Source organism: Myodes glareolus, chromosome 15 (genome assembly GCF_982192425.1).
Source record: "Myodes glareolus chromosome 15, mMyoGla1.1, whole genome shotgun sequence".
NCBI classification, from domain to species: domain Eukaryota; kingdom Metazoa; phylum Chordata; class Mammalia; order Rodentia; family Cricetidae; genus Myodes; species Myodes glareolus.
The window spans coordinates 45898700-46187057 of NC_142040.1; the positions used below are offsets into that span (position 1 = coordinate 45898700).

General features: G+C 43.2%; 7 protein-coding genes, 2 long non-coding RNA genes and 1 pseudogene across 20 annotated transcripts; 6 read left to right on the plus strand and 4 right to left on the minus strand.

Annotated features, from left to right (window-relative positions):
• The first annotated feature begins 867 nt into the window (after positions 1–867).
• Paip1 (poly(A) binding protein interacting protein 1) lies at positions 868–26402 on the plus strand. Of its 3 annotated transcripts, none has more exons than XM_085676701.2 (11): positions 868–1002; positions 2362–2528; positions 9416–9601; positions 12221–12333; positions 16417–16528; positions 17570–17695; positions 18910–19016; positions 19672–19789; positions 20734–20788; positions 24002–24095; positions 25990–26402. In XM_085676701.2, exons 2-11 carry the CDS (start codon positions 2433–2435, stop codon positions 26081–26083), a joined length of 1101 nt encoding a protein of 366 aa, XP_085532827.1. In that variant the 5' UTR covers positions 868–1002; positions 2362–2432; the 3' UTR covers positions 26084–26402. The 3 variants fall into 3 exon arrangements, with proteins under 3 accessions (XP_085532827.1, XP_085532825.2, XP_085532826.1); XM_085676699.2 differs by lacking the exon at positions 868–1002 and adding an exon at positions 1334–1786; XM_085676700.2 differs by lacking the exon at positions 868–1002 and adding an exon at positions 1341–1546.
• A 5042-nt stretch (positions 26403–31444) lies between these two features.
• C15H5orf34 (chromosome 15 C5orf34 homolog) lies at positions 31445–52823 on the plus strand. Its single transcript, XM_048443070.3, has 14 exons — positions 31445–31758; positions 34522–34597; positions 34746–34975; positions 35091–35180; positions 38131–38777; positions 40621–40722; positions 41879–42002; positions 42673–42764; positions 43967–44036; positions 45485–45655; positions 46903–46997; positions 48722–48817; positions 51446–51486; positions 52417–52823. Exons 3-14 carry the CDS (start codon positions 34781–34783, stop codon positions 52605–52607), a joined length of 1914 nt encoding a protein of 637 aa, XP_048299027.3. The 5' UTR covers positions 31445–31758; positions 34522–34597; positions 34746–34780; the 3' UTR covers positions 52608–52823.
• Positions 52824–55064: 2241 nt separating this feature from the next.
• Positions 55065–63844, plus strand: Tmem267 (transmembrane protein 267). 2 transcript variants are annotated; one of them, XM_048443073.3, is made up of 3 exons: positions 55065–55304; positions 59933–60316; positions 62408–63844. In XM_048443073.3, exons 2-3 carry the CDS (start codon positions 60002–60004, stop codon positions 62741–62743), a joined length of 651 nt encoding a protein of 216 aa, XP_048299030.2. In that variant the 5' UTR covers positions 55065–55304; positions 59933–60001; the 3' UTR covers positions 62744–63844. The 2 variants fall into 2 exon arrangements, with proteins under 2 accessions (XP_048299030.2, XP_048299029.2); XM_048443072.3 differs by having other exon boundaries at positions 55264–55562.
• A 13206-nt stretch (positions 63845–77050) lies between these two features.
• On the plus strand, positions 77051–103742 carry Ccl28 (C-C motif chemokine ligand 28). Its single transcript, XM_048443076.3, has 3 exons — positions 77051–77210; positions 95497–95623; positions 100170–103742. The coding sequence occupies exons 1-3, from the start codon at positions 77147–77149 to the stop codon at positions 100339–100341; spliced, it is 363 nt and encodes a 120-aa protein (XP_048299033.1). The 5' UTR covers positions 77051–77146; the 3' UTR covers positions 100342–103742.
• On the minus strand, positions 86718–87807 carry LOC125406211 (uncharacterized). The gene is made up of 2 exons (XR_007233845.3): positions 87305–87807; positions 86718–86906 (listed from the first exon to the last, which is right to left on the minus strand). It is a non-coding gene; the product is annotated as an uncharacterized LOC125406211 (long non-coding RNA).
• Positions 103743–124741: 20999 nt separating the features above from the next.
• Positions 124742–126287, minus strand: LOC125406214 (uncharacterized). Its single transcript, XR_007233847.3, has 3 exons — positions 126176–126287; positions 125918–125991; positions 124742–125626 (listed from the first exon to the last, which is right to left on the minus strand). It is a non-coding gene; the product is annotated as an uncharacterized LOC125406214 (long non-coding RNA).
• Positions 126288–126455: 168 nt separating this feature from the next.
• On the plus strand, positions 126456–144775 carry Hmgcs1 (3-hydroxy-3-methylglutaryl-CoA synthase 1). 2 transcript variants are annotated; one of them, XM_048443078.3, is made up of 11 exons: positions 126456–126593; positions 131494–131552; positions 136997–137454; positions 137881–138006; positions 138777–138941; positions 139776–139941; positions 140605–140775; positions 141352–141458; positions 141975–142100; positions 142260–142423; positions 143076–144775. In XM_048443078.3, exons 3-11 carry the CDS (start codon positions 137007–137009, stop codon positions 143163–143165), a joined length of 1563 nt encoding a protein of 520 aa, XP_048299035.3. In that variant the 5' UTR covers positions 126456–126593; positions 131494–131552; positions 136997–137006; the 3' UTR covers positions 143166–144775. The 2 variants fall into 2 exon arrangements, with proteins under 2 accessions (XP_048299035.3, XP_087753025.1); XM_087896899.1 differs by lacking the exon at positions 126456–126593 and adding an exon at positions 127117–127149.
• Positions 144776–150909: 6134 nt separating this feature from the next.
• On the minus strand, positions 150910–199548 carry Nim1k (NIM1 serine/threonine protein kinase). Of its 2 annotated transcripts, none has more exons than XM_087896900.1 (4): positions 199255–199548; positions 169737–170665; positions 153405–153673; positions 150910–151776 (listed from the first exon to the last, which is right to left on the minus strand). In XM_087896900.1, exons 2-4 carry the CDS (start codon positions 170026–170028, stop codon positions 151027–151029), a joined length of 1311 nt encoding a protein of 436 aa, XP_087753026.1. In that variant the 5' UTR covers positions 170029–170665; positions 199255–199548; the 3' UTR covers positions 150910–151026. The 2 variants fall into 2 exon arrangements, with proteins under 2 accessions (XP_087753026.1, XP_087753027.1); XM_087896901.1 differs by lacking the exon at positions 199255–199548 and adding an exon at positions 172130–172625.
• An 8915-nt stretch (positions 199549–208463) lies between these two features.
• On the minus strand, positions 208464–243059 carry Zbtb35 (zinc finger and BTB domain containing 35). Of its 7 annotated transcripts, none has more exons than XM_048443085.3 (7): positions 242921–243059; positions 241881–242019; positions 240214–240315; positions 229967–230111; positions 219892–220574; positions 212884–213014; positions 208464–210314 (listed from the first exon to the last, which is right to left on the minus strand). In XM_048443085.3, the coding sequence occupies exons 2-7, from the start codon at positions 242002–242004 to the stop codon at positions 209631–209633; spliced, it is 1869 nt and encodes a 622-aa protein (XP_048299042.3). In that variant the 5' UTR covers positions 242005–242019; positions 242921–243059; the 3' UTR covers positions 208464–209630. The 7 variants fall into 7 exon arrangements, with proteins under 7 accessions (XP_048299042.3, XP_048299040.3, XP_048299039.3 ...); XM_048443083.3 differs by lacking the exon at positions 242921–243059 and adding an exon at positions 242525–242682; XM_048443082.3 differs by lacking the exon at positions 242921–243059 and adding an exon at positions 242485–242673.
• Positions 210312–212889, plus strand: LOC146891579 (large ribosomal subunit protein uL15 pseudogene; annotated as a pseudogene).
• Positions 243060–288358: the final 45299 nt, after the last annotated feature.

Below are 288358 nucleotides of genomic sequence, written 5' to 3' on the forward strand. Positions count from 1 at the left end.
TATTTGAAATGATCCTGTAGGAGAAAACTGGGAAAACATTAAGCCCTCCTTAAATCACAGAGCTAAACTCAGAATTCTGGAGATGGTTCAATCCAATAGTAAGGACATCTATTCTTTCCTCTTTTTCATATTTGCATTCGCCTTTCACTTGGCATTAGCACCATCAGCCGTGACAGAAACAACAATTTACACATAATTACTAGGATTGTGTTGTGCAGTGCAGCAGCCAGTAACTACATGTAGCTCTTGAGCATTCTAAATGTGACTGATCCCAAATGAGACGTGCTTTAAGGGCAAAATACACATTAGGTGTCAACTAATTATGAGAGAGAGAGAGAGAGAGAGAGAGAGAGAGAGAGAGAGAGAGAGAGAGAGAGAGAAGAGAAGAGGGAGGATATGCCATTCATATTTAACATTAATTACATGTTGTAATGATACCATCTGAATATATGGGGGTTAAGCCTATTAAAATTAATTTCACTTATCTTTCATTTAAGACGGTTTCTATAACATTTACAAATCACACAAGTGGCTTGCAATTTTTGCTTACTTATTATTATTATTATTATTATTATTATTGGACGACGCTGGCAGAAGATGCAAGAGGGGCGAAGGTGACGTGCAAAGGGAGGTAGTGCATTTTCTAAAAAGTTTCTGGAGGGGGGACGCGAGAAGGGAATCGGTGGAAGCTTGAAAGATGTGACCAAGCGTGACGATACTCGGTGGGAAGTGGGAGGCAGGCTGGGTTTGGCTTGTTTGCACTCCCCACCCCCGCAGCTAACGGTGCAGGCGGCAGGGCTGCAGCCCGGGCCCCCTTCGCCGCCAGGCCTCGGGGTTCGGCCGGAGCGCTATCTCGGAGCACACCTGCGCGCCCACCGAGGTGCGCGTCGGCGAACCCTGGCGCTGCGCCCTCGCCCCCTCCCCCCGGATTATTTTCCTGCCGCCAACCGTCAGTCGCGCACTTTTCCTCCAGAGAACTAGCGAGGAGGTCGGAGGCGCCGGGTAAGCGTCCCCCCAGCTTTGCCCTCAGCCCGATCCCGAGAGCCGAGACGCCGAATGCGGCCGTCCGCGGAGCCGCCGCCTGCTGGCCGGGAGCCCCGGCTCGTCCAAGCGGCCCGGGTGGAGCAGAGGCCGCCCGCCATCCCCGCCTTCCCGCCATCGGCGAACGCGAGCGGCCGTCGCCAGCCGGCGGGAGGGCAGCCGCGCCGGGGGCCTCCGGGCCGCGGGGGGCCGCTGTGACCCGCCTCGGCCCCACTGCGTCGCGGGAGGGCGGGCGGGAGGGCGGGGGAAGCGGGGGCTTAAGCGAGAGCGTCCGCCAGCCCAGCCGAAGGGAGTCGGGGAGGCGGGCGCTGGGCCGCGGCGCGTCTGCGGGGGCCCGAAGCGCGGAGAAGCGAGCAGGGCCCGCTGGTCCTCCTCCATGAGGCCTGAGTGAGGCGCGGCGGTGACAGGGCGGCCCGTGGCGCCTCCCGCGCGTCCTGTTCGGAGCGGCGGCGGCGGCCCCCGTGGGAGAGCAGGAGCATGTCGGACAGTTTCGATCGGGCTCCAGGTGCTGGTCGGGAGCGGAGCCGGGGCCTGGGCCGCGGAGGGGGCGGGCCTGAGGGCGGCGGGTTCCCGAACGGAGCGGGGCCTGCGGAGCGGTCGCGGCATCAGCCGCCGCCGCAGCCCAAAGCCCCGGGCTTCCTGCAGCCGCCGCCGCTGCGCCAGCCCAGGACCGCCCCGCCGCCAGGGGCCCAGAGCGAGGCCCCCGCCGGCTCCGCGCGGCCTCCCCGGTCTGGGGCGCTCCCAGGTACGGAGCAGCTCGAGGGGGCCCCGGTGCTCCTGGGCCAGCCTCCCCCCTACCCCGCCCCGCGGCCCTTGGCGCACGCCGAACCCCGGCGCGCCGATTCCGCCCCCCGGTTCCCCGAAAGCGTTCCCCGGAGGAGGGGGCCCCGCTCGGCACCGGGTTGGAACTGGGTTTGGAAGGAGGCTGCAATCCTTTGTGCGCTCCGGCTGGGGGAGGGGCCGGGGCCCGGGTCCGGGGAGAGGTCTGGCGTCCCGGGAGGAAGTGGAAATCACCTACCTGTCCCTGGTGAACCCGGGCCCCGGGCGAGCTGCCACTTCTTAGCCCAACTCCTTAAGAAAGAGGGTAGGGGTGGGAAACGCTCTCGAATGTTCGTTTCGGAGGCAGGTATGTGCACTGGCGAGCCAAAGCAGGGCTATTGTTCCCTTTTGCAAGCTCTTTGTAGGACTCTTAACCATCTTACATTTTGCATTTAACTGCCAGAATCCGGAAGTTCTCAGACGGTTTCTCAGTATGTAGTAAGTTATTATATACAAAGGAATGAATACATCTAGCACTGCTTTTTTCTTTTTCTTTCTCAGAACAAACGAGGCCCCAGAGAGCTCCACCTAGTTCACAGGATAAAATCCCACAGCAGAACTCGGAGTCAGCAATGGCTAAGCCCCAGGTGGTTGTGGCTCCTGTGCTAATGTCTAAGCTGTCTGCGAACGCCCCCGAATTTTACCCATCAGGTTATTCTAATTATACAGTGAGTACATTCTTTTCTCCTTCTGCTCCGTGTTAATACTATTAGAATAATGTGGTTAGTCTTTCGCTAGAGTATGCTGGCTGCTGTTTTTACTACATACAGAAATATCTTATTCAGCGAAGCTGTGGTTCTGAAATATAGTTTGTAGTTATATTCATGGTATTGAATGTAAGCTTGTGAGACTAGAAATTCTCGTCTGCTTGTTCCCCTGTTGTGTACCTAGTATTTAGAAAGTAAATGTAAAATAACAAGCCTGGTATAAAAAGCCTACTTTCAAGGATCTCTTCACTTTGTAAAACTAAAAGCTCCTTCTGAACCTTATGGACAACCTGTACAGTGAGTGGCCAGGAGAGCTTCCTTTAGTTTGATTTTAGCCAGATTGCAGAATATTCCTTGGTGTCTTTGGGGCTATTGTGAATGAGATCATTGTCTCTGTCCATGTCTTGATTGATATATGCCTTTATTTCTGCTTGGTATGTAAAAGTAGAATTTAGGGAGCCAACCTTAGTAGAAACAGCTGTCTTCTCTAACGAGATCATTCCACTGTGCATTCTTCAGTGTTTGATTCTACTTGCTGTCCTTCCCGGTCAGCACGCGGTGTTTTCTGTTTAGCCATCCTGATAGGTATACTGTAGCTATAGTTTTACTTTGTTTTTCATAGTTTTTGTAATCTGTATTTGGTTCTCTTTCCTGTTTGACACGTAGAGAATCTGCACTTTGTGGAACTAGAAACTTTATGCACCCTTTAGAAAAAATGCTTTGGGACTAGACAAGAGGAAGTATAAGTATGGCAGGAAAAGCAGTTGATTTGGTGAAGAGAGACATTTGTCATGAAAAGTAAAAATTAAGAGTTGCTCCCCAAAAATTGTATTTGGCTCAGAGAGGAAAGGAACCATGGAAGCTCTGTGAGTAGTTGAATAATTCAACTCTAAAGAATGTTTTACTTTGGCCGCTAGGGAGATAGCTTAAAGCTTAGTACTGGCTGCTCTTCTAGAGGACCCGAGTTCAATTCCCAGCACCCACGTGGTCGCTCCCATCTGTCTGTAACTCCAATTCCAGGGACTATGGTGCCTTCACATAGACATGTATGTCTACACATGCAGGTAAAAATCACTAATTACATAAAAATAAATCTCGAAAGGAAAAATTAAGATAAGAAAAAAAGGTTTACTCTTTAGCACCCAAAAACAGTTACTCATTTGTTTGTTTTCCTTCCTGTTGACATGGACTATTTTGTGAAAGGAGAAATAGTTGTTGTTTTTTTTTTTTTCTTTGAAAGTCCTGAATACAAGTCAAATGACCCTTTGAGCAAATGTGTCTGTGGATGTGTGCAGGTGAGTGCATTTGTCTGAACAGGCCAGAGAGGCCAGATCTCTTTGGAGCTGGATTCACAAGATGGTTGTTGAGTGGCCCGTGTGGATGCTAGGAAAGGAACAAGGTCTTCTATAGGGGTGGTACATGCTCTTTTTTTTTTTCCTTCTTTCTTTTTTGAATGATTTGTTTTTATTATGTGTCTGCATGTTTGGCCTGCATATGTGTCTGTGTGAAGTTGTTGGATCCTGAAACTGGAGTTACAGAAAACTGTGACCTGTCGTGCGGCTGTTAGGATTCAAACCTGGGGCCTCTGAAAGAGTAGGCAATATTAAAAATTTCCACTTCCTCCCATTTACCTTCCCCTCTCCCCTTCCAGTCCTAAGAGAAGTCAGGGTGCCCTGCCCTGTGGGAAGTCCAAGGTCCTCCTCCCTCCATCCAGGTCTAGCAAGGTGAGCATCCAAACAGACTAGGCTCTCCAAAAGCCAGTCCATGCAGTAGAATCAAAACCTGGTGTCGTTATCATTGGCTTCTCAGTCAGCCTTCATTGTCAGACACATTCAGAGAGTCTGGTCTGATCACATGCTCGTTCAGTCCCAGTCTAGCTGGCCTTGGTGAGCTCCCATTAGATCAGTCACACTATCTCAGTGGGTGGACAAACCCCTCGCAGTCCTGACTTCCTTGCTCATGTTCTCCCTCCTTCTGCTTTTCATCTGGACCTTGGGAACTCAGTCCAGTGCTCCAGTGTGGGTCTCTGTCTCTATCTCCATCCATCACCGGATGAAGGGGCAATACTCTTAAACACTGATCCATTCTTCTAACCCCATGGTACACATTCTTAACCACCGAGCCATCTTCTCTACGTCACCACCAGCACTTACTTTGAATCAGTCTTTTTTTTTTTTTTTGGTAGGAATTCTTTGGTATCTATTAGTACATCAACTTCTCTGTTCATTGTACCAAAACAAATGAACTAGAAGCTTCTTTGGCCCTTGATATTTGACCTTTTATTTCAAAGATTGCTTTAACTAGTTGCCAACATTTAATTAAGTAGGATATTGGGAAGTTTATATTGGCTGGTTTCTGTTCAAATCATAAGAAATAGCCATAATGGACTGAAATTGGTTGAAGCAAATTGGCAGCATAGTTAAGTTTCTTCCCTGTCTGACTTCCTTAGTGGTAATTCTGGATTTTGTGGATACTTGGGCTTGCTACCTTGCCCTAGTATTTTGTCACCCTTACTTACACTAAAGTTTATTCATAGTCCAAGTTAAATGCTTTTCAGTCCATTTAGTACAGAACAGGAGCATCCTCCTTTATCCCAACTCTTAGGATACAAGCCATGGTGCGGAGTTAGCTAGAGCCAGTCCCTCCACAAATAGGTTCTGTACGCACTGGTCATGTAGGACACAGTGGAGAAAACTCTCTTTACAGGGGCCTTTTCTAGTATCGACCTTTTGTTCCTGGAAATCTTTGAGTCTGCTCTTATATACATTATTGGGTCAATAAGATGGCCCAGCAAGGTAAAGGCACTTACTGCTAGGCAGATGACCTTAAGTTCAGCCCCTAGGGGGCCCACATGATGGAGAGAACCAGTTCCCAAAAGCTGTCCTCTGGCTCCCACACAGGTTCGCTAGTCCAGCTGCTAGGATTTCTGCTTTTCATGCTGGGTCTGAGCAGGTTTCTGTATCCATCTGTTCCTGGTTGCTTCTCAGACTAATATGGTTATTATATTTAATCATAGTTTACTTACTAATAAAAAAGTTCCATATAGGAGCTCCTAAAGCATTCATTAAGAGGCAAAAATATTTCTGTGCTACCACCCATCACCACCCTAAAAGCTTTTTTCCTAAAAGCATCTTGGCAAGTTACTGCTGCCTTTTTTTTTTTTTTTTAGCTGTTTTCAGTATGGAATGCAAATCTGCAGTGTGATTTCCCCCTGGATATGTTGATACAATTTTTATGATTGTAAAAGATCTCTGATTTTTAAATATGTAGTATTCTTAAAATTCTTTCCTCTTAGGCCCTGAACACAACATGAAAATCTGTTTAGTTTAAAAGTTCCAGTGTGGTAGATGTCAAAGATACCTTTTGTAGTCTTTGAAGATCTCTTGTGTAATTTTATTAGAACTACATATTTAATGTTACTAATCTTGTTAAGCGTTCCTTGTGTATAATCTCCTTTACTTCCAAGACTGCAGCCATCGTTCTCTTCTAGATTTTAACTGTGCACTTGACCCTGAGCATCTGTTTTCCTCACTTAGCTCTCCTTCCATTTCTGATTGACGTTTCTCTAGCATCCTTCTTCCCCTCGGGTTATAGTGCTTAGGGTTCTGTTTTTCCATTTTATTACCTTTTTTGTGAATCCTACCTGCTCCCAGAATCTGCTATCTGAATCACTTTTCTGTTACTTCTTCATGAGGATTCTCACATTTATCCTCAGGTATAAAACAATTCTCTTTCCTAGATCTTTTTTCTAACAAGGTTATGGCAGAAACTTAGTGTGTTGACTTCTCCATCCTTTTCATGTTTCAGTCCAGCAAGCCTAAGTCAGTTGTCTTCAAATTGAAGACAGATAAATTATTTGAAAAAAATGATACGAGATAAGTGATACAGACTTTGATCAAGCATGGTGTGCTGCCTGTCTCTGAGAGCACTGTTAAGATGGTGGGCCTAAGGGCTCTCCCCTGTTCTCTACAGAGCACGTCTGAAATTTTTTTAATGGCTTAATTTTTTTTTTTTTAATGAGCATTCTTGTTTTGCTTCTGTGTGTGTCTGTGTAAGGGTGTCAGACCCCTGAAACAGGCAGTTGCGAGCTGCCATGTGGGTGCTGGGAATTGAACCTGGGTCCTGCAGAAGAGCAGCCAGCTCTCTTAACTGCTGAGTGTCTCTCCAGCTCCCCAGAGCAGCTCTGCTTTTACTCACCAGACTTGAATCCTATTTTGAGGGGTCTCTTGACAGTGTATAAAGCTGACATTGGACATTCTGAACTGTGTTTTTGTCACAGTGAATGACAGTTGATAGAAAATTAGTGGCTTCAACTGATGCCTTCAGACTTCTCCTTGTCATTATATTAATGTTATGATTCTTTAAGTCTAGAAAATTATGTATACCAAAACCTTTTTAATTCTGAAATTCACACAGATAGGTGGTTAAAATGTTATGATTCTTTAAGTCTAGAAAATTATGTATACCAAAACCTTTTTAATTCTGAAATTCACACAGATAGGTGGTTAAATATATTTATAATGTGTATGTTTTTAATGCTAATTGCTTTCACAACTTTCTAATAAAATAGCAGTGCTTGTAATAATATATTTTCACTCCAGATGTGTTGTCAGTTGTTTAGCTTTGCAGAAATGTTACGTCTATACAAATAAGTTCCTTTCTTTAAAGGGGGGGGGCATTATATATGCTCTTTTTATTTAACATTATCTTGGGACTATTTCTGAAGGATAGAATATATATACATACTATATTAGAGATGCAATTATATTAGAGATGCATAAATCCTGTCTTGTTTTCTTAAGTAGCTATATTAAGGCTGATTATATGAATGTACAGTAGTAAATTTAACCAATTTCTTGCTTATAGGCTGTTAGGTTTCTTGGCAATGAACATACTTATGTCATATTTGTGTTCTGAGACTTAGTTATTTTGAGGGTAGTATAATATAAAAGTAGTTTTTCATCAGCTTTGTGACTGTACACAAATTATTCAAGTTCTATGCAGTCCTTTTTTATATAAACTCCTTTTCCCCACCACTGTATTTAGAATTAATCTCCTTAGTGTGCCCCATCATACACAATCTACCTCTCTCATTGACTCTTAACAGCCTCCATCCTTCCTAAGTTTTGTTTTTACTGTTGACTTTTTTCCTCAAAGGTATTAAGTCAAGTCCCTCCCTCTTTGAAACCAACATCTTGCATCTGCCTACTGCATAGGATATCTCCCACACTTTTTGAGGGTTTGGGAGGAATTTTGTTTGTTTTGCATTTTCCATCAAGTCAGATGTTAACTCCTACTTTAATTTTTTTTTTTTTTTAGATTCATTTGTTCTGTTTTATGTGTATGGATGTTTTGTCTATCAGTAATGTGTGTGGATTGTGTGCATGCCTGCTCCCGCACAGGTCAGAAGAAGGCATTGGATCCCCCAGAACAGGAGTTAACAGGTGGTTGTGAGCCACCATGTGAATGCTGGGAACTAAACCCACATCCTCTGCAAGAGCAACAGTACTCTTAACCACCAAGCATTTGTTCACCCACCCGCAGATATATGAACTCTCAAGACTCTATCTGGCCTTGCTTTCCATGGTTATCTCAGCATCTGAGTGTACTTTGCCTCGTGAGATACGAGGAGAGAACTTGGTCTGCTTTATTCGTGGCAGTTTCTGTGTCATGTCCTTTCAGCACCCATACTGTTCTGCACGCAGGCTCTCGGCATGGACTACTGGTCCATCTACCTCAGTGTCCAGGGCTGGAGCCGTGTGCCTTGAAAGGATGTCAGACAGTCTCCATCTCAGGGAAAAGTGCCCTTGTGTGGTATTTTTTTGTACTCACTGACTCTAGAACTTAAAACCCTTCATAAGCTGCTTCTCTATTTTGCTCATTATTTTCTCATATGACTTGTAATTTGAGTTTATTTGGAGAACGATAAATCTCATCAAGCAGTGTATGTATTTGAACATAACAGATAAACTTTAGCATGCTTTGGGTAGCATTCTATGTGATGAGAGCAAGAAGAATCTTAAGATTATTATTACTATCCAGACTGGTTAGAAACCTAATAAAGCAGTCAAAAAGTTTCCCACCATCTTTATTATGATGTAACTTTGTATTTAAGCAGTTCAGTATGCCTCCCTGTCCTTGGGTATTGGCAAACAGATGACAAAGCTTATTAGTTCTCTTTCTTTCAGTATAGATGCTGTCAAACATCTACAGAGATATACAGAGTAGTATAATATAGTTCCCAGGCTGGCAATTCTGGTTTCTATGTTTGGTCCATCCTTTCCCTATAGTGTTTTGTTTTTGTTTTTTAATTTATTTATTTTTTTTATGTTCGCTGGTGTGTTACCAGCATGTATATCTGTGTGAGGTGTTAAGCCCTGGAACTGGAATTACAGACAGGTGTGAGCTGCCATATGGGTCCTGGGAATTGAACCTGGGTCCTCTGGAACAGCAACTGGTGCTCTTAAATGCTGAACCATCTTTCCAGTCCCCTTTCCTTACAGTTTTAATGCAAAATTAGTAACTAGGTCTTATTTCATCTGTAACTAGATTCTTTTTATATTGTTTATTGTAGTGAAACTTTATTTCCATGCCATAATATAAGTCTGCTGTGATTGAAAAGACAATTCTTTGTCTCACTGGAGCTCCTTGTGTTAAACATGTTAGCAAAGAAGAGGAATAGCTAGCTGAGTGCGCTTCAGTTTTGGTCTTTAGAGCTATGTGAGATCCCAAAAAATCACTGCTAGAAACACCTCCACTTAAAGCACTGCATGCTTGCTTTGCTAGTTATATGAAATTAAATTGTTTTATTCCATTTTCGTTTGTTTTGTTTTAATTTTGAACTGTAGGAATCCTATGAGGATGGTTGTGAGGATTATCCCACTCTGTCAGAATATGTTCAGGATTTTCTGAATCATCTTACAGAGCAGCCTGGCAGTTTTGAAACAGAAATTGAACAGTTTGCAGAAACCCTGAATGGATGGGTCACAACAGACGATGCTTTGCAAGAACTTGTGGAACTCATCTACCAGCAGGTAGGTAGGCTCGTAGCAGGAGATGACCTGGTAGTTTCCGGGAGCCCATAGACGGTGACTGTTATTTGAAGAAGGCCAGGTCCCTGTTCATTTCATCCGTTCTTGTTAATGCTTTGTGGATAAGAGGAGCTTTTGAAGTATGTCCAGGGTAAAATTCCTGTAGTTAGAGATCCAAGGCCAGAGCCGGGCTACACTGTCAGTTGACCTGCACAACCCCAGCTCTGCAGAAGCAGCTTTTATGGCTTAGCCAGCGCTCTGTGCACAAGCAGCAGTACAGAAGAGGTCTAGGCTCAGACAAGGAAATCTACAAAAGAATCACACATACCCCTACTTTTTTGCACCTGAAACTAACAGACACAAAACAGTTGTGGAGTTTCTTTCTCTGTGTGTTTAATTCTGTAGGATTCTTGGAGAAGGTGAGAAAAGAAATGTGAGAGAAATTTCTTGCCTCACAAATGAGGTGGTGCTGAGGACCGAGTTCAGTGGCAGAGTGTTGGCCAGGCAAGTGCAGGGCCCTGAGTTTAGTCCCTAGCACTGAGATAGACAGACACAAATAAGCCAGCGTGCAAAATAGTCCAATATTAAGTTTCAACATTTCTTGTCTTCATTTGTTTGTTCATGTGCTTTTGAGACGGTCTCGCTCTGTATTTCAGGCTGACCTGGGTCTCACTATCCTAGACTGGCCTTGAACTAAAGGCAATTATGTCTCAGGCCTCCAAGGCTGTAGAATTTGACCATGCCCACTCTTAGGTTTTAAAGATTTGTATCTTAAGTCCTTAAAATACTTAACCAGTTTAAAAAAAAAAAAGACTCAACCAGTTGATATTTCTGTGTCATTTAACAACATTCAGCTTTGTTGTCACATATTGGGCAGTGGCATGTTAATACCATTATAAAGGGTACAGATAAAGGGTATTAGAATGCTGTCTTTTTTCCTCCAAAAAACTTCTGTTTTTAAAATGGTTTTCAGTACAGTTTGAAAAAGTTCCTTTTTTACCATACCCAAAGAGTTAATAACACATAGAAGAGCATACATTACAAAGATAAAACCCACAGGCATTACTCCAGCTTCCAAAAGATATGTCATCCTTAAATATCAAGATTAGTAAGGCTGCTTCAATTATCAAATGTATAAGTTAATTCTGTCACGTCAGACCAAAGAGAAGAAGCAGATAGTCTAGAAAGGAATGAGTTGTCTTGACTAGTGTTGCTGATGGATCTCCAAGTTTACACTTGAGATGGTAAGTTTTGAATTCCCAGTGGACTTTCAGCTGTTGACCCACATGAATTGCTATCATTGTCTACCTTGGGTGTGGGGCATTTTCATGGGAAGTTCAGTGAAAGAAGAATATACCCTGTCTCAAACAAGAAAAAAATGATACTGTAAAAAAACATTGTAGATGGAGAGAATGGGAGCTAAGAGTAGGGTCGCTTAAAGAAAGTGGTAGCTGAAATCTCATTTTCCAGTGAGGGGAAACAGGTAGGCAATTGTGTTTAAACTAGCTGACAAATCACAGTTACAGAGGCTAAAAACCCTTCAGCCAATAGCGGGGAAAGCAGAGTTTGGCTTTTTTTTGTTAAGTGTTTATAGTATATAAGGAGAAATCATGTTTGTTTGTTCGTTTTGTTTTGTTTTGTTTTTGAAATGGATCAAATGTAAGCAAAAAAAGAAAGAAAAAACCTAGAAATAGAAATAGAAATGTCTAATTATAAAGCATTTGCTATGTTTCTGATAATTCTGATAATACTTAAGATTCTACAATGGTTGCTCTAGCTCAGTGGTTGAAAGTATTACTCTTCTGTCCACACTATACACATCTGAGCAGAGAGCTTAACTCATTCTCTAGTGAAGTGATCCAGAAGGGGCTAGAATCTGTGATTTATTGATTATCTCTGTGACCTTGATCAGGCTTCTGAAGCCCTCTCACATGTTTTCCTGTCTATCACGAGATGGTAAACTGTGTCCTCCTGTTCTCTAAAATCTGCAGTTGAAGTCTAAATTTTTTAAGCACTGCTTCTGCTACGAATTCAAGATGTAGCATTTTCTCACTCAGTTTTATTTTTTTATTTTCTATTTTTAAGTAGTTGTTTTGATTTCTTTTTTATTCCGTGTGTTTTGGGATGTTCAAGCGAAGTACCTTTTTGTGTGTTAAATTAAAGCTAGGAAGGTTTTAGTAGTGGCCAAGGTCACAAAGCAGAATATTTGGGTGTCTTGTTGTGGACTGCTAGATCTCAAAGTGTGTGCTGTCTTTTCCTGAGAAACAACATTGATCAGTAGTTTTGTAGCTACCCTCATCATTCGTAATTGTTACCAAACAGTCGTGTACACGTCTGTATTTTCTGAAAAACTGGGTTAACATCAAGAGACATTTTCTAATTGTTCCTGGTAACCTCAGGTGAATGAGGGATAGGAGAAGTCCCCTTACAGTTTCCTTTGTACTGTGCTTCTTAGTATAAGGACAGGTGGGAGGATTCACTTTCTTAGGCCTAACAAAAACCTTTTAACATATACTATCTAGTTCATTTTAGTAGTCAAATGGTTTTCCTCCATAAGATATTGCTAAGTATTTGCATTGATAATAATGTATTTGTGTCATACAAAACTTTTCTTTTTAAAAGGCCACGTCTATCCCAAATTTCTCTTACATGGGAGCTCGCCTGTGTAATTACCTGTCCCATCATCTGACAATTAGCCCACAGAGTGGCAACTTCCGCCAATTGCTACTTCAAAGGTCAGTGTGAATATAAAATTACAGATAATAGAATTTGACCATTGATGTTTTCTGACACTTTACAATATAGGTTGCAGGGGAATATAGGCAGACCAGTCTGATATCCAAAATATTTAAACCTTATAGTCAAATGTCAGTTTTTCCTTTGCCTTTGGTTTGGGATTTAGAAATGCCTTTCCCAGAATCATCAAAATGATTAGTGATGTGTTTTTAAGTACTTTGGTAGTTTTAGTTTGAGAATTTAAATTTGATAAAAATGAGTAATTCATTTTTCTTGACTGATTTGAACTACCACCCGCATCACACTGCATTCTTAAACTTGAGCTTTAAATCTGATTCTTCATCATGTTCCATCTGTCACTTGTTCTTGTTATTATATAGTCTAATTACTATATAGTCTAATTACTATATAATAGCTATGTTAAAGAGCTCTAAAATTTTAATTATCTAGAAAGTTCTCCGTTCTTGTAGAATCTTCTTGCTGTACACCTTTTTACAGTTAGAGTTAGTGTATAGATTACATAAGCATTGTCATTATATTACATATTTAATAGTTGGCATTGATTTATGAACTATTAGGGAAAACTAGTTTTCTTAAAGTGAGTGTGGTAGCTCACCTAAGACAGGATTGCTTCAAGTTCAAGGCTAACCTGGGATACATACTAAATTCCACTCCAGCCCAGGCTACAGAGTGAGACTCTCCCTCAAAAAACCAAAACTTTTTTTTAAATCTAATCATTTGAGTGGTCTTTAGCAATAAGATTATTTTCATGTTTAATAAGTTTATTATCATTTGTCCATTAATTCTTTAAACATACTTGTAGTAGAGGGCCTGAGATGTAGTTTGGGACTAAGTGCAAACCTCTGAGTTCAGTTTCCACTGTACATACCTGCATGTGTGTGCACAGACACACACACAAAAAAATTAGTGGTTACAAGATATTTCTGAGTAAGAATTCTAGAGATAGAACCCAGCTAACATGGAAAAGGAAACCTCACAGGTTCTCAACCGTAGACAAAGAACTACAGGCAACTAAGGAATGCTGAGAGTGGGGAAGTCATCTCTGGTGTCCTAGCGTCACTGTTGCTGTGATGAAACCGTGGCCAAAGCTGCTTGGGGAGGAGAGGGTTGATTTGGTTTATGTTTCAATATCACTGTTCAGCATCAAAGGAAATCCTGACAGGAACTCAAACAGGGTGGGAACCTCTCCAGCTCCTTTAGCAGGAGCTGATGCAGAGGCCATGGAAGCATGCTACTTACTGGCTTGCTCCTATGGCTTGCTCAGCCTTCTTATAGAACCCAGGACCACTGACCTAGGGATGCTACCACCCACAATAGGCTGGACCTTCCCACATCATTAACTAGTTAAGAAAATGCTCTGTAGCTGGTTCTTATGGAGCCGTTTTCTCAATTGAGGTTCCCTCCTTTCAGATAATTCTAGCTTGCATCAGGTTGTCATAAAACTGTCCAGCACACCAAGGGAAGAGGCCATTGGTTATCCAATACTAAGTGGTCAGCCCAGAAATCATGTGCATACATTATATGGACTGAGCAGGGTGTACACGTACACATACACACACAACAGCAATTAAAAGTTAAGAGACTAGAGACCATGTATTTGGGTGGAGAGAAGGGATAAAAATGAATTATGTAATTATGTTTAAATTTGAAAAAAAAATTTAAAAAGTTAGGCCATAAAGGTGGTTCTCTAAATACACAAGTAAAAGATGAATGGTGCTAGCAGCTCAAGCGGACAGCCATTCAGAGAAAGGAAAAGGAGAGGAGAGTTGCTGACCTATACTAGATTAAATGCCAAGCACATCAGACTAAAGGGAGACAAACAGGGAAGTATTTAACAAGCGAACATATCTTGGGTTGTCAAAGCTGTTTTGAGCAAGATATTGTACCCATAGGCCATAAGCTTAGATGAGAAAATTTAGTTAGATATAAATTACATTTGGGAGTAGTCGACTTTATATGAAGTAAAAATTAGAAATTGTATACATAGCAATGAGCTCTTTTATGCATTCGTGAAAGAGATCTCTAGGAATGAGTAAGAAAATGTCTAGTGGGGCTGGAGGTTGAGTACCTGGCTGCTCTTCCAGAGGGCCTAGGTTCGGTTCCCAGCACCGCGGGGCCACTCACAGCCATCTCTAACTCCAGTTCTGGCTCCCTCTTCTGTAATCTTTGGGTAGTGCATGCACATGATACAAAGAACATGCAGGCAAAACATCCATACACATACAATAGTAAATTCTTAGAAAATATTTCAAATGGTTTGGGATAAAGACAGTTTGGAAAAATAAAAAATGGCAAATTTACATATATTTTAAGAACTATCCTTACTATAATTACATACAAACTGTAGTGTCTGGACAGAGAAAGTGGATTACAAGCAGAGTATGATGCCAGAAAGGCCACCTTAATTAAATTTCTGTATGAACTTCTATAGTACTGTAAGACTATCAGTAATATGACTGGGAAACAGAGCACAGTTCTACACTTCGAGATATATATGCATGTTTGTATGTATGCATGTACTTTGAAAAAGACAGAATGAAGTTGTAGTGGTATGGGGTGGTTATCCGGTCTTTATTTTCGCCTTTGTGAAATAAACACAAGTTCTTTCTATAATTAAAAATAGTTAGCTTTGGAGGACTTGGAGTCTTTCATCTGGATAATTATCCATATAGGATAAGAATTTACTTGGGCACATACTTTGTGTGTTTTATGTTATGTCTTTAGAAATGTATAAAAGAAAAAGTATTTTATCAAAACTTAACTAAAATTACAACAGAAGGTAGGAAAGGGTTTGGATAGCTGAGTTGCTATTGATTAGTTAGCCCTTTTATTATTTTAACTGGTGCCCTTTCCATATGTATCTTTGAGAATTCCTTTAAGAAGGTAAGGTGTTTGACTCAAAAAAAGGTGCTCATTAGGTAACGTGTGATAATTAGAGTTGGGCTCCATGGGAACAATAAACATAAGTCTGTGGTCCTTTTACACCACCCGGTAAATGTTTGGGCAAGAGAGGATTTCTTTGTGTAAAGAAACTATTATAAGCTGGCTGTGTGGAAACCATTCAATCTCCAAAAGCTCTTACTGCTGAGAGAGCTTTCCAGTCCCTTTCTTTGTCTTTTTCTTTTTTTTTCTTTTTAAGAGAACGGTCAACATCAGTTTTTTAAAACAAATTAGTTTCCAAGACATTTCAAAAAAAAATTAGAAGAAAATTAAAAACATCCATTTTAGTAACAGTGACTAACACCATAATTCCCCTCTAGATTCCATGGTAGACAATTAGGATTACTTTAGATGCCTTGGAACTGTGAGTATAAAACTCCAAGATTTCTGTTTATTACCTGTGTGAGTTAGAGAAAAATAAATAAGGAAAATCGGTTATTTGACACCTTTGGTCTCCATTAGAAATAGGTAGCTTAAATGCTTTGAACCTTGTGGTTTCAACTGGTGATGCTTTGTTTACTTTTATCCTAGGTATAATCTCTGATAATATATGCTGGGAAGTATAAGAATAAAGAATTTATTGGGTGTGTTGGTGCAAAATTGGTTCCCAGATCCTAGGAGGGCCATGAGTTGAAGGCTTGACTAAGTAGCATAATAAGTTTAAGCCAGACTGGACAATTCAGCAAAAACCCACCTAAAAAATCCAAGAAAAGGCTGGGTATATAGCTCACTGTTGCCTGGTCTTGTGCACACAAGGCCCCAGAGTCAGCCTCAAAAAAAAAAAATTTTTTTTTTCCTTCCCCACCTCTTCAGCATAATTGGATACACAAGTATAAAGAACACTTTAGAGATGGATAAAAGTAGCAAAAATACCGATTTAAGGCATGATATAATTTTTCCTGTTTTAGTTCTAGAATGTTCTGAACCTTGTGAAATGTATACTGTTAATATTACAATTTGATTCCTGGCAGTATCTTAAAACTGCATCTGAGGTCAGGACAGTGATTGTGCTTACCTTGGTTGCTATTGGTAACTAGACTGACAAATGACAAAAAACAAATCTTGGTTTACTGTTGAAAAGTCAAAGCAATATGAGATAGTAAAAGATACATCTTTATTAGATGCCGGACGGAGTATGAAGTTAAAGACCAAGCTGCAAAAGGAGATGAAGTGACTCGAAAACGATTTCATGCCTTTGTTCTGTTTCTGGGAGAACTATATCTTAACTTGGAGGTGAGAACATTTCTTACTAGTACTTCAAGGTTTGAACATGTAAAAATGCTTCCAGGAAGGAATTTTTGTACCCATTACATTTTTACAACATCAAAAATAAAATAGGAGAAAATTAGCGCAATGACCACTACCAGGTGATAACTGCCTGCAATCACAGCAGTTGGAAGGAATCTTGAGTTTTAGGGTATCCCGGGCTACATAGTGAGACCCTGTCAAAGTTAAAATGAAGGGAACCAGGGGTGAAAGCAAATCGTTTCATACCTAATTATATTTGAATGAAACATTGATAACTTTTGTTCTCATAAGCAGAACAAAATCATAAGTCATCACTAAGCTTTTAAAAGTCCTTATACATTTGGGAAACTAACCCTGTCAGCCAGGCCAGCATCTTGCTTGTAGCGTTCCTCCTGCCTTAGCCTCCCATGTGCTAGGATCCTAAGCCTGAGCCCCATAGCCAGGTTCAGTGCTGGGCTATTAGCCACAGAGGATGGCCTTTTTGTAAGTCTTAGTGCATTCCTTTTTCACTCATTTGCTTTGTTTTACTTTGAATTTGAGACAGGGTTTCTCTGTGTAACCTTGGCTATCCTGGAACTTTCTCTGTGGACCAGACTGGCCTCCACTTCACATAGATCCACCTGCCTCTGCTTCCCAAGTGCTGGGATTAAAGGTGTACGCCACCACCACCCAGCCACTCCATACACAAAATAAAATACAACTTGAAATCCCTGTTTTTTTATAACGGTAGCTTAAATTACAGCGTGTTTAGTGAAGCAGCAGTATTGAAGTAGACTTATATTTCTATGATGTTTTATGGGTGATGAATAAGAATTAAATTTTACCTATAATCTACAGTTTTATTAGAGGTCTTATTTATATAGAGAACAATTGTAATTAATTTGGTGAAGTTATCACAGTGTGTTCCTTTCTTTTTATATTTAACAGAAATACTTAATTTTGCAACTGCTTCATAGGCTATTCATATGTCTGTATCTCATTTGAGTATTGCTACTTTTAGTTGTCCTACTGTTTTTTCTCCTAAAGATCAAAGGAACAAATGGGCAGGTTACAAGAGCAGATATTCTTCAGGTTGGTCTCCGGGAACTCCTGAATGCTCTGTTTGCTAATCCTATGGATGACAACTTAATTTGTGCAGTAAAATTGCTAAAGGTTGGTTTTTCTTTAAAATTCCTTTTTAACATTATTTTGTGTGTGCTTGTGCATACCTGAAGTTAAAAGACACTTTGAGGGGTTTTCTTTCTATCATATGGATTCTGGAAATTAAACTCTGGTTATTGGAAATTTTTCATCCCAACCCATTTGTAAATTCCCCCTTTTTTTCCCGTTTGTGTGCCCTTACAAAAAAGTTCTTAGTCTATTTTAGCTTTTTATTTTTGACTCCCAAATGAAAATTTTTAATCATTCTGGAGAGATTTGGCTCTGTATTGAGTACCTTCTTAGTATTCTATTGTATTCAGACTTTTGCTAATATCTATTATTTTAATGAACACTTGGGCTCTTGTGCATTTGGCTGCTGTAGTACTGCTAGTAGTCTTCCATCATCTCTTTATAGATGACTTTTGAAGATTAAATTTTTGAACAGATTCATAGGATCAGTGAACATAGGTATTTTATATTGACAGATAATATCCAAGTTTGTTGAGCTACAGCTTTGTACTCTTCCTAGTAATGAATGAGTATACCTTTCTCCACATCTTCAGGGAAAGTAAGATCAGTTTGGGTTTGCTTTTGTCATGGTGAAATAAAAATCCTCACAATAATTTGAAGTTACCTGATTAGTAGTCAATTTAAGCATTCCTTCATGGTTGTTGGCCATGTTTGTTTCTGTGAATGGCCTGTTCATATCTTGTTCATATCTTTGATTTCTTTCTTTTTAAACATTGTGTGTGTGTGTGTGTGTGTGCGTGTGCGTGTGTGTGTGCGTGTGCCTGCCTGTGCCTATGGTTTAAGAAGGTGTCACAATGTAGATCTGGCCATCCTGAAACTAGCTCTGAACCAGGATGACCTCAAACTCACAGATCTGCTTGCCTCTGCCTCCCAGGTGCTGGAATTAAAGGCGTGCACCACAACATCTGACGTTGATTATTTTTTAATGAGACATGCCTTAAAATTTAATAGCTAATCTTAGTCATATAGGAACTATAACATAATTATGGAAGTGAAACCATATAGCTTTATTTTCTAATTAGTCAAAAGCAGAGATGGTAGAGACATCTCCGAATAGACACGGTTGGCAGAGAATAATTGGAAATATCTAACCATTAAATTCATCTTGTTTAAAAAAAAGTTTCAACTTTTGCTAATACCTTTTAAAAAAAAATCTCTCTATTGCATTCTTATTTTACTGACATCTGCGCTTTTAGTTGACAGGATCAGTTTTAGAAGATACTTGGAAGGAAAAGGGGAAAACTGACATGGAAGAAATAATTCAGAGAATTGAAAATGTTGTCCTAGATGCAAACTGCAGCAGGTAGGAAAAGAAAAAGCTAGTAGATATCAGACTTTTTCTTCTTTGGTGTTTTGTTTTGTTTTGTTTTGTTTTTTGGATTTTGAATCAGTACTTCATCAAAGTGGTTAAGATTATGGATCAATTTAGTATTTTGCCTATGACTTCTCACTACTAAGTTTTGTTCAGCTATACTTAAAAACTTAAAATTTTCTTTGTAGTAAGATATGATGAGTCTGTTGAGAAGAAAATGATGTAGACTTTAAACATGGACCCAGTGTTTGTGTAGTGAACTTTACCATAAGTAATATGTAATTCATGACCATAATATAGTCCAAGTTAAGTAGATCAGATTCCAAGTTTTTTGTTTTGTACCACAATGTACCTCTGGCTGGTTGTCTTTTAACTCACTAATGACCAGGCTGACCTCAAACCCATAGATATCTGCCTGCCTCTGCCTCCCAAGTGCTGGAATTAAAGGTGTGTACCAGTAAGCCCAGTTTCAAGCTTGTTTTTTAAAAGTAAAAATAAGACAGTGAATTATGTCATTGAAAATGTCTAGAAGTTTAAAGCATAGGGTGTCGGTTGAGTAAATGGAGTCTCACTAGAAATATTTTAGAGCATCACAAAACTTGGGTAGTGGATGCATATTAATTTGATTTCTAATTTTTGTCTGTAGAGATGTAAAACAGATGCTCTTGAAGCTTGTAGAACTTCGATCAAGTAACTGGGGCAGGGTCCATGCAACTTCAGCATACAGAGAAGCCACCCCTGAGAATGACCCGAACTATTTCATGGTACGCTGTGTGTGTGTTCTAAGTCTCACTTAGTGCTTTGTCTTAGTGACTTTTCTGTAGCTCTGATAAAATACCATGACCAAAGCAACTTACAAAAGAAAGCGTTTAATCAAGCCTGTGATTGCAGAGCATTAAGAGTTTACGGTGGTGGAGCAAAGGCACAGGTAGGAACAGCTGGGAGCTCACATCTCCATCCACAAACAGAAGTCAGCACACTGGGAAATGACATCACATCCTGCCTCCAGGACACACTTCCTCCAGCAAGGTCACATCTAATCCTTCCCAAACAGTTCTCCAACTGCAGACCAAGTATTCTAACTAACAGATGAGCCTAGAGGGGCTCTTCTTGTTCAAACCACCACATGGTGAATTCAGTATTGGAAATTGAGTTATATAAAACTATTCTCATAATCCAGTGCCAATTAAACATTTTTATTGCCACAGGAGCCAGTAAGGAGATCATGTAAATAGACAGAGATCCTCTAGTGGAAAGGAGACTAAATCAAGATCATCCATTGTCAAGGTGGATGTAGTAGTAATGTGAAAAAGACCAGGACAGTGATGCCCTGTAGCTTCTGACGTCACCAGATGTGTAGCAGCGACAAAGGAATGCTCAACCCTTAAAAACTCCTTAATTTGTAAACTCCTTAAAAATGGCAGTATAATAAGAAAACAAAGCTAAAAGCTAAGACAGCATTAAACTACAATTCAGCCAGGGATGGATCAACACTAGACAGCAGGACCTAGAACCACAGAAAGCAAGTAAAACCTAAAAGGTGGAAACCTAAAAGCCATGTGCATTCCCAGTAAATTGGAGGGACTGTTAGGATGTTGGAGGTTGCTTGTTTGTGTACAATATTAACTGCAGGTGATTGATCTCAGCCATACTACTTTAATGTATTTCAAACTGAGCACCTACTTTTTATCATTTTGATTTATCCTAGAATGAACCAACATTTTATACATCTGATGGTGTTCCTTTCACTGCTGCTGACCCAGGTATGTTGTCTCAGTCACTTTTCCCCCATTTTTTAAGTAGTAAATTACATAAAGACTCTTTGATAGTATTAAGTATGACTTTTTTCCTTCGGCGGGTGGGGGGTGTTTTGTTTTTCTCTCTGTAACAACTCTGGCTGTCCTAGAACTTCCTTTGTAGACCAGGCTGGCCTCAAACTCACAGAGATCCGCCTATGCTTCCAGAATGCTGGAATGAAAGGTGTACGCCACCACTGCCTGGAAGGGTTCATTTATTATAAGATTGTAGGGCTACAATTTGTCATATGTTGTATTTAAATTGATTACTTGGGACTATTCTGGGTGATTTGTTTTAGTGTCTTGTCACTTTACCAGTCAGAGATTTCCTCCCTCAGTTAAGGATAGCCATTTTTATTTTGTACTTCTTCTTAGTATTTGTTTTTATCTTAACTTCAGATGATCAGCGTAGACAGTAAAGACAGCTTATATTAAAGTTACTGCAGTTACTAAGAATTACAGACTGCATTAGTGTCCATGATTCAAAGCTAATTAAAATTCAAGTCTCTGTGTACCTTCCAGTAAAGGGTTATTTTTAGAAAAATGGCAGTAGTTGTGACAGGTGGAACTGTAGACTGAGAGAGAGAAAATCTTCCAGTTTAGTGCAAACTACAACCCGCTATAATTGGGTTTTTTTCCAGTCTTTTCCTCTGAATAACAACATTGACATGTGCCTCTGACACAAGAGTCTGTAGGATGAGGAAATAGAACTAAGTTATAAGGTGAGCATCTTCAGCTTCACTAAACCAGTGTTGCCAGACTGCTTTTCAGCAATGGTCGTTCCATTTAGTTTTCTGACCCACAGCTTAGACGACTTTTGTTTTTTATTCTTGGCAACACTTAATAGACATAATTTCTGTCAACCCAACTATATGAAATTCTATGTAGTTATTTTCATGACAATAATACTGAATTTCTTCCTGTGTGTTTGATTTTTTTTTTCTTTGAAAATTGCCCCTTGGTTGTCTTTTCTCAATATTCTGCTGGGGTTATTTGTCTTACTGATTTGTGATTCTTTACAAAGTCTAGAAAAAGATGATCTTGGTCATTTAAGGGTTTTTATCCCTTTGTGCTATATGACTACCTTTCCATTTTATTTTATTTATAATGTATTTTCATATACATACTTTGAGCTTTATCAATCTTGTTTGTGCTGATTTTTACTTAATTACATTTTATTTTCTTCTAAAAATCATACTTTGCTGTTTTCCTATTTATCTACCTAATTTTTACATAGAGGATATTTAGTTTTTAAATATTTTTCACTGTATTGTTTTAGCAGCAGATATTAATCTTCCTCTCTTGGTTATGATTAAGCTACCTATGGCATGCTGAATAATATTCATCTTGGGATTCTTTGTCCGTATACTTGTCTTCATATACCAGTAACCCATTCTTTACTAGTCTTATGTAAATCATGCTATTTCAGGTAAGGCAGATCTTAATCTTTAAAAAGAAAGAAAATTACTTCACTGTCAAGAAATTTTTATTGCAAGCTCATTTTTGTCTTTCTTAAACCTTTCTTTAGAAATTACTTCAAAATTACAGAGAAGTAAAATTGCACAAAGAATATCCATTTGGCCTTTTCCCGGGTGTTCTTTTGATAATGATTTACTCAGCTTATCTTTTTCTCTGTCTCCATACATTTTATTTTCTTACACCATTTGCATTATATGTTTCAGTATGAATGCGGTAGTGATTTTAACCTTCATTTTTCTTGATTAAAAAAGTCTTATCCCTTGGGCTGTAGGAACCTCTACCCAAAATAGGTTTAGATTTGCTTTTGCCTGGAGCCACAGTATATCACTAACTTGGGAACACCTGGATGGTTGGGTTTTGGTTCTTTTTGTTTTGCCTCATGGACTTTTTTTTTAATGTGGAGATTAGAAATTCGAGATCAAATATGTTGTTACAAACTCTGGGTAAACGGTTTCTTCCGAATGCCTGGCCTCATTCCATTCTCAAACGTATAATCAACCTTTGTTTGCCACTGAGGTGTTTTATTTGCTTTTCCAGGTCCATCCTTTTAAGATGTCAGCCTTAGATGTGTATAAAGGGTGAGAGATGGTATATAGAGCATGAGTTCTACCTTCCTGTCCTACACAGACCTAGGGCCTTGCTTTTGAATGTTTTGTGTGTTTTAAATGCCAAGCCCCTTGATGACTGAACCCCCTGTGAGCCTCCAAGCTGTACTGTATATGCATGATGTGGCGTTCCTGTTGGCCTGCGTTGATACAGCTAAAAGAATATCTTACATAAAGTACTTATAGCAGGAGATTTTTATGTTTAAATTTTCTCTAACCTATCAAAATTGGATTGTCACCAACGCCTGATATTTAGAGTTTTATAAAGACAGTCTTGGAAAAGCTTGGCCCTAACCCAGAAATAATCCCTCATAATGGGAATGAAGATTAGCCTGGTGTGGTGCAGACCTATAATCCTTCCTACTCTGGAGGTAGAGTCAGGAGGCTTACAACACAGGCCTGGGCAACTTAATAAGATCCTGGTTTGAGATAAAAATTAAGCCAGGTGTGGTGGTATACACCTTTGATCCCAGCGTTTGAAGGTAGAGGCAGGAGAATCTCTGTAAGTTCAGTGGTGGCCTGGTTGGCATAGGCAGTTTCCACAGCAGCCAGGGCCACATAAACAGACCCCTCCCCCTTCCCTCTCTTACACACACACACACACACACACACACACACACACACTCACAAACCAAAACCTATAAAAAGTATAAAGAGCCTGGTGTGGTGGCACACGCCTTTACCTGGTGAAGCCTGGAGTTTCTCTGAGCTCAAGGCCCACCTAGTCTACCTAAAGAGTTCCAGGACAGTCAGCTACAGAAACCCTCTCAAACAATCAAAAAGTTACGAGATTTTGGGGTTGTAGTTCACTTGTAGAGTATTTGCCATAGTATATGGGAGACCTGAGGTTCAGTCTTGAGTAACTCAACTGTGGAATGTATTTACATTTAAAATGATAGTGTGTATAAATATTTTAAGGTTTGTGAGCATGCAAGGAAACGAGCAAGCCGAATAGAATATAAATTTTATGAAAATATATTATGTAATTTCTACTGTTTAAACGTTGGTCTTCTTAAAGTCATTAAGGGATTATAGGGACAAAACTGTTCATTTCATAAGATTATTAACTCGTTTTCTTCCCTGTATTGTTTTGTAGATTACCAAGAGAAGTATCAGGAGTTACTTGAAAGAGAGGATTTTTTTCCAGATTATGAAGAAAATGGAACAGATTTATCAGGGGCTGGTGACCCGTAAGTTACTGATACTCTTTGTATATCCGTGTTCTTGTGTGTATGTGTGCGTGCATGTGGAGGCCAAAGGTTGGTGTCAGGTGTCTCCTGTAGTCACTGTCCACATGATTTTGAGTCGGGTCTCTTGCTTGAAACCTGGAGGTAACTGATTTCAGTTAGATTGACTGACCTATAGGAATACGCCTTTCCTGCCTCCCCAGATCTGAGGTTACAGTCACTAGTCACCACACCCAGCTTTTTGCATGCATACTGGGAGCTAAACTCAGGTCTGTGTGCTCCATAGCAACTGCTTTACACTGAACCATCCCCCTCAACCCCTTATTACTCATTCTTTGTGAAGCTTCTGTGACCAAGTTGTGAGATAACTAAACTAGAAGAACGATTACAAAAGAATGGCATTCAAGGGCCAGCAAGATGGCTCAGCTGGTAGAAATACTTCTTCACAAGTCTCATGACTTGCATTCGATTTCTGGACCCCTCCTTGGAATGATGGGTGTAGAAAGCCGACTTTAGAGTTGCCTGTCCCCTGCCTTCCAGTAGGCAGCTAAGTGCAGTACTACAGGAGTGCACCGCCATGCTGAAATGCTTGTGTATTTACAGATGCTGGAACCGGAGGGACAGGGCTTTCTGGATTACATAATCTCAAAAGTAGCTTCCTGTTACACAGTCTGATTTTAGATACATGGCAAAGTGATCTGTATAGTAATCCCAGTTCTCAATCCCTCCCCTCCTTCCATTCCCTCCACTCCACCTTCCCCGCAATCCCAGTCCCCATCCACTCCTCAGAGAGGAGTGGCACATTGCTTTGGGGGAAGGTCCAAGACCCTCCCTACTATATCTAGGCTGAGCAAGGTATCCATCCAAAGAGAATGGTTTCCCAAAAAGCCAGTACAAGCAGCAGGGATAAATCCTGGTGCCATTGCCAGTGGCCCCCCAGTCTGCCCCAGCCATACAACTGTCACCCACATTCAGAGGGTCTAGTTTGGTCCTATACTTGTCCCTTCCCTGTCTGGCTGGAGTTGGTGAGCTACCATTAGCTCAGGTAAACTACTGTTCAGTGGGTGAACCCATCAATGGTCTTTGCACCTTTGCTCATATTCTCATTTCTCCCACTCTTCAACTGGACTTTGGGAGCTCAGCCCAGTGCTTCGCTGCAGGTCTCTGCCTGTTTCCATCAGTTGCTGATGAATGTTCTATGGTAACATTTAAGATATTCATCACAGGGCTGGAGAGAGATGGTCATGGGTTAAGAGCACTGGCTATTCTTCCAAAGGACTCAGGTTCAGTTCCCAGCAGCCACATGGCACAACTGTCTGTAACTCCAACTCCAGAGGACCTGAGGACACCTTCACACAGACACACATGCAGGCAATACACCAATGTATATAAAAATAAATCTTAAAAGAAAAAAAAAATGAGCACCTGCTCCTCTTCTAGAGGACTAAGGACTGGAGTCTGATTCTCAGCATCCATATCTGGTGGCTCACAACCACCTTCAACTCCAGCTCGAGTGGAACCAACGCCCTCTTCTGACCTCTGTGGTACCAGTACACATGTTACATATATGGACACAGATACATACATACAAATAAATAAATAAATGATATTCATCAGAGAAATAAGTTTAATGTTAATTAGACATAACTACTGGAGGGTAAAACTTTTCAAATGGAATAAAAAAAATCATAGGCAGACATCATTTCTGAAATCATGTTCTAGTTACAGTATTAAGAAGGTGTAAACTTATACATGTCAAGCCTTCTATTAGCTTTTAAATGCACATATCTAAAAATAAAAGAGAATTCAGTCTAGGAAAGTATGCTTAACATCTCTCGACATTTCAACATTTTGAAGAATAGTGAAGTTACATGATCATTTTTGGCTTCTTTTGCAGATATTTGGACGATATTGATGATGAGATGGACCCAGAGATTGAAGAAGCTTATGAAAAGTTTTGTTTAGAATCAGAGCGTAAGCGAAAACAGTAAAGTTAAATCTGAGGCTGTCAGGGTTTTTGTTTTGTTTTGTTTTTTTGGTTTTTTTTTTTTTTTAAGTTTAGGTCTGGTGATTTAGCAGAACACAGGAAAGCAAGAAACTGTGTTAGACTTATACCAAATTAAGGATGTTGAGTTATGTTACTAATGTATGCAACTTTAATTTTGTTTTAACACTACCTGCCAAAATAAACTTTATTCCCTGTAACTTAAAATGTGTATATATATATAATAGTTTTATTATGTACAGTTAATTCTACTGTTTTGGCTGCAATAAAGTCGATTTTGAAATAAATGAAATGTTGAAAGAAAATTTTGCTAGCTGATTAGATGCTTATCATTCAACTTTTTCTTGAGGTAAAAAAGTCTTAGCCTGGAAATACATATTACTGCAAAAATGTAGCATTCTCTTTTAGGTATGATTATTACAGATCTTATTTTAGTTTAACATTTGTTTCTCTATAAATTTAGTTTCAAATACTAATCATAATCATGAAAATCTTTAGCACCAAAGTCTTGGGGAATATAAACAACTTATTTACATATGTAGATGCTATTTGATATCAAGGGCTTTTAAACTCATTAATTGAGGGGTGGGTGGGGTTTAGAACACCAGCTAAGGAGCCAAGACTTCATTGAGGATTTATTCCAATTCAAGAATCATTTCTCTGTTTGACCTGGCTAACTTCAAAGCCCTCCATCCTACAGCAGTCATTACTCTGCTTTCTTTATAAGGCGTCCTCATCTTTATTTCACAGCATGGATTGCATTGACTTTTTACCAGAGAACTTGAGTAGGTATTTGTCATTCAGGTTTTCATCTGCTTTATAATTGATAGACCGTGAATATCACTTTTCTAATACTTTTACTATACTGTACCACCTCGGCCCTATTTAAGTAATGTTTTTACCTAATGTCAAATCTTTTTCCAACTAACTAAAAATAAATAAGAAAGGGTCGCTTGTAAATATGCATGTAAATAGTTGTGTTAATATTAACACTCGTTGTTCTACATTTGGTACATCCGTCTGCTTATACAGTTAGTCTTCTCACTTTCTGCTTGTTTGTTCATCTGTATTAAAGTTAGAATTTGAAAATAAAACTTAGTTTTGTTCTAAGTTTTTGAAATGGTATTTTAAAGAATTTGTTGTTAAGCTTGCTTACATGAAATAAATTAAAGGTTTAGAAGTTAGAGAAATTGTAAGATGGAGATATTCAATACTCAATTGAATAATTGAATTCAATAACAATAAATGAACCTGGGAAATTAACAAATACATTAATTTCTAGAGTCCATGTTCTAAAGAGCAAGTACATTACATAGTTGGGTGTTTTGAAATTTGTCATATCAGCACAGACTGCAGTCTTGGAACATAATAGTTAGAGCACATTAGAACAGATACCCAGAGATAACTGGGCTGCATATATTTTAGACATCTAGTGGTCATTGTGTAAACATCCAGTATTTGACCAGCAGCCTACTGTCACCAGTACTGTACTCAGTGTAACTATTAACAGAGGCTACCTGCATTATAAATTCTACATAAAAAAACTACCCAGGGTCTGGTGCTAGTTCATCTGCTTAGCATGAGGCCTTAAGTTCTCTCCCTAGAATGAGAAGGAAGAACACCTTAGACGTGAGATCGGTGGGCTGGTGTAGACAGCTTGAGCAGCTGTGGGCTCTAATCATTGGAGCCATCTGTGGCTGTGAGGCCCTAGCTAGGTCTAGACCTGGGACGTTGACCAGAATGTTGACATTTTGCAGATGGCTGCTTCTTTTCTCTTTGAACTCTCACAGCATTTTGACTGGATTCTGAGACTGAACATGCCAAAACAGGAAGAAGCTGCATTAAGAAGCCATGTAGCCGTATTTATTTTCTTGGTTCTAAGTTTGTAACCATATCATGAGTTGGTCCTATGTTACATTGTCTTGTAGAGTGCATGTCTTCACCAGGAACAAGTACGGACTCCTCATAGAAATAGAAATACAGTGCTTTCCAGTGAGCATAGGCATTGGTGTCAGTAATGTCAGTCATGAGTTGTGACAGCAGAGCAAATATTGATCTTAACCAGTTATCAACTTTGGCACAGTTCTAGCACAAAGGCAAGAACATACTATATCTCAGTAGCCTGGATTTGTCACCATGATGGAGAATATATTCTCTGGGGAACCATAGGGTTTATCTACAAGAGGGTGCTAGAATTTAAAATCGGACTTAGTCTTTGGGTAATGCTGTAGGCATTCCACTGAATCTTAGCTGCAGCTAGGACACAAGTGTAGACTTTTTTGTTATTAAAAGGGGGGTCCTATTTAAATGAGAGGAGGGTGTTTGGTAGGATTATAGAAAACCTGTTATAGCCAAGAGTCAGCTCAAACAAAAAGGAAAAAAGCCCCTTTCCTATCAGGTTCTGAGGGTGGGCACACAAAGCCAGCTGCCAAGTTAACAGAACACATTTTTCCAGCGTCTTCGAGCAGCTGTAAAGTACACTGTGACACTCACCTTGTGGCTGGAACCATAGCTTTGTTTCCAGCGCTCTGCTAGTCTATTACTGGAGAGACCCAGTTCCTAAACTCCTGTTTCATGGCAGCACTCAAGTTCTGTTCCTTCTATTGCTGCAGAAACAGCCTCTCCCTACAAACTGGTCTCCCTTCCCTTAGGACCTCTGAAGAATCTTTCATCAGGAACTCGAAGTTTACTAAATGATGCCTTTATGGGGGATACCCTTCCAATTTTGCCAACAAACAGGCTTGAGCCTGGTGGTCTTTAACCTTTGGCAGATGCTGCTGCCCTGTGATGTTAGCCTAGTAAAAATGAACCCTGTAAGTTCAACACAGCATTTAGAAGTCATGCCGCTAGAAGCCGTGGTTCTGGCAGACCTGTGCCAATGTAAATCAGAATCACCACTGTCACTGCGACTGGCTGTACTGCTAGTGATTATTGTGTTCCCTGTCCGATTTTAATTGCTTCATTCTTCCTCTAATCTTTCATTACCTAATTAGTTGCTTTACAGATGTACACAAATATGTCCGTGTCCACTTTTATCTTCTCTTCCTCCACAGGAAGCACCCTTCCTAAGTGTTCCTGCCTCTTTCATGAATTCTGTTGTTATGGTTGGTGGGGTTTCTTATTTTGCCTTTTCTTTCTTTTAATCTGGCTTTTGTGTTCGTGAGCTGCTCCCCATGTCATTCTTACTAAATAAAAAATAAAATCTGACTACCTAATTTTTATTGTCCCAGAGTCCTATAGTCTGTCTTCTCAAGTGGCCCATATTTATCCCTTTCCTTGTCAGCTATCTATTCTTCAAATCCTTTCCTGCTATATGCAATGATTCTCACTGAAATCACCAATGACCCTGGTCCCTGCCTCACTAAACCTAATAGATCTTTGTTTCAGCTTTCTCTCTGGCAATACTAACAAAATTAAAAACATCTAGGAATCTAAGACACAATAATTTGCTTTCTCTGTGCTCTTCTGCAGTGCTTTTGTGGGCTCTTTACCTGTTTTAATTTTAAAAAAAAAAATTGTATGTATGGATTCTTTGCTTGCATGGACCAGTGTGTCCCTGGTACCCAGGGAGGCCAGAATAGTGTCTGATTCCCTGAAGTGGAGTTATAGAAGTTGCTGGGAATTGAACTCAAGTCCTCTAGAAGAGGAGCCAGTGCTCTCAACTGCTGAGCCATCTTTCCAGTCCCCTTAACTTTTTAATATCACATTCTTTGTTTCATTATTTTAAGTCTTCACCTAGCGTGTAAACGGACGTTGCTCTCCAGGCAAATCTAGTTACAGTTTTCACCAAGTGAACTCAAAAAATTTAAGTTTAACTCAAACTTTTCCTGAATTCTTTATCATTTCTGCCACCTTCCCGCTTGCCCAAACCAGAAATTTGGGCAATCTTAAGAGTCTTACTGTTAAGTTCCAGGTCTAGTAATTCCCCAGAATATAATTATCAGAATAATTGCTGGGGCTGCTGTCTCCTTAGTGCTGAGAACCTACAGTCTATCTCATTATTTGTTCACAAGCCTTCTGCTGAGCTCTTCATGTCCTTGCCCACAATTCCATTCTCCATCAGCAAGTCCAGAAATCTTTCAAAATTTCATGAAATTTCTTGTAGAAATTTCACTCAGGTCTCGAACATTGGAAAGACAACAACAGGCAGGGGTGGAAAACTGCAATGTATAACGTAATGTGGCAGATCATTAGAAAGAAAACTTACCTATTCAAGGATGCCTTTACATAAGATTGGAATCAATTTGCTTATCAGTATTTTTTTCAAATGATGGTTAAGATTTTTTTCCCAGTCCCTTGATGCCATCTTTGCTTAAAGCCCTTATACTAAACAAGTATACCAAATAAAACTTTAAAAAAAAATGTTGCCTAGATAACATTCTTAATAATTTAGGATCAGAAAATTCCCTCAAGTCTGGCTCCATTCTTAGTGATCTGGCTCCAATGCTTCCTGCCTCCTTCCTCACTAACCATGCTTCAGCCCCTGTAAAGGAAATCATCTTTCCCTTGGACTGCTCATACTTAGCAAGCACCTATTTAAAACTCTAAACTTTGAGGTGTGGCCATATGGGTTATGCTCCTGTAGAGAGATTTGCCCCCCACCCCCCTTGCTCTGAACTCATGGTCATATTGGAGGCCGTAAAGCAGCCCACGAAGGTCTGCTTTACTACCAAGAGCTGTCTGGATTGTTGTGGACACTGTCTACAATCTGGAGGCCAGACTTTCTGTTGGCGATAAATGAGAAAAAAGTAATTGTTGCGGGGTTGGGAGTTGGTGGGTGGAGATCACGGCCAGCTGGTCTACAGAGCGCGTTCGAGGATACTCTGGGCTGCACCAAGAAATCCTGTCTCAATAAACACAAACCCTTCAGGTTTCAGTGGAAATATTTTTCTAAGTCTGCTATATGTGCTTATAGAGCGCTGTGGGTTTTTTAATCTTAGGAACACCCATAATTAATCAAATCATTATTTTGTCTTCCCAGCCACTCTCCAATCCACATCCTGACTTCAGTGAATTGGGCTAATCCGTTTGTACACGTCTAAAGCCGATAAAATAGGAATTAGAAAACATTTTCTGGCACTTCTTAAAACAAGTAGTCTCGATATTTTCTACTACTTTTTTAAGAATTTAATCACTCCGCTAAAACCCATCCTTGAGTTAGTGGTTGCCTGGTATGGGAGAAGAGTGGTCCACAAACCTAATCCCAATCGATCTTCAATTTCCTCAGAGGAACTGAACTCCCAATAAGTGGATACCAGAGTCCGACCCGGAAATACCCGTCCTCTTCCGGTCCTGCCCTTTGTTGCGAGAGGCGGGACTTCCGATCTCACTTTTTCCGTAGGCGGCGCTTTCTTCTCGGTGCGGGAGGTTCAAACTGCTACCTCTCTGTTTTGTGTTTCATTTCCGTCGTCCGGCTCGCCGCTGCTGCCTCAGCCGCCGGGACTTGAACGGGAGTCTCAGTCGAAACACTTCTTGCGCAGATGAGATTATTTTCTTTCATCAAGAAGTATCACTCAATAGTTACTAGCTGACGGAAGTAACCCCGGAGAAGCAGTCGCGAACGATACGGTTTCTGCCATTTGAACAAAACAGAGGTCGGTCAGAGGCCTTGGCTGCTCTCCCCTCGATGTGGAAAACAACTTCCCAACCCAGAACTGCCGCGTGAGTGTCAGAGGTTTGGCGGCGGTCTTGATGAGAGCGTGTACCCGCCCCTTTCTCTTTCCCCGGGTAACTAGACTCTATTTTGAAAAGCGAGGTTTCAACATGCAGAACAGACAAGGTTTTCCAGTTCGTCATACCAGACAAAATGTGTTGAATGATGGGAATACAAACAAGAAGAAAACAGTGCAGAGGAGGCCAAAAATCCGTAATCTGTTGTAGCGCCAAGAACTTTTAAACACTACACTCTCTTGTGTGTATACTCGATTATTTAAATAATAACTTCAGTAAAGTTGCTATATGGGAGGTACAAAGATAGGGATTCCATTTCCCAGTCTGGTATCAGGAAAGAGACTCTTTCAACTATGTGTCAGCACCTGTTTTCTCTTAAAATACCAGACATGCGTGTATGCACATATATATCTCCACCTCTTGTCATGGTGTTTGTTTATTGACATTGAGTAAATATGTAAACAAGTAATGTAAAGGAGTTAGTGTGGTCCGACTTCTGGAACGTTAACTGTAACAGGAATAGAAAGAGAAAAACAGGAGAAAGGTCTTAGCTATAGGAATTGACAGATGAGCTTCCAACAAAAGGAGGTAAAGGGCCAAATTCAAGCAAGATTTTAAAAGAATCAATAGAAAACTAGTTACAGGAAGACAGCATCAAGAAGTCAGTGTCGTTAACTCATATGGCAAACTCAAGGGTAAGAATTTAAACATTCATTCTTTTATTATTAGTTGTTGAAAGTGTTTTTGCCTGACATCACTCTTCACCTAATACCATCCCAGTGATACATTTGTGAATAAGGCAAATGAGGTCCTTTCTGTTTGAGGGTCTATCCTGGTGGGCGAAAACAGACAAATAATTTCCATACTGATAAGGTCTGTGAGGACAAAAGGTAAACCGGGATAAGAATGTGTAAAGCAGTTTAGCTCAGGTGATAACGCGGGCCTCTGTGCGGAGGTGTTTGGGCTGAGGTGGCGATGCTGACAAGGACTCTCGTGCATTAGTTAAGCCAAGGAGAAGGCGAGCTGGACAGGAAGAACGGTGCGAAGATTTTTGAGATGGACAATGCCTTGTTTCAAGAACATTTTTATAAAGCCGATATTATTAAAGTGACCTGAACAAGGGAGTTAGGGAGGGGCGTTTGGAGACAATGGGGACTCGATTGTGTGGCCTCTGCAAGCTCTAGTGTAAGAATATAGATCTGATTCTGTGGACGGATGGATAGGGTTGATAGGGTTCAGCTAAAGAACGACTTTAGGGGATGTTACAGAAGTCTGTGTTCGGTGGGAGTGCCTTTGTTCTAGTCCAGTCAGATTCCATTTTATCTGTGGTACAAAGACATACAAGTCTGTGCTGTTAACTAACTGAAATCTCTGAAAGGAATGGGGTAGATTTAGAAATTCTCTAGAGAAAGAAAATAATGAAAACTATGTGAATCTTAGTAAGAGACAGCACATAGGTAAGCCATTTGTTTGCATACAAACATACTCCACATGTTAGCCTGTGTTGTGCATAGCTCATTGCATATCTTAAAAACGAAACCAAAAGATGAGGCTAAAAAGTAGCAACTGTTATTAAACTAAGGTGTTGAAGCTCTGATTAGGTAACAGATAAGAATGATGAAAGTAAAAACAGAAGTAGAAGCAGAGCGGAAACCCTTACTATTCCAAAATGGGGTTAGGGGTAGGAGAAAGGGAGGAGTTTGGAAGAGGGGACAATGTACGACTGTGTCACAGATTGACTGCATCTAGGAGAAGGACCGAAGACATTGGGTGTACAAAAACGTTGGTGGCCGTTATGAAACAAGGCCAGGGGAAAAGTAGAAGGGAAAGTTGGGTTGTAATAGAATGAAGATTAGCAAGAGACTATGGCAGTGAGGGGTTTCTGTACTTCAGAGGTTTATTGATAGGGAATGGCCTTAAGCTTGGGAAGTCTTATCTCTGCATAGTCGTTTGTTGTTTTTGACAGATGAGACTTGAGCCCTTTAGTAGAAGGAGAGGGTAATATAGAAGAAAGTGGGGTTCGTGTTAGAAAAAAATTAACATTTCCTAAGATTTGTTGAACCCTTACAAGGTGACTTGGATAGTGCTGGGTGCTGTCATCACTATTTTGTCTCTTAAACCTACCGCAGTCCTGTACCCCTCTCTTTCACAAATGAGCAGACATCCCTGGCATCTGCCTAGCACATAGTGGAGTATAAAAGAAGCCGCACCTCCCCTTTGCCCCACACAGGTATGGAGAACAGTGAAAACAGTCATTTTGGAGGTAAGAAATAGAATTTAAGAAGTGAGAAATTCAAGACACTCTACTAACTGCTTCCGTAACTCCAGACTGGGGAGCAATAAATTGTGGTATTTGCATTTCTTCAAAGGTCTTTTTTCCTTAGACTTGCTCGTTACTTTTGGCCTGTCTTTTGCATGTGCTAGAACTGATTTTCTGTATTACTTTCTTTTTATTTGTTGTTGTTGCTTGTATGTGTTATGATGTGTGAGTGCAGGCATGCACATGCTTGCCGCAACTTTGTTCTCGCTTTCCATTGTGGATTCCAGGGATACGACTCCGTTCCTCAGGCCTGCAAGGCAAGCACCTTCACGTGCTGAGCTGTCACGCCCGCCCAGATTGCTACAAGTGTAATTAATTGGTTTATCTGCAATGAGATCCTGAGCATACAATATACAAAACTCAACTTGAGAAACAGTAAAGCCAGAAAACTTAGCAGGACATTTGTAACTCTGTGAACTGTCTTCTCCTTCCAGGTTATGTTCTTAACAGTGGAGTGAAGCCGTAGGGGTTACTCAAAGCATTTAAGGAAGATCATTTTAGATAACCGAGGTAAGACCACTGCTCTTCCACCAAGAGTGTGCACAGTTGGTGTCCTTGTGTGTTGTCCCTGCGTTCTTAGGAAATGCATGTGTTTAGCTTGGCACAACTCTTGAGCACTCAGAGAACTGCGTGTGCTACCTTGGTCCCATTTCCTCAGGTCTGTGCCGAAGTGTGGCAGAGCCGGGCGTAGAAATGGCAGCGGAAGTACGAATGGTGCTCTATGAGGACGACTCAGTGCACGTGCAGTATGCGGACGGCTCCACACTGCAGCTCTCTCCTTGTGGCTCGGAGTTTCTGTTTGAAAAGGCGCCTGCTCTTTCTACACACCCTTTAGAACAGCCAGAGCGGATTCGTCAGCGGACACACTTTGTCATTAGCACCTACCGAGTAAGTCCTAGCACAAAGGGACTGCCGAAGCTGCTAGAATAGGAAAGGTAACTAGGATTCTGGACCTTGACCATTCTGAACTGATTTTCGGATAATTTTCTATTTCTTTCTCTAGGAGCAGCTACAGCGAGCCCTGGATTTTCGAAACTCTTCGGCTACACGCCCCTTTTTATCTGAAAGCCTCATACCTCCTGAGAGAAAGAAGGTGATGTTTTAAAACCACATTTTTATGACTAATATTTAGTACAGGTTAGTTGTAGAGAGTTGGCTTAGCACTTGGAAATGGGCACACGCTGTAGAATGCACAGTCCGATATGCTGCACCAGACCAAGGGCTATGGAAGTGGCACATTTCAACTCCTTGACATTTTCTTTATAGCATTTCTTTATGTGTGTGTGTGTGTGTGTGTGTATGTATATATGTATATATAATTTTATATTTGTATTTTGCTTGCATATATTTCCATATGAAAGTGTCAGATCTTGGTATTACAGACAGTTGTGAGCTGCCATGTAGGTGCTGGGAATTGAACCCAGGTCCTCTGGGAGAGCACTCTCTTTGCTTTTAACCTCTGAACCATCTCTCCAGCCCGGATTGTGGCATTTCATATCATGACTTTTTTTATTCTCATATGCCTCAATATTAAGAAATTTCATACATGAACTTTAGTTAATTGTGTGTGGTTGCTGATATGTAATAGGATATGAGCCTAGTTTACTTTTCCCATGCTTTGATAAAACACTGACCAAAAGCAACTTGGGGAGCAAAGGATTTATTTCAGTTAGTAAGTAAGTCCATCATTCGGGGAAGCCCAGGGAGGAGCTAAAGCAGAGACCATGAGGAACACTCTGACTGGCTTGCTGTCTCTGGCTCACTTAGCTCCCTGTTTGACAGTCCAGGCCCCCTTGCCCAGGGATGGTAGTGCCTGCAGTGGGACGAGCTTTCCTGCATGACTGAGTAACCGAGAAAAGGCCCCACAGACTGGTATACGGAGGTGTTCCCTCAGTTCTGTCTTTCCACATGACTCAAGTTTGTGTTAAAAATTAAGACCTAGCCAGTATAATTTGTAATTATGTATAAGTATACAAATTTTGCTCTTGTATATATCTTTTGATTTTGAGGGATAATGGCATATAGACTAGGAACTAAAGGCAATTTTTTTTTTTTTTTTGAGACAGGGTTTCTCTGTGTAGCTTTGGAGCCTTCCATGGAACTCACTCTGTAGACCAGGCTGGCATCAAATTCACAGAGTCCTGCCTCTGTCTCCTAAATGCTGGAGTAAAGGTGTGCACTACCACTGCCCAAAACATACTTAAAGGCTGAGGCAAGAGTGTTAGCATTCAGGCATCTGTGCTGGCTTGCCCTTGGAGCGCTGACAGGAAACCTCCTCAGCTGCAGCCACTAAGAAGGCCTCCTGTGCACATTCGCTGTGTTCCTTTTAAAAGGTGGTTCTGTGTCTGCCTGTCTTCCTCCCTCCCTCCCTCCTCTTCCAATAACCCTCCCTTATGGCATGACTCCCTTCCTGCCATTTTTTAAAATTAGAACAAAGAGGATCACTTGACCTCCTAAATTTGAGACTAACGTGGGCCCTGTGGTTAGATCCTATCTCCAACACACCAGAACTTCAGTGGTACCAGTGTGGCATGGGTATCTGCTAGGATTTCCTGAGTTACCAGCTCCGGTATAGGCTATGTTTCAGAGTTTTTCTGATTTAATTTGTGAAATTTTTCAAAGTGGGGAAGTTGGGACTTGAGCCTAGTCTCGATGACTCTTGGTAGTAGGGCGTTAGCCCAGGACTTCACAGGTGGCAGGCAGGCAGGCATTTCACACCAAGCCACACCCTCAGCCCAGCTGTGCCTGTTCATTGCTTCCCAAGGCTCTCTCGCCTCATGCTGTGCTGTGGCTGTGTTTGTCTTATATCTGTGCATTACTATGCCAAGATGCCTGCAATGGACAGCTCAAAGGTTGACTGTTTCAGGTCTAGCGCTGCTGGCTTGTATTGAAGCAGAGCATTGTGGTGGGGAATGTAGGCAGAAACAAAACCTAGCAGCCAGAAAGTAGAGGAATGAGAGACCCACTTTCTCCAGCCAGACCTAGCATAGCCCACTCATCTGTGAACTCATGAATGGATTAATCCTTGAGGAAGTTAGTGCCTTCCTCACCTCTCAGCAGTGCCACCAACTGGAGACCACACCGGAGCCTCTGTGAAGGACACGTCATATCCAAACCTTAGCAGGCAGGGGGCTGTAAAGAGCTGCAAGCTATAACTTATTCCAGGGGATCTTTCTCCAGTGTCTTTTGAATAACTGCGCCATTAAAATGGTGTCATTTGCTGCTGATGCTGCAGTGTGGTCACAGACTATGGGCTTTCAAGATTTGATAAAGATGGAAGTTGAAATGTTGACCATATACAATAATTGATCAAATTCTGTTATGTACAGTACTGTTGATTTCTTGTATGAAGAAGCTGATAGAGACTGTTAATTATTTGCGTCTGCTGTTTCCTAGGGTCAGTTTACATTTGAGTTTTTGAATTGTTTTAAATTATTTTGAAAGCCACCTAGAATTAATTTCAGCTAATGTTGTGCTGGACACCTTCTAGGACAGGGGCTTCATGTCACATTTGGTTCATCTGGTGATGCAGCACTTCCCAAATGCTGTCTGGGAATTCCAATACCAAAGTATTGAATTTATTTCTGTGTTATCTGTGTTGTTTTCCCAATGACTTCTACAGTACTTCCACACCATGTAAGCTCCAGTTGCTTCTGTATAGCACGCCACAGCCTTGGTTCCCTTTCATGTCTGTCCTTTTTCAGATTAGAGTTTTGGGATGAGTGGTCTATACATCCAGCTCTCCCTAAATCATTGAATATTTTTAGTCAAAGTAAGTTTAGCACTAATTAGATAGTATCTACATCTTTCTTTCTCCCCCCGCCCCCGTCCCGTCTTGTGTGTGTGTGTGTGTGTGTTTTTCCAAGAGAAATATTAGCATCCAGTATTATCTGTAAAGCCGTATATTAACTCCAGTTTTTATTTTCTAGGTAGTAAAAACACAAGTATATTAAATTCTTATAAAGTACTTTTAATATCAAAACTATGGGAAAAATGAACATTAACAGAAAATATGGGGTTTTTATTTTCTTCTCTCAATTCAGCATATCTTCATTGATTTCTTTGAAGTAAAATGGCCCAGTCTTGCTGGAGACGACAGCATCACATATTCAGAGAGCGGCGCTGTAAAGATAACGTCACTGGATGGACGTGCATACCTTTGCCTGCCCAGATCTCAGCATGAATTTACAGTCCATTTTTTGTGTAAAGTGAGCCAGAAGCCGGACTCATCTGTAGTACTCCCTGAGACAAATAATCAGGTCCCAAAAGATAAACTAGTTGAAAAGACCAGAAAATTCTGCACGTGTGGAAGTTTATCAGGACAAAGATTAAAGAATAAAGAAAATGAACTTCATCACCAAGTCTTGAAATCTAAAGAAGCTTCAGCAAGCATATGTTGTGTGAATGGAACTGAGGAGAAGGAGGAGCTGCTGTCCCCGAGTACAAGGCACAGATGTGTGTACGCGTGGATGAAGCAGTGTTGGTCTGTTGCCTCCTGTCCGGAGCAGTGGAAATATCCTCTGTCTTTAGCGTTTCGTTTTCATAACAAAGTTAGCGTAGCGTCTGAAACTGGTGCAGATTTCCCTTCAAATGGAAGCATAACTTGTGACGCTGCAGAAGAAAGTGGAAAAGAGGTTTCTGTCCTTCCCAGAGCCCTGCTCCTCAGCTGCCCTGCCCCACACATGCACAGGTACTGCAGGGATGGCTTGTTGCTGAGAAAGGTTGGGGAGAGCCCTTTTTTACCTGATCTTAGCTTTTAAATCAGCTGATACTGCTCTGGTTGGTTGGTTGGTTTTGGTTTTGGATTTTTTGAGACGAGGTCTCACTATGTAACCTGGGCTGGCCTTAAAACTCTCTGTATACCAGGCTGGCCTCTAACTCATAGAAACCCCTGTCCCTGCCTCTCAAAAGTACTGGGATTAAAGGCATGAGCCACCATACCCAGCCACATCTGTTATTATTCTTACTCTCATCTGATTGGCTAAAATCTTTTATTTTAAAGGATAATATTCATAGCAATATAGGGTGTCTAATGAAGGTCACTGTCCCTAAAAGAATTTTTAAAGTACAGAAGAACAGGGCTCTTTGGGAGAAAGCCTAGAAGGGAGTCTATGACCCTCAGGCTAGACCTGTGACCCCACAGGCTAGGCCATAGACCTGCCCATGACACCACAGGCTAGACCCTGGACCTGCCCATAAACCTGACTAAGTTTTGGTTACAGATTTTTTTCTTTGCTATCAGTCCCAAGGGCTCCCCATTTTTTAGTTAACTGGCAAATGTGTCCTTTTTCAAAAGGGTTCAATTTATGGAGACCCTTTCATGGCTAGGTCAAAAATTTAACTTTCATTCAAAGATGAATAATAGTTAAAAATTTGCAATGTGAACTTCTTATGAGTATTCTAGCAATTTTAAAAAAACTAACATTTATAAAGTACTTAAGTGAGACTGTTCTATTTTATGTATTTGGTATAGGAACCCTGTTACAAGAGTCACTATAATCCTTTCATAGAGGAACCTAAGATCCAGAAATGGTAAAGAACTCAAGCAAGTTACATCACTAGCACCTGTAGAATTGAAATTTGCTCCTAGGTCTTCTCTGAGTACACATTTTTACCTAAAATTTAGGAATAGCATTTGAGCTTGCCATAATTATCTAGTTAAAACTGGAAATTCCAGGATTCTAAATCTGTGACGGAAGAGGTTTTATGCTTCTAAATTAAGTATGTCTTTGACTGGATTTAGTTTGAAATCCATTTCCTTATCCTGGCATAGCAGGCTTTCATGATCTGATGGCTTCCTTCGCTGTGGTCCTCACGCCTGACATCGCTGTGTCCTTGCTGTCCCTGTGCCTGCTGAAGTGTCCTCACCATTGCTGGGTGCTCACGCGGACTCCCTTTCGCTCCTGCCCCAGCTCCTGCTCCTTGCTCCAGCAGAAGCTCTGTCCTCCTCACCACCGTCTCTTTCCCTTGTCCCAGCCCAAGCCTGACTTCCTTGGAGCGGTTTCTGGTTTCTCAGAGTCTGTTGATAAGCTAGGTCTTTATTCACGTCCATAGCACTCATTGACTCCCCCACCCCCACCCGACTTGGTGATTTCTGCTTCACTACACTGCCAGATGGAGCATCTCCACTGGTGACAGGAAACATATCTCCTTTGGGGGACATTAAATTCTCAGTGTGTACAGCATTACGCCCGGCCTACCATAGATATTTCAGTAAAGATTTGTTGTTTGAATTCAGGTTAATTTTAAAGATTAGTGAAAAATTTTAATTTACATTATACTGAGATCCATTAATGAGGTTACTGAGAATTAATGAAAAGATACATGACAAAATAAGACTTGTTTTAAAATTTCTCTAATGTACGTGTGTGTGTGTGTGTGTGTGTGTGTGTGTGTGTGTGTGTGTGTGTAAGCATGCATATACATTATATAGTTAGGCAAGGAATAAGCATTATGGTGGCACTGTTTGTTGACTTTCAATGGCAATTATTTTTGAGCAACCAGAATTAATGCTCCAGTTTTCTCTTTCACAGGTGGAACTTCTGTGACTCACTTTTGCAGAGACAGTCTGACCGAGAAGACTATTCCTATCCTGAGCTCGTGAAGGTGGTGTGGTGCAAGGGTGTGACGTACAGGTGAGGTCCTGGGGTGTGGTGTAGGGTGTGACGTACAGGTGGGCTCCTGCGGTGTGGTGTAGGGTGTGACGTACAGGTGAGCTCCTGCGGTGTGGTGCAAGGGTGTGACGTACAGGTAAGGTCCTGTGCTGTAGGGTGTTATATACAGGTGAGGTTCCTATGGTGTAGGGTGTTATATACAGGTGAGGCTTATATGGCATCTCCAATGCCATTGAAAGTCAGTCTTGCTGGTGAATGTATGTTTGTAGCAGGGACTTAGGGTATCCTTCTAGACAAGAATGTCTGGTTGTATTACCTGGTGAGGATGGAATCCGCCTAAGGATGATTCAGTCAAAGGAAATCATTCCTTTCGTGGCTGTTCTGCACCTACACTTCCCTACTGAATTTTCTCTCCCCCACCACAGAGTTACTGTCTAATGACTGAAATACAGTGTTAGCCAGATTCATCCATGAATAATAGTAGAAAATGATACTATTTTGGTTACAAGAAGGCTTTCCCTTTTCTGTATGAGGACCCACCCACTTCTGACTGCATAAGTTTTAAATTGTATTTATTTTTTCCTGGGGGTGGCAACACATGTGTGTGCTTTAGCATGCATGTAGAGGTCAGAGGACAACCTTCCCATGTCCGTTCCCCTCTTCCATCATGTGTCCCAGGGATTGAACTCAGGGCATCAGGCTTGACAGCAAGTACATTACCTCTTGCTACCCCCAACACCATATAAAGATCTGTTCCAATGAAAGTAATTTCCACGAAGTATGTACCGGATGCTTTGGTTATACCTGACTGCTACATATATAATACGCCTTACTTGGATAGTTAATCTTATCCATCAGGTACACCAATTATTTTTGTTGAAGAGTGATCTTATCTTCAGGACCTAAGTGTGGTATTCAGCTTCTGTGCATTGATATTGTTTGGTGACTTGTTATATGTCAGTCCCTATGTTGGTACTGGGTATGTAAAGACAAGATTCTCTGAATTCTAGAAACTCTGAGCTTAGTTGTTGAAATAAGCATATAAGGCACTTTTGTGTGTCCTATTTCTCTTTGGCTCAGCATTACCATGTCTCTGTTTTTGTTGTTGTCTTAATGATTGCTTTCTTGGATGCATTAGTCTTCATTTTTAAAAAATATGATTATTTCTCTATTTTAGGCTTACCCATAAAAATGTAAACTCAATAGAGATTTATCCTGGAGATGGGTCAGTTTTCAAATCAGAAGGGCCTTATTTTGGTAACTATTTTACATATTACTCAAGTCAAGAAGAATCAGAAAAGGTAAGCTAACAATGAAGTTCAAGTTTTGATAAAATGTTCTTTCCTAAGTCTATATATATATATATATATATATATATATATATATATATATATATATATAAAATTTAATGTTTTATGTAACATCTCACTCCTCACCATGGCAAATTAATTATAATCTTACTGTCAGCATTGACACCTGGTGAATTATTAATCACTTTGTTTTTACTATAGTTATACCCACTGTTACCCATTAACACCCTAAACAGTTTGTTTAAATCAGAAGCTAAATTTGTGTCATAGAATTTGTCCATAAAAACCTCTAAAGCCCAGAGCATTACTTTTGAGTCACTATATTACTTTCAATTAATATTTACAAAGTAGAAAGCATGTATTGGGGACTAGGTAGATGGTTCTGTGGGTAAAATGTTGGCCATACGAGCAAGAATGAGGACCTGAGTTGAGATCCCCACGGCACACATAAAAGGTGGACAATAGCATGTATACCTCCTACCCCCCACCAGAAAGGCACCATAAGAATACCATTAAAATATGTAGGTTTTATGGGCTTTAGAGTATTAAAATAATTGCTTGCTTTGTTGGTGTGTGTGTGTGTGTGTGTGTGTGTGTGTATCAAGGAAAAATAGTTAAGTACTAAGAACCAGATTTTTGTTTGTTTGTTTTATACTTTCAGAGAGAAGAAAAAACTTATTCCATAAATAACCTTCCTCCAGACAGACCAGGAAGTCTCTTCTCTGTACGTTCTCTGATTAAACAGGCAACCAGGTGAGTTGGTGATGTTCAGCTGAGAGAAAAGCGTGCATCTGAGTACCTCGATGTGTTTCTTTTGTTAAGGTTAGGATGCAGTGGGTACGATTTGTCTTTGCCACAAATCTGTCAGGTTTTCTGGTCTCATAATTTAAAAAGTAATCCGTGTCATTACAAGAGTATTAGTCTAGATAAACTTTCACACAGGAAGTGAGCGAGTCCTGAGAGGGACTCAAGTGCTGTTTCTCGGGACAAGTGTGGCAGCCCTTAATTGCTTTAATCAAGTTGGGGATTTGAGGAAACATTTGAAATTTTCCCAGTTTCTTATTTTCACAGTAATCAAGTTTTATGAGAGTGTCCTAAAGATAAAATGTGGATTGGTTCGTTATTTCACCTTTTTAGAAATTGTTTTGATTGCCAGGTGATGGTGGCACACACCTTTAATCCCAGCACTAAGGGAGGCACAGGCAGGCAGATCTCTGTGAGTTTGAGACCAGCCTGGTCTACAGAGCGAGTTCCAGGACAGACAGAGATAATCAGAGAAACCCTGTCCCAAAAAGCTAAAAAATAAAAAGTTGTTTTAATTAATCTATAGCACCCAGAAAAATGAAAATGCAATGTTGAATTAAATAATTGTTTTTAATGAAAGTATCTGTAAACAATTTCCAGGATAGATTAGCAGGCTCAGAAAGTATTTGACTTTCTATACATAGTTACCTGCTTTCTTTGCCATCTTTAGACTTTGCTAAACCTCTTAGATATGTGACTATCACCTCTTTAGAACATCTGGGCAGCAAGAAGGCTCAACTGAGGAAGGTGCTTGCTATGCGGGCCAAGTAGCCTGAGCTTGACCTCTTAAGCCACATAAAGGTGCAAAGATGTCCTCTGACCTTTACACACACGCCATGGCACACATGAGTGCACAGACACCACAAATAACTAATTAATTTAAACAGTTTTAAAGGAGCCCCTGAAATTATCCATGGAGTTCTTTTGTTGCTAGAAGGTCAAGGAGTAGCTTTAGCTAGCCAAGAGAGGGCAGAGGGAAAAGAACTTTCTAGGAAGTGTTACGTTTCTAGGAAGGCGAGTTGCCACAGTCACCTGAACTGTTACATGACATTCAGGATGTTGCTGAGACATTGCACCACTGTTCCAGGTGTTAGAAAACAGAAAAATGTCATCATTTACAAACACTTAGGGGCTGTTTTTTGTGTTCACAGAATTCTTCAACACTGTGCCAAGACGAGGCTTTCACTAAGCCACAACTATCATGTCTGCTGCTGGAAAATGGTATGGGAAAGCAAGACAGTTAGATGTTTGAATACATGCTTACACATTCAAACTGCTTTCAGCTAAGTCATGTGAGAAATTCTTTTTGACATTCAAAATTTTGTTTATTCAAGAGAATACCTACCTTGAACCAGCTGTGGTGGCATACACCTTCAGTCCTATCACTCAGGACTCAGAGGCAAGCAGATCTCTGAGTTCAAGGCCAGTCTGCTTTACAGAGTGAGTTCCAGAACAACCAGGGCTACGCAGAGAAACCCTATCTTAGTTAGGGTTCTGTTGCTGTGATGAAACACCATAACCAAAAGCAACTTGGGGAGGAAAGGGTTTGTTTCACTCACAGTTCCCTATAACAGTTCATTATCAAAAGCTGTGAGGGCATGAACTGATGCAGAGGCCATGGAAGGGTGCTGCCTACTGACTTGTTCATCATGGATTGCTCAGCCTGCGTTCTTATACTGTCCAGGACTACCTGCCCACAATGGGCTGGGCCCATCATCATTAATTAAGAGAATGCAGATCTTATAAAGGCGTTTTTCTCAACTGAGGCTCCTCCTGTCTGATCACTCACTCATGTCAAGTTGACATAAAACCAGTCAGCACAAGCCCTGTCTCAGAAAACTTCAAGAGAAATATCTGCCTCATAGACAGACTGGAAAATCAGCCTTTTTTTTTTTTTTAAAGCTGAAGACATTGCACATACTGGGCAGATACTTTCTGCCACCTAGGCATACCCCTTGCCCCTATGTTTTAGTGTATGTAATCCCCTACCCCTCACCCCATGCTGGGATTCAAACCTGGGCTTAGAGCATGCCGAGCACACACTCTCATCACAAAGCTCTACTAGCCCCTTTTTATTTTTCAACTTTTTGATGCAGAATATAGTCCTGACTGGCCCTAGCTAGCCCAGGCTAGCTTCAAACTGGACATCCTCCTGCCTCAGCCTGCCAAGTGCTGAGATTACAGATGTGTGTAAGCCACCATGTCCAGCTGATTGATCGTTTGCTTCTTTGTTTACTGGAGGAGAGATGGGAACTGATTGAATCTGAGTATGTCACAGCATTGTCATTACAGACCCTGATAGTATCGTATTTTAGTTTGATGAGTGTAAAAGTCAATTCATTAATCCTAGCTTAGAGGAAGTGATTCTCAGACATTGATTTCAGGATCCATACTCATTTGATTGTAAATTTATATGCTGTTATAATTCACAGTTTTTGCCTAAATTAAGTTCATAGCAGGATGGTAGCTTACAGAGAGGTATTAGAACTTAATCTTAATAGGTAAACAATTTTGTATGTGTAATTTTTTAAAAGTTAAAGTATAGATAAGAATTCTGTAGCACTCAACTTCTGAATAAGAATCTTGAGTTGCTTCAGGGTTCATTAACAATTACTTTAATCTTTTTCAAAGAAAACTCCTGCCTTGTGCTCTTATTTCCTTGGTTTTAGGTAGCTGAAGTAAATGCTGACAATCCCCTGCCTGTGCTTCTGAAGGAGTCTCTCGTACCCAATGTGGGAAGATTTCTTGCCTACTCTGATGACAAAGTTCACGCTGTCTTTTTAGATGGCGTCACTCTAACACTGAATTGGAATTTCAGCTCCTGTGCTGAAAACAGAGAAGTGAGTATACCTAGGACCAGCGGTTCTCAACCTTCCTAATGCTATGGCAGTTCCTCATGTCGTGGTGACCCCAATCATAAAATACTGCTGTTGCTACTGTTAGGAATTGTACTGTAAATATTTGATATGAGGGATATCTGATATGTGAACCCTGAGAGCTGCTGTCATTTGTAATGCTCGGTAAAATTTGCTGTAGCATTTGTAATTGTTCCATATGAGATACCATTCTGATCTTAGATACTTGTGTATATTATATACTATTATTATCAGGATAAACATTATCTCCTCATATATCATTTCTTTGTGATTCAAGATGCTATCTTCTAGGTTTTTTTCAATGCATAATACATTATCCTTAAAAGTCTGATATCTACAGTGTGAAATATATCCTGATTAGTTACTCATCTACAGAAAACAGTATTACTTTATCTCAAATTATCATGTTGTTGGTTTTTTATGCATATATATTTGTGCGTTTGTAAGTTTATGTACATCATATGTATGCAAGAGCTCTTGGGATCCAAAGATGGTATCTGAGTCCATAGAATTGGAGTTATGTGTTATGGAGTGCCCTTCTGTATTCTGTAAATAAGTCTTATTACCATTGGTTAAAAAGAAACTGATTTGGCCTATAGCCAGGTAAAATATAGCTAGGTGGGAAATCCAAGCAGAGAAATAGAGAGAAAGAAGATAGGGTAAGGGGAGATGCCAGCAGCTACTAGAGAAGAAAGATGTGAAGTAACAAGCTATGAGTCTTGTGGTAAAATATAAATTAATAGAAATGGGTTGATTTAAGTTTTAAGAGCTAGTTTATAATAAGCCTGAGCTATTAGGTCAAACAGTTTGTAATTAATATTAATCCTCAAAGTGGTTATTCAGGAAATGGAGGGCATGAGAGAAGCCTGCAGTTACAGACATGGGCAATTGAGAGCCACAATTTGGGTGCTAGAGACTTGTCCAGAAGCTTTATTGATCTCAATGAATTTTTTAGCAAAAAATCAGAAAAGTGTAACAAAGAGTCACTTTATGTATATAAAGTAACACATTGCAACAAGGACTGGCATTTATAATAACTGTGTGGGTGATGACGTATACTAACAACCCATTCAAATACAGTCTTTCAATTCTCAAAATAAATTTATAATGATTCATCCATTTATTTTTAAAAAAAAAAAAAAAGAGGTTGCTAACATTTTAGTTTTTAGTTTTAGAATAATAAAACTTACCTCTTCTTTTTGCTTCGTAAGGTAAGTCAAGGTCTGACCTTGGGTTGGTGCAGATTAACTTTTCCTGATGGGCAGGATCAGCTAATTCAAGCTGAGCATCCTGGAGCATATGAAAGGTATGGAAGAGCAATTTTATTTTCATGTCTCAATCGATGGAGCATATGTACAACTTAAATGTTATGTGTCATCTTAGTTTTTCCAGATTGCAGAGTTTTCAGTTACACTGAAATTTAACTCAATGAAATATATCAAGTCAGCTTTAAACTGACTCCAATGTGTTTGCCTCCAAGCAATTTTTAAAAATAATCTATTTTGAGCATGTGTGATTTTTCAATGGCAAGTATGGTTAGCTGTGTTAGCCAACTTTCTAATTCCTTAACGAGACTGAAAGAAAGGTAGTTTGTAAATGACTGTAAATGGCTAAGATTGTATGCATTTCTGTGAAGGGTAAAACATTAAAACTAGTTGATGGATATTCTTAAATGGGAGGATGCTTGAACTTAGTTTTTAGCAATACGACTTCTGCTCTCGTAGTTCACTGTTAGTTGTTGTGGCTTTACAAGTAGTAGTCTTGACTTTAGAGCGGTTTTAACTGTCGGGGCCCACAGAACTGCTTACTTAGCATCTTGAATCTGTTTTTCTGTTGTGTGGTCTTGTTTTGGTCTAAATACTCCAACATTCAATTGCTATTTTAAACAGTCTCTCTCAAAAAGTCCGTTGGCAAATGTTTTCATGATTTGTTCTATCCCATCACTTAAGATCATTCAATTTATTAAACTTGTTTTTGATACTCATTAATTTACATTTCATTATATGCATGTGTATATATGTTTATACATGTGTGTGCTCCGATGGGCATTTCCAGGTTTAAATCTTCGAAGGCAAATGCTTATATAGACTATATAAAGACATATGCCAAGCTTAAGGAATTTCACTTTACTTTGAAAAACTAAAAAGAGTTAGACATTTAAATTTGAGCTTTAAGTGAAGTACAGGTATTCCTTTCTTGTTTTAATTTAGATGTTTCCTTTATAATATGAATACAAATAAAATTATTTTATTCTTTATGAATATGTGAAAAAGTTACTTCTGTTACGATTTAGAAAATCTTATTGCCTCACTTAAAATTTTTCTTCATCTTTTTTTCTTCAAACTGTCTTATTGATTTTTTTTCAATATTATGTATTATAGAAAGTATAAAATTCAGACTGAGAGTGTAGCTAGTTAGTAGAGCATCTCCTCAGCATAGACAAGAACCTAAATTCCATTCGCAGCAAACAGTGGGGGAAAATCAACAAAAAACTTAAAACAAGGTGGCACGCCCTATAATTTCAACACTTGTCATTAGGATCAGAGGTTCAAGGTCATCCTCTGATGTGGGATTCCCCTCTGTGTGCTGTGAGTACCATTGCTTAATAAAGAAGTTGTTTGGGGCCTGTGATAGGGCAGCGTAGAGCTAGGTGGAGAAGACTGAACTGAATGCTGGGAGAAAGAAGGCAGAGTCAGGGAGAAGCTAGCTAGCCCTGCCAGAGACAGACGTGGGTAAGCCACAACCACGTGCTGATACACAGATTAATGAAGATGGGTTAGTTTAGAATATAAGAGCAAGCTAGAAGTACGGTTAAGCCATTGGCCAAACAATATTGCAAATAATATAGTTTCTTTGTAGTTATTTTGGGTCCAAGCAGCCGGGAACAAACAAGTGACCTCCTACAACAATCCTTAGCTACATAGTAAGTTAGAATCAAAATTTCGTCTTTTTTTTTAACTTCAGTTCATTTTTGTTGATGTACAAATGAATGAGTTTCCCTATCAAATATTTTTAATGTGTTTTTTCCAGCTACCTGACACCAGTAACATCATGGTGCCGAAGACTCACCCAGACTAGTATAAGACAGGCGCCCAAACAGCTGTCACCTGTTCTCAGAGAAAACTGGTATTTATATTTCTTGTAAACTTAATCTGTGAGTAAGAGCCAATTAGTACTTAAAAATTAGTATCAAGGTATGATGGTTTGGATAAAAATGTTCCCCATAGCCTCATATATGTGAGTACTTAGTCACTAGGGAGTGGCATTATTTGAAAGGATTATAAGGATTAGGAGGCATGGGGCCTTGTTGAGGAAGTGTGTCACTAGGGGATGGACATACTAGGCCCAGCCTTTCTCTCTGCCATGCTCCCTGCCATGATGACAATAGACTAATCCTCTGAAGCTGTAAGTAAGCCCCAGATTAAACTCTTTCTCAAGAGTTGCCTTGTCTCTTCACAGCAATACAGTGACTAACACAAGGGCTGGTAAGATGGCTCAGTAAGTCAATGTTTACTGCTTAGCCTGATGACCTAAGTTCAGTCCTCAGAGCCCATGTAAAACCAGAATTGTCCTCTGACTGCGCGCACACACACATACACACATAGAGTGAATAAATAAAGGTTAAAAACAATATTTTTTTAAGTAGTAAATGGAAAACCTTGAACCTTTTTTTGCCCAAGAAAACCTTTTGTTTTAAACATATTTAACAAAATCTTTTTCATACTATAAGCTTGAAAACAACTTTTTTCTTAAAAAAAAAATTTACTGTTTCAAATCTGATGTACAGAAAACTCTACATTGAAAATTTATGTCAAAATGAGTGGCTCTTTATATATGATATTAAATTTTTGTGGAGAATTCAGTATTAAAGGAAATATAATACTGAGTAGCATAAGCTTTTTTTAAAAATTGACTTTTAAATAATTTCTGTTTAGTTAATTCTTGTCCTAAATTAATAAGCGCATTAGAAAGTAAAGCAAGTAGTATTTTTAGATCCTCAGGAGAATGGGCCAGGGCTCCACAGGAGTGTCTCAGGACATCAGACTTTGGGAGTCGTCAGGAGCAGAGACAGAAAGGAACGTTCAGGAGAAAACTCAGCAACTGAGAGTAACTGGCTGCTCTTTCAAAGGACGCGGGTTCCATTTCCATCACCCTTGTGGCAGCTTCCAGCCCTCGTTAGCTCCAGTTCACGGGATCTGACATCCTCTTCTGGCCACCCCAGGCACCAGGCATGCATGTGGTACACAGATTGACATGCAAGGAAACACACATACACATTAAGTATAGAACAGGGTCTTTTGACCTGTGGAGACAGTGAGAAGACAGTTTGTCAGGAGCAGGTAGTATTTGCTAGGATATACTATGTTTTGATGAATTGAGATGGATCCTATAATAGATAAAGAAGGTCACATGGATGAACACAAGTTCATAAATGTAAAACCAGGTGGAAGGTCATTGATACTCTTAATGTCACTAAGTAAAAAATCTCAGTGTACTGGAAAAGAATACCAAGAACAATTTAGGAACGTATTTTTTCAGATTTATTTTCATTTGTGTGTGTGTGTGCATGCGCACACATGAGTGCAGGTCAGCCTGAGGAAGCCAGAGGCCTGGAATTTCCTGGAGCACTAACAGCAGCTCTCAGAACCAAACTCAGGTCTTCTGCAAGAGCTGGCTGTGTACTTAGCCGTCTCTGCAGCCCCAGGAACCATCTTTGATAACCCCGTTCTGCGACCAGATCCAGGGCATTGTGTGTATTAGGGAAGGACTCTACTGCTGAGCCTAATGTATGACCTTTCTAAAAGGAAGTTTAAGGTGACTTAGCAGAATGTAGCAGGATAATGTGTGCGCGCACACAGCCTGATTTAAAGTCTGTGCCTGAGTGAATACTTGTTAGAATAAATCAATGAAAACAGTAGGTGTGATTTTTTAGTGTGCTGACCTTCTCAGGATCCGACTTTGCAGATGCCTCATCCTTCAACTCCCACCTGTTTCAGAGCAGGAAAGTGGCTCAAAGCAGCTGGGAAGGAGGGAAGTTGCATATGATTATAAAACTGATCACTAACCACTGCTTAAGTTATAACTGGTTTTGTTTTTTATTAAATGTTTTGTTTACATCAAAACTTAACAAGGGTGATGTTGGCATTCTAAGAAATGAAGTCTGAAGCCAGGCAGTGGTGGTGCATGCCTTTAATCCCAGCACTTAGAGGCAGAGCCCAGCAGATCCTGATGAGTTTGAGGTCAGCCAGGTCTACATAATCAGTTCCAGGTCGTCCGAAGACAACACAGTGAGACCTTGTCTCAGAAAACCAAAGTGAAAGTTAAGTTGGTGATAGCAGTTGTGGGTGAAAGCAGTGAGGAACAGCTGTGACCCCCAAGACATCCCCCTCACCCCCATCCTCTGCCTTGTCAAAAACAAGAGTGTGGTTGAAGGAAGAAACGATCGCACATTAAATAGCTTTCTAAAGTATAGTTCGGTATTTTTTCTACCTTGCCATCATTAGTTTATTGGTTCAACTTCTTAGTAACTTGAGTAAATCACCATTTCTAGATAAATGTCCTTATTAACTTTCCAGAGGTGATCATTATAGTATTGTATAGTGTTCTGGCTTGGTGGGGAAAAACAAGGTAGAACATTCACATAGGGGGCTCTGCTAGAGTGTTATAGTCAGCCCTCATACATGCTGCCTCCTGGCTTTTTCTGTCACGTGTGGTAAGAGCTCATGTTCCAATGTCATTCTTTATCTTTCATAGGTCTGTTGCTTCTGAGCTTGAGAAAATACAGAAATTTAACTGTATCCTTTAAGAGAATACAGAAGTATTCCATTTCAGTCTGTTCTTAATGGCTGCACTTTATGACGGTTAGTTCATGCGTGCATGTGACTGAGTTTTGCTGAGTCAGACAATATCTAAAATATTTTCTTGTCATGAAATATTATGTTAACATTTATACTTTTATGTTTCAATTAAATAAGGAATGATGAACTAGGATTAAGATCTCTTTTGGAGACATTTCCTCTTATATAGTTATATAAATTATAACTGTTAAAAATCTATCAGTAACTTCTGTTATGAACCCTATCGTTCATCCAAATTTGTTTTCTCTTCATTTTTCTGCACAACTTAGAAGCAGTTCAGCTAGTCAGAGTCAGCTCTCCCCAATAGCTGCTCCTGCCGAGACAGCCTTGGCTAGGGATTTGGGGAATTTTGTAACTTTGGGAAGCTTCCTCAACCTTGTGAGATTCATATACTTCCTGGGCAGTGTGTATTTTATCCTCTTGGTTCTGTGAGCTCCCTCCTCCAGAAGGGACTTGTTCAGTTAGGAGAAAATAGTTATACAATCTTACTCAAATAATAAACTAGTTCTGCAAGAGAAGGCAAATTTCCTTTTACTCTACATTTTTGTTCATTAAAAATATGCAGCTTTCGTCCTGTTCTTGTTCCCTTTTTATTTGCTTAGCAAATTTAGGTTAAGAAATGTTATTGGAATTTTCTTTTCTTTCCTGCTAACCCTCCATCCAAACACAATCCCCACTCTCTGTACACTATGGCTGAGTTCCTCATCTCTAAGGGATGGACTCCATAAACTCTGAAGTCCAATGCGATCATGAATTCAATAGATAGTCCTTAAACTGAGAAATATTTTCATACCGAAGTCAGGTTTTCTTAAACTCAGATTGTATAATGAAAAATGTGGGGTAAAGCTCCTTAACTAAGAAACTCAGTGCTCCTGGAAAGCAGTGGTATCCTCCATTTTTCTGGCAAGAAAAATGAACAGTGTTCTGATGCCTGTATGTCAGGATCTTCAGAAACCCTGCTAGAAGCAACTAATAAAGAGAGTGTATCGGTAGCATTGAAAAGAACTTCTGAAATCCTTCAGGATATTGACTATCTCCTATCAAACTCTAGAAAGTGAAAAATGGAATTATTACAACAGTAAATCTTAAGGTTGCTTCATATTATTGGTATGAAATTGCTCGTAACCCAAGGAATTGCAAATGTTACTTCTGTAGAATGTGCAGAACTCATTTAACTTTGATTGTATTTTACCTAACTTGTAAATTGTAGTGTGTGTATGTATTTATATATATATGTGCATTTTTAAAATAAAGAACTATTTTGAACTTTTGAACTCTTTCATTTTTCACATCAGATGTATAAGAAAAGTTATGTTCTGTCATTTTTACTCTTGTAATGTTAATTTCCAATTTTCTTTTTGAATGTGCAGAACTGTCCATTCGATCATTTGCTATGCAATCTCTCCTGGAGAGCTAATGTAGCAGATCTTCTTTCTCTTTCTCTGACAAGCGGTTCTTGTCACCGCTCTAAAGAGTACCGTGCACAGACGATGGAGTAAGTGAGAGGAAAATTTTATTGTAAGGAGAGGACAGTTAAGATTTGATAGAAAACTCTCCACAGCCACAGGCTGCCTGCCATCCAAGAGCATGTGAGGCCTGAGGGCAAGCCTGCTGAGGAAGGGCAGGAGCAAGTCTGCAGGGTGGGCAATGGCTGACAAAAGGCAGATGCTGGAGGGTTGATTTAGGCTCTGAACAGGCTCTGATTGGCTGCGTATATATCAAAATGGAGTGAGAAAGTAAGGCTCAGTGAAGGGAGAACCTGCCGAACCTGAAAGAGTAGTTCGCAGTTTAGCTGGTGGTCACAACCATGGTAAGGAAGCGGAGATTCAGCTGTCTGGAGGGCAACAACCCATTAACTGTTGTTACATAAATATGTATGCATATATATCCCTAAATAAACACAGCCTACACAGTCTGTATAATGTTACTTGTGTGTGTGTTTTCTGAGCTGACTGTGGTTTGAGGTAACCAATGCTCTTCCCCAGGGAAGACTTATTTCTCTGACTCTCAGTACTCCTTGGTTGCCTGTAATTCTGTATGTAGTGTTGAGGCCTCCTAGCCTTCCCATGAATTTGAAAGAGAGCAAGGAGGTACGAATGAGAGGTCTTGGAGGGAGGGAAGGGAAGGGAGAAATGATGCATTATCTCAAAAAAAATAAGAGATAACTTTAAAAACCTATCCACTGACTTGGCTGAAAACCAGGAATCACTCCCACCTCTGTCAGAACTATAAAAGCAAACTGTATTTCAAAATCTAAACAATCCTGTTGCAACCTATTGATACAGTCTATGGGGTCTGGATCAGGTTTGTTTTCTTTGTTAAAAGACAGGGGACATCTGAAGGTCAACAGGGAGCAGCTGAGCCATCGCTGCCCCAGAATTGCAATTGAAGGAAAACATTCACTGGGGGTGAGGAAACACAGGCTGCTAACCCCGGAGAAGGGGGTTGTGGGGGGGCTGGAAGTCCAGCCTCTTGAGGGCTGGGGGTTTTAAAGCCTCTGAAGAGCCTCCCCTCCTTAGGTTTGGTCAGTTTGGAGACAGGATGGTAGATTGATCCTAACTGTTCTGGGCCTCATCTAGCCTTGAATTTGGGCCAGTCCATCAGCCAGGGACCTGCTGGTGGGAAACAAAAACGGCCAGGTTTTTGTTTTAAGTTAGGAGATTGAGGAAGAAGCTGGCCATCTGGTCAATTTGCCACCTTTCTTACCCAGGCATGGCCCCTTTCCCTATCTGTCTGCCTCCCAGGGAGTCTACCTCCTAATCTCAGAACTCTTAATATTAGAAGGCAGGAAACCGGAGACAAGAACAAAAGGGAAGGAGTGTAGTGGATCAGGAATGATAGTGTCCCTTTATAGCTGCTCTCTGGGTTTGTTCCCTTTTCTGGTCTCTAGCAAAAGTTTCTGTCTACAGTCCTCCCGACAACCTCACTAAAGTCAGCCCCTCCCAAATCAGATATACCATCCTGTTTGTTTCCGTAACAGCATTTATCCGTATCTGTCCAGTGTGTTTCCTTGTGGTCAGTACCCTCCAGTGAACAAGCTCCATAGTTAATCTGAAGCTATACTGTAACCTGGCACAACAAAAGTATCCAGTATGTGTTGTATGGATGAATTGCTGCCTTCAGCCAGTAGGCTTCCAGGAAGCCTAAACTGTATGGCACACAGACCAACCATACTGCCAGAAGGGCCATATCCCTAATTCTAAAGCAGTATAAATCAAAGTTCAGGTTGACGATTTTTCAGGGTGTGTGGGTTGACCAGGAGTTTGCTTGATATTGAAGATTCCAACTGTCATGAATATTGCTAGTCTCGCTTTCCATCCTGATACTTGTTTTGAGGAAGTTAGAGGTAAAGGATGTCTCTCCTGGCATCTTTGGGCTGTTTCACACCAGATGTTTCCTTGTGCTAAGACAGCACCTGCATCAGCAAGGCAATAAGAGTATATATAGTCACCATTTCAGAAGGGCGATTTGAGTTCAGTCTTTTGTTTCTAACGGGTTAGTGTCATGATTGTTCTTGACTGTCCTAAAACCAGCCTCAGCCGCCGCTACCAGTTCTAGCAAATCCCCAAGGGGGCGGTGGAGCACTGCGGTGCGTCAGGTCTGAGAGCTATGCATCGCTAGCCCCGCGGTATCCACTGAAGGAAGTTAGAAACTTCTGTGCCTTTGAGACCCAGACCCATTGCCCATTGCGCGTTCTGCACCGCGTGAGGTGACTTTTCCGTCCCGGCTGTCCGCCTCCACTTGGGTGCATCGAGGTGGGTGATTCGACGCCCGCTAAGCCAAGAAACCGACGGGACGTTTTCCACATCTCTCCCGGGTTTTGGAGACGTGTAGAACTCACGGCATCCACCAGATTAACCTGCGAGCGCCAGGAGCCGCTCCGAGAGGAGCCTGCATCCCGGCGTCCGCAGGGACCCAGAGGACTCGGCCGCTCCGGCCGGCGCCTGCGTCTCTATGGTGCGGCCGAGGGGCGGAGCGCCGTTGGCTCGCCCGCAGACTGCGAAGCGAGCTGGGTATGGCTGAGCCGCGACCGGACGGGCGGGGAGGGACGGGGAGAGGGCGCAGCATTCAAAGTGAGGCCGGAGCGGGACGGAGCCGAGGCAGTCCGGGGTCGGGGCTGCGGGCTGGGAGGGCGGGTTCCCCGTCTCCGCGAGCCGCACACCTACCTCCTCCTCCCCCTTTCATCCTCCGGATCGCTTGGGTGTTGCTTTCCTGGGCTCCGTGCTTTTCCCAGTCCGAGCAAGGAGCCCGTAGGCGTCCCGGCAGAAGAGCCCACTGCCACCCTTACTTCTGTAGAAGAGCTCTGAGCGCCCTGAGTTAGCTAAGCCTCCAAGTACTAAGACTTCCTGCCCCCGTCTGACGTTCTAAAACTTACTAGATCACACGGACCTCAGACAAGGATGACTTCAGAAATTTGCTGAGATCAGAAACATGTTGGAACGCATACTTGTGTGTTCTAGTTGTAGTCGTTACAAGAGCTAAGTATTTTACGTGCAGAGAGAGAGCAGAGGGCCTGAGATAGATAAGTCACGGTAAAGTGAACAAGATTTGTGTTCATTTGCTTTATTAATTACCAGCATTAGATTTGTCATCTGCTTTTGGTATTTTATACTTAAGAGTTTAAATGTGTTAACTTTTACAGCAACTATAGTTCAGTGACGAGAGCATTATTTGTAAAGCTCAATAAAAAGGCAGCTTGGGGCAGGGCATGTTTTTGTTTCTTTGTTTGTTGTGATAATTTTGTTTGGTTGTTTGGTTCTTGAGACGTGGTCTCACTATGTCCTCCGTGTTGGTCTTGGAATCCCTGAACTCAAGTGACTTTTTTGCTTCAGCCTCCTGAGTGCTGGGGCTACAGGCCTAGCAACCCCAGCTCTTGGTTTTGTGCTTTTCTGCCAAGGTTAGGGGGAGGGAGGAAATGAAAAAGAAACTGACATTTATGTTGGGCGTGTCTTATTTATTTGCACAGAAATTTATGATTGGTAGCAAAAAAAAAATCCTCATATTCTATACTTTAAAAGACCAGGGCGGTGGTGGCGCATGCCTTTAATCCCAGCACTCAGGAGGCAGGTGGATCTCTGTGAGTTCGAGGCCAGCCTGGACTACAAGAGCTAGTTCCAGGACAGGCTCTAAAGCTACAGAGAAACCCTGTCTCAAAAAAACGGGAAAAAAAAAAAAAACAAAAAACAGCTAATATGTGGGAAGGGAGATGACCATTTTTGCTTGCTGGGAAGTCCCCACAATTGGTGACATTTGCTGTGATGAGGGTGAAATGGGACAAACTTAGGCCATTGTTAAAAAAAAAAAAAATGAAGTCACATAAAAATTAGATGATTGGCTCTTATGGTAGAAAAGTCACCCCAATATTCACCACCTCTATGAATATTGAGCTTATCAGCTGAGAACCAGTGTGTGCCTAGGTGGAGCGTGCTGCCGACCTTTCTGAGATCCTGGGTCAAATCCCTTTTGATATACATACCAATTAACATTAATAAAACATTGTGTGGTATCTGAAATACAATTTGTAGTATAACAAAAGCATTTTTCCACTTTTTACATGGATACTAATGCTGGAACTTGGGTCTCCAGGCTTGTGCAACAAACACATTTTCTCACTGAGACGTGCTACCAGTCTGAAGTGTTCTCATATTAAGGATGGTATAACAGATGTTTATTTTCTTCATTTTTTCAAAGACAGAGTATCCCCTGGCTAGCCTCAAACTGTGTAGACCAGGTTGGCCTCTAACTCTTAGAGGTTCACCTGCTTTGACCTCCCAAGTGCTGGGATTAAAGGCGTGTGCCACCAACACACAGCTGAATTGTTTTTTTCTTTTTAATCCCAGTATATGTTTGTCTCTTTAAGACAGAGCTCTTAAAATTCAGGGCTGTTGCCAAGGTGCCATAACTTAGCTGTGTTTGGAATTTTATAGTTGTGGTTGTTTCCTTGGAGCTCTGTGTTACTCCATAGTAACACCCTTAAAGTGAATGAGACCCGTTTCTTTGGCAAATAACTTTATTATTGAGACAGGATCTTTCTCTGTAGCCATGGCTAGCCTGGACCTTTCTATGTAGAACAGGCTGGCCTTGAACCCACAAAGATCCACATGCCTCTACCTCCCAAGCGCTGGGATTACCAGCATGAGCTAACACACTCATCATTGCAAATAATGGGGGGGAGGGTTAAGAAAAGAAAAAAACTGGAAGGATTTTCTCTTTGAGGGAATTATTTTATGTTTCAATGCCCTTTTTTTTTGTTTGTTTGTTTGTTCTTTTCTTTCTCTCAGGGCCTTGGGAAAACTTGAAGTGTTCCTATTTACTAGACTTGTCTTTAGAAGCACCCATATTCTATGCATTGCTTCTACTGATTTGAATTAGGTGATGTTTTTTCTTCTCTATAATCTCGTTTTTCCCCACCAAAAAGCTGCTAATTTTAAAACCATTGCACTAACTTTATCTTACATCTTTGTTGCAATATAATTGATACATAAATTAAATCTAAATACTTAAAGTACACAATCCAGCATATTTTGACATATGTATGAAACTATCACAAGAAGCTGACTGTAAGAATTATCCGAGAGCTTTTCTTTGCTTTTCAGCCCTCCCTGCATTCCCCATCCAGTCAGCCACTGATCTGCTTTTTCTCAGTATCAATTAGGTTGCATTTTTCTGAAATTTTCCTAGATTCTCTTTTAAAATATGTCTAAGTGAAAATGTCAACCATACAGAAAAGTAGAAGACAGTGTGAGGAGCTGTAGTCTCTTTGTCCATACAAGAGGCTGGTTAAGAGCCCCGGCCGCTGCTCTTGCAGGGGACCCAGGTTCAACTCCCGGCACCCATATGGCAGCTCACTGGTCTGTGAGAGATCCCATACCCTTTTCTGAGCTCTGCAAGTACCGCATGCAGGTGGTGCGCATTCACAAGTACCACATGCAGGTGGTGCGCATTCACAAGTACCACATGCAGGTGGTGCGCATTCACAAGTACCACATGCAGGTGGTGCGCATTCACAACGCATGCAAATACCCACACAAGTAAAACAGAAAATGGAAAAACCAAATGTGACATGGCATTGAAATATTTGACAAACGGACGGATTATTTCAGTCCCCTGTGCCAGGTTAGAATGTTATGCTTGCCTTTTCACACAAGCTGAAATCCCAGGGTTTGTTGCTGTTATTCCAGGCCGTAGATAAAGGGGGTGTTTGCTGGGGAGATGTCAGAGCAGCTCGTAGAAGTAAAGGATGTGCTGCAGAAACTGGGGCACCTTTGAAAACCTTCCATGTGGAGCCAAGGACTTGATGTCTTCATTATTAGCTTTTTGTCTTTGTGTCTCTTTGAGATTTTTTTTTTTTTAAGATAAGGTCTCTTGAACTGGAGATTGGACTCAGCGATTGACTGCTCTTCCAGAAATCCGGGTTCAGTTCCCAACACCCATATGGCAGCTTACAGCTATCTGTAATTCCAGCTCCAGGGGACCCGACACCCATGACAAAACACATAAAATAAAAATAAATAAATTTTTTTAAAAAGAGACAAGGTCTCTCCGTGTAGACCAGGCTGGCCCGGAACTCACAGGGACCCATCTGTCCCTGCCTGCAGAATGCTGGGATGAAGGGCTTCTCTAGGATTTTCTTGTCCTCAGTTTTGTGTCTTGGAAGCTGTAGCCCCCAAGAGTACCATTCCACATCAGTTTTGCATAGGAAAAGGAAGCTGGTGGGCTTAGCTTGGACAACCCTTACCACTACCTTAGAGGTAGGGAACTCTAATTGTACAGCTCTGGAGTTGAGATACCATGAGGACAGGTAGTTCTACCAAAGGGAGGAGACACATGTTTTTTAAAAAAAAGATTTAGGTATTTATTTTATCTGTATATGTATGTGCCAAGTGTAAGCATATGCACTCTGTGCATGCTAGAAGCCAGAAGAGGGTATCAGGTCCCCTAGTGCAAGAACTGCAGGCAGTTGTGAGTAGCTCATTGTGGGTGTGCCAGGTCCTCTGAAAGAGCAGTGATGTTACACTGAGCCAGCTCTCCAGTCCTGAAAGCAGACCTTTTTTTTTCTTCAAAAGTATAGAAACAATTGGTGGGTTTACAGATACAATGAATGCCCACTGGCATTCCGTACACATTCCGACAGAAGTATTTAAATGCTTAGCAGGAATCAGTAACATACAATGGGCTTTCTGAAGTTCTCCTTGCTACCACATAAACTGTTTTTTTTCTTGCAAAACAGACTTACTGTGTTTGACCACACAGCCCATCGTATACCACTTAAGGGATGCTAATTTTCCCAATTTGGTTTTATAATTATGGCTGATGTTGCTTGCTTGACTATTGTGTGGCAGATTATAATCTTTCTGATGTTTGTCTTTGTTTTCTGCTTTAGGACACCAGGGATGAAGACAAGAATAGACTGTTGGTCCCCGATGGCTGTTGCTGTATACTGACACAGTTTATGATGGCCTCCAAAGTTGAAAAGACTCAGGCTTTACCACAGTGTTTCAGCGCCGAGTCTCTCATCTCCAGCCTCGGCCTGGGCATCTTTTGCCTAGTAGCTGATAGACTTCTCCGGTTTTCCGTAATTCACCAAAACGATTGGCTTCGCGCCCTCTCAGATAACATAGTACATGGTGTGATTGGCATGTGGTCATGGGCAGTCGTCACTGGAATCAAGAAGAAGGCTGACTTTGGAGAGGTTCTTTTAGCTGGGTTTTTAGCCTCTGTTATTGATATCGACCATTTTTTTCTCGCTAGATCCCTATCTTTAAAGGTAAGACATCAACGTAGTTTTCTTTAATGTCTTTAGTACCGCCACACTGGTCTTCTTGACTATCTTATGCTAGGGAAAATGTCTTACTTTAAAATAGGAAAGCTAACTCATTCGGCTTTTTTGAGTATCTACTATTTCGCTAAGGATGCCCACAGACATGTTCCTAATTGGATTTGCCGTCGCAAAGTTCCATATAGACATAAAGTAAGAACTCTTCACGTATTAACTGTACCGAGGAGCTCAGTGCTGCCTCACAGAGACTACATTAGCAAGCTCAAAGGAGCAACTTTCATTCCGAGTGTTCCTGGGTCAGTGTTCTTTTGTCCAGGACCACACTTACCTTTCTCCTCTTACTCTTTATGTCTTCTTGTTTGTGTTCATCTCCTATGTGTGACATTAATAGATGTCATATTTTTTAACTATCAAAAGATTTGCCTGCCTTTGTATATGCATATGATTTACAAACATCTCAGAAAAGAAGTGTAGATTCAAAGCAAGGATTTTACCTTGTGAGCCACTGGCCTGGGAGGTTACCTGGCCCACCCAGGAGGTATTCAGTAAATATTTGCTGAGGGGTGAGTGAAGCCTCACTTCCTCCTGCCTGTCACATACAAAGTGTGCAGCAGGGTCACCTGACTCTGAAGCTCAGTCGGGAAGGAGGGATGGCTGCTGATTCAAGATAAATTTTAGCTTTTTGTCCTGTATGTGCAGGCCACAAAGGAAAAGGATCTCTTCCCTCAGCTTTAGCATAGGGAATAATAAAATAATAACTTGAGATAATCTTTCAGTGTTAGTAGTAAATTCTGAAAGGATTTGTGGCTTTTATGAAACAGTTATAATAAAAATTATTCTCCCTTTTCCCTGCTTTAATGAAGGAATATTTTATTGTTCTTGCTGCTGCTGTGTGTGTGTGTATATATACTCTTAGATGTCTCAAGAAGTTGTTTAGAAACACAAATTATAGAACAGGAAGGGATGAAGCGAGGATGAGCCACAGGTTCAGGGGTGAGGCTGGACAGAAGGAAAAACTACTAATGCCTACAGCACTGTAGCTTACAGCTCATCTCTGCTTCAGAACCGCAGAAGAGGAACTGTATTCTCAACACAACAACTGATAACTGTTGAAGTCTTGGCTATTCCACTTACTCTATAACAACCAGCGCACATTATATGCTTGTAGGAAATGTCACGTTTTCCTTCTTAAACATGTGCAAATACTATTTGTCAATTAGAAGCTTTAAGATAGGGCTGGAGAGATGGCTCAGTGGTCAGGAGCACCCATTGCTCTTCCCAAGGACCTGCTTCAGTTCCCAGCCCCCGTATGGCAGCCTACAACTGCCTGTAACTCCAGCTCCAGGGAATTCAGTGACCTCTTCTGGCCTCAAGGTCAACTGCATGCTTATTATACACATACCTACACACAGATACACATATGAAAAATTTAACAACCTCAGGGAGAAAGCAACATTAAAATAGGGCTGGTAAGATGGCTCAGCAAGTGAATATATACGTAAATAAATAGGAGTGCTTTTAGTTTTAAATATCATTTGAACCCCAATTACACAAATCCCATACTTAGGATATAAATTATGTTTGTGGCTTTTTAAACAACCACTGGGAAACTTGTAAAATTAATACAATATTCCTTTTATTAAAAAGATTTGTTATGTATACAATGTTCTGTTTGCATGTTTGCCTGCACATGTGAAGAGAGCATCAGATCTCATTATAAATGGTTACAAGCTGCCATGTGGTTGCTGGGAACTGAACTCAGGACCTCTGGAAGATCAGCCAGTGCTCTTAACTTCTGAGCCATCTCTCCAGTCCCAATTCCACATTCTTAAGACCTCCATTTTATTGTTGATGCAAAGGATATAGTGGTCATGCTTTCATCATCTCATATTTTTTTTAAGTTAAAATTTTAGCTTTAGTGTAGAATAGCATAGAGTGAGAAGAGAAACACCGGCCTGGAAACCGCGTGTCATATTTTTCTGGCGTTTCCGGTTGACGCTGGGCATGTTAAAATAGTAAGGAGCAGCTGTGAGATTTTGCAAAGAAGGAAATGATGCTAGCTGCTACTTCTCGCCGCAGGCCGCTTTGACACTTCCGAGAAGACCTTTCCTCCACTGCTCCACCGTGATACCCGTGGCAGTTGTGAGCCTGAAGCTGGCCATGCACCTTTTCAGGTTCCGGGACTCGTGGTGCTTCCTCCCGTGGATGCTGTTCATTTCCTGGGCTTCGCACCATATCCGAGATGGAATTCGTCATGGCCTGTGGATATGCCCATTTGGAAAAACTTCTCCTTTGCCCTTCTGGCTTTATGTGACAACCACATTATCCTTACCACATCTGTGTTCATTCCTTATGTATTTAACAGGGACCAGACAAACGATATCTTCAAAACATGGGATGCGTGTTGATGTCTGAGATGACCATATGCCTTTAAGGAAAGGCAATAGCTCAGATGACGATAATGAAAGACAGCAAGTGTTCAACTGAAATTTTGCTTTTGTTTTTGAGACAGGGTTTCTCTGTACAGCCCCGGCTGTCTTAGAACTCCTTCTGTAGACCAGGCCAGCCTCAAATTCAGAGATCCACCTGCTCCTGCCTCCTGAGTGTTGGGATTAAAGGCATGGGCCATCACTGCCGGGCCTCAAGTGAAATTTTAAAACACAGTTAGGTACTTTATTTAGCTTTTACAATTCTCGGGCTCTCTTGCTCAGGAGACAGGCTCAGTGCTTGCCCTTCCCTCTTCTGTGACTATCTAGTGCAGCAGGGTTTGTCCTTATTTCGTGCTTTGTTATAAGGCTGCTGCTTTGTCTGATGTTACTGGTTTTGTCAAGTTGATACCTATTGAGCTATTTGGAAGTCTGTCTTCAAAACCAGTCCATTTCCTAATAAAAAAAAAACTCCAAATTTTGGATGGCTAACTTATAAAAAGCTCACATGATATTTGAATTCACATTTTCCTGGAACACCAAAACAGTGAAGTGGACAAAATAAATAAAGTCATGATAAGATGTCTATTGAGGACTAACAATCATTTCACATGTGTTGACCCTGACAGAAGTAATAATTTTAAATGTTTGTGGATAGTAAGTATTGGCAAAAATCTAACTAAATAAAATTAAATCTAAGTTACAATTTCAGAAATCAATTTAGGAAGTAATTATTATCACATTGCCTATAATTACATTCACTGAAATTTATGGGAGGGAGGTTAGTGTCTTTGCCCAGAAATCTCATGTTAGCATTTTCACTAATTTGAAAAACATAACTAAATATTTAGAAAATATTTATTAACAAAGAGCTTTGACAAAACAATATACCTGGATCACCACTGAACTTATATATAAAAACAGTACTGAGCAATGGTGTCATCTGAGATGCAGATTTGTGACGGCCACTAAAATTGCAATAGTTGTGTGATTGTGACAAACTAGTCTAAAATATTGTTAAAATGATTTTTTTTAATCTTCTCCTTACTGAGAACAAAAAGATTTTTCAAAATAAAATAGTTTTTGGAAATCTTGCTTTTTCCTTTGGTCTTCCGGGTTTGTTAAGATGATGAACTTTTACCAGAGAAGGAAGTACATCGCTGTAAATTTACATCCGTGGTTTGATATGCCCGTGGTCTTAATGTCCTGCCCCAGAGACTCCCCTCTTTCTTTGTGGCATATATGAGTCCTATTTTCTTCAGAGTTGTTTTACCTTGTGACTTATACTGCTAGCAGTCGTGTGCCCTAGTCTCTGAGGAAACGTGGATGACTTAGAACACGATGTCATATCCTAACCAGGCTCTGCCTTTATAGAGTTCCCTACATTGTAGAAGGGTTCGTGATCTTTGGAGAGTATGTTTCTTATTGTTAAATTCTTTGCAATCTGTTACTTCATACAGCCTAGTTATTACACCCTATTACCTTCCAAAAGCAACTGTCAATTTGGTTGATATGATAGTAAGTATTATATAAAGAATAAACTTAATTAAATTTATTTTTAAACATCTGGTTTAAATCCATGAAAATGAAATCTATATAACATATATATTTTTCTAAGTTGTAAAACCCTTTGTATTTTTCTCTCTCTTCATATTAAGCATAAGAACATAGTGAGCTCCAAGACAGCCAGAACTACATAAAGAGACCTTGTTTCAAAAAAAAAAAAAAAAAAACAAAAAACAGCAACAAAAAAAGAGACCTTGCTTAAAAATGTCACCTTGACACTTTGAGGGTCATCTCACTTTCTATTGTTAGAGAGAAAATTCACTTTCGCCATCATTCCTTCCTTAAATAATAAAGACTTGGGATGGTTTGCCACATTTCCTACCTCCGTTCTCAGAAATAATATTTCCTTCTTTAATAAGCGTTGTTTGTGGCTCTGACCTCTCGGACCCTAAAAGCCTGCAGCCACCCCTCCAAACTACCACTCTATTCTTGGTCCTACTGACAATGGACGTTTGTCAACTACCATTGTGTCGGAAGGCTGAGTTGCATCTTGTTGGCCTGCATCTCCCTTATCCTCTTCACGTCTTCTCTCCTCACTGGTCCCTCTTCCCAGGCTTTTCTTGAGCTCGTGAAGCTTCGGGGAAACGCCGCCACTGCAGCATCCGCTCATCCCCTCATCTTGCCAACTGGCAGCAGATCAGATCTCAGACAGGACGTGGTGAAAACTCTGACCCACAGCATGACTCGAAGAGAGAAGGCGGCACAGGACACAGATACGCCCAACTCTTGATGGTTGGTGTTCTCCAGGGCCGGGGATGTACGTCTGTGAGAGGGTATACCACACACACACACACACACACACACACACACACACACACACGGTCTCTCTATGGACCCCAACCCAGGCTGGACTGGAATAGCAACTACTCCTACCTCAGCCTCTGAGTGTTGGAATAATAAGCTTGCAAAGCCATGCCTGGCTTGGACGTACTTTTTATACTGGGACTTTCAGTTGATAGACTTTGTCTCCTAAAGCTACAAAGCGATGACTAGAGTCATTCAGTCCTGCGCCCTCCCTTCAAATCAGACAAGCCCAGTGATAGTTGATCATACTTCTACACAAGTGTAAAGAATAATCTGAGTGCTCTGTGCCTTTTATATCCTGTTATAAATGAAGTGGCACTTTATTCCATATTATTTATATATATATAAGATCTGAATATACAAAGTCTGATTTATACAGAGCTATAAGGTTCACTGGGACCTTGCAAAATTTTATGACAACTAGGCAAACACTGGGATGATAAAATGATACTCAAGCTTCTGGGTATGAAGTTCTGTAAAAGCCTTTAGGTAAGGCTGTGCGGGACTTTACTATGATGGCCTTTTAAGTGTGAATAATTATGGAAGTCGTGGTGCATAGTAAATTCTCCCTCAAAGGGAAACTCGTCAGCCTACCAATATTTAATATAATTGCGTCTATAATCAGGTGATAAAATGGAAATACTATAAGCAGTCTGCCCACAAATTAAAAATCAGCAACGTCTTCCAACTTGATGGTTGGTGCTAGGGTCTCTTGTTGGTGGCTGGGTTAAGGCTCTGGCTGTGGGGTTCAGCTGCAGAGGGCAAACACCTGAGAAATGTGCCAGGGTCTTCCCTGAAGGCACAGCAGGGGCTCACTGGAAATGTACAGAACTGAAAACCATTGTGTGTACTCCATTGACAAACAGCATCCTTTGTTTTGTATAACATGTGCCCTCTCTGGATGTCAGTGTACATGAATGTAGGGCAGAGAGAAGGTACCACCTATGGCTTTCCTGGATGTGACAGGTTTCACAGTGAAACACATGCTGAACTTGATTCTGATGGAGTCTGCAGACATGGCAAGAGGTGGATATGAATGTAGTTTTAAAATAAATTTAGAAATGCTGTGTGGTTGGGATACTTTTTACTTCTCAATTACACCGGGAAGGGCTTATCTCAAATATTGTATTACGTTACAGAAGTAATCATCTAAAGGAAAATCCCAAGACATTCAATATAGTTAGTTAAAAATGCAAAATTAAAAGGTAGTCTTTGAATCCTTCCTGGTAGTTTTCTAAAAGATTAGTGATCCCCACTATTGGCGGCAGCTGCAGAGACCTCCTCATCACTGCCAGAGGGAACGTGCTACTAGATTTAAAAGTACAAGCCTCTGGGTAGAGACCCAGAAGTTCCAGTTCTAGGGAGCTAGTTCTAAAGAGCTACACACAGAAGTACAGAGGAAAGGGGTGGCAGGTGATGACCTGAGAAGGCAAAAACCAAACCGGAACCTACATCACAGTCTTTGACACTGTGATCACTAACCTAAATTAGTATGCACACCTTAAAATAAATTGCCTGCACATTTGAATAGTGAGCCAAATCAATACAGCCTATGCAAAATGTCTGTCTTAAGTCTTTAAAAATTAAAACAATCAGTAAGACGGTATGCGATCATTTTTGTAAAGCTTGCCTGGTGTGTGTGTGTGCATGTGTGTGTGTGTGTGTGCATGCATGTGGAGAAAATAATTACTAAATCAAATAGTTAATGGTGATCATCTCTGGAGTTAGTAGGTCATGTGGGCCATGAGGAATGTCTACATATACGATGCTTAACAATAAACAAGTATGATTCGGTATTCTATATTCAGTAAAGGTGTTTTCATTTCCTACCGTAAGTGCAATTTTAGGCTATGGATGTTTGACCTGACCCCACCACCTGACTGCCCAAACTCAGACAGTGGAAAGACAGCTTTGGTCAGTCCTTGTTTACCACTGGGTTCAATGCCTCAGCTGTGCACATACTTCTGTCTCTATTATTTAGTATACTATTTCATCAGACATTAGCAATATCCCATGGTGCCCCAAGGTAGGACAATTTCATTAATCTGAGAAATTCCTTTATTATTATCATTTATTTTCATATACAAAAAGATAAAACTTGAAGACCAGGCAAGGTGGCATGTGCCTTTAATCCCAGCACTTGGTAGACAGAGGCAGATGGATCTCTGTGAGTTCAAGGCCAGGCTCGTTGACATAGTTCCAGGCCAAATTTCAAGATAAAACTTGAAATAGTTAGAGATTTTCATCCTATTCTGTTGTGGGTGTGGCTGCATCTTCACACAGAAGGAAAGACTACACATGTATTTATCTGAGGCCCCAGCACAGAGTTCAGGCAGCAGAACTCCAACTTAGCAGATCTAATTTCAAATGACACTTGTTTCTGAAACCACCACAGAAAAGAGAGGAGCCAAGACCCGCTGATAGTAAGTGAACTATGACAGCGCTCTTCAAAAAGATATTTATCTTAATAATCAACTTCCACAGTTAAACTGCACTTCAAATAATCCAAGGCCTTGTCATAATTATACACTGGCCTTCCTCTCTCTCTCTCTCTCTCTCTCTCTCTCTCTCTCTCTCTCTCTTTCCCTTCCTTTTTTGTTTTGTTTTGTTTTGTTTTTTTGGTTTTTGTTTTTCAAGACAGAGTTTTTTGGTTTGTTTTTTTTTTTCTGGCTGTCCTGGAACTTGTTTTGTAGACCAGGCTGGCTTCGAACTCGCAGAAATCAGCCTGTCTCTGCCTCCTGAATGCTAGGATTAAAGGTGTGCGCCACCACCACCCGGCTCCCCTGGTATTTCTTTACTCCTCAGGAATAATGATCAGTGATGGAAAGGCCTATAAACCTTTGCTGCTTCACTTTGCAGGACACTGTTTGAAGCCCCTCTTGGCCCAGCATCATTAGCATTGCTGGCAGCCCAGTCTATAGCCCCAGAGTTGCCTGAACAGGAGGAGAAGCTCCCATGGAGTCAAGCACCACCATGGCGAGTGGGGACAGGGGTGGGGGGTGGTGGGGGGGCAGGGGGGGAGTCCTCCTTGGATCTCTGCAGAAGCTTTCAGAGAAAGCCCTCCTGAGGTCACAGACCTCATGTTCATTTGACTTGATCTGAGTCCTTCTTGTGTTCCCATGTCAGAAATAGTGACATCATGCATAAGGAAGTTCACTTGATTGGCACTAAATGAAGCCTAAAGAGCAGGACAGTTGCTGTATAACAAACGTGTGTGTGTGTGTGTGTGTGTGTGTGTGTGTGTGTGTGTGTGTGATGTACCTTAATGACAGTTGGGAAGTACTTGTGAGGTACTATAAAAAGCCCCCTGTGTGTGCAGAGGTTCCATTTGTGCGGTGGTCTGTGGTTCACTCTGCCTGGATTTCACAGCTAATTGTCTGTCTGTCTGTCTGTCTGTTTGGTTTACAGTAGTCTAGGTGTTGAGCCTGATTCTGTGGAAACAAGGACTCTGGTGTTTCCCTGACTTCTAACCTGACAGGCATAGCGGCTCTTGTGCAATCCAGCTCCCACAAAAGATGCCGTGGGCTGCCGGCCAACTCTTCTGGAAAGAGCCCTGCCTGCCTAGGTTGTGACATTCAGACCTTATCACTGGGCAAGCTCTCTGCTTCCTTCTTAGCCTGCCAGTTCTAGTGAGCTCAAGGAGATTTAACCTTGGGACCTCAGGAAGGGAGAAATGCCCCCCTCCGCAGCAGGGGGGCGGAGAAAGTATGCCTACTTGGTCCTCGAGGGGATCCAGGCTGGGAGTGTGTATATGTGTTGCCTGTGTTACGTTCCTTTGGTTTCTGTAATAACCACACAGCTGAGTATGGTGACTGCCCGTAATTCCAGTACTTGAGAGACTGAGGCAGGAAGATTGCTACAAGAGTGAGACCAGCATGAGCTACATCGCCTTGTCTCTGACTAATTAGTGACTTGAATGGTGGCTTGTTTGGTGGTGGTGGTGGTTTTGGTTTAGGGTTTTTTGGGTTTTTTTTTTTTTTTTGAGACACGGTTTTTCTGTGTAGCATTAGCTGCCCTGGAACTAGCTCTTGTAGACCAGGCTGGCCTCAAACTCACAGAGATCTACCTGCCTCTGCCTCCTGAGTGCTGGGATTAAAGACATGTGCCACCACCACCCAGCCAATGGTGGCTCTTAAAAAGAAAAAGTATTATTTCATAGTTCTGTATACCAGAAATCCATCGCCTTTCTCCTCACTGGGCTAAAGTCTGCAGAAATAGTTTTCCTTTTGGAGGCCCTTGGAGAGGTGTGTGTGTCTGTGTGTGTGTGTGTGTGTGTGTGTGTTTAAGGATAAAACTATTTCTTTCTCTCTCTCTCTGCTTCTCTGCCTCTCTCTCTCTTTCTTCTACCACTCCGAGTCTCCCCAGAGGCGGGTCTCCCCTCTTCCCCCACTTTTCCCTTTCATGTTCCCCCAATAAAGATCCCTTCCACGTGAGCTCTGTGGCATGGCATCTTTCTCTCTTGCATCACTTTTTTAAAAAATTACAACAGGTCAATAAGACAAACAAGACAATTATTGTACAGTTTCAGATGCAGAAGAGCATCCACGCTGAAGACCTCAGACCCGGAGTAAACTATTTGTTTCTGTGCCTAGCTTCAAAACAGCATGGTTATGGAAAGCTGTGATTATCCAAAGGGAGTGTGAATCGCAGAGGGAGTCTAACGCTAACTATGCAGTGGAGAACCCAGCAAGGGCAAGGCTTTCAGATTCTTCTTGACTTCTGTGTGACTGCCGATGTGGGGCAGGACCCTTCTGACGGAGCTGAAAAGGAAGGTGGGGAACGGCAGGGATTTCAAGTATCACGGCTGGCTTTGGGGAAGGGTCTCATCTCTGCAGCCTGTCTCGAAAAAGAGCAACTCTGGAGCCCATGGCTTGTTTTACTGGAGAAGGAGGCAGACATCAGGTGACAGAAATAGGTGCTGAGGTGGCTTTGAGGCCTTCCTTTACTCTAGGGTCATGGAGTCCCAACAAAGGGATTTGGTATTTTTGAATAGCCAGTTTTGTATTTAATGTGTGTGAGTGTTGGCCTGCACCACGTATGTGCCTGGTGCCTGAGGAGGCAAGAAGGGGGAATAGAATCCCTTGCGCCTAGGGTTACAGATGGCTCAGCACTACCATGTGAATTCTGGAAACCAAGCAAATGCTCTTAACTGAGTCACCTCTCCACCCCCCAAATGGGTAAAATGTTTTATTTCCTTAATGGCTTCTGCATCTTGTTTTATGTGAAAAGAGTTTCCCTGTTCTACAACTTTAAAGAAAATCCACACTTCTTTAAACATATAATACATTAGAATTTAATACTTTGACCTTTTCCTTTTACACATGGGTAACCAACCACCTGTTTCAAAGTCAAGGAAGAAGCCAGTTTCCTCTGGTGTCAAAACTGACTTCTCTGCTGCGTGTCCCAGGCTGACCGTGTTAAGTTCACACGAGCACTGCATTCCAGGTAGTGTGCCCGTCTTTTACCGTCTTCAGTTATGGTCTACGAGATAGTTTAACAACTAATTTGGGGTAGGGTTGGGGAGAGCCTGAGGGAATGGGATAGTCGAGATGGAAGAAGGACAGATATGAGAGAAAGGAAAGAGATACCTTGATTGAGGGAGCCATTATTGGGTTAGCAAGAAACCTGGCCCTAGAAATATTCCCAGGAATCCACAAGGAAGACCATAGCTAAGACTCTAAGAAATAGTGGAGAGGGGGCCTGTACTGGCCTTTCCCTGTAGTCAAACTGATGATTATCTTAAATATCACCATAGAACATTCGTCCAACAACAGATGGAAACAGAGACAGAGACCCACATGGGAGCACTGGACTGAGCTTCCAAGGTTCAGTTGAAGAGCAGAAGGAGTGAGAATATGAGCAAGAAGGTCAAGACCATGAGGGGTTCACCCACTGAGACAGTTTGCCTGAGCTAATGGGAGCTCACCAACTCCAACTGGACTGGGAGTGAATGAGCATGGGATCAAACTAATCCCTCTGAATGTGGTTGACAGTTGGGGTAGAGTGAGGAGCCACTGACAATGACACTGGAATTTGTCTCTACTGCATATACTGGATTTTGGGGATCCTATTCTCTTTGGATGTATACCTTGCTCAACCTAGATGTAGTAGGGAGGGCCCTGGACTTGCCACAGGGCAGGGTGCCTTGTCCTCTCTTAGGATTGGAGGGGGGAGGGAGTGGGAGGAGGGGAGGGAGTGGGAATTTGGATTGGTATTTTTTAAAGCAATAATAATAATAATAACAACAACAATAACAACAACCAACTTGGTCGTTCCTGCTTTGTTTTTCTTTCTGCTAGCTGTCAGTACCACTGTGCCCTCTGCCTCCCGGCTTGTCGGAAGACTCCATGCAAGTCACCTGACTTCTGTGCCTCAGCATCGGAAGAAAAGAGAGCATGATGACACACGGATGAATTCAGAGTGTTCAGGGAAAGCAGCAGCACCATGAAGTATTCCTGCCAGTCAGGGAACTATAGTGTTAACCAGGAATTCAGCATGAGGGAAACTCCCTTCTTACTGTTTCGGGCTCAAACTTTGTCCTCTGATTAGTCCTCTGTGCTTCCCTGTTTGTTTTGGCATTTTATATGCCCATTCCTATCACACATTTCATTAAAGCATAAACCATGAGACGCCTTAGCTGGAAAGGGACTGATACTGTTCCTAGAGAATAAGGTGTCCCGAATTCTCACAAAGCACACCACCCTTGCCCCCTGGCCCGGAGTCAGCCTCTAGATCCTTAGTCCTCCTTTAATTCATATTTCTTTGGTCTTACTATAATAGAGAAAATAATCCCTGCAAAGAAACAAATTTTAAAGCATTCTTCCCAGTAAAACGGTAAACCTCAGAAGAGGTCAAAGGTACGGACTGAAAACCGTTCAGAGTCACTAGTGTGGTTTTCCCCGTGCACTGATGACCTGCTCATCCCAGTTATCCAGATTATTATCCATTCCACAAACAATGAGAACCCATTATTTGTTGCCCACTGAGCTAGCCACTTGGTATAGTGAGGAGCCTGTTCACACACCCTTCCCTTCCTGAGTTCGGGAGAAAGGCTGAGCAGAGATGTTTGCAGGCCATGAGAGAAGTGGGAATTTATATTAAAAGTGATTCAGAGGAGCATACATTTTTAGAATTCTGATGCCTTTTTAAAAAGTGTTTGCATGTGTGTGTACATGTTGTGTGTGTGTGTTCATGTGTCTGTTACAGACATGGAGTCAGAGGACTACCTCAGGTGTCAGCCCTGCTCTTCCATGTCGCTGGGACAGGTATATTGTTCATTCCTGTGCACACCAGGCTAGCTGGCCCTCGAGTCTCTGAGGGTCTTCCTGGCTCCTCCTCCATCTCACAGTGGAAGTGCTCTGAATACAGATGTGTACCGTCAAATTCTGCCTGGACATGGATTCTGAGATCCAAACTCTAGTCCTCACCCTTGTGTGGAAAGCATCTTAGCCCACTGAGACACCTCCCACGCCCTAGAGAAATCATTCCTAAGAATTTACTTAGGAAAACATCAGGATGAGTGGACACAGATTACAAGACTGACCACCAACGCATTGCTTTGGTCATAATAAGCACCACTGGTGAGAGTATAGCTAGGTAATGGAGTACTTGATGAGCAAGGACAAGGCTGCCAGCTGGATTCCCAGGAACAAGATTGTTTTAGTAATAATACACACCAGAAAAAGAACACAACCAAGTGGTCTGAATATTCAGCAGTTACAACAATCAAGAAAAGCACACAATGGAAAGTTTCTGTGTCCCAATAAACCTCTCCAAATCAGACCAAATCAAACCGAATTGGAAAAAGCCCAGGTTGAATGGATACTAATGCTCCCGGGTGTCCTTCCAGGCCCTCAGAGAGGAGATGGGAAAGGAAGAATGGAAAACCACGTGTTTGTTCTCTGGGGGGGGGCAGTTTAAAAATTCTATAGGAGTGTAGGTCTTCAGCATCTCTGAGGAGGGGTCACAGATTGGCAGGCTTTCTCTGAGGTGGAGTCTGGACTGAGGCAACTCCCAGGGGAGGAGACTTGGGATGAAACTTTCCACCCAAACATCCCAGACTCTTTGGATATAGGGATGCCAGGGGTTGAGATGAAGCCTTAACCCAAACATCCCAGACTCTTTGGGTGTAGGGTCCCGGGGCTGGGGTGATCTTTCAAGCAAACACTCAGGAGTACTCGCTTCAGTCAGTTGTGCACACCTGTAACTGCTCGGACCCAAATCCTCGCACAGAAACTGTTAATTAGTTATGCTTCGTGCCACGGAACATCAAACATTGCTTCTCCTCTTCAGCTGCACCCTCAAGCCTGGTACCCATCCTTCTCCATCTGACCCCAACCCTCCTCAGACTCTGGAGACCACCTGCCTACTGTGGATTTCCACACCCAGCTTCCATATACAAGAACTCCTAGCCTTTGCCTTTCTGTTCCTGACTTCCTTCCTAAACCATAATCCCCCCTCGTGGCCCATCCGGGTCACCTCACTTCTCTTTGAACTATCTGATTTTTCTTAACCATGAAATAAATCTGTAAAAGTTTACAGCTGGAGCTTCCTAGCCTAAGGGATGTTTCACAGTAGAAAGCACAAAGCCCCACATCATTTTACGTCCTCAGTGTTCTCAAATTCTTTCTTACTCTCTACCCTCCAGCTTCGTCCTGTGCCCTAATACCACTCCATTCCTATCTTCTCATCCACGGCTTCATTTAAATAAGAAAAATTCTTCTGAAGTCACTTGTGGTCTGAAGCCGAGCATCCTTCCTGGAACTGTGATTAAAACCCTGGTCCCCAGGGGGTTGCTGTTGGGAAGTGATGGAGTCTTTGAGTGGTACCCAAAGGTACACCTTCACAAAGGATTGTGGGATGCCAGCCTCTTCCCATCTGGCTTCCTGTTTGATACTGGAGGCCCCTTAGACTCACCTGGACACAGGCATCTCCATTGTGTTTTGACTTAACTGAGCTCCAAGCTGATGACACTCTGATCCTAGGACCTCCCAGGTTGTGAGTGAAATAAATAAACCTTTTATCTTTATAAGTCAGCCATGTTGGGTATCTACTGTTATAACGAGCCCCACTAATATATACTACCATTTTAGGGTCTTTCTGAGTTAACACTGGTCCATGTGCAGGGATGTCCAACTTTTTGGCATTTTGCAACTTGATGCTGTCATCTACAAATACATCGGGCCACATTCATAGCTATCCTGGACCACATGTGGCCTCCTGGACACAGGCTGGATTTATTCCATAAGAACTCCCCTCAACACATCACATAGTCCATCATCAGAGCTTACACCATATTTTCTCTTGGCAAAGCCTCATGATTCACTTTTTCCGTCACCTTAACCTAAACCAGTCCACCCCAGTATTTCTCTCACCTGGGTCTTGGTCCAGAAGGATGTGGCGCCGGACCCTGCAAGGACTATAGACTCCTGTTAGTGGACATCAGGTTTACTTTGTAACACAGCGATGAGGTGAACCCTGACCTAAGCTTGTGATTCTCATCATCGTCATTCCGCGAGTGGATTTTAATCTTCTCGGTTCTACAATGCTGTGAAATATGTCTCCTAGTGACCCTACCCAACCACCATTTCATTCTAGGGCCCCAAGGAAGTGATGTGAAGGAGAGAGAAGAAGTTTATAACTCAGGAAGCCTCCCTGTGCTGTGCAATCCTCAGAACTTGCCTTGGACCTGCTTCTGGTGGGGGACACAGTGGTCTTTTCTAGCAGAAGCTAAAGACACAATGACAGAAACAAATGAGAAGCACATGCTCCATACACGGGGAAGGGGGGTCTGTAACCCTCAGCTCATCAAAATCACTTTCTTAGCAGTGCTCAATAACATCTGTGTAATATAATGTTTGTCCAGTCTAGTTAAAAACCTCTTATATTACCCACTAGTCTCCTTCACTTCATCTGAACAGTCTTTTCTAACACAGGAAGGCCACCCATCGGGAGAGACTCAGGTGGATATTTTAGGTGCCAGGCAGGCAGGTGAATGCTAGTTAGCACGTGTTCGTTTGCAAATCCTCACGCAATAGGTTCTGAGCAGCTTCCCTGACTCCTAGCACAGACTTTGATCTAGGCAGACTGCTGCGGCCAGGGCAGGTGCATATGGCTCCCCAGAATTTTCACAGTCAGCACCACAGGTTCTCCACTAACACACATGACTAACATGCATGAGCAAGGAAGGCCCTTGCCGACCGCTAAAGGCCAGACTAGATGCTTTGTGGGCCTCTCATTCGGGTGGCTACCGTTTGCGTTAGCTTGCTGCTCCCCGAAGCCCTTGTTGTCTGTCTTATAGTAGACCTGTTCCTTGGAGGTGAAATCATAGGTTGGCAGCTGGGGCTAATATGGATTCAGAGCTCTGAACGCTCTCCAGCAGCAATGCTCACTACAGATGTGCTGTCTCTATGTATAAACGGAGCTACTCTGGGCAGGAACTACGTAATGGTATTAATCCATTTCACTGCTATGACAGAGTATCTAAGGCTGCATAATTTTAAGAAGTAGAAATTTATTCTGTCATAGTTACAGAGACTGAGAGTCTCAGATTAGGGTGTTGGTAAGCTAAGTGTCTGGTTCCACGTTAGGGTCCACTTCTATATCCTTCACACAGCCCGCTTCTGCGGGCCTGCTATTGGGGCATTTTTCCACTTAAGAGTGCTCATAAGTGGAAAACCTCACGGTCTAAGAACCTACTGTCCGTCTTCATCTCTCAACAGTGCTGTGTTTGGAGATTAAGTTTCAATACGAATTTAGGAGGAGGTCATAGGGGGACACCATTGAGGCAGTCTAGAAAATCAGAAAGAGGTCAGGTGTGGTGGTACACCTATAATCCCAGCACTCGGGAGGCAGAGAAGTGGGGATCACACATCCCAGAGCCCGGCCTGCAGAAGACTCTGTCTCAGAACAGAAAACTAACCGAAGGGATGAATGAAATATTTTTAACAATTTTAAGTATGCCATGATATCTAATGAGATTCCTTAATTATTTTGTCACTCTCTGGAATTTGGTCAGGTACTCCAGAGCTACCCAGCATGGTCCCTGCATGGCTCTTGAGGGAGCAAGGCATGATGTTGGAAAGCATCATTATTTACAGAGAAGTCAGCTATGGTGCCTGCGGTTGCTCAGAGGGAGAGGCAGTTTTAGGATCCAGCCATCTTTGGTGCCCCATGGATTCACAGGAAGCTGATCGGCAACAAGGTTGGCCTACAACAGGGGACTCCTCACTCTACCCTGGCCTTTTCACAGTCACTACTCTCGGCCTGCCTGGTCTCTCTCCCAAATAAACCCAAACCCAACTGCACACCAAGCCCTGGTAAATTTTCTCCTATCTTTCTATGCAGATCATTTTTTATGACTTATCACCCTATCCCCAGAAACTCCCTCTCTCAAACCCCTAAAAATAGAAAAGTAAATAACTTTTACTTTGTTTTGTTGTTTTTGTTTTTGTTTTTTTTGTTTGTTTTTTTTTGTTGTTGTTGTTGTTGTTGTTTTGAAACGGGGTTTCTCTGTAGCTTTGGAATCTGTCCTGGAACTCACTCTTGTAGATTAGGCTGGCCTCGAACTCACCGAGATCCGCTTATCGCTTATCTCTCTCTCCTGAGTGATCACCAGCGAGCCAAAAATAACAGTTTCTTTGAAGCAATAATTCCCAACGGAAGCGCCCATCAGATTCATCCACTAAGCTTCTATGAAATTCAAACGATGCTCTTACCCTAGAACTCCGGTGTGTAGATGGAAGCTGGCAGATATGTTCAATGGCATCCATGTGATTCTGTTAGGACCTCAGCTGCCACACCGTCACAGATGTTCTCTAGTCCCAGGCGACGACGTGAACAAACACCAGGCAGGGAATTAACCGCCCGCTGGAATCTGGCGGTAAAGAAACTGAGAACCTCCCGGGGCGGGGCTACCTGGCCTACTTCTGCTGTTTCTCGGCACCCAAGGACACCTTTGCATCCACTTCCTGACCGCACAGCCTCGCTCCAGTCACTGCCAGACTCAGTGGCTCAGGCAGGAATGCAGCAGGCAAGGCTTACCCTCGTGGCTGCAGCTGTGTGTGTGGCTCTTCGGACCTCAGAAGGTGAGTTGGGGGCACCAGTGGCCTGGGGTTCCAGGGCAAGAGTGGGGATGAATGCCTCCGAAGTTGGTGCTGTAGGAGTCTCTGTCTTCGGATGAGACTTTTCTGTTGCTCTTTGTTCATCTGGAGAACGGCACAGGTTCAAGATCAGGGATTTGGGGAGGAACTCGTTTCCCCGGGAATATGAATCAATCCACTCTCAGAGATGAAGCCTTCCGTGCCGGTGCGACTTTCTGGTGGCAGAACACTAGCTTTTCCCAGCTAGAAGCTGGGCAGAGCCATTGTTCTCCATCCAAATGCCTCAGACAGCTGGATTCTGTGTGTCTGATTGTTTTCATACATGTATCTGCATGCACATGTGTGTACATTTGTGTCTCTGTGTTTGTGTATGCCTTTTTTTTTCCCTAGAGGAAAAAAAAAAAACGGTGTTGGCAGGTAAGCTCCAGGTTTCCTGAGCAGCCTTGTGGGTACTTCAGTCTAGCCCTTAGAAAGGGGAGCATTACCGAGAAGACCGAGCCATGCCAAGTGTACTGAAGAGAACGTAACGTCTGTGTTGGTGATAACTATGTGGATCGCAACTGCATTTGGACTGTAAGGCACCCACTCCGGCAGCATCCACTGCCGCGTTTAAGAACATCTCCTCTACCGCTAATCTACAGCGGCTCACTCGGCAGCCCTGGCTGGCCTAGAACCCACAACACCCCGCAGACTAGCCTCAGAGGTACGGCAGCCCTTCTGCTTCAGCCTCCCAAATGCTCGGATTATGGGCAGGAACCACCACACCCTGATGCACTTAATTAACACCTGGAATATGTAAGCGAATGAACCACTACACTGATATTGGCCACAGGAAATTCAAGTAGAATGTCTCCCTAAAGATAGATTATAAGTAGAGCACTAATCCTCCACCCCCAAAGAATAAAAAGAAAAAAAGCCCTCGACGCCTAGAAAGTTACGGATGATGTGGCCCTTCCAGTTATCTTTCCTTAAGCTACATCCTAAACAGAGTTTGCAGAGCGGAGGTGGAGTATATACTTTGTCTAGTCTGCTTTTTAAGCACACACGCTAACATTTCAAAACAAATTTCACAATCACACCTTTGTATACACACACACACACACACACACACACACACACACACTGAATTTAGAGCTTCTCTTAGAAGTGAAAGTTGGAGGCTGGGTGTGTAGCTCAGAGAACCCTCCAAGCAAGCACATGGCCGTGGGTTCAAGGCCCTGCGCAGAAAAAAAAACAAAAAACAAAAAACAAAAACCTCAGACTTGGCAACGGTGGTTCTTTGAACTGGTTGCAGCTGGTGGCAGCTGTCCCTCTCCTGGGGTGATCTACGTCCTGCCAACAGTGTGCTTCCTGTCAGCCTTTGCTTAAGGACTTCAGTGGAGTCCGGCAAGGTACTTGGCGTAAGTGAACCAGAAGAGGAAATACCTGGCCCCCTCTTCCATTTCTATTAACAAGATAGAGAAGGAAGCTTTCATTTATTTCACAATATCTCTCCAGGGAAGCTCACCCTTGCGCCTGCAGGACTTGCAGGGACTCTCCATTTACTGGCTTAGGTGTGACACCCACCGTCTACAACTCTACCCAATAAGATTTTCATGCAGAGCTTTGTGATGAAGCTTCCAACTGCCGGATCTGTTTCCAGCTGCACATACACCGCGCCCCCAGCAGCCCTCTTTCCGGGGAAGGGAAGGGTAGAATGGCCAAGAATGAGGACGGCTCTGCCTTGCAGCACCAAACTTCACAGAGGCTGGGTCCTGGAAGAGAGGGGTAAGAGACAAACAGCTACGGTGAAGAGCACGTCTGGCGGTGATAACCGGAGAACTGAGGTTCCCAGCATATGGTCCAGCCTCCGGCCCTTACTGGAGTCTGTTTGAAACAGGGAAACCACCACTCTGTCTGACAAGCCCCGACTTCTGCCATTTAAAATAAGTGATGCTGTCTGTATGTGCGGTGGAGTGGAGAGATGGGTCAGTCGTTAAGAGCACTGGCTGCCCATGCAGAGAACTGGGTTCCATTCCCAGCACCTGCGAGGCAGCTCACACCTGTCTGTAACTCCAGGTTCATGGGATCTGGTGCCCTCTTCTGGCCTCTTTGGGCACTGCATGCACGCTGGGCACAAATACAACTCAGGCAAAACACATTTTTTTAAAAAAAAAAAACAACTCTAAAAATAGCCAGGCAGTGGTGGCCCCTGCCTTTCATCTCAGCTCTAAGCAGGTGGATCTCTGTGAGTTCTAAGCCAGCCTGGTCTACAGAGCTAGTTCCTGGACAGCCAGGGCTACACAAAGAAACCCTGTCTTGAAGAAAGATACTGAGTTAAAATTCATGGAAGTGGGGCCGAGAACAGTTGTGGAACTAAGAAGGCCCAATGCCAGGTCTTCTTTAGTAAGTTTCCATTTAAGGGAGGGTGCCCTATGGTAATGATTCTGGATCCAAGATGGTGGTAGAGAGCCAAACAGGGAAGGAGGTGAGGAAGACATGGCCAGGTAGAAAAGATGACAGGTGGCTGTGGCCATGGCAGCAGACTGGAGAGGGGTACAAGGAAGTGGCCTGTGCCAACCTGAGACCGGGAAACACATTTTGTTCTCTCAGGGACAATGCCATCCCATTATCTTAATGGCATCTTAAATCATTATCTCAACGTGCTGCTTCAATAAATGGCATTTCCAAAGCATTCCAAATCATTCAGGAAGCAGGGGATGTTATCCGTGACCAAAACCCTGGACTCCATCCAGAAGCAAGCACACCCTACGTCTGTTGATGTGGCTGCTGGCTTCAAAGACTCATTGCTGAGTCCATGAGCATTGTCTGCCATCCAGTGACCCTGAGCCAGATTGTTTAACCAACTCCAGAGTCCATGGTTGGCTTCACTTAACTGTGTGTGTGTATGTAGCACATTTTAATCTATGTTTGGCGGGGGCCTCCATGGAACCATGTGGAGGTCAGAGGAAAGTTTATAGGACTCAGTTTTCTCCTACCCAGTGATCCCTGGAGTTCACACTCAGAACAACCTCGGCAGCAAATGCCTTTATCCACTGAGCTATCTCTCTGGCCCCAGGTCATCTTAATTATACTTTAACTCAGGTTTCATTTGTATTCAAAAGATGCAGGTTGTAAGCTTTTGCTTCATCCGGGGATCCTAAGTTATCTGCGAGTGGCCTACTTTCTCACAACCATCACAATGGCTCCTAAGAAACGACCTTACCAAAGCATTTATAGGAGGGATTCCCAGTATGTGTTTGTGTTTGGAAAGTAGCTCTTCCAGGTAGGGATCTTTCACAGCAGAGGTTCATGACGTAATGGTAACCTGCTTCCTTCAGGTTCTCATCAGGTATACCCTGTAGTTAAAACATTGTGTAGTTCCTCAATCCTAGATCATCGATGAACTGTTATATTTTGGTTCCTAAGAGTGGTTGTATCTGTAATGTGGTTACAAGTATTTTTTTAATATCATTTTCTATGTTAAGGAAACGGTGTAATACAATGGTAGTCTTTTCCAACATGAGTCATGTGTGGGTTGCTTTGAAGGGAAGCACCCTCTTTATCCTCGGTGTTTAAATTGTCTTACTGTTCCTTCACGTGTAAACAAAATCAAGAATAACTGTGCAATTATAAACAACTTCTACAATTACAATGCCAAAATGTTCAAAATTAAAAAACACGACTACAAAGTCGAGGTGGATTCACTATGTTGACATTGATTTAATCGAGTTTGACTGAAAGTGAAATCGCTCTTGTGAGCAGAACTGCCCCCTTGGCGGGGGGGGGGGGGGGGGGGGGGGACGGCTTGAGTATGGGTCTGATGCATGCCCTGCCAGGTGGGCTGGCAAGTGTTTGCTCTTCCCCTATTTCCGTTTGAACCTCACTGATGGAAGGAACTTGGACTTCCCTCAGTGTGAATGCATTGAGAAGTCCAATTGATTATTTTCTGATGGTCCTGGGGCAATGAAGATACCCCATGACAAATTACCATGACAAATCCAATGTCCTCAAAGTCCTCTGCTAAAATGGCCTTCGGGAAGATCAGGGCACGCTGGCTAGAAGGTCACTGGACTAATACGTTGGCTCTCTGGAGAGTTCATGGTCATGGGGAAAGCCTCTGTTGGACTTTTCCAGAGGTCTAGGAAACCCAGTCTGAGAAATGCCAACATACGGGGATGGATGGGCTTTGGATTACAAGATTAAGAGCTCTAAACATGAACTAGGGAAATTGCTTTGTCTCTCATAACCCATTTCTTTTTCTATAGAACAATATTTCTCTTAGTTATCCTCATGGTTAAATGATATCACGTACATGGTGTTTGGCAAAGAGTAGACGCTCAGCAATTGCTGGCTCCCCTCCTTTCCTTCCCACAGGTTTTTCTATTTTTAGACTTTTTTTTTAAAATTGATTGGTGTTTTTATCTATAATGGAATGGGGCAGACCCACGCATATGTGCATGTGGAAGTCAGAGAACAACCCTGTGAGGTAGATTTTTTTTTCCTTCCACTTTTATGTGGGTTCTGGGATTTAACTCAGGTTGTCAGGTTTGTGTGACAAGCATTTCTCTCACTGAGCTAGCTTACTGGCCCGGTGATCTTTAAAATCAATTGAAAAAACGTGGGATTAGGATACAACTGAGTGGACAGCATTTAGCCCACAGGAGGCCCTGGGTTCTCTCTCTCTCTCTCTCTCTCTCTCTCTCTCTCTCTCTCTCTCTCTCTCTCTCTCACACACACACACACACACACACACACACACACACGAAAGCAAAGCAGAAGATCAAATAAGACAAAAAATGTTCAAAGCAAAATGAGACAAAAGTGACTACAGAAATAGCATTGAGTTCATTTTGTGTTGGCCAGCCACTCCTAGACTGGGGCCTACCCTGAAGTGTGGTTAATAAACCAGTGAGACTTCATTGGAAAAACTAATTTTTCCTTTGTCAGTGGGCATCGCTGCAGATGGCTTTTTGGTTAGGGGTGGAAGTCTATGTCCACTTGCTCCTCTTGGCCCTGGGACCCTCTCTGGCTTGAACCTGTGAAGGTCCAGTTTCTGTTGCCACAGTCTCTGTGAGTTGAAAAGTACATCAGGTCCTGTGGTCTGGAAGATACTGTTTCCTTGGAGCCACCATCGTCTCTGGCTCTTACAATCTTTCTGCCTCCTCTTCCACATAAATCCCTGAGCCTTGAGGAGTTTGATGAAGATGTACCATTTAGGACTGAGGGTTCTAAAGTCTCATTCTCTGTGTCTTTTCCTGTCAGGAGGCAGAAGTAGGCTGATTTCAAAGAGTTAGAGGCCAGCCTGGATGGACTCCACAGTGAGTCCCTGTTTCTAAAAAACTAAAATTGAAGACAAAGAGCCGGGGTGTAGTTCCCACGTATGATGTGCTTAGCATGGATAGGTGGGTACGCAATACCCAGCATTCCTCCTTTAAACGGAACTAAGGCAAACTGAAAAATGTATTTGACAAATACTGAACAAAAGGTTAGTGTAGCAACGTTAATATTAAAAAAAAAACTTAAACAAAAAGTTGTAATGGAGATAGGAATACAAGAATCTGAAATAATTTCATCAAAAGCTAAACACACAGGGCACAGACCAGGCGAGGCAAGTGAGCGGAATGCTGGAAGAGCAAGGTTAATACACTTAAGTGTGTATTATATTAGTCACAGTTTCTAAAAATTCCATTTTTAATGCACTTAAATATGACTGTGATTACAGTGTTTCCCTGGCAATCTGAAAACACTATACAACTTCTGATTGATTTCAGAAATGAAGATATCCTCAAACAGATCCACGATGGGGAAGGGAGTCTTTGGGCTGGCCTGGACCATCTAGGAAACAGAAGGGTGTGCATGCGCACTCCCTCTCGCCCGCCAGACCCGGGGATAGCAGAGGCCGGTGGCATGGGTTCCCTCTCTAGGACGCACAAGCTGGCGTCAGAAGAGACCGCAAGAGAGCAGGGTGTCCCCACAGTAACACACTGAACGACACCGTTTTTGTTGCTGGCGGCCGTGCTGCTGGTGACTCCGAGACGTGAGCAGCACGACTGACGCGAACCTGGCATGACAGCCGTAAAGCGGCGCCACGGCGTGCTTTCCGGCTTCCCGAGACTTAATTTTTCCAGGTTCATGAGACGTCCAATTTTGTTCTCTGTGTGTTTTAAATGAAACCACCGACGTCTAAACTTAACTCTATCCTATTCGTGATAAATAGTATTATTTTTTTACTTCTTTATTGGTGTTTTGTGGTTTCCACTTTAATTCATGAGTTTTAAATCTTTTAGTTTCTAAGCAAACTAAGTTTATAAATGTTTATTTTGCATAGGCAACGCTCTTTAAACACAGTATGCAATCATAAGCCTTTTAAAAATTATTATATTGAAGGAAAACCCCAAACAATGGGGGCTGCCTCTCGGTTCCAGAATTAGGCACAAATCACACCCAAACACCTGTTTTCACATACTCTTTATTAAGCAGGAAAGAAAAGTTAAAGTGGCCGCTTTCTGACTCAGACAGAAAACAGCAGCAAATGACCTTGCGAGTGTTTAATTTTTAAGAAGAGAAAAAAGGTGAGGTCTGTGTCAGAATGGACTAGGATGTCGTGGTATATTTTGATGGGGTGTGTTAATTAGGTGAACCAAAGGGGGCTTTTGATTGCTGGAGTTTGATACTTTGATAGTTGGACCTTGGTAATCAGCCTCAGGAGAAGGAAGTGGCCAAATAACGGAATAGACCTTCGTGGCTAGCTTTAGAAATGTAGGTTTTTAGCAAGGCAGAGGGAAGGGGGTAGAAGGGTAGGGTTTGTCAGAGCCATGAGCTCGAGTGAGCTAGTGTCCTTTCGTATTTATTATTGTTGTTGTTGTTGTTGTTGTTGTTGTAAGTACAAGCACAGCAAGATAACTATGAAACTTTGTAATAATACATTTCAAATTGTGGATAAGAAGAACAATTTCTTAGCAAACTTTCAAAAAGCTTTTTGTTTTGGAAACAGTACTGGAGAATAAACCTAGGCCTTACACACATAGCCAGGCAAGTGATCTACCCCTGAGCTACTTCAACCCCAGCCCTTCAGTGAATAATTTTAAAATATAAATATCCAATCACTATTAAAATAAATCAGTTAAACTTCTTTCCTTCAGACCCAAGCCCCCAGTGCCTGGAGATTTTACCAAAAACTGAAGGAACAAATAATCCTTATGTAAACTTTTTCTAAGAATTCAGAATTAAAAACCAGAGAAAGCTGCCCAGTGCATCATTAGCATGAATATAGCCTTACTACTCAAATCTCCCAAAGATAATATCGAGCAATAAAGGTGTAAACCAATTTCTGAACACAGATGTGATTTTTAGACAAGCAAAAACAAGGGGGTGAATAAATTAACAAATTATGACCAATAAATGAAAAATTTATCATGGTTGCACAAGGGAGAAAAATAGGTTAATTCAGACTAATTTGAAGATTGTGTATTCATCTTACCTGGTCCAGGCACTGTTCTAGGCAGTTAGCAGAGTAGCAGGCTAAAAAGGAAAAGTGTGTGTGTGTGTGTGTGTGTGTGTGTGTGTGTGTGTCTGTGTCTGTGTGTGTGTCTGTGTCTCTGTGTATGTATGTCTGTATGTCTCTGTGTGCTGCTGCACAGTTCAGTCTGGCCTTGAGCTTGATATCACCCTGCCTCTGGTTCCCTGTAGCTCAATATATTGCCTTCTTTTTTAAAAAAAAATATTTATTTATTATGTATACACTATTCTTTCTGCGTGTATGCCTGAGGCCAGAAGAGGGCACCAGACCTCATTACAGATGGTTGTGAGCCTCCATATGGTTGCTGGGAATTGAACTCAGGACCTTTGGAAGAGCAGGCAATGCTCTTAACCGCTGAGCCATCTCTCCAGCCTCCAATATATTGCCTTCTTATATATCAAAATAACTAATTTTTTTACAGGTGTATTTTCAAAGTCCATTCAGGTAGAGGGCATGACACATGCCTATAATCCTAGCACTCAGGAGATTGATGCAAGAGAATTGAATGTTGGAGATCAGCCTGGGCTACATAGTAAGGCAGGAGCATTCAGAATAGGATAAAACCTATTAGGTACCTATAAATAGATCCAAGATAAGATGTGCCTAAAATTTATATGAAGGATAAAAGACCAAGGACAACAAAGTAGTGAAGAATAAACTTCATGGATAGATTTACTGCATCTGGATCAAGATTTAGTATAAAAAATTGTGGTTGAGAATGTGGAATTGATACATGCCGTAAGGTTATCGTTGCTATGATGAAACACCGTGATCAAAAGCAACTTGGGGAGGAAAGGGTTTATTTCACTCGCAGTTCCATATAACAGCTCATCATCAAAAGAAATTAGGGCAGGAACTCAAGCAGGGCAGGGACCTGGAGGCAATTGCTGATGCAGAGGCCATGGAGGATGCTGCTTATTTGGATGGTTCCCCATGGCTTGTTGAGCCTGCTTTCTTATAGAGCCAGGACCACCTGCCCAGAGATAGGAACACCCACAATGGGCTGGGCCCTTCCCCATTGATCATTAATTAAGAAAATGCCCTACAGCTGCATCTTAGGGAGGTATTTTCTCAATTGAGGTTCCCTCCTTTCAGATAACTCTAGCTTGTGTCAAGTTGACCTAAGACTGACCAGCACAATGCAGATAGGTAAACAGCACAGAATCAAAGAGAAAATCCAGAAACAGACCTATGTGTACACAGACATTTGAATACTTAGGGGGTATGTGTCTTGCATCAGGAAGGCATGGCGGTTCTGTTGGGGAAGCAGAATTCTGCCAACAAAAGACCTGTCCTGTCAATTGAGAAAGGTGGGCACATTACATCATCGGATAGGCACGGACAGGTTACCAGGATGTAGGGGAGCATGAATCTGACTGTGAAGTTAGCACAGAGCTGTACACAGCAGAGCAAGAGAAAGACTAAATTCTCATCTCCTCCGAAGATGATTTGTACCTCCTGGTAATCCCTACACATTTTGTGGGAGCTAATTCTGAGAATATTTAATATTGCTAGGGGGAGTGGCAGTGCATTGCCCATAACTTCAACACCCAAGAGGCCAAGGAAGTAGGATCACAAAATTGAGGCCACCTTGGGCTACGGAGTAAGGCCCTGTCCCACTAAAAAAAAAAGAACAGCATATTAGTATACATGTTATTATATTATTCTAAATGTAAACGTACAAATTCACTCTCTACACATGTTATTATATTATTCTAAATGTAAACGTACAAATTCACTCGCTACGTCTCCTAAAAAATTCTCTTAGGAAAGGGGAAAATGGTCTCTTTGTTCTTTATAAATAGAGAAAAAAATTAGTTCACCCTGATAGTTCTAAGACAATAGGTAGCCATATTTTAAAAAAGATTTCTGACTCATAATATACATATAATAAAGGCTAGCTGTAAAGATAAAGACTATTTTTTTTTCTCACTATGATGGGATTTTGAAAATAAGCACAAGTAGCAAACAATAAAGAAAAACTGAGAAAGTTGTTTTGGGGAAAACATTTTTAATGATCAGCAAAAGATCAATGTTGAACCTAGTTCACTCTTCTATTAACTGTGACAAATCACTCGGAGGAAGAACAGTTCGGAGGAGGAACGAGCTTGCTTACACGGCTCAGGGCTCCAGCCTTCAGTCCATCGTCGGGCGGAATCAAAGCAGGGACCACGGAAGAGCTGAAGGAAAACCCAGAGAAGATCGATGCTCACTGGCTCGCTCACTGAATTGTACTCAGCTAGCTCTCTTACAGAACCCAAGGCAGCCTGCCTGTGGACAGCACAGCCCACAGTGGCCTGGGTCCTCCTAGGTCACTTAACAGTCAAGAAAATGCCCACAGGTATGCCAAGAGGCCAATGATGGAAGCCATCCTTCAGCTGAAGTTCAAGTTAACAATATAAACTAATCAGGACAGTCTCCAACAGTCCCGTTGAGATATCTGTAAATTGCCCTCAGTTATTTTCTTTTCGGTGCCAGGGACCGAATCCAGGATCGTCTTCCGAGTTACACTCCAGTCCTAGCAAAGGTAACATTTCAAGGTAACATTATGAAATATTGAAAAATGTTAAAAGCGTACCTCTCCTCTAGTCCATATGTAAATGTAAATAAACATAATCACTGCAGAGCTTTTGGCATGGTGAAATGCAGACGACGGCGCTCACATCCCGCAGCCCAGCAATTCCCCGCGTGCGTCTGTTCTGTGGTCCCCCAAGTGTATTCGGGGAACAGCAGTATCACTTTCACCCGGGAAGCTGTTGGGGCTGCGCATGCTCGGGTGTCACCCCAATTTACTCGTCAGAAATGTGAGGGGGGGGCGATGACAATTGCCTCTGTCTTAAAATAACTCCAAATGATTCTGATGCAGGCTACAATTTGAGAAATGATGACCAAGAGCAGTTCAGGCGCAGCTCCAGGGAGACGTACACAAGAGCAAGGCAGGTACAGCCCGCAGGGCTTTCGAAACGACTGGACGATCTGGATTCAAACCAGAGCACGACCGTTTCCGGGTCCTTTGACTTAGGGAACATTATGTACTTTCCTGCACATTAGTTACGCTTTTGCTTAAAGGGGGTGAATACAGACAGTTCCTTCTGCTTATAGTTGCCCTGAAGGTCAATTAAACCAAAGTCTCGTGCACAGTGACTAGTCAGTGCCCTCTTGCGCGCTCAGGAGGGCGCGCTCAGGAGGGCGCGCTCAGGAGGGGTTCATTGCAGTCTTGCTTGCTATAACGAAATAATGGAAGCCGACTACTCCAAAACACGACTGAGCGTGGACATAGAAATGGGCTGTAATTGATAAACTTGGATTGACGGCTATATGAGTGTGTGTGTTTAGCCCTCTTCATTTTTTTACATGTGATAGCATCAAGGTAGGGAAGCCGAAAAGAGGACCGAAGGGTCATCCATCCACGTCATGAGCTGCTCTGCCTTTGGGTTAGCCTGCTGCTGTTCTGTCCTAACATTCACCCCAGACTTCTCTGTGCACGCACGGAGTAGCCTGCCGTTCTTCCTCCGTGTAAGAAGCTTTGGTGACATTTGCTTCAGAAGTAGTCCATGTTTGATTTCTACCCATGCCAGACGCTCGGCTTGGTTGGTGAGTCGCTTAGCGGCCACTGATTTCTACCTCTTCCAGGACTGACCTCAGTGTCTGCTTCTCTTGTCAGCAGGAAGCAGCACTCATTCATCTCAACAATCACTTTTGAAGGGACATTCTGATGTGGATCTGTTATGCCATGTCCTTTCCAAAGCTACTTGGCACCCGTGGGACCGGTTGCGGGTGAAGCTGGAGCCGGCTGGGAGTTCACTGCCTCTGGCTAGTTTCCGCTTCAATAGGATTTCGTGCATAGGTGCGGACTAATTTACAAGCCCATCCGGCCAGACTTCTCTAGAATTTACATTTGTCATCTAGTTCCCTTCGGAGGAATGCTAACTCCATCAGACAGATCTGTCTTTGTGTAAAGAAAGGTTATGTCCCGTGATATTCCTGGCCTCTTGCACTAATGGCATTGGGGCAATCTTTAGGGGAAGATTTAATCTCCTGCATCTAGTATCAGCTTCCTCCACAAAGTAACAGTGTCATCTAAGAAAAAAAAAAAGAAAGAAAGAAAAGAAAAGAAAAGAAATGTAGTTGCAGAATAATTGACTTGTAATTCCACCTTTTATTGGCATTTCATTACATTTGCATACACATATATAGTGTACTTTCAACAATTCAACCCCTCTGTTACCATTTTTTACTTTCTCCTCCTCGCTCCCCCTTCCACATTCCTAGAGACCCCTTCTACCTTTTTAAAAAAATGTTATCACATTTCTCTCTTTGTACGGGGGGATGGAAGTGTGCACATGTGCCATGGGACGTGCATGTAGGGGTCAGAGAACAACCTTCAGGAGTTAGCTCTCTCCTCGCACCGTGTGGTTCCCAGAGACCAGGCTCAGCCCATCAGGCTGGTCAGTCCCTTTACTGAGCAATCGTGGCAAGCCCCTTTTCCGTTCCTATCATTTTCCTTCTATAATCCGTTGACGTGCACTGTATTAGTTACTGTTTGTTGCTGACCCAGAGCAACTTCTAGAAGAAAGAGTTCATTAACAGTCCCAGTGAGGGAGTCCGTAAAGGCAAGGAAACCGTGGCAGCCGGCAGTCGGAGCAGGAAGCTGAGAGATCACGTCTCCCATTGCCTACCGAAAACAGAGGCACCTCTCTCAAACCCCGCCCTCAGGGATACCTCCTCCGCTAGCAAAGCTCCACCTCCTAAAGGCTCTACAACCTCTCCAAAACAGCGCCACCCACTGAGTAAAGTATCCAAAATACCTGAGCCTGTAGCATCACTGGGAGCATCTTAGCTGATCAGTAACTTTGTTATTGTAAATAGTTCCATAATAAATACGGGTGTTTGAGTATTTCTGTCGTATACTGACTTCAGTCTCTTTGGGCATCACACAGTGGTTCCATTTTTAATTTTTGAGAAACCACCATGCTGATTTATTTATTTTTTTTACTGTTGCTGTGCTAATTTGCAGTCTCAACGATGTATCAGGTCCCTTTCTTTGTAGCTTTACCAGTATTCATTGCTTTTCATTTTGCTTTGGCTTAGTTGCAGTTTTTGTTTTTGATGACTATCTCTTTGACTGCCATAAAAAGTAATCTCATTGTACTTTTAATTTGTATTTCCCCAGTAGCTAAAGATGCTGAAAATTGTTTCCACATGTTTATGAATTAGTTTTGTTGTTTCATTTGAAAAGTGTCTAATATGAGTTCATTTGTCCATTTGTTGATAGGGTCATTTATTCTTTTGAAGGACCTGGTTTCTTTCAGTTCTGTATACATTCTGGATTCTGAATAGCTGGCAAAGACTTAACTCTGAAGCCTGTCTCTTTATTGTTTTCTTTGGCTGTGCAGAGGCTTAGGAGTTTGGTGTGATCCAATCTGTCAAGCCTTGCTGTTGTTCCTTGAGCTAGGAGCAATATTCAGAAACTCGTTGTCTATGCCTGGGTCTTGATGTTTTTCCTTCATATTTCCCACTAGCAGTTTCAAGTGTAATTCTCTTCTTCAACCTGCTTGGTACCTCTAAATCTCTCTTAGGTAAAATTCTGGAGTCGTGACTGAAATCAAAGTAGTGGAGTGTTTTATAAGAGACGTGCTGACAGGTCTTTGCTTAAGAGAGCCTCTAGGGGGCAGTGTCATCCAACAGAATCTGAACACTGCCCTTCATCCAATCTACCGGTCTTGTGATCATGTCAAGGCCTCGCTGGTCCTAACTACCAACACACGCTAAATGCTGAGCTGATTATGGCCTTTTAATTAGTTGATCTCACAGATCAAGTAGTCTCCAGCTGAACTAGTCCTACATTTGTACATGAGGAGTGCATCTCAGTTTTATGGAACACCTATAGGTCCTGGGTGTCTTTCCGATTTAAAGCTACGCCTAGAGTGGATATCAGCGCTTGGGTAACTCATAGTCCTCAACTCGCGGGTTTCCTTGCGACTTCTTATTCCCACCCTGCTTCTGGAAGGAACATATCATGATTTAGAGTTGGCTTGGAACACCACTGAGAGCAGTGTCCTGAAGCTAGCTACCCCTCACGGTTCCACTCCGAGAGTTTTATATGGCAATATAATCAGATTAGTTTTCCTACTTCTGAGGAAAAAAAAAAAACTAAAAGGAGAAATTAGATATTCCATGTGACCATTTCTGAAGTTTCCATCTATAGTTCTTGACTCTGTTGATCTATCTCTAGGCCTGTGATAAGGCAGACAGAACATGACTGCAGTGGGACCTTATGGAAGAGGTCACTTGGCTCATGGCAGACAGGAAGGAGAGAGGATGGGATGTCCTTAGTAACTCACTTCCTCCAGTTAAGTCCCATCTCCTAAAATTTCCATCACCTCCCAAGATAGTGCCATCATCTGGGGACCAACTGTTCAATATATGAATGTGTGAGAAATATTCCATAATCAAACCATAGCATACACACACACACACACACACACACACACACACAGTGAGGTAGATAAATGTGTTGTTGGATACATGGATAAACTCAATACTGTAAGTTGTTTGGGATATTAAGAGTGTGACTTGGAGAGTAAGCAGTTAAAAGAATAGACGATTTTAGGGAATCAACGCATTATTAAATATAACTACAACTAGTGTTTACACACCAAAGTTGATTTAAAATGTAATTCAGTGATTTTTAATATAATCACATTTATGAAACCTTCGTCACTCTAATTGTAGCATATTTTTTTTTATCACACCAAAAGAAAATCCCGTTCCTGCTACCGATTGCTCCCTTCCCTCTTCCCAGCCTCTGGCAACCACTGATGCACTTTTCATTTCTATAGTTTGCCCATTCTGGGCATTCCACATAAATGGAGCCCTACGATATGTGGACTTTGGTGGGTGGATTCATCCAGTATGATCCCATAGCATTTTGGACATATCTCACTGAGCACTTACTTTGTTTGGTTTTTGCTAGGGATGGAGACCAGTGTCTGCTACCCACTAAGGCAAGCCCTCTGCCAACGAGCTATACCCCTGCCCAGTGCTTATTTTCAGGGGTTATAGTTACTTGTTTTTCTTCCAGTCTCCTGTTGGACTATTAGGCATTGTAAGGTCAGATACTTTGTCTTGTTTATTTTGATATTTCAGATTGAGAGTCTATCACATGGGGGCCACTCAAAGAGTATTTTCCAGACAAATTATGTTTCTCTACTTCTAGCTCATCTGGTTGACTCTGTGCACACCCATATGCACGACAAAATGAAAGCCTTTTACTAGCTCTAGACTGCTGAGAAAAGGAAGATCCTTGTGACATGGTGGTTTACTCTGGGAAATGTTCATTTTCCTCCCTTGAAAAGTGGAGTCGATGGTCTGGAGAGATGGCTCAGAGGTTAAGAACGCTGACTGCTCTTCCAGAGGTCCTAAATTCAATTCACAGCAACCACATGGTAGCTCACAACCATCTGTAATGAGATCTGGTGCCCTCTTCTGGCCTGCAAGTATACATGCAAGCAGAACACTGTATATGTAATAAATAAATAAATCTTAAAAAAATAGTGGAGTCGAGCAGAAGAACAAATGCTTTTCTATCTCTTGCATAGTGTGTATTTCAAACACAGTTATTAGCCAGAATGCATTGTTTAGAAGTTATTGAGGACTTTTCATGAATAGCCTTACATAGACACATAATTAACATATATTTGGGGAGTCTACATATGTCCTATTTTTCTGAGGATACAAAAATACATTGGAATGAAGTTCGCTTATTCTTTCCCCCAAAGTTTGCATTTACATATATTAATTGTACAATAATGTGTTTCATCATGACATCTTCATATTTGCATATACTAATTATACAGTGATGTGTTTTATCATGACGTCCTCACATTTTGATCATATTCACCCCATCCCCTTGCACTTCTGCTGATCTTCATCCTCATCCAAATTAGAATCCCCTTCTATTTTCTTGTCTTTTTGCTGCTGCTGTTCTTGGTTATGACTCAATGAATTTCGCTAGGGTTGTTTATAGGACAACGGGTGGCTTATCCACCCACTGGTTACCCCCACTTACTAGTGGCTACCACATTGAAGAAAGTGTCTCTCCTTCCCCAAGCAACCATTAACTGCCTATGGTTCTCTGGGAAGGGTGGGGCCTTGTGAACCCCTCCCCTCAAATGACAGGATGTTAATGGGCTTTCTTGGACTTTTCTATAAGTTATAGCCATTCATACCAGAGCATATCCATGTCTAGCGCATCCTTTACTTCACTTAGACATGACACTGTTTATTTAGACACTGGTGGACGTTATGGGTAAGTTCCTAGAGGTCTTTCTTTTTTACCGTAGCTGCTCATTGAAGCAAACTTTCCTCTCGGAGCTGTTCCGTGATATCCCACAAGTTAAGGTGTGTTGTGGTTTTATTTTCTTTATCTCAAGATGCTTTCTCGTTTCCATTATGATCTCTTCCTTAGCTCAAAAGCTTTTCCAGTGTGTGTTGTTCAATTTCCTTATATTTATCAGTTTTCTTTTCTCGTTGCGGTCATACCTAAAAGGTAACTTGAAATGATTTCAATCTCCCTAAATTTAAGATTTATTCTGTTACCTAGCATGTAAACTATTTTGGAGACTACTCTGCAAAGAGCATATGCACTCTGCTGTGGTTGGATAGGACGTTGTGTATGCACACGTGTGTACATATGATCTAGTGCTGCGCAAGTCTGGGGTTTCCTTACAGACTTCATATGTGGGCGATCTGTCCACTCATGAAAGTGGGGTCCTGAAATCTTCTGACACTAGTGTCTTGCTATTTGTTTCTCTTTTCTGTCACTATTTGATTTATATGTTTAAGTACTCTGATAGTATGTGCATATATGATATGTATACATATATATTCCCACTAAATTAACCTTTTGTGAGTATGCATTATTTCTTAATTGAAAATTTTTTAACTTTAGATGAACTCAAAAGTTTTGTCATAGTGAATGAATATGCACCTTGCCCTTATTACTTGTATGATTCTTTGAAGGACAGAGTTCCAGAAATAGGGCCAGCAAGATGGCTCAGTTGCTTGCCACCAAGACTGGCAACCTGAGTTTGATCCCCAGAACCAACTCCAAGAAGCATATTTACCCAGGCCAGTGGGATTGTGTCTGAAGCATTTAGTTCCAAATAGCTATTACCACAGATCTTGAGTAGAGGGACACATGCTTTCACTTATTTTTGCATCTCCCATTGACTAAAATTATGTTAGAAACCATTTAACTGCTAAAAACAAAAGTATTTTATTTGATGATCGAATATGCAAGTGAGTAAGCCAATCAATGGTGACAAAGTTTTGAATGTAGAAAATGACTAGCCTAGAAAGTAGTCACACGTTTTGAATTTCGTAGTCAGTCGCTTTCCTTCCCCCACAGCTGCGGATAGACTGGCACTTCCCTGGGTTAGACATGGACACACAGCTCTCCCCTTAGCCCAAAGGCAGCTACTTCCACTGCTTAGGGGTCTGCATGTTCCATCCAGTTGCTGATTCCTTCAGAAGCTCGCTTCTCTTGTGACGCTGCCAGCTGCATCGCTGCTCATTGTGAATCTTGTGTCCACTATTCAGTTGGTGAAGCAGAAAGCGTGGGGAATACTGCGTGTGGCATGGAGGGATTTGCAGCTATTTTAACACGAGGACTGCATTTTCGTATTTGGGCTGTCTTTGATGCCCCATCTCTTGCTGCAACCCTGTAGGTGTGGTGGCACACACCTTTAATGCCAGCACTCAGGAGGCAGAGGCAAGTGGATCTCTGTGAGTTCAAGATCAGCCTGGTCTACACAGTGAAACCACATCTTAAAAAAAAAATTAAAATTAAAAATACTTTAACTCAGACTTTGAAACAGTTTAATCTACCAGTGGAAGGCGTATGTGGGCTTAGACAAGTTGTTTTACCCTACCAAGCCTCCATTTACTTAACATATCTCTTCAATGTCACCTACCGCTCCAGTCATTCCCCGCCACTTAATCCTCCTTCACAACAAGATGGATCTTCCTCAGTCTTTATTGAACAGTGATCCCCTCTCCACAAAAGCTAAGCCTCCTCAGACCATCATTTGAGGATCTAGTGATGTCAGTTCATCATCTCCTGAACTGTATCTGCCAACACTGGCCTTCCTACCTTACTCAGTTCAGAAAACACACCCCAACTCTGTCATGTGCTTTTGACTCCGAATCTTTTTTTACTTTTGTTTTTATGTTGTTCTAATTTTTAGACAGAATCTCACCATGTAGCCCAGGCTGACTCCAAACTAGGATAGTCTTCTTACCTCTTGTTCCTGAGTGCTAGGGTTACAGGTGTGTGCCACCATGCTTCTTGCTGATGGTGCTGGAGACTAAACCGGTGACCTCACACTCGGTAGACGAGCCGAGTCTTTTGAACAGCAAACTTCAAGCCTTCACCTGAGGCCCATGAAGCCTCTCTTTTTCAAAATGAGCTAACTGCACGGGGCCACCATTAACTCTACCCTATCCATCCTTCATTTGCAGCCTGTCATCGTCGCCGGCTGCAGCTTTTCATATCTCTCACCTGTTTTATCCCTTTGCCTAGATTTACAGTTTCTTCCTCATAATACAGCCTAAGTTCTAGAAGGTCGAGACACGTGCTGTCTTTGCACTCAGGAAGCCCCCAAGAATCACTTGCTTGAGTAGGTTTACAGTGTTTCTCTGGAACCTTTAGGATGAGGGCAAGTCGGTATTTTGCAGACTAATGTTGCGTCCTCCGCTTTCTTGTAGCCATACTGCCCATCGCTTCCAGCTGCTGCACTGAGGTTTCCCACCACATCTCCAGAAGGCTTCTGGAGAGAGTGAACGCCTGCAGCATCCAGAGAGCCGACGGGGACTGCGACTTGGCTGCTGTCATGTGAGTGTTGTTCAGTGAGGACGTGCCAAACTGAAGGCTGATGATTCCCTTGGCGAACAGGCGCTAATGCCTTACCTGACGCACAACCAGCACAGCACTCAAACAAGGGTAGGGAGAGTAACTCTCCTGTCTTTTGGGCGCCAGGCTACCTGGAGTAAACACACAATCCCTCTGTATGCCCTGAGTCTTATGCTCGCCCTTCAGCCTCCCAATAATGCTGTGTTGGGGTTAAATGTCCTCCGTCGCCAAAAATCATTAGTGGCTTTACTAAGCAAAACAAGGGAGATTCGAACGAAAAGAGCAAAATGGCAGTCAGCGATGGCAATGTCATTTGTCACTTCTTTAGATATGCTTTTTCTAAAAGAAAAGATTTATTTACTTATTGATTGTGTATATATTGTGTTCTGCCTGCATGTGTGCCTGCAGGCCAGAAGAGGGCACCAGATCTCATTACAGAGGGCTGTGAGCCACCACGTAGTTGCGGCAGTTGAACTCAAGACCTCTGAAAGGGCAGCCAGTGCTCTTAACCTCTGAGCCGTCTCTCCAGCTTGTCACCACTTTAAACTGTGACTTTCCCCAGACATTAGACAGTTGCTGACACTTTTACTCTCTGAATTCAACAGGAATTACAATCTACAAAGCAATATGGCAATGTCTGCACTTGTCACAGCACTGCGTGCAATCCACTTGCAAATGCCCTTCTCTGACCAAAATGCCTGACAGAAACAATGTGGTGGAGGAAAGATTTACTTGGCGGATGGTTTTAAAGTGTTCAAGTCCATGGTGGTCGTCAAGACATGGCGGGGTCCTTGGTGGGAGGCTGCGTGTGGCAGAGGCTCTGCATGTCGTGGATCAGAAAGCAGAGGGCGATCAGAACCAGGAACCAGGCCACGGCTTTCAAAGGCCAGTTCCTAGTGAATGGTCCCACAGCTTCCCCAAACAGGAAAACAGTCAGGAAGCAGGCGTTTGAAACTTTAGCCAGTGGAGAACATTTCAGATTCAAACCATAACATCCTCACTTTGAGGAGGAAAAATGAAATTGAAGAATTAACCTTTAGGTTTTAAAAATAGATTATTTTGTTTTGCCTTTCAAATTATTTTATTTTTTTTAATGGGAGTGCTCTATCTACATGTACACATGCCTGCCAGAAGAGGGCGTCAGAACCCATTATAAATGGATGTGAGCCACCATGTGGTTGCCGGGGAATTGAACTCAGGACCTCTGGAAGAGCAGTCAGTGCTTTTAACCACTCATCGTACCAGCCCACAAAGTACTAATTTTTAGTTAAAAGAAAATTATAACGCCAAACTCTGTTTTTAAACATTTGATTTATAAAAGTACAAATTTATAAATTGAACCCTGTGCTGATAAGCACATTGAAAAATACAGGGCAGTTATGATTTGGTTCCAAAATGAATACAAGTTTCTCATGGAGGATGCCAGCTACCAACTGCCCTACAACTGTGGTGCCAAGCACTGCTGTTGCTTCCTTAACTGAGGCCTTCACTGCCTCAGATTCCTCACGTGCCTGCTGCCATCTCACCCTGGCCTGTGGCTCCCTGGTCTCTCAGTGTCTCACTCCTACCCTCCTCTTCATGGTGGATGTGGGCATGTAGCGGCAAGAGCCCTGCCTCCAGCCCGCTCAGCCATCGACTCTTTCCTGCCCTGGGGACCCAGGATCTAGATATTGTACAAAAGTTTCTAAATCCTTTCTTTTCTATCTACTTTTTTATTTAAGAGGGTGGGGTCCCAAGTGGAAATTCCCCCCACAATAAAGTCTGTCAATGTTTGGAAAAAATTAGATTTTTGTTTCTTAAGGTGGTTACAGATTCTCTCTGTTGTGCTTTCTAATTCTCAACCTAAGAAGTCTTATTTTCAAATGATTTTACTACAGAAGCATACTTGGGTTTGTCCAAAATGTAGTCGTTTAACCATGACTGCATAAAAAGGCTTTGAGATTTGAGACCAGAAATGCAGAAAGCATCGCTTGTATTGCAGATGTCACACCCAAGCAGCATATACTATAAACTACAATTAGTTATTTAATTCATAGAAATTAAATTACCAATGATCTCACTAGACTCTTCTGCTCCATTTTCTGCCTGGAAATAAGTCCTTTGTTTCTGACCCTATAAATAAATGACCATTGTACTTTCTCTATGCTGGAGACAGCAGTTTGCTTGTTCCCACCCCTCTACCCAGACTTCATTAAGGAACTTCCGGAAACACAATGAAAAGCTGTTATCTCTAGCAGAGGCGCAGGTTTCTCATACTTCACGGAGATTATCTCTTAAATAAAAATATCTGTTTGTGGGCTGGAGAGATGGCTCAGAGGTTAAGAGCATTGCCTACTCTTCCAAAGGTCCTGAGTTCAATTCCCAGCAACCACATGGTGGCTCACGACCATCTGTAAAGAGGTCTGGTGCCCTCTTCTGGCCTGCAGGCATACACACAGACAGAATATTGTATACATAATAAATAAATAAATATTAAAAAAAAAGAAATATCTGTTTGTTATTGTTGTCCACCCCGCAATCCTACCCCATGGAGCTATTCAGGAAGTTAGAATTTCTTAGAAGTAGTTTTGTAGTGATGCTCCAAGGAAGAAGGGGGAGAAATAAACTTCAGGGAGCAATCCCAGGCAAAGTCTCCACAGGAGGACCACAACTCACACTCACTGTATTTTTTTTTCTTTTGAGGCAGGGTCTGTCTACATAGTCCTGGCATTCAGGAACTCTGTGAATCAGGCTGACCTTGAACTCTCAGAGTGCTGGGATTGAAGGCACAGGCCACCACACCGTGGTCCATTGGACTATATGTACCAATACCCTTCCTGGGAAGAATTAGGAGGCCTCCCTGGTTTCTGATCTAGAAATTCACAATGGGGTGAGCTGGTGGTACTGTTAGGGATTATGAAACTGGGGTGTCTGAGGGAGGGTAAAGGATACCACCTACTTCCTTTCTCAATGTTGCCTCATCCCTAGTGAAAGGGCAATTAGGAGCCAGCTGAGCTTCAGCATGTCCTACTCTTGAGGATTCCAAACACCGTCAGAGGATTGTATTCAACACTGAGCCCTCCCAGAGCCGGCCATGAAACAGGCTTCTACGCGGTGGTGGTTGCCTGTTCCTTTAGCTCCTACACGGTTCTGCCTCCTATGGCTTCTCCACGCGAGCTCCTTTGGGTGGGTAGGAAGGAGCTGCAGCTAGGTTTTTACTTTTTCTAGCCCAGCCATGCTAGAAGTTTTCTCCCACAAGAGCAAAGAAGCTAACTGGCCACTGACAATCAGCACTGATTTCTAAATCACCTCCATGTGAGGCACTTGGAGAATATAGAGTCTTCTATTAGGATGTCCGCTCCTTTCGGATTGATTTTCCTCCACAGTCTGACTTTCCTACGCTAAAGCCCACCCACGCATTTCCACAGTCGTCTCCTCTGTTAATCCACACATTATCTGATAATGGTTTCCCTTGAGAGAATAGCAACCTGTTCCCCGCCCCTCCCCCTGTCTCCCCGTGAATATCAAGCTTGGGGGTTTCAGTTTATCAGGACACAACTATGTTATACATGTAGATAGAGCAGGATTTGCCACATTTCACCAGATCTGTCTGGCACCTAGTGGAGAATTAAAAGTCACCTAATTTTCAGAAAGAGAAACTCTTCTAGTTACCCCAAATTGTGAGGGCCACCCCCTAAAAATGAAACCAAATTCTGAATTGTAATTAGAACTACATTATATAAAATCTTATCAGACACCAAAATATTTTAGTAGATTTTTCTACTGGCCAAATTTGACTTTAGGTCTGTAATTGAGTTACTGAATTCCTGTTGTAATAGGGGCTTTTCAAAATTTGATCTCGATTCTCCCTCCATCAAGAGGTAATGTTTCTTCGGAAGGAGAAGTGAAACAAGTGCTCAGAAAAAAGACATGGGAATAGAAGTCCCCAAAGAGGCCTGACCTCCACAGTGACTTGCAGGGAAGGAAGAGAGCCGTCAGCCGAGGGGGTCCAGACAAGGATGTGCCTGAGATGGGCGGGAAGGATGAACTGGTTTTGTTGGATGACGTTTGAAGTGGGAAGAGAATTGTTTTCTCTGAGTTTGTTACTATGGTTTCATCCTTTCTTCCTCTCATCCCCCCTCCTTTCTCCTTCTCCCCCTCCTCCTCTTCATCCAATCTCCCCTTTCCCTCCTCCTCAGTTTAACACTCGACTGACCCTGAGGACAACAGACATCCTCTTAGTGTTCCACTTGAAGTCCCTAAGAATGCAGTATCCAAGAGTGGGGGCTGCCTGCAAGTCACCAGTTCTTTCATATAGGTGTAATTCTTTGTTTGTTTGTTTGGTTTTGTTTTTGTTTGTTTTAGAGGCAGGGTTTCTCTGTGTAGTCCTGGCCATCCTGGAACTCCCTCTATAGACCAGGCTGGCCTCAAACTCAAGAGATCCACCTGCCTCTGCCTTCCGAATGCTGGGGTTAAAGGCGTGGGCCACCACACCGGGCTTTTACTTGTAATTTCCGTGAAGATATTTCTTTTCTCCTTTTCTTGGCAGCCTCCATGTTAAACGCAGAAGGATTTGCATCAGCCCGCACAACCATATGTTGAAGCGCTGGATGAGAGCCTCGCAGGTAAAGACCGGCAAAGGAAACCCCTGCCGTAAGAGCGACAGCAAGAGTCACACCCCGAGGAAGCACGGGTCACAGAGCCACAAAGCTCCGGGTTAGAACGGACACAAAACCCTACGGGGATAACGCCACAAGTGAACTGATTCATAGTTGGTCATAAATTTGCCCCCTGAGTCTTCCTTACGGACACCCCATGGTGTTTTGCTTTGCTAATGGATGGTTGCGGGTAAGGATGTAAGTTCAATGGTAAAGCACTTGTGCAGTTTGGAGGGTCAACCCTTGGCACCAAAAGCAAAGGTCAAACAAAAATGTGCACAGGTGACCAATGATATACATAACTGAAAAACTAACTGAAAATATAAAATTCACCTTTATACACAAAATTTAAAGGGATAATATTGATAGAATTCTTTTAACTTTAAAATTTAAGTTCCCTGGTCCTACCGAGGAGCTGAAGGATTGGTCCAAGGATTATGTACATACCTGCCACCTACATTAGTCACTGTGAATATTTTCTCTCTCTTCTGTGTGTTTGTGTGCACTGTATATACATGTAAGAGGTTTTTCACTAAACCATCTGAAAAGTTGCAAGCGTGACCTTTGTCTAGCCCATTTACTGTTACTGAAGCGTTTCTGATTAGGTAACCTCTAAAGAGCACAAGTTTATTAGGCTCAGATTTCTGAGGTGGGAAAGCCCGAGACCTTGACACTAACTGGTCAGCATCTGGGAGGACCTTTACAATGAACCTTAATGTGACATGTGGCAATACAGCCCAGTGTGCTAACTGGATCCTCTCCTTTTTTTATAAAGCCACTAACAACATCAGGGAGGCTATACCCAGGCAGCCTCATTTAACCTCAACTAAGGTTAAATTTAAAGGCCCATCTCCAAATGCCAACAACATAGAGATTTAAGGATCAAGTTCCAATACATAAATATCTGTAGAACACACTCAAACCATAGCAACACTTCAGCTCCAAGTTCTTTCTCGAATTATCCCTTGGTATCACCCAAGAATAAACACATTTTCCTAAATAATTACACTAGCCATTTTATACCTGGAAAGTTAGCAATTTTGTATAGTCTATACGCAAATTTCTTCCCAGATCCCCTTACATAATTTTTTCCCATCCAGCTTCACACATTGCCATTCATTTTTATGTTTTTAGTATTTTCAATATAAAAATGTCCCTCGGGCTTTTTCTTTCCTCCCTTCCTTCTGTTCTTCCATAGCTTGGACTCTTTAGAAGAGTAGAGCTCAGAATTTGCTGCACATTCCACATTCATGTGCTTGGTCGTCAAGATCATCTCAAACTCCCCCTACGGGTCTGCACCCTTTGTGGTTCTGCAGCATCATTTTCTAAGTGGCACTTAGAGGTTTGAATGGCTACCATCCTGTTGTAAACTCAAAAGCTGAAGAAGAAACTCTGCCTCCCTGCCTAGAACTTCTCTCTCCTGTTGTGGTTCTCAGAGCAGCAGCAGCATTATATATGCAGAAACTGGCTGACCCGGAACTAGTCAAGTAGAGCAGGCTGGTTTTGAATTTACAGTCATCCACCTGCGCCTGCTTCCAGACCAACAGGACTAAAGGCATGTCCAACCACATGGCTCTAGAAGCCAATTTAAAAACCAACAACTCCTAATCCACTTCCTCCGTGTGTTGTGAGCTGATTCACACTGAGATATTTAGACACATGGTAAAAGCCCATTTCCATGGCCACCACTAGAACAGGGTCAGTTTGCCAGGTGTCCTCGGTGTCTTGGACAGTCCCAGGCAGTAGCATTACTAGGATTACTTGGGGGTACAAATGGGACACGAAGAAGTACTAGACCTGATGTCAGTTAAAATATCACCAGGTCAACCTTTGTCTGACGCCCCTCATAGAAACCGATGCAGCCTGTAATTTCTTTAGGCTCACCAACAATCCTGCAGCTTTGTTTGGGTAAGAAAAGTGGAGGCTCAGAGAGGTCAAAGGACTTGCCCAGCATCTTATAGTAAGAGGCAGAGACAAGCTGCGTCCAGATGACTGGATTCTTACTAGTTTTCCCCGCAGCCCCAACAGTGGACTGAGACATATGGACATGGAGGTGGGAGAGGAAATCTATCCCTGCTGTTCCCAAAGGTCGAGGAGACACATCTGGTTGATAGCATTAAAACCTCTGCCACTGGCACTGTGGGAGATGATTATTGGCAAAAGCCACTTTCATAGACCACATGGGCCTCAACCTGATCCGGTGCCCTTTTACGTATTCCACAGTGGAAGAAACTACAAAATATTACTCTTTGGCTTGCAAAATATTTTTCACCAGGTCCGTCTTTTGAATCTATTGTCAGATTTTATCCGGAAGTATAGCATTCTTTGATAGTCCAACTCTGGCATGCCTTTGGCAGGCAATCCCGAGGAAAAACACCACTGTCATTCGGCACCATCAAAGTGCAGGTCTAAATGCCAAAGAAAGCAGCACTAAATTCACAATTGTATGAAAGGTACCGAGCCATGCGGCTAGCATAGATAAGAACAATGGGTTAATATAAGCTACAAGAGCTAATAAGAAGACTGAGCTAATGGGCCAATCGGTTTTATAACTCATGGAGATCTCTGTGTGATTTTCTTTGGGGCTTTGCTGGCTGTGGGGAACTGGGAAGGACATAAACCCCAACAAGACAGCCCTCAATGTTACAATTGTAATAAAACACAATAAAACAAAATCAGAATGAGGCGCAATAGGCATGTTGAAAAGTTAAAATGAAAACCAAAACATTGATCTTTGAGTCTTTCAACTAATCATTTGAATCATATAATTATTGTTATATTTATTGTTATAATTATTGTTGTAATTATTTTATTTCTACTTGTAACTATCATCCAAAATTTGATACAACTTGGGGTCACGACAAATGACAGTATGTGTGATATATTTTAAAAGCTGATGGTTGTGGTTTGGGTAAGTGTTCTCGAAAGCTTGTGTATGGAAGGAAGGCCTGTTCTTCCATCCTTAGTGCCCCTGGGAAGCAGTGGAGAATTCGGAACGTGGAGTCTAATGAGCAAACTCAGGTCCCTGGGGGTGTGTCCTGTCTTGGTTTCAGAGCACCAGAAACTAAGCAGCTTCTTTGGCCACGTATTTCCACCAGGACATTCTGTCTGCCCCAGGCCTAGAGGTCACGGAGACCCAACTGATTGTGAACTGAAACTTTTGAAACTGTGAGCTGAAGGAAGCCTGTCTGCTGTCTCAGTTGATTTGTCACGAGGATTTGTGACAGAAAGAGATGGGTTTTACTGTAATGTGAGCAGTTAAGATTTGGTATCTGAAAGACTAAGTCTCTTAGAGACTGCTGTGTGCTTAGTAAAACATTATCACTCTTATACTGTGTACAATATTGTAAGTACTGTTACTTTATCACAAGTTACAATAAGTCACCCAGTTTAACCTATAAGCCTTCCTTTTAAAAAATGTATTCTTCTTATACTTTATTAAAAATTATACATTTTATTATAAATTTTTCCATTGTGTTTTTTAAATGAAGGAGTTCAATTTTGCACGCTGTTCTTATTCCAAGACCTGATTAATGTTTTTAAGGCTTTTTTGAGGTTTTAGTGCTTTCGGAGGTTAGTATCATAATTTCAAATGAAATACTTAAAGTGTCGTTTGTTTGTGGATTTTAAGCATTATCTACTGCCTCCTATGCCCCTTCCTTTCTCCCTCACCCTAGTTGATGACAGTTTTATTGCCGTTATTTGTAACCTTTGACTGTCAATCCACCTCCCATCCATTAGAGCACTGACCCTTCCTCTTCTCTTCCTACTCTCCTTCCAAATCCTGCCAGCTACACTTGCACATTTATTTCTATGTATGAGACTGAATACTAAAATTTCATAGCATAATAATTGTCTTCGTGCTTCAAGACGGTTTCCCAATCCTGATGATTCTGAAAACTTGGCTGGATCATTCTTTACCCAGAAAGTTCTCTTATAGAAATCCCTTCTATTCTTGTTTTGGTGAGTCACTCACTTGAAGTCTCGGGGCTGCTCAAAAAGGCTGCAGAGACTTCCATTTGTACCTGAGAAGTTGTTCACTGTTCTACGAGTGTAGATAACTGGGTTCGAATCCACTGCAGGGAGGTTGTGTCCGTCCATTTGAGCAGCATCTCTGGTGCCTACGAACTAGGTGTCATCCAAATGTCTCCAGATGTTACCAGATGTGTCTTGGACAGAGGGAGAAAAATTAGCCTTTCTCCAATGATAAACTACTAGCTTTAAATCTAAAGTGGATTTTTAAGGAGAAAGGCAGCTGAACTGAAGAATGCTTAAGATGACCCCAAGATTTCTTACCCTGGTAGACACATACTGGCATATTGAGGATTATCCGGGTGTTGCAATGAAGGTATTTTGTGGCAGTAACTGTGGTCACAGATCAGTTGACATTAAGATGGGGAGATTATCTAGGCAGGAATGACTAAACCACTGGAGATCTTTAAATATCGGTCTTAAGGTCAGAGACAGGGAAAATAGAGAAATTCAAATCACAAGGCATTCAAAGATCTGGTGTTCATCAAGTTGCTTTGGAGCAGAGTAAGAACAAATTCCTAGACAGCTTTAGAGACCCAGAATTCCCAGAGGCTTTCTAACACTCTGTTAGAGCGCACACAGTAGTAATTACTGTGTACCTACTTTCTCCACCACCATCAGCTGGGCCTGGTTGGTGTTCCAGGTGAAGATGGCTACAGTCTGATTCTGAGGGTACAAAATAGTGGTGTTCTCTAGAACATACAATGAGTGAGTGGTCAGGATTGGTTGGAAACAGTCAATCCATCCAGTGGGCATACTGGTTAGAAGTCTCCTCCAATGGGAGATTCTGGTCAGGGGTCCTCTCCTGGTGTAATACGTCTTTAGTCAAGACATGTTTGTTACTGTGATTTGGATACTGCTGCCAAAAGGCAGAGAAAACTTGCTGGAAGTTTTGGACAACTTGGTTGGAAGGTTGGCCGGGGAAATGCTTCACCACGATGCCGGCCTTGGTGCAGCATTTGAAATTCAAAGCACTGGAAAAATGTGGCTCAGAGAGCTCACAGCTCACTCACCACCGTGTATCCAAGTCATTCCCACCACGAGAAAGTATCCAACCAGCCCAGTGTGTCTTTATGCCTTCTGTTCTTTCTATGTGTCAGTTTTGGGTCCAAACTTCCCTTTTCCTATAGTGACACCAGACACCAGTCATTCTGGATCAGGGCACACTGATCTCATCTTACATCTGCGAGGACCCTATTTCCAGATAAAGTCACACCAGGAGGAACTGGGGGTTAGAATTTCCCCACGAGAATTTGGGTGACTGCAAAGACACAGAGTCTCCTGTCATAGGGAGGTCGAGGGAAGTGAGAATGGGGGAAGAACTTAACTGAAACGTTCCTGATCAGGTGATTGGCACTACCCTTCCTGTACCACCAGCTAGTGAGAAACTACGAAATTCCCCTTTGGAGATAAGGGCAGCGCACTTCTAAGCTTGTAGCTACTGCACTTTCATTGTTGGGAGAGCAAATGGATGCTCAGGAAACTAGTCATCTTTAGGCACATTGAAGTCTTTTTTAAATCTCATGAACAGAAAAGTAACCACTTTTCCCAAATAACAGGAATTGCTCTTTTGTTTTGAATACCATCAAAGAACTAGAAACGTTAGAAATGCTCTATTTGTCCTCAGAATGACCCCCAAAGTCATTTTCCTTTAGATGCTACAAAAGAGAAAGACCAAGACCAGAGGGATTAAACAATTTACTCAGTTGTAAAACAATTTACTATGAAGTGGTAGAGCCTGGGATCCAGCCGAGGATTTTGTCAGCGCTAAAACCTGGCCCATTTCTCTGTGTACCACGTACACTGTCAAATGGTTTCCAGCTGGTTTGCAGACTTTCTGGTTAGAGACCTAAGAAAGAATCTCTGTAGAATATCCCCATTCCTGCCAGGATAGCTACAGTATTTAAAAGTGGGACTTTTAAGACAAAACTAGAATTGTGAAGCTGGAGAGAGAATTCAGGAGTTAAGAGCACTGGCTGCTTTTCCAGAGAATGAAGATTTCATTCCCAGCACCTCCGTGATGACTCACAGCCATCTGTAACTCCAGTTCCAGGGGAGCTGATACCCTCCTCCAGCCTCTGAGGTCACCAAGACCACACAGGGTGCACAGACACCCACACAGGCAAAATAACCGTGCATATAAAATAAAAATAATAAAAAGTGACTAGACAAAAGCTATTACAGAGGGAGTAGGGCAGTTACCACAGGCCTCGTCTCCTGACAACAACGACTCTGACCTGATTCTTCTCTCTCAAATGTTCATCCTTTAATGCATGGCACCTTCTGCCATATTGTAACAGGCAAGGATGCCCTGACCAGCTGTCTTGAACTTTTAAGTTTCTATAACAGCAAGAAGTAAATCACTCTTCTTCATAAACCATTGACGTGGGAGGTCCTTCTGTATGTGTTGCTTTTATTGGTTAACGAGTAAAGCTGCTTTGGCCTATGGCAGGGCAGAATATAGCCAGGATGGAGGAAATATAGAGAGAGAATAGACGGAGTTAAAGAGACACCATGGAGCTGTCAGACGATTACCGCTAAGGGATCTATTTCTGTGAGTTCGAGGCCAACCTGATCTACAAGAGCTAGTTCAAGGACAGGCTCCAAAGTGACAGAGAAACCTGTCTCAAAAAAAAACAAAACAAAACAAAACCCAAAACAAAACAAAAAAAGATTACCACTAAGCCACAGCCTCATGGTGATACACAGATAATAGAAATGGGTTAATTTAAGATGGAAGAATTAGTTAATAAGAAGCCTGAGCTAATAGGTCTAACGGTGTAGTAATTACTATAGTTTTTTGTTATGATTATCTGGGTCTGATTGGCCGGGAAATGAATGAGCAGTCTCCATTTACAAAATTGACTGCTTGTTTCCCAACCACCCAGACCCGAAAAATCTCGCAGAAACTATATTAATTGCATCTCTCTGACTCCCTCCTCTCTCTCTCTCTCTCTCTCTCTCTCTCTCTCTCTCTCTCTCTCTCTCTCTGTTCTGATTTCCCACCTGGCTTTACTCTGGTAAGCCATTGGCTGAAACTACTTTATTTATTACTCAATAAAAGCCACACATACACAGAAGGACATCTCACATCAAATCACCCAGTAAATTGTTTTGTCAACTTGACAGAGTCGAATTTTATTACCTATTATTTATTTGTGTGGGACACAGGTTTGCTTTTTGTTTGTGCCACAGCATGTGGAGGTCAGAGGATGACTGTGGAGGGTCAGTTCTCTCCTGACCCTTGTGGGATCCAGGGACTAAGCTCAGGTCAGTAGGTCTACATATACGCACCTCTAACCACAGAACAATCTCACTGGTGCAGCCTTGACATGGTCTAAAAAGTCCCTGGGAAAAGAGTCTCAGTGAGGGTTGTCTAGATTAGATTATCCAGTGGGCATGTCTGTTGGGGGTTATCTTTTTTGTTTGTTTGTTTTGTTTTGTTTTGTTTTTGACAGAGTCTTATTATGTTGCCTCGGGTAACCTGGAATTCTCTATGTAGATCCTCTTGCCTCTGATTCCCAAGGCCTGGTATTAAAGATGTGCACCACCATGCCAGTCTAAGGGGGATACCTTGATTAAGTTAACTGAGGTGGTAAGACATGCCAGTTGTGGGTGGTACCATTCCCTAGGCAGGGCATCCTGAACTATGTCAGAGAAGAGACCGTGAGCGGAGTACAAGTATGACTGCATTTACTCAGTCTCTGCTCTGAACTGTAGACAGGACTAGCTGCTTCAAGTCCCTGCTGCCTTAACTTACCCACAATAATGATATACAAGCTGAAATTGTGAGTCAAATATAAACTATCTCTTTTAGGTTACTTTTGTTGGGGTATTTTATCAGAACAAGAGGAAAAACAGTAAAACACCCAGTTACCCCGTCTCAGATATTATATTTAAGGCAACTAGAAAGAGACAGTAATGGACACAACACATACACATAGACAATACACACAAACATATCATACACACACATACACAAAACATATCATACACACATACACAATACACACAAACATAACCTACACAATACACATGAATATATACACACATATACAATAGACACAAATATAACCTACACAACACATACACACACATATCATACACACACCCAGACGTAAACAACACACACACACACAGAGAGACATATACAACACACACACACATAATTTTATGAAAAGTTGTTGTTAATTTCCCGCTCTCCAAGAACATTACTTTCCTGTTATTCTAGGTACAAAAAATTGCAATGTTTATTAGAAAATAAAGTCTATAAATAAGATTTTTCTGAAATTATTTTTTATTTTTTTTATTCTTCAGCTGAGACAGCAGAAGGAGTATTTATTGTATACAAGTTATATTTGACCACAAGTGAGAACCTATGACAATGAACAAGTGAGAACTAGTCCAGTATGCCACGGGGCCAGGTCAGAGTGCCAACAGGGACTGTTTGGGCTGTAAGCAAGGCCATCTGGCAGAGGTGTTCTCCGGGATCTGGTGGTAAAGTTCAGACCCACTAACTTATCACCAGCGGAAGCACACAGTCCAACAGCTTGTACCAGCATCCCGGCCTCCAGTAGCCAGCTTCCAGTTTACCTTATTTCTGCTTCTTTGGCCTCTCTCGCTACACGAGGTAATTTACATGGACCTCATCTGTCTTCTCTTCATTTCCATCTGCACATTTGCTTCTTCCCCCACTTCACTCTTGGGTTACAGGAGTTTCAAGGACGATGGAGCCAGCGCTTAGAACTGACACCACTATTTAGTCTCTGCTCTTACGAGAGACAATGACATAAAGTTATTCTCTCTGTGACCTGTCTCCCTCCTTTTCTTCCTCCCTTCCTCTCTCCTTCTCCCCTGTTATTTGGAAAAAATGTCTTGCCTTGGCCTGAACTCTGAAACTATTTAGGCAGGGAACACAAACATTGACATACTCTAGTTCTTGTGAATAAAGGAAAATTTATTACAAGGTATTGACTGGAAAAAATAAATATGACTGTATTTACACCCCACACAGTGAGAGCAAGACTGACTAATTACGTAAGATATTATTTCATGTATCTAGATCCCATGGGTCACAGGTAACGATTTTGAAGTTCTGGTTCTCTGTAAGGACATGCTGGAGCAGGTCTTTGGTTAGTTAAGTGAGCCACTTCATAATTACATAACAATCTTAATGTTAGAAACAGCTTCTCAATCCAAAACGGGCTTAGGTCAGTTTTCAGATATAAAAGGAAAAATTACATTTCTCCTAATCAAGTCTGAAAATGAAGATAATGCTTCTATATTTCTGGCTGAGAAATCAGAGGTAGTAAAGATATAGTTAGTATATATACAGCCTATGTTAACTGAAGCCAAATATTTACAATGATTTATGTAGAAATAAAATTTGGTGTGCTATCTCGACTCTCCAAGGCCTACAGGAAATCGCTGCTCTTAGGGGCACCTGCATCTTCAGGACTCTTCTCATAGCTGTTCATATTGGAGTGCAGAGTATGTAGTCCTCAATGTTTCCAAACTGACTCTGGGGCCGCAACATTTAACGGGCACTCAGTACTGGGAATTTATCTCTTGTCTCCTCTTGTATGAAGTACTGGCTGCTGTTATTTTTAATATATATGGGAAGTAGAAAGTAGAAAAAGACAAGATCTCCTGAGTAAATTGGGAGCATGGGGACCTTGGGGAAGGGTTGAAGGGGGGAGGGAGAGGGAAGGGAGCAGAGAAAAATGTAGAGCTCAATAAATATCAATAAAATAAAATAAAAATAAAAAAGAAAGGGAATTCCTGGACAGGGTGTCATTCTTTGCTTTAAAGAATGTGGGGAAGGAAACCTGGCCAGTAGTCATGAACACTTGCCGCTCTAATAGAGGACCTAAGTTCAGTTCCCAGCACCTACATGGTGGCTCACTATCCCCTGGAACTGGAGTTCCAGGGGATCTGATGTCCTCTTCTGGACTCTGTGGGCCCTAGGCATGCAGGCAGAACATTCATTTACATAAAATAAGTAAATATAAGCTGGGCGGTGGTGGCGCACACCTTTAATCCTAGCACTCAGAAGGCAGAGGGATGCAGATCTCTGTGAGTTTGAGGCAAGCCTGATCTACAGAGTGAGTACCAGGATAGCCAGAGAAGTCACAGAGAAATCCTGTCTCAAAAAACCAAAAAAAAAAAAAAAAAAATCTCAGCACTCAGGAGGCAGAGGCAAGCAGATCTCTGTGAGTTCGAGGCCAGCCTGGTCTACAACAGCTAGCTCCAGGACAGGCTCCAAAGCTACAGAGAAACCCTGTCTTGAAAAACCAAAAAAACAAAAAACAAAAACAAAAACCAAACAAAACAAAATTTAAAGAAAGGGTGTGATTTGGGTATTTAGGAATGGAGTAGGGGCAAGACAGAAGAACATAAGACAAACAGAAATGTACAAATGTTGATTGCATTTGAAGAAGAATGTATCATTTGTTTTGACAAGAAATTTCTTCAAAAGAATAGGCTATCATAATAACATGGTGGATTTTGTGATTGTGGCTTTGGCATTGAGTTCTGTCCAGCCTGAAGAACCCCTGCTTCCTGCTACTCACTAGCAGTGAAGTGCCTGCCTTGCTACTTCCCAGTGCAGGGGAGTAAGAGGGCAGAGACTACCCGGGAGTGGGGGCAGAGGGTAAGACGGGTGGGGTGAAGACGCTGAAGGAGGTGAGAGCAGACCAGAGAATTCACAACTGTCTCTGGGAATGCGGGGATGAAGCAGAACAAAGCAAGCATCGCCGGGAGAACCATGGACTATGTGCGGTGACAGGAATGGGACGTACCTCAGGTGAGGCCACAGTCAGAACCTGTAGCCAGTGCAAGAACCAGAGAAGCCAAAACATGCCCTGAACACTCCATAATAGAGTGAGCAGGGGGTGAGTTAAGAGCTTCAGGAGAGTCTACAAGGGGTGCATTGATCTCTCATACCAAGAACCAAAGTGGTATACATGGAAATCAAATATAAGTTTTCAATGTGAACCCTAGTGTTAAGATGCTTCTCGTTTTCAAAGGGACGGACTGGTTTCAGCAATTCTAACAACACCCAAACCCTAAGGGTGTAGTAGTCTGTTTCATGTGTCACCTAGACTACATTACAGCTCCTGATTATTCAGGCAAACACTAATGGAGATGTTGCTGAGGTTTTCTTTTTTTGGATTTTTTTTTTTGATGTAACCAAGTACAGTTGGGCAACACTAAAGAAGATTATAAGGTAACACATAAGCCAATTTCTTGAAGTAAATCTCTTAATATACATGTCTTGTTGGTTCTTTTTTTCTGGCAGAACACTGCACTACTTGAGACAATAATGCTTCAGGGATAACTGGGTGAGAAGGATTTCTTTAGCAAGAGGCACACTGATCTCCTCCCCTCAGGAGAGGCAGGGCTTCAAGGCCCAGTGATGCATTACACATGCATCCCATTGAAGAGAGCTCCGAAGTCAAAGCTGACCAGCGAGTCACCAACAACTGAGCGTAGATGCTGGCCAGACAGGACAGGACCCTGTTTGTGTCTGAAACCTTCACTTTAATGGAAGACCTAGATGGGAATTTTGGGCAGCAACTGCTTTTAGAGCTGTCTCCTTGTTCCTCTCTTTCAGGAAGCCACCACCCAGTCCACACTGCACCTCCCATCTGGATTGAGTCCCAACAAAAACTTTGCCTGGCCAGTCTCGTTTCTACCATCTTTGGACCTGGGTACCTGGCCCCAGGAACATAATGACATCTGTTCCTTTGTGGAAATCAAATACAATGCTACTACATGCATCTTCCAAAAATGCACCGGTCTGTAAGGATAGAAAGCCTAAAACAGGGAAGCAAGAATGAAAATGTTATAGCAGTAATAACCTAACAGATCATACTAACATCACTTGATGCATGACAAGCTATCTGAAAACTTCTTAGTATTTCTATGGGGAAAATCAGAGAATGGAAAAACTTGCCACCAGATTTTCAGGAGCCTTTGGGGAAAAATCAAACATTCACTACAATCTGATTTAGGATTTTGAAAATCAGTTGGCAGTGCCAGAAAATACAATAATAAGTTGATATACTCATCCAGTCCGTTCAAAGCAACCTCTACACACATTACCTAAAGCTCCCTCCCTTTTGTGAGCTGCCCTTGAAAGATATACTCAAAACTCAGGATAAGATAGAATAGTTTGGCTAAGGAAGAGGATAGTATTACATAAAGATGATTTCGTGATTTGAATATATCCGCATGGGCTCATGTGTTTGAACAACTGGGTGCTTTTTTAGAAGACTGTGGAGCCTGTGGAAAGAGGTGGGTCACTAAGAGAGGTTTGAGATTCATAGCTTAAATTCACTTCCTGTCTGCTCTCTGCTTTTTGATGGACCTCCTGCCACGCTTTCCCTGTCATGATAGGATGAAGCCTCTTGAACTGAAGCTGGATAATGTCCTTCTTTCCAAAGCTGACTCGTGTTAGGTATTTTGACTGTGGCAACAAGAAAAGTGAACCAATGGTAAAGAAAACATCTGCTTCTTGTGGTCGCTGAGCTGAGTTCTGAAAGCGTCAGCCGTCTGAAGTTCTGGGACTTGTAGAAGAACGGCAAGCGCAAAACCCCAAGACAGACGTAAAGCAGAACAAACACGAGAGAAACCGACACAGCCTAAAGAACTAGAGTTCGCCCGGCTCTGGGTTTAGTTAAACTCCGGAGTCAACCAGACTGCAAGAAGGATGATATATGCTTAAAAATCGCCAGGCTTCTATACCAAAAAGCAATAGCAAATCACGAAAATGGGAAATATGGAAAGCTGATATATAAAAACTGACCCAACCATATGTTAGATGTTTCCTCTGTTCCAGTCTGGTAGTGGAAGTGGGTTCAGTGGGACGCCTGCTCCACACTAGGACTCTAACGCAGCTACTCACTTATCACCGTTGCAGTAACAGCTACCATCTATGGCGCACCCATTGTAATAGGTATCTTGGGTGCGTTATAGCACTCACCAAACTCCAAACAGATACCATTCTCAATTTACCACTGAAGGACTGGAACCTCAAAAAAATCAAGTCATTTGCCCACATGAGTGACAGAGCTGAGATTTAAACACAGCTCCTCTGCTCTCCTTCCACTACTCTGTGACACCCTATAAAGAACAAAGCTGGGTTCAGGGAGGGGTGGGGTGCTAGATTCTGAAAGAGATGGATGAGTACCTGGTCCTGTGAAGTTTTGCTGAGTAGACCTTGTTTTTCTAAGAAAGTGATCGTGGGTGAGGATTTGGTACTCTGCCTGTGGGCTTAGCAGCCAGGTTTTTACTAAACAGGCTCAGAAGTAAATGCTCATCAGTCAAGTTTATGATCCTCACTGTGATGCAATCAGAACGCTGGTTTCAAATGCGCTTACCTAGGAAAGCACAGACTAACACACAGAACTAAGAGAATGGGTCCTCAAAAACATCTTTCAAATTTTCCTTCTTAATAGTTTCTGTATTTGTGTTTTATATGGGATGATGAAATGATGGCTATCACACAGAATATTTAGGGAATTTCCCAAATCTGTTATGGTTTTTTTTTTTAATCTCTGTCTCTGCCTCTGTGTGTGCACGTACACGCTTGTGTGCCTGTAGTGTGTAAAAATTGAGGCACACGGCACGCATGTGGAGGTCACATGACAACCTCACACCTTTGTCTCCCACCCTGGATGAGGTCTCCAGGCAGGGTCTCTTGTTACTCGCCAAGGCATAGCCCGGCTCTCAGGCCTACAGTTTCGGGGGCTCCTCCTGCTTTTGCCTCCCACCTCATGATAGAGAGTGCCAAGATCACAGCCCTGGCTACTGTTTCCTGCTCTTGCAGATTCTGAGGATCTGGACCCGGATCCTCACACCACTTGACTTCCTGAGCCTTCTCAGCTGTCTAGAATGGCTTTTGATGTTTCTTCCCACAAGCAGATCAGAGCAGCAAATAATCTCTCAGATCACTCCACCGGCTGGGCAAAAAAGCATGTGACACGCGATGTGGCTTCAGCGGGTGGGATGTACCCACCTGAGCTTCCGTTGTAATGAAGCAAGGCAAGCTGGGCGTACCTTCTTGCAGTGCCTGAAAGATTTAGATTATTCAGAACTGGTGATACAAACCACATGCCCGGTGTCCTGAAGCCACAGGTCCCTCTGCTGACTGGGGGCTGGAGTTAGGGTTAGAGTTAGAGACATCTTCCCTTTCTACCATGATCCCATTCTCTCCCATTCTTTCCAAATTGTTGGGGACATTCAGCATTATTTCAATAAATTCCCTTTCTGTTTAAACCAGCCAGAGTCAGAGTCAGCTACAGTGATAACTCCTTGTGGTTATATTCAGTACAAAAACAACCCGATAGTATTTCATTACACACATTGGGAGGCTGTAAACATGAAATTTTAAATGACATGGGTTAGAATCCTGCTGTGAGCCATGCATGGTGACACAATGTTTGTAATCTCAGCACTTCGGAGACTGTGGCAGGAGAACTGTGAGTTTGAGGCCGATTACTCATAGGATCCCATACATACAGACAGAGAGAATACATAGGATACCCTGACTTAGGGGCAGGGAGATGATTTAGCTGGTAAGAATGCTTGCGACACAAGCATGGGGACCTAAGTTAAAATTCCCATCACCTGTGTAACAAGCCAGAGGTCATGGCCACTCCCCCCCTGCATCCCTGGCACTGAGAGAGTGGGAGGGAGACAGGAGGATCACTGGAGCTTGCAGACCCTGTCTCAAGAGAATAAGGTAGAGAATAATAGCATGCTCACCTGTGCACACATCACATACATACACATACTTATTATTTATTTATATGAAACACAAACTTTAAAAGGACAGCCCATCTTTAAAACAAAACAAAATGGGCTCCAGGGGTAAAGATATTTGCCAATAAGTCTGACAATCTAAGTGTGGTCCCCAGGTTCCACATGGTAGGGAGAAGTTGCCTTCTTCTGACCTCCACAGATGTCCACATTCACACACACGGACACACGATCACATTTAATAAATAAAAACAACTTTAAATATTAAAATAAAAGTTATGCCTATGTTTTGTTTTATTTGGTCCTTGTGAAATTTACAGAGGTAACAAGAGAATGACATGAACTTTGCTGAAGGGAAGCCATAGAGAAGGCATTTGTTGTGTGATACTCAGCCATCCTACCCCATCCCTGTTAAGTACCCAGAGGCTTCTTTTCCATGGGGAGAAGGACTGACTCATCTAATTCAAGTGAAGGAAGAACAACTCAGGTAGGTAAGTGTGGCCCAGCCCATCCTCCTTACCCCCCTTGCTACAAGCTCCCGGCCACTTAGCAGGCTGCCAATTATCAGATCCCCCCACTCCCCCACTGCCCGGGCACACCTTCTGAATAAGGCCTGACCTGGTCTACCTCATCTGAGAGGTGAGTCTGTCATTCTGATGCTTGGCACCAGGAAGGGCACTATTGCTGTCTCCTTACACTGTGGTTTCCATCTTGACTCAGCAGCAATAAAGGCAATAATTTAGGCCCACTTCAAGTTGCTACAGAATTTGACGAGATGATCCCTTTAAGCCTTAGACTCTAATAGATTCATGAAAATTGTCTCATATGCATTTTCAGAGAAACAGTCTACAAGCTTTAATATTTTGTTTATTTAACATTATTTTCTTCTCTCTGCCTAGGTCCAATCAAAACAGAAAAACCCACGGTAAGTTAAACAGAAAAGTTCAATATAAAGAATGAACTAAATAAGAGAACAAAGTAATTGAGGGGCCAGGTCAAGAAGTAAAGAGGACTTTAAAGGACGTAGGAATCGCGCATAAGGAGCAGCCACTGCCCCTGAGTGAGGCAGGCAGCAGAAGGAAGTCCTCTGCCGCGGCCTAAGCTGGCTCAGACTGCAGGAGAGCGCTCAGTTCAGACACAGGGAAGCAGCAGTCACTGAGGCATCCTGTTCTCTGGCATCTGCTGGAGACACTGTGGCTAGGTTGCCGGGAAAGTGACTGGGGCTCCCTGGTTGCACAAAAAAATGAAACTGCTGGAGGTCGGGAGCCAGCCTTAGAAAAGGCAGTTTCTGGCCTCAGGGACCACCACCCGCCTGCCCACTGTCCTCAGGGACCATCACCCGCCTGCCCACTGTCCTCAGGGACCATCACCCGCCTGCCCACTGTCCTCAGGGACCACCACCCGCCTGCCCACTGTCCTCAGGGACCACCACCCGCCTGCCCACTGTCCTCAGGGACCACCACCCGCCTGCCCACTGTCCCCCTCAAGCACCAAGTCCTTGTGGAAGCCTTTTCTCCCTCAGTGTCTTTCTAACCTGTCACTACTGACCTGAAATTTAACACTGTGATGCCTCTAGAAGACAACGCTTTTGAAGTCTGCAGACTTCCTTTTTTAGAGCTAACAGTGCCCAGAGTAAATCTGGAATCACGATGCAACAGATCCAAACTACTGATGTTCTCTTGATAGCACTGTTGCTGGGAACATTACAAATTGTGAATGAAACTATTCATATTTCTTGTTATATTTCCTCTTCTGATTCCTTCCCAGCCCACTAGAAACTAACCCCCGTGGGAACAGGGATTTCTGTCTTATTTTTAAGTGCTGAGTGTATGTGGATGGCAGTTTTGAGGAAAGATGAACCCTCCTTAAGAAAAAAAATGTCACCACTGAGGCACACAGTCTGGAAATGGGAGAGAATACACTCGTGTGGTTACATCTTAAGTGTCCCCAAGGACCTTGTGTTACCGTTTGGTTCCCAGTGAGGTGCTGTGACTTTCGAGAGGTGAGTGCTGGTCAACAGGGAAATATCCTTGAAGGACATAGTGGTACCCAAGACCCCTCTTCTCTCTCTCCTTCCTTTCCCAGCCAAAAGATGCTCAGCTGCGCTCCAGCACACTCTCCTGCCATGATGTGCTGCATCCACAAAGGCCTAAAAGCACCAGGGCCCACCTATGTATGGGAACCTTGGGATTGTGGCCAAGCCTAACAGCCCGAGTTCAGTACCCGGAGCACACATGGTGCAAGGAGAGAGCGGACTCCCGGAGGCTGTTCTCTAACTTTCACATGCATGACACAGCATGTGGACCCACATGCAAGCAAATGAATGCTAAACAATATCAAACTAGTTCCCAGCCAAAAGAGTACTGACCGATATGCCAGTAAGTAGACTCTGCAAAATCAAGCTAAATAGCAACCAACTGGGCTTCCAGAGGGGTTGAAGTAAAACCCCACTGCTAGCAGAGACTGCTGTATTGCTCAACTTCCATGGAGTCTCTCGGCACAGACTCCCACACACAGGAAGCAGGCTGCTGGAGTGAGCCCACAAGAGGGTTACATCACTGGGGAATCCTCCACATTACACAGTGCTGGCCACCCCTCGGGCATTTGTACCTTCTGCTCTGTGAACAAATTCACAAGTGTTTTTAAGAAAAGCTGAAGCTCCTCCCGACCCTTGCGGTATATGCAGGAAAGGGTACAGGATGCACACTTGCCCAGTGTGACGTCTGCAAAAGTCAATGAGGAGCTCCTTCGCTCTCCTACAGAGACTTGGAAAGGGATAGCTGACGCTTCTTCTAGCCTTTGGGTGCGGTTGTTGGGGAAATGGCTCTCAGATATAATCAGGAGTAATGTGGAAACACAATTACAAAAGCCATCAGGTGGTGAGGCCAAACCACAGCCCCTTCTCCTTCACCCTCACATGGCACCTGTGGGAACCACTAGGATTCTCATTCACACTTGCATAGTGTAGTATTCTGCTAGGGAGATCGCGTGTCTTCTTCCCAGGCATTAAAAGACTATTCCAGGATACTTTCCTTTTCCAACAAGTTTTTCTCTCAGAAGGAACAAGTTTGTTTAGATGTGCTTTTCTGCTGCCTTAATATATATTAATAATACCTTCCTAAAACTGGCCTTTTAAAAAACATATCTTTTTATTAGTTGAGAATTTATACAGTGAGTTTTGATCATATGTGCCTTCTCTCCCCTAACTCTTCCCAGGTCCACACACTTCCTTTCTCACCCAACTTTGTGTACTTTCTCCCTCTCCTACGTAGACCAATTTGTGTTGTACAAGTATTTTTGAATATAAGGCCTTCCACAGTGGCTAATTTATCAGGGGCTATACACTTAGAGAAAGTCCTTCATTCTCAGTCGCTAACAATTGCCAATAGCTCCTCAGCTAGGGGTGAGATAGTGTGCCCGACTTCCCCCTACATGCTGGGATTTGCACAGATTTTTGTTCATTCTGTCACAGATGCTGAGAGTTCTTATGTGCACATATATGGCTTTCAGTGCCATGCTACTCCAGAGGCAATAGTGGTGCTGTCCTAGAGACACTGCAGCCCAGTAGTCAGAGTGGGGAAGAAAAATGTCAGCCTCCCCTTAACACCCCAAACTTTTATGTGACCTGGTAAAGATAGAGGGAAATATCACGGCCTCCTTCCATAGGGCAGGAGGAAACTGCCCTTTCCTGGGCATACAGCACTTCCTCCAGGGCTAGAGATGCTTGCCCTTCATTCCTCTTGTGTAGTTAAGTAAATGGTTGTTTGATTATAAAAAGAAATCCTTGACTAGCTCAGAAGTTCTGAAGGTGTTTTGGGAGAACACGGTGTACCAGAACTGGCTGCCAAAAGGGAAAGGTGTAGAGAGACTGTAAGAAGAGGTAGACAAAGCCAATTTATTTATGCTCTGAGGACAGCAGCGTGCAGGAGACGGATAACCCCAAGCAGAAGGAAGATTATGGGACGAGACACCATAACCAAGGCAACTTATTTAAATAAGGCACTTAATTGGAGACTTGTTTACAGTTTCAGAGGTCGAGTTCATACCCATCATGGTCCGGAGCAGGGAAGCGGGCAGTTAGGCATGGTGCTGGAGCAGGAGGTATCTGGTCCACAGGCAGCAGGCAGAGAGAGCGTTGGGAGGAAAGAGGGGGAGAGAGGGAGAGAGGCAGGACAAGAGAGGGATTTGGTCTGCCAAGGTCTTTAGAAACCTCAAAGCCAACTCCCATTTGTAATCCTTCCTAAGCAGACTACCCACTGGGGACCAAGCATTCAAATGGCAGCCTAGAGGAGCCCTTCTCATTCAAGTCACTGTAGTTTATATGCTAAGATAGACCAAGGCGGTCATGGCTACCTGTCATGTGCCTTGGGGTTTCTCAAAAACAATCAAAATATCCAATCTCAATTAAGGAAATAGTCTAGGGGGGTAGTAGCCAGTCAGCATTAATGATGGTTGAGTGTATGAGTAACTTTATCGTATAGGATTTGGAATGAGTGTCAAAGGTCACCTGGTGGGTAAAAAGGCTTTTATGAACAACATGGCTATTGTCATGCCAGCTGGGTCGCTACAGAAAATATCTTGCTCCACATTTATTCCTTTAAGGTCTTTAATGTCTCATGTCTCAGCTTTTGGTCTCAACAATCAGGCTTGTGTTCTGTGACTAATGCAGGATGAACTTGTTTGAAACCACACTGCATGAGTAAAGCAACTTGCTGCTTGCTACTGTCCCAGGAGGCTCCTTCCGCAGATCACAAGTGAGGGGAAACACTGTGGTTGGACACTTGCTTAGTCAGTGTGATGACTTCAGTAGGCAGAGCCCCACCAGAGAAAATGGGCTTTGAGATGTTATAGGCTGGCTTTGTGGTCTGTCCACTCTCTCCTTCCTGACTGCAGACATCAGTGTGATGAGCCACCTCACCCTCCCCACCATCAGGAACTTGTCACTTACTTAGATGTGGCCAAAACCAAACCCTTCCTCCTTTAAGTGGTTTCCCCACGTATTTTTGTCACAGCAATGAGAAGCTGACACTGGAAGTGAGACTAGTAAATGTTTTCTAACATAACATCTACAGCGAGGCGCCTCCGAGGGACTTGAAAGTGTGGTCAAGTAAAGACGAAGGTGGCACAGATTAGAGCAGAGCCCGGAAGAGTCACACTGAAGAAGCCGGAAGTTTTCCAGGCATTACAATTAGGCTTTAGCATGACTGATGATGATAAAAGATGTAGAGAATTAGGTTAGGTGTACAGATGGCTGGTCACGAAGTGGTTTTTTTTTTTTTTAAAGAAAGTCATAGCTATAAATGCTGACCGTGGCGAGTTAAGGTAGCACTAGTAAAGTTGGTAGCTTTATGGCCATGATATAGTTCTACTGGATAGGGAAGATAATTGTATTGGAAAATAAATGTATTTTGTTATCTCAACCCAGCAGCTTAAAGGAGCTCTACCTCCCTTTTCAATTTGATGGCCAACCATTCCTTTGATAATTACTTGGCTTTGTAGGTGAATGGAGCTAGAAAGTGAGTCATGTAGATTTTTTAGTTGTCTCTTTTTGCACTCTAAACAGTGAGCTGGCATTCTGACTTCATAAGCCATTATCTTGGTTAATATAGTATATCCCTCAACGATGGACATATCTTTGAATGATGTTAAATGAAGTCTTCCAAGCCCAATCTATCTTTCCACGCGGTAAGATTCACCAGGATAAGAAATGCTGTCCTCTGAGGCCTCTCACTAGAAATTACCCACTGTCCCTTGCTCAGCAAGGGATCTTATTCCTACCTAGACTATACTACCTTTAAACACAATTGTGATTTTTCTTTTAAAAAATGGTGGCAGGGAAATGGGTTTGCGTATCATTGTGGTTAATGGGAGAACCAATTTATGTGAGGCACTTGTTATACTCTCTGGGGAATAGCAGGCACTCGCAAACACTCATGCTGACAAAGTAGGTGGCTGTCAGGACTGCGGTGTGGGGAGGACACAATACAATAACTCATTCCTCTTCTTCTCAAGGACATAGGGGAAAACTGCATCCTGCCCTGTTGACATTTTGCACAACAAATCCAATGCAACACAGCACGCTCTCTGTTGTCCCCTGTAGCTTTCACTTTACTAGCTCGGTTTAAGTTTCAATTCCTACATCGTGCAGCTCATGGATCCTTTTCTCCGAAATGATCACCCTCTCCTCCCCTCTGTCCTGTCCTCTCCCTGTGTGCAAAAACTTACTCAGAATGCAGTTTACGCATGGGCCTTAGATTGCAGTCCTCCACACACACCAGGCCTGTGCCTTTCTCCGGCCCCCAGCCCATGCAGATCCCTCCTACCATCGCTCTGTCCCTAGAGCTTCGGAGAGCCTGGCAACTTCTCAGCCCTCAAGACTCCGTGAGCGTCACGATTTCAGAGAAACCCTTCCTAACCACCTCCCGGACACCCTCACTTTAATGTCATCTTTTGTTTTGTGGCTATATGCTGTTTTCTTCGCAGTACCACTGGAAGACAACTTGGCTCATTTCCTCTGTTTCTTATATAAAGTTCTGTCTTCGTCCACTAGTCAGGGTAAAGTCAGAAACCCTATCTTTCTTGTTTACCACCTGACACTCCTGAACTTGGCACACCACAGACCTCAGTAAAGATTTATGAATGCGATAAAGAATGAGTACCACCTGTTCTGGAAAGTCATAACGGCCCAGCTGAATTAAATAATCTTCCTTTGAACTTCTACTATCCTCTGGGCATGCTTCCTTGTGCAGCATGTGGGCTATCCGCTCATTGATAACTGCACAGTATTGAAAATGCCTTTCATGCACGCGTCCCATGGTAGCAAGGCAACCTATGGAAAGAGGAAGGACAAGTTAAGTTATAACGCCCTAGAGCGAGGTAGTGTTGGAAACAAAACTGAGCTGATGGTGGCCACACTCAGGCCATAGAGTTTTCAGCTCACTTCCCATGAAGAATCCTCCAAAGGCCTGGGGGAAGAGAGTACCTCTTAGGAACCTCAAGTCTACTTTGGAGCTTAGCAATAGGCCAGAACTATGGGGCTACTAAAAAGTACTAGAGCTCCCTCAGGGAGAGTGATGCGGAAGGACTGACTCCTGAATGTCTGTAGGAGCTGAAATTCTACTTGGTGAGGTGAGGTTGAAGGGTTCTGCATCAAAAGAGATGGAGAGAATGCAGGGAGCGGTGTGATGGGGCTGCTGGGTAGGATTCGGGGGAGGGGCAGCAAAGGATAGACCTGGTGAGTCTGCAGGCCATCCATTAGGATGAAGAGCCAATCCTCAAACCCAGTACACACACTGAGCCCCTCCGCTGATGAAACATCAACCCGAAAGCTCCAGAGAACCTAGAAGCCATTTTACCAAGGAGAGGGCTCAAGGTGAGAAAGCCTTAATGTGGAAATTAAACATTTAACTGACTACTATCTTAAATAAAGCTGTGCAAACCAGAGGAGACAGAAATAATTAGTGAGCCTGAGGCTTCTTCCCACTCTACCCTTGCTTACATTATCTGAGGCAGAAACAATAAAGCTCGGACTTCTGGCAGAACAGCGGTTACCTTTAGTCTTTGTGTTGTAGTACGAAAGCCAGTTCCCTGGCTCTGTTTCCTCTTTCCCAACTTCTAACCTAAACTACATACTCTTTGGGGATAGAGTCTATGTTTCCCATTTCCTTTCTTTCCTGTGGTTTAGAACACATGGGAGCCACAACCGGAAGCTGCAGCTATAAGTTTACAATTTCTGGTAACCACTTTAAAAATTAAAAAGAAACAAATAGAATTAATCAATAATATATTTATTTAACCGAAGGTGACCAAAATGTTATCATTACAATATAAAACCAATTTTAAATGATTGAGATATTTAATTGCCACCTCCTCACCCGTGTGTGTGGGGGGGTACGAAGTATACCAGGTTTTCAAGATCTGATTAGCATCTGGAATGGCTTTTACAGCACATCTCATGCAGCTAATGCTTGCCTGACTGACAGCATAGGTTTCACGTAGTTCCTGCCATAGAACAAGGAAAGAGTAAATGTTGGTTCAACAGATGAATTTATAATGCTGAACATTATCATTATATCTTCTGACTCCTTAGCAAGCTTCATTTTCCTTCCAAAGTAGGGCATTGCAACAGATTACCCTTCCTTTGATGAACTGCGGCATTTAAAGTGCTTGACCAACAACGTTTACCACCGAGTTTTAAAACCTTTTAATAGGACGTATCTTTTAACAGGTCTTAACCAGGATATTGACCTGGGTGTGCTTTGTCAAAACTTGTGGCTCGGAAAACTTGAAATCTTTCCCATAACAAATATATGTATACCTTGCCATCACTCATAGATAACAGCTGATTAATTTTTAGTCTAGTATATGCTACTGTAATATTTCATAAAATCCTTGAGACTTTTTTCTAATTCAGTGAAGATGCTACTACCTAATCCCCAACCTATTTTGTAGTCCACTGCTCAACTTTGTAATAATCACCATGACCACTTTGGTTTTTTGTTTGGTTGTTTTGGTTTTGGTTTGTTTTCAAGACAGAGTTTTTCTGTGTAACAGTTCTGGCTATTCTGGAACTTGCTTTGTAGACCAGGCTGGCCTCGAACTTACAGAAATCTGCCTGTCTCTGCCTCCTGAGTGCTGGGATGACAGGTGTGGGCCACTGCTCGGTTAATCACTTGTTACACTGAAAATTAATTAGATCAAAAAGGCAGTGTGTGCCTGGTAGGAATTTCGGCTTGTGTCGGATGTTCGTCCTCATGACTCTCCGGCCAGTCATTTCCGACTGTACACTCGGGGACTTGGAATCATTTGTAATCCCTTTCCAAAGACAAAGGTCCAATATACCAGGAAATGTAGCTCCCCAACCCCACCCAAAATGCTGTTTATCACAACCAAACAATGACTTTCTCTTTTGGTTTATCGTCTAGTAACTTTAAGTAGGATTATCCTGGATAAAATGGGTATCAATATCAAATGGAGTCACAGCAGCTACTGAATGGACCTTGCTCTCCAAGTAACTTATGCCACTGTTCCACAGTGGTTCCGTGGCTAACGTACTTTGGTACTTTACTGTTGAGAATGTGTTACCAGGTCATGTGAACTGGAGTTTCTTGAAAATTACAGATGAAGATCTTGTAGACTGGCTGATTACTTTGTGTTTATGGGGACTTGGAATGTTGAAGATCCAGGGCCAAAATGACCTTAAGCTAACTTTAGCTCTTTTTATAGTCACTCTTCACCCATCTCAGTATCTCTGACCTGATGAGTATCAGGGAAAATCTTCCACAGGAGGCCCAGGCAATGGTGGTGCATGCCTTTAATCCCAGAACTTGGGAGGAAGAATTAACTCAACTCTGAACCTCCCTTATTCACTCTCATCTAAGTTAAGCAGTATGGTTTCTCTATTTGAGTAGGAGAGCAGAAACTACTCGAACTTTGTTTTTTTAAAAAAAAATATTTTATGGCATATATTCATTGTACACAGTATTGGATCTCGTGTCAACAAGTTATTTCAAGACCAGCCTTGCCTACAAAGCAAGTTCTAGGACAGCTATGGCTACACTGAAAGACCCTGTCTCGAGAAAAATGAAACAAAACCAAAAAAAAAAAATCAGCATGTATTAACAAAGCAGATAACGTCTTCCCACCAACCCAAATGAAGAATGTCATCACATAGAACCTGGAACCTAGAGCAGACTTTTTCCTGCATTGTTGTAACTTAACACCTGCCGTTCCCACCAGGCATCTGGTAAATGCATTCACTGTCTCTGCTCTAAGGCCGGAACAGTTCATGTGGCTTCTTCTGTGATGGAACATGTCATTCAGGGAAACACAAACCCATGTTCCCAGGCATGGTTGCTCATATTCAGTCCAGAAACAAAACAAACAAACAACCCACCCCTTTTTTTTTGTTTTGATTTTCGAGACAGGGTTTCTCTGTAGCTTTGGAGCCTGAACTAGCTGTTTTAGACTAGGCTGGCCTCTAACTCACAGAGACCCACCTGCCTCTGCTTCCCGAGTGCTGGAATTAAAGGTGTCTGCCACCACCGTCCGGTTTTCGCTGTTGTTTTATTTGTTTGAATTTTTTTTTTGGGGGGACCAACTCACCTCTTATTCCCTTTGGAGCAAGCACTGTTTTGCTTGGAGTCAGCATCTGTAGTGTACAATAAACTTCACATAGTAGTAGCAGTATGAAACATGGAATTATTAATGGCCCTTACCAGTAGTTCCAGGTGAGTAATGGAATTGAGATAGGAAGAATTAACGCAACTCTGAAACTCCCTTATTCACTCTCACCTAAGCCAAGCAGTATGGTTCCTCTATTTGAGTAGGAGAGCAGAAACTACTCTTTGGTTTTTGTTTTTAAATGTTTTATGGCATATATTAATTGTACACAGTATTGGATCTCATGTCGACAAGTTATTTCAAGTATGTCATGTCATGTTGATTCGAAGGTATTAACTGGTCATCCTTCAGAGTCTCTCCGAGAGCATTCATCGTGTTTGAACTTCTCCTGTTTTCTGAGAGAGTGAGAAGGTCTTTATCCTACGATTCACTATGATGAGAATTATGGTACCCTTTTCGTCATTGAAAAAAAAAATGTTTTATTTGGTAGCTACCATAGCTCAGAAGATACGATGAGCACTGGGCCAGGTGCCTGCCTTCCCCAACTCCCCAAAAAAGTCACTGAACTGGATCAGCTTCCCTTCTCGGCAAGACCTGCATCATTCTCGCTGACGCTTAATCCCTAAAATATCATATTTTAGGTTGACTCAGGAAGAACTGTCTCAATAGCAATTTCTTTAAGAACAGAGGCAGTTTTAAATTGGGTATTTAGAATACTTACAAATTTAGAAATTCAGGGTGAAGTCAGTCGTGTGCTTTAACTTGTGATGCAGGCTCACTTTGCTGCTCTGGACACTGAAAAACATCAAGACTGAATTCAAATCAAGTACTTCAAATATTTTACAGGAGAAGCATTGCTGTGGTTGCTAGGCAACCTGACAGCCTCCCAAGCCGGGACCAGCTCGCCTCCCACACTTGACCATCTCGCCCCAGCAGTGGGACGCGGAGTCGCCATTGGTCCCTAGCTCCTCTCACTGACCTTCAATTGGTCAGAGAGCCTCTCACTCCGCTCCCGTTGGCTCTCGCCGTCTCTCGCCGTCCAGCCATTGGCAGGCACGTTCTCGGGCCACCCTACGTCACCGTCTCACCCCACTTCCCCGGTCCTCCGACTGTGTCCCCGCCCCTTCCCCCGCCCTTGCATCCGCGAGGGAAAACCCTAGCGAGTCACCGCCTCTCATTTCCTTCCCATTGGCCGAAAGCGGGCTGAGGGGCGGGCGCTGCTGAGCGACTCTACGCGCCGGGATTGGCTGCGGGAGCCGCTGTCCCGCCCCTTGCCGCCTCCCGGCGGTGCCGGAGTCGGGTGGGTCGGTGGCTATAAAGCTGCTGAGGGCGGGAGGCGCCGTGCACTGTCCTCCGTGGGTTGCTTCTTTCTTCAGCCGGGGTCCGGTCGTGTTTGGGTGAGTGTCCCGCGCTGGGCGGGACAGCCGGCGGCCGAAGAGCCGCGGGCGGCGTACAGGGGAGGAGGCGATGTCCTTGACTAGGCCGGAAGGCACAGCGCTCTTCTCCGGTCAGGGTGAAGGTGTCGACCCGTCCGGGAGTGGGTTTGTACGGGAGCTCGCGAGCCGGGGAGCCGGGGCAGACAAGGGGACCCGGTCTCCGCTGTGGGCAGGCGGGGCGCCGAGAGAAGGCAAAGAGCGTTGAGGGCCCGGTGTTCTGATGACATAGTCAGAAGTCGGAGTCGCCTCTGAGGTAGCTGTGACCACCGAAGTGGGGCATCAGCAGGGGTTGAGAAGGGAGCTGGGCTGTCAGCGTTCCTCCGGTTAATGGTGGACCCCAAAGGGATGGGGAATCCCAGACTCAGATGCAGACTAGTAGATTGGCAGGGGGTGTGTCCTACCTCCACGTACACATTGATGAGAGGAAGTGGGGAGCGTTTCTTTTCCCCAATTCGGGTGCAAGAAATAACACCTGCAATTTAGATCTAGCCAAGGACTGATGCTCTGGACATCTTTGGTATGTGGCTTGCTTAAAATAATGAGTGAGTCTCCTTTCCCTCCCTTTCGTCCTCCTCCTCCTCTTCCTCCCCCCTCCTGTTAATATCTCTACGATATTTAATAACAACAAGCCTTAAGTGTTGTGAGGATGTGATGACCCTGGGCCCACAGAACCTATCACACAGATAGACTTAGGGTTAAGTCAAGGAAATTTCAAAGCCAAGTGTATGGGAATCTTTGAAAAACGTGACCTTGTTTGATCCCTGGTAGAGAAAGAATTGCTTTGCAACATTCTGGAGGAGGGAGTTGGGGAGTAGGTGGCAGGAGGCACCTACTTGTCCTTCTTGCCAAGCTTGCCCCTGTGGCCTTGGCCTCTGGCCGTCTCTGACTGCCTTCGACTACCCACCTCTTCTGCCACCCCTCCCTCCTGCTGGTGTGATTTCTGGCCTACCCGGGAGTGAGATGGTTAGCCCGTTCTGCCTGCGGCTAACATTTGCTGTATTTTAGGGATGAATTGTGAGAAGCAAGGCATGCTAACAGCACACCTGACTACTCATAGTTACAGATTTTTCCTCCCAAGCTGTGGTTTAAAATTTTACTGTACAGATTCCATCAGATTGGAGACAGACTGAAAGTCTCCATAGGTATCCACAAGTGTTTCTTTGCAGGCTGAGACTTCTGAGCAGTTTGTGTTCTTTGATCAGACTTTTACGTTTCAGCCTTTTTTTGGGGGGGGGCATGGAGATGGAGAGCAAGGATAACCTGTCCCATGAAAAGGAGAGACTGCCTTTTCTTTGCGCCTAACATTTGTAGGTGTTTCCTAAATTAGCAAATATTTCCTGTAGCGCAATTCTGGTGTCTTCTGCAATTGCAGTTCTCAGAAGGCTTGGAAAAGCTGGGGAAGAGGGAGTATAAAGATTTCTGTTTGAAGTCAGTGAAGTCCATGTCATCTGGGCCTTGCATTTAATTTTTGTCTTTCATAAATACCTCTTCTGATTGTTTATACGTGTCTTCTGATGGGGTTGTTTTTGATGATTTTTAAACTGAGGTTTTAGCTGCATTGCTTTCAGAAGAAACGTAGAACCCAAGACATTAATGGAACATGGGTTTTTTTGAATCTTCTAGAATGATTTAATACCTAGCTGTAGCGTTCAGTATCCAGCAAAACTTTCAGTGTGGTTGAAGAACATGTTACAGTCTGTATCAGAGTATACACATTTTTCCATTTATGTACGCCGAAGAAGTCAAAGGTGATGATAGTTTCATTTAGAAAGGGAACATCACCTCACCACTTGATTTAGGGCTTAGAAAGCCATATAGTAGACAGCTGTGTCATTTTGAAATTAAAAAGGTTGAGAAACATGTTACCTAATTAATGGCTTCATGTCAGCACTAGAATCTTCATCTAGTCAGCCTAATACTTGGCACTTGTTGATGTTCCTTTAGTGTCTGTCAACTGAACAATAATGAGAAAGAAAGTAACCTTTCGAAGTTCGCTTTTTGCAGGGTTTGTGGATATGTGTTGGTTGTGCTAATGCATAGAAGAGTGGCAAATGTCCTTTTCTGACTTTGTTCAGATTAGGGTCTGGGAAGGATGTAAACCCATCCTTTGCTTTAAACAGTAGTGAATGAGAGCCAACGTCTGTAAACTCCCAAACAATGTTTGGCTCTATAACCTTAGCTTATCTCAGAAGTAATAACAAAAACTCCTTGGTGATGGGTACTCAGGTACTTGAATGTTTAAAAAAAAATGCTCTAGAATTGTTACAGCACCAAATTTAGCCAATCTTTAAGTACTCTTTACTCTAAAGTCTCTACAAATGGTCAGATCAATCAAATAAGCTGGGCATGGTTCATATCTTTAATTTCAATACTTGGTGAAGCAGAGTTAAGATAGCTTGGATCTCTGCAAGTTCGAGGCCAGCCTAGTCTACATACTGAGTTCTAGGACAACTAATCTACACAGAGACCCTGTCTCGAGAAATCAATCAACCAACAAATTGAAAAGAATCAAACTAGCCTGTCCAACTCCTCATAACTAATATTTCAGTGGCATAGGCTATACAGACTGGACTGTGAATGATGCTCTGGATAGGAACACAGGTCCTTAATTAGAAAACTCTGTAATTTACCTAGGAAAGTTTTCTAGAAAAGAGAGCTTAGAAGAGAGCCTTGAAGGATGAATAGAGGCTCCCAACCCCCATCCCATGTCATGTTTTCAACTAATGGAGCACTTGACACCAAGTCTTAATGACCCGAGTTCAGTCCCCAGGACATGGAGGTAGAAGGAAAGAAGCCATCATGGGGAGTTGTCCTTTGACTCACACACAATGGCGCATGAACACACGCATACATACAGTAGATAAGTAAATGGGACTAGACTCTCTGATTGGCAGACCAGGAGTTAGGGGAGAGTCAGGGCTGTGTGTGTTTTACTTGGGAGATCTGGATACAGTTGTACAATGAGGGTAAAGACTAACAAGTTTTGGTTATATCCTCCTAAAGAAAGATGAACATTCCAGTAGCCTGGTTTTCTCTCCAGTGACAATGCAAGAGATCAGCAAATAACTGCTTACAGTTAGTCAGGGACCAGTGTGTACTAGAGTAGTTTATCTGCGGACTTGTTTGAATCAGGGCTGGGGAATGAGCTAAAAGGAGAAATTCTGTTGAGTAAGTACAGCAAGTTCTGTTAGTCTTGGCCGAATTCAGACTGCCTGTCCCGTGCTTTGTAAGTCTCCATGCCTTTGTTGTGGTGTGTGTGGCCGCTTGCAGCTCTTTAACTGCCTCTTGATCCCTGTTGGTTCCTCTTATCTGCTCCGTAGAGATGTTAGTCTAACTTTAGATTTTGTCACTATGGGCTCTGTATCCTTTATCAGAAATGCTTGATTCTGGAAGTAAACTTCATGTTTTGAAACACTTGCACGCTTGTGTGTTTGTGTGTGTTTGTGTAAGGAAGGGAGAGATTGATTTTGTAGATAAGTCCAAAGGTAAAATTAATGTTTCACATACACCTTACACACCGAGTCTGGAGATACGGCATTTGTAGTTTTGCAAGCATATTGACTGACCTGTCGCACGAGTTCAGGTGCGTTTCTACACGCAGCATCATGTCAGCATTGGAAAGCTTGGATTGGTGCACCTAGACTTCAGGTTTTTCCAATCAAAGGTGCAGAACTGCGTCCTGCCAGCAACTGTAGACTAGAATCTAAAGCTTATGCCTCTCTGGTGGGGTCGTCTCCCAGATGCCGTTCCTCTCTTGTGGGAATCATACAGACTTTATGTCGTCTGTAATTAGCACTGCAGCCCTTCCGACTATTCCTTCTCTGCATTGATGTGCTCAGGCTCTCTATGGGTGTCTTTCAACACCCTCCTCCTGTTTTCCCTCCCCAGTTTAATCAAAGTAGGGAGAGGACTGAGGGTGTGGCCACTACTTGACTGGCAGAAGGGAGGCCCTAGTTGGATCCCAGCACTGTGAAAATAAACAAGTGGAAAAGGTGTATGGTGGTATTTCAGGGGAAATGCCTTTGCTGCAAATTAGTCATGGCTTCAAGAAGTTAGTAAGTTGTTGCACCTCAACATGGGGAAGGAATGGTATTTTCTACCCTACCGAGAATGGTCTTGACTTGGCCTCCTTAGTTGACAGATAACACAGCATAATTTGAAACAATAAGGAATAAAAGATAAGCTATTTCCTGAAAGTGTATATATAGTGCTGTAATCAAAGGCTTTCCCCCTTTGGAATGTAATATTCTCTTACAAATTCAAGGTTTGCTTATTCTGGGGCTGCAGTAGTTCAGTGTTGTAGAGCATTTGCCTCCCTTGGAGTGTTGGTGCCTGACCTTACCAAGCAGTTCCCACGTTTCGTCTTCTCGGTAGCCCTTCAGAGTGAACTGGTGGGGGTGGGTACCTTGATTTTACAGGTGATGAAATTGAAATTCAAAGAGGCACAAATTATTGCTGAAACTCCTTTAGTGCCAATAAGCTGGAAACTGTAGGACTCTTTATTCTAGAAGCTTACTAGCCCCGTAGAGTTTACTATGGTTTTTTTAATCCCAGTTCTTGGTAGCGCATGTTTATGAGACGACCGCTACTCTCCCAGCATCATAGTCTGCAGTCTGAGTGATGTTGAAATGTTGGTTCCTCAGCAGAGCCGTAAGGCTGCCGCCATAAGGGCTAAAAGTGCCGTCTTTTTCTAAGCATGTGTTGAACTGGGTGGAGGTTTTTTTGTTTTTTTGTTTTTTTGGGGTTTTTTTTTGCATGATATAATTAAATAAGGAAATCCTTGCTTTACCTGTCTTTGAATTGAAGTTGTTGATTTGTGTAGTGTTTTATGACTTTAAAAGTTCTGCTTTGAAACTTGTAGTGCCCGAAGGAGGAGCCAGTGAGCGACCTGGAGACTGCAGTTCCCTGTCCTCCACACAGGTAGGCGCCAGTCCTGACCTAAGGGAGGTGTTTTCCCTAGTGGGAGGGCTGTGGTTTCTGATCTTAGAGCTAATGACAGTTTTATGTGCCAAATCTTTTCCCTCCCCACTCCTTTCTTTCACTATGTCACCTGGCTGGAACTTGCCGATCTGCCTGCTTCTCCCTCCCAAGCAATGGGATTTAAGGCACGTACCACCATGCCTTAAAACATATATTCCTAAAACTATTCTTAGGATTATATGTTACCTGGAAAATTTAATTTTAATGTTATAAATTCTTCTGGAGACTTTCTAATTTTTTATTTAAAAGTTAGTGTCTGCTTGTTACATGAAAAATAGAGGTAATAAACTTAATCTGAAATAGTCACAGGTAGGCATGCCTGCCAACAGTGTATGCATTTATTTGTTTGTTTATTTATTTATTTGCTATTTGAAGGTTGAGGCAGGATCTTATTTGGTATCTGACTCAGTTCTGCCCTGGCCTTCCAAATGCTAAGATTTCAGTAGTTTGACATTGCAGTCTGCACCTGCAGTGCTCTGGGTGGGTCCTTAGGGTTCCCTGAGAACCGACAGCGGTTGCAGTGTTTAGACCAGTAATCTAGTTATTTGTAGCTATTGCAGTGCCGCACAGTCTCAGGAAAAAGATGCTGACCCTAAGCAATAAAGGGAGAGCTTGAGAATTTGCAGTAGCTAAAAACTGTCAGGCGTGGGAGGGCAGGGAGTGGCAGTAGAGAGCTCAGCCAGGAGACTCCCGATAGCCCGAGGCGCCAGAGCTCAGGTCCTCTGCTTTCCTCCTCCCCACTTCTTTCTTTGTTTTCTCTCCTTTACTATTCACTGTGGGGGGGGGCTCTTACCCCTAGAGAAAGGTCTAGAAAGTATCACAAGTTTACAAGATTTCTTGCCTGACTTTGTTAAGGCATGTGGCTAGCATCTTTTGTCCCCCAGAGGGGCGTGGTCCCTTTAGAGGGCAGAGGACTATTTTCTGAGGGTGGTGGCTGTTGGAAGACTGTCAGTTTCCTAATTTTTATGGTAGGCATGTACTTTTTTGCCTCCTATTAAAATTGAGATTGAAAGGATAAATCTTTGTTTTTTATTATAAATATAGAATCTCCATTTGCTGTCAGTTTTTTTAATTGCAAGTTTAACGCCGTGAAAGATAATTTATTATCAAACATTTAAGCTATATGAGAGAATGTTTTTAACTGTTAGGTTTTCAAAGTTCTGTTTAGAAAATCACTGTGTTTTAGGAATCACCATGAATTAACCAAAATATCTCATTCCTTGGCAGAGTAAGGAGTCAAAACACTATAATTCAATTGTTTCTGACCTTTAGCTAGGTTGTTTGGTTAGCCCCTCCCACCACTAATTTACATCTGGTCTATTACACAGCATTTGGGAGGAAACCCAACTGTAACCTTGACGCTGGAAGTTACATCAACTTTCTGTTCTTCGAAGTGCCACTTTCTGCTTTTCTCAATGTCACCAAGTGATCACTTTTTCTCTGCTGTGTCATACTCTTAGCTGGTGTGTGTGATCAGAAGCACGAGCTTGCCGCCTTGTGGGCTGTTTGAGCTAACCTATACTTTTGTGACAGGTGATTTGATATTTAGCAACAACATAATCTCAGATCTTCACTAAATTTACTAGTGGGAAAGTACATTGCACTGTTTAGAGGTTATGGATTTGTAAGTCAGTGGGCAGAGGCAAGGCAGGAAGTCCCGCTGACTTCATCATGTCGCAAGCAGTTTGGGTCACCTACATGCTGTCATAGTGTCTGGGCTGGCTTCCTTCTCTGTTTACATTTGAGGGTCTGGAGATTGAATTCAGGGCCCTGTGTGCTGATGTGTTTGTCTTAGTGCTAATTTTTGAGCCTTTTGCTGTATGTTATGCCAAGGACTTAATTTAGAGTCTGTGCCTAGTGAAGCACAGCTCCTTTCCGTCTTCCTTTCAACCTCAGTGTAGTCAAGTGGGTACCAACTTCAGACAGCCCTGGAATCGGCAGAGAGACTCTGTAGTAGCACCAAGTGAAGACAGCAGCTGCCAGTGCCTCTCAGCTTGTTCCTTCTGATTTAAAACGCAGAGAAGGGCTGAAGATTTAGGAGACAGGAAGGTAGGGACTTCTTCTGAAGGTAGGGACCTCTTTATCTTGTCCGGTGGTGGTGGCACACATCTTTAATCCCAGCACTCCCAGAGGCAGAGGCAGGTGATCTCTATAAATTCAAGGTCAGCCTGGTCTACAAAGTGAGTTCCAGGACAGCTGGGGCTATACAGAGAAATCCTGTCCCAAAACCTTTTTAAAAGAAGGACTGCTTTACTTTTCTTATTAGGCTACCGCTGGAATGGTCCCCTTGTAATGTAATGCATGCTTCTGTGTCTGTTGCTAATGACACTTTTTTTAATGTAATGAGCACTGAACCAGTGTCAGTAATTTAGGGCTTAAAGTATATAATTGTCAAATTATCACATTTAGTTGTTGTTTTCCTGTTGAGTAGTACATACACTTTGCTTGGTAAAATGGGTTTATGAAAGTCTAAGACATGAAGAGATTCAAAGGCATTGGACTTAATTGAGGTTACCCAGGTCTATTAGTCTGCTTGGATTCCATCACGAATTAGCCCCATATCAAATAGTACTATAATCCGGAGGGATTAAATAACAGAAATTTTGTTTTTAGAAAGATGTATTTATTATGTATACCGTGTTCTGCCAGCATGTGTGCCTGCAGTCAGAAGAGGGCATCAGATCTCATTATAGATGGTTGTGAGTCACCATGTGGTTGCTGGGAATGGAACTCAGGACCTCTGGAAGAGTAGCCAGTGCTCTTAACCTCTGAGCCATCTCTCCAGCCCCCCAGAATTTCTTTTTTTTGCAAAGTTTTGGAGTACAGCTCAAGATACCTGATCACTTTAAAGCTCTTTTGTGGCTTGGAGATGTCATGGCCCTTCATGGAAGGTACAGAATGCATGAATACAGACCTGAACCAGCATTCTGGTATCTTCTTGTGAGGGTGCTATCCGAGCTGGTAAAGGCTAGGCTCACAATCAGAAATGTTAGGGTACTGATTCCATTGTGAGGTCCCCATTCTCATGACCTCACCTTCCAAGGACCATCTCTCCAAATGCCATGTAAGTAAAAAAAAAAAAACCAAACAAACAAAAAACAACAACAACAACAACAAAAAAGATTGCCAGTGTTTTCATAGTTAGAGCTTAGCATTCTATTTATTTATTCATTCATTCATTCATTCATTCATTCATTCATTCATTTATTTGGAAGCAGAGTTTCACTATGTTGCCCAAGCTGTCCTTGAACTTCTGGGCGCAAGTGATCCTCCTGCTCAGCCTTCTAAGTGCTAGGCTCATACCGCCATCACTGTGTCTGCCTTTTCTGAATTCTTTTTATATTGAGTTGTAATTCCCATGGGACCCTGTCTGTGTTACAAAGAATATTTATAATACAGCGTCCATTGAAGAACTGTGAAAGAGTAAGAAGGCTTTGGTGCTGTCCTTTTGGCTTCTATCATAACCTCTGATATCCTCACATCATAATTTAGGGATTCAGTTTCCCCAGACTACATGGCTGCCAGGCATAAAGAGTGTGTTACAGCAAATTGTTTCTGGGAATTAAAAAAAAAAAAAGCCAGGCATAGTGCCACATGCCTTTGATCGCAGATCCCAGTACTACTTGGGAGGCAGAGGCAGGTGCAGATGTTTGTCTATATAGTGAGTTCCAGGCTAGCTACAGCTGTACTTGGTGAGACCTATGTCAACCCTACCTCCTAAAAGAAGAAAAGAGAGTCTTGTGTCTAGAAGATTTGGGTTATAGAGGAAGATTCTATCAAAAAAGTAAAATCTTTAACCTAGATGTTAGGTGCTCATTTATTATGTTCTTGTTTGGTTTGATTTTTCGAGATAGGTTTTCTCTGTGTAGCTCTGGCTGACCTGGAACTCACTTTGTAGACCAGCCTGGCCTCGAACTCACAGAAATCCTCCTGCCTCCTGAGTGCTAGGATTAAAGGCGTGTGCCACCATGCCCGGCTATTATGTTTTAATATATTCACAGCTTATTGACTTGTTCTCTGAAGATGTTTAATGTTCTGAGGACCAAACCTCTGCTTTAGATATCTCCCCAGGATCTCAATAATTAACTCCGTTAGTGTTAAAGCAGAGTGTTCGGAGTGCAGAGGACAGGTGATGTGGGTTTGACTTTCCCTTTTTAGTGTCAGATTAGCAGTAGTTGTCAAAGTCTGTAGAAGATAGAAAATTGAGTTGGCAAACCACGTGATTAGATGGGTGGAGAGCTAAAAGTTCCATCTCTCGATCAGCGTTACCCAACTATTACATCCCTAACATGGGGACTGTGGTGTCGTAGGGTTTGAAGAATGGCTCCTGTCTTGTGTCACTGCAGCTCAGCCAGTAGGTTTGTAACCAGTTTCTCAATTGACAGGGTCCTCCACACACACACCCTGTTGGAAACATCCAGACTGGTTTTTTTTCATTTCTTGATGACTAAACCTTTTTAAAGGCATTGAGGCACCTAGGGTAGATGACTAGTCCCAGGGTAGACAGCAGTGGTCTGAAGGGCTAGCTTTTTGTTATTGTTTTAGTAGGTAAATCTAGACAATGGTTGATTTGTTTATACTTTTTGATAGTGGTCAGAAATAAATATTCTCTTTGATTGATCATTCATATACTTTAAAAAAGATTTTGTTTGGTTGTTGTTGGTTTTTTGTTTGTTTGGTTTTGGTTTTTCGAGACAGGTAGCTTTGGAGCCTGTCCTGGAACTAGCTCTTGTAGCCCAGGCTAACCTTGAACTCACAGAGATCTGCCTGCCTCTGCCTCCCCAGTGGAGGCCAGAGGGTAGAGATCTCCTGAAACGGGCTGCTGAAGGTTATGAGCCACCTGATGTGGGTGCTAGGAATGAAACCCAGGTCCTCTGAAAAAGGAATCAGCTCTCTTAACTGCTAAGCCATCTCTCCATCTGTCAGTCATACTTTTAAGTTATCATTTTATTTCATAGTTACTTATTATAGGAAAAACTTATGGAAGGATCACTCGTGTGTGTGTGTGTGTGTGTGTGTGTGTGTGTGTGTGTGTGTGATGCTGGGGATTGAATCCAGAGTCTTGCACACATTAGGCAAGTGCTCTGCCACTGAACTATATATATCCCAGTCCTTAAATGATGTTTTAAGTCTTAAGATACCCAGTTTTGAGTAAGGTGGAAGCCTTTCTAAAGGTTATAATTTAAGCTAATAAATCATATTCCTTTCATGAAATTGCTGCTTTGTATATTTTTAACTGACTGCCCCCAATACAATGTTACTAAACTTACAGAAGCTGCAGTCATCCAGATGACTTTTGAATTCTCACCATCTGTTTTGCAGCCTTGGACTTGAAAAGTCAGCAACCTAAGATCTAAAACTATGGATTTTTTCTCTTTGCACAGCTCTTTCGCCATGCCTGGGTCACTTCCATTGAATGCAGAAGCTTGCTGGCCAAAAGACGTGGGAATTGTTGCCCTTGAGATCTACTTTCCTTCTCAATATGTTGATCAAGTTGAGTTGGAAAAATACGATGGTGTAGATGCTGGAAAGTATACCATCGGCCTAGGGCAGGCCAGGATGGGCTTCTGCACAGATCGGGAAGACATCAACTCTCTTTGCCTGACTGTGGTTCAGAATCTGATGGAGAGAAATAACCTGTCCTATGATTGCATTGGGCGGCTAGAAGTCGGAACAGAGACAATCATCGACAAATCAAAATCAGTGAAGTCGAATTTGATGCAGCTGTTTGAGGAGTCTGGGAATACAGATATAGAAGGAATAGATACAACTAATGCGTGCTACGGAGGCACAGCTGCGGTCTTCAACGCTGTGAACTGGATCGAATCCAGCTCTTGGGATGGTACGTTCCATGTCTGCATTCTGAAACAGAGACAAAAGCAAACAGACAGACACAGAGACACGCACATAGCCTTTCTTGAGGATGTATAGACCTGATATCTCTTCTGTTTAGTGCTAAGGATGGAACTCAGGGTCTCCAGCAATGAATAGTGTCCCCGGTCCTGCAATGTCTACTTAGACAGTGTTGTTTGTTAACTAGTACTAGCCACAATAGTTCAGATAATTCAGAAGGATGACTGTGACTTTCAGCTTATGTGAATTGTTTACTTTAGGAGAATGATAGGAAAAAATGATCTGTTCAAAATTTAGACAGAAAACTTTTCTCTTTTTTCTTTTACCAATATGGGGAAAGCATATTCTGGGGAAAATATAACCGACCTTTGAGTTCACAGGCATGATTTTGATCACTCTGCATTACTTTTTTCAGGACGGTATGCTCTGGTAGTTGCAGGAGATATTGCTATCTATGCCACAGGAAATGCCAGACCTACAGGTGGCGTCGGAGCTGTGGCTCTGCTAATTGGGCCAAATGCTCCTTTAATTTTTGAACGAGGTGAGTATTTGAGAAGACTTTGTGTGTGTGTGTGTGTGTGTGTGTGTGTGTGTGTGTGTGTGAGATGCGGGACTTGAGCCTTGGGCCTTGTGCGTGGTAGGCAAGCATTCTACACCTGAGCTTTATCCCAGGCCCTTTGTTGTTAAATGTCGAGACACTGGGTATCACTGCATTCTGCAGGCTGACCTGGAGCTCTCTGTGTAGCCCAGAGATGCCTGCAACCTTGATCCTTTTGTTTGGGCTTCTAAATACCTGGGATTACACAGGTATATAGACCTCATGCACAGGTCTGTGCTAACAGGTCCAACCAGTTTATTTGTATTTACTTGTTTCAATGACACAGTGTTCTGAGGAATTTGAGTGTAGTAGTAGAAGCTTCCACTTGCTGAATGTTTATTGACTGACGAGTGCTTTATGTGTTTTCACTTTATCTTTGTACGTTTTGTCCAAAAGGTAGAGTTGTCCTCCCTCTACGAAGAAATCAAATGGGCTGAGGTAGAGTTTAGAGCAGTGATGTGCCCGTAGTCATTTATAAGTTCACTTATTCTCAGGATAGCCGCATCATTTCATAGATTCGCGTAGGAAACGCTCAGCAGTCTTGGGACTACCGTGGTGCTCCAGGTTTTATTTAAGTATCGGCTTCACCTTGCACTTTCTATGCTGAAGTGCTATGGGTTGACTGAGAAGAGCGCGTAAATAAGACGGCGTGCTGCTACAGTGCAGGCATCGCGAAGCAGGAGTGGATCAGCATCTTCTGTTTGGCTCTGTAGGGCTCCGTGGGACACACATGCAGCACGCCTATGACTTCTACAAGCCTGACATGCTCTCCGAATACCCTGTAGTAGACGGGAAGCTCTCCATACAGTGCTACCTCAGTGCGCTGGACCGCTGCTACTCCGTCTACCGCAAGAAGATCCGTGCCCAGTGGCAGAAAGGTGGGTTTTCCTGCAACCCCGTTTCTTGTACTAGGTTCTGGTATCTACAGGGCAGTAGTAATGTAACTGTAATGAGAACTGTGAACTACCTTCGTTATTAATATCATTTCCACTTCTTCATGTACTAAATATCATTTTCCCATAGTCTCTGACAGTGTGTAATTTAGGTAAAGACATAAGTATTTCTCCTAAAACTCAAGTTGATTTATCAATTACATTACAAAGTAAAATTAAGCTTTGTTAATTTTTTGAGAAAAGTATTTAAATAAGTTTTAACAGTGTATGTTAAATGACATTCTTTAAAGGTAGTGTTTCATGAGATAGAGTCTGGTTTTATAACCTGAACTGACTTCAAAGTCATGGTCATCCATCAGGCTTAACTATGTTTTTAATAAGCCAGTGATATTTCAACTTCTTGATTAGAACACCACAGCATATGTTTTTATGTGTATATATCTGAACAGAGACAGAAGTGCCGTGAAATCACCCATGCTGCAAATTAATGCAGTTTGCATTTTTCTATTCTTTAGAACAAGAAGGAAAAGCTGATCAACTGATCTGCTCATAAGTTATGACTCTTAGAGTTGAAAATCAGTAACTGAGTGTCTTGTTTAACTACGCATTCTGAACCATTGAGCAGTTTCATAAGATAGGGTTGGGTTGCTGTCTAAGGACCTGGGCGGGTACCTCTTCTGTGTCCATCCCCTCTGCTCTCCCTGCAGTGCAGTACGAAACTTGTTTTCACTCTTAAGACTAGTGAGTAAGTGAAGATAGAAACACCTAAAGTCGAGCGGCTTCTGTGCATTTCATCGTTTCCTTGCTCTTCTGTTCCAGAGGGAAACGATAAAGATTTCACCCTGAATGATTTTGGCTTCATGATCTTTCACTCGCCATATTGTAAACTGGTGCAGAAATCTCTAGCTCGGATGTTCCTGAATGACTTTCTTAATGATCAGAACAGAGATAAAAACAGTATTTACAGTGGCCTGGAAGCCTTTGGGTAAGAAAGCTGTTCCGTACTTATTTGTATATTACCCTCCCCCTGCTGGGATCCTTCCCAACCCCTCCAGTCTGGCAGGAAAGGGGCAGCTGGCAACACCCAGGAGTAGGTGTTACTACTAGAAGGCAGGGGCCTGGAGGCGGCTCACAAAGGCTTGCCCTCCAGAGCACTGCCACCTACCTTTTCTGCCAGGGTGCTGTGGTCCTTGACCGCCCAGTAGCAGTTTGCTTGTAATATATGCTTGATTCTTGTCAGCTCCTTTTTGATGGCATCATTTTGCTCTTAAGGGGTGCAGTCTCGGGCCCAGAAGATGAACACAGCTCCTCCTTGCTTTCCTTGGTCTCGTAGGTTGCTAAATTGATACACAGGGCTGGATTTGAAAGACTTCCATTCTGTGTTTAGTGGCTCCAAAGTTTCAGTGAATCTGTTAACCTATTAGTCTGTCTAATCAAGGTGTCCTTACTCGATGATAGCCATGTTAGGCAAAGAATAAGTGGCTAGCATCATTCATACAATTACCTTGTTGCTCCCTGACTTTTAATTAGTGGCAAAACAAAATCTCATGTATTCATAGATTGTAATATTAATTGGGCTAACTACTAATAAAATAAAAGCATGGTGTTTAGATGCCATGTAATTGTCTCCTTAAATGTGCTCTTCCAGAGATGTTAAGTTGGAAGATACATACTTTGATAGAGATGTGGAGAAGGCATTTATGAAGGCTAGTTCTGAGCTGTTTAACCAGAAAACAAAGGCGTCTTTGCTCGTATCAAATCAGAATGGGAATATGTACACGTCTTCTGTGTATGGGTCCCTCGCTTCCGTTCTGGCACAGTAAGTAGAAACTGCAGCTCCCTGACTGCTCTTCTGACTCCTCTTTATCCTCAGGTCTGCTCTGCTGCCATCTACTGATTCGAAGGGTATGCAGGTTCAGGCTGCAGTTCTTCCCTTAGTATTTGTTAATACCTTGTGGATTTTCCTGGCCTTGTTTCCATAGTTTTAGTATTCTTTACCTGCAGTTGTACCACAAGTCCTTAATGATGAGGATTTATGTGTGGTTCAGTAATTTTACTAAATCCTGTCATTTCCTAAAAGACTTAAGCTTTTGTTTGGAGTTTGCACTCTAATACTAAAACCTCAAGTCAGACTCCTTAGTGCAGTATTACGACTCCTAGATCTACAGGGACATTAAACTAAGGGAATGGTGACACTCACCTGTAATCCCAACAGGAGGCTGGGGCAGGAAGATTGTTACTGAAAGCCCAGCCTGTGTGGGCGGACCATGTAACAGAAAAACAAACCAAAGGAGCTTTAGGTTAGAGCTTGTAAAGTTTAGCTCTGGGCTGCACTGTGGCTCCTGACAAGGTGTCATTTTTATCTGTTAAGTTTGCCCTTTTGTCTCTTACACAGATACTCTCCTCAGCAGTTGGCAGGGAAGAGGATCGGAGTGTTCTCCTATGGGTCTGGCTTGGCTGCCACTTTGTACTCCCTTAAAGTCACACAAGATGCCACACCAGGTAAGTGCTGGGTCCTTCAGCAAGGGCACATTGCCAGCCAGCCTGCTGTGGTGAGGTGGCTTCAGTCGTCACTCTGATCGATCATTCCATTCTCAATTTCATATCTGCTTGCCACATAGATTTGTACTCTCTACCCTACAGATATGCCTACAAATAATAGACCACATTTTCCCCTGTGGTTTCGACTGTGTTGAAGCAAACATTTGTACTTTCCTTGAGAAGGAGTAAAAATACCAAGGAAAAACTTTGGAAAACCTGGCATCCTTGAAAATTACACTGAGGATTAACTATAGAAAAGTTACTTATAGTTTCAAATCCCAGTGTTACTTAATTTATAGACTAGCTGATACTAAATAACATCTATTCAGGATGTTAGGAAGTTGTATCAAGAGAAATCTATATTGTAGCTAGACAATAGCTAGTAGTTTTAAGAGACAAGAAGTTATTTGCATTTGGCAACATTTTATTAAGTTTCTTGGAGACTGTCTTCTAACGTTAAACTTACTTGCTCCTTAGGATCGGCTCTTGACAAAATAACAGCAAGTTTATGTGATCTAAAGTCAAGGCTGGACTCCAGAACTTGTGTGGCGCCGGATGTCTTTGCTGAGAACATGAAGCTGAGGGAGGACACACACCACTTAGGTAAGCTACTGTGGACAGTCATGGGAAACACACGCACATAGGCTTGGGTAGTGCTGGTGTGACGTAGTGAAAGCTGTAGAGGAAGATGAAAACTCTGTTGAGTTTGTTGCCAGATGGGTCGAATCGTGAGTAACTTTTGGTGTCCTGCTTTCCCTCCAGCCAACTATCTTCCCCAGTGCTCAGTAGATTCGCTCTCTGAAGGAACGTGGTACCTGGTTAGAGTGGATGAAAAGCACAGAAGAACTTACGCTCGGCGCCCCTCCACCAGCGGCCACAGTTTGGAGGAAGGAGTGGGACCTGTACATTCAAACACAGCAACAGAGGTCAGTCACCTGCATCGTTGGTCCTCTTCTCTGGCAGGATATGGGAAGTTTTCACTCCCGTGTGTCTGGGATTCGGAGCCCTAACAGATACCGCAACTTAGAGAAATATCAGTAAAGCAGAGGGAGTCAGGGTTCCAAAGCCAGCTGTGCCGACTCCAGCTGTGGAGCAATCTGGAGGAGGATGCTGGGCCCCTCGTTCTCCTCTGAGGCCTTTTCAGAAGTGACGGCCATAGCTGTGACTCAGAGTCCTGCTGTGTGTGAGGCACTCTGCTTACACTCATTTTGTAGCCCTCAGAAACCTTACACTAGCCTCTCTGATGTTTACAATGATACTAACTCCAGAGTGAGGCCCGAGAAGTCAGGATTAGAGCAGTAAGTGGTAAAGCCAGTGGAATCACTGGTTCCTCCTGTTGGTTACAACTCCTCTGGTGAGGTGGGCGGCACCTCCAGCTAGTGTCCTCTCTCGCTGCGTGAGTAATGACAGTCATCTCACTGTAAGGTCTGTCTCAGGTGTTTAACTTCTCCTTGGAAAGCTGTATAGAATGTGAGTACCAGCGTCAGCCTCTCAGATTCTCTGTAGGTAATTTAAGTAGTCCCATGATTTATAGTGAAAAAGTTGTAACAGCCAACAACTGTTTTCTTTTCATTTTAGCATATTCCAAGCCCTGCTAAGAAAGTGCCAAGACTCCCTACCACAGCAGCAGAGTCGGAATCAGCTGTCATCAGCAACGGGGAGCATTAAGAGCTTTGTGGGGTGGAAGACTTCACAGTGGCCTGGGACTGGGATGGGGAATGGAAACAGTTGGAGGATTGGATGTCTGGGGACAATTTTAAAGATTACATGTTGCTTAAAGTGTAATGTAACTGAATGTAACTGACACAGAGCCTAGAAAACTGTTGTGTTCTTGGAAAAGTCTTTGCTGAACTTGCTAACACGCTTCCTGTTGTGGTCTGGCCAATGGTGAATGTACTGCAATGATGTTAAAGGGCTCTGGTAAACTCTATACCTCTCTGGATGTTTATATGCATGCAGTTTAGTTTGCAAACATGGCATGAACTGACTGCTTCTGTCGACAATAGCGGAGGTACTAGTGTCCAATTTTAAAAAAAGGGTTTTTTTTAATGTGTAAGAATTTTGTACTTTAACAAATAAAAAAGTACCTGTAGCTTTTTTGAAAAACTTTTCTAGGTTGCGGATTGTGGAATTTAAATGTTACACATAAACCATGCTTGAAAATGGCAAGGCAAATACTATCTTTTTTGAAGGTTTCTAATTCCTGAAGAGAGATGAGAGTAATGGTTCTAGGATCTGGAGGATCCATCAGTGAGAAAGGTTAGCCGTGATCACGTGAGCAAAAAGATGTTGGCTCTGAGCAGGCCTCTGCCACAGCAAATGGTTCTCCTGAGCATTGTGAACACAGCCTGGGAACTGGTTCCAGCCGGTTCATGGTGACTGGAGCTGGTGTGAGGAAGCAGCCCTGAGCACCCTGCTGGCAAGGATGAGGTGGACAGAAGGCAGGATGGGGCAGGGCATTATTAGGTTACAGTGTTACAAGTCCAGTTTATAGGCCAACAGCTTAAATTCACGGGACACCTTTTTTTCTTTGTAATTTGTGTATTTTTGTGTTTTGTTTGTTTTTGTATCTGTCCAATAAAAATAAGAATATAACCCACATTTTCACATAGTGAAAGTTTCATATAGTCTGACCAACCAAAAAAAATATTCACTTCAAGATCTAAAAGAATTCTTCATAACATTTTCCCTTAACTTTCACTTTTAAAACAACAAAAACTACCACATAAAATGAATAAGGAAATTAGTTGGAATGTTCTCTGGGTGATTTTGGTGCTGAACAATGACATGAGCCTCATAGACTGTAAAATAGAGATAGTTGGAACTAATGTACAGAACTAAATTTTTTAAACTATTTGCTGTTCAATTCTGTGAAGTTTCAGTTATCTAAAACACATAAATGTGTAATGTTTCAGATTGCAAGGTAATATGTAATGTAGCATTTGTAATATATTCTTGTCGATATTAACCAGTAGAATTTTGATTTGTACAGTTTTAATTGGTTAAAATGATTTCATTTTAACATCCACTGCTATAGGTTAATGATGTACGTTCAGATTTAAAGAATGGTGGGGAAACAGTGCATGTAACTCTTTCGCAAGTATTGAGATTTCTGTATGTTTTGAAAAGAGTAATTTAATGTTTGAGTGCCAAGAAGTGGGTTTTCTCAGAGTCCATTGCCGGCGATGGGCAAGCCTGGCGATACTGGCACGGAGCATTAACCGTCCACCTTACTGATAGCAAGGTGAATAACTTTGAAATAAAGTTTTAGGCAAATATTTCAGCTATCTGAGTCTTCTTTCCTTCTCTGAGCCAACAGTTTGAGCCTGGAGTCAGCAGATAGCTCTTTTATGATCTGAGCCTTCAGTTCGTCACTCTTCCGCTTGTTCTTCAGACACATCCAAACCTGTGTCCCCTGTGTGGTCCTTGCCTCCCCTTTTAGGAGTCTATGAATTAGAAAACACAGCAGGCTATTTTATAGCATGGAACGGCTCATGTTATTTTGGATCTAAGTTGAGTACACAGTAGCAGTTTGTGTTATTTTGGGGGCCGGTGTCCTAGCACTCTGCGTTGAGTCCAGTGTTCTCTTGGGTCACTTTTATTGCATATTCTAGAATCCTAAGAACAACTACACCGTATTTCCTGTGTCCTACGGAGAATCTCCGTTGTTGTTTTTGGGGGGCTTTGTTTCTGGATTTTTAATTTTACAAATACTCATGTTTGGGCTTCACAATACATAGGAAAAGTTACTTGTGATCCTTCTGTGACCTGACTGAAAGTTTGTCTTTTGTCTGCTACTTGGAGTCTTCTGAAGCCCGAGACAGAAGTTGGTATAGCAAAGATTATAGCAGGATCTTTCATTTTATATTTCGTTGCTTCTGTTTTTGAGACTGTCTCATATAAGCTAGCTTTGAACTTTTGATTCCCCTGCCCCCACCTCGTAAGTGCTGGGATTGTAGGCATGTGCTACCGTGCCCAGCAGAAATCATTTGATCTTAATGTCAGAGTGAATTTCCTTTTGAAGAGCTACTCTAAGTTAAAGGTTCCTCTGGTTTTTGTTTTGTCCGTAATTGGATGCAGGAAGAGGGAGCCGACCTGAGATTCTTTTTTTTTTTATTTGTTTATAAAAATTTCCACTTCCTCCCCTCCTCCCCATATCCTTCCCATTACCCTCACTCCCTCTCCTCCCTCTCCAGTCCTAAGAGCAGTCAGGGTTTCCTGCCCTGTGGGAAGTTCAAGTTCCTCCCCTCTCCCTCCAGGTCTAGGAAGGTGAGCATCCAAACAGACTAGGATCCCAAACAGCCAGTCCATGCAGACGAAACAAGACCCAGTGCCATTGTCAATGGCTTCTTAGTCAGCCCCCATGTCAGCCACATTCAGAGACTCCGGTTTGATCGCATGCTCGTTCAGTCCCAGTCCAGCTGGCCTTGGTGAGCTCTCATTAGATCAGTCCCCTTGTATCAGAGGGTGAACGCCCCCCTCGTGGTCCTGATTTCGTTTTTCATGTTCTCCCTCATTCTGCTCCTCATTTGGACCTTGGGGGCTCAGTCCAGTGCTCCAATGTGGGTCTCTGTCTTTATCTCCATCTATCGTCAGATGAAGGTTCCTTCTGGTCCAGCCTTTCTTGCTCACGTTCTCCCTCCTTCTGCTTCTCATTTGGACGTATGGAGTTAAGTCCAGTGTTCCAATATGTGTCTCTGTCTCTATCTCCATCCATTGCCAGATGAAGGTTCTATGGTGATATGCAAAATATTCATCAGTATGGTTATGGGCCAAGGCCAGTTCAGGCACCCTCTTCTCTGCTGCCCAGGGAACAATCTGCGGACCTCTCCTTGGACCTGGGAACCCCTCCAGAATCAAGTCTCTTGCAAACCCTAAGATAGCTCACTTAGTTGAGATATATACTTCCCTGCTCCCATATCCATTCTTCCTCCCTCCCCCCCCATCCCATTCCCCCAAGCCATCCCCAATCCTTTCCCTCTCCCTTCTCTCTAACCATCTCCCCTTACTTCCACCCCCCACCCCCTGTGCATCCAAGTTTGCCTGGCAATCTTGTCTACTTCCAATATTCAGGAGGATAACTATATGACTTTCTTCAGGTTCACCTTCTTATTTAGCTTCTCTAGGATCACGAATTATAGGTTCAAAGACTTTTAACTATGGCTAGAATCCACTTATGAGTGAGTACATACCATTTTCCTCTTTTTGGGTCTGGGTTACCTCACTCAGTAAAGCGTTTTCTCTTTCCATCCATTGGCATGCAAAATTCAAGATGTCATTGTTTTGACCTGAGAATCTTTATTCAAAATGGTTTCTGCTAAGGCAGTAATGTACCGCAGAGGATTGCAAATACGTTCATCGGGTGGTTTCCTAAAGCAGGGTGCCAGGTCCTTTATCAGAACAAGTGCTTTTCACTGGCATTGAAGCTTGCGGATTCCTGTAGCATCTTGTCCTTACATCCTTGTCTGTGAGAAGTAAGAGGCTGGCTAGAATCTCCAAGCGAAGGGATCGTTGCAACACTAAAAACATGAATGTGGTATTGGCAAGCCAGGTTATGGAAATGTGACATGTAGGATCAACCATCACTACTAAGACTTGTCATCTGTAGGTGGTGTAGGAAGGCAGAGCAGGGGACCCTGGGTTACCTGAACAAGATGAGGGCCCAAGATAAAGACTGAGTTTGGCCAGCTTTTACTATCTACTTAGGAAGCCTGGAAACAAACCACCAATTAAGGGCATACTAAAGTCAGAATGTCTTTAAAAGAAAATATAAGGGGAACCCCATCTCTTGCTACAGAAGGAAACTACAATATCTGAGGATCGGAGAAGGCTGATTGTACCTCTCTCCTTTATGAAAGTCAGGGTTTGACAGGAAGACAGGGGGACCTTCAAGTGAAGTCAGTGCAGTTGGGAAGGTTGCGAAACGTGTCTTCTGGTGGACAAGGACAGCTCCTTATCCAGAGACACTGCCAGGACTTCTAAAACATGCCTGTGTAATGACATTCTGCTTCCAGAGCCTGTCCTGATGTTTCCATTGTTCTCGGAGCCAAGAACCAAAGTGAGGTCTCAACACAGCCAATGTAGAAAATACAGCAGAAGCTGGTTAATACGTACTGTTAATTTGGGCGGATCTTACGTGTGTTAGAAAAGGTGGAGTGGGGACTCCAAGATGGGCTGTTGGAGTGTTCATCATGACAACATTTACCTAGGACTTGGGAGGGGGCATCTAAGCTGGTCTTGGTATTCCTCCACACGGCCATGAGGTTTGGACTGTGACTGTGGCAAACAGCAAATGGGGTGGCTATGGTGGAACTACCCTAGCACAGTATTGAGATTCTGAGAAACTCCAGGAGGTAAAAAAGTTTGGATTCGTTATGCAAAACTGAACAAACATCCCAAGGATGGTGTCTTCACTAAGGTCATCCAAAATGCACTAGGTGCATGTGATAATTATCTTCCTGTGTCTGGGTTACCTCAATCAATGTTTTCTAGCTCCATCGATTTTCCTGCAAAATTCAAGACGTTATTTTTTTCTGCTGTGTAGTACTCCATTGTCACATGTACTCACTCAGGTGGTTTTTAAACATAAAGCAAAGAAAACCAGCCTACAAACCACAATCCCAGAGACCTTAGACAACAATGAGGACACTAAGAGAGACATACATAGATCTAATCTACATGGGAAGTAGAAAGTAGAAAAAGACAAGATCTCCTGAGTAAATTGGGAGCATGGGGATCTGGGGTGGGGGAGGGTTGAAGGGGTGAGACAGGGAGGGGAGCAGAGAAAAATGTAGAGCTCAATAAATATCAATTAAAAAAATGCTCTGGGTGACAAGCAAGCAGAACCACCAAGTTGTGATCTGGGCATTACCAGCTCCTCCGAGCCAACTGCATGAGTATAGCAGCAATTCACCTTCACCGGAATTGATACCCACTCAGTCTATGGCTTTGCGTCTCCCGCCTGCAGTGTGCCATCCAAATCATCATGCTAGGTCCTAGAGCAGAGGTTCTCAACCTTCCGAGTGCTGGGACCCTTGAATACAGTTCCCTGTGCTGTGGTGATCCCCAACCATAAAATTACTCTCCTTGCTCCGTCATAATTACTTCTGCTACTGTTATCAATCTTAATGTAAATATCTATGTTTTCTGATGGTGCTAGGCAACCCTTGTGAAAGCATCATTGGGACACCCCACACACAGGAGTCGCGACCCACAGGTTGAGAACCACTATCCTAGCGCATACTCTATTCATTGTCTTATCTGATAACGCTGTATCAAGGACTACAGAACCCCCTTGCATTACCACAGCCCTTAATGCTGCAAACAGAACATGAGTGGCCTAAGGCCCAGCTATATTTGTAACCTGCATTATCGGTCTGCTGGTTTCCAGCAATCCGTGTGCATGCTTTAATAATGGCTTACCTGTCCCTTACTGTTTAAAATCATGGGTGTGGGAATCAGGCTGGAAGGAAGATAGACTAATTTCACAATCAGTGCCTTGAAGGTTTTGTATTCCTTCCAACAACCTAGGCTGAAGTAGATGAACAGTTTGGGTTCTCACGGGGTAAGGAGGATGTTTTCACTAGCAACTCCAAGGAAACGGCTCTTGTGAATTGGATCTATGACTAACATGACCGTTTAGGCTGCCCGTGCCAGTGGGCCTGCAGGGTAAGAATGGAAGTGCTATCCTAATGAAGATACTTGACCCTAAGTAATAAGGAACTAAAGAAGGTGTTGGGAACCCAGAAGATGCCGGTGTGCTACTATTGGAGCCGACGATGGTAGTGAGCAGGTAATGACGGCAATTATGGTCTACCAAGGAATGGGCAAGCGAGGACTCGGATCCTTTCGTGACGACAGTTTGGGCCATGCTACTCGGCGCAAACCATTTGAAATGCTGGTCAAAGGTAAGGAAAAGTCAGGGTAGCTGATGGAAGAAGCAGATAAGAGTCCATCCAGTTAGAGCCTCCAGATTGGCTGCAGCAATGATGGTAGTAGCTCAGGGAGCCTCGAAGCCTGGCCCCTGACTAACAGCATCAGCCTCACCTGGGATATTGTTTAAGCAGTCATATCTCCTAACTGTGTCAAGCAATGGCCACAGACCATGTAGTCATAGATTGCAATTCACATGAACCCTTACTCGAGTCTCAGTGAAGCTATTCTCTTTGCTCCTTAGGACCCCAAACAGCTCATCCACTTCAGCCTAGGTTGTTAGAAAGAATACCAAACTTTCAAGTCACTGGCTGTTAAGGCTCTTGTTCACCCAAGGAGTCATTGAATCTAAAGGCCTGGAGGGGGAACCTGCTGGTCTGGTAAAACAAACTAAGTAATCTTGGTGGCTAGAGTTTGAGAGCCATTGTTACGGCTCTGAGGCTCTGATAACTCGCTGGGTTGAGACTTCCAGGTACCACCCACTCCAAGGAATCTATTTAACAGAGGGGCTGACGTGGAGAGGGGTGTCCAGAAAGGCTGGGTTAGCTTCTGTGTACCATGTCAGGTCCTCCCTGCCATAGTGCTTCCTCCAGTCACCGAGGAACCCAGGAACCCATTCCACGCAAGTTGGAAGGCTTCATAGAGATCCCGTGTGGCAGTACCCTACCACAAGTCACTGCTGTGGTCATTTCCTTCCTTCTCTAAGGTTTCCCTGATGCAGGGGCCTGAGAAGGACAAAGAAATCACTTGGTGCCCACCCAGCACTTTCTGGAAATGTGGGGGGGGGGGGGTAGGTGATGTCATTGACTACCCTTGCCCAACGGTGAATGAGGACTGATAAGTCTTTCCCCTTTCATACCTTGGGCAGACCCTTGAGATGTGATACACATGATGCCTCTCAAGACCCTTGGGACTGAATGGCAGTCACCTATGTCACTGGCCAACTTTGATAATGTCTTTGAGTTGCCTGTTGCTGTTTCTTCTGCCCCTCGCTACTCTGCTGCAGGATCTCTCTCCAAATAAACTACATGAAAGCCTTTGTCTCGTCGATCCTGTTTGGAGGAATCTAATTTATATTCCTGGCTATTCGGCACAATCTCTGCCTTTTCCAAGTCACTGTGGCTATTCTTTTGGCTCTCACACTGTCTTCCACCTCAGGTGGCCCTCCTTAAAGGTCTAATCCAAAGCAGCATGCTTCAAGAATTAGATGATCCTGCAGGAGTCTGCACGACATCTCCCTCTAGCTGTCATTTTCCTTTAAAAACAAAAATAGTGGCTAGCGAGTATATATGTCTTCCTACACGCAGGAGAAGGGGACTATCTCTGCTATTTCCTTGGCACCTTAAACGGTGCCTGGCACACAGCCCTAAATGTGTAACATTTCTCCATTAAATGAGAGACTACTCAAGTATGACAAGACAAAGACGCCGAGGCACGTCAGAATCTAGACTAAGAGACTCTGGTTGAGGCGGGGGCGGCATGCATATCTCAAATTTAAATTTTATTTAAAAATTACAAAAGCGTTTCCATCCAAGTTGTCTATGAGAAAAGTTAAAAGCAGAAACTCTGTGGTTAGTTGCCAGCTGCCCGATATAATTTATAAAATTGAACAGAATTTAGAGGTGTGTCTTATGCCTCTGTAGATCCGGGAGCCTTTCTTTAGGTCCCTTTCTTTAGGCTCTGGCAGTATCATTATTGGCGCGCTTTCCAAAGCCTTTTTCCTTTGCACGCGATGTAAAATGATCCTGTAGACGCCTGTGATGGAGCTCCGAGCATCTCTGCCTTGGTTATTTCGGATATGCTCGTCTGTAATCCCCAAGTGTTCCAAAGTGCTTTTCACCTCACTTTCTTCCTCTTTGAGGGTGCTGGTTTCTGACAAATGTTTAGGGTCCAGGTGGAACGGTTCCAAAGGGGTGGGGTACGGCACCCCTCGCATCCACTCGTTGTTCATGATGTAGCTGATCCCATACCTCTCTGTGGGTACGGGCTGAAGGACTCCTCGGATGAGCCGGTGGCAGGGCTCTGACACGTGCTGGGGGATGCTGTAGGTCCCCTCGAGGATGCTCTTCTTTAGTTTGGCCACCGTTTCCGCTCGAAATGGCATTGTACCCGTCACCATGAAGTACAGAAGGACCCCCAAGGCCCAGATGTCCACATAAACACCAACGTAGTGTTCATCTCGGAAAAGTTCGGGTGCGGCGTAGGGCGGAGATCCACAGAAGGTGTTCAGCATTTCGCCTTTTTTACTTACGGTGCTGAATCCGAAATCCCCCACCTTCACACATGTGCTGCTGGTATAGAACACATTCTCTGCTTTCAGATCTCTGTGAATAATTTGGTTTTCATGCTGTGAAGGAAACATGGGAGACGGTCAGTTTTAAGGTAAATGGCAAAATAGAAAACATAGCACTTTCTCTATGGCAGAGATGTGGGTGACGGTGGTGGCATAACCGCAGGAACTCAATAGGAACAACTTAAATCATATTGGGAAACTCTAACGCAACCTTTAACCCAGTGTAATGCCTTTATCCCGACAAGTAGACCAAAGGTTTGAGTCTTCTGTGCGGTGGCGACTAGAATTTGTGCCATGCAGATTCTGGAGTTCGTGCCAGAATAAAAGACCCAGGTCTTATGCAACTGCACAATTCTGAAACACAACCAAATAACAAGCCTTCCTTTTGGAGGGCTTACCTGGGTTTTCTGAGTTTTCCCTTGACTGAGACCAAGAGTCAGGAAGTCTTGGGACCTGCTCCAACCTCCTGGCTATACTCCTTTGGGTGGGCTCATAAAATTTAGCCCAAAGGAGGGGGTTGAATTTGGCAGTTTTCTTGCAACTGGTTTCTTGCTCTTTGTTGTCAGTACGTGCCCCTTCCTGCCCTTATACTCCAAGTTCAGGCAATAGTCTTGGGAACTTTGACCTATTTCGTTTTAAAGGCTTGGGTAAAGGTTTAATGCCATTTGTCCCAATGAGTCCTTGGGGGTAACAACACAGGCTTTGTATGCTGGAACTAATCAAATTTACATTCAATTCCACCAGCGTGTCAAATGAACGGCACTTCTTCATAAAATGCAATGCTGGTGCGGACCTCAGAAGGCTGCTGTGAGGACCATTACAACGCTGGATGGGCAATGCTCAGTGTCTTTGCACACAAAATCCAATGACATCTATGACTTCCCTTCAGCCTTTCTCTTTTCAGAGGCCAGACTGCAGGGGGAAACGGAAGGACACAGGGCTTCTGTGGACCGTGTCTGCACCATCTGCTGGAGTCCCTGGTGCTCCCCTACTCGGTAGCGGGGTAGTTACATACACAAGAGCCCGCTACGTGTCCAGCAGTGCGACTGGCCCTAGCAAGCACACCAAAGAAACAATTCTGGGAGAAGTTAGGTAGTGTGTGTCACCAAATCCAGCTTTATAAAGAAATCATTGGAGAATTAAAGAATGACTTAATTGAGCGTCAATACGTGGAGCACAGAGTCAGTAAGCACTAAGTGGGGATGGGGGGAGAAGGGATGGTGGTCACTGAAGATGAGAAACTTCAGAAAGGGAGAGGGAAACTGAGTTGGTCAGGAAGTATGGCCAGGACTGAAATGTGAGTTCTGAGATGAGGTATAAAGGCATCCAGTACAGGAAAGGGGGGCCAAAGAAAGATAACAAGCTAAGTAAATGAAGAATGCTCGTCTGGCGTCTCCAAGAGGCTTCTGTCAACTTCTGGAGGAGCCACGAGCCTGCTGGGTACCAAGATCCCTAATGTTGCTTTGGAGGCAAGCACCCTGGTCCCAGCTAAAGTTCTGACTTTTAGAAGAGTCAGCTGTCTGCTATTGCAGAGCCGACCTTCTCTGTGATGTGTTTGTGATAACAAATCAAAACCCCACATCCCCGCGGCAGGCGAAGTGGAAGGCCCCGGCAGGCGGAATGTCCCCTCCCCTTAGGTGGAGTGGAAGCCCCTGGCAGACGGAGTGGCCCCCCCCCCTTACCATGTGCTTCACGGCGGACACGATCTGGGAGAAGATGAGCTTGCTTTCCGGTTCCGAAAGCTTCCCCTCGGTGCTAATTTTCCCAAAGAGCTCCCCGCCCCCTGCATACTCCATCACCAGGTGGAGCCTGGACAGCGTTTCCACGACTTCGTAAAGGCGGATGATATTGGGATGGTGTAGCTTTTCCATGCTGGAAATCTCTCTGGAGAGCAGCCTTTGGGTTTTCTGGTCTAACTTGGTCTTGTCCAGAATCTTAATGGCCACCTTTTCTGGAAAGAAAAAAAAAAAAAAGAGCTAAAGGTTTTTTGTTGTTATTGTTGTTGTTGTTTTTAATGAGAAAATTGGTATTTAAAAATGGAAGAATTCTGGGAAATCTTTTTATCCTATCAGACATAGAGGTTCAGTGGTTCCCAAATCAATGGAAATGAAAAAAAAATCTCAAGTCTAGCATCAATATCTACACATAAGTTTGGATGCCAACTCTGTCTCGCAAACGAGTTCTCACTTGTCATCTTCACCTGGATTTCCAAGTAAAGTTAAAAGTCCTTGACTTAGCCCAGAGAGCACTTCAAGATCAGAATGGGCTTAAAAATTAAAAGTCCTTGATTTAGCCCAGAGAGCACTTCGTGATCAGAACGGGCTTCTGTCTTCAGTGTCAGCCTGTGGCTCCGGCCCAGCTTCCCCTCTAACTTCCTCCTCTAGTCTGTTCTGGAAACAGCAAACATTCACGCACGGGACCATCTCTTTACCCAGATCTCTCTATCACTCTGCTCCTGTCCTTGCCTCAGGTCATCCCTGGTGACCCTGCAAAGCTAGCCTCACAATTAGCCTACCCTTGCAAGTCTCCCTTGGCACCTGCGTAAGGTGACCGTGACACCCAGCCTCTGGGTGTTTAGAGTACCCACGTTCTGCAGTCTCAGCTCCCCAACCTATAAATGCTGTCTTCCCTATTATCCTCCCTCTCCCTATAAGGATTATGCTTGGGCTGGAGAGATGGCTCAGTGGTTAAGAGCACTGCCTGCCCTTCCAAAGGTCCTGAGTTCAATTCCCAGCAACCACATGGTGGCTCACAACCATCTGGAATGAGATCTGGTGCCCTCTTCTGGCCTGCGGGCATACGTGGAGGCAGAATGTTGTATATATAATAAATAAATAAATCTTTTTTTAAAAAAAGGATTATGCTTGATTTTACTTTGTCTGTGCCTGACATACAAAACGTAAGACACGCAGATATACTCTTTCTTTGCTGTGTTGGTGAGGGTATGAAGGAATTGGCCCATCTCTGAGCATCTGGAGGCAGGACTTTGTGGTGCAATAGGTTCTGGATAGCATTTCAGTTTAGTATAATGTGTTGAAATCCTGAAGATGATTGCATCCTTTAATCCAGCCATTCACTTTTAGCAATGAATCTTAAAGAAATAACCTGATGTATGTACAAGGGTACCTGGGTTACAGTGGATAGCAAGTAGCGAGCAAGAGGTGGTTAAAGTGTAGTTCATCTTTGTTTATAACCATATGCCCCAAAGTAATATCAATCTGTACTTACTGATGTGAAAAGACATTAAATATGTAAGGGACATAGGAAGAATACAAATATTTACTCATCAAGAAAAAATATGGTGAGATATCTTATTAACATGTTCAGATGCTTTTGGGGGTGGGGGTTCGAGACAGGGTCTCTCTAACAGCTCTGGCTCTCCTGGAACTTGCTTCATAGACCAGGCTGGCCTTGAACTCACAGAGATCCATCTGCCTCTGCCTTCTGAGTGCTGGGATTAAACACATGCACCACCACCACCCCTGACTACTTTTTTTTTTTAAAGAAAGGGTCTTGTGTTGCCCAAGATGGCCTTGAATTCACTATATAATTAAAGATAACCTTGAATTTCTTACCTCTTAACTCTATCAAATGCTAAGATTACAAGTGTGTCCTACTAATGCCTACTTTTTTGTAGGGCTAGGGACTAAAACGGGGTGGTGGGGAGCTTTGTGTATGCCGTGTGAGCTCTTTGCCAACTGAACTACACCCCAACTCTGGAAGGCTTATCAAAAGAATCACAGATAGTTCTTCTATAAATTCTACGTATTGATTACTAATACTTGTAATTTTTCTACAATAAACATAGAGCACATGAAGAAAATGGTTACCATTAGAAATAAATAAATCTTGAGTTCATAGCACAGCTTCATTCTGTTGTTCAAATTTGGCCAGACTATCCAGAAAGCAGTTAGCAGACAAGCAAGAAGGGAAGGCGGCAGACTGGCTGTTTGACCTACTTGCAACACACCTGCTTCGAAGAACTTTGGTACAGTGTTATTGGCATGAAAATAGATGCTGCCTGATCAAAGCAGGAGTCTTAGCATGTTAAAGGTCAGTTCAGCTTTCTGAAATAGACTGTGGTAGTGATGGTGTCTAATGTGGGGGAGGGCTGCTTCTGTTGGAAGCAATATTGAGCAGCAAGGAAGCAAGCCATGAGTAGTTAAGTCCCAGTCTAGCCACTGAGAAAGCAAATGGGCTTTCTCACCGACTCCTCTGGGCATTTGTCTTCCTTGGTCACATCTGTTCTACCTTTTAGTGGTTAGCACTGATTGCCTCTCGCTATTTCCCTGATCCATCAATCCACACAGTCTGTACATCCCGTCCAGAAGAGTTGCTATTGCGGAGCTAAAGTTCCACCTTCCGGACCGGCAGCCCCTGCAGAAGGAGTTTCTCCTGCTATCTCCCTGCTCCTTGTTACAGACTCCTGTAACCTCAGCTCTGTGACCCCTTAGCTCCGTGCACTGTGAATCTTCGCCAATAGGTGGCAGTGGGGGGTCTTAATCTCCCTTTCCTAGAACCCTCCTTTACTAGAACTACTTTAGCAGGGGTTACCACCACCACCACCCCCCCACGTACACAGGACAACCTTGGGTGTCATTTCTTCTTAAGCACCTTTTATTTAAGATCAGGCCTCTCCTTGTCCTGTACCTTCGCCAGTAGGCTAAGCTAGCTGTCCAGTACGTTCCAGGGGTCTTTCTTCTGAGTCTCTCCCTATCTCTGCCATCTACCTCCCCACCCCTGGTATTTACAAACACGTGCTGACGGCCAGTGTTATCTGTGGCTTCTGGGAATCCAAACACAGGTGCCCGCACTGGTGACACTAGCATTTCACCAACTGAGCCAGCTCCGCAGCCCCTATCTGCTCTCTAAACACATGTTCAGTAGTATACAGTGTGCACTAGGCAGTGAAAAGGCAAGCACTGTTCTCACAAGCCAGTGAAAGAGAAGGGCTTTGAAAATAGCTCTTATAATACATGCAGTTAATATTATTTAAAAATTAAAAAAAAAACATGGCGTGGCCCCTCTGAGTAAGAACACTAAGCTGTGACTGGGGGGAAGGGAGAAGCCCAGGGGATGGTGCATATGTTGGCCTACATGAGATGTAACATTTCTGCTAGAGAGGCTGAGGGGAACCCTCTCTGATGGAGGTGTGAACTGATGGATAGTGATCCCCAAATTAGCCAGGAGTGCTAGCAAGATGAGGTAACCCACAGGCTCAGAGGAGCCTGCTTTGGGAAGGCAGCCTTGGGAAATCCAGGGATTTATGGAGAGTGTCATCATCTTGACTCTGGTCCTGGGAACAGTGATCCGACTGCAATGTGGGAAGTGCAGGGGAGTAGCTGAAGTATGGGAAGGGCAGGGGAGTAGGTGAAGTGTGGGGAGGGCAGGAGAGTAGCTGAAGTGTGGGGAGGGCAGGAGAGTAGCTGAAGTGTGGGGGAGGGCAGGGGAGTAGATGAAGTGTGGGGGAGGGCAGGGGAGTAGATGAAGTGTGGGGAGGGCAGGGGAGTAGGTGAAGTATGGGGAGGGCAGGGGAGTAGCTGAAGTGTGGAAAGGGCAGGGGAGTAGCTGAAGTGTGGGGAGGGCAGACGGGGTAACAAGGGAGGTCAGTGGGGCTGCAGGGGTTGCAGCCTGCCTGAAACCGAAGGGCAGATGCTGCTGCTCAATTCCGAATGGTCATTCCCAGTTTGACCGCAGATCTCAAGTTGTTGGGTTTTCTGCTTTTTAGTTTTCAAGAGAATCCAGATATCTGCAAACTTGTGTGAAGGCTTCAAATTATAAAGTATGCATAATAAATACCTCCAAATTTTCTTCCTTCTGCATCTTCTCTTCCCCTTTAAGAGGGGGGATTATTTTCTTAAAACCAATGGGCTTTCTTTACGCGGGTTTATCTTGAGTAAACCTCTAGCCCATCTTCCTTCTGTCTGCTAGCTCTTCTTCACCATTGCAATGCTTCCATGAGAAGCTAGTATCCTGACTCAATTCACCAAACAGTTGTCAAATGTTGAGCATTTATAATAAATGTGAAGGGACTCAAGTTACAATGTGATACAATATCCGATGCCAAGCATCTTCCTTCATCTCTCTCTACTTTGTTCGAGGCAGGGTCTCTTGCTAACCCCAGAACTCACAAACTCAGCTAATCTAACTAACCACTGCCTTGCTCTGCAGATCCCTGTCTTGGCCTCTTGAGCACTGGGGTTGCAGATGGCCCTCCTGGTTTGCATGTGAGTCCTGAGTATCTGAACTCTGATCCTTACACTTGCAATGCAAACACTGAGCCATCCCATGGCCCAGTTTTCAGGATTCTAAACATTTCGCAATGGCAACCCCTTCTCTCCACTCTCTTTGCCACTCCCCTAGTTACAATGGACATCGTTAGTCATTATCCGGATCTTTAGACTGCCTTTATTTACTCTCATGACTCCTCGCCTCCAGTTCACCTTGCTCACTGAAACCAGATCACATCAATTGCTTGTTTACAGTCTTCAGTGGCTTTTTGATACCTAAATGACAAGATTCAACAAAGTAAGAAGAGCATTTGCAGGCAAGCCAATGATTGCTTCAACATCACCCGTGTTCGCTCCTGCCTCTCTGCAGGTGCCATCTGCCCCAGCTCTTCTGAATTCCCAAGTGCCCCCTCACTGGCTCTCACCTGTGGATACTTTATGTACTCTCTCCTACGGAAGCTTTTCCTACTTTCCTACTGCCCTGTGAAGTAAATCTCAGGACCCACTGCAAACCTTTCTAATCAACAGGCCGTTTCTGGATTCTGCCAGTGTCCGGAGAGCACACATTCATAGCCTTACTCTGTGGCAACATGTATTAACTGTTTTCAGTCTCCTCTAAGCAGTTATTAGTACCTACGAGACAAGAGGCCACACCTTACTAATCTCTGCAAAGTCCAGAACAAGGCATGTACTCAGGAGGCATTTGGAATGTGTGTGTGTGTGTGTGTGTGTGTGTGTGTGTGTGTGTAGTCTTCCTGTTTTTTAATGGTAACTGGGGAGATGGGTCAGTGGGTAAAACCTTGTCTATGCAAGCATGAGGACTGAGTTTGTATCACCAGCATAAACTGTAATATCTAGAGCTCTAGTGCTATGGGGGGCAGAGAGAGGGGAGTCCCCCTGGGACCTTTGGTTAGCCAGTCTAGCCAAAACATGGCAAAGAAGTCTATTGGCAAAATGAATAATGTTTAAAAAAATGATGGACACATATGATCAGCAATAATTGGACTCGGTGACTTATAAAAGAAAGAGAAGGAGATGAAGTTAGAAAAGGGCTGGGGGGTCAAGTCTGGGGAAAACTAGAGACAGAATCAGTACCAGGGGGAATATTATCTTTTTTTTTTGAAAGATTTATTATGTATACAGTGTTCTGTCTGTATGCTTCCCGGCCAGAAGAGGGCCCCAGATCTCATTACAGATGGCTGTGAGCCACCATATGGTTGCTGGGAATTGAACTCAGGATTTCTGGAAGAGCAGTCAGTGCTCTTAACCTCTGAGCCATCTCTCCAGCCCAGGGGGGAATATTATCTAAATACATTGTATTCATGTGTGAAATTACCAAAGAATGAATTTTTAACTTTTTTAAAGGTGAGATAGAGATAAAGGAAGAGATTCCAATGTCAGCCTCTAGCCACCACACATGAAAGTGTGGGTGAGTCTAGCCTCCCACACACATGTACACACACACACGACACATACAAATAAATAGTCAAAGGAAGGAAAAATGAGTGAGTAGACCAATGAATGAGCAAACTGAAAGAGAAGAAGCAAGGATTCTTGAAACTTCAGCTGAGGGAAAGAGCAAGGCAGAGGTCACCAAGGGCAGCGACCAGGAAAAGCTCTGGAACCTGTGGCTTCTTTGTTGTTTGTTGGTGACAGCAGATGGTACATAAAACATTCAGAAGCTTGGTGCATCACTGCTTTTGAGAAACGTCTAATTACCCTAAAAAGGGATTCACGATGGCTGTTAGCCTGCCCTATCTCCCTGCAGATCCCAAGAGAATCTACGCTGTCAGCTATGAAAACAAACTCCTGCCCAAAGAAAGGGCCATATTGTCATCTTATTCCTGGAGATCCAGAGCAGCTGGTGTCTTTATTTTTATTATCTTTTTTTAAAAAAAAAAATCCTTAGCTGCTGTCCTGGGAACTTCCCGGGCATTGAAATGTTTTCTGATACCCAGAACATTCGTGTTTCCTAGAAAACCTCGTGACAATTCTGACCAAGATGGCTTTGTACAGGGGCCACATTTGCGCAAACCGTTATCCACTTCCCTGCCCTCTTTCGCACCCGCCACCCCACACCCAGGGGTGACGCTGGGCTTTTGCTAACAGGGTTAGGCTCTGGTGGCTGGACCATAAGCTTTATGAAGCATCATCCATGCAGTAGGGAATTGTTCTCTGAAACTCAGGCAGGTGAGCACACCGTTAACTTTAATGTAACAGACAGGAAGTCATGCCATCCACATAAACACTGGTCATCAATTTGCTTCTCACCTAACAGCCTGTCTACGAAATGAACATTGCCTTGCTCCGGCCTCGCGGTGTTCTCTCAGCTTAGCTGGTTATTCTGTCCATCGTGGATACACTTTAGACGTACCAGCATGCTGTTTTCTTTATTCGCCTTAGACGTATTTCAGACCTCGAGCTCCGCTGAGAGAGTAGTGGGTATGTGGCCCTGCAGACTGCAATGGCCCTCACTCTAAAGTAGCCATCACAGCTGTCCAGTGAGCCAATACACACTCATATATAATATATATATAACATACATAATATATTCTAATATATATATATATTAGAATTTGAACTGAAATAGAATAAAACTAGTAGACTGGAGGTGGGCAATAAAGGGGATCTTATAGAGAGTTTGAGCTAGCAGCCACAATTCCTGGCCGAGATGCATTTGAATAATAAACATGGAATGTCATTCTGTATACAGAAGCAGAGAGATATTCATCATGATGATAAATTCCATGACAAAACCCTGACTGCTCTTAGGACTGGAGGGGGAAGGGAAGAGGGAGTGGGGGTGGGTGGGAGGGAAATGGGAGGAGGTAGAAATTTTTAATAAATAAAATTTTTAATAATAAAAAATACCATGACACTAAAGATTAAAATATTATCATGGGAAGCCATAAAATCCTATAAAGAGGGAAAGATGGGGTGAGTGACGTGACTGAGACCCTGCTGTGGGTGCTCAGACTTCCCTACTATAGCTCTCCCCACGTGAGCTAATTTGAGCACACCTATGCTCCTGGAACTGAATGATAAATGGCTCAGGCCTGAGTAATCTAGACTGCTTTGAAAGAAAACCAATGCTATTGTTTAATGAGTATTTCCCATGTGTTCTGTTTAGCATGTGCTATTGTAGCATCTTTGTTCCGATCAGTGTCTTGTCAACTCTACACAGGCTTGGTGTGGGAGGTGATGTATGCTGGGAATATGTTTTATTGACATTGGTTAATAAAGAAGCTGCTTAGGGCCATTGCTTAACAAAGTAAAGTCAGGCTGAAAGAGATAGAGAGAGAGTAGGCGGAGTCAGGGAGAAACAATGTAGCCACATCAGGAGACAGACCCCTCCACTGGAGCCTGCCGAAACATTACCGGTAGGCCACGACCTTTTGTAATGATGCATAGATTAATGGAGATAGGTTAGTTTAGGATGTAAGAGATAGCTAGAAAATATGCTTAAGCTATTGGCCAAACGGCACTGCAAATAATAAAGTTTCTGTGTGATTATTTCAGGTCTGAGTGGCCGGGAACAAATGAGCAGCCTCCAACAACACAGGCTAGGGTCATGTGGAAAGACAGACCTTCAGTTGAACTCAATTGAGAAAATGACCTATGAGCAAGCATTTTCTTAATTAATGATTGATGTACATGAGCCCAGCCCACTGTGATCATACTGTGAGTGGTGCTACCTCTGGGCAGGTGGTGCTGAGATACATAAGAAAGCAGACTGAGCAAGCCTTGGAAAGCAAGCCAGTAAGCAGCACCCCTCCATGGTCTCTGCTTCAGTTCCTGCCTTCAGAGTTCTGCCTTGGCTTCGCTGAATGAGGGACTGTGATAGGGATGTGTAAGCAACCAAATCTTTCTTCCCCACGTTGCTTTTGGTCAGAATATTTTATCACAACAACAGAAAGCAAACTAAAATGATGTTATGTAGTTTTAAATCTGCTCTGTCCAATGATCTGCTGCTAATGTAAGCTAACCCTTGCCTTACTTTATCATGGGAAAACTCACAGAAAGGAAACAAGGCTTTTTTTTATAGTCACACAGATAGAAGAGCAAAGAGTCACGATTCCACTCATGTCTCACAAACTCCCAACTCCATATATTCCCTCGGGATTGTCCTGCCCTTTCCCGTGTAAGTCATGGTTGCTTTTTTCTCCTGGACCTTATCCGAATGGGGAGATGGTCAGGCAGGAAGTCAGCTGGAAGAAGGCGCCATGCTTTTTTTGTAAGATCTGGTCACTACTATCGTTTGGCTATGAAGTACCCCATCCCAAGGTCCATGTATTAGAGACTTGGTACTTGGTCCACAATGCTACTGGGAAGTGGCAGAAGCTTAAGAATGATGTTAGACATTGAGGGTGTCCCCTTGAAGGGATATTGGGACCCCAGTCCCTTCTCACATCTCCCTTTTTACTTCCAAGCTGCTATGCCTCCCACTGTACTGCCTCACCACAGGGCCAAAGGCAATGAGGTCAAACTCCTTAATGAGTGAACAAAATGAATCGTCCCTCTTCAAAGATTGTTATCTCAGGTATTTTGTCTTAGTACCGCAACACCGACTCCTAGTGTATTTCCTATTCCTTTGACAAAAACTACTGCTCCGGAACGGGGTCAAAGTGGGGAGAGTGTCCACAGGTGTGAAGACGTCATTGGCACCCCTAACCTGGCTAGCTTGCCGGAGGCAGGGGAGAGACAGGCCTCTTCAACATTTTCCCACAATTCCCATAATTGCGGAGAAGCTTTATGAAGGAGGAAGGAAGCCAGTTCTATACCCGCTTTCCTGTAACATAGGAGCAGCCCTGCGTGGGCCTCTGTCTCCTCATCTGTAAGACAGAAGAGACTGGATGACATCATAGGGGAGCCTTTAAGATTCACAGGGCACAAAGCGGTTATAGTGTGCGGGAAGCCTCAAGTAGCCCCCGACCACGTAAAATGTTATTCCAGAATGCTAGTGTTAGCCCAGCCCAATTCTCATTGAATTCTTCTAATCAATGCAAGAAGTTGTTTTTTTAATCATTTATTTATTATGTGTGCAGTGTTCTGCCTGCATGTATACCTGCAGGTCAGAAGAGAGCACCAGATCTTATTATGGACGGTTGTGAGACATCTTGTGGTTGCTGGGAATTGAACTCAGGACCTCTGAAAGAACAACCAGTGCTCTCAACCACTGAGCCATCTCTCCAGTCCCTCAAAGAGAAAGTTTCCCATTGGTTGCTTTACTCAATGGCTTTTTGTTAGCTGGTAACTTTAAAATCTGTTCGCATTGTATTTATTTTGCCATCACCTTCCAAGCAGCTGGTGCTATTGACCCCAATATTGTAACACTGGTTTCCTTTTTAAATAGTTGATTTAAGTAAAAAGTGAAGTTGTGGTTTTTTGAGTGCCAGTGTTCATTGCATAGCTGCTGTAGACCCTATACTTCACGTTACTTCAAATTTCCCCAACTATTTTAAAAATCGTGGTCTGTACTTTATTAGCAATACAACTGAGAACGAAGTTTAGTAATTTGCCTGCACGAGTTTGTGAAATAAATCTTTCTGATCCTCAAGTCAATGCTCTGCCTACAGTGGCCCCTGCTCCTGCTTCGTCAGCCAAGTTCTGACACCTGAGCCTATAATCACATGAAACCACACAGAGCTGGCCACATCCGGGGCCCTTGCTCAGAGTCACCTTTGCAGACTGAAGCCTTCTATCTGGGGCCCTTGCTCAGAGTCACCTTTGCAGACTGAAGCCTTCTATCTGGGGCCCTTGCTCAGAGTCAACTTTGCAGACTGAAGCCTGCTGCAACAGGAGTACATCTGTGAATTCGTCTCCTGGTGTGGCTTTCTCCAAAGTCTCCTCTCCCGTCCCTAACTGTGGAGGCCCAAAAATGTGAGCCTATTTCTGCCTTGTCTGACAGTCAGAGAGTTGGAGGTTGTTCAAAGTGGCTGACAAGCATAGTTGCATGTCCCAACTCAGGATGTAATTACTTGGTTTTTTGTTGTTGTTGCTGTTTGTTTGTTTGGTTTGGTTTGGTTTTTGGTTTTTCAAGACAGGATTTCTAGAGATCCACCTGCCTCTGCCTCCTCAGTGCTGGAATTAAAGGCGTGAGCCACCACTGCTTGGCTGGGTTTTGTTGTTGTTGTTGTTGTTTGGTTTTTTTTTTTTGACATTAAGATAGCTAATACAAGCAGCTCCATTCAATCCTGACAGATGTCAGGATATGCAAATATACTTCTGCCCTTTCTCTTGTAATTATGAGGTCACCTGGGCACCTGAGGAGTGGGTGCCTTCAGGATACTGGTCTAGGGCAGCTTCATTGCCTAAACAACAAAGTGATAATGATTTGATGTCTCAAAGTGTTAAAGCGATTAACTGTTTGAGTTGTCCTTTGTATCGTGTTAATACAATCTTTTGTTATACCCCCCCCCCGTTAGTTATGGGTATAATAACGTACGGAAAAATAAACATGAGCAATTTCAGTATTCACTGGAATGACCTCCTGGTATTTTCTATGGGTTTCTGTTCTTATTATTTTTCATGTGTCTTCATATTCTTTACTAATATTTCAAAAACCCCACTCCCCTACCCTGGCAAAAAGTTTTTTGTTGATGCCAATCCCTGACATCTAACAAAGATGCTGTCTCAATTTCTGGCCCCTCTTCATCTTTTCTCTTTCATTTCTCTCTAGACAACTGAAAAGTCACATCCGTCCCAGTTAGATCCACACCACAGGTCTAGATACAGTTTCAAGTCAGATAGTGGTGGTGCACGCCTCCCAGCACTTGAGAGGCAAAGGCAGGCAAATCCTTGTGAGTTTGAAGCCATCCTGGTCATACAGAGCAAGTACCAGGACAGCCAAGGATACACAGAGAAACCTTGTCTTTAAAAAAAAAAAACAAAACAAGGGCTGGAGAGATGGCTCAGAGGTTAAGAGCATTGCCTGCTCTTCCAAAGGTCCTGAGTTCAATTCCCAGCAACCACATGGTGGCTCACAACCATCTGTAATGGGGTCTGGTGCCCTCTTCTGGCCTGCAGACATACACACAGACAGAATATTGTATACATAATAAGTAAATATTTTTTTAAAAAAAAAACAAACAAGCAAATAAAAAAGCACTGAAACCAAAACCAAGTCTAGATATAGTTTTATGAATAAAGGTTTTAAATCTGCCCCTGCAATTTGGTCCTGTGTATTAAAACTTTCCAGTGTGTGTCTTCTGAATAACAGAGCCAATGCCTAGGAGTAGATGTAGAAAAAGTAAAATTAGCACCCCAAACAAGGGATAGAGTAATCTCTATAGCATCAAACATAACAGCAAAAGTTATAAACAATGCAAATAGTAATCGATAGGTACAGAAAATATATTCTGTCACTGAAATGTCATAGCTCTTTGAACGTGTCAAATATTTACCACACTGAACACTTTCAATATTTAATATCATTGAAAATAATGCTGTTCAGGGCTGGAAAGGTGGCTCAGAGAATAAGAGCACTGGCTGCTTGCTCCTGTAGAGGACCCAGGTTCAATTCCCAGCATCCACATGGCAGCTCACAACTGTCTGTAACAAGTTTCAAGGGGTCTGACACCCCCACTCAGACATGCACGCAGGTAAAATACCAATGAATATAAATTAAAAATAAGAAAATAGTGTTGTTCAAAAGGAATGGAGAGTAGTACATTGAAGAAACAGCTAACCCACATTCATTGCAGCTCTGTCCACAATACCTAGGGACGTGATTTACAGGTGTCCACAAACAGAGGAGCCCACAAAGCAAGTGTGGCATACATGGACAATGGAATGTTACCCCATTTGCAAAATCCTGAGTTGAACTGGATGCTGTCATGCTGAAGGATTCAGATATGGCATTAAAAGACAAATACCACATGCTCCCATTTCTATTTGAAGTTGAAAAGATGATATCAAAGAAATAGATAGTTTACTAGTAGCTGCCGGAGCCTGGGAACTATGCCAGTTGCCCGGGTGTAGGGGAAGCATGATGACCGGGTACAGGGCTGCAACTGGATAAGAGGAAACGTTGGCAGCGTCTTAGGATAACTACGGTTAACAGCAATTAGGTGCCCGGCGTGTTAGGATAACTACGGTTAATAGCAATCAGGTGCCATTAGATGCTGAATGTTCCAAAGTACCTGATCAAGACAATTTCTAGCCCAAAGAAATGGCAAGCACCTGTGGTGAGAGACGTACATATTGTCCCCATACATAACACACATATGTATTGAAATATTATTCTGTATCTCCAAAATATGTTGACTTACCGTGTGACAATTAAAATGTTTTTAAAAAGAAAAGAAAAGGTCCAGAGAGTTGACTCAGAGCACTGGCTGCTCTTCTAGAGGACCCAGGTTTGTTTCCCAGCACCCACACGGCTGCTCACAAGAGTCTGTAACTCCAGTTCCAAGGGATCCAATCCCCTCTTCTGGTTTCTGTGGGGATCAGGCATTCACGTGGTGCATGGACAAACATGCAAGAAAAACACTGGTACACATAAATAATATAATTATTATATTAATGAGTATTATTAGAATAATTAATAATAATAATTATTATTTTTGAGACAGGTTTCTCTGTGTAACCCTGCTATTCTGGAACACACTCTGTAAACCAGGCTGTTCAGACTGAAAGATCCGCCTGCCTCTGCCTCTTGAGCGCTGGGACTAAAGGCACATGCCACCACGCCTGCCTAAAATGAAATATTTTTAAAAGTTAAAATAAGAAAAGTCATGGTGCCCACAGAGAAAGAGTAGATATGTATTTAAAACCACTCCAGGGGCTGAGGTATAGCTCAGTGGTAGAGTGCTCAATTACAATGTGCTAGACCATGGGTTTGATTTTCAACACCCCATAACACATGCATACAAACATCCTGTCTATATGTGCTTATGTCTACATGAAATGCTAACCGTGTTGGACCTGCTGGCACAGGCCTGTAATCCCATCTACCTATGAGGCTAGGGCCAGAGAATAATGAGTTCATGGCATGTCTGGGTTCCAGATTGAGTTCAAAACTAGCCTTGGCAACTTAAGGAGACCATGGCTCAAAATAAAAGTAAGGAGATGATTGAGTGTGGTTTACAGTAGCGCATTAGCTAGCTTATGTGAGGACCCAGGCTCAGTCTCCACCAAAGAAGAAGTAGGTGCAACCCAGCCGTCACTTGGGGTGTAAAATGTTACTATTGCTCCTCCTTGCTGTCCCTCTCAGTGACTGCACTGCCTTCTCTAACCACTGCAATGTGAACCCTGCTCTGATCTCGCGTCATGTCCCCACCCAGGGGACGGTTTCTTCTGGACATCAACAGTTTTCTTCTTTTCCATCCCACATGCACTCCTTCTTTAATATTGCCCTATGCATACTAAAAGCACCAATCTTTGGTTCACACAGCCAAGGAGGCCACGCCCACCTCCCTCTGCCATCTTCCGTCCACAGCTCCACATCCACACAGCTGCCAACTGTGAACGCTAATTCTGTCAACTTCACTGGCCCCGGGGTGCCCAGGCATTTTGTCAAACATTTATTCTATACATGTAAGAGTGGAAAATATGCATATTCACATTAGTAGATGGATAAAGCAAGCGATGCACCAAAAGGTGGAGGGGCTTTTCCCAGTCTGGATTTCAAAATGCCCTCTGTCTTACCCTGGGACACTGAGTTTGATTTTTTTTTTTTAGTTTCCAGATTCAACCATTCAACCAGTTGGCTCTTGGCCCCTGGGCCTGCTGGCTTTCAAACAGCTCTCCTACTGTCTCTGCTGAGGCTCCAGCTCACCTCCTGCAAATCTTGGAACTTCTCAGTCTTCACAATCATGGGATCTCAACTTTATAATAAATCCCACCCCCACGCCTTTAGTACAATCTGCTCTGGAGCGCCCTGACCAGCATCAGTCCCACAGATGCCTTTCTTCATCAAGAGGAGAACTGACTCTATCCTGTTGTCCTCTGGCCACTTGTGCAACATTCCTAAGCTGGAAGACTTAAACCCACAAGTTTGCTCATGTAGTTCTCAAATCCTGGCTTGCATTGTCCTTGTCTGAGTGTCCTCTCTCTCCTTCTGCTTGAGGGTGGCGACTAGTACCTCTCTTTCTCTCCCCAGAGTCTAATGCAGTGCCTCTGTTGTTGAGGAGGTGAATATCACCTCAAGCGAAACGAGATTTAACATTTGAAGACGGTGAAAGCTTGACACGATACTACATAATTGAATTTGAAGACAAATAATACCGATTTCAAAAGTTACTCCTTTAGAGGCCGTTGACAGCACATGCAAGATGCTTAGGCCATGTTTCTATTAGCTGCAGAGTTTTAAAAGAACTCTCGTGCCAAATCTCACCCTGGAACAACTACCTAAAAAGCTTTGGGATGGTTTGTAGGCAGTATTGTTCTTAACCTTCCCAAATAACTCTTACAGGCAGTTGGAGTTGGAAGTCACAGCCCGGAGGGAATGCAGTAAGCTGATTTGGGTTTATATGAGGGATGAACTTCTGAATTAGAGACTCCAGTGCTGGAGTGATGGCTCAGCTGTAAAGAGAACTGGCTACTCTTGCCAGAGGACCCAGGCTGGGTTCCCAGCACCACCACTATCTATAGCTCCAGGTCCAGGGCACATATGTATGTTCACGTAAACACACATACACAGAAAATATAAATAAATAAATAAGAACTTCAGTGTATCTTTGGTTGCACAAAGGGACGTCAGATGTAACTGAAAAATTACACCAGTAACTAGTATTTATTGATCACTCACTCATTCCTTCTGATACCCAGAGAAATAAGCACTGTTACTGGGTACCATTGCTCGTTTTGCAAATGGAGACCAGGAAATGGGAGGAGCCCTTGAATCTACAGAGATCCCTAAGGAAGACCGCTGAGATGAGGCGATGTGAACCCCAGATACCCAGGAGGCTTCCGAGCACCTGGAAGATTTGGGCGCTCCAGTGACTCTGAGTGTATGTGCGCATGTTGTGGGCGTGCACACAGGCATGTGCATGCGTGTTGTGGGCGTGCACACAGGCATGCGCATGTAGGAGGCTCTCTTCTCGGCTGTGCTGGTGATCGAACTCAGGACCTCGCGTGTATCTTAAGCCAGTTCCATACCACTGTGCTGTGTCCCTGGCCCTGGAGCTTTTTCAGTCGAGGTAAAAACAGGCAAGGGGTTGGGACTGGGTTAAACAGAAAGCAAAAGATCTATGACAGGAAAAAAAGCAGGACCTTGGAGCATGGTGATGGGGTAGGCCGAGGTGACAACACCAGAAAGGGTGTCTCAGGGGAGGGTGGAACCACGGGCTTCAGATGGTGATTTCAGCATGCTGACTAGCCAGGGTTCTCCCTTACGCCAATTGCCAGCTTTAGCTAACTAAGTTGGGGTAACTCTGCGAAAGGGATCAATAGGGTGGGATAGCAAAAGGGTGCCCTCCATAAGGTCCTCCCTGAGGCCAAAGTGGTAAGCACTGTTCATCCAGAATCCCAGAGTGGCCAATAGCTGGAAAGTGTAAAGCAAAGAGCCAAGTATCACTGAGAACGCGCAGGAAACAGACTAAGGCAGAAAACGCCCCGAGACCACAAGAACAGGAGTAGTTTGCCTAGTTGGGGTGGGGGGCCCTAATATCTACTATCCAGAGACCCTAGTGGTCTGGGAGGTCTTCTACAGCATTCCAGGCCATTGTTAGTGACCCATCAATACAACAGAAGCTATAAACATGAACTTAAGTAGCCTTCTAGCCCCCACCCTCAATTAGGGCCCAATACCTCACAGGTGATTTTCGGGAAGTCCGACCCTACCTTTGGTTAGAGAGTGAATCCCCAGCTTGACCTGGGAAAAGTTTCCGCTCCCGATCTCCCCTCGAATTCGATAGAAGCCTATGCGTTTCCCCAACGTGATCTCCCTCACCACCTTCTCATCTTGGCACATGTCCTGAGTTAGTTTCTCGAAGGGCGTCAGGTGACGGGGCTGGTCCTCCTCGCCCTCCTGGCCGCACTCCGTCTGACAGCTGCTCTCCTCGCTGTCCCGCCGGTCCCACCTGTCACAGTGTGTGCTCACCAGGCCACCTCCATTCACAAACACCGCAGTCATCGTCTACACAGGCTCATGTCTCCATCTCAGCCCAGAACCACTGTCAGGGCAACTTGTAGGGCAGGCAGAGGCCACAAGGGAGGCAGATGTGAGCTGAGGTCTCCCGGAGCAGCGTCCGTGAGAGTTCTGAGAGTGAGCAAAATTCCTTGGGGAGACCCCGGTGGCTGCACAATCCAGCGGGGTCTCACTCCAGCCCCTTCACGCCTTCCCTTACCTCGGCTTTCCAAGCACTCGCTGTACAGCCAGACGCACACCCAGTTACCGTGACTCCTCCAGAGGTGCAATCTGATGCTCTGTCGTGTGGCTGCGATGGGGGACAAAGGCTCCGCTTTATTTCCCTTTGCAACCAGGCAGTCTCGCACTCCGGAGTGTAAAAGCCCTTTGGAGGCCTCCGAGTCCCTGCAGCGGGTGCTCATCGCTGACCTTCATTTTGTGTTTCTCTTGCGGTCAAGTCGCAGGACCCTGGGGACTTAATAATCTGAACTCCAAGAAAGAAAGAGTCTTGTAAATCAGCCTTTGGTCACACAGGCAGCGAGAGGATTAAATCCGCACAATGTCGCTTTAGCTGGCCTTTATTTAGATGAGCCTTCTTCTAAGCCCTGAGCTGTCCTGAAAATTTGGCAGGTGACAGCTCATCCTGAGGACAGAGAGTAAAACAATTAGCGTGTTCTAATGTGCTGCACAGAGAATGTGAGACCACCTCGTGAACGTTTTTCTAAACGTACTCTACGAGTTTATGAGTCTTATTAACAGTAGATGCTAAATTACATACGGCCTAACAAAAAGAGAAGTCAATATGCACACATGCTCTCAGTGCGAGCTTTAGAAAACCTATATTGTCCATGTGTCTCAAGAAAGGCAACTCTATTTCTTGAAGTTTAGGAAAATACATATGTTGTATTAGTTCAGTTAAAAAAATTGATTTTTAAAAAATATACAAGATAGCAATAATGACAAAGTTTATCGATTTTCAAACTGCCTTACATTTTGCGAATCTTTCTTATCTCCTTTAACGCCGTCATATTCCAGTACGGCTTCTCCTTCTCTAGTTGCTTTCGTTCTCTCTGTTTTGCCATTGACAAAGACGACTTTTCTCCTCTGTTCATTTTTTCCTTATATTTCTGATGGGCTGTTCGTCTCACGGGCCCATCCCTTCATGTGAGAGGCAGAAACCCAGGGCAGTGCCGCTAGTGGTGCCAACGCTGCCATGTGGACCGCATTCCAGACTGCGCCTGCACTTCCTGCTCTGTTCATCGTCTGAGGCTCGCAGAGCCCTATGAGATGTTCACAGGATAGCACTCAGCATCATCTCCCCGAATCCCCTTGGTGTTTTGATTATTTTCCGAAATATCACTTCTCCGTGAAGGTGAAAAGCACAGCCTGTCCCCACGTCCCCTCCACAGCATGTAATGCTCGGCTCTCCGCGTTGAGAGCATTCACTAAATGTGTCATTTTGGAACTTGAGAGTTTTTTGAACTAAAAATTTGGAAACAGGAAAAACACAACAACAAGCACACAAAAAGACTCAGCCTAACAGATTGCTGTGGAAATGAAGAAATTGTGTTATTATTACGAATAGGGACTGCCTTATTGTTATTATGGGCTAAGTACGGGACTGCTATAAGAAAGGGTAGGAGGTTTGTGCCCAATACTCCTCCTATTTCTGGATATGGGGACATGAAGGTGGAAGAAGGTTACAGGGTTCTAAGGGGCCACTTAGCAATAACTAACACAGCTCTGAAGTAGAATGATCAGATGCTAAAAGCACTAAGGCAAAAGTCCCTTTCCTGGAGTAAGGGAATTTCAGGCACTAATTAGTAATTGTCCTAGGTTCACAGACTCCTCTGAGACACTAACAAAATCTAAGACCAGGAAAAAGCACACCCACACAATTTGCATCTAATGTTAGAGAGTTCACAGGCATTCTGAAACCTATCTCTGGATATCTGGCTAAGCCAAGGTCAAGTGACACTAGATACAGTCAGATTTGCAACACAGAGCTCACGAGAGACAGGGGTAGCGGCAACCATGGTTCTGAAGGAAACTTTAGCTTAACCCATGCAAAAGAGAAGGGCTAGTCTGGACCCAGTAAGTCACTTACCCACGCAAAAGAGAAGTCTGAGCATAGTTAGCCACTTACAAAGCAGCAGGCGCTGTGAAGAACTCTCGGCTCTGCATGCTTTTGGAGTGCCTCCTCTCTGGGCTGTGGTTGTCAATGGCCTATTTTACCACAGCTAAATAAACAAAAAAAAAAAAGAGGTGTGCTTTGTTCTTTCTGGGCGCCAGGGCTCTGTACAGTGCCTGGTGCTCATCTGATGAGTTTATTAAAGAAGAGTTAAATACTAATTACCCAATGTTAGATTTTAGTCTGGTTCAGTAGAGGCAAATACCTTTTTTATTTATAAGCTAATAACACTAGCCCAACATTTAATTATCTCCGAAAACTTACTTCAGCACATTCTTTCCAAAGCCTGGGCTCCGCTGTACCAGCTGTTAGGAGTCCTGACCCCACCTTCCTGTGTACATGAAAAACTTAGCTGCAGTTCTATCATCTGACTGGGAAGTGTTGCCTACAGCTTCCCTTACTAATGCATCTCCTTGTCCTTGCTCCCTCCAAGAGGTCTACTCTTCCCAAGTCCTCAGGACTCCAGGCACCTGCTTTCCTCGTCTCCCACACAATTGCTGACCCCAGGACTCATCTACTTCTTCCCTGGTACCCCAACACTCTCATTGTGGGCTCTGCTTGGGCCCTGGGATTACACAGTGTTTTAACCTCACTACCCTAATTGACTTCGGGTGCCTCCTAGGAACAATAAATCCTCCTTCTCCTTGCTCCACATTGGGGAGAGATCAGATATGGCTGCTGACAGTGGCCAACTGTATTACGGCTTATGAGTTGTATACCCTCAAGTTAGATTTCTTGCAACATGGCCTTAAACCAATTCTCTTTTCTTAAAAGCCAAGAAAACAATTACTCTTCTATTTAAATTAGATAAAGAAGATTTTACACATTTATAAGAATTAGGTTTGTATTGAAGATGAATTGAAACTTGTTGATAATGCCAATGATCCAATTAGGGGGAAATGAACCCTTTTCTACTCCAAAATAAATCACATAAATAGATATAAACAAAAGCATGAAACACCAAGGGGTAGGGGTGGGGATGGGAGTGGGGTTGAGGGGAGTGTCTCAGTGGTTAGAAGGCTGAAGATTGCAGAGCCGAAATCATGGTGATGGTTTGAGTGTGGGAGAGAGCAAGCTCCAAGCCCGTACTTCTGCAAAGAAGGCTAAACCGCTCTCTGTCCTGTCTCCCTGCCCAGCTCAGGGAGAACCCTGGGCACCAGAGGGAGGATTAGGTAAAACTTGTTTACAGAATCCTGTTTCCTTCATCTTCCTGCTCTTGCAGTTTCTGGAAAAGAAAGAACTAACCATCTAAATCTCCAGACAGGGAATTCTTGTTGTCTGGACTAGCTCTGGAGGAAAGTCCCTTCCCCTCCTCCAACCCCCACCTTCAACACACACATACACACACACACACACACACACACACACACACAGAGAGAGAGAGAGAGAGAGAGAGAGAGAGAGAGGGAGAGAGAGAGAGAGAGAGAGAGAGAGAGAGAGAGAGAGAGAGAGGAGAGAGAGAGAGAGGAGAGAAATACTACATTTGGAGACTGAGCAATGAAAAAGCTCTCTTGGGTGCCCACTTCACAACCCTTGGGTGCCGGTGCCAACCAGTCACCCACCCAGCCACACACACACACACATACACATACATACACACACACACACTAGAGAGAGAGAGAGAGAGAGAGAGAAAGGGAGAAAGAGCCAGAGAGAGAGAGACAGAGACAGAGAAACAGGGCAGAAAGACACAGAGAGAGGGAGAGAGAGAAAGAGATTGAGAGTTAATTTTCAATCCAGTCTTAGTTTCTTCCTAGTAGAGTGAAGGGCCACACAAGAGGCACCAATAGAAGGGCTCCAAAATGAAAGAGACCACACCCACCCAAACCACCATGACAACCAAAAGGAACTTAAAGGAAACAGAACAAGAAGGAAGCAGAAAGCATCCATAAAATCAAACCAAAACACTAAAACTTAAAAGATCATTCAGACAAGAAAGAGATCTCTTGAGAATTAAATTATTTACTTGAAGAATCTTATTTTTTTAGTCTAGAAGAGATGAGCAATAGAGAATAAAAAAAAATCTGTCAATCAAATCAGAAATCCCAACATCTGGTTATCAGAACTCCCAGTCATACTGCAAATTTCTCAATAATAACAATCATTCGGGGGGGAGGGGAATCCAGGCGGTGGTAGCACACGTCTTTAATCCCAGCACCAGGCAGAGTCAGGCGGATCTCTGTGAGTTCAAGGTCAGCCTGGTCTACAGAGCAAGTTTCAGGACATCCAGGACTACACAGAGAAACCCTGTTCTGACAAACATGTGTCATTATGCATTTGAATTGCTAATAAACTGTGAACTTTTCTAAGACAGTCATAAGTGAGGAGAAGCTCCACACACTCTCACATTCTACTAGAAAGAAAATCAGAATAAAAGAACACACAGGAATGTTAAATCTGCATAGCTGTGTGGGTCCAGGAGGAAAAGCATGTCCTTTTTGCAAAAGTTTATTTCCACCCCCTCCCCGGGGACTTACATTAGGTCTCCATCAATAGAAATTCTACTTAAGAGTCTAAAGGGCGGCTACCATCAATGCATATCTTGACTGTTTTTAGTACTAGATCCTGTTGAAAATTAAACAAATAATGAAAGTTAAAATAATGCTTAATTTCAGAGGGAAATCTCCCGGTTTTCAGGTGCAGGTAGTTCCCATCGCTGTTTTTACCAGGTTTTTTTTTTTTTTTTTCATGGACCCTAAGAAGAACTTAGAAACTCAATCAGACAAAAATATGGAGTCATGTCATCATAGATCAAAGTACCCGGAAGAGTCAGAATGGCCCTTAATTACTAGCTTACCGCTGCCACACAGCAATGCATTAAATAAGATGAAAGAAAACAGGGCTTACTCGGTAATTTATTTCCTTGACTTGCAACCCACTGTGAAAATAATATCAAAGGAAGCCATCTTGCCTTTGTTCTCTTTGTCTCTGTTTCAAAACTTCTGGGCCAGGCTTTCAGACAGTCCCTTTGTTGGTTGGCAGGGTCAGGCTTACTTAGAGAAAAATCTGGGTATTTTTTTTTTTCTCTATATGTGGCAACAAGATTTGGTGATAATCAGGCTGTGGTTGTAATCTTTCCCAGACACATTGCACCCTCACACAGAGATCGTTAACAAACGGTCCATTTGAAAGTTTAGCATTTAGAAATAATTTGCGCCATCTTTACTTTTGGCCTTAGTTCTTATCAACATACACACCAAGATCCCCATGGGGAGCAGCAAAGACATTTTGAAGCAAATGCAAAGCCGTTATGAACTGCTTCTACGCAAGTGCAGCGCTGCTACTCTGTAACACAGCGGCTTCCTGACTTGTTACCACAGGCTGCTTTCCCCAGCTGCTCAGCCCGGGTCTATCCTGGGCCACCCACACTCACAATCCAAGGCCGGTTCACTCAGTCTGATGGGCCTACATCAGCTCTCTTTCTATATTGAGTTCTACCACACCAGAGAGCCCCATGACCATTGAGATCCCAGGCTGAAAAATCTGTGGGGTGGTAGGGTGCCCTATCTGGATGACCCCTCACAATGCCCTTCGCGTGCTAAGCCAGCCCCTTGCTCCACTCCAGCTGGGTGACCATGCTGGAAGTCAGGTTTACGTTTGTCAAAACTTGCAATCCCCCCAAAAAAACTGGCAATTGAGAGGTTTTTTTTTTTTATTGTTGTTGTTGTTGATATGCTCTCTAAATCTGTAAATGGTGAGTTAAATATGCTTAAAACATAAGTAAATGGAACTGAAGGGCTGGACCAGCGTTGTGTGGTGTGGCATTTTGTGCATCTGCACTTACTCAAGTGTGTGCATGCGGAGGCCATTCAACAGGGCATTGTCTCATGTAGAACGCCTAGCACTTCAAACCACAAATATTCTTTGATGGAAGCAAAATTTAGCGACAATTTAAAAATTATATTGTATAGGAACAGGACGGGGAGGGGGTGACTCAGTGGGTAAAATGAGTTTGGACCACCAGCCCCTGCACAAAAGCTGAATGCAGTAGTGAGTATCTATCTCCTAGCACCCGGGACTCAGAAAAAAAAAAAAAAAAAGACAGACCCAGGGGGCCTAGGGCCAGCCAGTCTAACCAACACAGGGAGCGCCATGATAGTGAGAGGCCCTGTCTTGAAAAAAGAAATGAAATATTGAGTGATGGAGATCCCTCACATCAACTTCTGCACATCCGCTGTGAATGAACGCCCCGGCAACACCACGAAGGGCGCCATCTTTGGTCCTCTTTCGCTAGGGCAGCTGAGGTTAACAACGTTGCCTTTGGTTTTCCCACTGTTGGCTTCTTGACTGTGAGAACTGGGTATTTAGGTCACCTGACAGTCTATCAACCACGCGTTTCAAAAAATACAAGGAAGAGGAAACCACCATGATGGAATAGAAAGATTCCAGGCTCCTGGATGCTGAATAGAAATTTAAATCTTATTTATAACTCATTTTGCAAGCACAGATCTCCCTATCACTTTGAAAAGATGATGCTTGCCTTCAAACAAGCAGGGAATGACGTGGAGATCGTGCGCCCCACACCCAACCACGAGCAGGTAGCCCTGAGCAGAAAAACAAACACGTTCCCCATGTCCCCAGAAATGGCTAATTTAGGAAGCAGTGTGGGAGCACTCATGCTTATTTGCAACTCACAGCTTATTTTTAGGGGATTAAAATGTTTGCACATCAAAGTCCAGACTGCTCTTTCACTGGTTGGTGACATCACTTCGTTCCAGAGGGACATATTCTGGAAGATGTGGAGAATATCACATGGGCGATGGGATCAGGGAATTCAAGAAACGCTTTTCTATTTGAGCCAAGCTAAGGAAAGTTCCTGCTGTGGGTGAGGGGAGAATACTGCACACCCTTCTATTATTAAAAAGTTTGAGTGCATTTGAAACCCTTATTGAAGCTCCCCTGTCTGACTGGTCCCTGCACACAGAACAGGCAATGCACTTGAGGTCAAGGCTGAAGATCAAACCCAGGGCTGCATACATCCTACGTTAAGTCTCCTGCCTGAGCAATTCCTCCGGCCTTTGTTTGCTTTTAGGGTTTCCAAGATTCAGCATGCAGCCATTTTTGAAAGCCTCTGTTTTATAGCGCAGAAACCGGAGCCAGGCATGCTGCTATCTGACTGAGGCCGTATTTTCCCGTTTCTGCTGGAGTTGTGCTTGGCTGTCTATCTTCATTTCAGTCATGGACTATGAAAGACAGCTGGAAAGAGGCATACCTGGTCCTCTTGCTCCCTTCCATCTTCTGGCTGACTGGAATGTAGACACAATAGTGTAATAGAAATCACCATTTAGACCATGATGGAAGCCAAGTCCTGAGGCTGGCAGAGTCACAGAGAGAAGTGTGAATGCCATCATAATAGACTGTGAGGTGTCACAAGTCCAAAACAACACGGAGAAATGAACGTGAACTAAAACTCCTGAAACCGTGAACCAAAATAATGTTTACTCCTATTAAGTTTTTTACCACATCATTGTTTGGTTTTTTTTTTTTTTAAGTCAGAGTTTCTTTTTGTAGCCTTGGCTGTCCTAGAACTCGCTCTGTAGACCAGGATGGCCTCAAACTCACAGAGATCCACCTGCCTCTGCCTCCCGAGTTCTGGGATTAAAGGTGAGCCTCCATTGCCTTCATTTACCACAGATACTTTACCACAGCGAGAGAAAGCCAACTGGTGGGGCTTGGTGGTGCATACCTACAACTCCAGCAGCCAAGAGGCTGAGGCAGGGGCATTGTACGGTTGATAGCTGTGAGACAGTCTGGTCTACATACCAAGCCTCTATCTCAAAATAACATGGACATAGATAAAAAACCAAACAAACAAAAATAAAACCAGGAGAAGGTGACTAATCCAGATTCTGCCTTCTTTAAGCAATCTGATGGTTGTGCAAGGAGGTGCCTTGGTTTCTTACATCCAATTCCATTCTGTCTGAACATTTTACAACATGAATAACTACTTCTATAATTAAAAATTTCTACCGGTCTACAGCTATCTATCTGTCTATATAGAGACAGATATAGAGAACGGATAGAGATGGACAAAAGACAGATGACGGATGGGGAGCCCAGGACAGAAAATCAACTGCAGAAACTTCAGATTTTAGTTTCCTGGTACTGCAGACTATTTGTGTGTAATCTAATTCACAAAGCTTAGTTATTTCTGTTATCCCGTGGAAGAAAGAACAGAGATCCACAAAGGTATGCCACCGTAACTTCTGAGTAAAAAGCTAGTTTCAACAAATAGTATTATCAATTTACTTATTTAAATGTGGTTATTAAATTTTCGTTCATCACAGGATGTGTATGTGTGGGCATGTGTGGAGGACAGAGGACAGCGGACAGTTCTGGAGTCAGTTCTCTCCTCCCTTTACAGGGGCTTGGGGGAACTGAACTCGGGCCACCAGACTTGCACAGCAAGCCGAGCCATCTTGCTGGCCCAGCCATCCTTACTTTTCCAGTGATACTGTAAATTAAATAATGGTGTAAGTTTCAAGCTCGAGATTTTTGTCTCTGTACTTGGCAAATGTGTTCTGTTTTATAGCACACAAGCTTTAGGGGAAAGGAATTTAAAGGAATTTGTACTTTCACATTTTTTTCAGTGTCTTTAATGAAAGGTGTTGCTAGTCACTTCTGAAATACAGTGGGTCTTAAGCAGAAGACCGCTAGAGTGTTCTATTAAACAATGTCAGTAGATGATGCAAGCTGAAACCACCAAAGGGGACTTTGCGATCGCTGGCTTAGGGTCAGAATTAGGGCAGGCCTTGGCTTCCCACTGGATGTCCATGTTCCCGACCAGGACACTTTCTCGGTGTTTTTACCAGCAAGTGAGAGGACCGGACCCAGGCTGTCTTTGGCTCCCTCGGCTACAGATCTTCAGGGATTCTGGATTTAGCAAAGCTAGCAAAAGTTTCACTAATGTCACATTGCCCCCTTCTGGACCTTTGAAGTAGCCACATGGCTCAAACCGTCAACAACCCATAAGCCACACTGGGCCCGCAGGAATACTGTAGCACAGTCCGCTTTTTCTGCTGCACACAGCTCAGAAGGCAGGCCTGGGAGAACTCTGATTCTTGGGAGACAATCCAGGAAAGGTGCTCAAGGTGTGAGAAACAGTGATTCTCACTTCATAATAAGAGTGCCAAAGACTCAGAGCATGGAAAACAGAGTGACTTTGCATAGTTGGGCGTCAACCTAGAGAAAAGGCAAGCAAGCACACATGCACGTGTGTGCATGTGCATACACACACACACACACACACACACACACACACACAGAGCTGGCACACTAATTTGGCACACAGCATTAGTTTGATGCTCCTGGTTGCATTTCTGCTTCCTGAATTCTTCATAGGCCAAATTCTTCATTGCCTCCCTCTCCAAATTCCCCCATCCTATTGATTCAGGAATCAAAGTCTGACCTAATGTATATCCTGGGATTCAAGATTCCCTCCTTTCTGGTTCATTGTAGATTGCCTGTGACTTTTTCATCCTAGATGAAGTGAGAGAGCCTAGGTATACTGTAGACAGCTAGAGAAGACAGCAGCCCAGCTCCTCCTGCTTGCCTGGGACTGTCTAATGGCCCCTAAAGGCAGCTCATTCTAGAAATTATTTCTTACAAATGGACAACCCCCACCCGGTAATGTTTCTCCTCTTATTCCCCACTGTGTGTTTTCTTTTCTTTTTAAGTCATCTCAACAAGTCTTCAGGCACGTGTGGTACCCACGTCCTCAGTGGCTCATTCTGCCCTCCTTTGGTCTCCCTGATTCTGTGTGATGGCTCCTGCCTCGCTTCCTCCACTCCAGCCCAAGCCCATGTTTCCCTCTGCTACAAACTAGCTGACAGCACAAAAGATCTGTGTACCAGTATCTGGTCTTTGCCAGTATACATCTCCCTGTCATTTGGGTGGGTCAAGCACCCTCTCAAGATGTCCTTGAGAGCAACCCATTCACCAAGTGAGAGTCCATTCCCACAGTGCTTCTGGCTTCATTCTAAGATTACCATATTGACAACTCAGATGATGCCCCCCCCCACCTTTACTCATACCATATATACATTAGCTCTTCTCCAGGAGAACTTGCCTGGATGTCAAGGAGAGGGATCTGTATTTAGATTAAAATCGGAGAATGAAAGTTCTGACTTTTTTTCCTGTCCATACTTGTTCCTCTCCCAGCTTTCCCTGTTTGGTAAATGGCAGAACATCCTTCTACTGAAGTCATAGACATTGACCCCTCTGTTCGCTCGTGTTTCATATTGAATCTGTCAGCCAATCCTGTTGGCCTTTCATCAGAGACTACCCGGAGCACAGCCCCTTGCCACCAAGACCAAGCCACCACCAGCTTTTGGTTGGTTATCTTTTGCCCACTGGTGAGATGGCTCAGTAGTTAAAGGTAATTACCACCAAACCTGATAACTCAAACACACATACCCACAAAATAAGTCATTTTAAATGTAAAAATTGAACAGAAACAGAGCTCTTTTTGTCCCGTCATGCCCATGACCCACCACAAATGGGGCCTGTTTCAAACGAAATACCCAGAAAGAGCCTCTAAGAAGGCATCAAACCAGGTCATTTCTTAAAACCCTTTGATGGAGGGTGATGTGGCTCACACCTGTATCCCAGCAAAGGGAGGGAAAGGTAGGTGGATCTCTAAGTTCAAGGCCAGCCTGGTCTACAGAACAAGTTTGCAGACAGACAGGTCTACACAGAGAAGCCCTATCTTGAGATTTAAAATAAAAAATCCAAAACAAAAGTCCCTTTGATAACTTTCCATTTTATGCACCGTAAAAGCTTAAAATGTCCCCCAAAACTCTTCCCCATGGGGCCCCTTTCCTCTCTGAGGTCACCTCCCCAATAGCCGCTCTACTCACCCATACTCTGCCGCTCCTCTCCTCGTTCCTAAATGCACTAAGCCTGCTGTCACCTCTGCCAGCGCCCGCAGACTCTGTGAGTCTGATTTCACTCACCACAAAGCAAAAGGAGCTCTCTCCTGTACTTCCGACTCCTGAAGCCGTGTGGTTTTCCTTCGCTGCTTTATAGTTGTGACTCATTATGTCAGGCGGTCTCTCCCACCAGATCGCGCGCTTCTTAAGGGCAGTGACCCTGTCTGACTTATTTAGACTACAGTAATCTAGACGGGGTGTCTTAGTTGGGTTTCTATTGATGTGATACCACGACGGCGGGGCTGGCACACACCTTTAATCCAGCACTTGGGAGGCAGAGGTAGAGGCAGAGGCAGGCGGATCTCTGTGAGGTCGAGGCCAGCCTGGTCTACAGAGCAAGTTCCAGTGCTCCAGTGCAGGCTCCAAAGCTACACAGAGAAACACTGTCTTGAAAAACAAAAACAAAAACAAACAAACAAAAACCAACAACAACAACAAAAAAAAAAGGAAGACAGAAAAAGAAAAAAATCCTCTGCCTCTTCTCGATGTGCATAGCTCAGTTCCCCATTATGAAAAGTCATGAGCAGCCCCTCTCCCCCATTTCCATACAGGCCATTCTCTCAGCTCACCTCAAAAATAGCCCTGATATCTGCAGGGAGAAAAATGCTGTTTTGCTCATATAGACCAAAGAATCTTTATACTTTTTAATCACTGCTCAATTAAGAAAATGAAAAAGATACTTCTTCATAGGTTTATCCCTTGAGTATACCAGAATCAAAAGCATATGCTGCTTTTTAACAAGCTTTTGTGAGAAACAGAATAGCCTCTGAGGATGCAGGACACCCAGAACTCACACGGGGCTAGGCAATCATCTGGACTTCACACAAAGAGAAAGTGTGTCAAAACCAAGCCGGCCTTCTAACTTCAAGGAGGCTGTAAATGACGCAAGCCCGCTGAAGAATATGAATCATGGCGTCAAAGAACGTAAGGCTCCTGTGATCCTCCTACCTACGCCTCCCAAGTGCCACCGGGCCTAACTGATGGGGTCAGTGGTGGAGAGCAAACCCCGGATTTCATGCAGGTGATGTAGGTGCTTTGCCTACGGAGCTACTGCCCTAGCCCAGACACACCTGACTTGCAAAAAGCAAAGTAAACTTGTCTTTGAAAGGATTCCGAAGGGGTTGGAGAGAGGGTTCATTGCTTAAACGTTTGTTACTCATGCAGAGTTCTGGAGTTCTGATCCCAGGACCCATATCAGGTGGTTCATAGCAGCCTGTAACTCCAGTTCCAGAAGATCTGGCACCATCTTCTAGGGTACACTAGGGTGCTTCTAGGCTTTCTAGGGCACTGCACGCACATGTGTGCGCACGCGCGCTCGCACACCCCCCCCAACCCCCCACCCACCCCACACACACACGAGGGGGGGAGAAGATTAAAAAAAAATTAGTTAAAAGACCTGGCTCTTAGAAGGTCGATGCAGGAAAACTAAGTTCCAGGGCAGCCTGTGCCCCAGTCAGACCCCATCTCAGAAAACAAACAAACAAACAAACAAACAAAACACAAAATTAACAAAAAAGGGGGGAAGAGGGCTGGATTTGGCTGGCTCTGCCTTTATTTCTCCAACTGCTGGGCACAAGTGACTGTACCGAGGCCTTGGTGACAGAGAAAGGCAAAAGGAATTAGAGGCCCTTTGCTCTCCAGAGTGGTCCCTGACCGGGCATTGATGGAAGTAGTGATTACATGATGTTGGAGAGGCAGCTGAAGGGCAGCCTACCAGGGAGCCAGCAGGCCTCCCAGCCCAGTTCTTAGAATCACACTGTTCCATGGAGCTTGCTAACTGACCTGTATTTTCTGACTGAAAAAATTTCCCCAAGGAGGCCAATGAAGGTAGATAATGAGGACCTGCCATCGCACAGGGCAGTGCAGGGGCAGAGCTCCGGGCTCTGGGGACTGATCATTATTTAAATGCAAAACCATTTCAAAAAGATTCTGGCAAGTCTGGGGAGCAGGCACTGGGTTTCCGGCAGGCGCACTGCCTCCCACCTGCGCCCTATGTCGCTTCAGTTTGACTTTTCGATTTAAAATTGGGAAGTTAAGGAGTGCGCGGTGAAAACCGTGCCATCTCTAAGCGCTTTGTTTATTTACATGCAGATCCGTGCACACACAAGGAAAGCCAGCGTGCCTTCGGTGTACCGGGAAAACTTCAGCCTTAGCGATACTTAGTCGTGGTCAGGGAGGAAGGAAAGGAGACCAGGGTGGAGGTGAGATCCAGCTGTTTTCACAGTTTTACCATGTGGACCGCTTCTGTCATTGTTTTTGTTTTATTATAATTAGCCCATAACCTAAGAGCTAAAAAAAATACACGTTTATCTCTATTGCTATCTGAAAATGTCTCTTATCTCTGAAAACCATACATAAAAAGTAACTTCAATCTAATGGAATCAGCTGTCCCGCCTGCCTGGGATGATAGAATCCAACTCTCAAAAAAAGAAAGTTTTGAATCTAGAAATAATGGCTGAGAAAGGGTCAGCAGTCACAATGTAAGTTAAATGGCATAATTACCAATTAGAGTATACCCCCCAGGTAGAAGTATGCTATAAATACTCAAATATTGGGTGAAAGAAAGAAAGAAGTGAAGCCAGGTGTAGTAAGTGGCACACGCCTCTAATCCCAGCACTCGGAAGGCAGAGAAAGGCGAATCTCTCTGATTTTGAGGCCAAGCTGGTCTATAGAGCAAGTTCCAGGACAGCCGGAGCTACATAGTGAGACAAACTCCATCTTGATAAATAACAAATAAATAAATAAAAGAAATGAATAAATGGTATTTGTGGGTTTCTCTCCACTGGGCCTGCAGTAGCAAGGAGGAGAGCCAAAACTATAATTAGGAATACATCTGGTAGGCTTTCTAAATTTATTTTCTCTTGAAGTTAGGACTTGGAGATTCTGACACAAAAACAATAAACTCTGGACCCATGATCGTGATTGTGCACACACAGAATATTCAAGAGCAAACGCAGAGCTGTGTTTAACCTCTGCCTGGAGACTGCTCGCAGATGATAGACCAAAGGGTAGGGAGTGGCTCCATTTCAGGTATCAGTAAAGCTGTGTCTCAATCAGGCTGTGGCCTCTCCTTTTTGTCTCTGACTCATTATCCCAGGATAAGGTGGCCGTGAGACTTTTGTTTATATAGGCGATCACTAAAAGGAGGAAGAACAGAGATGGGAAAATTAAAAGGGACCCTGGTGACCCTTCTGTTCTGATCAAGTTGAATTGAAGAGCCTTTGGGTAGAGTAGTGAGGGCTTTAAAGTCTGCAGGGGGCGGGAGATCTATTCTGGGTTCTGAGGTAGGGGCATTTTGAAGCACAAAGACAGGAGTTTCTGGGGCTGGAGAGATGGCTCAGTGGTTAAGAGCACTGCCTGCTCTTCCAAAGTTCCTGAGTTCAATTCCCAGCAACCACATGGTGGCTCACAACCATCTGTAATGAGATCTGGTGCCCTCTTCTGGCCTGCAGGCGTACAAGCAGACAGAATCCTGAGAATACTGTATACATAATAAATAAATAAATCTTTAAAGACAGGAGTTTCTGCAGTGGCACTGGAGGTCAGCAGGTGGCTTGTCTGGGAGGGAGGAGTTCCTGCCACAGGTCAGGAATGATGAGCAGAAGAAATTGGAGACACCAGATGCTGCCCTGACCTTGTCTTTTTCCCTCACTCAGTCCTACAGACCCCAAAACTTCACCCCCATCCCCACCCCCACCCCAATCCTGTTTCGTGTCCATTACCTAGCTGCCCTTTACGGGCCTTTACGGGCCCCACACAAGCGGCCAGTCACTCACATGAACTAACCAGTACACTCAGGGAACGTTAAACCGAGACAGGAAAGTCTTAAGATCCCCTGACACTTGATGGCTACTTTCAATACTTCTAAATAATCATGATAGTATATCATAACTAGGGTTTATTAGGCTTGGTGTATGGCTAGTACTATGGTTTGTGGTATGCCTCTTGAACTTTGGTCCTTTCTCTTCCTCTTTTGTTCCCTGGTCAGGAGTAAGTGGTTTTGCTCCACAATGCTCTCCTTGCCATGAGGCACTACTCATCATGGACCCAAAATCGCCGGGACCAATAGATCGTGAGCATCAGAACCGCCACATCTGGGAGCCGCAGAGAACCTTTCATCTCGTGACTTGATTGCCCCATCTTCGTCACAGTCACAGAAAGTAGCATAGCACAGGTAGCCGTGCTTGAATTTGCAATTGCATGTGAGGTTTGGCAAGGAATGATGGCGTCTGCATGCTTTTGCTTTTCGTGAAGCAGCAGAGATTGAGAGGTTCTGCAGCTTCATGCACAGTAACCATGCATTCTCCCACCAAACTATTTCCCGAGAGAACATGAAAGCCCATCAGGGTTACACCTACCCTGTCTCTAGTTGGTTAAAGCCGCCTGCTTATAGACTTCCCTCCTTCCCACCTTGTTCAGTCCCCCAGAAAACTACCTACATGGTCAGTCTAAAAGGCAGGTTTACAAAAATTCTTTTTACATTTATTTATTCGCTGTGTATGTGTGGGGATGCACACATGCCACTGTGTGCATGTGGAGGTCAGAAGGCGACTTGTGGGACTGAACTTGGATCTTCAGGCTTGGTGGCAAGTGTCCTTACACACTGAGCCACTTTACCAACCCCAAAATGCAGACTTTTACATTATTGCCCTACTTCTTAGACTCTTGTAAGCCTGTGGAATTGCCAGAGGGATTGGTATGCCCCTCCTTGGCAACCATCTGTGCTGTGCTTTCTGTTATCCATTTCTGCACTGATCCAGTGCTATGAGGGAATGCGTGCGGAGATGACATCTCATCATTTATCTAAACACGCCTGGCTTATCAGAGGGGCTTGAAACAAGCTTCTGGCTAAGCACCAAATGTCTTGTAAATTCTAGGGTTTTTTGTTTTGTTTTGTTTTGTTTTTGTTTTTGTTTTGTTGGGTTTTTTTGTTGTTGTTGTTTTTCGAGACAAGGTTTCTCTGTGCATCTTTAGAACCTGTCCTGTAGACCAGGCTGGTCTCGAACTTACAGAAATCCACCTGTCTCTGCCTCCTGAGTGCTGGGATTAAAGGCATGTGACACCACTGCCTGGATAAATTCTAGTTTTTCATTCACATTCTTTCTTAACCACCTAGTGGTTGACCTTCAAGTGCTGGCGTCGGCTTCAACGTCCTTCCCTTTTGTTCTTCTCACTCACTCTTCCCTGCAGTTCTGGCTTCTCCAAGCAGACATTGCCGTTGCCTCTGCTGTCTCCACGATGTTCGCCGTTTTCGTTCCGCTTCTCCACCCTTCTTGGCACTTGCGTCGCTGTGCACGTGCTCGTCCTGTCCGGTCTCACGTGGGCTTTTGTCCAGCTGCTCCTCGGCCTCAGCCCATCCCCGGTTCCGAGCACCCAGGCTCCAGGAAGGGTCCCTAGATGCTGACTGAATTGATTTGAGTGGATGGATGTTTTTAAAGCTGACCCCCCAGAAGGTAGGGAAATAGATATTTCTCTCATAAGAGTACTTTAATTATCTGAAAAAATTAAACACTATAAACAACTATTTCATGAGAATTTTTAAAAATATTTACTTATTAATTATGTATACAATATTCTGTCTGTGTGTATGCCTGCAGGCCAGAAGAGGGCACCAGACCTCATTACAGATGGTTGTGAGCCACCATGTGGTTGCTGGGAATTGAACTCAGGACTTTTGGGAGAGCAGGCAATGCTCTTAACCTCTGAGCCATCTCTCCCGCCCGAGAAATTTTTTTTAAAGAGGTAAAATGAATTTTAAAACAACTCAATATTTTAGAATGTTTTCATGCCTTTCTCTAAACAAGGGCAGGTCAGTTAGAAGTGACCCTGGGTAGTTCAAGTCTGGTGGAAACTTCCTGGAACACCGTGGGTTTGACGAGGTCTCCCTCTGCTCTCCTGTGACAGGCTTTGGTTCCCTGGGAAGCACACAGAATGCGGGTAGACACTCCTAAGGGGCCATTTGAATTAGGAGCATCAGAATGTTTGCAAACCAGCGTTTGTGCCAGCCCCTAAACAATGAAAACAAGCCGAGTGTGGCCGGCTGCCGAGGCTAACAGGATCGCACTGAATGTAGAAAAGTCTCAGTTCCTCCTGGGTTTTATTTTTAGGATGTGCTATGTTAGTCTCTTGCAGCAGATTTAACTTTATTTTTAAAGCGCAAAAAATAATCTCCACTCTGTTTTTAAAACCTTCTCTGCCTGTCTTGGCTTCTCCCAACAGTTCGGCAAATATACACACCCAGGCACTTGCCTGGGCCCTTCTTTCTGCTCTTGGCTTCTCCACGCTTCTGTTTCCCCCATGAAGCCAAAGGCAACACAAAGCAGCAGTAAGTTAAATCCTACCTCTGAGGCACTAGTTGCTCAGTATCTGTCCAGGATCCCAAGAAATCCCCAGTCTCTTTCCCCTCAAAGACTGAAGACTCACAGTTAAATACCTAGTCTGAAAGAATAGTCTGGGATCTGCTTCAATTATGCAAATTATTCCTAAATTATTCCTAAAGGTTTTGTGCTAGGTGCCTTTACAAAACCAGTTTCCCTAACTGGAACACACTTGCTTTTATACTTTGCCTTTAAGTCTCTGTCTCTCTCTCTCTCTGTCCAATTTGTATTAACTAAATGCTCTTGGGTGTGGGGTCTGCCCTAGAGTGTGACTGACCTACTAGGGTTCTGCTTCCTCTCTCAGCAGCTATGAAGCGTCAATTGCTGTCACCCACCTCCCCGCGCACCCCACTTCCTTGCTGGCATTTTGTCTGTCTTGAGCTTGCACAAATCTTGTGCGAGCTGTCACAACCACTGTGAGTCCCACAGTCACCCTGCTGACCAGGAACTATTGCCCCGTCACCTCTGGCTCTTGCCATCTCTTTACAACCTCCTCTATGAAGTTCCCTGAACCTTAAGGGAAGAGAATGATGCGACATCATTTTTAGAAGTGAGCATTCCTCGGTCTCCATGCTAATCATAGTGCACTGCAAGAAGAAGCTTCTGTGATCAATGTGGAGGAATGCACTAATCAATGGGAATAGCAATAAATTGTTATCGCTAATTGTTTAGTGCTGTGTTCTTTTAGCAGAATAATAACATTGGGTTCTCCCCTGGGACCTATGAGCTACTCAACCACAGATTCTTGGCACTGATAACAGAGCCAGGTATGGCTTCCATCTCATGGTGTGGGCCTTAAATGCAATCAGAGAGTCATCATCTACTCCCAGAATATTCATGCCACTATTGCACCAACGGGCAGGTCTAGTCAGGACAGTTACTGTAGCTTACAACGTTTGCAGGTGGGTAAGATTATGACTATTCTTCTCCCCTGTAGTGTTCATAGCACATTCCAGCACTGTGAAAGCTTGCCAGGAAGGATGAAGCTGCCAGGTCAGAACCCACTTGTTTCTCCATGATGTTTCTCAAGTGTGTGGTATACTTGGAGGGTCTTACCTCCAAGTTCTGGGTAGTAACCAAAAGCACTGGCAGTCACTTGTCATGTTTGTTTGTCTTGGGACCCTACAGATAAACAACCCAAAAAGAGATAACCCATTCCTAGCACTGGAGTTTTTATTCCCTGGCTATTGGGAATCAAGCAGCAGGGATGAGCAAATAGCTCTGTATAGGGTGCAGAGGCCGAGAATGGTGCCGTTGAATCTCGTGGCAGATCTGTTTGGAGTTCTTTGCAGATCCTCTACACCGATTGTCATAGCGACTGCACCAGTTTGCACTCCCGCCAGCAATGAATAAACGTTCCCATTGCCCCACATCCACCCCAGCCTTTGCTCTCATTTGTTTCACTGTTCTCAGGCCTTCTGGTTGGGAGAAAGGTGAAATCTCAAAGTGTTGGTTTTTTTTTTTTAAATTTGCATTTCCCTGATGACTAAGGATGCTAGCAGTGTTTCTTTTTTTTTAATGTTAGCATTTAAAAAAATGTTTCTCAGTCTTTTTTTTTTTAAATTCATCTTTTGAGAACTCTATTTATTTTCATGGATATTGGATTGTTTACTTCATGTTTAGATTTTTAAAGTTTTATGTATATGCTACATATTAGCCTCTGTCAGATGTTTAGCTGACAAAGATTTTTTCCCATTCTGTAGGCTACCTCTTCGCTTGAATGAGATATCCTTTGCTATACAGAAGCTTTTTAGTATCATGTGGTCCTGTTTGTCAATTGTTGATCTTAATGTCTGGCCTATTGGGCTCAAAATGTAAATGAAAGTATATTCTCTATTTCTTCCTCTGTTATATTCAGGGTATCAGGTTTTATATTGAGGTTCTTGATCCATTTGGAGTTGAGTTTTGTGCAGAGAGACAAGGACCTGGTTTCTATCTTCTATGCCCCGCTATCCAGTTGGACCAGCATCATTTGTTGAAGATGCTGTCTTTTCTCCAAAGTGTATTTTTGACCTCTGTCAAAAATCAAATATCAATAGGTTCCTGGACTTATATCTAGGTCTTCATTTCTATTCCATCAATGTGCCTGTTTTTAGTACTAGAACTTTTAAAGTATAATTTATACTCAGGGACCGTGGTTCCTCTAGAAGTTCTTTTATTCCTCAGAATTGTTAGAACATCCTGGATATTCTGTCTTTCCAAAGGAACTGTAAAACTATGTTTTCAATTTCTGTGAAGAACTGCATTGGAATTTTGGCCATTGCAGTGAATTTATACTATTTTTGGTAGGGAAGCTGTTTTCACAATATTCATCCTAACAATCCATGAGCATAGAGGGTCTTTCCGTCTTCTGGTATCATCTTCTATTTCCTTCTCCAACACCTATGAAAGTTTCTGTCATATAAGTCTTTCACTTCTGTGGCTAGATTTAGTCCAGAGACTTTGAGGCTGCTGTGAACATGACTGTTTCCCTGATTTCTTTCTCAGTGTGTTTGTAGCTGATATTAAAAAGGCTACTGATTTTGTGTATTAATTTTGTGTGCCTGTTGAAAGGGTATATCAAATGGAGGAATTTTTCTGGCAGATTCTTTTTGATCTTTTAATAAAGGTTAGTAGCCAGGCAGTAGTGGCGCACGCCTTTAATCCTAGCACTAAGGAGGCAGAGGCAGGCAGATCTCTGTGAGTTCGAGGCCAGCCTGGTCTACAAGAGCTAGTTCCAGGACAGGCTCTAAAACTACAGTGAAACGCTGTCTCAAAAAAAAAAATCTGATGAGTTTTTGGCCAAATTAACCAAAAGAAAGTGAGATAGAGAACCCAAATTAATAAAGTCAGAAATGGAATGGACACAGAAAGACAATTATCACATGTACTCGCTCATAGGTAATTTTTAAACATAAAAAAAAGAAAGCCAACCTACAAACCACAATCTCAGAGAACTTAGACAACAATGAGGACACTAAGAGAGATACATAGATCTAATCTACATGGGAAGTAGAAAAAGACAAGATCTCCTGAGTAAATTGGGCGCATGGGAACCTTGGGGGAGGGTTGAAGGGTAGAGAGAAGAGGCAGGGAGGGGAGCAGAGAAAAATGTACAACTTAATAAAAATCAATTTAAAAGAAGAAGAAAAATAAAGTCAGAAATGAAGAAGGAAGCCTTACAACAAATCCTGAGAAAATTTAGAAAATCATATTCCATTGAGGAGCTGGAGAGATGGCTCAGCTGGTAAGAGCCCTGGCTGCTCTTGCAGAGGGCCTGGGTTCAGATCCCAGCCCTGATGGCAGCTCACAACTGTGTAACTCCAGTCTTGGGGATCTGACGTCCATAGCCACTGCATACATATGGTATACAGACATACATACAGGCAGAACAAACACACTCATAAAAAATAATAAATATATAAAAATTTTAAAACCTACATTTCATTAAACTGGAAAACTTATAGAGAAGGAAGAATTTCTAGATACATATGGCCTATCAAAATTAAATCAAGATGAAGAAAATAATTTAAATAGATTCATAACAACCAATGAGATAGAAGCAGTAATTTAAAATCCCTAACTAAAAAAAGCCCAGGGCCAGATGGATATAGCATAGAATTCTAGCAGACCTTCAAATAACATATTTAGCACCAGTATTCCTCAAATATGCCTTAAAATAGAAAAGGAAGGAACATTTACAAAGTATTTTTATGAAACCAGTATTACCCTGCTACAAAAACCAGACAAAGCTCCAATAACAAAAAAAGAAGAAAAAATTATAGTCCAATCTATCCAATGACATATACGCCAAAATTCTTAATAAAATACTTGCAAACCAAAATCAAGAGTACATCAAAGAGATTACCCACCATTATAAAACCAGCTCCATCCCAGAGCTGCAGAGATGATTCAACGTATGCAAATTAATAAGTGTAATCCACCAGAAACAGAAAACACATGACCATCTTGTTAGATGCAGACACAATTCACCATCCACCCCTTCATGATAAAAATCCCATAGAAACCAAAGCTATAGAGGCAAACCTCAGTATAATAAAGGCAATTTACGAGAAGCCAACATCATACTAAATGTAGAGAAGCCAAAAGCATTTCCACTAAAATTAGGAACAAGACAAGGATCCCTCTCTCCATTTCTGTTTGATATAGTGCTTGAAGTCTTAACTAGAGTAGAAAGACAGGCGGGGGATCTCAAAGGGATACAAACAGCGAAGAAAGAAGTCAAACTCTCCCTATTTTCAATTAGCTATGACTTTGTGTGTAAAAAGCTCTTCAGAACTCTCAGGATAAGCACTTCTTTGTTATTTTCTTCTCTACTTACTTGATGTTAATTGCTAAGTTATCTGTACTCCATCGAGTAAATTCATAGATAAATTATGTTCGGCCTGTATAAAACTAACCTTCTGCTTGGTATCTTCATCCTAGCATCAAATGAAATCAAGGACATAGTAGCTGCCAAGTGAATACAAGTAAAAACTAACAAAAAATAATTAAAGCATAATATACGAGGGTCTAGAAAGGAATACACATTACTAGCACCTTTGCACTGATATTTGGAAGTAGTTATTCTTTTAGCTGGGGTTAAGTCAGTATTGATAGCATTTTATTCATTATAACATGAAGAATACTGAAATATACTTTTATTAATTATTTACTATATACCAAACACTGTATCCAGCCATTGTAATAAACTCTGTAAGACAGAGACTGTCTAAGTTACTGTCATATTGTTGTGAAGAGACCAAGGTGACCTATAAAAGAAAGCATCTAGTTGGGTCATTCTTACAGTTTCAGAGGGTGAGCCTATGAACTTCATGGCAGGAAGCATGATGCTGGTACAGGAACTGAGAGCTCACATCTTATCCACAAGTTGGAGGTGAGGGGTAGAAAGATGGAAGAGAGGGAGGGAAGCAGGGAGAGACAGAAAAACAGGGAGAGAGAGACTGAGTCTGAAGTGGGCTTTTGAAACCTCAAAGCCCATCCCCAGTGACACACTTTTCCCAAGAAGGCCATGCCTTCTAATCCTTCCTAAAACACTTCCATCAACAAGGAACCAAGCACTCAAATACATGAGCCTACAGGGACCTTTCTCATTCAAACCACCAGAGAGACTGCAATGCCCACTCTTCTGGTGAAATAAACAGTCTAAAGAGGTTGAGAACTCAGTCAATCCCTGAGGACTAATAAGTGAGGGCCAGTCTCCTTGAATGCCTTGGCTATGCCCATCTAGTATGCAGAAAACCAGACAGAGGAAGGGTGAAGGGACTGAATTAAAGCAAAGTATCATGACGTGTGTGTGTGTGTGTGTGTGTGTGTGTGTGTGTGTGTGTGTGTGTATTTAAATCCCTAGCTTCTTTTTGTTTTTGTTTTGTTTTTTTGAGATAGGGCTTCTCTGTAGCTTTGAAGCCTGTCCTGTCCTGGAACTAGTTCTTATAGACCAGGCTGGTCTCAAACTCACAAGATCCACCTGCCTCTGCCTCCCGAGCGCTGGGATGAAAGGTGTATGCCACCGCTGCCTGCAGATCCCTAGCATCCTTAAAAACAGGTTAGTTACAGCCACAAACAGACAGTAAAGAAAATCTCAGGGCACTACTTTGCAACAATGCACTAACTTGACCTTTGATTCTCTGAAGAGAACCTAATCAGCCCATGACTCTCTGGAGATTGCAGCTCTGATCTTTAGACCAGATATGCCGTTAGGTCACTGAACACAGCAAAAGAACTCAGAAACTGTAGTAATGTCCTTTTTTCTTTTTAATTTTTTTCCAGGCTGACCTTGAACTCCTGGGTTCAAGATTTCTTACATTAGCCTTCTGAGTAACTAGGACCATAGACAATTGCCGCTGCCACTGCTAAAATAAGTATTTTTATATGGAGGAACAAATCCAAGGCTTCGTGGACCCCAGGCAGGCTCTCTCCTCCACTGAGTGCATCCCTAGCCCATGTTCTTCACACTGGCCTTCCTTTCTCACCTCCTCACCACTAAGGAAACATCTTCCCTCTGCAGAAAGTACTTGACAATTTGCTGAGTTGAACTAAAGGCACTTATGACCCCCTCATGTTTTTCTCTGAAGACTTCTTATTCTCTACATAAAATTAACCTGAGGGTCTGGTCTGGGCAGACTAGCTAAATAAATGGTTTCTTATAATCCATGCATGTGCCTGAAGTTTTAGAAGTTAAAATCAAGATAATTTAATCTGTTCACTTTGTATTTGAGTAGATAGATCTTCAAAAAAAATCTTGAAGAAGATGAGGAGAAAGAAGAAGAAGAAAGAAGGGGGAGGAGGAAGAAAGAGGAGGAGGAGGAGGAGGAGGAGGAGGAAGAAGAAGAAGAAGAAGAAGAAGAAGAAGAAGAAGAAGAAGAAGAAGAAGAAGAAGAAGAAGAAGAAGAAGAAGAAGAAGAAGCTGCCAGCAACTGGAGACATGACTCAGCATTAAGGTCCTTGCAGAGGACCTGGGTTTGATTCCCAGCACCCCGCATAGTGGCTCTGAACACCTGAACCCCATTTCCAGGGTATCTGATGCTCTCTTCTGACCCCACATGCCCCAGGCATGACATGGTACAGGATATACATTCGGGAAAACACTCACACACATAAATATTTGTGTTTTTCTGTGTAACTGTCCTAGAATTCACTCTGTAGACCAAACCAGTCTTTACCTCTACCTGGTATTAGAAACTGAGATTAAAGGCATGTGCCACCACTGCCCAGATTAAAAAAAAAAATTAAGCTACTAAAATAAGTTCTTCGTAGAAGTAGGCAGTAAACTAATAATAGAAAAAAGCGAGAAAACAAGGATTCTCTCAGGACACCAGCATGCACGGAAACGGGTAGGTAAGTCGGGACTAGAGAACTCATAGGCCCGTATTGCAAGACTAAGAGGAGGCCAGGAAAGAACCAGTGCTTTCCAGATGCATTTGAATGTGAGGAATATACTAAGGATAGGTGTTTTCACCATCATTAGAATAATTTGGCAAGAAATAGCGATAGGTTCCTAAAAATTAAAGCAACAGAAAAGATCAGTGTTTTCTCCAAAAATCATCTAAAACAGAGAGTGGGAAAGGCTGAAAGAAATAGGATCATAGTTTACAACTTGGATGGGCAGTGACCGTTTATTGCTCAGTCATCGCAATGTAAACTCAACATGACTCAACTTACTTGTGATACAATGTATGGCAGACGTTAAAGAACAGACTTCACTACGGTTCAGGCAAGACCTTTGCTCCTTGCAGCTATTTCCACTCCCTGTCATAGAACTTGACTTTAGTCCCTAATTCTTTCTTCTCTTCCCCTACATAAAACCCAGGTTATCCAAACAATGGCTGGTAACCCATGAGAACAGGTCCTCTGTTTTCTACAAGGCATCCTTGAACTCTGTCTAAAGGCTACAGAACTGTTTCTGGTACTTTGGCTGATGTCCTAGAAAACATTTAGCTATCTTTCACCAGATGCTGATAGAAGCTTTTATGGAGAGAGAGAGAGAGAGAGAGAGAGAGAGAGAGAGAGAGAGAAAGTGTGTGTGTATGTGTGTGTGTGTGTGTGTGTGTGTGAGAGAGAGAGAGAGAGAGAGAGAAAGAGAGAGAGAGAGAGAGAGAATGCCACAGAGCATGTGTGGAAGTCAGGGGCCTGCTAAAGGAACTGGTTCTCTTGTTTGAGGCAGGGTCTCCTTTGTTTTGTCATTGTGCTATGTATTGTAGATTAACTGAGATTAACTAGAGCTTTCTGGGAATTATCCAATCTCTGCCTACCACATCCTGAGGACTGCTGGGGTTACGCACACATGCACCACCTGTTCTGGCTTTTACGTAGCTTCTGGGGATTGGAACACAAGTCTTCAGGCTTACATGTCAAGCCTGAAACCATGTCCCTGGCCCCAGTGCCTGCCATTATCAGATAAAGGGCTTTACTAGTGAGGTTGTACTTGAGCTTCATCTACAAACTATATTGAAAGAAAAAAAAATGGAGGAAGTGAGTTGGAAGGAGTGGAGCAAGAGAATGAAATCCTTACCCATAATAAAAGTAACTCAGTAGGCTATGTCTAAAGCTGTTAAATCAAACCCCAGCAACAAAGAGGATTACTTGGATATAGGAAGGCAAGTGATCAAAGTGCTGAATACTGAAAAAAACTACTAAAAATTCTATTTGGGGAGCATGAACATTATTATTACAATCTTTAAATGTGATTTAAATGATTAAAATTAAATGGACATATTATTTTGATGACAATTTAAACAATATTTTGAAAGTTAAAAGATAAAGTTGCAATCACATAATGAAAATGTGTCTATAAATTCTTTCAATGAAATGATTCTAACAAATAACAAGTAGAAAGCTTCCTGGGGGCCTAAAGATTGGGCAGAAAGGTCTAGCAGGCATCTAGCTCAGCAGACCCAGAGGAGAGAGAGCTGCAACCTCCTACATCATGTAACTGGGAACAAAATACACTGCCTTTCCTTGGGCACTCCAGACCCCCAGGGATGCTCTGAGTAAGTCACAGTTCTTCTTTTTGCTAACTATGGTAGCTAGTCTTTGCTTAGAAAGTGTCAGTAGGGCCTGGAGAGATGGCTCAGTGGTTAAGAACACTGGCTGCTCTTCCAGAGGTCCTGAGTTCAATTCCCAGCAACCACATGGTGGCTCACAACCATCTGTAATGAGATCTGGCAGCTTTTTCTGGCGTGAGGGCATACACGGAGGCAAAATGTTGTTTACATAATAAATAAGTAAATAAATAAATCTTAAAAAAAAGAAAGTGTCAGTAGTAGGGGCTGGAGACAAGACTCAGCAGTTTAGAGCATACACTGCTCTTCCAGAGAACCTGAGTTCAGTTCCTAGCACCCATATCAGGCTGCTTACAGCAGCTCCAGAGTAATTGACTTCTTTGGGCATCCACACTTGAATGCACACACCCCTGCCACACATAAACACATAATTAGAAAGAAAACAAATCCTGTGTTTTTAGTGCCAATGCTCTAGCCGAGAACGGGAAGAGGAAAATTCTTTTTAGATACTACTTACACAGCTTGGCGGTCCTTCCGTGTGACCCCTTTATCCCCAGCATCCTTCTCCGTTCACTTTGTCCTGGTCTACTTTCTCCTTGCTTGAGATTCTTCCCTTGCAGCCCTTCTCTTTCCTGTCCCAAGCTTGCCCACCACCCTACTTCGTCTCCCTTCTCACCCTCGTTTTCGTTTCCTCTAAGGCTTGACTGATACCCACTTTCATAAGCCCACCAAGTGACATATTTTTGTTTCGATTTTCCAGGTGGCTACCTGAAATCGTTTGTCCTTCGACTGCCACTTGCCCCCTGTACCACTGGTCAGTATTCTGTAGTGCAGGGGCTGGGTTAACCTTGGAGCTACTCGAAGTCATTTAAGAACTGCAGTAGACTTCATTTCAGCTGTAGATTATCATGACCAAGTTTGCTTCTAAGATTTATAACACCTTCCAGAATACCAGGTATTGAATGAAGATTCTTTAACCTTAGAGAAATACAGTTGAATTTAATTCGATTTTCATTTTTAAGATCCCCAAAATGGAGCTCTGTATGTAGCTGAAAACACGACTTTAGTCAGACAAAATCTTGGTGCTTCCCCTTTTAACACTGTGGCTAGAAGCTTTCAAAATGTCCACTCATATGCTACCAGTGTGTGAGATCGATGTCTAGAAATCAGAGCAGTTAACGGCTGTTGAAGTTTTTCTCTAAAGGCACCAATATTTGCTGATGGCAGAGTCTGAAGTGTGGCACCACTGTTTGTCACAAATTAAGTCTCCTAAACTAAAACCTTAGCGAAAGCGAAGCGAGACCGTAGAGAGTTCTATAACCTATTTGTAATCATGACTGGGAAATTTAGATTCATACAAACCTGTCTTTATTTTAAATACAGCTTAAATAAGGAAAAGCATACAGTTCAGCCCCAAATCCCAGCCACAGTTCTCCCTAACAGAAAAAGGCCTTTCTTGAAAGTTTTTCCAGGCTTACCACTTAATAGTGGTCAGTCCAAAAATAAATGCCTGAGAGCTTCGCTAAGCACATCCAACAGCCCACCGAACACCAGTCCGTGGAGAACGAGGCTCGGCTTTTCCCCCCCAGTAGCCTCTGCCAGGCCCCCCACCTACATTCTCCAGCTCCTAATTAGAAGGCTAATTAGAATCCCAAATTTAGCTGCTGAATAGAGAGGACAGCCTGGTCCCAGGCCAGGATTCCTTGACCATCAAACAGCTCCTCTGTCCTCCGTTAGTGTGGGAAGAGAGCGGGCCCTCCGGAGTGATGGCCCTTTGACTTCCTAGGGCAGTGTTTACTTATTCGTCGGAGAGGCTGAGGGGGAGGTCTGCCGCACAACTGCCGTAAATTTGAAAAAAATAAAATAAAAGAAACGCCACAAAAACATGGCGTAGAGTTTAACTACTAAGGAGAAGAAACTTAGCTTTTTATGAATTCGGTTACTGCCTTGGCGACGGGAGGGGATATGTTCCCTTCAGGAACAGTTCCTGGTTCCAGCCAGGCAGCCTCTCTAAGTGCAGGGCGCCTTCTTTAGTTACCATGGCAACCAAAAAATTAGAAGGGCTTTTGCAACACTAACAGAAACCATCTCCCGAAGTGCTTCTGTGAATCACACTGAATGCTGATGAGGCAAACTGTGTATACGAATTTTCAAACATTTTTTTTTAAAAAATCCCCATTACGATAAACAAATACCCATTTTACATTCCCGTTTGAAATCGGAACTTGGAACAAACTTTTGTTCGTCTGTTTTTGTTTGTTTTCCTTTGGATGCCCCAGGCTCCACAGTGCAAACGCGATTTGTTTAACTTCCAAACTTGTCTGACTTACACGGTGAGCATTTACAATGTGATTCATTTGCCCTTGTTTTGAAATGGGGTGGGGAGGGTGGGCTTAACGGAGAGCCAGCCCTCTTGTCTGCTGCACTCTGGAGGGGGGAAAGCAGAAAAGGGAGAGAGTGAACGGTGAAAAAGAGGAGGAAGAGAGGGAAAAGGGAAAAATTGATCTCTTGACTTCTCCATCGGAACCAATGGGTTCTGCTTGCAGAAGGCGTTTTGACTCTGTTGAGGTCCCTTCCTGGTTGGACCTCCGGTTCCTCTACCTCTATCATAATAATCCTGGAGAGACAGCAGGGAAGAGCAATGAAGTTCCTCCTCCTTACTCTGTTGGGTCTTCCCAAAGAACCACCTTTCTCTAGGGAGGATTCTGGTGCCTGATGTCCTTGAGGATTCGTGCCACCCACTTCCCCGGGCCACACCTGTGAGAAGTTGTGTCCACTGCTAGTCCAGGACACACAGGTGCTCGCTCAGCCCTAGTCACAAATTTTGCAGATTTGGGCTGGTATCTCGCGCCTGTGGTCCAGAGAAGCGGTGTGTGCACGGGAGGCGCTCAGCTACCCTCTGACTCACGTGTGGGCACGCACACAGACACGGGTGACCGCACCGTACACACAGAGCGGTGCACACGAGACCAGGGCTCCGCACACAAACAGGGCTGAGAGTCAGTGCCCTGGTGCGAGTGTCCCCTGCTTCAGTTTGCTGATTGACCCGGTGCACATCCCCAGGAACCCTTAACCGTCTCCTAACCTCACTTCACCGCCACCTCTGATCAGAACTCGTGTCTCCCTTTCTCCCTTGCGGTACTGGAGAAGTGCCTCTTTCTAACCACGCACATCTGTAGCCTAGGGGTGAAGAGGCGGGCGCGACCCGTGCGCTGGCTAAGAGCCCCGCTTACCTCTGTCGCGAGGACGCCTAGGGAGGGCACACAGAGAGGCAGGCGCTGGAGTAGGCTCGTAGGTGTCCCGGGGCGCAGACGTCTGGGTCGATCCTAAGGCTCTGCGAGCTGAGCTGAGCAGCAGATCTGACCCACAGGGCCGTGGCAAAGCCCTCTGCCTGTCTGTTCCTGGCTCCGCCACCAGAGCCCAGTGCCCCTCAGCGTCCTGAACAGGACCAATCCCGAGCAGGGGGCTGGCTTTGGGGAGCCTGGAAAGGAGACTGGATGGCCACCAGGACGCGCGACGCGGGCCTGGTCCTGGCAGGCTGGTTTCTATGGCAGCCAGGAGGGAGGAGCGGAAGGGAGGGGAGTGTGTAGTTGTGTTGCGGGGTGGGGGGGGGGGACACCCACGGCAGACTTTCCGTGACGGGTTTCGGGCCTACTGCACAGTGGATCCCTTCTGGAGCGAGGATGGGAAGCGGAGACGCAGCAGAAAAGCCACTCAACGTAACACCTTGCTGTTGAATGAACAGTTCCTATGCATTCTCGGCCGAGCCTTCTCATTCCTTGCCTCTAAATGACCGCGACACAACCCTGTGATCCTTCCAACAGAGCAGGGACTTCCAGCAAAGCACCGCGCGACCGACAGCTCCTCCAGGTGAGTCTGGCAGGGCTTAATCTGTGCAGAAAGAAGCGGTCCTGCCACCCCCTGCCTGGGTCCCTGGCACTTGTCAGGCCTAGTTCTCACGGTGCAGCTTAGTCCTGGCCCCTCTTGTAGCCTGCCTACTCCTTGCTGTGATACACTAGCTGGTCGTAGGTGTCAAATACTATTTCTCTAGTTTATAAAGAAGGATGCCAAGTGACTGGATTGAGACTAGATCTGGGAATTCGATTCAGGGACCACAGAACGTAGAAGATAACCCGTGGCGTTAAAGTGCTTTATTTAATAGAGGAGGAAACCGAGTTCAGAAAAATCAGTCTTAGCAAGAGTCTCACACATGGTTTAATGGCCGAGCCAGATATAGGGGTGCAATTTCAGTTCTGTAAGCAACTTGCCCACTTTCTCTTACTGCCTACCCCAAGTATTCCCGAACGCCAGAGTAGAATTACAAGAATCAAAACAATCTATGTCTAAAATCCTTATGAGGCAGAAATTGGGAGGACCAGAAGATTTTTTTTTCTACTTGCCAGGCACTGTATTAAATAAGTTTACAGACTAACTCCTCACACCAATCTGAGTGAGGTTCTGGTGTTACTCGCCTGTTTTTGCAGATAAGGAAACTGAGGCAAAGACAGACTTATAACTCAATCAATGCCCTGTGGAACGCTGGGGCTGGGACTGAAACCCAGGCCCCAGGACTCCAGACACAGGCAAGGCCTTGCTTCCTGCTTCCACCTCCTGTGTGCTATTTAAAGAGGTCAGAAACAGGATGGCCAAGGAAAACCTTGGACAGCTCCAAGCACTGGCCATGCACCATGCACAGGGAAGCAAGACCCTGTAAGGACTGTTTCCTCAGCCTTGTCGTCTATTGGTGAAGGATAAGGGTTCTTTGTCTTAAAACAAAGCAAAAAAACAAAAACAAAACAAAACCCAGGAATCTTAAAGTACTGCTTGCTACCACCAGCCTGTTTACTTCCTTAAAACAATAAAATGAAAGATAAAGTGTCACATTAAAAAAATAAAAATAAAAAGATGCCAGAGGTGGTAGTGGTGCACGCCTTTAATCCCAGCACTCAGGAGGCAGAGGCAGGTGGATCTTTGTGAGTTCAAGGCCAGCCTGGTCTACAGAGCGAGTTCAAGGACAGGCCCAAAGCTACAGAGAAACCCTGTCTCGAAAAACAGAAAGAAAGAAAGGAAGAAAGGAAGGAAGGAAAGTAGGAAGAAAGGAAGAAAGAAAGAGAAAAAGATTTGAAGGGTCCCCTTTGAGTCTTGAAACATACCAGTACATGGAATACCTTTTCTTTTCTTTTCTTTTCTTTCTTTTTTGTTTTGTTTTGTTTTGTTTTTCGAGACAGGGTTTCTCTGTAAAAACAGTCCTGGCTGTCCTGGAACTTGCTTCTTAGACCAGGCTGGCCTCAAACTCACATAGATTCACCTGCCTCTGCCTCCCAAGTGCTGGGACTAAAGGCGTGCGCCACCAACGCTAGACCTGTAGGAAAATTGGATAGAAACCTAGACCCTCAAATCCTAGACCAGACATACAGGCACGGTGTCAAAACCCTCACACCATGCTCCTGCAGAGTAAGGAAAATGTGTAATGGGTCAGAGATGGCTCCTCAGGTGTGCTGACCAGAGCCCGCACCACCAGCCCCTCGCATTCTCAACTGTCTCTGAGCTGTCATGCAAGAGTCTCCTCTTTCCATGTCAGACCCGTCTCTTTCCTTGGCACCCTGGGATCCCTTGGCCACAGAAGAGGGGGAATACATTTGATTCTCTTAACTTGAAAAAAAAATGTTGTTTTTCTCCTACAAAAGTCCATTCAATAGTCAGGAAGGGTGATCTGGTCAGGAAGCTTGGAAAGTTGAGGGATGGAATCAATGGCTAAGTGGGTACTTTCATCGGTGTCTAAGGAGCTGGGACCCAGGTATGTTCAGAATTCTACTTGTTTGTGCACTTGCTACTCAAGGACAAATAGGGCCATTCTACCCTCATTTCCCAGTTAGTAAGTTACCCAGGACACCTGGCTATTCTTGGGGCATTCCCACCTCAGATTTCCTTCCTCTTTCCCTCTCTTGTGACACTGGACACAACCTAGAAGAGAATGTGGACATTTCCTCTGACTGCAAATTATTACATAGTGGAATCTGCAACTTAAAGTGGTGCAGCCTAACCTGGGACATTTTATTTCAGATCTGTGTACAACCCAAATCTGAGAACGCATGTCTTTGCAAAATTCAACAATATTTTTGAATGGAAAAGATATTGTCTTAGTTTGGGCTGTATAATCAATTGCTTCGGACATTTTCTTACCAATAGATCTGCAGGTAGAAATCTGAGCTAAGGGAGCCAATATGGTCAAGTTCTAGAAATAGCAAATTTTCTTTCTTTCTTCCTTCCTTCCTTTCTTCCTTTCTTTCTTTCTTTCTTTCTTTCTTTCTTTCTTTCTTTCTTTCTTTCTTTCTCTTTTTCTTTTCTTTCATGAGACAGGGTTTCTCTGTAACTTTGTAGTCTGTTCTGGAATTAGCTCTGTAGACCAGGCTGGCCTTGAACACACAGAGATCTGCCTGCCTCTGCCTCCCAAATCCTGGGATTAAAGACATGCGCCGCCCAGCTGGAGATATCAATTTATGGACTGCAGACTACCAGCTTCTCATTGACTCCTAAGAGGGAGGACCAGACAGTATGATGGAGTCTCCCATATAACTTTACTCTTGTGCACGAGGTTGGCTCTATTCTAATGACCTAATTATCTACCAGAGACCTTTCTCCAAATACCACAAACTAGGGGCTGCGATTTCAATCTACGAACTGGGGGTAGGGGACACATGAACTTTTAATCCATCAGATCCCTTCCCAGTTTTTTCCCCCCTCTCAGAATCTCCTGATGGACATTAGATGTACCAGATCCTCTCCTTCTGTCTTGTCTTCTGTAGATTTTTGTCTTTGTGTGACATTCTGGGTAACTGGTTCCCATGGATCTTCTCTGTCTCTAATTATCACTTGAGTCATAGCAAATTCAGCCTGGCAGCCTTTATTATTTTGAGAAGGGAAATACAGCTAAGTCGGGGAGAAAAGTGTCCAAATGCCTACTTCTGTATTTTCTCAGAAGGGAGAGAACTGAGGCTTAAAATTGAATCCCTTTTCTGTAACAATTAGTATTATTAATGCTGTTTCTTCTTAAACTTTACAAGAACCTTCTAAAAACTAACAGTGGGCCAGGCATGAAGGTGCATGACTTTAATCCCAGCACTCCAGAGGCAGGGCAGGTTGATCTCTGTGAGTTCAAGACCAGCCTAGTCTATATAGCAAGTACCAAGCCAGCTAAGCCTACAAGGAGAGGCCCTATCTCAAAAACAAAACAATAAAAAAAAAACCCTAATATTGTTATGGTAATAAAGCATTTATCTGAAACTTACCATGATTTTGTTCCTTTAAAAAATTAATTGCAGGTGGGAGGCAGTGGCACACTCCTTTAAGCCCAGCACTCAGGAGGCAGAGGCAAGCAGATCTCTGTGAGTTCGAGGCCAGCCTAGTCTACAAGAGCTTGTTCCAGGACAGGCCCCAAAGCTACAGAGAAACCCTGTCTCAAAAAACAAAGCCAAAATTAATTGCATTTATTTTACTGATTTGGGGAGCAGCGGTTATGCATGCCATTGTGTAAATATAGAAGTTAAAGGAGAGCTTGTAGGAGCCAGTTCTCGCCATTGACTATGTAGTTCCTAAGGGTTGAGCTCAGATGAATAGGCTTAGCCATCTTGCTAGCCCCTATTTTTGATTTTGTTACAGTCAAATCCAAGCAAAATTAAACTGAATTAAAACAATTGCCGTAATCCTATTTTTACAAAGTTCTCTCCCCCTCTCCCAGAGATATCTGGAATGATTTTTTTTTCTAATGTTAACACAATATTTCTTTCTTTCTTTTTTCGGTTTTTCTAGACAAAGTCTCTCTGTACAGCCCTGTCTGTCCTAGAACTCTACCTGTAGCCCAGGCTGGCCTTGAACTCACAGAGATATGCCTGCCTCTGACTCCCAGGTGCTGAGGTTAAAGACGTGCACTTTTAGAATCTCATGATTCTAAACCACGTGACTTTTACAGCAGCAACAAAGACCTGAGGACGTCAGTGACTAAGAGGCCACTCTTTGTTAGCTTTAGTTCCACAGATATTCTAGGTCTTCTTTTATCTTAAAAGTGGTTTTGTGAGGGATGGCGTACACAACTGAGGAGGACAGAGGTCAATGTTGATGTTCTCCATCACTCTCCACCTTACTGAGACAGCGTTTCTTATTTATTCTGGAGCTCTGATTCCACTGGAATGGCTGGCCAGGATCCTCCTGCCTCTGTCTCCCAGCTAGGATGACGGGACATGCTTCCATGCCTAGCTTTTTACACGGATGGTGGGAATCTAAGCTCAGTTCTTTGAGCAATAAGCACTTTACTATTGAGTGATCTTCCCAACCTTGGGTGTTTACTTCAGCTGTCCTGACTTTTAGTTTTAATTTACTTCTTAATAATTAACATTGAAATTTCTTACTAAAATGAAAATATAAATAAAAAAATGGAGAAAACGCTGATACTGAGAAAGGGCTTACTAATTAGCATTATGAAATCTGAGTTGCTCCTCTCACTGCTGCGGTAAGTACACCGCAAACTTCTCTTTACTTCCAGACTGGGGGACTGAACTCAGGACCTTACAGCGTATCAGGCAAGCACTCTATCACAGAGCTGTACCCCCAACCTCTCAAAACTTTTCAGTGTGAAGCCAAGTATACTGATCGGTGTTGCAGGGAAGCCAAGCTACCCTTTTGTGGGCTTAGGGCAGTTAAACAGTTTAAAAAGAGACAATTTTATTAGAGCTTGTAATTCTCCACAGCTGCTGGGAGAAGGGAGCTGGAAAAGAAAGAGAAGCCATGTCTTCTGCATTTACATCTGAGAAATCTGGCATGTTTAGCAATGGAAATTGCTAAACAGCTCCACTGTCGAGAGGGGGCTTCGGTAAAACAGAGAAAGCCCAGAATGTCAGGAAGCGCATACTCAGGTTTTTGGGCAATATCCAAACGAGAACAATAAAAAGAAGTTACACTTTTCTGGATTAGAACTCAGAAAAGCAAATAGGCTTAGCAGGGCCACCCTGAGCTAAGCTGTGCTAGCGGCTGCACAGAGGGCCGGTCGGCTGGGGAGGGTAATGATCTCTTTCACTGACAGGTAGGACTTAACGTTTTCAGTCTAATGCATGTGACTTACCAAGAAGCAACAGGAGTGTTAACTAGTCAATTAGTCTGATTCTTTGGCAACACAGAATGTTCTTGCTTGATATGAAAAAGTCCCTGCCTGTGCCTGTTGCGGTCCAGTCATTACAATGAAAAGCTTCCATGAACAATAGGAAACAAAGTTTATTGCTATAGTAACACGTGGCTGCTCTATCAACATCTCTCCAAGTCGTCCCAGAGCTGAAGACACAGCGCTTCGTTAGCATAGTCAAAGCACTGGGCTTGATCCCCAGGTACTGAAAACACAAAGCAACCCCCCCCCCCCGCCCCCAGACTTCATTCCACTGGCTGATCAACTGCCTCCTAGAAGTGTCCTGTCCCTATGTCAGTTGTTCACCAAGTGTGACCCCAAGACCGACAGCCAGTGGTATTTGGGAACTTGCTTAGCAATGCAAATTTCGAGGTGCTGGCTAACCCAGACCAACACAGAATTCCAGCTTGGACAATGTTTTAACAAGATTCAGTTAACTGCTGAGCCACTGCCGTGTTACGGAAGTCTGCCTGCCGATTCAAATGCTGATGGGAAGGAAGTTAGGCTTAGTCCAGAACAGCATCCTGAGAGGACAGGAGGAGCTCTCTCCCCTACTCAGGTGCACTTGTAGAGAGGAAAGAAGTGCAGTGGGATCATGGGTAGTCAGGGTGCATGCTGGGTGGCCTGTGTCATCCAAGGCATGCTTCTTTTTCTTGTCGGTAACAAGCAAGCAACTTTGACTTCTTGGAGGTAGTCCCCATAATTCTTTAGTCAGATGAATTACTTTTCTCCAAGGTAAGCAACATCTTACACATTTGAAATAATCTAACAACCACCGGATATTCTGGGTTATGTAAATTTAAGGAACGATGCAATAATCTCTGGGAGTAACATGCAGTTACTTAGGCTGTAGTTTTCTTAGAATTTGGAATGCCAGTATACGGGAACAACCACCACTACACAGATGGTACAGCCTCAGAACAAGGAAATGAGGCAATCTGACAGCTTTATTGATCTCTTTTCTGCTCTACTCCCAGTCCCATCAAAAACTGGTGCGGATTCCAGAAAGAAAATGAGTATTTACCCTATGCTGTGTGCCAGCTGAAGCAAAAAGGTCTCTTTAGAGGTAACCACTTGAACATCGATTCTCACCACATCTAGTGGCAAGGTCACGAGGTCACGGAGAAGTGTGTGGATGTATACGTAGATGATTCATAACTGACCAAACTTTTCTTTCCCCGCTACAATATTTCAGCTAAATCAACGTCAAGGGGAAAAGATGCTGCCTTTGTGCTCACCACGGAGGGGCCGCTGAAAGGTAGTGAGTGAAAGGCTAAGACGTCCTTTAAGTTCTGGCTATAGGATAGCAGTTCTTCACTTACGGTTTTAGAGCAACACGTTTCCGCCCCCCTCCCCCCAGCCCCCCACTAAATTGCTGGCCAGCAGTGGCACTGACTCTCATTTGAGCCCTTTAGGACAAGTTTTGTTAGGAGCTACAGCACAGGACATTGCACATGCCGTACATTTTGCCTAGGTCTTTTTTTCCAAATGCAGACTTCCAAGGCTAACCTCATTTCACATTCACGTCAGTTCCAAGACTACTTCCAAGCGAACTCCTTAATGACTTCGCATTGTCATTAAAGACAACTCATGCTAAACTGCAGACATAGATAAATTCAAACCCACTTTATAAATGTCTTCTGTAACTTAGGCCAACCCTTTGGCCTCACCGGCCTGTACTAAAGAACTGACTACAGGCAGGGACCATGCTGAGGTCATCAGAGGGGCAGCCATGCTATCAGCCTCACTCAGCTCGCCTGAGAAAGCAGAGGGCCTGTAGTCAGGACTGAGCTCAGTGACCAAAGATGGACAAACAGTCTAGGTTCCAAATGCTTCAGATAAAAGACATCAGTGTGCCGGAGGAGGCAAACGGAGCACAGAACTCCACATCCTCACCCTCCTTACGCGTCTCTTCTCATGTTTTAGAGGACTACTGCACTTTGGGGTGGCTGAGCATGGACTCTTACAGCCGGTTGGTTATATTTGTCTCTGAAGTGAGGCAGTGACTACTCCCAGTGAACACCTTAGTGACCAGTCACTTCAGGCAACTCATGCTAATCTGAAGATGCAAATTAAATGTAAAGTACTTAATTTGGGGGATTCTGCGCTAAGCCTGGGTCATCAGGACTGAATTGCTGAACACCTACACGGTTGGTGTCTGAGAACTACTGTTCGATGAGTAGGGGAGACATAAGTTTTGTAATGCAAACGCTGTATCCACAGATCTGCCGCCACATCTGCCGCCACACTCTAGGCCCCACACACTTAAAGCCCCCATGGGAATTAAGTGGGAAAACCCTCTAGGAATAAGCACCCAATTGACTACGTGGAGCAAATATACATCTGTTTTCAAGAGTTTGCTATATGCAAAATATCTTGCAAGATGCAAAGCACTATTCATCTAACAGTTCAGTCCCAGTGAGCTGTTTTCCTCCATGTTTCCAGTCAAATCCAGCTGCGTTCCGAACATGCTAGCCTTTTGGGAAAGAAATGTGAGTTCTAGCTAGCCCTTTAACGTGTCAAATATGGAAACTTTTTTAACCCTTTCAGCTGCCTTTGCCTCTGATCTCTATGCTGTGATCACAACCCTTACTATACTTAAGCTTTCATACGTTGGCTCACTGCTCAGGACACTCAGAACTCACCAGACACTAGGTGGTGACTGATACGCCTGCGGTCACGGCAGGGTTAAGACACACCTACAGCTCAGTCTAAAACACAGGTGTCACAGCTCCTCAGGGTTTTCTAACTTCAAAGAAAATACAAATGAGTTTTGTTTGCAGTAGGCACTCAAAACAGAGCAAACTTACTTACCTCCCTAAGGCTTGAACTTAATACAAACAACTTTCATATTCCTATCTCAATCTGTTGAGTGACTTCAAACACCTCTTCAGTATACTTTGTGATTTGATTTAATATCAAATATCAGGATTATCAAAAGTGTTATTTGGACTGATCCTTAAAAAAGTGGAGAAAATTGTTTAAAAAAAAGGCACTATTAAAAAAATACCAATTCCTGTTGTGCCATTAAAAACTACACATAGGGGCTGCAGAGCAGGCTCAGCAGTTAAGAATGCTGGCTGTTCTTCCGGGGGACCCAGTTTGATTCCCAGCACCCATGTGGAAGCCCACAACCATCTCTAACACCAGTTCCAAGAATCTTCTGGCTTCTGAAGCATCAGGCATGCACATGGTGCACACACATACAAGCAAAGCACCCACACATACAAAAGCGTGAAATCATTAAAAAGAAAAAAAGAGTCATGAACACATAATTTTAAAGTTTACTTTAAAATGTAAATATTTCCCAGTATATAACAGGTAAAGAAAATAGCATATTGATTTTGTGGTTGTTATGTTTTTATTTTCCAAGTAATACTGATTAAAAATATTTACACACCTACTTTTAAGTCCACAGTTTAGCACTCTTATTTGTATGGCTTTAAAAGTTATAGCACAAAATCTTTACATTAAGGATTGGGGGAAAGAGTCCATTCAAAACAAAGCCTGATATATTATATACATACTTTCCTCTGTACTTTATTTTAAATACATTAATTTTTAAATGATGCTCATCTAGTTTTTTTTTTTTTCATCTGGTGGTAAAATACTAGTGCAACTTCTCATCAAAATAAAGTTTACCACAGATGCAAATGAATTTTTCCAATTGAAAATGGCCCTTCAGCTGCCGTTAAATTAAAAATTTTCAATGTAACTTAAAGGAAAAAGAATTGGTAGTTGTTATTATAAGCAAAAATTTCAAGTCCCAGAGCAGTTTACAGTGCTCCTTAAACACAAACTTGGAAAGAGCCAGAGATGTGTTACTGAAGTTCTGTTGGTTTTGAAAAGGCACAAGGGTGGTTTTTTTTTTCTTCCTTTTTTAACATTCTAGAAATTCTGCCACCACCGTTTCTGTTTTAGAGACAGCATTTATAACCACTGGATAGACAAGAATGTTGTTCAAAATAAAGCCAGCCAGACCCCCAAATGTTAACTGCACAGTAACAATGCACTTCCCGCATGCAGCCTTGTGGTGCCTACATACTCAGTTTCCTAACATGCATTAGAATACAGAGACACGTATTCTAATGTTTATGTACGATTTTATAATATGCAAAGAATTTAAGGGAGGAGATGACCTGGGGAAGAATATGGAGACCCTTACCACAGTGAAAATAGATGCATTCGTACCCAACTATATAATAAGAATATAATTCATTTAAGTTACCAGAAATATACTTCTCAAAGCTCTCACTCATTATGAGAAATATTCCCACTCTGTGGCATTAACTGGAAGGAAGGACATCAGTCTGTTTCCATAGAAACAGTTCAGCACAACAGGAAGCAGTTTTAACTTTGGTCCACTTATCTGATAGCTTAAGGTCACACTGCCCATCAGTTTACCCCAAATGTAAATTTAAAAATATAATTGTTATTTCATTCTAAAACTGGCATAGATGTTCTGTCATTCTCTGCTTTTCCAGCTTGGGAATACTCTCTTGGTTTGGTCTCTAACCCCTCATCATCTTCATGATCTTCCATGGCAGCCTCAGCAGCATCTGCATGGCTAGGCTCGCTCTCCTCTTGGCTCATGATTTCAGGGGTCATGTGATCCAAGTCAGCTTCCAGAAGCTCAGTTTGTACTTCAACTGGCATCTGATTCACCCGCTCAACGTGCAGCTCTTCCACGTGCACTTCAGTGCCCTCTTCAGTCTGAATCCGACCCACTTCCAGATAGCTCACTTGGACCTGCTCTGGAAGCTCGCTTATGTGTGACTCGTGCACTTGGCTGTCCTGGAGCAGATCTGGATGGACTTGTTCCACAGTTACTTGTGCTGAGTCCACTTGGACCTGAAGCAGTGGCAATACATGCACCTTCCCAACTTGCTCTATAATCGTCATTGATGTCACTGGTTCAGTCTGGACATGTGTTTCTACTGAAAGGACCTCTTCAGTCACAATACGTTCTGAAATATTGTGAGCATCACTAAGATGCCTCCTTAATTCATTTCCTTGCATAAACCACAAGTCACACAGAGTACAATGGTTGGGTTTATCTCCAGTGTGTATCACCAAGTGATCTTTGAACTGGTCCCAGCTGTTAAACACACTGTTACAGACCTGAAATTACCAAGCATAATATGTTAATAATACTTATAATCAAACTGAAGTAAATGTGAACACATTTATCTCCATAAAATATACTAAGGGGCTGAGGTTATCTAAGTGAGAATCTGTCAAGCATAAACAAGGCACTGTATTGGGTCTAATTCTAAGCACCAACAAACAATGAAAAAACAAACAAACAAACAAAACTCACAAAGAATAGAATAAGAAGGGCTGAATGTACTGTTTAGTGGTAAGAGTATTTGCCTAATATATGGGATGCCTCGGGTTTAAGTCCTGGGACTGGAAAAAAAAAAAAACCAAACAAGGCCACCGCCATGCCATCCAGACTGAGGAAGACCCGGAAACTCCAGGGTCAGGTGAGCCACGGCCATGGCCGCATCGGTAAACATCGCAAGCATCCAGGAGGACGCGGGAACGCTGGAGGCGTGCATCATCATAGGGTCAACTTCGACAAATATCATCCAGGTTACTTCGGGAAAGTTGGTATGAGGCATTACCACTTCAAGAGGAACCAGAGCTTCTGACCAACTGTCAACCTGGATAAACTGTGGACGCCGGTCAGTGAGCAGACCCGGGTTAACGCTGCCAAGAACAAGACTGGAGTTGCTCCATCACTGACGTCGTGCGATCGGGTTACTACAAAGTTCTGGGGAAGGGAAAGCTCCCTAAGCAGCCTGTCGTCGTGAAAGCCAATTTTTTCAGCAGAAGAGCTGAAGAGGAGATAAAGGGTTTTGGAGGCGCCTGTGTTCTGGTGGCTTGAAGCCACTCAGGGAGGCCAATTAAATGCTAACATTTTCCAAGTGAAAAACAAAACAAAACAAAAAAAAACCCAAACAAACAAAAACCACACAAAACACTACCACCCACACTGGTAAACTGACCGTCAAAAAAATATTCTGAATATAGTTTCCAGTGTACCAAGTGCAAAGCTATTTCACACACTTGGTTTCATTTGATCTCTCAGGCCATACACCTAACAATTTACTAGATTCTGGAAACATTTTAGCATTGCTCCCTGTGAAGTATCAAATATAAATTAACAATACTATAGTTTTCCTCACAGCTTCAAAATTTAGACCCACTACATTATTTGGGACAAAAATATACTAATCATGGGAGACACAGCTGTTACTTGCCTGCTTTCCCTGTCGCTCTCCCAGATGCTAATGAGTGTCCCTATGGTTAGGAATAACTAATTGTGGGAAGGCAAGATAGCTTAATGGTAAAAGCATGAGTCACCAACTCTGCACACCTTAGTTTATCTCTGGGACCCATATGGTGAAGAGAATAAACTCTTGCAATTTGTCCTCTGACCTCCACGCGCTGCAGCATGTGTGCCCAACTGCCAATAAGTAAATAAATTAAGGCACCCAAACCTATTATTCCCCCAAACCAGGCAGGTGTAGTGGAACATGCCTCAGCACTCGGGAGCCAGAAGATCGTAATTCAAGGCCACCCTCAGCTGCAGAGTGGGTTTGCAGCCAGCCTGGGCTGACTGGCTTTAAACCTGCACGTCCATAAGCACTTCTGTGGCTTCAGACTACTATTTAGGGCAACTGTTATTAACACTGATCATCTAGGGCTGAATAAAAACAAACAACAAAAATATTCTATAATCATCAGGTGATGGTGGCACACACCTTTAATTCTAGCACTCAGGAGGCAGAGGCAAGAGGATCTCTGTGCGTTTGAGGCCAACTTGATCTAAAAAGTGAGTTCCAGGGTAGCTAGTGCTGTTACAGAGAAACCCTGTCTCGAAACCCGCCACCCCAAAAAACCAAAACTAAACACCCTAAAACCCATACAAAGTAAACAGCCTTTTCTTTACTCCCAGGTCTTTCCCCAGCTGTTTGCCTGAGATGCTGAGCAGAGTTGCATGCTGATTCACCACTGCAACTTGTATCAAAAGTACATGTGCTGCCGGGTGGTGGCGGTGCCTGCCTTTAATCCCAGCACTCGGGAGGCAGAGGCAGGGGGATCTCTGTGAGTTTGAGGCCAGCCTGGTCTACAAGAGCTAGTTCCAGGAGAGGCCCCAAAGCTACAGAGAAATCTGTCTAGAACAAAACAAAAAAGAGAAAAAAGGTCACGAGCTCCACCTACCCTGCCAGACACTACAGTGACAAGCAGGCAGCGCAACAGGAGACTGTCATCTACAAAGGGACACGAAAGAGCCGCACAAGCTGGAAAACAAAACCAAACCTCAGTGTTCAAGAATTTTTACAGTTTTGGTTTTGCCCAGATTACAGCTGCTCTGAGGCCACACACTGGACCCAGCCACGAGAGGATCAGTTTTGATCACTACTGCGACCACACGGTGAACTGGTGCTGAGGTTTGCTGCTGCTCAGTGTCACAAGAGAACACTCTACTGGGGATCACTAATTCAGGAAAAGATCAGATTTCGAAATTCCAAGAAAATTTTTGCTGAACACATAATGCTTTCTGTACTACTGTTAAGTCAAGAACTTCTAAGTCAACCCCGTGAGTCAAAGACTATTTACTCTGTACTTTAATGACTGCAAGTAAGTTCCTCTTGTGAGAACAAAATACACCCACACATACCTGGCATTCGTAAAGCTTCTTCCTTCCCTTTTTTGCCCCTACTCCAGTTTGGCATGCAGTGAGGTGACATTTGAGAGTGCTATTTCTAGCAAACCGCTCATGACAGTTTGAACATTCAAAAGGTTTTTCACCTATTGCAAGAAAAAGAAATACATTGATAAGTTGAGAACATCAGCAAAGGCAAGGATGAGAGTTTATCATTTTGGTTATTATTTTGTTTCTTTTTTCTTTCGCAGTGCCGGGGATTGAACCATACACAGGCTTCAAGCATGCCAGGAAAATGACCTACCACTGAGGCACACCTTTGGCTAACTTTAAGGTCCTACTTCTTTGAAACAGGGTCTATTATGTATCTCTGGCTGTCCTGATACTCGCTTTGTAGACCAGGCTGGCCTCCAATTCCTCTGCTCCCAAGTGCTATGATTAAAGGTGTGTACCCCTAAACCCAGATCATATTCATCTTCCTGCCCCCCCCGTGTGTGTGTGTGTCTGTGTGTGTGTGTGTGTGTGTGTAGGGTGGGGCAGGGTTTGCTAATGTATACCAGGCTGTCCTCAAACTCTTACGGTCATTCTTCTGAGTGTGCCTCTGCCTCTCCAGCGCTGAGAATGTAGGCATGTGCCACCACACACGGCTTTCCTTTCCTTTTTTTAAATACAGTCTCCCTATGCTAGAATTGAATTTAAAATCTGCTTCAGCCTCCCAAGTGCTACAACTACAGGAATGAGCCACATGTCTGACCTATTTAACACATTCTTAAGAAGGGGAACACAATTTTTTAGCTTACCTAAAACTCTTTTTCCTTAGATAAAAATCATATCAATCTCTGCTTGATGGAAACAGAACTATGCTTTCGCTAAGCACTTTGTCTTTTTTATTCTGCACTTACCGTGTACCGGATCATAGCTCAGGTGATGACAATAAATTAACAAAGACAGGGATGCACAGATCCCAATCTCAGTTTAGGAGAGGTCAAGGCAGAAGATTCTGAGTTTGACATAAATTCAGGCAACACAGCAAGACGCTGTCTCAAACAGCAATAAAGCTTGGTGGTGAGCGCCTTTCATCCTAGCACCAGGGAGGCTGAGATGGTTAAGTTCCAGGCCAATAGTGGCCACACAGTGAGACTCTGCCTCTAACGAAACTAAAAACAAACAAAACAATAAACTGATGCCTTGAACACTGCCATGAAAATAAATCCGAATCACTGGAGACTTGAGCTAAGGGGCAAGGCTGCATCTGTGCAAGGCAGGGCAATTCTGCTGGGAACAGAATGAGCCAGATACAGCACTGCAGAGAGGGTGAGGAAGGAGGGAGTAACTGACTATGATTCCCATCTCAGGCTTAGCATGCCACCTAGTATCAAAACCAAGAGTGCAGGAATTTAAATCAAGTATCAAGTGGGGATGCAGGGAAAGACCATGAATTCAGTGTGTTTGCAAAATAGCACAAAGACCGGGGTTTAGTCCTTAGCACCACATAATTGGGCACGGGGGTGCGCATCTGTAACCTCAGTACTTGGGAGGGGGAGGCAGTTATATCTTAAGTACAAGATCATCCTGGACAGTATATTTACTGAATTCAAGGTCACTTGGGCTACATGAAACTGTGTCTCAAAAAATAAGTAAGTGAGAAGCTAGAGAGATGGCTAAGCAGCTGACTTCCAGAGGACCCAAGTTTGATTCCCAGCACACATGGCAACCCACAACCATCTAAAAATCCAAGTTTCAGGAGATGCCTTCTAGCCTCTGTGTGCACAGACTGACTTACATGCAGCCAAAACACCCATACATATTTTTAAAAAGAGAAATTAAAAAAAAAATTTTTAGAAGGCACTGAAAGCAGAGCAGATTCCCAAGGGATAGTTGTATAGACAGTTCTGGAGAATGTCTATACACAGAATGGACTGATCCATAGAAAAAAGGTCATTTTCAGTGGCAATGAATACTTCCAAGATGGATCAAAACGCTCAGTGTGCTATATAACAACACAATCCTGAACAGATTCTAGAGAAACCCCAAGTAAGACAGCAGTTAGAGGAGCTAACAGTGGAAACAGAACGGCCGAAGGATACCAAGGAAAGTTAGAGTAGTCGGCAGTACAGTAGGATCAGAGGCCAAGCTTAGCCAGAATGGAGCAGTTAATGAGAAAGAAGCACAACAGTAAAAACATAGTTTCTTGAACAAAGCCTAGAAGTAGGGCTGAGGGTGTGGCTCAGCGGCAAAGTGCCTGTTTAGCGTACATAAAGCCCTAGGTTCAATTTCCAGAAACATACATACATACACTCTTTCCAAGAAGAAAAAGAAAAATGACTGGAAGAGATTTCTAATCAATGAGAAATCACCATCTATTGACTTTCTGTGGGGGAGAAGGCAGGGGAAGAGGAAAGAAGGATTGCAATAAAGATGAACATGGTTCAAGTTGCAAGAGTCAGCACTGGCCTTTGAAGAAAAATCAAGCTGTTGGAGACATGGGTAAAAAGAGCTATGCTAACTCGAGAGTGGAGGGAAGGGTCTTGAATGCACACAGCAGGAATCTGGAGAAGCCATTAGAAAAAGATATCAGACAAGAGATAGCCTCAATTAAGGTCTGAGACAGCATTTTCTCCAGCACTGTTCTCTAACAAGGAAGAATAAATACAAATAGGAGCCTTCTATGCAAGAAAAGATATGACAAGGTTCAGGTTAAGAGAGAAATCAGAAATATAATAAACTGATGGGGGAAGGATAAGCTGAAAGGCTTTGACATGGAGGAACAACAATTGTCGAGCAAGAGTATGGGGATTCAAAGACAGCACAGTGTAGATTGACATAAGTTACCAAGTCGCACGTTCTTCTCTCAAAAAAGTCAATATAGCTTTTGTACAGTTTGCACATGATAAAAAAAAAATAGGCAATACCTGATTACCCAGAATTAGTGTTGAAAGGAGAACTTTTTAATTCAAGAAACATTGAGAAATATGCTCAACAAAGTGATTATGTTTTATCAGTGTGTAATTTTTGACTACCAGTGAAATCTATAAGCATGAACTGTAACGGCCTTTTGAAAAGAAATATGAGGGGCTCAGGAAGATGCCCAGTCAAGTGCCAGCAGTGCAAGCTTGAAGACCTGAGTCTGCACCCAGCGTTCACCCAAGAACCCAGCTGTGGGAGAGTCCTGGAGCTGTGGTAGCAGGGTGTTCACAGGTAGCTCTCTGGAGCCAGCCAGCCAGCCAGCCAGCCAGCCAGCCAGCCAGCCAGCCAGCCAGCGGGTGAGCTTCAGGGTCAGTGAGAGACTCGAAATAAGGTGAAGTTGATTTCTGACTTCCACAGCACATATACACAGAAGTGCACTCACTCACAAGTGCCACATTCACACACCTACACAGAAACACGCAAATGCTACACACACACACAAGTGCTCACACGTACGGAGTGAAAGAATAATAAAAAGCAATCTGATGTTTGCCAAGATTTTCTTTAACCTGGATATTCTGTTCTTAAAAAAAATGAAATTACATAGGGGCGGGAGAGATGGCTCAGAGGTTGAGAGCACTGATTGCTCTTCCAGGGGTCCTGAGTTCAATTCCCAGCAACTATATGGTGGCTCACAGCCATCTATAATGAGATCTGGTGCCCTCTTCTGGCATGCAAGCATACATGGAAGGAATGTTATATACATAATAAATAAATAAATCTTTAAAAAAAATTAAATTACACAGGCCAGCAAGAGGGCTCAGCACTTGTTATAACTGATGAACTGAGTTCCGCCCCGGCACCCACACGGCAGAAGTAAGGAACCACCTCCTGCTCGTTGTTCTTTGATCAGCACACTCATGTGGTGGCAAGTGCACACATACCTGCAGTAAAAAGCCTTTCAAACTACATTATATAAGCATGTGTAGAAATAAATGTACAAGGATACTTATTATGCCACTCTAGTGGCAAACTCTAGTGAAAACCTTGTGTTTACTCAGAGCTACAATGATATGCACTAAAATAATATGTAGCCACAGTTAAAGAAAAAAGGGGAAAAAAAAACAACCCTCATAAGTGTTTCATTTGCAATCCCAGCACTTGGGAGACCGACGCAAAAGGATCAGCTGCGATACGTGATGAGAACTTGCCAAAACAACAACAAAACCCCACAAAAACAAAGAAAGGTGAGTCTAAAATGAAATGGTATACACCTGCTGCTTGCACTTTTATTCTCACAAGTGTGTGCTTATGGTCACTTGATAATGCCGGCAATATGCCTGAATGTTAGAGGCACACATTCTTTACCACTGACCTACTGACCCTGCCCTGCCCTGAATGGCAGTGCCAGGTGCTTTGTATGCCCAAGCAATACTCTCCAGTTAAGGTATTCCCTGGAGCCAGGAGCTACTTTTAGGAGATGCAGAATAGGACTGGAGACAAGGCTCAGTGGTTAAGAGCACTGGTTGCTCATAACCATCTGTAATGAAATTTCTGTAATGAGATTTGGTGTCCTCTTCTGGCCTGCAGGCAGACATGCAGGCAACACAGTATACGTGTTGTAATAAATAAATAAATCTTTAAAAAAGATCTAGCATAAGTAGGAAAGAATCACTTTTCCCTGCATGCCACTCGAGCTGTTTCTAAACAATTAGGTGAAATCTAGAAATAATCATATGACTTTTGGGGTGGGGGGTTGAGAAAAAGTTTCTCTGTGTAGCCTTGGCTGTCCTAGAACTTGTTCTGTAGACCAGGCTGGGCTTGAACTCAGAGATCCACCAGTACTGGGATTAAAGGTGTGCACCACCACCGCACAGCTGACTTTTTCTGAAAGACATGTAGACTGTTAAACTTCAGTCTATCTGTGGGACATGTACCATTATCCCTAGTGCAAAGAAAGGGGCCTCAATATAAAATGACCCACATGTTCATCAAACCGGTAATTGTCAGGATTAAAGCCAGAACTCAAAGTGTGATCTTTATTTTCTGATTCTCCTTGGCAAGTAGGGAACACCTACTTAAAAACATGTTGAAGTCACGTCAAGGTTCTTATTCAAATGGGTCTGGTATTCTCCTTCACCTTCGCTGGCTTCTGCCAGTCACATAGTCACTCGGACACAAGGTTCAGAGATCACCACATCCCGTGGGCCCTGCCTCTTTTCACTACTGCTGCAGTTATCTCATCTCCCGTTCTCAAGATTATTCCAAAAGATTTTTTCATCAGTCAGCAGGTTTTATTTCACATAACCTACTGTGCCAGTCACTGCTCTAAAATAGAAACCTGACCCTTCTGCTTCCATATTTAAGCTTACAAGGCAACGTTCGTAGGTTTGCTTCTGTACTAAATGGACCCTACAGTGAGTATATGGTTCTAGAATTTACAATTTAATAATTAAATTAAATTATTAATTTAATTTAATAAAGTTAAATAAGTTAACCTGATATCTCACATAAAGTTCTTCAGCCCTATAGTATCACGCTGCTAAATCAAAAGCACAGGATGGAAGCCCCTTCTCTCACTGCTCACTTATTTCACCCATAAACCATCTGTAGATCCCCCATATGTCACCCAGGCGGCCTGCTCTAGCAATCTCTTGGTATTCCTTTACCTTGACCCAACTCTGCAGTCATTCACCCTTCTACCAGTAATGCAAACAACTTGTTTCATGCTTTCCTCTATGTCTGCGTCTTCTTTGCTTGAAAACCCGTTCCCACACTACTTTTCCTGTGAGTCGTCATCACTGGGGCTGCATCTGATTCCTCAATTTCTATTAGTGTACTCAAGTGACTTTGGGCAGAGGGATAATTAGGAAGGAAGGAAGGAAGGAAGAAAGGAAGGAAAGAAGGAAGGAAGAAGGGAGGGGGGAGAGTCTACATGTAACAAGACTTGGGCACAACTGTCTAGAAATCCAACCCTTAGCAGCCCACAGTAACTGCTTTCTCCATACCCTTACTATATGGGGTTTAGAGCCTAGTAAAAATTTAAGTCACTGGCAGTAGGTCCTGTGCTTGAGTTAGGAAATCTAGCAAGGAATGCTCGGGGAGTTAAAGCAAGGACAAGAAATCAAATGTGTGTGGGGGTGGGAGGGTAGGGAAATGACACAGAACTACAGTGACCAAAGAAAGACTTCCTGTGATCACTTCAAGAATGGGACAGTTCTTAGAAGAAAGAGTATGGCTCACCTCCCTTGGCTGTCCACTAGTCCTGAGATATTTGCCACTAAGAGAGGTGGAGGACGACAGACACAGATGACTATCTTTTTCTGGCTCAAAAATATATTATGACTTCTTGAAGTAACGTTGTCTGCTGCAACAGGGCCTGAGCTGCACCCCAGACACCATGTAAAAAACCAGGAATGGCAGTGTGGGTATGGAGCCCCAGCTCTTGGCCAGGGGGAGGAGTGCGGGCAGATCCCTGAAGCTCCATGACTAGTCAGCTTCACTGAACAGATTAACTTCAGATTCAGTGAGGCTCTGCTTCCAAAAATAAAGTTGAAAAGCAATTATTGAGGAAAGACTCATCTATCTCTGGCTTCCACACATGCAAGAGCACACCAGGTATGCACATAAACAAATACAGCACACACTCTCAAGACGATTAAATGTATGCCCCCCAAAAGAAGAAAAAAATATAAAAATGTTAAGATTGCTTATAAATATGTTTATGTAACATTAAGATGGGAAACAAAAATAGAATAAAGTCAAACTATAATTAGGATTTAATAATTCATGGTACTTAGCAAATAAATGTTTTACATATTTCTTTGAAGAATATAAACAAGGGTAAGACATAAGAGTGACAATCATCTTCAAGGTTGACAATGATTTGTAATTTAAAGCATCAAATATTTCAGCCAGGTGGTGGTGGCTCACGCCTTTAATCCCAGCAGAAGCAGGTGGATCTCTGTGAGTTCAAGGCCAGCCTGGTCTATAGAGTAAGTTCTAAGACAGGCTCCAAAGCTACACAGAGAAATCCTGTCTTAAAAAACCAATCACACAGGATTTAGACTTCAAGCGAATGTAGAAAAAATATACTTCAAAGTATTTGCTAATTACCTGTATGTTTTCGAAGGTGTTCTTTAAAGTGTCCAAAGTGGTCAAACTGTTTGTCACAGTACTGGCAAATGTGAATTTTCTTCCCAGCTCTTTGCTTCTTACTCAGCCCACCTTCCTCGAGGTGGTAGCAGTTCAGGTGCTGCTTCCAAGCACTCTCGCGGAGATACCTTTTATTGCATATGTCACACTTGAAACTTTCAGTGGAGTGTGATTTCATGTGTTCCTTAAAATGGTAAAACAATTTAAACGAACGGTTACATTTCTCACAATGGAACAAGTCCTTCACATGTGACAGCTGAAGTTCCACAATTTCAATACCTTCTACCTGTTTGCTTATGGGGTCGGACGCACAGTCATCTTCGCTAATCTGTCCTTTGCTGTCACCTTGGCGGTACTTGCTGGTAATGTCTGCCAACAGTGCGAGAGCAGAGTCATCCGAGGAGCCTGTGCTCTGAATGTACTTTATAGACTGCTTAGTGGAAGCAACCTCCTCCAAAGTTTCCATGCTTTCATCTTCTACTTCAATCGTGCCTTCAGCAATCTCCACCTCAATTTCCACAGGCTCTGATCCTGCAGACGGCAATGATTCAGTGATAACATTCGAAGTTTCTGCAATCTTTCTTTTTTTTGCCTCATTTTTCCCTGTCGGATTTTCCTCTACAGGAGCCGAGTTTTCTTTGTTCCTGAAATATATAAATTAAGAGCTTAAAAAAAAAAACTATGGAAATAAAAATTAAAATAAAATCTATAAAATCATAGAATTCTTTGAAAAAATAAACTAAATGTATGTGGAAGACAGAAAACAAAATTTGGGACAGCCTATACTGATCAATTTTAAGATTCCCTAAAAGCTGTAACGATTAAGGGAATGATGATGTTGTACAGATATGCAAAGGTTAATGGAACATGATAAAGTACAAAAACAAATACGAAATTAACTTCTGAAAAAAAATGTTCAGAGTAACTCAATGGAGACTCCTTTTAAAAGTGCTGGTGCTTAGCTGGGCGGTGGTGCTGCACCTGTAACCCCAGCATTCAGAAGGCAGAGGCGGGCAGATCTCTGTGAGTTTGAGGCCAGACTGGTCTACAGAGCGAGTGCCAGGACAGCTAGGGCTGTAACACAGAGAAACCCTGTGTCAAAAAACAAACAAACAACAAAAACCCAACAACAAAGTGGTGATGATGGAATATCTGGTTTGTGTATTAGAAAATAAGTTTCAACCTTTAAACTCAGATCATTTATAAATAAGAACTCTAATTGGATCACAGATTAAAATGTGAGAACTAAAATTATCAAATTTCTAGAAAACAAGGGAAAAAGTCTTAGCCACAGGCCCACCCACCTTTGCCTCCCCACTGCCAATCTTTATGCTGAAATTACACGAAAGCCTATAAGATACAGTACTGTGACAACAGGGCATCAAATGTCCAGGGTGGGCTCTTTAAAAAGAAATCACTGTAAATCAAGCCTGAAACAAGCCAGAAGGCATGCCTACATCCTCATCTAGAAAACAACAGAGAGGGATGCTCAATCAGAAGTTCCAAAATCTGAAAGCGAAGATTTCTTACTGCTGACAGAGGTGTTTAGGTGGGCTGAAAACATGCAGCTTCTAGGGAGCTCGAAACCAAAAGCAGATGTGCCTGTGTACTGGCAGTCTGTCACCACCCACATTTGTCTCCACCTTCTCTCTTCCCCTCTATCCTGATTGCAGCTGCTTTAAGGAAAAACAAAATTCATGGTGGAGCAAAAATCTTTACAGACATGGGAACTAAGGAACTCAGGCAAAGGGAGGCAGTTTCTAGTCAAAGACTGAGATTTTAGTGCAAGCTACAATTCCTCTAAAAAGAAGCAATTAGCATGCCGCTGGTCACATACTGAAATTGACACCCAACCTTTGGAAAGTTGAAGTCTCCCAGTCTAAAAGTCTCATTTCATATTGAGTCAACCAGACTTTGTGACTAATATGGTAACAAGTGTCCCACAAGTATCTTTGGTCAGTCAGGAAGAAAAGCTTAATTTGACAAAGTAGCTGGCTTTCTGTTGCAGGTGCTTAGCCTCCATTTACGAAAGTCAAAACAGACATAGCAGCTAAGGTTGGTAGGCTGTCCTCACAGTTCTTGCCAACATTCCTCATGATTTATCTTGCTATATTTTTACTGACACACAAGCTGTTGCCAGTTAGGTGAGCTAACTTGAAAGGCAGGGCACACTCAAGACACCTACTTCCAAAGCCGCAGTCACAAGGAAAAGAGAGTAGTTTCGCAAACTTCCTGAGTTTCTCATTTAGAGGTCCACGATAAATGGCTGTTCTTAATAAGACTAACTGTAAGCAGTTGGTGGAAGTAGTCTATTAAAGAAGCAAGTCTGTTTTGTTCAGATTGCCACTGTTACACCAAGAGCCAACATTCTCAATGTGTTAATACATTCGTTATCATAGACTGGTCTTAAAGGAAAAGACGCTCTTTTTGATGTAGACTTCACATCTGACTTCTGCTACCTCCTAAGAGATCGCTTGTCTTACTGTGAAGATGTGACGTGGCTGCACACAGGATGTCCTACTTACTGACTGACACTGATCTGGGAGCTATGTGTGGTGGCTTCACCCTGATAAGCTTCTCAAGTTATTCTTCTGCTGCTCCAGTCTGACCAGCTGCTTCAAGGCTCAGAACTGCTCCATGAATACCATGTCACACCTAGCTTCCTGGACTAGCTACAGTCTGAAAATGGGGCATCTTTTAAAACACAAAAACACTATAATAACTGGATAATAGAAAGAGGTTAGTCTCTTATGTTTCCTACCTCCCACAGACACTGATAGGCAAATTATTACAATAACCTCCTCAAACACTGACTCAAATAGTTTCCCACTGTACTTCCCTCACCTCCTCCTCGTCCAAAAATCTGAGTAAGGCAGGTTGATCGCCAAGTTCAGCTGTCCCCACACTGGGGTCACCTCTTCTCATCTGCTTCCTGAGTAATGAAGATGAAGAAAGGATGGGGAAGCTCATGGAAACCTAATTAGACAATTTAGGATTCTGCCCTGAATAGTCTTTGACATTATTTTTCTCCAATAGCAATTCTGGGACAAAGTAGTTATCTCTTCCAGGAGATAGTCAAATATGGGCTTAAAGGATTCAAACTTAATTCTCGTTTAGTCATCCGGATTCTGTTATTAGAACGACACCATCTTACAGCATAAAACCAATCAGCTCATTTATAAGGGCACACATGAGGCCAAGTGGGTCTCTAAATTTTGTAAAAATGCTCTTGCAACATTTCCTATGCAAGTTCTCGGTAGGAGTGAATGACTAACACCTAGAACAGAGTAAGCTACGGTAGCCATACTAGGACACTGGGTGGGGTGCAGGGCAAGCAGCAGCCCCAGGACCCGGAGAGATGATATTTTACATCCAGAAGGTATGTGGGAGAACCATTAAATCTTTCAGAACCCAGATCACAACATGGAAAACCACCACTCGGGTGCTATTCAGGTGTCTGTGATAAATAAGAAAGACTAAATGACTGACCACCTTTCAGACAGCCCTCCATAAACGACAGCTATATTCAAGCATTCTCTCTGCACTGCAGACAATGTCAACCTGTGTCCCTAGTGAAGGCCTTCAGTCCGGTGGGTGAATGACATTTACTCAAATTCTGTTAATAGTTTTAAATAAGCCTAATACGAGAAAAACTGAATGTGCTAGGAAACAGTGCCTACTGGTAGATCAGAGTGACTAGTGATTAAGAGGTTAATTATGAGAAAAAATTATCAGAAGCCAAGATAATACAGAAACAAGAACGGCCCTTTATTTTGGATCTGTTTACAAAGTTGTTGATACATACAACATCTTGAAAACAGTCTTTCCTGTTTCAGAGTGTAAGGTAGATAAAGATAATATCTACAACGATATCAATGAATTTCAAAACTGATGAAATTAGGTAAGTATGTACCTACCATATATGTATATAAAATTTTAGAAAATGTTAATGGCGGGACCTATGGTAAGAGGAGATTGGTATGATCATTAAAACCGGGAAAGTAGGACTTGACCACAGAATGAAGAAACAACAGAAGAGTGCCATATTCGTTAACTTGACAGTGATAATGGCTTTATGGGTATGTTAAAACTGCATATTTTTAAAGTCTTATAATTTTTTATTACACGTAATCATTTCATTTTATGCATTTTGCCTACATGTATGCATGCACAGTGTTTGCAGAGGTAAGAAGGGGGAAACAGATTTCCTGAAATGTTTCCAGAATGTTCCTGAAATGAAAGGGATGGCTGTGAACCACCACATGGGCACTGGGAACTGAACCCAGGTGCTCTGCAAGAGCAGCAAACGCTCTTAATCACTGAGCCATTTCTCCAGTCCCTAAATCGTTGCTTTTTATAATTTATGTTGTGTACATTTACACCCGTGCACCACATGCCTGCCTTGTGCCCACAGAAGCCAGAGGAGGGCATCAGATACCCTGGAACGAGAGTTACAAACGAGTGAGTCACCATGCAGGTGCTAGGGATCAAGCCTAGGTCCTCTGGAAAAACATCCAGTGCTCTCGACCATTTAGTCACCTCTCCAGGCCCTTCAAACTACATACTTTAAATAAGGTTTGATATCAACAGAGGTAACACATATTTATCAGAGTAAGCCTTATTAAAACTTCAAAAAAAGGGCTGATGAGAAGGCGCAATTGGTTAAGGTGCTTGCTGCCACGCCTGATAACATGAGCCTATTTCCACCTTGTCTGATGGTCAGAGTTGGAGGTTGCTTAAAACTGTTGACTAGTATAGTGACAGGTACTCATCAGGATGTGGTTACTGTTGACTAGTATAGTGACAGGTACTCATCAGGATGTGGTTACTTGGTTCTTTTGATATTAAGACGGCTCATACAAGTAAACCCATTCCATCCTGTCAGATGGTCAAGATATGCAAGAGTACGTCTGCTCCTTCTTTTGTAACATGAGGTTACCTGGAGAATGGTACTTGGTCTAGGGTAGCTTCACTGCCTAAACAACAAAATACTAATATGACTTGATGTTTCAAAGTGTTAAAGCAACTAACTGAGTTGACCTTTGTAGCATGTTAAAGAAATCTTTTGTTGCCTTCTTCCTCCTTTTGTACTGGGTATAAAAGCACATGAAAAATTAAACACAGGGGATTTCAGTTTTCACTGGAATGCCCTCGAGGTACTATTCTATGGTTTTGTTTACTATTTTTCATGCGTCTTCATGAAGTAAAGAAATATTCTTTACTTATATTTCTAAATTCCACACTCCTATCCTGACAAATGGTGTTTTTCTAGAGGCTGGTCCCCGACAGAGTTTGAACACCAGGACCCACACAACGCAAAGAAATAATCAATTACCCCAATTTGTTCTCTGACTTCTGGCATTTATGCTGTGGCAATGCACCCCCACATACATATACACACAATAAATAAATGTGGTTAAAGTTTTAAAAAATTAAATCATAAGACTTATACACACATACATACTCTTATCAGAATAACAAATGTTCATTAGAGGAGTTAGCAAACTGACCTAAGGGCAAATTATGCAAACAAGTATAAAATATTAACTATTTATCTTTAAAAATGTTTCTTTAACTCCTTTTCCAGGTGACAAACACTTGCTCCAGTAATACAAATTTTGAAAGATCATTTCAACAGGCTTTAACTGTTTAAGAATGATTTTAACATCAACTCACTGTAATCATTTCAGGTATTTTTAGCAACAAACTGAAGTTGTCTGGCATCAATTCTACTTAAACTAAATTATTACACAGTCTAGTCGTTCAATTAAGAGAACATCTCTATTTCGAAAGATGTCAAAACCATTTTAATGAAAAGGAAGAAACTGGTGGGGCTGTGGTGACATGTGCTTTTAATCCCAGCACTCAGGAGGCAAAGGCAGGAGGATCTCTCTGAGTTCAAGGCCAGCATGGCTTACAGAGCTAGTTCCAGGACAGCTAGGGTTACACAGAGAAACACTGTCTTAAAAAACCAAAATAATACATAAATAAAAATAAAAAGGAAGGAACTAAGTATTGTTGTTTAATTACGTCCTTTTCAAGTACAAGTGTTTGAGGAAAATTGTAAATTACTCTTAATCAGCCTTCTAATGCTCGTTTAATTATGAGTATGACCAAGGCAAACCCAGATCTCTGATCCAAAGAGAAACATAAAAAGGGCATTTAGAGACTGCAGATATGGCTTTGCACTTAAGAGCTCTACTATTCTAGAAGGATCCAAGTTGAGCTCCCAGCATCCATGGTAGACATCTCACAACTGGCTGTACCTCCAGCAGCTTGGACATTTGAAACCTTTGTCAGGTCTCTGTTGCCATCTCAGGGACACAAACATGACCTACACTCTCACATATACAAAAATAAAAATAAACCTTTAATTTAGAAGTTCTTCTGTTTACATAGTAGTGACTGTGTATAACCATTCTGTTTCTGATGGTGTTCCTTTAGATGCTCCTTTTCAGATGATGGCTGAGAAGCTTACAAAGAACTGAAATGGTGGCAGGAACCACAACAGTAACAAAGCTTAGCTGTTTTTCTGGGATTTGGGTTTACGTTTGGGGAGTAAAACGGGGTATGCTGGATGGATAGCTCCATAATTTTGTTCAGGTGAATACAGAATTCACAAAGCTGCTGTTGCTATTGCCGTGTATCATACTTCCATTACTGCTTTACATATATGTACATACATAGACAGACAAATACACACACACACACATATATTATAGAAATAATTTCAAATTTTGGGAACTTTAGCTGTTGTCTACTTCAGAAGAGAGTATCCCAGCTTAACATGCTGAGCTGGCCTTGTACAGAAACTGTAAAGCCCAGACGGTCTATAAATGTTGAATTCTAATTTCCCACTAGTATATAAGGTCTTATCTTCATGGGTTTGATTACAGACACTAATAAAGCAGTCTCTCAGTAACAGGGATAAAGTGCGTCTGTCAGGCTTTTGTTAAGTGGATTTGTATTCACAGCTGAATGGCAAAATAAGACATCTGAATCTGTTAGACAAAAAAAGAAGTAGTCTCACTATTGGGTATCCCAAAACCCATCTTGTAGTAGCTTTTCAAACTTACTAAATGCCTCAAGGAAAAATGTATAATCCCTCGCCCCAAAGAGGCTGATGTCTAATGCAAAAAATGTGGGAATGATAGAATGATCACGGCTTAAATGGAAAACTTAGTAAGTGCAGAAGCACCAAGTTGCTCAGAGAGCAGTCAGGCAAGACTTTAGAGAACACACTGCTGGCTGGGGACCAAAACCAAAAAACCTGTCAAGATCCTGTCTGGAAAAACAAAACAAAACAAAACAAATGAAAAAAAAAAAACCTGTAAAGACTCTATCAATGAACAAGTACTCCAAGCAAAGGATAAGAGCATACATATATATTAACATCACCATGACAGATATACAAATGCTAATTCAAAAATACATCTAAAACTAATTTGGAGACTTACTGTGCATGTGTCTATTTATGGGGGTGGAAGATACATACACGGCACAGGTCAGAACCATGTGTTTGTCAAGAACTGCCCTCAGGTCCTGGTGGCAAGTCCCTTTATTCTTTAAGCCTCCCACCTCACTGACCCTTAAAACTGACTCTGAAATGCTAACCACAAGGCATTTACCAATCTGTAATGATCAATTCAATGTAATTACTTAGCATTACCAACTATGGCTACTAAGAAGCTGAGGCAAAAAACAAAAAGAAACTGGGAAATGGGATATTACAGAAGATGCTTAAAGGTTTCCAACATAGTCTAGAAAATTTAGAAGGTTACACATGAACAGAGTACTACCACTCAGTCCCATGCCCAAAGAGCCACATATATACTATGCCTCTTTTATCTCAGCACCCCACTACGGGGGGATGGGATACAGAAACAGGACCCCTATGTGCTTACAGGCTAGGTGGGCTCAAATACAAACAGCAATAGAGAAAGCAGAGATGTTTGGAACTGAGCAACTATTTGAGTACTTCCTTAAAATAGGTGGTGGTTTTTTATTTGTGAGTTAATTAGAATGAAGTGATTTTTCTTTTAAAAATTTAAATGAAAGTTTAAAGATAGAGACCCTGCCATAACAGGGAGAAAGAGAGAACAACTACAAGAACTGCACTTGACCTCCACACCTGCACTATGAAACACGCACACGCATACTCAGACGTGCTCCACTTTTCTGCTGTCTAGTATACAGATGCTACTCATGACTATAATCAGGAAAAAGCTCCCACACGACACAAATCTGAAATTGTGCGATCTATGTACAAGACTCACGCACACCTTTATCTTGCTAATCAATTTCGGATCATCCATCTGCCGGAGAGGACTGCGCTGATGTGGACTGGCACCCACTCAAACGCCTCCGCACTACGTACCAGTTGTTAGCTTTCAGAATGGAGATACACCAAGTTCTTGTCAGAAAAGTTCAATTGTGAACAGTCATATTAACTAAAAGAAATATTACTGGAGTCTGGTGAGGTGGCTCCGAAGTTAAGAGCACTATTTGTTCTTCCACAGAACCTGGGTTAGACTTCCAACACCCACATGGCAGCAGCTCACAAACATTTCTAACTGTAGTCCTCTTGGGCCTCTGCAAGCACCTCACGCACATGGTATAGACATACATGCACACAAAACACCCATACATATAAAATAAAAATTTAAAAAATGTTACTTATGAACAATTGTAGTTCAAGTTTTTCCTAGATTTATTCCCAATTTCATTTTCTGACTAAATCATACCAGTGAGTTGGATTGAGTAATTTTGTTCCTGAAGGAAAACAACCTGCAAAACTATTTGTTGACATGCTAATGGACTATACTAAAAAATAATCTTTTTAAACTAATCATTTAAAAAACAAACAACAGGAGGAAGGGGAAAACTATACAGTAACAGGAGGTACCAGTGAAGTAACAGTTTGCACATTTAGAATACTACATGGCATATACCATTATGTGCATTTTACAGGCATTAAGCCTCACAAACAATTCTCTGTAGGAAGTTGCATCATTATACCATCTGATGGGCTGAGTACTTCATTAAAGTCAGTGATAGAGCTAGGGTAACCTAGAGCAACGCCAGAGCCTCAGCTTACCCTTTACACTGATCCGAATGAAGGTGCTGAGATTTGCTCATTGTATCCTTTAGTAGTTTTTGAAAACACAGAAGAAGTTCTGTGTTTTAATACCAAGTGGTAACTCCTTAGCAATGGACCTGTTCTCACGCTACAATACCAACGAACACTATCTTTTCCCTTTGTAGTGGACATATCAGAAGTCAGATGGAGGTTTAAATCATCTGGAGTATATAACAAGTTTATAGAAATACATTTAGATTACAATAGCTCTAATTTGGCCACTGAGGTGGCTGTAATAGAGCTGGCCTCCAGAGGCTCATAGATTTCCCACCATGATGAGATTGGACTAAATCTCTGAATGTAAGGCAATTCAATGCTTTCCTTTTTAAGCGTTGCCATGGTCATGGTGTCTTCTCACAGTGCTAGAACTTTAACTAAGAAGTCATTTATTGGTAAGCCATGACTTAACTCTCATCTAGCTTTTTGACTTTTATTAATATTCCCAGTATTAATAATAACCAATCAAATCCAGCTAAAGAATTTATGAGGATCCAGAGACCACCCTGAAGACCTGCCTAGACTCTTATTAGATAATAGACATGCTATTTTGCTTTATTTTAATTTTTTGGTTTTTCGAGACAGGGTTTCTCTATGTATCTTTGGCTATACTGGAACTCAATTCTGTAGACCAGGCTGGCCTCGAACTCAAGAGATCTGCCTGCTTCTGTTTCCTGAGTGCTGGGATTAAAGGTGTGCGTGTCCACGCCTGGCTCAGGCATGCTATTTTAATCTTACTTTAATCAGTTTTTACTTGAGAAATCAATGCAACTGGAAGGCATAATCAATATGAAAAATTTTTCTAGCTTCAGAACATCACTACTTAATGCTATGACAGAGTACAGTCTTGACAGTCTTAACTTGACTGTCAGTTAGCATTTCTGAAGAAGTAACCATTACCGGACTTCAAGGGCTTTAATAGCTTCCAGCATCTGTAGAAACTCTGCTGCTTTCCACACATCATTAGCTTCCTCTTCTCCTTGTATCATTAGTTTTGCTGTGTATGTGAACTCAATCAAGTGACGAAAAGCCATTTTACTGACCCCTGTAAAAAGATGCACAGTACATTTAGTTCACGGCAACTCAAACTGCAGAATGCAAAATAATGAAGAAAGTACTAGGAATTTGATTACTATTGTCATTTTTTGAAAGTTTCCACAATCCTTATCATCACAATTAATATCCTTGTCACATTCCACAATCCTCATCATCACAATTAATGCCTACTTACCAAGTAAGACCTCATGTTCCCCCTTCCAGCCCTCATGAGCCCACTCCAGCCACCTGCCACTCACTTTTTAAGGTTTATTTTACTTTAAATTATGTGTCTGTGTAAACCAGAACACTGGCTCTCTGGAGCTAGAGTTGTGAGTTGTGGTTGTGAGTCACTTGATGGAGGAGCTGGGAATTGAACTTGGAAAAGCAATAGTCTTTTAACCGCTGAGCCATCTCTCCAATCTCATCCCTCAACTATGAGTTTGACCATTTCAGAAAGTTATTTAAGTAGATATTTTATCATTTATCTTTCTTTAGCTGTCTTAATTTAACATGTTTTCAAGGTTTATTCATGTTGCATACAGCAGAATTTTTACAGGCTGACCAGTATCCTATTTTGTGTACATAAATAATTATTCATTAGAACACTCATTCAGTGTTCTGCTGATGAACATTTAGGTCATATCCGCATGTTAGCTACTATGAATGGTCCTAAAAAGAATGCAGACATACAATTAAAGAAATTTTAAGGGCTGGAGAGATGGCTCAGAGGTTAAGAGCACTGCCTGTTCTTCCAGAGGTTCTGAGTTCACTTCCCAGCAACCACATGGTGGCTCACACAACCATCTGTAGTGAGATCTGGTGCCCTCTTCTGTCATGCAGGCACACACACAGGCAAAACACTATATACATAATAAAAAAATAAAAATAATAATAAAAAAAGAAAATTTAAAATTTTATTATAATTATTTTACATGTGCATGATATTTGAACATGTATATGTGTCATAGTGTGCCTGTGGAGGTCAAAGGTGGATTCCAAGAATTGAACTCGGGTTGTCAGGCCTGCACTCTTATCTGCTGTTCACTGAACCATCTTGCTGGCCAAGGAGCACAACTTCCTGAAGACCCTGATTCCAATTCTTTTGCATGGATGCTCAGATGTGGAACTACTGGTTTATATGTGATGTGGCTTAAAGATGAAAGCTCATGTGTTAACAGCCTGGCCCCCAGCTGGTAGCACGTTACTCCGACTGGATCCTGAGAACGCTTATTCAAAGCTGAATGGACTACTAAAGAGATGGGCCTTAGTTATTCTATCCAGCCTGCAGACTTTATGCAGCTTCAACTGTCCGAATTCTTTTTTTTTCTCCTTGGTTTTTCAACACAAGGTTTCTCTGTAGCTTTGGAGCCTGTCCTAGAACTCCGCCTGCCTCTGCCTCCCAAGTGCTGGGATTAAAGGCATGCACCACCACTGTCCAGCTTGAAAATATTTTAAACTCAAACATGGACAGGAACATTTATGTGCCAACAAAGTTTCAGTTACACTGCATAGCAAGTGCTCAATAAACACACACTGAACTGACTTTAAAGAAGGGCTGGTTGGAGGAAGGCCTTTTCTCGCTTACAAACCGCCAAGGACAGAGTGGCTGTCGCTGCAGGCCTCTGCTTCAGCACTGCACTGGGTCAAGGTGCTCTGCCTTACTACAACCTCTGGAACTGAGCCAGAGCAACCCTCCTCCCCTGGAAAGCTGTTCAATACATATGGCATCTCTACTTTAAGCTTTTGGAAGCTTCCCATCTTCCACAGCGGCCACACTCACTTCCAACTCCTCTCATCACCCCGTCTTCCACTTCTTCACAGATGGAACTTTTTTCATATACTTAATAGTCATTTGTTTTCTTTCTTGAAAGAAGTTTCTACTTAAGTTCTTACTCTGTTTTTATATAACAAAGTTTTAAATGTTAAATTCTGAGTTGTCAAGTTTCTTTCAGATAAATACTTGGTTAGAAAATATCTTCTCCCATTCCACCAACTGTGTTGTTTCCTTTATTATGCCTACTTTTTCTGTTGCCTATGATCCCAATGTCACATTTCGTGAAATGCTTTGCCTAAGTCTTATTCTACTGGGAGAATATAACCAGTCAATATGGTGTGGCATATTCATTTTTGCATAGAACTATCCTTGTATCACAGGAACGAATCTCACCTGGTCTTGATAAATCATCGTTTAATTACTGTGATGCTGGATTTAGGATCTTAGTTTATGTGTCTGCAGAGTAAGAGCACATAAGTTCAGAGATCAGAGGCCATTCTCCTTCCACCTGTAAGTGGATATTCCCTGGTTTCTGCTGCTGAGCTGATGACCTCAGGCTAGCTGGCCCATTATTCTCAGTTACCTCACTCGGTGCTGAGGTTACAGATGCTTCCTACCACATCTGGTGGATTCTAGGGATCAAATTCAGATCTTCAGCTTTCCCTTACAAGTTGTTTTTTACTTGCTGAGCCAGCTCCCTAAACTTTTTTGAAAAATAGGGTCCCACTCTATAGTTAGTCTTGAACATGTGACAACCCTCCTGCTTCAACCTCCAAATAAGAGGATTGACAGGTGCCAGCCACAATGCTTGGCTACTTTCCTAATACTTTATTGACAATTTTTATATCTTGGCCAACAGTTTTCTTTTTAAATTATTTTTCTTGTTAAGGTTATCAGAGTCATACTGGTCTCAAGTAAACATGGAAGTGTTTACCAGGCAGGGGTGGTACACGCCTTTAATCCCAGCACTTGGGAGGCAGAGGCAGGTGTATCTCTGAGAAACCCTGTCTCAAAAAATAAAACAAAGTGTTCAAAATTTTTAAATATTTATTTTTATCTACACCTGTCTATGTTTATATACACATAGTTGTCTGCAGAGACCTAAGAAGGGTATCAGATCCCCCTGGAACTGGAGGTATAGAAAGTTGTAATCCTCGGACATGGGTGTTGGGAACGAGTCTCTGAACTCATTATGTGTGTGTAACTGCTGAACTATCTCTCCAGCCCCTAATTCAACGCTTGAGTCTAAACATGACAAGAGTTCTTCAATAGCTTGACTGAGGTCACTAGTTAAAGCCTAGACTTTCCTCTGTTCAGAGGTATTTTGGTAACTAATTCAATCTCCACAGGAGGTCCTTTATACTGTTTCTTTATGAGTTAATAACAAAACCTTCAGCATTTCCCACAGGCTCAAGCCTGTAACTGCCCTAGTAATTTAGTTTATAGAACTCTCTTCATTGTAACCTATTTGAGAGAAATAACTTTTGATCTGTACCTCAAGAACATCTAACAGAGCTTTCCAAAACACAGGCACATTCAACAAAAATAAATGCTAAAGTTACATTTGAAACTAAGTGTCTAGTTCATGTATGTTGTCACACACCTTGATTCCAAAGGCAGGAGGATCTCTCTGGAAGTTAGAGGCCAGCCTAGTCTAATATAAAGTTAGACCAGGCCAGCAAAGACTACATAGTGACATGAGATCCTGTCTCATACAAAACAAAACAAAATTCCTGTTTCTACAAATGCTATGTTTTCTTTTCAAGTTTTGCGTTTAAATTTAACAACAAAATGACACTATTTTTGTATTTCCTTACTGTTAAATCTATTTAAAGAAACAATTTAAAAAGGCTATTTCAGCTGGGTGTGGTGACTTACACCTTTAATCCCAGCACTCAGGAGGACAGAGGCAGTCAGATCTCGATGCCAGCCATGTCTACAGAGTGAGATCCAGGATGACTAGGGCTGTTATACAGAGAAACCCTGTCTCGAAAAACAAACAAAAAAGTTAAGTGTAAGAAGGTTATTTAAAGGAGCAAAGAATAACATTTAATAGATTTTCAGACCAAGAAATGCCCAAGTCTACATTGCAAAAAGCATACAATTGTTACTCACAAAAACATTTTTAAGCTTGTTCCATTTACCTTATGTGTCTAAAGGCAAGTGTAAGTATTCAGAACAGGAATCTTTATGTATATAAAGAAAGGTATTGGGTAGGAAAACTGGTTCAGCAGTTCAGTGTGTACTGCTCTTGTAGAGGACTGAGTTTGGTTCCTAGCACCCATATCAAGTGGCTCACAATTGTTTATGGCTCCAGCTTGAGGGATTTGCTGCCTCTAGACACACACACCATGTAATTTTAAAACGAAAATAAATCTTTTTAGAAATTGGGGGATATCATTCAGGAGAGGCCCAGCTCTTCCAGAAACTGTGATTTGGGGCAAGACAGAACTTTAGAACTCATTTTGACTTGTCTTCAAAGTGTCTGAAAGCAACTTGAATATTGAGAAATACTTTAAGACGTAATATACACTGAGTTATGTGATACTAAGTAAGAAAACCAAAAATAAATGGATTCATCGAAGGTTTGGTTCCCTAATTTTCATCGCCTCAATTTTGCTTTGCTAAGGGAAAGGCTATCCTATCTTTTAAGAAATTTGACTAGAAGTTTCAAAGTACAAAAGTTCTTTCTAATATAATGTTTAAACAGTCCTACAGTAAAATTAGATACTGTTTTTTAAAATCAAGCATTGATACTGCTCATGATACATCAGGTGTGGTAACATTTACTGAATCTTCTTGTCTAAGAAACATTAATTAAATGTTTAAAAAGTAGGACCAAACCTAAGTAGTATGATTCCTAGGTCCATGGAAAAAGACAATCTTTTCCTTGTTGCTTAGAAGTCTGAACACCCTGGTCTTTTAACTCCAGGTTTACATTATCACTTTCATAAATCAATATCCTCCATATGAATCACTCTTTCTCCCAATTTAAATATCTTGACTTTTTTTCTGTCACAGATTTGGGGGTGGAAGTTGATGTAGATTAAATTCAGGGCCTTGTATGAGCATGCTAGGAAAGTATTCTACCACTGAGCTACATTCTTAGCTTTACAACATGAACTTCATTAATGGCTTTTTTCAGAGAGGTTTCATGAACCCTTATGTGTACTTATATACTAGGTATTTGCACTATTTGAAGTACAAAAATTTAATACCAGTAAGAATCTTAAATATACTGGACCTGGTGGTGAACACAGGTAATCCTAGCACTCCGATGTTAGGCCAGCCTAGTAAGACTCCATGAAAGAAAGTGAGAGAGAAAGAGAAAGAGAGAGAGAGAGAGAGAGAGAGAGAGAGAGAGAGAGAGAGAGAGAGAAACTGCACCAATTATATTAAGATCTGCTTTACTAAAGAGGACTGAAGGGGCTGCCATCTGTCTATAGAAAACTCCACATGGTATAAGCAGGTTAAAGCTCGCAAGAGGGCTGGAGGGATGACGACTCAGTACCACCTGCTATAAAGAGCACCTGCCTTGATTCCCAGCACCGCTGTGGCAGCTCACAACTGTCTGTAATTTCAGTTCCAGAGATCTGATACCTCTTCTAGATTCTTTGGGCACTGCACATATACAGCTACCAGAAACACACACACCAAAATACTCATATACACAAAATAAAAATATAATAAAATAAATCCTCTTATAAAAAGAAGCTACCAAGCCGGGCAGCAGTGGCACACACTTTTAATCCCAGAACTCAGGAAGCAGAGGTAGGCTAGCCTGTGTGAGTTTGAGGTGAGCTTGGTCTACAAAGGGAGTTCCAGGACTGTTACATAGACACACCCGGTCTCGAAAGAGAAAAAAGGGAGGAATGAAGAAGGGAGGAAGAAAGAAAAAAAAAGAAAAAGAAGCTATCAAAAGCCACAAAATAACTTGGAACACTGTCCTCTTGAAAAATGGCCTACAGATATTTTTCTCACATAACAACCAACCATTAACATTCATTAAAAAAACGAAGTTTGATCAAAGTTAGGAAAAAGTATTAAAGGGGACCTTAAAAGAGAAACTGGAATGTTTACTGTTTCTAGAGTTTGGTCTGTATTTAGCCTTGCTGAGCCCTTTCTCCTACCCTGTTCCTAATCTGGATTAATCAGAATCATTAGTCATAAGAGCTTCAAGTACAGGTCTCTGATTTTTAGCCTCAAATCTAGGAATGTTATTTATTTAATCTATCTATCTTAATATAAGCACTTCAGGGTTTGTTTGTTTGATGTAACCAGTCCAATTACATGGAGCAAACCAATGACTTTAATAATTTGCTAATATAAATCAAGCTGGCAACACCTGCCACATAAATGAAGAGGTGGCAGACAGGTTTGTGAAAAATACAATCTGTTATTTTAGGACTAAAACATATCTTACCAATCCCTTGCTCCTCTCATAGTGGAAATATTTTTTAAAATATTTCTTTTAAGAGAATTTATCTAAGTATCTTCTCATCAGGGCAATATTCTGACATTTCTCTAGTCTATATTTAAAAAAATTTTTTTAAATTTTTTTCAAAGAAACCCTGTTTTGAAACAAAACAAAACAAAACAAAAACAGCTGGACGGTGGTGGTGCACGCCTTTAATCCCAGTACTTGTGGAAGGCAGAGGTAGGCGGATCTCTGTGAGGCCAGCCTGGTCTACAAGAGCTAGTTCTAGGACAGTTAGGGCTGTCACACAGAGAAATGCTGTCTCGAAAAACCAAATATCTATCTATCTATCTGTCTAAAGAAAACCAAAATAAATTCACATTCAGAACAACTTCTGGCTGGGTATGGTGGTAATGCCTTTAATCTGAGCAGTCAGTCTTGTCTATATAGTGAGTTTAGGACAGCAGGGGCTATGTTATAGCTCTGGTCTTTAAAAACAAACAAACAAAAACCTATGATTTTTAATGTTTAATAGGCCCTTGTCTGTCTTGTCTTTCATTGGGAATGAAATTTTCTGGTCATGACAAAATTGCCAGAAGACAAATCAAATAATTTAGATCTGTAGTTTCAGAAGCAGATAAAAAATAGACTTAGAAAATTAGTCTCCTTTCTGAATTAGGGACTCCATGTCTTCTGAAGATTACAGATGGCTGAAGGACAAGTCACAAAGCTGAAATGGTATGTAACTGGCTTCAGGAGCAACAATTTTTATTCCAAGTCATCAAGGGGGGTGGTGGAGGAATGGCACACTGTTGCATTTCTTGTCAAAGGTAATTTCATCAAGAAAGCCCAGGCGACTGCTCACACTTCAGGATGGGAAGTCCAGCTCCAGCGAGACCAGGCAACACAAGCACACCCACCACCTGTCTACAACTAAACTCCCAGAAGACACTTGGCAAAGAGCTGACCAGACATGAAACCAAACAGCACTCAATCTTAAGGCTGGATTTTTCTTCCCAAATATTCCTGTTTAGACTTAGGCAAAGCCCAAATCCTATAGCTGAGCAATAGGGTGTAAGCAGAAAAATACGATCCCAGAGAAATTTCTAGAGAACCAAGCAAGGTAATAAAAGGGGTGTGCGTGCATACGTGTATGTGTGTGTGTGTGTGTGGGGGGGTGTTTGGTTGTTTTTTCCCTCCTCTCAGCAACATGCAAAATAAGCTGAACTTCCAAGCCAGGTACTCTGACAGCCATACAAAGATGTTCATGTGTTTGAGAGCCTGGTATTTCTCATGCTGACCTCCAATTTCCAATCTTCTTGCCTGTCTCCCTAGGGATGGGATTTCAACTGGGATTAGCACCTTGCCAGGACTATGGAGATTTTGAAACTAAATTTAGATTGGATGCATAGCCTAAACGGTGTCTGAACCCAGCAGGTTGACTGCATGCTCAAAGAAAATTACAACAAAAGCATTCTCTAGATGATGACAGCACCCACTCTTACACCAAATGTCCACGACATGATCCAAATTACTTTATGTGTTTTATAGCCTAAAAAAAAAAAAAAGAAGCTACACGCTAGGTGGTGGTGGTGCATGCCTTTAATTCCAGACCTCGGGAGGCAGAGACAGGCGGACTTCTGTAAGTTGGAAGCCAGCCTAGTCTACAGAGAGAGTTCCAAGACAGGCTCCACAGCTACAGAGAAACTCTGTCTACAGAGAGACAGAGAAACTCTGTCTCGAGAGAAAAAAAAAAAGAAACTACATCATTCAAGCTCATGACGTAATAAACAGTAAAACCAAGACCAAAACTCATGTTCTAATTATGTGCCCAGGGCTTTACAGCCAGGTGACCTTGGGAGCAAACAGAGCAATCTTAGAGTTAAGGGTTAAAATGACAATCGATAAAATTTATTTTTAAAAAACATGAATAAATAACAAAACAAGTATTTTCTCCCCCCCCCGTTTGCAATTTAAGTATTTAAGGCTTATGTGTACCACACTATAATAGATACAGGATAGGTCAGAGGTACTGAGAGAAAAGAAAACTAACTGCCAAGATCCTTTCTCCAGTGCTGCTTTCTCAATTAGCAACAATTCTAATCTGAGCGAGGGTTTAAAATGTTAGGTGTCTGGGCAGTGGTGGCACATACCTTTAATCCCAGCACTCAGGAGGCAGAGACAGGAGGATCTCTGTGAGTTGGTGGCTAGCCTGGTCTACAGAGTGAGTTCCAGGACAGACTCCAAAGCTACAGAGAAACTCTTGAAAAATTAAAAAGTTAGTTGAAGGAGGTGGCTCACTGGTTAAAGTGCTTGCTGTGCACGCAGGACTGGGGTTCAGCTCCCCAGAAACCGTTTAACCTGGACAGCAACTGACAGGATGCTGCAGTGATCTGCTTTTAATTAGAGCACTGGGAAGATGGAGACAGGGTTAGTTAGACTAGACCTCTGGGTCTCACACCCTGCCTCAGGGAGTAAAGTGGACAGCCACCAGTAAAGACACTAGATGTTGGTCTTGGACCTAGACTGTGTATAGGCACAGGAGTACCCAATACATACATACACACACATACTCACACACACGTTACCTATACACATACGCACAATTTTCTTGATAACCTTTGCCTAGTATAATCAACTCCTCTCTGAAATCATAATCATTCCTAACACAGGCTAAAGCAATACTGCCCATGTTAACAGTCTCTGGTATTTTTGCACTTTTTCCTTTACACTGTTGCTACTATAGTCCCAAGCTCTTCAAGGAATGCTGTATTTAAATTCTTCAGCTCTTGGGTCCAGCACACTAAGTAACACAACACGATGATGAACAGCTCCACCTATTAAGCTTTGGTAATATACCAAATAATGGTGACAGGTTTTCTTCATGATTCTTTCGACTAATCACTTCAAGCCTACTAACCTGCTTTCCAGAGGAGGAGACAGATATGCCACTGAGATGAAACAACTTGTTAGCTACATTACAAGCTTCAAATTGATGGACTCGACTTGTGGCAGCTATGTCCACTATGCCCATGCTTGGTCTAGAACATAATTAACTGAAATATACCAAAACTAAAGAATAGGTGTAACTCTTTTTTTTATTCCCGTAGGTATCATTATTTTCGAGAAGTTTCTAAGCAATCCACTCATAATAAAGAATATGTACAAAATAAAAAAAGACAGAAAGCAAAGAAGTTAAGACTCCATATTGACATCAGCAAATATACTTATTTCCAACTGCTTTAAAGAGTTTGATGGGACATGGGGTGAGCACTGTAGTAGCGAATGATAAAAGCATGAAAATTAACAGTGCAAACTAAATCTCTTGCTAAACAGACAACCTTGAGCAAGGAAACTTAAGGAGCCTGGGTCCCACATGCAAAACAGAAACTCCACTTTCCAAAAGATATACAATACACAGCTTCCACAGTACAATGCTTGGGACTTGGCCCGCTAAAACTGGGGGGAAATGTGGATCGTTTTGTTTCAAAAGTAAATACTTATCTGAAGATCCCTTCTCTCCTCAACACTATAAACCAACAAATTCAGCTGCATGTTACTTTATTAGTTCTTCATCCCTGTCTTCCCCAAACTATCTCAACCCATTCGTTTGTACCCATTAGCAGACGGCTATTGCTGCTGGTATAGAGGTCTCTACCATCCCCGAAGCATAAGGTCACTGAAACAAAGATGGCAGTTCCCATTCATGCATACTCTGAAAACAACAGTGTACCCTGGTTTTAGCAACAAGCCAGACTCTACCAGTACCTATCACTTATTCTAATGCTTTACTGAAAGAATTCCCAATGGGCGGTGTATGTAGCTGTCTACCAACAGCCACTGCTATTTAGTTCCCAGGATATCCTGCTAAATCAACCAATTATTTCTATTAAGCACTGTGTGGGAAATGCCACTTACCTTCTATTTCAACCAAAGGTTCTTGAGTAAACTCCTGAAAGAATTTGTAGAAGAACTTACTGCAGGCAGCCAAAACAGCCTTGTGGGCCTTAAAATGGTGTCCTAAGGAAGAGGAGTTAGGGTGGGGGGGAGAAAAAGAAATCATACATTGATACCAAAATCAAAGTTAAAACTACAAAATGTGGCTGGGTGGTGGTGGAGCAAGCCTTTAATTCCAACACTCGGTAGGCAGAGGCAGGTGGGTCTCTATGAGTTGGAGGCCAGCCTGGTCTACAAGAGCTAGTTCCAGGACAGGCACCAAAAGCTACACAAAGAAACCCAGTCTCAAATAATCACCCCCCCAACCCACAAAATGTATAAAGGAGACCTTTCCTCATAATATAACTGTTATTTATCTTGGGAATTTTTAGCTTCAAAGACTTAAGCCAGTTTACAAGAAATGTCTTCTAGCACTTTGTTACATTCAATTAAGTAACAAGGTATATTTAAGTTCAAACTGTGAAATACCAGTTAGAGAAATGACTCAGTAGTTAAGAGAACCAGCTTCTTACAAAAAAACAAAAGAAAAAAAAAAAGAGAGAACCAGCTTCTCTTCCAGAGGACCCCAGCTCAATTTCCAGCACCACAAGGCAGCTCAAAACTCTGCAAGTCCAGTTCCAAGGGGAGTAATTCACTCTACTGACATCCATGACCACAAGTCAGGTACGTGGTGCATATATACACACACGTGGAGACAAAACACTCATAACACATAAAATAAATTTTTAAAAAAGCTGCTAAATATAACAACTCAGCAGTCTATATATCATTTAGAAAAATATCTACATCTAAACACTACAGCCCAGCAGTGGTGGCATAAGCACTTTGGAGGTAGGCAAAGGCAGAGGCAGAAGGATCTCTTGTGAGTTCGAGTTTAGCCAGGTCTACAGAGCAAGTTTCAGGACAGCCAGGTCTGTTACAGAGAGAAACTGTGTCCCGAAAGAGAAAAAAAAAGGTACAAAGCTACATGTGTTTGGTATGGGAAATGTCTCAATATGCCTATATCTGTAGGCACAACACACCTACAAACTCCTATAATAACGAACAGCTTGTCTTGGAAGTCCATTTTTACCAAATATAAAAGAATTCCAACCTGGATTTGCCTGTACACGGAAGACTGATAAAACCCCAACTAATTTTGGAGTAGCCCAAAGTGGGGTGAGGATGAGTGTAGCCAGTGTGTCTCTTCCTTCTCCTTCCCACACCATTTTGGAAAACTAGAATGAAAATTTCCCAAATGAATTCCTGTGCAGGACTCTCCAAGCGGCTTGCTAAGAGGAAGCTTATTAACAAAACGTTGAGACAGTCTCCCTGTTTTGTTACCAAACATTCTGCAGTATTTTCTCACCCTTCGAGGCCCTTATCTTACGCTCGAGTGGGCAAGGAGAAAACTTGAACAGGTTGCAAGAAGTCAAAATGCGAGGCACATCAGACTAGATTAAAATTAACAGTGGCCAACCAGCTTCCTGCAGCATGGTCTACGTGAGCAACACTGACAAGCGCCCTCCCGGTTCCGATGCAAACCCTCCAGGACTTTGGAAGAGAGCCCGGAGAGGGTGGGTAAAAAAGGCGGGCAGGGAGAGGGAACTACAGCTCCAATTTTCTCCTCTACTCACTACCCTACCCACCGTCGACAATCAGGGTGATGTCTGTAAACCGGTCCTGCTCCCGTTGTTCATTCAACCGGTCCAAGATCATTTTATGATGTTCAGGAAACTCCTGAAGGCATTCCATCGTCTCTTCAGCCTCCATGGCCGTCGGGGTGTTCTACAAAAGAGGAGCATGATAATGTACACCCATGAGCTCGGGCTGACACAAAAACCCCTACAGCCGAAAACAAAACAAAACCCAGGAACGGGGGAAGAAGGGGGAGGGGGAGGCCGAGAGCAAGGCTGGGGAAGAAGAAAGGCGAGCCGAGCGGCCGCCGCGCGTCGCGGGCCGGAGCCGCGGCCGCGGGACTCCGAGCCTGACCTAATTGGAGTCTGGAGACGCGAGCTGGAGCGGGGTGGGCACGGTGCCGGAGGCTCCGGGCGCCCGGGAGCGCCAAGTCCGGCCAGGGAGGACACCGAACAGCCACGGCGACCTCCCAACGGCCCGCCAAGACTTCCGCCCGGCCCGGGCTCCCGTAGGCCCAGCCCCGGTCCGGCCCGCGGCCCACAACGACTCCCGGGTCGCCTCTCCCTCCGGCGCCCTCCCTCCACTCCCCCCCGCCCCGACCCGGCCGGCACTCACTCAGGGAAGGAGGAGCGGCCCGGGCCTCCGCGTCACTTACGTCGACGTGCTGCGTCACCGCGCCGGACGTGGACGTACCGGGAGGGCCGAGCCCCCGCAACGCCTGGCCACGCCCCTACCGCCCTGTAGGGCGGGGAGGGAGGCACCGAGCGGGGGGGGATTCGGTGCTGCCGCGGGTGCGCGTGCCGGGCCTCTGTGGGCTGGTGCGGCTTCTCCTGGGAGAACCGAGCACTATCAGGACTGGAAAGGATGGGGCCCTCGAGCGCCAAGCTCCCGCCCGCCGTCCGCCCCCACCGGCCTCAGGCACCGCACCGCACTTCCGACCGCGAACTCTGAGAAAACTGGCTCAGTGGCCCGGGACACTTATGTGCCGCGGCTCGGCCCCGCCCCACCCCGTCCCGCCCCCTTCCTTCCCGGGGCCGAGGTACGCCCTTACCTAGCTGGCGCCGCGTCCGTGGGCCTCTCTTTGCACGCGCTCCCCTCCCGTGGCGCAGCTGGTCCGGTGCCCGGGCCATCCCTCGCTCTCCATTTTCACCTCCGCAGCTGGAGCGCTCGCTCCGCCAGGGGTCCCGCGGACGGCGGCCGCGGGCGCGAGCACGCTCGGACGCCCCGGGATGCCTCTCCCCCAAGGTCCGCCCTGCGGTGGCAGCACGCGTCTTCAGACTCAAAGAGACCCGGTCGGCTCCAAGAGATCCAGTTGTGATTCCTTCATCACAGCGCTCCGCACCCGCCTCCTCGACGCTAAAGAGGCTGGAGACTGCCCATCAGCTGCACGTGGCAGGCTCATTCATTCATTCAAAGAAAGGCGCGGTTGAGGGTAATGCTATAATGGCTGGGGTGTTGTGATCGTTAATCTCTCAAAGAGTTGGAGAATAAGGATTAATGGAAAATCAAACAGCTGCCTGGGGCAGTGCGGTGATGGTCACTATTTAAGAAACTGAAAGCGCAGGGGTGGACGAGGCGCACGTGGTTCCTAACTTCTGACTCTGAACGCTCAGTGTTAACACACAAGGTTATCTGGAGAATCCAGAAAAGTCAACAAAGAGGTGTGTGTTTATAGCCAAACACACACAGAACATGCAGAGTTGGAGGTCAGAGTGTCCCTGTTGCTGGGACAGGCACATGACAGCCTTTTAGTATTCAAGATGTCAGGTTTCCTTACCATTTTAAGAGAGGAATCCTTGAAGATTCAGCAGGAAGAGAGAATGGAGATGACAGAAATAATTATGAGGGGTCAACTAAGTGGACATGATAATTTATCGAAGAAGAATTCTGCTGAATTCTAGTCCTTTGGGAGAAAGAACTAGCCTTAGCGATTCGGAAACAGCACTCAATGAACATCACGGACAGAAGTGAATGGAATAATTATAAAGGATCATCAAGGGTGACAGATTAGCACCTTGTAGATTTCAACTGGTCCACTGCTGTTTTCAATATTGGGAAATTATTTTATTCCTAATATTAATATTAGGAAATTATTATTCTTTAATTTTTAAAAATTTATGCGTAGGGTTGTTTTGCCTTCATGTACCTCTGTGCACCACGTGTGTGCCTCTTGCCTAGTGGTCAGAAGAAGGTGTGAGATCTAGAACTGGAGGTCCAGGTGGTTGTGAACTACCACGTGGGTGCTAGGAGTGGAAATGGAAGAACAGCAGGTGCTCTCAACTGCTGAGCCATCTCTCCAGCCCCATGTTCACACTATTAGAAGGAAATTACGCGTAAAGATAGGCTTTGGGGAAACTCCAGTATATAGGTCTGTTTCCTTGTGTATTTGAGTTGGTTAAATGGAAAACACTTCTGTGTTTTTAGGATTTGAGTTCTCCAATTCAACACAACACTTTCTAATATCTTAGGTTCATCACATAATATTGATTTTGGTCGTTTCTTTGAGAAAGGGTCTCACTATGTAACCTGACTGGCTTGGAATTCGATATGTAGACCACAGTGGCCACAGACTCACAGATATACTTGCCTCTGCCTCTCTAGTGCTGGAATCAAATGCACCATTGCGTTCAGCCATAGCATTCATTTTTGGATACTTGCCTAGTCCAGAGTTTGAAGCTCTTGTGCTTTAAGCATCCAAATGGAAGCAACAGTGTTTATCACCGGAGAAGTATCTGTTTGTACACTTGAATAGAAAGATGTCTGGAAAAAAACTGAGAGGTGCAGCTAGAGGAAGGTGGGAAGCAGGTAAGTTGGCATCCAGAAGGCCTTGTGAGAGGAGGATTTCTAAAGGGCAGGATTGCGCTGCTGGAGATGACTCAATCCCAGAAGCCCACCTAAAATGCCAAATGGATGTGATGGCCCTCCTGTAATTTCAGGCTTAAAAGGCAGAGATGGGATTCTCAGAGTGAGCTGGCTCGCAAGACTAGCCTTCAATGAATAAGGGAGAAGAGACATGGAGTATGATTCCTGACATGAACAGGCGCACCCCACACATACAAGGAAAATATTCACAACCGGGCCAGGGGACACAAGTGCTGCTCAGCTGTGCTGAATGGCCAAGTTGGACAAGGGGGATGGTTTGGGAGATGCACTTTGTGTCTTGGGCATGTTTGCTAAATACCTTAGTAGTAGCAGATTTGGTGAAGAGAGGGCCTAAGATATCTACATTCAAGTAAATTAAATAATAATTAGTAATATTTTACTAACTGTATGGAGCCAGGTGTGGTAGCACATGCCTTTAATCCTAGCACTCAGGAAGCAGAGGCAGGCAGATCTCTGAGTTCGATCGAGGTCAGCCTGGTCCACAAAACGAGTTCCAGGACACCCAGGGCTATGCAGAGAAAACCTGTCTTGAAAATAAAAAATAAATCTTAAAAATATTACTTTATGGTTTCTGTGAAGCAGCATCCTGACTGTAATTTAGCTGCGTTTTCCTCGTCTCTCCCTGGCTTTAGTCCAGGTGTCCACTAGGGCTGTTTGTTCCCTGCTAACGTTCATTGTCACTATGTTTCTTTATGATAGAAACATAAAATGGAAGGGAGGTGAGGGTTATTTTGACTCACAGGTTTGGGGGCCCCTGCAGCTAGGGCTGGCTCATTTCCAAAGCTGCAGAAACATGAAGCTTCTGCTCACATCATAGCAATAGACAGGGAGCAGAGTCCTTGTTCTGGAAGCTGGTCAGACTACAGTCCTCAAAGGCTGGCTTCCCATGACCCGCCTACAAAGGCATACCTCATCTCAAAGTTTCCAACTTCCCCAAACAGTATCACCCAAGGACCAAGCGTTCAAACGGATAAGCCTTGGAGAGCTGTTGACCACCAAACCATCATCTCAAGGCTCAACTCGGACAGGTCCAAGGTCACAAAAAAGGTTCTTTACAGAATTCATCCCCCCCCCACTCCTAGACCAAGTGCTCGGCTCTTTACGAGGCTTCCCTCCGTGTCAGACTCTGCAAGGCATGACAACTTGATCCCAGCAGAGGAAGTGAGAAGGCACGGAAGAACAAGACATGGCAAAATCTTTTCTTAAAAGCTGTTTTAGTGAGCTGTCTGCTGCTGTCAAGAAATGCCCAAGATAACAGGCCTAAGAGGGAAGGCTGATGCTGACTGACAGCTATAGAGGCTTCAGTTCGTGGGTAGCCCAGCTGCTTTCAGTTCTGAAGTGAGGTAATGTTTACTGTGGGGAGGGGGGTACTTGCTTTGCAGCTCGTGGGTGTTGGTCTTTAATGCTGGAAATCTTGTTAGTGAGGTATCTGATAATTCTTGAGAGCTATGAAAGAAGACAGGACAGGGGCCAAAGCGAGTGATTGAAGACCTGAGAGACTGTGTGTTTGACATGAGCTGGCATGTCCAGGACCAAGGCCTCGGGCTCATGGGAAACTGACAAAGCCTTCCCCATGTGGGTCACATTGAGAACTGGCAAAGCCTTCAGTTCGAGTGTGAATGTTGACAGTATGTACAAATATGAGTGTTTCTGAATGATTGACCAGTGTGAACAGACTAGCAACTGCAGCTTCCTCCTTCCTGATGTTTACGGCCTGAGAGTGCCGCCAACTGTGTGTGATGAAGCCTTTGGGAGAAGACACGAAACACACATCTACTCACCCCAGACAGGGACCCCATGATAGACCAAGAGTGCAGATACCAACGAAGTCCTACTTGGTGAACCAATGAGTTTTGAAATCTCGCCCCGCTGGGGTTTGCTTTTGTTTTGCTTTTTTGTTTTTTTGAGACAGAGTCTCACTATATAGCCTTGGCTCTCCTGGAGCTCACCATGTAGACCAGGCTGGCCTCGAAATCACAGAACTCCACCTGCTTCTGCCTCCCAAGTACTGGGATTAAAAGCATGTGCTACTATGACCAGCAAACCAGTGCGTTTTATTGGGTTATGGGAGCAGAAATGACTCAAAGACAACTACATCACCAAGGCTCACCCTCTGGGTCACAGTTTACAAAAGCTGGGAACTTGGAGCACACTGCACAGCCTGTAGGCAGCTCAGCAGGTTGTGTCCTTTCCAGGTGTCTCAGTTGATCGACACCTCTGGTTTCTGCTGCTTTCAGGCAACTGGTCTGGTCTGTCTTGAGAATCTTTGCAGCTCGGCTTATTTTCTCTGAGAGTGACTCTCGGCGTTCATTATTTACTCTGTCAGGGAGGAGCCTGGTGAATCTGGTCTGTTTCAGGGCTGCTGTCTTGACTTATTTACCGTCCTGCTGAAGGAGCTTCCTTGCAGGGTAAAATGTTTCAATCCTGGAGGAAACTGTTAACCTTACAGGGACCTTCCACCACAAAACTAGCTAACCTCCCCCCCACCCACGTGTTGTACATAATAATAGGGTTGCTTGGTAGTCGGTGCCACTCCCTCAGAGTGTGCACAACCCCCTTTACCCCATCTTTTTGGTGTGGGTGTGTGTCTGTCCTTTGTACATTCCCTAATGGACCTAAGAATGTCCTTGAACTTCTCATCCTCCTGCCAAGTGGCTTTGAAAGTCGTGCGCTATCATAACTGGTCTTACGAGGCACTGGCCACTGAACTCTGTCTCATGCATGGTAGGCAAATGATCGAGTCTGTGATTTAAAACATGCAAATGATTCGATGCTTTTTGCTGTCTTTCCTTACAACAGAAGAGCCTGGGAACATTCTAAGTCCTTTTACTCTCCTTCTGTCCAGGTCTTTCGGTTTTTGAATCTCAATAGTGTAAATATTATTTTACTGTAAATATTATTTTGTTTCATATAGATAGTACCCATTCAAATTTCATTTCAGATTCAGTTTGCTCACAATTTACCAATTTTTTTACATTTCACTGAGTCTCAATATATATTTCAAATTTGTATCACTTTCTTTCTGTTTGCAAATTCTTCTCAGTACTTCCTTTAAGATAGGGTTAAGAGCCGGACATGGTAGCACACGTTTTTAATTTCAGCACTTGAAAGGCCAAGGCAGACAGATTTCTGTGAGGTTGAGGCCAGCCTGGTTTATTATAGTGGGTTCCAGGCCAGCCAGGGATCCACAACAAGACATTGTCTTTTAAAAAAATAATAATAATAGTAACAAACTTCTACTTTTTTTTCTGGAAACTTTTTACTAGAAAATGTCTGTGATAAGTTGCCTCAAACATGGCTTCCAAACGGTGCCTTTAGATGAGATGGATGATGGGTTGGAGCGATGGCTCAGAGGTCAAGAGCACTGACTGCTCTTCCAGAGGTCCTGAGTTCAATTCCCGGCAACTGCATGGTGGCTCACAACCCCCTGTAATGAAGCCTGGTGCCCTCTTCTGGCCTGCAGGCAGAATATAGGCAGAACACTGGATACATAATAAATAATAAATCTTAAAAAAATAAAAAGATGAGGTGGATGAGGCCTTTACCTGGTTAGCTAAAAGTCTAGAACTCAAAATAAGTAATATTCTGGTGCACTACTTTTCTTTGTTTTTAATTTTTATTGCTTTATAAATAATACTATTCAAAATTTCCACCTCCTCCCATTTCCCTCCCGCTTCCCCTTCCCCCTTCCCGTCCAGTCCTAAGAGAAGTCAGGGTACCCTGCCCTGTGGGAAGTCCAAGGCCCTACCCCCTTCATTCAGGCCTAGGAGGGTGTGCATCAAAACAAACTAGGATCCCAAAAAGCCAGTACATGCGGTAGAATCAAATCCCAGTGCCATTATCACTGACTTCTCAGTCAGCCCCCATTGTCAGCCACATTCAGAGGGTGCAGTTTGATCACATGCTCGTTCAGTCCCAGTACAGCTGGCCTTGGTGAGCTCCCATTAGTTCAGGCACACTGTCTCATTGGTGGACCAACCCCTTGCAGTCCTGACTTCCTTGCTCAACTTCTTCCTCCTTCTGCTCTTCAACTGAACCTTGGGAGCTCAGTCCAGTGCTCCGATGTGGGTCCTACTTTTTCTTTTTAAAGATTTTTTTTGATGTGCATTTATCTGTATAGTGTGAATGTGTGTATATATCTCTGTGTGTCTGTGTCCATCCACAAAAGCCAGAAGAAGGCAGCTGGAGTTATATATAAGTAGTTATGAGCCTCCTGACATGGGTGCTGGGATCTGAAGTTGAATCCTCTGGAATAACAGCAAGTATTCTTAACCACTGAGCCATCTCTTTGGGCCCTCTTGCTTTTAAAAAGCAAAATTAGCCGGCTGGAGGTGGCACACTCCTTTAATCCAGCACTTGGGAGGCAGAGGCAGGCAGATCTCTGTGATTCGAGACCAGCCTGGTCTGCAAGAGCTAGTTCCAGGACAGGCTCCAAAGCTACAGAGAAACCCTGTCTCGAAAAACCAACCAAACAAAAACAATAACAAAGCTGCAAAGAAACCCTTTCTCGAAAAGCAAAACAACAAAAAAGCAAAATTAATGTAAAACTCCCACTTCTAGAAAGCTATAGATGACCCCACAGGGGGAAGAATAACTGAATGTCACATAAAAGACAAACATAAAGAGGGTCCAGCATGTGGGGAGGAAAGAAAATCCCAGGAACCCCAGAGCCTGGAAGCAGGTTCCCTGCTTGTTTGTTTGCTTCCCATAACCAGACTTTGAACCACTGAAGCCAGAAATGCCAGTGGGCACAGCCAAAAACAGCAAAGCAAAGAAAACTAATAAAAGTCTGCCCTCTCCAACCAAAAGAACAGGAAAGGAGGATTGGAAACCTTAGAAAAACACTATACTGCTCAGGCCAAGTATCACAGAAAAATGGAATAAACAAAGCCTTGACTCCATCCATGCCTGAGTGCTAAGCACCTTCTCTGGGCTGTGGTGAGGCCCAAACTCCCAGCTCTCTTCTGGAGTTGTGTCAGAAACAGCCAAGTAGAACCCCCTCTTTCCTTTTGAAGCGACAGAAGCCCAGTGGAGAGTCGGGACAATCTTTATTTATTCACTTTGGTTTTTTGAGACAGGCTTTCTCTGTAGCTTTGAAGCCTGTCCTGGAACTAGCTCTTGCGACCAGGCTGGCCTCAAACTCACAGAGATCCTCCTGCCTCTGCCTCCCAAGTGTTGTGATCAAAAGCATGCACCACCACTGCCTGGTCTGGGTCAGGACATTCTTTACCCAAGAAGAATGAGAACATCTTCCCCGTGGGTTCCAGGCAGACCACCTGAGCACACAGAGCGTCTACTATTGCCCAGTATTCATGAAAATCCCCTCTCTGGGTATCACGGAGACTAAGGGGGCAACCTGGGCTTCTACGTCCATCTAGTGGTAATAAGGTGAGGTTCAGCCCCTTCTGCAAAAGCCATGTCCTAAAAAGCATGTTAAATGTGAGGTTTAAATAAAACTGAGTTTTATAACAAGTTTGGGATGGAAAATGGCTCAACAGTTAAGAGTACTTGTTCTTGCCAAGGGCCTGGGTTTGATTCCCAGCCCTCACATGGCAACTCACAGCCCTCTATAACTAATCCAGGAAATCCAGTGCCATCGTGTGACCTTTGTGGACCCCAGGCACGCATGTGATGCACATACAACATACAGGCGGTTAAAATACACATTAAAAGTAAAGTAAATCTTTTTTAAAAATATAAAAATGAACTGGGCAATGGTAGCACACACCCTTAATCCAAGCTCTGGTGAGGCAGAGGCAGGCAGAGCTCTGTGAGTTCAAGGCCAACCTGGTTGACAGAGTGAGTTTTAGGAAAACCAGGGCTACAAAGGGAAACCCTGTTTCGGGGAAGATTAAAAAAAAAAAAAAGAACTGAATCTGAATGACAGAAATTTTAAAAATAGGGCCAGCAAGAGGATTCTACACTACACAAACTTAACAAATTGAATCTGATCCCAATATATTTGTGTGTATGTATATTATATAATTATATATTATATATATAATAATTATATAATATACACACAGAGAGAGACAGGTTTTTTCTGTGTAGCCCTGGCTGTCCTGGAACTCACTTTGTAGACCAGGCTCGCTTTGAATTCTGAGATCTGCCTGCCTCTGCCTCCCAAAGGCACGCGCCACCACCGCCTGACTCACACAACACATTTTTAAATTAAAAAATAGTGAATGAGACAAGATCTCCTGAGTAAATTGGGAGCATGGGGACCTTGGGGGAGGATTGGAGGGGGGAAGGGAGAGGCAGGGAGGGGAGCAGAGAAAAATGTAGAGCTCAATAAATATAAAAAAAATAGAAAAAAGTTGCTGTGGCTATAGCTTCACTTCACAGCAACAGGAACCCTGAGCAGGTGATATAGACCTGTCATGTAAGCTACTCGTGAGACTGAGGGACGAGAGATGGAAAGTTCAGGGCCTGTCTAGACTGTAGAGTGCCTGCAAGGGCAGCCTAGGAAACCTGAAAAGCCTGTGTCAAAAACAAATAGACGAAACAAATTTTTAAAAAAGTGAATGAAGCCAGGCTATGATGGCGCACGCCTTTAATCCCAGCACTGGGGAGGCAGAGGCAGGTGGATCTCTGTGAGTTTGAGGCCAGCCTGGTCTACAAGAGCTAGTTCCAGGACAGGCTCCAAATTACAGAGAAACTCTGTCTTGAAAGAAAAAATAGTGAATGGATTCTGGATTTAATAAATATTTACACTTCCTGCTTTTCCACAAATCAAAATACAAGGTTAGGGTTTTCATAGCTAAAACTCGGCATTTCTAAAACAAGTGTTTGAGATATACAAATGCAGGTTGTTAAGGTGTGTGCCTGCAAGTTGTAAAGGTATGAGGACAAATACAAGTTATCAAATTTCTCTCTCATACTGCCTTCATAGTCTTTTTGTTGTTGTTGTTGTTGTTTGTTTGTTTGTTTGTTTTGAGACAAGGTTTCTCTGTAGCTTTGGAGCCTGTCCTAGAACTAGCTCTTGTAGACCAGGCTAGCCTCGAACTCACAGAGATCCTCCTGCCTCTGCCTCCTGAGTGCTGGGATTAAAGGTGCATGCCACCACCACCCAGTTTAAAACAAGTATTTGAAGTAATAGTGCCCTATGAAAACAAGTTATGAAGGTGCAAATGCCACTTCCCACTGCTGGGAGTATAGCTCCGGGATTGAGATCTGGTGTAAGAGGTTCTTCTGTTCATGTGTTGCTTTCATTGGATAATGAATAAAGAAACTGCTTTGGGCCTGATAGGGCAGAACTTAGGTAGGCGGAGAAGACAGAACTGAATTCTGGGAAGAAGGGCAGAGTGCGAGATGCCATGGATCTTCTGCCTGAGACAGACGCTGGTTAGAGTCTTGACGGTAAGCCACAGTCACATGGCGATACACAGATTAATAGAAATGGGTTAAATTAAGATGTAAGAATTAGCCAGTAAGAAACTAGAACTAATGGATCAAGCAGTGTTTTAATGAACACAGTTTCTGTGTGGTTATTTTGGGTGTAAGCTAGCCAGGCGGCCGGGACCAAACAACGGGCCTCTCCTTACAACAGAGGTCTACTGGGTATTCTGTCTTGAGTCAGATGTATCTCCTACTGTCTCCTAGGTTCTTGGGTTGATCTTACTCATCTTTGTGTTATGGCCTCTGGATAGCGATGGGTCATACAGCAAATGTTTCTTCACATTTGTTTTTACTAAACTCTTTTTAGAGTGATTCATTTGACTTTTGAGAATCAAAAATATCCCCCCCCCCAAATTGGTTTGCTGTTCCGTTGCTAAGACTCCTGGAGCTCAGAATATTCTGCACATGATTTTGGGACTTCGTAGTTCTGTCATTAAACTTCCAGTACATGTTTTTCCTTCAGAATTATGTAAGATGATTCAGAGCTCTTATATGGAAGAAAATCTGAACACAAGGAATGTATACACGTAGGGGCATCGGAGCAAGTAAACACAGGTAAGCTACCTCAACTCCCAATGCAATGAGCCAGATGAAACGGAGCTGGTTCTGCATAGGATTCTCCAGGTATATGTTAAATTAGATGAAAGCTTTAGGGAGATCTAGAAACATCTTAGACATCCCAAGCTTCCCTGGAGCAGAAGGTTAAAGGCCAAGTTGTTGGGATGGAGAGAGTTCTAGAACTCTCAGCCTTGGTTCTCTCCTTCTTCTCTTAGTAGATTCCTTTGTTTTTAAGATTTTAATTTATCTTATATGCATATGAGTGGCTTATATGTATGTAGGTGCCTGGTTCCCAAGGAGTCCAGAAGAGGATGTTGTCTCCCCTGGAACTACAATGACCTGTGAGCCACCTGAATTGAAGCTGAGTCCTCTGCTAGACGACAGTGCTCTTAACCGCTGAGCCATCTCTCTGGCTCCAGGTCATGGGCTCTTAAAATCTCTGAGAATTGTATGATGAGGATGGAAGGGGTTGTTTATTTTTTCACAGCTAGGGACCAAGCCAAGGTCTTGTACTCAGGGAACTCCCAACCCCTTTAGTATCTTCCAGCCAGGAAGATTGTGTGTGTGTGTGTGTGTGCCCTTCTTCTCTTTACCCCACCAATATAATCTCCCCCTTGTTCTCTGATGTCTAGAATAGACCTGCGCTCTCCAGCCTTCCACTGTAGCGAGTACCCACAGTAACTTACTGAGTGAAAAAGGTTATTTTGACTCACAGTTTTGGAGATTTCAGCTCAGGGGTTGATGGACTCCATTGCTTTGGGGTATGGTATGTGATGAGGCAATGCATCCTAAGGGCAGATCAGAGCAACATCATTCTTGTGGGAAGGGAAAGAAGCCAGATTTCACAGTCTCCCTCCAAGACCTAGAGCCACCTCTTGGGTCCCATCTCTTAAAGCTTGCCCACCAGTAGGCTCCATAGGCCTTTGCCAAAGGGACTCTGAGGGACATTGAAAATGGAAACTTTATCAAACTCTATCTAGTTCAAACACTGAGATCTAGACCTGTTGCTTTCCTGGGTACCTCAGCCACCTCCATACTACATCTTGTGAATAGATCAAATTCACTCCTTTTACCCAAATCAGACATTTGGATATTGATGCCCACACTTGCCAATTTGTAGAATTCTTTTTCATTTCTCTCCTGTTTTCTCTCTCATGCATCCAGCCAGAATATACTCATTCATCACATAATGGCATTTTGGTCCATGATAGCTCGTCCACAAGCAGTGATCCAATAAGACTGTAATGCAGCTGGAAAGTCCCCATGGCCTAGTCTGTCATAGCTTTCTTAACGTTTTAGTGCTATAGGACTCTTGTGTTTGTGCTGCTGCTGGTGTAAACGAATCTGCACTTCTAGTTGCATCAAGATACAAATCATATTAGTGTGTGATACTTGCTAATAAAAAAGTGTTATTGGTTATGTACTTGCAATTTTTCATGTGCTCCTACTTAACATATACAAACATATTAAAATTTTATTGTAAAACAGTATGTGATAGCCTCATATATCCCATGCTTATCTTGTTCCCATATTTCACAATTTTCTCTTGTGCTTGAACTAACTTTGTGTTCTGCCGGGCGATGGTGACACATACCTTTAATCCCAACACTTAGGAGGCAGAGGCAGGTGGATCTCTGTGAGTCTGAGGCCAGCCTGGTCTACAAGAGCTAGTACCAGAATAGGTTCCAAAGCTACAGAGGAACCCTGTCTCGAAAAACCACCCCCCAAAAAATCTACTGTTCTATTAAATCCCTAAGAGCAATGTGTTTCATGCCATAGATAATAGATATATGTCACATGCACAAACACATCATATATCTTGGTATATGAGTGGTATGTCACCTAGATTTCTGTAGGTTTATTCAATGACATTTGTATAATTGCAGAATTACCTTTTGCCAATTGTTAAACCACACATGCCTATATTGCCAAGTCTTATTTTGTAATTTTTAATAACCCTAAAACTATCAACTAACAACCTTCTTATAAATTTGCTTAGCAGTTTTTATGAAGAGGATTTGACATTTCCAAAAATTGCCCAACATAAATTGTACAAACCTGCATGAAACAAGGATACAATAAGAGCTCAGGTTGACATACTATATACAGCAGGTATTGATACAGGCGTGGCAAAGAAATAACAGGAAAACACAAGAAAGTCCTGAAGGTTTGTAATCCGAATTACAAGAGAGGCAGACATAGAAGGATCCAAACTTCAAAGCCTGCCTGAACTACTCAGGCCTGCCTGAACCTATCACACTCCTGCCTCAGAATAAAAAACTGAGGAAGTTATAGGGTAGTGGCAGAGTGTTTCCCTAGCATGCAGGAGACTTGGGTTCAGTCCTCCATCCCACAAGAAAGAATACCGAAGATGGGCGGTGGTGATGCACACCGTTAACCCAGGCACTTGGGAGGCAGAGGCAGGCAGATCTCTGTGAGTTTGAGGCCAGCCTGGTCTACAAGAACTAGTTCCAGAACAGGCTCCAAAAACTACAGAGAACCCCTGTCTCAAAACAAAACAAAACAAAAATAAAAACAAACAAACAAAAATTACGCAAACAGAAAAACATCAGAGTTTGAATACTTTCTTTTTTCTTTGATTCTGTCCTCTTTCTTTGAGACTAGAGTCTGCTCTGTAGTCAGATTGGCGTTGAACTCCTGGCAGTCCGTGTGCGTTCACCTCCCCAGTACTGGATGATCACACCTGGCTAATACTGGACATCTTAGGGTGGCTAAATGATAGTGTTTCATTTTCCTTCATTAAAAGCTTTTGCATTTTCCAGATGTTGTACATGATAACACATGGGTGTGTTATCGCTAAAATGCAAGATCAATAAAAGCAGGATTTTTGTTTGTTTTGCTCACTTAGGAATCGTGATTGACTAGGACATAATTGTACCTTAGTAAGTATGTGCTGATAGAATGAATCTATATAATGTAAAAGTAATATGAAGGTTAAAAATACATATTAAATTTTTTTTAGTGTTTTATTTATTATTTTACTTACTTTTACTAAATAAAAGTAAATTTTATTTGCTTTTATTGTGTGTGCATTGGTATTTTGCCTACACTGTATGTCTGTATGGGGTGTCAAGTACCCTGGAACTGACAGACAGTTGTGAGTTGCTGTCGTGAATGCTGGGAATAGAATCCAGGTCCCCTGGAAGAGGAGCCGGTGGTGCTATTAACCGCTGAGCCATCTCTTCAGACCATTTACTTACTCTTCTTTCCTTTGGGCTTGTGAGTTACAGATACCTACTGAAGTTAGCCAACTGTTGGCTGTTTTCCTACCAGATCTTGAAAAGTTTTGCGCTCTGGATGTTCATTTCACTTTTCCCAAAAGGCATTACTGGGTCTCTCTATCCAACATGAACTTTCTCCTCTTAAATTCGGTCGTGGAAAGCAGCGCTGCTTCATCTACTGATTGAAAACCTGGCTGATCAGTTTTCAGACCTTCCGAACCTTATAATTGGCTCTGACTCAATGCTGCCCTCTAGTGGTATATTGGCTGGTGCAGCGCACCTCTTTTCTTCCACCAGCAGGTGACAGCAAACCTTCCCGCCAAGAGGCTCTCAAAAGCTAAAATTGACAGGGCTCACTGTCCTGCCCTCAGTGCTCTGAGATCACATCAGGAGAAGGCGGTGAGAATGGTCCCTCACCTGAGGTGCAAATGGAGCACTGCACTTCTGTACTGCCTCTCTGTCAGTATACAAAAAGGAGAGTGGACAAGCTTGCAGAATGGGTTTTCCAGCAGGGACCCAAAGTCACAATGATATTATTTTATTTTATTTTATTTTATTTTATTTTACAAATAAAGGTAACTATAATGGTGGTAATGTCTTCAGTGGACACAGAACAAACAGACAAACAAAAAATAAGCTATTTCCACTTTAGTTTGCTTTTCTTTTATTTTCAGACAGAGTCTCACTGTGTAGCCTTGGTGTTAATTGAGTTTGATGTGTAGATAAGTAGACCAGGCTGGCCTCAAACTCAGAAATCTGCCTGCCTCTGTCCCTCCCTACCCTGGCCTATAGGAAATGTGCCAGCACTTCCTAGCTTGCCCTTCAAATCTTTAGTTTTGGGACTGGTGGAATGACTCAGTGGTTAAGAACACTGCCTGTTCTTCCAGAGGACCTGAGTTCAATTCCCAGCACCCACATGGCAGCTGACAACTGTCTGTGACTCCAGTTTGAGGAGATCTGCCATCATCACGCAGACACACATGCAGGCAAAACACCAAAACATATAGAATAAAGATAAATAATTTTAAAAAAAACTTCAGTTTTGTAGTTTGTTTCTGGTGCCCGAGATTCAGCCTCAGGGCCTCCTGCATGCTAATGGTTCTACTACTTAAGACAGCCTTCAGGGAGTGTGACAAGACATTTTTTTAAAGATTTTTTTAAAAAATATTTATACAAGAAAAGATTTATTTATTATGTATACAGTGTTCTGTCTGCATGTATGCCTGTAGGCCAGAAGAGGACACCAGATCTCATTACAGAAGGCTGTGAGCCACCATTATGGTTGCTGAGAATTGAACTCAGGACCTCTGAAAGAGCAGCCAGTGCTCTTAAAACCACTGAGCCATCTCTCCAGTCCATGACAAGCAGTTTTTTGTTTGTTTGTTTTTTCTTTTTTCGAGGCAGAGTTTCTTTGTAGCTTTGGAGCCTGCCCTGGAACTCACTTTGTAGACCAGGCTGGCCTCGAACTCACAGAGATCCACCTGCCTCTGCTTCCCAAATGCTGGGATTAAAGGTGTGTGCCACCACTGCCTGGCTCAGAATTCTGTTTCTTGAAGCAAGTGCCCCCACAATACCTGGAGGGAAGGAGTGAACACAGATACCAAGCAAAGTGTGAGCAAGCTACTCCATTTGTGACCATTGGTCCATTTGTTTTGTATACCAACATTTATATCATCACATGCCTTCCCTTTTCCTATGGGTCTGCATTTCTCAAGACACCGTATACCACACCAACTTAGAGTAAGTTCATTTGTATGTGTTAGGAATATTCCTAATGTGAGCTCTCTGCCGACGCAAAAATCCCAATCAAGCCAGATCACAACAAGTCAAATTAAAGAATATCCAGGTTTAATGAGATTCCTGCACTCTCCAGTTTAAATAGACTGGGGAGTGGTCAAGGTTTGGCGGGCTGCCTTGTCTCTCCTCTGGGGGATGGGCCAAGGCTTGACAGGCCATCTTGATCCTCCTCAGGGGAGGGATCAAGGTTTTGGCCGGCCCAGGGGCACCAGGACTTACAGTATGCTTTTCTCATTGATATCTTGTTTAGTGGTTTCAGCCACGAACCTGTCAATGAATGAAGAAAACTTTTCTTACCTTCAGATGCCTTTAAGATGGTCCCTAAGAGCTGGATGGTGACGGTGCACGCCTTTAATTCTAGCACTGGAGAGGAAGAGTCAGGTGAATCTCTGTGAGCCCTGAGGTGCTTGTTTTCTGAGGGTTTGATTGCTAATTTTAATGTCAAATTCTTGGATTAAGAAATGCCAGCAGAGCATGGTGGTGAACATCTTTAATCCCAGGCAAGTGGATCTTTGAGTTCAAGGCCACCCTCGTGTACAGAACTAGTTCCAGTACAGCCAGGACTACACAGGGAAACAATGTCTGAGGGAAAAGGAGAGAGAGAGAGAGAGAGAGAGAGAGAGAGAGAGAGAGAGAACTTTTTAGTTGGGATGTAAGGAAATCTCTTTCACAAAATTCTTCATCTATTTTTTTTTTAAGATTTATTATGTGGGGGCTGGAGAGATGGCTCAGAGGTTAAGAGCACTGACTGCTCTTCCAGAGGTCCTGAGTTCAATTCCCAACAACCACATGGTGGCTCACAACCATCTGTAATGAGATCTGGTGCCCTCTTCTGGTCTACAGGAATACATGGAGGCTGAACATTGTGTACATAATAAATAAATAAACCTTTAAAACAAAACAAAAAAAGATTTATTATGTGTACAGTGTTTTCCCCAAATGTATGCCTGCAGGCCAGAAGAGGGCGCCGCCAGATCTCATTGCAGATGGTTGCGAGCCATATGTGGGTGCTGGGAATTGACTTCAGGACCTCTGGAAGAGCAGCCAATGTTCTTAACCTCTGAGCCATCTCTCTAGCCCTTCATCTACTTTTTTATTTGTTTCTTTGTTTTTCGAGACAGGGTTTCTCTGTGTAGCTTTGGAGCCTGTCCTGGAACTCGCTCTGTAGACCAGGCTGGCTTTGAACTCACAGTGATCCACCTGCCTCTATCTCTGCTGGAATTCAAGGCGTGCACCACCAACCACAAGGCCTGCACTCCAGGACGGTTCGCCAGCCGGGCAAGGGCCTGGAAATTAAGGAACACACAAGAGATGTGGGTCATCTGTGAAGAGAGAATGCCGAATGCCATTTATTCAAGCTTAGAAAAAAAATCTTATATACCTAACTGCTGCACAATGGAAATCCCCCCAGGCAGGTGGGAAATTACCAGGTCCAAGACAAAGACTCTATAGCCACCAGGGGGCAGAGGGAGCACAGGAACAAACAGGATGCTTTGCCGGAACTTCAAACTATCCTCAATATGAATCCCGGGAAGAGGGGTAGACCTGTGGGCCCTACACACCACAGCCCAGCTTCTTCGCCTACTTTCTTCCTTCGAGAACCAACTTCAGAAAGCCGACCTGGGGACTGGTGAAGCTAATGTGATGTATGCCAGTGAATGTCACCTTCTTTTTGTCCTACGCCCAATCTTCTGCACCCTGCTTTGCAGACCCCACTCTGATTTTTACCAGCTTTTTATATTTGGGCTCCCCTTGGCAGACCCTAGAGGGAACTTTCTAAGCTGTAATAGAAAGCATGGACTTACTCCTTCCTGCTTCCTGTTGGCGCATCCTGAAGGACCATTTTTACCTTGGGCAGGTACGTGAGTCAGTTCTTCATTAGGAGATCCCAGAAGCAGGCTACACAGGAAAGATGTTCATCTAGCTCAAAGTTTTAGAGGCCTAAAGGCCAGGCATCCTGTCACAGACGCTGGCAAGGACCCTGTCATCCTTCCCCACCCCCAACTGCGGCATTCTCTCTTGGCTACAGTCCCTGTGTATCTGTCTCTATGGCATCCTTCACTATCATTAAAAGTCACCAGGGGTCACTCACTGGCTCTCTGCTCCAATGACCTTGTCTAACCTGATCATTTCCCAAAGGCCCCGCCTCTGAGCACCACACCGGGATTAACTTTCTACACCATTGACATAAAACTTTTTTTTTTTAATGAATTCAAGGGTGGGAGAGAAACGATTGTATTCAAAGCATACCATGTCCAGATGTGTCTCCTAGATGATTCTAAACCAAGATGACGATGAAAATATGTACAGTTTACTGTTCTTTTCCTCATGTGTAGAACTAGCTTTGCAAGCTCACCCTAGAAACACTAACATCAGTCAATGGGTGCCCTCTCCAGGAAAATACAGGTGAGTGTCAATAAAAATCAACTTAAAAAAAAAAAGCATTTTGTAACTTGTGACAAGAATGCTGTCCTGTCCCACTAGAAACTTTGAAATATCTAAATGAAGACCTATTTAATTGCTCTACTTCAGGATAATGGGAACATTGCCACATAATAGTTACATAGAATAGAGCAGTTTCTAAATATTTACAGTGTTGTATAATTAATAGGCACTTAGCGTTGTAACATTCTAACACATATTATTACATTTGTTTATATGTCAGCATACTCTATTTTAAAGAGTGGATTGATGTTTAGGAAAGAGATGGGCGAACATACCACAGTCTCTATTCTATTAACAATAAATGACCAAGTCGGGCAGTGGTGGCGCACGCCTTTAATCCCAGCACTTGGGAGGCAGAGGTAGGCGGATCTCTGTGAGTTCGAGGCCAGCCTGGTCTACAAGAGCTAGTTCCAAGACAAGCTCCAAAGCTACAAAGAAACCCTGTCTCAAAAAAAAACAAAAACCAAAAACAACAACAAAAAAACAAACAAAAAAAACCAATAAATGATTAATAGCATCATGTTCTTGAAAAAAATTCTGTCATTCTGTGCTAACTGAAACAGAAAATTTTCAAAGAAATAGACTGTCAGTTAATGTATATAATATAGGTGTAGAGCGGTTCACTGATGAAGAAAGGAAGACAAATATAATATGCATGCATCTAACACTAGAGCACCTCCATACATAAAATAATCACTAGATTATCTAGATCAGTGGTTCTCAACCTGGGGATCTTAACCTTTGGGGTAGGTCACCTAAGACCATTGAAAATAGTCGTTTACATTACAATTCGTAACAGTAGTAAAATTACACTTATTAAATAGCAACGAAAATAATTTTATGGTTGAGGGTCACCACACCATGAGGAACTGTATTAAAGGGTCGCAGCATTAGGAAGGTTGAGAACCGCTGCTCTCGGGGTAGAGGTGGGATGTCCAGTAGGGACCTCAGTACCTCACTGACAACAATGGTCAGATCATCTAGAGAAGCCAATAAAGAAACATTGTCTTGGGTTGTCATTAGACCAAAGAACCTAACAGACATCATGACACTTCCCATCCCGTATCTGTAGAATACTCATTGTTTTCAAGTGTATATGAAACTGTTAGAGATTCTATCATAAGACACAAATATTAACAAATTTATGATGATCAAGTATTTTTCTATCAAGTCATACCGAAAAAAGTTATAAAGTGAGAAATCAATTACATTAGGAATCTTAGAAAAGTATACAAATTAGTGGGAATCAAAAAATGATTCTAAACAACCAGTAAGTCACAAAAGAAATAAAAAATTGAAATGAAAATACCTTGAGACATAAAACATTCTTGTTTGAGACATGGTCTTATAGCTCAGACGGGCCTCAAACCTCCCTGAGGTTTGTCTCCCTAGTGCTGGGATAAAGCCACTATACCTTACTCAATATATTCTGTTAATTATCATCACCCTGCTGTTCCATATACTTCAGAAGTTACTCTGCCTGTGCACCCAAAAGTGCGGACCTTTTGAGCAAAATCTCCCCATTCCTATTCAAGCGGGGACTCTGGGAACTATTGTTTTTCTCTCTTGTCTGTGAGTCTGTGAGTTCAACTTTGTTATGTTCCATGTATAACTGAGATAATCTCTCTCATATTCCATATCAATTTCTCAAAACAAGTAAGTTTTTCTACAAATTGGCTCCAGTAGAAAAAAGCATATAAAGGGTTCTGTAGAAGTGAGGCAGCTGGGTTTGGTGGCACACATTTAATTCCAACACTTGGGAAGCAGAGGCTATCATGGTCCACAGAGCAAGTTCCAGGATAGCCAGGGACACACAGAGAAACCCTGCTCTACCAAGGGGATTTTATAGAAGTAAAGGAATGTCTTTATTTTCCAGCCTCAATTTCCCCAGTGCCAACATGCCAGGCATGGGATTTGTTTTTCTGGGCCTACTAGTTTTAAGGTCATAGTTACTTTTATATTGCTGTGATAAGACACCTCAACCAAGGCAACATATAAAAGAGAGCATTTACAGTTCCTAAGGGTTCAAGAACATGACCATCCTGGCAGCAGACAGTCGGGCATAGTGCTGCAGCAGCAGCTGAGAGCTCAGATTTTGTTCCACAAGTACTGGCAGAGAGAGCTAACCGGGAATAGTATGGGCTTCTGAAACTTCAAAGCCCACTCCCAGTGACAGCCTTCTCCAACAGGGCTACACCTCCTAATCCTTCCTAAACAGTTCCAGCAACTGGGGATCAAACACTCGAGTACATGAGCCTACGGGAGCCATTTCTAGGCTTCCTGTTAATGCCTAGCTTTCCCTTGTCTGCTCTTGTCTATTAACCAGCTGGAGGGGCTAAAAGTCACCTGGAGCTTTCTGAATAAACCCAGTGTCGCCGGTTTGAGATCAGTGAAATCCAGAAGACCTTTCTCCTCTCAGTGTTGAAGTTCAGGAATTCTGGTGACTACATGTCAAGATGTAACACAGTTCTACACTTCCCAGTTCTCTCTCTTCTCTCTCTCTCTCTCTCTCTCTCTCTCTCTCTCTCTCTTTCTTTCTTCCTTGCTTCCTTCCTTCCTTCCTTTCTTTTTTTCTTTCTTTCTTTCCTTTGGTTGTTTTTGTTTGTTTGTTTTTTAGACAGGGTTTCTCTTTGTGGCCCTGGCTGTCCTGGAACTTGATCTGTAGCCCAGGCTGGCCTCAGATTTAGAGATCCACCTGCCTCTGCCTTCCAAGTGCTGGAATTAAAGACCTGTGCCACCACAGACAGGCTCCTAGTCCTTGTTTTTGTACTCATGATGAATCTGTGGCTCTCTTCTCCCTCCCATCTCCCTTCTCCCTCTGTGTGCATTGTAAGATATTGACAGTCGTTAAATTTTGGTTTTCAATAGTAAATGCATTGGTCAAGCAGTAGTGGCACAAACCCTTTTGTTTTTGTTTTGTTTCTTCAAGAGACAGGGTTTGTCTGTGTATCTCTGGCTGTCCTGGAACTCACTCTGTAGACCAGGCTGTGTCCTCAAACTTACAGAGATCCACCTGCCTCTGCCTCCCTGAGTGCTGGGATTAAAGGCATGTGCCACCACCTCCTGACTTTTTAAAAATATTTATTTATTTATTATGTATACAGCGTTCTGCTTCCATGTGTGCCTGAAGGCCAGAACAGGGCACCAGAACTCATTACGAATGGTTGTGAGCCATGTAGTTGCTGGGAATTGAACTCAGGACCTCTGGAAGAGCAGTGAGTGCTCTTAACCGCTGGGCCATCTCTCCAGCTCCACAATAATAAAAGCTTTGAATATGTGTGTCACTCCACAGTGTGAGGATCCCTTCCGTAATCGATCTAAAATATGTTTTGAATTTGCTATGCAAAAGTATAAATAACATTGCTTCAACACACACACACATATATATATCTTGTGTGTATATATCTTATATATATCCTATATATGTGTGTGTATATATCTTATATATGTGTGTATATATCATATATATATATGTGTGTGTGTGTGTGTGTGTGTGTGTGTGTGATCTTTCTGTGTAGACCAGGCTGACCTTAAGATCACAGAAATCCACCTGCCTCTGTCTCCCTAGTATTTAAAGGTGTGCTCCACCACACCTGGTTATCGCAGTCCTAGCTGTCCTGTAAGGCTCTGTAGACCAGGCTGATCTTGAACTCACAGAGATCCACCTGCCTCTGTCTCTCAAGTGCTGGGATTAAAGGCATGGGCCACCACCATCCAGCCCACTTGTATTTTTTTTTAATGTTATTTAGGAAAAGTCAGTGCTACACAGAGAAACCCTGTCTGGGGAAAGAGAGAGAAAGAGAGATCATAAAGTTTGGGGTTTGATGACTCATGCCTATAATCCCAGCACTTCAAAGACTGAGGCAGGAGGATTACTATGAGTTTGAGGTCAGCCTGAACTACAGAATTTTATCCTGTCTCCAAAAAAAAAAAAACAAACAAAAAGAACTGAGTGGAGGTGGCGCACACCTATAATCCCAGCACTTGGGAAGCAGAGGCAAGTGAATCTCTGTGAATTCAAGGCCAGCTTGAGTTCCAGGACAGCCAGAACTACATACATACATACATGCATACACAAACACACACACACACACACACACACACACACACACACACACACCTCAAAGCAAACAAACAAACAAACAAAAAATAGAGACTGAGGGGGCTGGAGAAATGGCTCAGTGGTTAAGAGCACTGACTGCTCTTCCAGAGGACCCGGGTTCAATTCTCAGCACCCACATGGCAGCTCACAACTGTCTGAAGATCCAGTTCGAGGGGATCTGACACCTTCATACCAATGTGCATGAAATAAAGATAAATAAATCATAAAAAAATTTAAAAAAAATAGAGACTGAAAGAAGAAAAGAACAGAAGACCAGTCAGGTGGTTTATTTACTAGAATATAAAATGACTAGACTTTCATGAGAAAATGAGAACAGACCTTGCCTGAACTTGGGAATCACACTCCTGTTCACACTGCAAACCAGCTTCCAAGAGAGACACAGGCAGAAATTAGAAAACACAGATGAAAGAAGCTGCCATCAAAGCTGCCTCTTCAGAGCCACAAAGTGCTTGGCAAGCCGTTGAACACTGAGTTTGTGGGAGACACACATGGCCAACAATCCTCATGCTGCATAGTTGGAAAGGAATGCTTTCGATATCAGAGGAGCAGCTTGGTGATCTTCAGGAAACGTAAGTATGCGTGTTCACTCTTTTCATGGCTGCACAGGGTAATTCACAGCGGGCGGAGAGGTTGAGTCTGGATGTGCTCTTTGAGGCAGGGGCTCTGCAAAGTGTGGTGGAGGCTCATGGGAGATTCGTAGGCAGAGTTGGAGGCACACGTGACGATGGCAAAGGGTTGCCAGATGATGAACAGAACCTAAGGAACTAATTGACTGTACGACCCACTGCTCTTTCCATGAACCGAAGATACACACACACACACACAGAGAGAGAGAGAGAGAGAGAGAGAGAGAGAGAGAGAGAGAGAGAGAGAGAAAGAAATGCAGTATAAAGCTCCTTAACATGCAAATACTCTTGAAACATAAAATAGTTTTTAGCAGGAGGAATGAATGACTCGCAACACCCAGCAGAAACCAACTGGGAAAGTTGAGGCAGTCAGCTAGAACTTTCTCTCCAAGGATGAGCTTCTCATGGGTGAATGGCTCTTCTTTTCTGCTATAAGAAATTTTATATCTTGGGATAAATAAGAGTCATATCTGTTAGCAATAGTTGACCTCCCAGCTGTTCTCAGGGGTTCAATTCTTTACTCTTGGTGCATTTTGCTCTTCTCCCTCTATCACAAAGTTGGGGGGCAGCCCACCCCAAAACAGAGTTCTTGGAGAGCACTTGGCATGAACTTGCTTGAGACTGTTGGGGGGTTCCAGTAAGGTGGGAACGTATGCAGCTTCCAGAGCCAGCTTCTCAGTGAACTCAGACAGTATGGGACAATTTACAAATCTAAAATACATTACAGCCAGCCACTCCCCCCCCCATAGTTGAGTTTTTGGCTCTCCTGTGTAATATTAAAGAGTATAATGCAGCCAGTTGGTATGCCGAAGGTTCTGCACTGATCTCCTTATTGTCTAACTTAGTTCTCCAAGCAGCAGCTTCTTTCTGGGACATCCAGGATACAGGATAGCAGCAGCTCTTTTCTCCAATGGACTTCAACTATCATTGGCTTGACACAATCTGAGTCTGTCTCACCCTTATAACCACACTCTGAATGTTCTTATATTACAAGGTATTTATGTACCTATTTTTAGAGACAGGGTTTATCTATATAGCCCTAACTATTCTGAAGCTCACTAAGTAGACCAGACTGGCCTTGAACTCACAGAGAGTTGCTTACCTCTGCCTCTCCAGTGATGGAATTAAAGGCCTACACCACCAGGTCGGGTTCTTTTATACAGTTTTTAATCTCCAACTCAAATGTACTATTTCCACATCATTTAACATAATCCATTTAAGTAATTTCACTGTCACTTAACAATAGGACTGTGTTCTGAGAATGTGTCTTTTGGGGCTTTTGTAGTTGTGCAAAACTTACCTATAATAGAACAACTCCAAGTGATATAGGCCTCTTGATACCATCAGGAGAGGAAGAAAACTTATGAAATAAGGCTGGTCCTGGTGGTTTAGCATTTTACAGTAATTTTACAGTTGATGCTTTCGTCAAAGGATTATTTCATACACTTGAGACTGTGTTACATAGATATGAAATAAAAAGAAAAATGCAAGCCGGGTGGAAGTGGCGCACGCCTTTAATCCCAGCATTTGGGAGGCAGAGGCAGGCAGATCTCTATGAGTTCAAGGCCAGCCTGGTCTACAAGAACTAGTTCCAGGACAGGCACCAAAGCTACAGAGAAACTTTGTCTCAAAACAACAACAACAACAACAACAACAACAAAATGCAACCCACTTGCAGAAAACAAAATAATTCTTGTTTTATATTTCTCTCATTTAGGTCATGTATCTGCCTGCTATGGTAAGATTAACAATAAAGATAACAAGTAAATAATTAGTAAATTACATAGAAAATTTAAAGTTAGCCTGAGCTGCAGGAGACCCTGACTGAAAAAACAAAAACCAAAAACCCCCAAAACAAAACACACAATCAAATGGGCATAGTGGTTCACACCTTTAATCACAGAACTCAGCAGGAAGAGGCAAATAGATATCTATGGATTTGAGGACAGTCTGATCTACATATCAAATTCCAGACCAGTCAATGATACATAGGGAAACCTCGTCTCAAACTTCCTCCACCAAAAAAAAAAAAAAAAACCACCCCAACCAAACCAAATAGAACCAGAATAACAAGATGACAGCAATACCACAGTAAATTATTATGGCTAATTTGGCAACTAAGGAAATCAAATAAACATCTGGAATCAACAAAAACTCAGGCTACTTGTTGCTCCATTGAGGGATTTTTCAAACCAGATTATTGGAAACAGGAAGACCCACCCACAATCTGGGCTATACTTTCTGGTGAGAGATCAGATAAAAGGACATGGGAGCAGGGTGTGGTGACACACACCTTTAATCCTAGGGCTCCCGAGGCATAGGCAGGGGTATTTCTACAGCGTTAGAACCTACTTCTTCAGGATTCCTATATAGGCTGAAGACCATTAGTTCTCCAGGAGTCCTCCTGGCTTTTAGCACCAGATTCGGGCTGCTAAGAGACATCCAGCCTCCCGGACTGAACAACTACCAGATTCTCAGCTTTTCCAGTGTGAGAGAGTCGTTGTTGAGCTACCCAGACCGCAACCGGTAAGCCAACCTAAAACGTATTCTATTGCCAACCTAAAATTTATTGTTATTTTCCTTTAGGGACCCTGACTAATATTCTGTGAGAACTACCTAAATATTAACCACCTATTAGATAATGTTTACATGAAAGCTATCTTGTAAAGTTAAATCTGATACTGGGTTCCCTTGCAAAAATAATTTTAAAGAGCGACAGCTAGAGAAATGAGATAGCATGTTGGGGGGCATCGCACTGGACAGCCATAAAAACCATCTTTGCCTCCAACAATTAATGACTGGTACCTGTGACTTTGCTTTTTGTTTGAGGGTTTTCATTTTTTAATTAATTTTTTTAAGTTAAAATATTACATGCCAGGTGAAGGTGGCACATGCCTTTAGTCCCAGCACTTGGAAGGCAGAGGTGGATCTCTGAACTTGAGGCCTGCCTGGTCTACAGAGCTAGTCCCAGGACAGGCTCCAAAGATACAGAGAAACCCTGTCTCAAAAAAACAGAAACAAATGATTGTATCATTTCCTTCCACTCCCTGTCCTTTCTGCAACTCCTAGTTCCCTCTCTAACTCCTGGCCTCTTCTTTGTTACTGTTTTTATTGTTTTATATATGTGTGTATATATATGTATATGTGTTCATAAGTATTTTTTGCTTTGTTTCGTTTTGTTTTTGAGGCATGATTTCTCTTTGCAGTTTTGCAGCCTGTCCTTGAACTTGCTCTGTCGACCAGGCTGGCCTTGAACTCACAGAAATCTGCCTACCCCTGCCAGTGCTAGGATTAAAGGCCTGTGCCTCCACTGCCTTGCCTATACATTAAGTAGTTAGATACCTATATAAGTATATATAAACAATGGCATAGTTCATTCAGTATGGCATATACATGATTTCAGGGGTGACCACCTGGTTTTGGATCACCAATTAGGGAGATCCTCCATAGAGGAAGAATACATTTTCCTCTCAGCATCCCTTAATTGCTTAGTCTTTTGTCTAGGACTAGGGCCCCCTAAGTTTTCCCTGTCCATGTTATCATGTCTGCTGTGCTGTCCTTGTTTAGGTCTTGCTTAGGCAGCCGTTTTGTTAAGGTGTGATGGGTAAAGCATCTCTGGATTTTTTTTTTCTTTGCCAAGAAAGGCTTTCTCTGTGTAACAGCTCTGGAACTCACTCTGTAGCCCAGGCTGTCCTTGAACTCACAGAGTTCTGCCTGCTGCTGCCTCCCAAGTGCTGGGATTAAAGGCGTGTGCCGCCTCCACCCAGCTGCATTGCTGTAATTTTGAGGGGATGCGATCTCAGAGCAGATCTTCTGACCCTCTTGTTCTTACCATCTTTCCAGCCTCTGATTTCCTCAAAATGGCCTGAGCTCTAGATGCAGGATTTCTATTACAGACATCTTGCTGGAGCTGGCACCCCCGTGACCAGTGGTTCTTTGCATTTCAACCTTGGTGGCTTCCTCTACTGGTCCCCGGTGTTGCAAAGAGAAGCCTCTTGGAGTGTTAGAAGCTATACTTACCTGTGGGTATAAGGAGTGTTGAACCCTAGCGTCCAAACACCGAGGAGGAGTCACCCCCAGAGACCACCTCACACACCATAGCCGATGCAAAAGCATGATGATTTTATTAATTCTTTCATGGCAGGGTCCCTCAGCATTCGGGAAGCCGAGAGACCTCGAATAGCTGGTACAGGCTACTTTTAAAGGAGAAGGCTATAGAAACAAGGGGGGGGGGGTTGTTCTTTGACCATTATGGTTGGCTTATTCGAAAGGACTATTACCAATAATTGGCTGGAGAGCTGTTGCCAGATCAGATGAGGTAAGAGGTCATTTTGACCTTATTTCCCAGGGGACTGAATCAAAACATACGTGTATGGGTAATTGTTCAGGAACTAAGTCAACATCTTAAAGGTTATCTTGCCCCAATTTCTGGAGAACATACGTGCATGTGTAGCTGTTAGATCCTTGGTTCCCAGGGAAGGAGGGTAAGCACTATGGCACGGAGGCTGAGAGGGTTCAGAATAGTCAGAAATGGCTTCAGAATTGTCTTAAAGTTTTACAGGAGAAGTATTTAGAATGCAGTTAGGAATCATGTTGGCTTAGTAGCATGAAGGTGCAGTACGTTTCCTCTAAGATCCATGGCCTTACTAGTCCTGAGTAGATGGCTTGGTGTCTAGTATCCTCGATGACTTAACTCCTGCTTAAACCTTAAATCCAAACAGGCATCTGTTAGTTACTGCCAAGATCTGATTGCCCTATTTCCCCTTTGGGGAACTCCTGTGCTGCTTGCTGTGGTGCATTTGTTTCACAGCTGGGTAGAACTACTGGCTGCTCTCCCAGAGATCCTGAGTTCAATTCCCATTAACTACCTGGTGGATCTATAATGAGATCTGGCGCCCTCTTCTGACTTGCAAGTAGACATGCAGGCCGAACAACAAATTGTTTAACTACTGGTTGCTTCCTTCTGTGAACACGAGCCCTTGGGGATGGGGTTTTCAGTCAGATCCAGTGCGTGCTGTCTTCAACCTCTGGGAGACAACCAGGGACGTTAACAATAGCCTTTAATGTTTCCCTTGGACAACCCTGGCCACCTTGAAACTATAGTTTTGAGGGGACATTGTCAGCCCAAGTGACTCACAATTGTTTTATACAAACACACATGTATTGTATGAGATTATGTTTTTCAAACATGTTTAGTGTTATTTTCCCCTCCCCCATCTCTCCTGACATCATGACCTCAACAAGACCCTTCCCCCGCCTCCCCTTTGCCACTGTATCCGGCCAGTCCCCTCTGTGGCACTCCCTTCCCACCTTGGGACTGTCTCACTTGCCTTATTTTCAAGACAACTTCAGTTTATGTACTCAGCTGAAGATTGGTGTTTTGAAACACATTTTCTCTGTGTAATAGCTCTGGCTGTCCTGGAACTCTCTTTGTATACCAGACTGGCCTCAAATTCATAGAAATCCACCTGCCTCTGCCTCCCAAGCGCTGGGATTAAAGGCCATGATCGGGCTTCTTGCTCTTAGGCCTAGATACATATAAAACGGAGCCCTTTGAATTGAGAAATTTGGCAGTTAAAACAAGACGTATAGACAGTGAAGTTCTGTTAAAGTGGAGTCAGTCCTGATTTCGAGGGGGCGGGTAGGAGCCAGTAAATCCCAGCTATTTGGAAGACTGAGGTGGCAGGAGGGTCACACGTTAAGGACTTGCCTAGATTACAAACAATTCAAGTCTATCTCGGGTCACTTAATGAGACCGTGTGTGTGTGTGTGTGTGTGTGTGTGTGTGTGTGTGTGTATGGTGTGTATGTGTTAGTCTGAAACTCAGACTAACCTAGCAGTCTCACTGTCCTGGATTCGGTTCCCAGTCCTAGGAAGGAGAGAGAGTTTGAATAACTAACCTTCAACACCTGCAAATCCTCGGTCAGGCATCAGTTCCTTTCACATACTCATCCTCACCTCCAGGCATTGCTGTGCCTGGAGCCTGGGTTTCCGTGCCAGCTGTAGGTACCAAATATGAGCTGTATCACTAGTCAGCTTCTGAAAAGATGGAGAACCATGCGCCCACTCTTCACACACCCAAACTTTCTTCTTTCAGGATTACTTCTACTGTGGAAACCCAACAGCGGCTAATCCAATTTCTCGTCGGTTCCTCTTGACTTTGGATCGCTTCATCCTAAAATGAGTCGCAGAAGGATAACATCTTCTGGCACAACTGTCTCCTCCCAGTTTTCCCGTCGCAGCCCAAAAGACCCAGGACTGCCCACTCAGGAAGAGTGTAAAAGCATCAGTATTGAAATGTCTTTTGAATTTTACATTCCCTCCGTCGCCTGCTGTGAGAATGGCACCAAGGAGCAGCACCGCCAGCTCTGTGTGAAAGAGGCCTGGGATTCGGTAGAGCAGGAACCAGAGCCCAGAATCCTGAGAGACCTGAATTCGGGACATTTTGGTGTCGAGCCGCTCCCTTTTTATCCAAAGCTGGGACACCCCTACGAGGAACGCTGGAACTTCGCCAAGCCGCCTGCTGAGCCCTGTGGTCTTCTGAGTTGGGCCTGTCCGAGTCACAAACCCAGAGAGCAGAAGGAGGGAGAGCACGCTCACTGGACTCCCACAGCTGCAACGTGGAAGGAGCCCCAGGAATCTGCAGAAAGGCTGAACCCGTACAGCAAGGCTGCCCAGAAGCCATTCTTGGGGTTTTGTTCTCGCAGATCTCCACGCTCTAGGTAAAGATCATTGGAGCCTGAGAAACCCAATGCTGGTGATTGAGAGTGATGTCCTTTGCCTGCTCCAGTTCAGCCACTGCCTGGTATAGCGAGTCTTACTGCTGGTCAGCCCCGCTCCCAGTAGCAGTGATTTCCAGTTTCCCCGTCCACATTCCTTTGGTGTTCAAAATCTAGGAGATTTCTTCAACCTAAGTGCTTCACTGGGTGGCCCTTTGGGGACAGATACCTTTCTTAACTAAAGCCCTCTGCTTCTTCACATGTCGTAGAAGGGCTTCTGCCTTTTGATACGTCTCATTTTTAACCATCTTAATAAAACATTGGAAACAGATTCTCCTGTGTCCTGCTCTGCTTTAGGAGAAAGATAGCTCTGGGGGCTGAGGAGGCCGTTGGCTGGTTTCGGCAACTCTGAGAGCTCTGGGGTTCTAGTCTCTTTGTAAAGATTCCAAACCCTTACGTGGGTTGCTCCCTTGAATTATTTGACTGAGGAGAAATGGAATCTATTTCTGCTTCTAGAGGATGTCATTTCATAGCAAAGATTCCATAGGTGAACTGAGTACATCTATATACCATTGACCCTTGAACAACCTGGGGCTAGGGTGTGTGTATAATTTTATCTTTGGTTTCTTTCGTGACAGGATATGTCTGTAGTCCTGGCTGTCCTTCCTGGAACTCAGAGATCCACCTGCCTCTGCCTCACAAGGGCTGGGATTAAAGGGATATGCCACCACTGTCAGCTCAAGGATTAGGATTTGTTTAGCTTTTAATTACTGAGGAATTTTGTTAGGAATATTAGAATATGGCTTCGTGATAACGGACTTGGCAGGCGTGGGCAAAGCATAGGGTCCCATCTGAACAGTGGGCCTGTACACACCCACCCACAAAACACCAAACTCATACACATACAATCTTTATCAACATGTTAAATTTGTTGACTCTATTGAATAAATCAATTTGTAAATTTCCATTATAAGTTTTAAATGAAGGGAGGTCTTAGCGGTTAAAAGTTCTTGTCTTACCTTACCTAAGATGAAAGAAAATCATGGTCTCTGACCTCCTCGGGTATGCCTTCACACACACACACGCACACACACAAACACAATTCATGTAGAATTTAAAAGTAGATATTCCATCTACTGCCTTAAAGCTATTGAAGTCTGTGCTGGGGTTAAGCCCCACTAGCCTCTCAGGATTCAGAAGGACCACTATCGCATGCAAAAACAGGCTAAGATATCTGAGGTTACATAAATTAATTCACAAAAGTCTTTTTGTTTTTTTTCTTTTTTTTCGAGACAGGGTTTCTCTGTAGCTTTGGAGCGTGTCCTGAAACTAGCTCTTGTGGACCATTCTGGCCTCGAACTCACAGAGATCTGCCTGCCTCTGCCTCCCAATTACTGGGATTAAAAGCATGTGCCAACACTGCCTGGCTACACAAATCTTTTTATCATCTCCCATTCATCTTTCTATGCTCTCTAATGCTCTTTTGCTGTTCCTCTTTTGGTGCTTCTTGCTGTTCTTCCCATACCACAAGGGTTTCAGTTTATATTAACCACACAAGACATAGTTAACAATTTTCTGGTAAATAACAGTGATACCGACCATACATTTCTTAGGGTTAACAGGATGGATAAAAGACTGACAAGGGGGTGGCTGGAGAGATAGCTCAGAGGTTAAGAGCACTGATTGCTCTTCCGGAGGTCCTGAGTTCAATTCCCAGCAACCACATGGTGGTTCACAACCATCTGTAATGAGATCTGGTGCCCTCTTCTGGGCTGCAGGCATACACGGAGGCTGAACACTGTGTACATAATAAATAAATAAATCTTTAAAAAAAAACTGACAAGGTAGGTGCCCCTTCTTTCAAAGGGGTGTGGCTATGAGACTCCCCAGCAGATCTTGGGAGCATTAGGATGGGTGCTTGGCTCCCTGGGCTAAGCTTCAGAGGGCTGTATCTGCTGGTACCCAGGTGAGAAGGAATTTCCTTCTCTGGGGTTGGTTTAGGGACTCAAGTTTTTTTCCTGTATATTTTAGGGATAAAGGTACAAACAGTTAATTACCTAGACTAAGACCTTGTGTCAAATGAAAGGTGAAGGTAAGTACAGAATATTAATAGCTTGTTAGGGTAGAGCAAAGACCAGTAGGTTACACTCTCCTGAGCTGGCTGTTAGAGAGTTCAGGGCTGCCCAGACCTGTTTATTAGTAAGAGCAGACACACTGTCTCTCTGCTCAGTGCCTCCTGCTCAGGGCTCCTTTCTTGTCAATAAGTCCTACCCATAAGGATAACTGTTGGGGACTAGCTTTATGTAAATTTGACTATGAGAACAAAGGTTTGGCTGAATGAATGCTTTCACACCAGGGTCCCACAGTGTTGGGAGAGGTTTATCCAGTTGCTTGGGCAGGAGGAATTTATCTCAACAAATGATTTATACACTGCTGGGATGTTTTGGGATGAATTCCATTATGGAAGGGAAAAGAAGAGCCATGATTTCACAAGATTTTGACAGAACTGACAGTGACTATCCAAAAGACAGGTGTTCCCGAAGCTCTGCAAATTGGGTTCCTCATTGGATGGATTTCACTCCCATGGGTTTGTCTAGTCATCTGTCGATATATTTTTACCTTATAATGCTTGTGGTTCACAGCATACAGCATATGACATCACAGATAAAAATACAAGCCGTGGGACTGGAGAGATGGCTCAGTGGTTAAGAGCATTGCCTGCTCTTCCAAAAGTCCTGAGTTCAATTCCTGGCAACCACATGGTGGCTCACAACCATCTGTAATGGGGTCTGGTGCCCTCTTCTGGCCTGGAGACATACACACAGAATATTGTATACATAAAAACAAAACAAACAAGCAAAAAAATACAAGCCGTGGGGTTGAAAAGATGGCTCAGTAGTTAAGATCATTTACTCCTGGGAAGAATTCAGTTTCCACTACTCACAGTGGGCAGCTCCACTTCTAGCTCTAGCTTGAGGAACTCCAACTCTTCCATACTCCACAGGCCCCCACATACACAGACACATATGTTTTTTCTAATGCATGCTATGGTGTCATTTCTCCTCCCTCCTCCAAGATTTTCTCTGTGTAGCTTTGGATGTCCTGGCAGATAGGCTGGTATCTCACTTACAGAGATACCTGTTTCTGCCTCACAAGTGCTGGAATTCAAGATGTATGCCATCACTTAATGTGAACTCTTAAATCCTCAAAATTTAAAAAACTAATAATGTGTATTTGTATACAGAAAATTTATCTGTGTCCATATTTGTGTGTGTTGTATGTTTACATGTTTGTGTGTTTACATTTGTGTGTGTCTATCTGTGTTTGTGTGTTCTCTGCATACAGGACAGCCAGGGATGCATAGACAGACTCTGTCTCAGAAAAACAAAGAAGTACAACTATTTAATAACACCTACAATTTGCAGGTAATTGAGAAACAAATCTTCAGTCACTGGTTTCTTTCTTTTTCTTCTTTTTTGTTTTTGTTTTTGTTTTTGTTTTGTTTTGTTTTGTTTTTTCAAGACAAGGTTTCTCTGTAGCTTTGGAACCTGTCCTGGAATTAGCTCTGGTAGACCAGGCTGGCCTCAAACTCACAGAGATCTGCCTGCCTCTGCATCCCGAGTGCTGGGATTAAAGGCGTGTGCCACCACCGTCTGGCTTAGTCACTAATTTCTATTGCCTAGATATTCCCTAGCCAACGATTCACTAGATGCTGTATATTCTAAAGTGAGGCCAAAATGAAGCCAAAGAGCCCCAGTCAGCCTCTCAGTTCTGTTTATTTCGGGAAAACAGCATATGAGTCACAGAAAAATACAGGGAAGTGGATAATAGCATACAGGTATCCTAACACGCAGCACTTAGTTCTCTTATGTCTAAATACGCCTGATGCAATGAGACTAACTTGGCCTCAATCCCCTCAGCATCCTCCAGCAGCCCCATCATCATTCCTGTGACTTTCCCCGTCCTGTCCCAGTTCCCCAGCTTGGCTGTCAGTGGAGATGTTGTCCCCAGAGTCAGAGGACACTTCTCACTGAGCGCCCCCTGGGCCAGTGTTGAAGAGACAGGGATAATAATTTTATGAAATACGACAGGATTGCTTATCATGTGCTCATTTGAACATATATAGAGATGACTTTCTGTATAAGGTCTTCAGTTCAGTCTGAGCACCATGAGGGAATCTGTGTTCCCATGGACAGGATGTGCCCAATCATCCCAACGCTGACTCCATATGCTTGCACCATTAGCTCCTACTTTATCGTGTGCCTTTGTTTTTATTTCACGTGCGCAATGAAGGATTACTGAATAAGTTCTACATGAGCAATTCTCTTATTTAATTTCCGGGCACTGTGCTTTCTTGAGAATTTATTTATTTTTAATTTTATTTTATATGCATTGGTGTGAAGGTGTCAGAGCCCCTGGAACTGGAGTTACAGACAGTTGTGAGCTGCCATGTGGGTGCTGGGAATTGAACCCAGGTCCACTGGAAGAGCAGCCAGTGCTCTTAACCCCCGAGCCATTTCTCCAGGCCCCTCTTTTGAGACTTTTATTTTTTAATTTTGTCTTTTCTTGTTGGTCCTGAGAATGGAACCCCTGGCCTTTGCCACTCTAAACGAGTATCTATTGGTGAACTATATTTCTAATCCTCAGACTTTCATCTTTTGACAAGAACATGTAGATTTGGAGAGGATGGCTCAGTAGGCAAAGAGCTTTTCCAGGAAAGGCAAGAGGACCAGATTTGATCCCCAGCATCCACATAAAGCCAGGCATTGAGATGTGTGCCTGTAAACCCAGCACTGAGCAGGCAGAGACAAGGAGGATGATGGGTACCTGCTGGCCCACCTGTCTACTGACTAAAGAGTGCAGGTCAGTGAGAGAGCCAGTCTCCAAATGGAAGACGGAAAGTGAGGGAGGAAACACCTGACATCAACCTCTGGCCTCCACACAAACGCACCAACCACATAAACGCTCACTGTAAGGCATAACAAATTATGTTTCAGGGCCCAGCACATCAAAATCAATCAAAATCACCCTTGAAACTCCAAGGCAAGAAACGATAAACTAGACCTGGCCAGGTGAAACACGCCTTTAATCCCAACACTGGGAAGGCAGAGACAGGCAGAGCTCTGAGTTCAAGGACATCCGGGGCTACAGAGTGAGTTCCAGGATAGACAAAGATACACAGAGAAACCCTGTCTCGAAAAAGAAAAAAAAAGTAGAAAAAAGGAAGTGGGTTCCTCTTGAAGTACAAAATTCAAGCTTAGATTGAAAAAATTCTGTATCTAACTAAGAGAGGAAGCTTAAACTACTTGGCATGTGATAGAACACTGGGCGTGGGGAGGGGAGGAATTATTAGCACACCCAAGTTTTACCACGAATGTGATGCAGATGTACCAATATCTATTTTCCATTAGGAAAAGAAAAACCGAATAAAGAGATTGGCGTGAGGCCCAGACTATCCTACCCTCTTCACTCTGAGTTCTTTTCTGCTGGTTTCTGTGTGTTTTTGGCGCCTTGGGTGAAGGACCTCTGGCTCCCAGGTGGGCAGGGCCTCTCTGATGTTACTAATGAGGAAGGGCAGACGTGGTAGTGGATTCCTTGTTAAACAACCTCACCTGGGCTGCAGTCAGTCTCTTCCTGAGATTCCTCTTCCCTCTAAACCAAATGGAGTTTACTGGAACACCGTTACTGTCATTAAGCAATTACTTCCTACTGTTGTTAGCACAATGAATTAGGTTATAATGAGTGTGGTGGCGTGCCACCCAGAAGGGCATGGCAGAACCTCTTTACACAAAAGAGACTTGTTGAAGTGAGCAGGAAACCCCAGATCTATCTGTTAGCAAGAGCCACAGTAAGCAAAGTCAGAGATGGTCTAAAATAGAAATTAGGACCTTAAGGCTGGAGTGAAGGCTCAGGACCCCCATGAGAGGGCTGCTGTAGCCTTAGAGCTAAGTCAGGACAGGTAGGAGCCAGGGAGTTTGTACCAAGGCCAGGGCAGCAGGGACAATAGAGAGAGCATGGGGACTCACCCTGTCCCCTCTGCAGTGGACTTAGGGTGATGAGTTTTTCCGTTTGTCATCAAAACAACTGTCCTGACCTTTCGCTAACACTGTGTTATATGAAAGCGGCCAGCATTTGTCAGGAAGCTGGCAATGGTACTGTTGGACTCTAGTGTCGAAACCGAGGAGTCGCCCCCAGAGACCACCTCCTATACCACAGCCGATGCAAAAGCATGAGGATTTTATTAATTCTGTCATGACAGGGTCCCTCAGCATTCAGGAAGCCTAGAGACCCCGACTAGCTGGTACAGTCTACTTTTAAAGGAGAAAGCCCCATAGAAACAAGAGGGGTTGTTCCTTCACCATTATGATTGGCTTATTCGAAAAGGGCTAATACCAATAATTGACTGGAGAACTATGGTCAGATCAGATGAGGTAAGAGGTCATTTTGACCCCGTTTCCCAGGGGACTGAGTCAAAACATACGTGTATGGGTGATTGTTCAGGAACTGAGTACGTGCATGTGTAGCTGTTAGGTCCTTGGTTCCCAGGGGAGGAGGGGAAGCGCTGAGGCACAGAGGCTGAGAGGGTTTGGAATTGTCAGAAATGGCTTCAGAATTGTCTAAAATCTTACAGTACCACCGCCCTGGGGTCCACATTCTGTTCAGGGAGGGAGATCATAGGCAAACTGTGTCCAATGGCATCTGAGTCTTAGGTGTCCCCACAGTGGGATAGAAACAAATACAGTCATCTCACACACATTTCCCTCTCCTCGGCCTTCATACCATTTCTCTTGAGAGTGATGGTTAACTGGGGACACAGGTTAAACAGTGACAGGTATAAATGTGACCTTGCACATGACAAGGCGTTTCATATTACCATGCAAGATGGCACTGCGGATATTTTATTTCCAGATGGAGATGGAGCTTTAGAGGACCAAAATGTCACCAAAATGACATTATGTCATTGAATTCAGGTAGAATATGGAAGCAACTATCACAAAGTTGTTATCAGCTAAAGTATTGATAAACTTTTCTATGTGGATCTATCAATTATACCTTCTGATACAAGGTAGGAAATAAGAGAAATCTGGCATTATTCTTCCAGGAACTAGAATTAATCTACATGGCAAAGGAGAAATATATAGGATAGAAAAGGAAGCTGTGAATTTAGTTTATAGATCTGTAGTCAAAGCTCCTTCCTCTTGCGTCACAACTGCCTTCCCTTCTTACCCAACGCCTGTTCTGAGATCCAGGACTCCTACTGCAAGCCTCTTTGAGGGTCTGCAAGTCATTCCTTAAGCAGTGCGGTAGTTTGGATATAATTGGCCCCCAAAAGCTCATAGGGAGTGGCACTATTAGGAGGTGTGACTTTGTTGGAGTAGGTATGGCTTTGTTGGAGGAAGCATGTCCCTGTGGGGGTGGGCTTTGAGGTTTCCTATGCTCAGGATACCTCCCAGTGTCACACAGATCACTTCCTGTGGCCTCCAAGATGTAGGACTCTCAGCTACTTCTCCAGCACCACGTCTGCCTGCAGGCCATCATGTCCTACCATGATGATAATGGACTAAGCCTGTAAGTGAGCCACACCAATGAAATGTTTTCATTAATGAGAGTTGCTGTTGGTTGTGGTGTCTCTTCACAGCAATAGACACCCTAAGACAGGCAGTTGAGTGTCCCCACTGGGCTCCCTCAAGCCAATCCCAGTCCCTGCTACTCTTACCGACAACTCATGGGGTCTGCAGAAGACTGCCATCCGAGAGAAAGCTGCAGTGAGAATCACCCAGAGCCTGAACATAGTCGCTGCATCTGCAGCTAGTCTCCACCTGCTGTGCTGGCCCCAGAAGGCAGCCATGAACTGGGCTGACCTACACTAGTTTGGGATGCATAAGCAATAAAGCACAGTGTGCACCCAAAGTGAGGATCATATTATGCCCATGTGTAGTAGACGTGTCTGTGATTAAAAGTCAGAGGGAGCATGGAAAGGGTCCTGTGCAGTGAGCAAGAGCTTACGCAATCCGAGCCTGTCAGTGAAAATAGAGAACCAAACTGAAGGGTAAAAACTTTCCACTTTTACAACTGAATTTAAGTTTCAGCACTCTGAGAAGGGCAAACAGATGTCTCTCCCAGCAAAGCTCCCTTTATCAACAACACCCTTGCGTTCAGGGACAAAGGAGAGAGCACAAACAAGGCCTGAGATAGCTCCATTATGTCTCAGGAACAGTTACTGCGTCCCCTTGAAACTTACCCAAGTATGTCCAAAGATAAAGCCTTAGCCAATTAAAAGTATACTAATGAGGGGGCTGGAGAGATGGCTCAGTGGTTAAGAGCATTGCCTGCTCTTCCAAAGGTCTTGAGTTCAGTTCCCAGCAACCACATGGTGGCTCACAACCATCTGTAATGTGGTCTGGTGCCCTCTTCTGGCCTGCAGGCATACAGACAGAATATTGTATACAAGATAAATAAATAAATTAGAAAGTCCTTTTTTTTAAAAAAAAAAAAAAGTATACCATTGTGACTGCTGCTCGCTTAACCAATTATGCTTGAGATGACCTAACCACTCCTGAAATTCCCCTATCTGTGCTTAAAAGAGGCCTGCACGCTCCTTTCGGGGTCATCACCCTGAGAAGTCCCAGCATATGATGGTAAATAAACACTCTTTGCTCTTGCAAACTATTTGAGTCTGGGGTCTTCCATCAGCATTTTCTCAGACACTTACACATACACGTTACCCCTCCCCCCCCCAGCCTCTTTCTCTTTCTCTCTTGGTTTTTTCGAGACAGGGTTTCTCTGTGTAACCCTGGTTGTTCTGGAACTCCCTCTGTAGCCCAGGGTGGCTTCAAACTCACAGAGATCTGCCTGCCTCTGCCTTCTGAGTGCTGGGATTAAAGGCATATGACACCACCTCCCCTGGCTGACTCCTTCTCTTGAACCACACAGAAGGAAGCTGCAGACGCTTACTGGAGCCTATGAGCACCTTGCCTCATGTGTTCCCCTGTCTGTTTTATCAACTTATCTCTGCTCTGCAAGATTTTGCTTTGAATAAAGTTTTCTGGCTACTCTGCAACCTGTTTAGGCTTTTAAATTTACTCTTGAATTTGGAGGCCAGAACCCCAAAATACCAAACCTAGATACCAACCACTAATAACAAAGCCATGTTGCAGCCAGTATGTGCTGGACCTGTAATTCCAGTGGAGGCAGGAGAATCAGGAGCTTCAGGTCATCCTCAGCTGTATCAAGACTAACCTCAGCTAAGTGAGCTATTGTTTAAACAAAAACAAAACAAATAAAACAAATAAACAACAGAAAAAAAAATCTACCCTCCAATCTGGATCTTGAGGAGAGAGAGAAATCACATAGCCTACGAGAGGCAGATGTGGTGTTGCATGCCTTTAATCCCTGTGGCCAGGATGTAGGCTGATCTGTGAGTTTGAGTCCAGCCTGATCTAAGAGTGAATTAATTCCAGTCCTGCCAGAGCAACATACTAAGATGCTGTTTCCAAAAAGAAGAAAAGGAAAAGGGAAAATAAGAAAGTGTGTGCCGAGGCTGCTTCCACCTCTTCTCTGCTCACAGAGGCCTGGCATTCGGCTCCTGCAGCCTTCGGAGTGAGACTGAGATGCCTGTGAAGCTGCAGCACCCAGGAGGACAGGACTTTGTTGGCGACTTCATCCTTACTCCTGTGATCCTAGAGTAAACACCTGACAGAAACAAGGGGAAAGATGTAGTCTGCTCCATGGTCTCACTCAGGGGCAGAGACAGGCAGATCTCTGTGAGTTTAGGGTCAGACTGTTCTACAGAATGAGTTCCAGCCGAGGCTACACACATGCAGACCCATCTCAAAATACCACAGGATAGGGAGAGGAAGAAGGAGGAGAGAAAGAGGCTACAGGAAAGTCAGGCTACAGGGCATGAAAATACAGATATTCACAATTACCTACTTCCTCTGGCTCAGTCCCTCCAGATAATATCATCGCATTATGAATCTATCCAGGGATTAACTAATTCATTACACTAGAGCTCTGAAATCTAATTGTCTAAGAGAACACCACCATCGGCCGCTCAGAGTTTAGCTTCACTAATCATCTAATTGTTTCTTAATTGAGCCACGCTAAGGACTTCAATTAACTTTTACAACAGCAATTCTGCTCAAGGGACAGTCCTAGAGAAATTCTCTCACAAAGTCCTATGGGACTATTATGTGTAGACAGCTGTGGGTAACCAGGGGAGAAAGGGAGTGTCCAGGAGGCCCCCTGAAGGCCAATATACACAGATGAAGGCAGCAGATGAAATTCACATGTGATGACTTAGAAACATTGCAAATGGAGAGAAAAGTCTGAATTAAACCAGATGTATATCCTGATCCTTTGTGACACCTTTTATGTGAACCAAAAATATTGGCAGGGGTAGTAGCGCACACCTTTAATCCCAGCATTTAGGAGGCAGAGGCAGGAGGGTCTCTGTGAGTTTGAGGCCAACTCAATGTGAGCAGTGATTTCCAGCATAAGAGCTATATAATAAAACCCTATGTCATAAACACATATACACATACATGTATACATGTGTGCATACATACATACGTACATACATGTACTAGGGAGATTGCTCAGCAGTTAGGAACACTGACTGCCCTGGTGTCAATATCCAACACCCACATCACATCATCTATAATTCCTCACAATCATCTATAATTCCTGTTCTAGGCATCTGAAGTCCACTTCTGACTGCATCAGGCACCAGACACGCAGGTGATACAGACTTTTCATGTGTACAAATGCCTAGACACATAAAAATATAAAATAATAAAAACAACATGCAAAAAATGAATCACATAGATTGGTTGATACAAAAAAGAAAAGAAAAAAAAAGATTAGTTGATACAAAAATGCACCTTTAAAAATACTTCTGGGGGTGGAGAGATGGCTGAAGTTAGGAGCACTGGCCTCTAGAGGACCTGAGTTCAATTTCCAGCATCCACGTGGTGGCTCCCAACCATCTATAAAGTAATTGGATGCTGTCTTCTCACATGTCGATGGAGCACTCACATATATGTGGTGCATGAATCTTTAAGGAAGGAGAGGAGGAGCGGAATGAGGAACAGCCGCACTCCCGACATCCTCCACATTTTCACCCCAAGAACTGCTACTTCTTTCTTTTCTTTTCTTTTTTCTAGTCAGGGTTTTTCTGTTTAGCTCAGCTGTTCAGGAATTCCCTCTGTAGACCAGGCTGGCCTTGAACTCACAGAGATCTTCTTGCCTCTGCCTCCGGAGTGCTGGGATTAAAGGCGCGTGCCACCACCACCCTGAGGCACAGGGCTCTTTACCAGGAAATTTGAGCAGGGCCTCCCCAAAGCATTCAGTTTTGACCTTAACAGGATTAGGCTCTGAACCAATGCTATGCAAATCCCTGCTAATCCCCACAGGGTGGGTTAGGATCTGCAGGCACCTCCAGGGAAAAACTATATAAAGGCAGTTCCACCACTGGAGAGCATCCAGTGCCTCTTCCCGGCTCTGCTGCTTAGCCAGGCTGCACAGCTGAAGCTATGGCTTGGTCTCCACCAGCCTCGGAGGAGCTGACTGGAAGGAGGTACTACCCAAAGCCCCACATGCCGCCAAAGATGAACCGAGAACAGGCTTGGGCCTGGGCACTGGATAATTTTGAGGCCCTGAGCCACCTCTCCTGCCAGCACCCTCAGTGTCTTGAAAGTAGATGCGGCAGCAGAGTCACACCGCATGGAGTCGCCTATGGGGCCGAGAGGGGACAGAAGCGCCGTAGAGAGCCACGTATCGAGGAACCAAAGGCTGAAATTGAAGAGAGACTTTGGACTCCTCCAGAAGTAGGAGGCGCTTCCAGTATGGAGGCCCAGTGGGCTCTGAACCAGCCATGGGATGACAGCGTCCACAGCAGCGGAGAGACGCGGGCACAGAGTGAATCCTGGAGCCCGGGTCGCCCCTGGAAAGTGCGGAAAACAGGCTTACATGAGAGAGGAACCTGAAAAAAGACACCCAAGTCATGGATAGCAGACACCATGGCATCCTTCAATCTCCTCCCTGGAAGGAGCCAGAGAAGCTCCAGAGAGAGCCTCCTGCCTTCTCTGGGGACTTAAGACAGGGATGTGTCCTGAATACCTAGGACCCTTGAAGTCTGCTTTGTCCTCCTGACTGTTTGAGGGTTTCTCTTCTTACAATTAGTATGTTAAAGAATTCTTAAATCTATGTGAACTAGTTACATTCTGATGGAGAGTGTCCACAATTAAAATCTCTCTACCACCTGTGTAGTTCTTCTTCAGGGGCAAAGTCAGGATTGGAGTCTGGATAGGAAATGATTAATAATCAAGTCAGAGTTGTATTTCCCTGTGGATGTGAGTGGAGTTTGGGGGTGTTGGGAAAATGTGGGTGGAGTTTGGGGGTGTTGGGAAGATGTGGATGGAATTTGGTGATGTTGGGAAGGTATGGGAGGAGTTTGGGGGTGTTGGGAAGATGTGGGTGGAGTTTGGGGATGTTGGGGAGATGTGAGCAGAATTTGGGGTGGTGGAAAGATGTGGGTAGAGTGTGTGGGGGTGTTGGGAAGATGTGGGTGGAGTGTGTGGGGGTGATGGGAAGATGTGGGTTGGGTTTCCGGCGCTGTTGGGAAGATATGACTATTAACAGGGTCCATAGGGACAACTGGGCAGCCCACTTACTAGGGTTCTTGATTAAATATGGTTTTCTGTGGGAGGCCAAGTGAAGCATGAATACAGTTTTGAAAGTGATCTGCAGGCTACAATGACAAGGAAAGAGAACTCTGACTTTGGATCTTCTGAATTGACAACCAAGAAATGCCAGGGTCTCAGGTCCAGGCCAGTACAGAATCCTTCCTGTAAGCCCTACCCATTTCAGATTTTATCTGCCTAAGATTGACTACCAGCTCCAACAAATGGTAGGCCAGTGAATGGGGTTGAGGAACAACAAAGGGTCTCTATGGTTTATAATTTAACAACAAAAATTCTTTCTGAGCCAGGTGTAGCTGTGTACACCTTTAATCCCTGCACTCTGGAGGCTGCAGATCTCTGTTCAAGGCCAGACTGCTCTGCACAGCGAGTTCCAGGGCAGCAAGGGCTACACAGTGAGACCCTGTCTCCAAAGGGGTTTGGCTCTTTTCAGGTTGGGTAGAGAGATGAGCTCAGGATTTTAGGGGTTAGGTTCTTCAATAAAGCCAGCCACGTGCAAGGGTCTGGGGTGGCGTCTGTGCGCAGGACATGGTGAAGATCAGTAGCAGCCCTAGAACAAAGGACTTTCCAGACGTTAATAGAATTAGAGGGGAAGGGCTGTGAGTGTGGCAGATCAATGAAGGTGTTGGACTGGATATAAACCACAGTTTAGAAAGCAAACCAAACTGTCCGCTCCAGGGCATGCTGGGAGCCAAAGAGCTTAGAGAAGGTGTTAAGAGGGATGTAAGGCGTGGCTAATCCCCCACAGGGGCAGCCTCAGGGATCTAACAGTTCAGAGAACTCAGGGTGAGGGGGGTGGAGTGAGATCCAGGGACAGTGGTGGCCCACGTGGGATCTGGATAATCGGACCCTATAGATTTTGTTTTTAAACTTCCACACCTGCCACAAGAACGGTGGAAATTTATTTTCTAATTTGGAACTTATTTTTGTTATTTTGTTATATTTTTTAAACAATCTTTTTTATTTTACATACCAATCGCAGTTCCTCTTCACTCCTCCCCACCTGCTCTCCCCACATTCCACCCCCCAACCCCATCTACTCCTCAAAGAGGGAAGGTGAGGCCTCCCTTTGGGAGTCAACAAAGTCTGTCACATCACTTTGAGGCAGGACCAAGGCCCTCCCCCTGTATCTAGGCTGAGCAAGGTATCCCTCCAAAGAGAATGGGCTCGAAAGAGCCAGTCCATGAACTAGGGATAAATCCTGGTCCCAGTGCTGGTGGCCCCACAAACTGCTCAAACCGCACAACTGTCACCTACATTCCGGTCCTATGCAGGTTCCCCAGCTGTCAGTCCAGAGTCAGTGAGCTCTCCCTAGCTTGAGGATCCTATAGACTGGTGGTTTATTTATTAGGATTCCATCACAATTCATGCTGTCCCTTAATATCATGCTAGTTTAACGCTTAGGCTTAATTTTGCCCATTGGTAAAACGATGTGGCATTTGGATACCCACCACATGGATGATTAATGGACTCACCATTGTCCCAGCCCATTTCCTGCTCCAGGACCACTTAAACCCCTTCCGGTTCTTCCTCGCCCCACTCACCCAAAAACAATCCGTAGATGAGGATTAGTCGTGTGTATAAAAAACTATGAATTCTAAGTCCATTAAAAACAGTTCTGAGCTGGCGGTGTGGTGTACGTCTCAGAGGCAGGTGGATCTCTGTGAGTCCAAGGACAGCCTGGTCTACAGAGCAAGTTTCAGGACAGTCACGGCAAAGCAGAAACCCTGTCTCAGGACAGTCAGAATAACACAGAAACTCTGTTTCAAAAAAGAAAGAAAGAAAGAAAGAAAGAAAGAAAGAAAGAAAGAAAGAAAAGAAAAGAAAAGAAAAAAGAAAACAAAAAGATTCCTGAGTATGTGTTTTTGTTATTGAAAATCTTTTCTTTGTTCCCCTAGTAGAGAGCAACCATGGTTCCAAATAAGTCCATAAGGACAATGTGTATGGGGGTGGGTCGCTACTGTCTGTAGTAGTGCATTTTGGGGCATTATAACAAAATAAACTTATCAGTCATTTAGGCTTTTTGCTTCTTTGTTTTCTTTTACTTTTTTTTTTTTGAGACCAGGTTTCTGTACACACCTGGGCTGCCCTGAAATTCTGTCTGTAGACCACGTTGACCTTGAACTCACAGACTTCTGTCTGAGTGTCCAGAGGATAACTGGGATTAAAGGTGTGTGCCAGTCAGCTAAACTAGGCTCAGTAGTGTATAAAGAAGGTGGATTTATATTTCTCACAGTTTTGAAAGTTCCAGAAGAATTGGCAACCTTACAGAAGCGTCAGTTATTTTAGAATCAATCTTGATTTCTCATGCCAGCTTTGTTGTGGGAAACGTTATACTTTTATTTGGTGATTTTCTAGAGACAGGGTCTCTAGTAGCCCAAGTTGCCCTGCAACTATATAGCCAAAGGCAACCTTGAATATTTACAAATTAGAACTGCCCAGGATTTTACTCACAGATTTGTTTGTTTATTTGTTTTAATTGTCAGATTTGCATTACATGCCTTAGTTCACCTGCCCCAAAAGACAGACCTTAGTTCACAAAAACAAACTCAATGGTATTTTCGAAGACTTTTTGTCTCATAATGCTATGGACATTTTTTTTAAGATTTATTTATTTATTATGTATATATCATTCTGCCTCCATGTATGCCCGCACGCCAGAGGAGGGCACCAGATCTCATTACAGATGGTTGTGAGACACCATGTGGTTTCTGGGAATTGAACTCAGGACCTTTGGAAGAGCAGTCAGTGCTCTTAACCTCTGAGCCATCTCTCTAGCCCCTGGACATTTTTTTTACATTACTGGTCTTTTGATTATAGAGATTATGGTTTCTGATTTTGTGTTCTTATGAGGTGTGTGTGTGTGTGTGCTTCTGGTGGTTTTCTTTGTTTTTCTTTTCTGTGTTCATCTTGCTTTAGTCTGAATTGTTTCTTCTGTGCTTGCTTGTTTTCTAAAAAGAAAGAAGGTATGGAATTGGATGAGTAGGGTGGATCTGAGAGGAGACGAGGGATAGGAAAGTGTGATCAGAATCTATTGTGTTAAAAACTTGTTTGTCATGATTTCATAACAGCTGAGGGCGACTGTATTGGTTCTTGCCCTAGAATGGGTCTATCAATAGTCAGGCATGGGTGGAGCAGTGGCTCAGTGCCCCCACATTGTTGAACTATTGTTAATGGTAGATTCAGGGATGGGAAAATTATTGCCTTCAACTGTTGTCCCCTAATGCCATCTTTAGACTTCAATGGATAGTTCTAATACTCAGGTGGAACTACTTCAGCTAAATGTCTCACAAACGTAAAAGCTAAGCATCTGGGAAAGAAACTGGTAGGCATTAAGGGGAACTGATAATGGGTAGGGATAGGAGGGAGCTAAGAAAATGTATAGGTTAGAGAATACCCAAAATACATTATATATCTGTAGGAGATTATCAAATAACAAAATTAATGAAAATTAAGATGACGCGTAACTGAAGATGACACCAGATATTAACCTGTGGGCTTTAGACACACACATGTCTACACACACGAGTACATGCACATATGTATGTCACACATATATAGCAAAAGAAGCTGGAGAATAGTGGTCAATAGGAGTGATAATGAAGAATGTCTTAGGGTTTCTATCACTGTGATGAAACACCATGACCCAAAGCAACATGGGGAGGAAAGTGTTTATTTCAGCTCACACATTCAGATCATAGTCCATCGTGAAGGGAAGCCAGGACAAGAACTCAAGGCAGGATCCTGGAGGCTGGAACTGAAGCAGAAGCCTCGGGAGAGCACTACATACTGGCTTACTCCCCACGGCCTTCTCAGCCTGCATTCACATATATATAACCCAGGGCCACCTGCCCAGGAGTGTCCTACCCAGATGTGAACTGTGCCCATCCGCATTTGTCATTAGCTAAGAACGATTTATAGAGAATGGCCCACACTCTTGCCCCCAGGTCAATATGGTGGGGACATTTTCTCAAATGAGCTTCCCAGATGACTGCAG

Coding starts and splice junctions, on each gene's coding strand:
- Paip1 (XM_085676699.2), top strand. CDS start 1,519: ATGTCGGACAGTTTCGATCGGGCTCCAGGTGCTGGTCGGGAGCGGAGC. Junction 16,529..17,569: donor AACTATATCTTAACTTGGAG/GTGAGAACATTT, acceptor TTTCTCCTAAAG/ATCAAAGGAACAAATGGGCA. Junction 20,789..24,001: donor TTTCACTGCTGCTGACCCAG/GTATGTTGTCTC, acceptor ATTGTTTTGTAG/ATTACCAAGAGAAGTATCAG.
- C15H5orf34 (XM_048443070.3), top strand. CDS start 34,781: ATGGCAGCGGAAGTACGAATGGTGCTCTATGAGGACGACTCAGTGCAC. Junction 42,765..43,966: donor CTGATTAAACAGGCAACCAG/GTGAGTTGGTGA, acceptor TTGTGTTCACAG/AATTCTTCAACACTGTGCCA. Junction 48,818..51,445: donor CCTGTTCTCAGAGAAAACTG/GTATTTATATTT, acceptor TATCTTTCATAG/GTCTGTTGCTTCTGAGCTTG.
- Tmem267 (XM_048443073.3), top strand. CDS start 60,002: ATGATGGCCTCCAAAGTTGAAAAGACTCAGGCTTTACCACAGTGTTTC. Junction 60,317..62,407: donor CTAGATCCCTATCTTTAAAG/GTAAGACATCAA, acceptor TTCTCGCCGCAG/GCCGCTTTGACACTTCCGAG.
- Ccl28 (XM_048443076.3), top strand. CDS start 77,147: ATGCAGCAGGCAAGGCTTACCCTCGTGGCTGCAGCTGTGTGTGTGGCT. Junction 77,211..95,496: donor GGCTCTTCGGACCTCAGAAG/GTGAGTTGGGGG, acceptor GCTTTCTTGTAG/CCATACTGCCCATCGCTTCC. Junction 95,624..100,169: donor TGCGACTTGGCTGCTGTCAT/GTGAGTGTTGTT, acceptor TTTTCTTGGCAG/CCTCCATGTTAAACGCAGAA.
- Hmgcs1 (XM_087896899.1), top strand. Junction 138,007..138,776: donor TCCTTTAATTTTTGAACGAG/GTGAGTATTTGA, acceptor TTGGCTCTGTAG/GGCTCCGTGGGACACACATG. Junction 140,776..141,351: donor CTCGCTTCCGTTCTGGCACA/GTAAGTAGAAAC, acceptor TCTCTTACACAG/ATACTCTCCTCAGCAGTTGG.
- Nim1k (XM_087896900.1), bottom strand. CDS start 170,028: ATGACTGCGGTGTTTGTGAATGGAGGTGGCCTGGTGAGCACACACTGT. Junction 153,674..169,736: donor GATTCACTCTCTAACCAAAG/GTAGGGTCGGAC, acceptor TTTTCTTTCCAG/AAAAGGTGGCCATTAAGATT. Junction 151,777..153,404: donor TGTCCGCCGTGAAGCACATG/GTAAGGGGGGGG, acceptor TTTCCTTCACAG/CATGAAAACCAAATTATTCA.
- Zbtb35 (XM_048443085.3), bottom strand. CDS start 242,004: ATGGAGGCTGAAGAGACGATGGAATGCCTTCAGGAGTTTCCTGAACAT. Junction 230,112..240,213: donor ACCTTTGGTTGAAATAGAAG/GTAAGTGGCATT, acceptor ATCTTTTTACAG/GGGTCAGTAAAATGGCTTTT. Junction 220,575..229,966: donor ATTAAAGCCCTTGAAGTCCG/GTAATGGTTACT, acceptor TATATATTTCAG/GAACAAAGAAAACTCGGCTC.